Raw genomic sequence first — 288358 nt, forward strand, 5'->3', positions numbered from 1 at the left:
GAGTTAACAAATTTTGTCAATGTATATGAATATGCAAAAAATGTGGAGGAGGTTGAACTTAAATTTTTTTAATTATTTTATTGTTGTTCAATTACAGTTGTCCGTATTTTCTCCCCACCCCTCCCCCGCACCCCCTCCAAACCCACCTCCCTCCCTTGCTTCCACCTTCCCCCTTGGTTTTGTCCATGCAGTTCTTTATAGTATGAACTTAAAATGTTTTAAACGTCCTAAAAATGACCACACGGAAAGACAGTAATGATAGCCAGAAAGAAAGAAGGACAAGGAGAATTCCGGTTATACTCTACTACTTTAGTAGTTTTTTCGTTTGTTTGTTTGTTTTAAGAAACAAAGTCAACCCAGAAGAGCATTAGCAAAAAACAAAGTAATAGCATTTTTTATGGGGAAGAATATGGAGAGACCCTAAAAGGAGCTGATGATTCACCAGCCCCTAATGAAAGGAGGCCCCAGGGTTGCCTCAGGTTCTACCTGTGGTGTTCATAAGACACACCTTTAATGATAACCATGGCCGTTACACTAGTCTAAGGGCTTAACATCTACTGAGTATATAGTATGTCACACTTTAAATGAATTCTCTTATCTACATTTTAGAATTGCTCTCTAAGAAAGGTCAAATTATTGTTTTCTGTTTTCCAAATAAAAACAATTAAAGACTAAAAGGTTAAATAGATTTCCCAAGACTGCATTGCTAGTGGCAGAGCCCGGTACTAGGTTCAGCCCAACTGGTGTGAGAGCCCAGGTCCTTCAACAGGGTTCCCTTTCAAACAGCCCCAACTTCGGCTGCTCAGTTAAAAAGGACAAAATCTGGAGGAAGGGATGGTTACGCGGATCTAGCTTGGATCGGGTAGCCACCTATGAATCAACTGAGAGAAAGCACGGGGGTTACAGTGGTGGCCCTTTGTGTTCGGGGGAGTTGTGGAGAGCCAGGCACCTCTAGCATACCCGTCCCGCCTTCAGCCCTTCTCCCCAGCCCAATGCATTGCTGCCGCCCTCGGAGGACTTTGCTTTGTGTTATAGTGACAGGTTTGTGTGTCATTAACTCTGGAAAAGTGCTAGAATGCAGGGGCTTTAACCTTTCTTTTCTAGATCCCTTCTTGAGTCTACCAGGCACTGGCTTGCAGTAGACCATTAAAAGACTAGTCGTCAAATTAATAAAATGACTATGACTGACAAATGAAGGTGAAAAAGGCCACGCCCTCTCCAATCATAGACCAATCATAGACTAGAGAGCCACATTGGCAAAGGAGAAGTGAATATATGTGTGGGGCGTGGGGGTGGGAAGGGGAGTGGGGGGTGGTAAAATATGACCTATGCATCCATTTAAAAATCAGCACATGAAAATAACATTATTTTTAGCTTCAGTTTCATGATTCAGCGTTTCCAGTGTAAATAATTTATAGGAGAAGTGAGACAAACATCAAGTTTGTGGGAAATGTAAATTAATTTGAGTCTAAAATTAGAAGAACCCTTCCCATAGACAGAGGACAAGGAGACAAAAAGGGCAAAAGGAATTTAATGAACACACAGTGGAGAAACCACAGAACCACAGGACCCGGCAGGCTGATCGCCTTTTGATAAAGAGTCCAGAGCCCGGGGAAGCCAGAGGTTTGCACAGAAAGGGAAATAACACAGGGCAAGGAGACAGATATAAAAGCACATAAAATTTACAACATGTTTGTTGCGTAGACTCGACTTGAGGCAAAAGTGGAAAATAGGCACAGATTGTATTCAGGTTCCATCTTTATTTTGTGCCCATTTGGGCTTTTGGGCTCTTCCAACCTTCATTGCCCAGTAGGCTTCTGCTCCCCATTTTGCTCTGTTCTCAGTGGGAGATAAGATCAGGTATCTCTCATTTCCATGCTAATATGTGTGAGTCCGTCTCAGCGTTACCCTTTATTTAATTTTAAAGTGGAAGTTTAATTTCTGTTAAAGGAATTCCACAGCAATAGGTAGGCTGGGCAAATTCAGAAGGGTCGGGGTTCCTAACTCAGACATTACATACAGCCGACCATCCTTTGAAGAGAATCCAGTGTGGGAAGGTGGCATATTTTCTGCTAAATTCTCCTAAGCTCAAAAGAGTATAGCCTCAAAGAATATAGATATTTAGGTCCTATTTTATCACTAAATACTGTGTGATCTTGGATAGATCACTCAACCACCCTGGGTCTAATTTCTTTTTTATTTAAACCTCAGTTTCTTCCTCTATAAAATACAGTAATAAAACCACTGCTTGGGGCTATTATAAGAATTAAATATCTGTCACTGCCCTGCTCAGTGCTCAGCACTTAGTAGGTACTCATTAAACAGTAGTCACAATTTTCACACACACTGTTACTGATGTCATTGTTGTTGTTACTTTTCGTGAGTGGTCTCCAAAGTGTGATGTCTGAAACTCGCAGTGTGCATGTTATTAACAGTTAAGAAATGAGATAAAAATATATGAATATACATTAATACATTGTGCATACACATCAAACCTGAAAAATAAATTAAGCTCTGCTACTATTTAAAGTATGGATTGCCACTTGTTTTCGTATCGATCTCGGTATTGCTGGGTCTTCTAAGACAGAATGGGGTGTCAGCAGTGGGGAGGCACTGATATGGTGCCCCCCTTGTTTGCCGGCTACATACCACGGTTACTTATGAATTATGGTGTTTATCTTCAGAATCAACTCACAAACCTGTGGCTTGAGAAAATTTCTGCAAAAATACTGCGAATTGAATTTGGTATTAAAAATGCACAAGTTCAAGAAAATGGCAGCACCGGTACATCTGCAGTTCTTTATACAGGCTCCTGGTCTGCCACGTCATGGCATTAAAACAACAGCAGCTGAGAGGAAGGCAGAGGCCAAAGAAACTGTCTGTCTACTATCACAGGAAACGGACAACTACTACCATGGACAATTGCACCATTGAGTAAAACAAGTAAATTTATCTTAAAATGTGTGTTATCTTTTTAATTGTTCTACTGTTCTGACTGTACATTATGTATAAGTAAATATTCAAAAGTTAAGGGTATATTCATGAACATTTTTTTCCCGGATGCAGCATTTTTTAAAAGTGTTTGGAAAGCACTCCACCAAGTGCGCAAGTCTCTTGCATTTCTGGGATCTCTCAGTTAATGATAGGAAAAGGAAAACCATTTCAGCTGGACCCCAAAACAAAATGTTTAATAAGTGGCTATTTTATTCTAAGGTAAAAGGAAGGGAATCGATCATCTTTCCTGTTATTGTATTCAACTCAGTATTATTTACTTTTTTCCCAGTTCATTATTAAACAACCGGAACGCAGGACATTCCTTACCTCCCACTATCTTCTAGAAGTTAGGCCCTTAAGTCTAGTTCCCAAAGATGCCATGAGATCATTTAACACTCTGCCCGTGTCATGCCAGGCCGCTGAGAGGACTTCCAGAGCTCAAGGAAACTCACAGTCATGAAGCCCGAACTCACCTCCAGAAAATTAAGGAAACAGAACTAAAAAAATAAACATTATCTTCGTAAAATTTTACCAGGGCAGTAGATTGGTGGGTCCCTCAACAAAATTCTTTGTTTATTCTTAGAAACATACCTCTACTTATTTACTGATTGCTTGATGGATTGAGTGAGTGACCTACGCATCTGGAGAGGGGTCCTATTCTCACCCCTTTCAGATCTACCTCTAGAATAATTTCATTTTTTCTCTCTCTCTAAGAAATCTCACAGGCCCTGTACAAACAGTAATGTGTGTTTTGTGTCCTGCTCCCAGGCTAATGAGAATGGTAGGATTTCATAAGCATAAGATCTATTTGTATGTTTATTCTATCACTTTTCTCAGTTGAATAAAGATCTAAATTCATATAATACCCTCAACAGGCTTTTGTATTCCCTTGTTCTTTTAGCTGAGGCTTTAAAATTCACTGAAGCCAAATCTGGACTCTCGAAACCCTGAGCAGCTCTCTTTAACCGGGTCGATTTTGGAAGCAAGAATGCCCTTGTAATTCTGTCCTGCGGTCGACTGGCCCCTCTCTGTGAGCCTGGGGGTCCATCAGTAAAGTGAGATTTCATCACATGGAAATGCCCCCCTGTCTCTGAGAGAAGTCCGGAGCGACTGAACGTTTGCCTGGTGCTACAGAATCCTTGGGCGAGAGGCAGACAGGACATGCTGCGAATATCACTCGCAGTGCCAATTTCCAGATGGATCTCTGGAGCTCTGCGGAGTTCACTCCTTTTCAAAATCTGTTCTGAAAGGGCTCCCAGGGCTGGTGTGGGCTACGGGGCCCGTTTGTTTTTCCCAGTCGCCATGGAGCTGCTAGTTCCAATCACAGAGCATCAGAGCCACTGGGAAAGGAGAGAGATTGCCAGGACCCGCTGGCTGTCTTCGGAGAAGCTGAAGGGTAAGTAGCAGGAAGCAGTAAACCAAAATCACAGCTGCCAGGGAATGACCTAGACTCTGTTTTCTTGGTGTTCCTGTTTGAGATCTTCGTGGCCAAGCAAATCGGGACAAATTGGGGGTGGGGGGAGCAAAGTTTTCCCAAGGATCCAGTGAGGTGAATCTCTTCGCTCAAAAGCGAGTGAAACTCTTTTGTAAGAAGCTCGGTTCTGGCAGAAGCACAGAGATGGATCAGGGTTAGAATTCTGAATCATTTAGGCTGGGCAAGTCGCTCAGACTTGGCTAATCAGTTTCTTATCTGTAAAATGGGTGTTACAACATCTGCCTCATGGAATTGTGCAATGAGGTACACAAAATAGGAAGCCCAGGGCAGGGCATGTGGGAATCCCCAGTAAGTGAGGGCCTCTTTTGTTATTCTGACCTTTATAAATGAAAGTATTCTACATTGCAATAAAAATTCATCACAGAATCATTGAATGCTGAGTTTTAAAGTGCTCTCTATATTTTACTCTACAGTTAAGAAGACACGACCTGTTAAAAGAAAAGCTGTATGGTATTTAACAGTATTCAAATTTCCAAGCCTGGAAACTCCAGCACTATCTAATCTTAGGGGTTGCTAAGTTTTATACATCTTGCTTTGCTTGGTTAGAAATCAAATGCTTTCTTTGACAATAATCGTTTTCACAAACACACTGTATGAAAGGTGATACCTGTGCATTTTCAGGGAATCACTTGAAAAGTGTGATTTATTTAACTCCCACTGTGTTCCTAAACAGACACCGCCCCACCCTCCACTGGAGGGTCAGACTGGGATTCATGACAGAAAATCTCCTGAACAATATATCAACATTCATGAAGCTGCAGGAGAGAAAAGGCGCCACAGTCATTTAAGCCTCGGGAGTTCTGAGCCAAAACGTTTTCTGGCTCATCACGTCTCCTGGAGGAGCAGCTGGGTTCCTCGCGGTCGGAGCTTCTATTGTTGGTCGCGCTCTCCGCAGCTCACCCAGGGCTGCTATCCGCAGGTTGGACTCCCATCCTCTCTCTGGGAAACTTCGTGTCCGTGAAACTGGAAGATTATTTGTCTCCCATTTGAAGTCCCCGCGTGTCACTGAGGCATGCTGGCCCAGGGACTTAAAAGCAGATCCCTTCTTTATCATGGTTAAATGCTTGATAAGCACAGAAAGGTTTTGACATTCAAATTGGCCCATTCTGGAACCTTTTAAAGAAAATGCTCCCTCCAGTCTTTTTAATAAACAAAAAGATTCTGGATTTAATAATATGAAACAAAAATGATTCCCTTCTCCCAGACATTTTCGGCTGCCTTGTTCACTGTAGCAATCGGATGGCAGGGGCTGGGAGGGAGGGAGGGGGTGGGGTTCGACCTGTTAGATCTCCTGAAATTCAGGTCCCTCCTTTGAGACCCCTACTTCAACAGAGTAATAGGAGGGAGCTCTGGCAGGATAATTCTTGGATCTGTCTACAGTCCATACAGTATAAATGAAAAAGTTCTTCGATACAGAACACAATTTCCAGGGCCACTGGGATTCATAACTCGAAGGCAACATACCTCCTGATGGACTTTGTTCTATTAATTTCTTTGTGTCTGTCAGTCGGTCTCGCCTCTCTGTCTCCCTCCCCACCCCCAAATACACCTGAAGGTGGACAGCAGAGAACACAGACCCATAAACTGAGATGCGGTGAAGGGAATGACGATGGGGTGGCTGGTGTTGGATACCTCATTCCGATTCACTCTTTTCTCCCCCAGAGAACAGAATTCAGAAAATGTCTCATCATGTCTAGTGGTTCCTTCTTTTCTTTCATAAATTTAAGGGCCTTCTACAAGAAACCAAACACTTACTGCATTTCAATCAACTGTAAGTCTGCCTAGATCAGTGGTGAGAGAAAATGCTAATAGACTATCGCCACCCAAATGCCACATAAAAATTCCTCCCTGGAGGCACAGGGCTGTGTAACCCAGCAGAATCTCCACTTGAGTGCCAGACTTCACGTGGAAGGGGAACAAAGGTAACATTTCTAAAGCTCCGAAATGTACGGCTAGGAGACTTAAAAATAAGAGCAATAATAACAGGAATGCATACTCAGGCATTAGGTGTCCCATAACTCTGATACCGCCGCCCACATGTGCATGACGGCAGGCCGGCCTGGCTCGCTGATTCTGACTGCTGTGTTGTTTCAAGGGCCCGCTTGTTCGTTTTTCTCCCTCCGTGGTCAAATTGCTATCCTTTGCAGACCTCTCCTTGGTTTTATTTCTAGCGTTTCAATCTTCCTCGGGATGTCCAATACATAAACAGAAGAAGTGGGCGTTTGGATCAATGCAGCTTAATTATAATCCTGCTTTCCGAATTCTTGCTTATTTTCTTTTTTCACTTATTCTAACCAGATAAGACAGTTGGGCACTGACTGTTCTGTGTATATTCCAGTCCCTAATTTTTTGTTGTTGTTGTTGAGTTATAGATACATGACTTGATTGTCCATTTTAAAAGCAAAGGAGAAAGTCTTTTTGGCTGCCCTGGGAACTGCATGATTAAAACGAGCTTACAAGCATGTTTTTTTCTTTCTGCCCAGTTCCCTTGCTTTCATCGTGAAGACTACAATAAAATAAAAAACACAAATGTAAAGAATTATTGGTTTAGATGTTTTTGGTCTCTCTTTCATGCTATCTTTTGATGTTCTCCTCTAGAATGCTGATGTTGCAGCCACCACCACGGCTTGAAGCATTTCCCCCACTGCTTGTGCCATTTCAAACATTCTCTTAGTATTAACACAAATCAGAATCAGGAGGTATCTAATTGTGCTGGTTTTGATTTTGTTAATACAAAGTGAAAGATTAAAATGGAGCAGTAACAGCAAAAACATTTCTTAAAGAGGCAGCCGTGGCGCGCCAGTGAAAGGCAAAGGAGCTGAAAAACCAAAGCCTAGAAAACTTTAAAAAACAAGGACCCCACCAAAAAAAAAAAAAAAAAAAAAAAAAACGGGAAAGCACAATCATTACAGAGGTTGTTCCATAACCTCTTTATAAAAATGTTACTGTTTGACAAAAGGCAGTGCGGCGAAGGTTTTCAAAGAAATCCCAAGTGCTTCCCCCTGTGACAGTTACAAGTTCACATATTCCCCCCTGTCACTGCTGGTGGCAGTTGCTGAGTTTTGTAGTGGCCTGGGTGCTTCCCCCACACGCCTCTTCTTCCTTCTTGTTTTCTTCACCCTTTGCAAGCTCTCTGAGTCCCTGTCACCCCCAGAGCTCTGCTCCGGCTTTTCCTTCCCGCTGCATCTGCCAGTCAACAGTGCCAGGGGCCCCCTCCACCCCAAGATTCTCCAGGGAGTTGGAACCCAGTGTCCTTGAAGCGAAAGGGATCTCAAGAGTTATCCTGACCTTGCTCTTTGAAACTACCTAGCACTTCTCTTTTTGCCATGGTGATTAGTAATCCAGATCTCACTTCACGGAGTTTCAGTGGTGTGGGTATGACCAGGCAGAACTTTTCTTGTTCAGTGTCTGCCAGAATAAGTCATCAATAGAAAGTACAGCAAAATTTCCTCTCTCCCTCATAATCCTAATGTCAGATGTCAGGGACCATTATGCCACCCCCATTGTCTCTTCCTCCAAGACACCGGGGGACAGGCAGACTTGCAGATGCAGGGGGAGTCTTTGCGATGCTTGTCAAGCCCTCAATTTTACCCCCTGGCAGAAAGTGAAAAAAGGTGAATGTACCTCAGTACACCTGCATGCTTACTTTCCCAACTCCTTTGAGAAAATGTAAATGGCCCCCAAGTAAACTGAAGTCTGATTCACACCTTGACATGAAACAATCACCTACCATATTCTGCGACAAATTTTGCAAGCCCTAAATTAGAAAATGTGGTTTGACTACAAAGAATTGAGCATTTGGACTAGTTGCCATAACTAACACCTATTATACATTCAATCATAATTGTATTCACCTACCGAGCAGGGGGAGTGAGTGATGCTTTACTGAGACAGAAGGGCACCCAGGAATTGGCCAGACGAGCCAGTGGAAGAGAAGTGATGTGAGAAAAGGAACAAAAAATATGAAGACAGAAGTGCATGAGTGTGTGTCACATTTATAGGAACTACAGGACATTCAGGAGACGGAACAGAAAGCAAGAGCAGGGGACAGACTCTCAAAGGCTTTGTGACGGGCCAATGGGTGAAGAATGCCACCCACTAGAAGGCTGAGTGAAGGATTTTGAGTAGGGGAGCGAGATGTTCAGATCTGCGTCTCACAAAGATGTCCAGTAGGTGCGTGGGAGAAATGGGTTAGACGGGCAAAGCTGGAAGCAAACGCAATGGGAAGCCACTGCCAGAACCAAGGTGACAGATTATGTGTGCCCCAGCTGAGGCTATGACAGTAAGGGTGTCGAGACAGGACAGGCAGTTTGGAAAACTATTAGAACTATTAGAACTAAACTATTAGAGAGAACTGGCAGGACTTAGGGGCTAATAAAATGGGAGAGATGACAGAAGAGTCTTGGATTTTCTGGAGATATTTCAGACGTGATGGGGAAATGTTGACCCTCCCATATTAAGCTGCCTCTCCACGTGGGAACCAAATCCCTTTCTCGCTCACAGACTGAAGAACTTCACTGCACTTACACTGTCTCTTCCTCTCCTTATTCAATCGCTCTTTGCCGCATCATTCTTGTCAACGTACAAATATGCTACAATAGCTCTTGTCTTTGAAAAACGAGCCCTTTGATTCTACTTCCCTCCCCAAGCACCACTGGGCTTCTCTGCTCCCTTTTATAGCCAAATGTCTTATGTGAGTTGCCCACAATTCCCTCTCATTGGCTCACCATCCAATTTCTCTTGAACATGCTCCAGACAAGCTTCTGTCCCCAGTATTCTACTGAAACTTTCCTTGCCAAGTGTCCAGGACTAAATAACTTTGCATCTACCCCACAGCACACAGCTGGATTCAGCTTAGGCACACACTTCAGCGTAGTCTTGCTCGGGGATCTATAGCTTTTCTACCCTGGCACATGTGGCCATTGGTTAATGGCTTTCGAGGGTAGGGTGGGGAGAATTAAATTCCTAGGCATTCCTGGCTCTCTGTGTAAGAAGGCAAATATATAAAAAGTGAGGAAAAAACAAGCTTTATGAGACCATATGGAACATGATACTGTTTCTGTTTTTTTAAGAACGTGTTTATATGTGTCTGAGAAGGGTCTGGAAGGATGGCTTCCACACCGTTAAGAGGGGCTGCCTCTGAGAAGTGAGTTCAGGGTTGAACAGGTTTGCGTCACCCGCTGTCAGGGCCCTGCTCATTCACCGAGGGGATCCGAGGTCAGATTGTGCAACGCTGGAGCGGAACAGCCCTCAGGAGGCATCCAGTCCAGGAACTTGTGAAATGTGTTGGGTGGACCAGGGCTTTTACCAGAAATCTCACAAAGAGAGGGAAGGGGACTCATAAACAATTAGGTGTGAAAAGTCTAAATTTTGCCGTATTTCATGGATTCTAAGACATGCAATTTTTTTCTCATTTTCTATCTGTGAAGTTGAGATGTGTCTCGTGCAGGATGATATGTAATAATTTAATTAGCATTCTTTTCCTAATCAGTGAAATGGAAACTATCAGGGCATCTTATTGTCTATAGTGAAATGCATGGCACCTGCCTCGGGGAGATGGGGAGACGGAGGATCCACATTCGGCGCAGGACAGGCTCCAAGAAGTCCTGAAGCAGAGACCACTGCCCCGTCGGGAACGCCCACTCTGGAAGGGTTTACTAGTGAGAAGTAAACCTGACTGCGGTAAATCATCAGGATTAGGATGTTTATTTGTTACAGCACCTCGCATTATCCTCACTAACCCGGGCTCAAAAGCGGGAGGTCAAAGGCTGCATACAAAGCAAAGAGAGGGAGGATGGACACAGTAGGATCAAAACTCCCTGCTAAGAAGAAGGAAAGTGAAGCACATGGATGCTAGCCACGGGTCTAAGGCAGCCTGGCAAAGCTGGGTAGAATTCAAACATCCTCCGTCTGACTCCACTGAGCAAACTCAATTTTTGCCCAGGAAAGAAACCTTCATAGATTTGCAACCTATAAAATGCAGGGGGGGCCCACTATGCACATGACACCGTGTAGAAGTACAAGCAGGAAAAAGTCCTAGCTGCTACCTCATTTTCATGTGCACATACACACCATCTCTGCCAAGCACAGGGCTACTGCTAACTTCTGTTCCGGTGCCTGCTTCCCTCAGCCCAGGGCAGGGAACGGTGCTCATTTAATTCCCCTACTAGAAACGCCTGCTGCCCACAGGCTGGCTGTGTCCAGAGAGGAGTGCTTCAGACCTCAAGTCATTGCCAAGCCCCTTTCACTGCAAGTTACCTGCTGCATTATTGAACTCACACGAGTTTCTGCTCGGCCAGCCATGGAAAGAATGGTTTATAGGGATTAACTTTGGAGAATATAAAATTAAATATTTACAAGAAACAAGTTATTCAGCTTTGGTGGTGATATTCTTAGTAATGGAGCATTGGACTCCTGTTATAAGTAGGAAGTATCTTTTAAGACATCAGCAGCCACTTATTAACAAGGATGACAAAGCCCAAGACCATCCTGAGGCAAAACACGGGTTAGCATTTTGTTCCTTTCAGCTTCACAGTTTAGGCTCTTATAAAGGAAGTGGCTATTGCTTAAAGGGGATTTTAAATGGATAAAAAATATCTTACACCTGGTATGGACAAGATGTTATTTCTTGGAACTGTTTGCATTTGGTAGAACCCATCCAATTATTTGTAGATTTAGAACAACTCCCCAGCCAGCTCCACCCACCCACCACCCTTACGCAGACGATGAAGCTCCAGAGCAGACAAACTTGTTACACCCTCGGTCTTTGGGCACCACGCGGCACGGCACGGAGAGACAGCTCTGGGTCACACGAAGTCCAACGACCAGCCCTGTTGTTTGCCAGCTATGTGACTGTAACAAAGAACTTTGTTTTTGGTCTATGGATGACTTAAAAAAAAAAAAAACACTAATGATTCCAGCGGGGTTTATGTAGATATTGACTGTATCTTAGGCGATATGGAAAGGCAGAGGACCCAGAACAGTGAAAACAATGCTTAGAAACAAGAACGCACTTGGAGGAGTTGCCCCTCCTGAGGGCAGCGCTTCCTCTGCAGCCACAGTGCGTCAGGCAGCGTGGGGGGGCGGGGGGCAGGCACATGGCGCACCGAAACGGAATAGGGGACTCGGGAAAGGTCCATGTAAGTGCAGCCAACTAATGTTTAAGAAAGGTACAAGTTATTCCCCCCCCAAAAAATGACAGCTTTTTCAACAAATGGTGCTAGAATAATTGGCTATCCATAGTAAAAAGGATTAATCTACAAATGCAATCTAAATCTCACACCTTATACAAATGTTAAGACAGATCATAGACCTATATGTAAAATGGAAAACTATAAAACATTTAGGAAAAAAAAATGGAGAAAATCTTTGAAATCTAGGGCTAGGCAAAGCATGATCCATAAAAGGAAAAACTGATCATTTGTGCCCCCCAAATTAAAATATTTTGTTCTCAAAAAAACTGTGATGTGGATAAAAAAATGTTAGAGATTTTGGAGAAGATATCTGACTAAGACAGACATCTGACTAAATGTGGTCTAGTATGTAGAATATGTAAAAAAAAAAACCTCTTAAAAGTCAACAGTTTAAAAAATCCAACTAGAAAGAAGGCAAAAAATAAGAAAACACATTTCCCTGAAAAGATGTTCAGATGGCAAATAAGCACATGAAAAGGTATCCCGTGTCATTAGCCATTAGGGAAATGCAAATTAAAAGCACAATAAGATATTTCTCCACACTTTTAAAATACTCAAAATGAAAATAGTAATAAACACCAAATGTTGGTGAGAATGCCATGACATTGGATCACTATACATTTCTGGTGAAAATGTAAAATGGTACAATCACTTTGAGAAAGAGTATGGCAGTTTCCCTCAAAACTAAATGTGTAACTACTGTATGTCTCCATCTTGGGCATTTATCCCAGAGAAATGAAGATTTATGTCCACACAAAACCCTGGATACAAAAGTTCAGAGCAGTTTTATTCATAACAGTCCCAAACTAGAAACAGCACAAATATTGTTCAGTGGGTACTTAAACTGCACTACCTTCACAACCAGGAAATATTACTCAGCAATTCAAAGGAAGAAATTAGTAACACACACAACTTGGCCAGAGCTACAAGACATTATGCTGAATGAAAAAAGTCAACCTCAAAGGTCACGTACCGTATGATCTAATACCATGGTTGAAATCACAGTCATAGAGATGGAGAACAAGTTAGTTATTGTGAAGAGTTAGGTGCAAGGGATGGCCGTGGCTACTGTTTTGGATTTTGATTGTGGTGGTAGTTAAACCCATCTGCACATGGGACATAGTCCCAAAGAACTATACACACACACATCCCGCACACATACACAGAAGCACATGATAAAAATCTGAACAAGTTCTCAGAACTCCACCAATGTCAATTTCCTAATTTTGATACTGTATTATAGTTTGTCTTGGTGTTACCATCCGGGGGAAAAGGAATCTCTCTGGACATTGGTTGGTAACTTCCTGTGAAACAATAACTACTTCAAAATAAAAAGTGTACAAAAGTGAATTTTTATAAAGGTACAGAAGGATTAGACATAAAGCCAAAAAATTCAGTGATTCTCTGGGACGGGGTATTACTTGAGGAGGCCAAGAGTTGTCCCCCTGACAATAAAATTGGCAGATAATTCATTGGAAAAGTTATACTTTGGCTTAATTTATTTTTTCTGCTTAAGTGCCAGTCCACTGAATATATTTAGTTGCTAATATCACAATGTGAATTTGTTTATCAGGTCCTTTCTGAGAACCAATTTTAATTTCTTTCTCTCTCTTTCTCCCTCCCTCTCTCCCTCTCTCATTCCCTTTTTTGGTTTTTCAAAGGGAACAATGATAAAAATAAAGTGAAAATAACAATCAAATTTAAAACTTATTTAGTGTTTCAATATGCCAGGCATTGTCACATTATTTACATTTATTAATATATCTAATTCAATCTTCTAAATAACCATATAAGTAAGGTACAATATTAAACAACATTTTATTGATATGAAAATTAAGCCTTAGAGAGAGGTTAAATAAAACCCAGATTTCCAATGTAGACAACCAGTTAGTAGGGACCTGCTTTTTTTTTTTTAAAGATTTTATTTATTTATTTTTAGGGAGGGAAGGCAGGGGGGGAGAGAGAGAGAGAGAGAGAGAGAGAGAGAGAGAGAGAGACATCAATGTGCGGTTGCTGGGGGTTATGGCCTGCAACCCAGGCATGTACCCTGGCTGAGAATCGAACCTGGGACACTTTGGTTCCCAGCCCACGCTCAATCCACTGAGCTACGCCAGCCAGGGCTGGGACCTGCTTTTAATGACTACACTACACTTCTTAGACACAGAAAATAGAGAAATGAAAATAGCCAGTTATAGGATCTGGCCAGGTAGTTCAGTTGGTTAGAGCATCATTCCAACATGCAAAGGTGGTGGGTTCAATCCCCCATCAGGGCACATACAAGAATGAAGCAATGAATGCATAAATAAGAGGACCAACAGATCAGTTTCTCTTTCTCTTTCACTCTCTCTCTCTCTCTCAAACCAGTAAATTAAAGAAAAAAAAAATAGTCAGTTGATTCATGGCTCTCCAGGGATGGCAGGTCTCTCTCATTCCCCTTTTTTCTCTCCCTCCCCTCTCCAGATGACTTCCACAAGCCCCGCGCTTTCTCACAGCTTTCCACACTCCTTCTGGACACTCCACCACTTGGTCGAATTGAAAGATCTCTCCCTCTTTTGAGACTTCTCCAATATGTATCTTCAAACACATCTTAATCTGTTAAACAAAGACTCTCAGTGAATGACTGTTTAACCAAGTGATTAAAAGTAAGCGGATGCGCAGAAGATATTTAGTGACAAAGGTAGGCAGTTTGCTACTGTCTCTATTAATATTTATCATTCCAGCACTCACATTTCATGAAATGTATGCCTCATCTAGAAAAATCAAGGTGAGCTACATTTCATTCACTGAAACCTAAAAGAGATACCTAAACACTTTCAGGACACATCTGTTCCCTAACACTTTCCTCATTGTCAAGGTATGATAAGCAGTCTCCCAAACCTGCCCCAGAAAACAAGGGCCAGACTTACTGAAAACCAGTGTAAACAGGTGTGTCTACCATGTAATATTCTCTAATAGTTCATAGTAATAACATCTTACGTAGTTATGGAGTTTCTACATCTCTGTTTAATCCTTCTCTTCACACTAATTTATAATTCTCGGTTTCCTCATCCACTAGGAGGGGTGGGTGCTCAAGATGAGTGGCTTCCTCTTATTTTAAGGAAATATTCCCACTCACACGTCTTCCCCAGCTCTCAAATGGCACTCAGATTTTCCTGTTTAACAGGTCTGCCTCATCCTTCTCTGTAGTTTATCCTGTGTCCTGAGTCCTCCAGCTTTGGCTGTTTATCTTCCAGGCCAAATCTTTGGTGAAGTTCAAAACAAACCTGTCCCTTAAGTTCAGTCTCAGAAATGAAGAACATATGATTTGTCTCTTCCGAGCATTTAAAAACAAAACAAAAATCAGCTGCGAACCAAAGCATCGCAGGTTTGATTCCCAGTCAGGGCACATGCCTGGGTTGCTGGCCAGGTCCCCGTGGGGGCCATGTGAGAGGCAACCGCGCATTGATTCACTCTCTCTCTTTCTCCCTCCCTTCCCCTCTCTAAAAATAAATAAATAAAATCTTTAAAAACCCACTAAAATTAAAAAAAAAAATCAGGATAGCCTGATGTGGTATTAACAGCAATTTCTCACTTCAAAGAGATGAGTTGGTAGAGTTGATAAGAAGAGAATTGAAGATGAAGAGGGAGACCCCCAGCCTGGACCCCTTCTAGGATGGAGCCACCCTCTGCCACAGTGCATCATTGCTGAGCCCCAGGAGGTGCTGCGTGCCCCTGTGGGGGGTTTCCATTGAGCTAGAAATGCCAGCTGGGAGCTCCCCAGAGCACTGGGGGCCAAATTGCCAGGTGGCAGAGGGCCGCAGAGTGGAAAATTCCAGACTGAGATGGAGTGGGAGTCATAAATTATCCTCACGTTACTTGCAGGGCTCACACAGTGGGCAGGAAGCGGTGCCTGGCTGCAGGCAGCAATCGCCCTGCACCGCTCATGCCAAGGGAACAGACCCGTGTGCCATCAGCAGCAGGAGCAGCCAGGACAGAGGAGGATTCTCAAAGATCAAGTCAGAAGGAACTACGGAGGGGAGGACATTGTGTGCCCCAAGTGCCATGTTGGACATTAGCCTCCCCAGAACCAGATGCTTCTTGAACAAAGGGAGGGAGAAGAAGCAGGAAAGCAAACTGCTGAAAAGCTATTTGCCCCTGAAAGACTGGTTTAACTTAAAGTAACAGAGTGAAACCGGAAGTGACAACATTATCCCAGATTAGAATTGAAGGCTCATGAGCAAGATGTTATACTTTCACCTATTAATGCTGTAACTATAATTTTAAAGCTTTACAAACCTCTTGATGGGATTTCGGACCTCAGTAACCAGTCAGTTTATGTTTAATTGAATTATAGTTGACATACCATATTATACTAGTTTCAGGTGTACCACACAGGGATTCAATATTTTTGTATATTACAAATGGTCACCATGATGAATCTAGTTACCATCTGTTGCCATGCAAATATTTCCTATGGTATAGATTATATCTCCGTGATTTATTTATGTTATAACTGCAAGTTTTTACCTCTTAATCCCCTTCACCTATTTTGCCAATCCCTCCACCCTTTTCCCCTCTGACAACCACCAGTTTGTTTATGTATCTGAGTCATTTTTTCTTCTGTTTTGTTTTTTAGATTCCATATATAAGTGAAAGCATATGGTATTTGTCTTTTCTCTGCCTGGCATTTCACTTAGCATAATACCTTGTAGGTCCATCCACATTGTTGCAAATGGTAAGGTTTCATTCTCTGTTGTGACTGAGTAATATTGCATTGTGTATACGTATCACGTCTTCTTCATCCATTCATTTATAGACGAAAACTTAGGTTGCTTCCATATCTTGGCTATTGTAAATAATGTTGCAATGAACATAAGGGTGCATATATCTTTTCAAATTAGTGTTTTTTGTGTTCTTTGGATAAATTGCCAGTAGTGAGATTGCTGGATCATGTGGCATTTCTATTTTTAATTTTTAAAGGAATTTTCACACCATTTTCCATAGTGTACCAATTTGCAGCCCCACCAACAGTTCCCTTTTCTTCACATTCTCACCAGTGCTCACTATTTCTTGCTTTTTGGTAATAGGCATTCTGACAGGTGTGAGGTGATATCTAATTGTAGTTTTAATTTGCATTTCCCTAATTATAAGTGACACTGAATATCTTTTCATGTGCCTGTTGGCCATCTGCCTATCTTCTTTGTAAAAATGTCTTTTCAGATTCTCTGTCCATTTTTTAATTGGGTTCTTTGGTTTTCTGTTGTTGAATTCTATGAGTTCTTTATATATTTTGGATGTTAAACCCTTATTAAATGTATGATTTGTAAACATCTTCTATGCAGTATGTTTTCTGACAAAGGATAAATCTGAAAAATCACCCAAATAGTCAGAGTGAGGGACACCACATTATATAAGAGGAACACCAATACAAAAGTCAGATAACCTCTTATCAGACACAATGGAAGGCAGAGTGTAAGGGGATAGCAATGTTCAGGTGATGAATGATCAAAAAAAAATGGTTTGGTCACACAAGAATTATAAATCCAACAAAAATATCGATACCTTCTAAACTTTAGGTTGAAATAAAGGTATTTTGAGGGGGGAAAAAGCCAATATATGGTTGCTAGCATATCTGCACAATTATAATTTTTAAAAAATTCTTCATGATAAAAGAGGTAAAACCTGCTGGAAATTTATATGTAAAAGAAAATAAAAAGAATACTGTAACCTTGGCTGGTATGGCTCAGTAGACTGAGTGCTGGCCTGCACACCAAAAGATCACTGGTTCGATTCCCAGTCAGGGCACATGCCTGGGTTGTGGGCCAGGTCCACAGTAGAAGGTGCCTGAGAAGCAACCACACATTGATGTTTCTCTCCCTCTCTTTCTCCCACCCTCTCTCTCTGTCTAAAAATAAATAAATAAACTCTTTTTTTAAAGAATGCTCTAAGTGGTAAATATGTGGTTAAACAAACTATTTTTCTTTCTTTTTTCTTAAATTATTTTAATGTCAATTTATCATTTAAATTGAAAATTCAAATGTATCTGAGGGAGTATAACATTAAGAAGTGAAATAAATAAACAGTACCTCAAAGTATGGTGGGGTGTGTGAATAAAATTATATGGTTGGAAGGTTCTTACAGTTAACTGAAAAAGTAATGATACAAGGTAGATTGTGATAAGCAAAAAAAAAATGTATATTTTATTCACTAGAACACAACTAAGAAATAATAGAAAAAATATAGGTAAAATCCAATAGAAGAGATAGAATAAAATACTAAAACATCATTGGTTAATCCAAAATAAAAAGGAAAAGGAACAATGGAAAATAACCTATGTTACCAAAAATTTCAAGATGATATACAAAAATAATATCAGTATCTACGGTAAATGTATATGAGTTAATGATTCCAATAATAAGACAAATGTCACATCTGCTCAAATACACAAAGACCAATTATATGATGTTTAGAAAAGGTATACTTTAAGTATACAAACAGGTTGAAAGTAGAGGTATAAAATGGTATACTATGAAACAGTAAGCATTAAGAGCTTGTGTGACTATATTAATATCAGAAAAGTAGTTAAAGTCATAAGAGATAAAAATAGATGATTTCATAATAATACAGGGTAATTTATTAAGATACTACAATCCCAAATATGTATAAATCTGAGAGCAGAGTTTTAAAATACATGAAGCATAGGCTGACAAAACATAAGGAAAATTACAGAAATCCACAATTATAGGTGAAGATTTTAGTACTCCTTTTTCAGTGAGTATTAGAAGTAATTGTAAAAGAATAAATGTATAGAAGGTTTAAACAACTGTCAACGTAATTGATAACTAGCAGAATATAGCAAAATATACATGTATACATGGATCAGTTACCAAAGAAAAAACATAATGGGTCATAAAACAGATCTTAATAAATGTTAAAGGACTGGAATCTGATAAAGCTTGTTTTTGAACAAAAATAAAAAACAAATTAAAAATCACTACTACTAATAATAGTATATCAAGCAATTTCACAAATATCTATAATAAGCAATATACAACTAATTGGCCCATAGTTCAAAGAAGAAATGACAAGAAATTTAAAGTATCCTGAGCTAATAAAAATAAAAACCTACCAAAATCTGTGGAATTAGGCAATCTATAGGATAAAATTAAGCAACCATTCATAATACAAACTCAGCAATTAGGAACAGAAGGGAACATCCTCAATTTAGAGTATTTTTTAAACCCTAGAGTTAACATTAATATTATGTGAAATATTAAACGTGTTTCTCCTAAGGCTGTGAACAAGGCAAAGACATCTGCTTTTTGCCCTTGTATTCAACACTGTAGGAAGCCCTAATTAGCACAAATGGGCAAAAAAAGAAAAAGGTATCCAGGTTAAAAAGAGAGGAGTATTTCTTTAATTTGTGGAATATGTGATTGTTTATGTAGAAAATCCTAACGAATCAGCAGAACTAATTATAAACTTAGCAAGTTCACAGATACAAGGTCTGATTTTAATAGTTACCATATAACTACTTTAATCAAGATAGTGGCATAAGGGGAGGCAAATACATTGATGACACAGACAAATACCAATTGATGTTTGGCAAAGGCACCAAGGTAATTCAACAGAGAAAGGGTAAACTTGTCAACAAATCACGTGGTAGCTAAAAAATGAAATCTAATTTGAGATAAATGAGAAAACAAAATACAAAAACCAAAATACATAGGAAACATCTCTTTCATAGTGGAGGTAAGCAAAAAAAAAATCTTTTCAGAGAACAAAATAAGTAAAAACAACACAAAATAAGGTAAAACTATAAAATTTTTAAAATTGATCAATTTGATTTGCACTCAGGTTGGTGTTATTGTCCGAAAATAAGTAATAAGTTCTTTTTTGCAATGCTTGATTTATAGAAATTTGTATAACCGAATGTTGACTGGGAATTTTTGTATTGTCCAAGGATGGTAGTAAAATGCCATAACTTTGAAAAACAGGATCAAAATACTCCAAAGTCTGAGGTCAGAGAGCTAGTTAGGACCACTGACTTCTGAGGATACACTTTTCCTAGCCTACCCAAGTCAGTATAACACATATTGGGAGAACCGAAAAAGGGGTGAGCGTTAATGGTGACCAGGGAGAGCAGCTCCAAAGGGGTTCCTCGAAGAACAGAAGTTCCTGCAAGTTCCTCCAAGGAAGAGTGCCAGCACGCTGCTGCTCCCTGGCTGAGCAGCCCGGCTCATCCTGTGATACCCAGCATGGAGCCTGCAGAGTCAGTTCTTAGAAGAGCACTCTCAGAAATGAACAGTACAGCACATCATTTTTCTCAAAACTTCCTATATCACAATGGAAGATAGGGGGATATTTCACATGGGTCCCCTAATGTTGGCAGGCACATTTAAATATAAAAAAAGCCCTATTTAGCTCTCGTCTAAGCCTACTGGCTAGCCCCTTCCAGCTAAGGCCGAAATAACTGTAGTGCAGTTTTAGACAAACAGAGCAAATACATTGATTTCAGGGGAACTGCTTGAAAAGATACTTGAAAGGGTTGCTATGGATGCTCCAGTGATTACTGGGATGCCCAGTGTGAAGGGAAATGTTGGAAATACACCTCTGGAGCAGCTAGAGGCAGACAGCTGTGCCTCTGAGAGAGAAACTGGAAGGGACCGGATTAAGCTACACAAGAAAGCCACAACCGTAACCTACACACAGACTCTGTGTGGACCATCTCAATGTCAGAGGCCACCAGCTACAGGAAGAAAGACATTTCCCCACCATGAATATAAAGATATTCGTGGGCAGAGAGTTTTGCCATCCCTATGCCTTCTTCCTGCCACCAGTGCTGGAAAAGCTAGGGCTCCTTCTAAGAGGGGAAAGATGAGGTGTGAGACCAATGCATTCCCTCCTTTCCTTCAAGTACCCGCACTGTGGAGAGGAGAGGAACATTGAATAAAGCTCGAGATTTAGAAAAACAAAACAAAGTTTTAAAATGAAGAGAACTGAGTGTAAACTACCAAAAGAGACTGTACTAAGAACTCATTATCCAAAAGGATGCAAGAGAGAAATTAAACCATTTCATACTTGTATTCCAATGAGTAGATGCCTCAATAAACTTGCTGCACCTTCATTGTTATTTCATAATAAAATATGTAGACCTTGAAATCAAATTATAATAAACTAACTTTGATATTATTTAAATTTGGAGTTAAAAGCTGTAGGCTCAGATTCTCTTGGTATATGTTAAATGAGTCTCCTCAAACCATCAATGAGCTAGCTATGTGAATTACACAAACAGTTTTTCTGGTGAGATATTTTAACAGATGTCTTAGAATCTGGTGAGATTCTAAGAGTTAACTGAACAATGTAGAAATGGTGACCTTTATTCATGCGTATATCTCTGAAGAAAACTCTATGAAAGTAAATTTAAAAAGATATTCACTCGTGGTAACTATACTTGAGTTCTCCATAAGGAATAATTTAGTTCCAAGAAGCGTGGCTTGTTTGATCACTGTCAAAGGGAAACTTTTATTTAAACTAGAGTCAATCAAACTCATTATAAATATTGATATTGATTTTTGAGGCCACAAACCTAAATAGCAACCCTGCTACAGTTCTTGAAGAATTAAAATGTACTTTGTGTTTCAATATAAAAACTCAGTGTATATAGAACTAAAATCATAATCAAAGGGAAAACTGAAATACTTCACCTATTGTATGATAAATTTTAATTAAATTTAAATTTGTTTAAAAAGCTCTGAAATCTTAAGTGCTATGGACACACTTGAGAAAGACTGGCCAACCTTGAGAGAGAGGAGCATGTGAACTTTTCAGTGGAGAATAAAAAGTGGATGTGTCCAGGTTCATTGTCAAGTGTGTAATGACCAACAGCTATACATTAGCAGATGGGCCTGTGTGCTACATACACGGATGAAATTAGGAGGCGTAGATTCTGTCTGTGTCTATTTAGCAATAGAAATCATATTAACAATCTCTCAGGTGAACCTAATGTCAAGAGTTTACTTCTTTCATGGACAGAGACCCAAATGCAACTTCTTCTTGAGTCTCCCGTTAGTATTTGCAGAGATGGGATGACCAGTAAATTATCTCTCACGAAATTATTCTATAATTGCTCTTTCATGGCATGTGTTAACATAATTTATATCAAGGAGATACCCAAACTGAGTGAAACCTAAAATAATCAAGCCAGTCATCTGCATGGTTAGCACTGGTGTCACAGGGACAGGAACTGAAGCCTACCTGGGTGAGACACCAGAGTCCAATCTAACTCCGGAGTAAGCAACTATGTAATTATTATTTACGTTTGAAGAACGCACATCTTCATAAACGTGCTTAGGCTACAAATGGCTCCTCTCACACAGTTCCCAGTTTATTTGTCTGTCTGTCTCCCCACCACCTTTCCTATCTGTTACAATACATTAGGAGTATTCATGGCTCAGTCCAGCCTGCAACTGTGGTCTTATCCCTCTCCTGAACACATAGGGGAAAAGTGTGCATCATTGTACACTGAGCTATTGAGACAACTGGGTTTGGTCCAACTCTAAGTTTTGAAATAATAATAAGGGGAGGGAAAAAAACCATTATCTGGAGGGGCAACTTATCTGAAACTACTGTTTTCACTTGGCCTCTCAACTATAACCTTATCTTCCACATAACAAACCCCTTTTAATTCTAAATTCATACTTTCCAAGACTGTGCCTCAATAAAAAGCTTAGAATCCCATGCCCTACTAGAAAAGTATACTTATTTGGTGACTTTGGCTAGAAATTAATTTTCTCATTCTGAGATAAGGCTGTCATAGAACCAGTCTCAGAAGGAACAAGCCTAGACAGTAAGTGGCAGACCTAGGCATCTGCCACACATTCAGCTCAGCCAGGCTGATTGTGGACATCAAGGGGGTGACAGATGTCCTCTCACGAACACCCTCACATCCCAGTGAAACATGAAATCTAACATAGACCTACACACCAGCAAAGCCAGGCTAATGACCTGCATTTAGTAGTACTTCAAGCTTCAGGTGAATTCCAAGCATGATTATTACTCACATCCTTGTATAACATAATATTTGATCCTCAAATTACTGGAGGTTTTCAAAACCTTTGTTTTTGTGTGTGGGTTTATGGTTTACTTTACCAGTAACACTGTATGTTATTCCCTGTTGTACAGCTCTAAGAAAAAAGAGTATATCTTTGCTGGCTTTTTTTTTTTTAAGTTGAATTTCCAGGTTTGAAACAGAATGAAGTAAATAGTGCGGTGTTGAGTTCTAGGAATTTAACAGGTCAGTCATCAGTTATGGTATAGCAGCTGTCCAAATGTAGGAGATAAACAAGTTAATGAACAAGTAAATATAATGTGTTGCCATTTTTTTTCTTTTTTCCTTACAACCTTACTGTAACAAATAGCACACATGGCTCATTTTTAGGTACACACTACAGGGTGACATCACCCAGATGAACAGTTTTGGATTTCTGAATCACAATATTTTTAGTTGTCATATAGCCTGGAGAATAAAGACTGGATCCACTGATAAAAATCTGTAGGGACTTAGATTTCTACACAAATTTTTAATAGCCATATTGACTGAATCAGTTGCAGAACACCAATAAGCAGAAAGTTTCGTTCTTTTTAGAATTCACTAAATAGAAAAATTTGCTAAGTGATGTGGTTTCAGAACCATTGTTACTTGAGAAATAATGCGGCAAGGATTTCCAGTCAAGATGGCGGCATAGGCAGACATGGCTTGCCCCTTCCACAACCACATCAAAATGACAACTAAAACAGAGAACAACTATCACTCAGAACCATAACAAATCAAGTTGAATAGAAGTTTGACAACTATGGAATTAAAGAAACCACATCCATCCAGACTGGTAGGAGGAGAACAGACACAGAACAGGCCAGTCCCTCATCCACATGTGGTGGATAAAAATTTGGGAGGGATATCTTAGGAGTGAAAGCCTCAGGCCTACAACAGGCCCCCCAGCCCAGGGTTCCAATGCCAGGGAGACAAGTCCCCACAACTTCTGGCTACTAAATCCAATGGGGATTGAGTCAGTGGAAGAAAGAACCCACACATGGACTCACCTCCTCAGACTTACTTCCTCTGAGCACCAGTCCCAGGTAGCAGCTTGAAAGGCACCAGTGGTTTACAGGGAGAAACTGAAGTGTCTGGCATTAAGGCGAGCACAGAGGCCATTGTCCCTTTTCTAAACACTAAACCCCCAAAGAGCTGGCAGGCTGGTGCCATATCTGAGACTCCATCAACCTGGCTAACACCATTTGGCCCATCTTGCAGTCCCCAGAGACTTTGCCACACCAAACTTATGGGCCCGCCCAAACAGCTTTTCCCTGTGAATGGCTGGTCTTGGCTCCTGCTCCACAACTTCCTAAATCCTCTCAAATGAGCAACAGCTGGCCTTAGTGAGCCCCAGACCCAGCACGAGCCGCAGCTAGCCTAGATTCACAGCTTGGCTTGGGCAGGCAATCTCCAAGCCCAGAACAAGTAGCAGCCATCTCAGATTGCTTTATAGCTCAGGCTGGGTCGCCCCAGGCAAAACACAGGTGGGGGCTGACCTTAGCCTGTACTACCCAGGAAATCCTAGGGCCAGTGCACCCAGTGGACAGCTACAGACCAAACTGGAGCACCACTGTTACAGTCTACAGGGGGTTCCTCCCAATCTATCTGGGTTTGTTTTGCCCGCTGCTTGAGGAAAGATGTCTCTTAATACCAGAGATCAGTGAAAAGGAAAGGAATTTATTATTCATTTGAAATAACACAAACTAAAGTTCCCCACAAATCCTCCACACAGTCCTCCCAGGACCCTCCCCGTGGCAAAAGGGAGCACTTCCAAAGCCTCATGGTCCTGACTCTCACCCAAGCCTCATGGTCCCAACCAAGACACCAAAGCCGCATGGTCCTAAACAGACACATGGTCCCAAAAAGAGAGACGCCCAATGGCTGCTGTACCTCCATTTAAATCCCAGCGCCAATCTTCCTCTGCAGCCCCATTTCCGGCTCCTCTCACAATTGGTCACAGCTGCCAGCATTCTGGGCAGGTGTGGCCCTGTGGTGTGGAGCCAATTATCTTCAAGTTCTTCTGGACACTATTACAAATCCCTATTTGGGGCTCCCCTCTTGGCTGCACCCTAGTATACCACCACCCTGCCCCTGAACATCTGATCCTCCACAGAGGGTGGAGGTTGGTGGTCAGTGGTCACAGCCAGTCCCTGCAGCTGACTGGCCTGGGTAAATCTCTCTAATTGATCTGCCACAGTAACCAAGGCTCAACAACAAGAGGAGGGTGTACTCAGCCCACACAAAGTGTGCACCTCAAATACTTAGCTTGGGTGAAAGGGGAGGCTGTGCCAAAGGACCCTATAGGACACTTACTACACTAGGCCATACTACCAAGACACAGAGTCAAAGCAGCTCTACCTAATACATAGAAGCAAATACAGGGAGGCTGCCAAAATGAAGAGACAAAGAAACATGGCCCAAATGAAAGAACAGATCAAAACTCCAGAAAAAGAGCTAAACAAACTGGAGATAAGCAATCTATTAGATGCAAGTTCAAAACACTGGTAATAAGGACTCTCAAGAACTTAGTGAGGACCTCAACAGCATAAAAAAGATCCAGTCAGAAATGAAGCATTCACTAATTGAAATAAAGAACAACTTACAGGGAAGTCACAGTAGAGTGGATGAATCAATGATACGGAATGTAAGAAAGTAAAAAACAACCAATCAGAACAAAAAGAAGAAAAAAGTATCCAAGAAAAATGAGGATAGTGTAAGCAGCCTCTGGGACAACTTCAGGAGGTCCAACATTCACATCATAGGGGTGCTAAAAGAAGAAGAGAAAGAACAAGAAATTGGAAGTCTATTTGAAAAAATAATGAAAACAAACTTCCCTAATTTAGTGAAGGAAATAGACATGCAAGTCCAGGAAGCACAGAGAGCCCCATACAAGATAGATGCAAAGAGGCCCACTCCAAGACGCATCATAATTAAAATGCCAAAGGTTAAAGATAAAGAATCTTTTTTTAAAAATACCCTCTTTTTTAAAAGATTTTATTGATTTATTTTTAGAGAGGGAAGGGAAGGAGAGAGAGAGAGAGAGAAAAACATCAATGTGCAGTTGCTGGGGGCCATGGCCTGCAACCCAGGCATGTGCCCTAACTGGGAATTGAACCTGCAACACTTTGGTTCGCAGCCCGAACTCAAGATAAAGAGAGAATCTTAAAAGTAGCAAGAAAAAAAGAAGTTAGTTATGTAAAGGGGAGTTCCCATAAATCTGTCAGCTGACTTCTCAAAAGAAACTTCGCAGGCTAGAAGGGATTAGCAAGAAATATTCAAAGTCATAAAAAGCAAGGACCTACAGCCAAGATTGTTCTACCCAGCAAAGGTATCATTTAGAATCAAAGAGCAGATAAAGAGCTTCCCAGACAAGCAAAAAACAAAGGAGTTCATCATTGCTAAACCATTGTTATATGAAATGTTAAAGAAACTTATTTAAGAAAACAACGATCAAAATTTATACACAGTAAAATGGCAAAAAATACAATCTATCAACAATTGAATATAAAACCAAAACTAAACATATAAGAACCAAAACAAAATCATGGATACAGAGAGCTTTTTGATGGTTGCCAGAGAGGGACATGGGGGAATAGGTGAAGAGACGAGGGGATTAAGAAGTACAAATAGGTGGTTACAGGATAGCCATGGGGATGTAAAGCACAGTGTAGGAAATGGAGTAGCCAAAGAACTTCTACACAGGGCCCATGGACATGAACAGTGGTGGGGGGACTGCCTGAGGTAGTGAGGGGTGCTGGATGGAGGGGGAGGAGACAGGAAAATTAGGACAACTGTAATAGTATAATCAATAAATTACAATTTAAAAAAATAATGATCTGGCAGATTCGCACCCCTCAAAGTTCACACATTTTCTTCCAATCAGGTTTCCACAAAGATGCTGTTGCCTTTTGCTGTCCCAAACTAAGTCTAGAGGAGGAAGAGCAGGGGAAACCAAAGTCAAATCATTTATAAATGAGGCTTTAGTACACTTCCTTTGTTTTGAGAAAATTTGCTAATCCCTATCATGATGGATATTACAAAGTGACCTTGGCTTAGGGATCAGAAAGAGACAGAGTTTAAAGGATAAATCACATTCTGCAAATCATTTTTTTAATAAAAGAGAACTTCCTTCAGAAAAGCAACATTCACATATTTTTTCTTCTTGCAGGAAGATGGAAAAAGAGAATCCATTTCAACAGTATCTATTCCAACAGGGAAGGTTCCTGCACTGAGGTCTGGTTTAAAATACAAATGAAAATATTCTCAAGATACCTGGAATAAACCCATTTTATTAGGAGACCAGCATCTAAGGATGAAAACACTGATCATACTCCTGCTAACATCTTATTTTAAAATTTGTTTGAGTGTTTCCTTCCCATGGAATAGTGTGTAGTAATTAAAGCCAGCAAGTCTCTGATTAGTATGAAAATGTTACTCTGTGATTAAATTAAGAGTAATAATGCGTTGTGTGCACATAGCAGGCCAAAACTTGAAGGATCCTTAAGAGCTTGGCTGTGTGTAGGATAAGGACTTCATCATCCTGTGGACTAGGAAAGGGATGCCGAGAACAGTGGACCTTTCAAAATGGAAAGGACAGTTTGCTTACTTGGGGAATTGGCAGGTTACAAGTCACTCAGAAAAAAAAGGCAGATCAGGCAATAACAGCTATGAGTCTCAGAATCTGTCTAGAAGGAAGTTTTTCAACGCCATTCTTCAAGCATTGTATTTAATAATTAAACTAAATGCAACCAGTCACTTGCTGACCCAGGGTTCTCAGCTATTACCTTAGCCTTGCCCAGTGCCATATTATCTATTTTGGTTTGCCCTTCTGAAACCATTTAGGAGCCCAATACGCCCAGTGGTCTTAGATACCCATTGAAAGTCTGTTTAGTCTAATGGTCTGTCCTTTAGTTATGTACTGATAACCTTTAAAATTCCCACAAATCAAATATTCAATACTTAAAACAAGCCACGAGGTTAGAATGAAATTGCACTCATTTACCCCTGCGACAATTTAGTCATTTCCCCCTATCACACTTTCATAGCATCATACACCTCTCCTTTTAGCTCATTTAATAGTTATAACTTTACATGCATTTGCATAGTTCTTTCACAGCTGCAGAGCACAGTTGCATAGCACACACATATACTCACAAATGCACAGCACAGTATCTGGCGTGTTATGGGTATGCAATAATCTGTTGAATACATGAATGAATGGTTAAACAAGTATTATTTTTAGCACAGAAATCTATAAAACTGTAAGCCATAGAAAAGTTGAGGATGTTTACTTTATCGAAAATAGTAAAACATTTCATTAGCCCAGAAAATATTTGGTATCTCTGCACATCTATGAGGCTCTCATTTTTCTTTGCATTGTCCTTGACCTAAAAGTTTGCTAAGCAAATTGATTATGTCTGCAAATTTCCAGGAAATGTAAACAATATTTCAGAGAATGTTCCACTTGCTAAGGTCAAAATCTTTTCAAATTACTTGGAAGTCATCAAGTTGAACCTAAATACTATGATATTCTTTGCACTTTAATCTAATTCATAAATCTGTGGGTTATTTTCAGTTAATCCTTCCACTGAATTCTGTGGGGATTATTTGCCTGTCAAGAAGCACCTTTCCCTGAATTCAGATGGTCTTTTCCCCAGTTGGTCTGAGTTAGAGAAGTTTTAATGCATATTTACTCAGGTATGTGAAAGCTCCCAACGGAGCGGGGGAAGAAGGAATGACCGTGGTCAGCTGACATACACCGTCTGGGTCCATTGAATTCAAGTCCTGTATTTTGGGCCTCTGTGAAAGACGGCATTAAAAATTAACCTGGTCTTACAGGCACCCAATCAAGAAACTGTTCCATAGATCAGAGCTGTATTATTCAAAGTGCAATTCTTCATCTGAAAGCTTTGTCAAAATTTCTGGGTGCTACCCCAGACACTCTGACCCAGAAGCTCTGTGATAGGCTTCTATGTGCTGGAGTTTAAAAACTGCTGGGCTAGGTTACAGTTAGGGTTAGGGTTAGGGTGAGGGGTTAGAATTAAGGTCCTTACCTGAGGGATATGTACAAACAAAAAGATGAGAATATATTTTAACATACATTTAGATCAGTTTCTAGTTTCTATTTTTTGTCAACACTCTACAGTATTTTATATAGAAGTACAGTATGCAAAATAAAAATATATAAACGTTATAGGATACTAAATGTTTTTACTTATGGACTAGGCCATCAGAAAAGTTTGGAGAACCTAGATCCAGAGAATAATAAGTATCTAATCAATCTTTCTGAATAAAATCCCTGTGTGCAAAAGTACTTCCAAATGGGTCCTTTTCCCAGCAAGAGAAAACACGGGAAACAGGCCAAGAGTTCAGCATGAATGATTAGGATTTTGTAACTTCGTCTTTAAAAATAAAATTAAGACTAGTCAACAAGTACATCTTAAGCATGTTCTTCTGTGGAAGGTGCTAAGAAAGCCTGCTACTAAGGGAAGTAATTTATCAACCTAAATGAAATCCGGTGCTCGAGAACAAACAAAGAATGAGGCACTAGTGGAGGGGAAGAAACAAACAATGGGAGCAAACAAGGGTTTAGGCTCTGCCCCTAATGCGGAGGAACAATTAGTGTGAGTAGCTGCAGGGGCATTTGGAAATGTAAAGTGGGTGGAGCAAGCCTGCAAGCATCCTATTTAGCAGCATGGGATGCGGTCCCCCTAACAAAGGATCCCATTCTTTGTAACCCGGTGAAATTGACTTCAGCTGTCCCCATGCAGTTAGAGTAGGTCGATTTGAAGCCTAGGGAAAAAAAAGTCTTGAGAGCCTACAGAGTATGATCATCCCTTTGTTTTTCTTTTTCAAATTTTTTTTCGTGTCTGTCTTGTGTTGTACTCTGCCTTAGATTTAAGAAAATAAATAAATAAAAGGGGACTGTAATTGAATTAAGAACAATGAGTCCCAAACTGCACAGTTTTTCACGTGAGACCAAAGAAGATTTGGTTTTGATCTTAGAGTAACCAGATGCCTCATTTTTAACAGATTCCCCTGACTCAACACACAGACCCTCACCCAGTCTTGAAAAAAAAAAAAGTCCTGTGTAACAAAATTAAGGGGGAGGGAGTGGTATGCTTTCCCCTTTTCCTAGTGTGGGAACAGAAATACTCCCGTCTCTGGTTTAAATGTAAGTTTGCTTGCACTGATTTGTGGTGGAGAGCACTGAGAAGTAGTCAGAATGCTGAAAATGATGGTAGAAAGACTAAAATAAGTAAAATCTGCACAGGTTCAGACATCTATCTGTTTCTTTTTTATTTTGTAAAGCTGAAAAAAAAATCCTGCCAATTATTGCAATGTTGAGAAATACGCGAACGTTTTATATTAGCTGATATGACTCACTTTTTGTCAGGTTTTAAAATGGTAGTAATTACAGGGGCCTTGCCTTTATAGTGTAAGATTATTGGGTAATTATTTACTACAGAGACTTTAGTTCTTAGAAATGTTTATCTACATGCAGGATTGCAACCATTATTGTATTTTTTTGTAGGCCATTGTGCTCATATCAAGGTTTTATAATGGTAAAAAAAGAAAAAAAATCCTTCTTGAATAGCAAGATGTCCCCGACTTTAAATCGTTTATTTACCCACCTATCACTTATTAAAAATTCCAGACAATAAGTCACTCTCAAAAAGAAAATCGTTTTTTCCAACGAGCCTTCCGACCACCTTTCCTATTCTCTCTCTCTGTCAGCCAGGGCAGTCAACGAGGCCCCCGCAGCAAGAGAAGGTTTTTGTAAATTTCCAAGAATGAGAGACAAAAAAAGGACAGTGCAATGTGCCCAGAGCTCTACAGAAACAGAGGCAGACAATGCAAGATGTATTCCCGCCCTTTCTTTGCACTCGAAAACTTTTTCCAGTAAACCTTGCCCCAAGCCGGGGGCCACAGGTTCCTTCATTAGCAACTGCCACACACTTATCTTGAAGGCACAGCTGATCTCTCGAGGTTGTGCGTGGTTTCAGGGCCTCTGTTTCACGGGTGTGAAATCAGATGAAATATGTTTATGAGGTTTTGACCCAAATATTCCCTGCTAAGTTTTGCCAAGACATTATGTGCTTGGTTCTTTTTACCATATTTGCTTAAATAAATAAATTGAGGTTAAGTGCTGATGTGACTCTGAACATGCTATATTTGTACTCTGTCAAAATATCACACGTGGAACTTAGCTCTGCCTGTGTATGTGTGTGTACTATTTTCTATATATAGGTTCATTTGTTAGTGTTTTGAAATCGAGCTTATGCAACTTGAAGTGCAACAGAGTAGTTGCCATGATTCGGTGAATTTTATCTGATGCACCAAATTTCCCGACCAGGATTCACACATAAACATGAACAATACAAACTACCACCAGTGATTAAGCACCTTAAAAGAATGTTTCAATATTAAATCTCTTTGACAAAAGCTATCATTAAGATTCACAACCTCAAGATTGTTTTTATGTGACTTCTGTACAAAAGCTTCTAACAGTTGCTTTAAAAATGCCAAAGTATCTTCAACTGCGTTGCCTTCACATTGTTGGCCACTCCAGTCTATTCCATATTATCTGGCAGTTATATCTGATGGGATGTCTGTAGACTACTCTTCCAGTGGAATTATATTTTCGTAGCCTCGCGGGCATTTTTACCTGAGACTAGATAGATTTGCATAGGATGGTCAAATATTTAGTTTGCAATACCTCATGTTCATGTATTAGAGCCGAATGCTTAGAACTGCTTGAAACTCAATGTTAATTTGCCAAATCTTACAAAAACCCTTAGATCTCAAATATTATTAGTCTGCTTAAACTGGTGCCTCATTTGGGCAAGATATTTGGTATATGTCTTTAATAAACTGTGACAGACAAAATTTGCCCAAGTCAAGTATAGGCAGAAGATTTTCATTCTTAATTTGGTGACTATTAAAACACACACACACACAACAACAACAACTCTTGCTGTATAAAGAACATACAGCTGAGCAGAGACCAAATCATAGATTAACACTCTGCTCATGCAGACTGCTCTCGGCACCTAAGGGGCTTTGGGTAAACCACTTCCTCTCCTCTCTGTCTTTATACAACAGAATAATTAATTACTTGCTTACTTCCCACTTCACGTTGGGATGTATAAATCTGGCCTAATAGTGTCATGTGTTGTGAATATGAATGCAGCTGGAGATTTTAACAGGGACACAAAAATCAGCCCTTCTTTCTGTTCCGAGATCCACTTTTATCTGGTCCAGCTCCTATAGCTACACCTTGAATCTGACTTCCTCTGCGCCACTCAAGCAAATTTCAAAGATATTTTTAGATGACTAATACAGGTTCATTTTTCAAAAGACTGAAAATACGCATACAGATAAGGAACTAAGTAAATAAGTAGAACATGAACTGCATCAACAAGCAATGGAGAATTTAACATTCTTAACTGACATGTATCACTTCTGAATTTTCCTGTCATTCAACATCATTTTTAAATAGTTGCAAATGTTCCATTGTATAGATATGTCAAAGTTTATTGCACTACTCTTCTATTTTAACATTTAGGTTATTGGCACTTTTCACTATTAAAATCAACATGCAAAGAACAGCTTTATAAGATAATTGCTATGACATGTTTAATTACTAAATTAAGATACATTCAACAAAAAGGAAGTGCGTTGGCATCTTGTAATTTTTTTCGAAAAAGTTTGTACCAATTGACCATCCAATAGTGGTATCTAGAGGTGTCCATTTCCTGGCCCCCTTGACAACATTGATTAATATTTAGCATTAAAAATAATTTTTTAAAAAAATCCATTGTTGCCCTGGCTGGCGTAGCTCAGTGGATTGAGCGCGGGCTGCGAACCAAAGCATCACAGGTTCGATTCCTAGTCAGGGCACATGCCCGGGTTGCAGGCCACGACCCCCAGCAACTGCACATTGATGTTTCTCTCTCTCTGTCTTTCTCCCTCCCTCCCCTCTCTAAAAATAAATAAACAAAATCTGTAAAAAAAATCCATTGTCTCAAAACATGTCTTTCACTCACAAGAACATTATATGGGACATTTGCCGGGTTGGCCTGCTTCTGGGGACTGAGCACGAAGCTGTGGAAGCAGACATTCTCATACGCTGAGGGAGTCGGGGATGTGGGAGGTTCGGTCCCAGGCAGGGAGAGCATGTGGTCTCTGTTTGGGCCCAAAGAGGAGTCCTACATGGACTCAACATGGGAAGTTTAGTTCTCAACAGAGACTGTGGCCTCAGCACTGAAGAAAATGGCTCTGTCCCATGATTACTAACGGCATGAGAAAAACTGAGTTGTCCACAAGCCCCCATCCCTTCAAACATCAAATAATGACAATGGTAGCTAAGGGACAGGGGGCAGATGGGTTGTTAGACAGATTGCTATGTAAGCCAAATGTTTGCCACCTGCGTATCCCCCATCCTCTCTACCTTTAGGGGTCACTCTTCCCTTTACTCTTTAAACAGCAAAGCTCTCATTCCCATTCCATACACGGTAAAAAAAAAGTCCCAAGAATTTCTAGGAGATCATAGTTCTCCCTATCCTCTACTCCTTTTCAAAATTCCGGCCCATTGTCTTGCTGTCTGCAGTTTCTGTCGTGGTTCCATGCTATTTCACCCATTTATCTGTTTCAGATGACACAAAAACTAGGCGTTTACAGGAAGCTTAGCATCAAACAAGAACTAAAGCACAGCTCAATATAGGAAACAGAGCGGTGTTAATATTACCACTGACCTGAGATTTATCACTGACCTAAATATTTATCTACTAATCTGTACCATCTTTGGCTTTATCCCTGACTGAGCAGGTGACACCGAGATAGGTCTTGAGATAGCAAAGATTTGGTAAAATGGAATTTTAGTCAGAGGCGTTTTAGGTACAACAGGCCACAGCATCTCAGAAGAATCAATGACAGTAGCCGTGTTCGTAGGCCTGGGTACAGATGCGGCTGGAATATCAGGAAGGAACACACATAAAAAAAATTTTTAAAAAACCTTGGGTGCCATACACTGAAAGGTTTGGACTGAAAGGTGCTGCCACTAGAATCTAGCTAGAAGCAAGGTGACTCAAGGAAGCCATTGCAATACACCAGCAAGAAATATTCAAACCCTAAAGCAGGACTCCAACAGCGGGGATGTAGAGAACAGCTTGAGAGGTATTTGGGACGATGAATTGATGGGCTCTGATCTTGTCATAAGGAAAGACGGAGCATTATAAAAAAAGTTGTTGTTTATAATTTAGGCTCAATGCCTTCAGAAATAGCTAGCAATTTGCAAGCTCCTTGTCTGAGACAGATTTTTGCATTTAAACACATTTATTTAGAAAAGTGATCAAGAAAGTAGACTCTTCTTCCTTATATGTCTGTTGATATGTACGATGAAGTTGGAGAGAATCAAAATAATTCCTTCTGGCTTTTTTTTTTTTTTGTAGTTTGTGCCTTTTAAACTGAATCCAGATCTAACAATTTCAGGCTTATGTAAAAGGGAAAGCATAAAAGCGTTTTGCCAAAGCCACCCAAACTATACATCTTTTGGGAGATCTACCACTGAAGCAGGCAACAGAGAACAATCAGAGAGCAATGCTTTTAAGAAGATGAGAGACAAGAAGCAGATCAAACGTTCTGGGTTGAGGTTAGCGCTGTCAGCTCCTTCCAGGACTTGACTTGCGTTAGAGAGATCTGTAGTCCAGACTGGAAGGCGGAACCGGGTTCTAAATTTGGAACCCTAGCAGGAAGTTACTACAGTTCTGTGATTAATTTATGCAAAAGTGGAATCATACCGATGCATAGCATGAAATGGAAACTGAGTCCTTTTGTCGGCCTTTGGGATTTCTTTCAATAGTTCACAGGAGATCGGGCCCCATGCTCTGATGCATTTGTGGACCTAAGTCGGGCCTCACCTTTATACAGACCTTGCCCAGGAATTGCCTTTTTTTTCCTTTGTTAGCTGGTATGTGGTTTCCTGCCCTTATTTCATGTTTCCAAGGTATTGTTTCCAAATGGATGAGACACAATTTCCTGAGCCTGAAATGGGAACAAAATTGAAACTGCATTAACTAGTCCTATCGGCTCTAGGAGGGGCCTTAAACACTCACAATCCTGATCTCGGCCTTCATTGTATTAAATTAGTGTCTGTGATGAGAAACCTGAGAGCCCTGTTGCATTTTGGCTGTCCTTTGAATCCCAGTGTAAATCTATCATTGGAGCTCAAGGATTTCAGGCTTTTGATGCAGGGACAAGAACACACAAAAGCTTCTAGCAACTACTGGAAAAGTGAAACGGTGGCTCCCAGCCATGGCTCTCTGGCGTTTCTGCCCCGGTAATGTGTTCCACATTGATCCTGCAGTGCTCGTGCTCCGAGGGTGATCCGCAGTGCTGCAGAAGAGCATCCTGCTACCCAGCTCTTAGTTATGAGGGTTTTATTCCGTATGCAAGTATGCTAAGCACTAACTTCAGTATCTGTGTGTCACACAAATATCTTAAGGAGTGGTTCAGGTATTTCTCTTTTGCAAAACTTTCCCATGTTCTGTTCATTCTATGTGTTTTTCCATTTCCCATCACAGGGATATTCTTGAAACCTATTAAAAGACCTATCTGGTCTCTCAAAAAACATGCAACTAGGATTTTACTGAAAGGGAACATTATAATTAGAGTGCCGTATAAACTTGGCTAAACCACTCAATACTCTTTTGAAACAAGACAGTATTGTTGCTATAATAATATTTTTATGGCTGCCTAAATAAGGGTACGGTAGATGGGCTACATTGCACATGCTACTGCTTACCTGGTATTTGCCCAGACAACCTGAAACCCAACGACCTGTCCTGGTTTCTGAGACTCAGGGAAAAGTCTGGAATGGCAGTGGGGGGGGGGCATATTCAAACCCCCTTTCTTCTCTTTTCCTTCATTTTCTTTTCTTTTCCCATCTCTGCCAGACTCTTGAGTATTCCACTTGGGCTGGGAGACTAGATAGTTGAGATTATCACTAAAGGCACTCAAGGAATTGCTGTTTTTCTCCATCACTAATTTGGAAGGCTTTCTGCAACACCTTAGCACTGCTTCACAGATGCCAAACGCATGCACAGAACAGTTCTTATTCTGTACTTGCTCAAGAACCTTGACTCCTCAAAACCTTGAAATTGTCTCTCAACAATTCAATTTTTTTTAAAAAAAAATACAGCTACTAAGTACTAATTCTGAGCCAGACCCCATGTTAAGTAGGTGCTGAAGAGATACAATAAACAAGATATAATTTCTCATCTTGACCTCCCTCGACAAACACATACACTATTTGTAGGATGGCCTCTCAGATTTGTGGGATAAAAATGGAAGAGGGACAGGTACTCACAGCTTAACCTTCCAGCTTTGACTTCAAGGAAGAGGCAGTATTGCTCGTTCCTTAGGAAAGCAGAATTGGAAAGGCAGGAAATCCTGAACTATTGTCATGAGAAGAAGCAGAGAGTACTTTGAAGAGAAACAAATAGATCTCAGACCATGAGAGGAAAGGAGAGAGAGAAAGAGAGGGAGGGAGGGGAGAGAAAGGGAGAGGCAGGAGCAAAGGCAGAGGTGAACAGCAGTTTGGGAGACTCTGGGGACAAAGAGTACATCACCCTGATGAAGACTGATAAATAATAAGGATTTTTAAAAATCTGGTGCTTTGCATCATGCAGTATAATATAATCCTTCATCTGGAAAGCTTAAGGGGTCACAGGAAAAATTTCAATTGTCTGCAATGGTAGGATTTTATTTCCTTTGAATGCAATGCTGTGCTCATGGAGTGGCCAATTATATAGGATTTGTCCCTGATTCTGTGTTGCCTTTGAATCGTTTGCTAATTATTTTGAGTGGATCTGTTTATTTTTTCTAAGAAGATGTGAAATCACTCAATTGTTAAACTTCTTTTCTAACTCCTGACATGGTGCCAGGTACATTTTGGTTATCCATAATGCCCTCCCCACCATCCTCAATTTTTCTTCCAGTGGTTCTATCTCACACTTCCTTTGAGGATGGTTCTTTTACCCACTCAGTGTTGTCCCGGTGGGAATATAAAGGAAGATGCCTTCCCACACCACCAAGGCCAAGGCAGGCTCAAGCTGGCCTTTACGCAGGTGACTAAGTTGGCCTATAGGTGTCCCTTTTCTTAGAGTGTTGGCCAGATAAAACTTCTAAAAAGTTATTTCTCTGCTTCTTTGAGAAGCAAAATGTTTTTAAAAGCCCTTTACCAGTTTTACAAGCTAAAACTGTCTTTCTCAGGGAGAAAGAACTGTCCATTTGAAATGGAATTATCAAGGAAGCTGGCTCCCCAGCCTCTCTCTGTGGAAGAGTAAGAGACTAACTTCGCTGGGAGCCTGGATCCAAGTTGTAAAACCGCCTACTGTTATAAAGATACAAGAACATTTACTTTGGGAGGAAGCAGGTAGAGTCAATTAGTATGCATAGATGGCTCAGGATCTCCTCCTCACCCTACCCCTTAAAAACCCTACTCCCTTTGTTTCAGCACAGTTGAGTCTGAGTTCTGGCCAATCACCCCTATTGCAATAGCTTTAAATAAAGCCTCCTTAACTGTTTAATGTTGTTGGTGTCATTTCCACTGTGAGGCTGGGCTCATCAGATACATCATTTCCTTTGGGAGTTTGAATTTTGAAGAGAGTAATGCAAAGATACAAATCACGGAGAAATGAGATAACCCAATGGTAGCAACTTGAAGACACATACTTTTGGTTCTTTCTCCTTAGGTTTCTAGATTCACCCTCCTACAGTCTCCTTTTAACCATGTGAGTTGCCCCATAGCCTTTCGATAAGATTCCTCTTTCTGCCCAGAAATTGTTTAGAAACTACACTCATTGATAAAGGTGGGTTGTCCGTATTAAGCCTCATAAAACCCCTCCTAGATAATATTAAAAATGAAAAAAAATTGGGCTTCTTAGAACAGAATTCTAAATACGTATACTCTTTTCAAAAATAATCATTGAATCACAAATACAGACCACATCAGATTGCGAAGAACAAATTCATCTCAAGTGCATAGTTTTGCTTTGTTTTGCTTAATATATGCCTTCCCTCTCTCCTCCCTCCCCTCCTTTATAATGCTTTCTATGAAAGGTTAGCATCTTAGTCCATCAATGGGTTACACTGTCCCCCACCAAAAAGGTCTAACAGTAGCAGAAATATTTGAGAAAGAGGGAGAGGGAAAGGGAGAGGTTTGGCTCTAATGAATCATACATCGGTCAGTACCAATTTATTTGTATCTTTGGGGGAAGAGGATTCTGACTCAACTCTGTACTAGTCCCTAGTTTCTACAAGATCATTTCTTTCCAAATTCATCTTCATCACCTCTCATTAAGAATCTTCAGTGTCTTCCTTTTCTTTCAAAGTTTCTTGTCTGGCTTTCAAATCCTTTTATGACAGTTTCATATTCTACGTGAAACAGTTCTATGGCATTAACAGACATGGCTTCTGCTCCGTCCGCTAGCTCTCTTCCTTTCCTCCACCGGCCTTCCCCATGTACAATGTCCAGTCTCTCATCTATTATTCTTCATTTTCACTAATTGTTTCTTTTCTTTGAAAGTCTACTTCAACACCCTCGATATTGCATTGAGGTTTCCAGCAATTAGGTCATTCTTTACATATCTCTCTCTTTCCTGAACTTTAACTGCCTCCCTGGTCAGCACAATTTATTCATCAATTTTTCTCTAATTGGCATAAGTCAGGAATCCTGCCTCTTCCAGAATTCTGCCATAATGTGGTATCTACCTAGTGAACCGGTGAATAAAAAGACAGATAAGCAGCTCTCATCAAAGGTTTTTTTGGGTTATAGCTTTTTGAGATCTCCTTTGTTCTTTTCAAGTGAAGGGGGTAAAACTGATCACCTACTAGCTGAGACATGGGGCAGGGAGCTAAAAATGTTTTAATTTTTGTTTCTTTAATTGGAGTAAGAACCTTTATTCCATAGAATTTTTAGAGTTGTAAGCACACATTATGCATAGAGCATTTGACACTGTGCCTAATATATATCGAGTATTCAATATTGATCCTTGTTGCTAGTATGCCTGTTTTGTTGTTATTTGCTGATTACAATAGGTCTTAGAAACAAAACACACATATGTACATCCTAAGATAGAAAGATAATTATGCTGTGGTACTTAACCTTGCTGATTTGTAGCTTACCTGCACCTACAATTATTACATTCCAACTGATTTTCAATGAGTCTTACTAGTTTGATATCCCCCTAAATCTAAATAGCTTAATCATCTCTTTACTGAGAAAAGTGTCTACCAGAAAAGAGGGATGGGGCAGGGGGAAGATACGCCTCCTTAGAGACCTCTAGCAGGAATGCTGCTTCTAGCCACTCCACACAAACACTGGTCATGGTAACACCCAGCCTTGCTGTAGGTTAAGCCCAGGCATTCACAAATCTAGGTAGAGAAAACCAGTTTTGCAACAAATTGCCTAATATGGAATATAACTTGAACAGCCCAGCTGTTTTCTATAGTTAAAAGGAAAAGCTGCAGCTATTTTAGGGAGAATGTTCTGGGATCAGCTTTCTAAGCAACTACGAAGAGAAAATTTAAGTACCTAACATCTAAATGTCAATTAATTAATGCAGTTAATAAAACAATACAATTAATATAATCATGTATCTGATACCTAAACCAACACTTCTTCCTTCCTTCCTTTCTTCCCTCCTTCCTTCTTTCCTTTTCCTTTCTGTCTTTCCTCCTACCTACCTATCTCCATGATTTCTCCTACTGATTGTAAAAGAATATTTTTTTGTAACATGGAAATAAGACAGTTTGGTTTCCATGTACATATTTTTATTGAGCAAATAATTATTAGAAATGTTTTGGTTTCATTGGTAGGTTGACGCAGACCTTTTTAGCATTTTAAAAATAAGCCACAAGAATACAAACATATTTATCATCCTTTGGCTGATAAATAGCTCTCCACTGGGACCCAATAAATAGTCTCTAATGTTTATTTGATCAATACACAATTAAGTTGGAATCCAGAGGTCAACAAACATACAGTCAGAATGCAAGAGTGTCTCTCTTCCTCAGAACCCACTATTTAGCCTCGATGCACACACTTCCCAGCGGAAAGCAGGCACTTTGCACGTAAGCCACACACCTTGTTGGTCTGAGAAACTCTGAGCTACAGTCCCAGTTGACAAAGCACACCTGCAGTGGTTCAGCCTTTCAACACATCTCCTGACACTAAGCAGGTAGGGAAATGGGTAGGGTGGGAGGTGGACCTCTGGTCCCATGAGCATATCTCCACCTTAACAGCATGTGAATGATTTAACACAAATCTACACAGCATGTTGATGTAAATCATTTCCATCTCCCACAGCACCACTCCCAAGCCAAAAATGTGATGTTTGACTGTTTTGGACATATATTGAAGACACTGATATTTCCAAACAAAGGTTCCTGAGCCAAATGTATGAGATTGACAAAAGAGTGTTTTCATTCAAAGTCAAAGCTATTCTTTCTTTTCCCTTTTTGCCTTCTGTACATAAAGGGGATTTTATATAGAACTTTCTGCAATGTTGGAAATGTTCCACATGTGGGCTGGTCATTACAGTAGCCACTAGACATGTATGATTAACAAAAATGAGGCAAGTGAGACTGAAGATCCAAATTTTAATTCAATTACATTTAAATAGTCAGTGTTAGTGGCTCCACCTTAGATAGCATAGCTCTAGATATTTAAGAGGGCATAATAGGATAAAAATTTGATATTAGAAAACAGAAGGGCAAAAATCATTATTTTAGCTATAATTTTCAGTGCAGTTCAGAAGCCTAAGTGCTTCTTAGTTAACAAACTATTTCTCAGGCAATTGTAAATATCTTGCTCTGGTCAACTGACTATTTTTAAGTAGCCAGACATTACTATATATCACAGATTTCCAGTTTGCAAATATTGCTACCCAAAAATACATAGTTCTCACAAAAATACCCTCTTAAAGTAAAGCTAGCAAAAATCAAAATATCATGGATTTGGCTCATCTATTTCAAAATGATGGAAATAAAAATGGTTTTCGCAATTCTCAAATAACTATCAAAATAATGCACAAAGTTTCTCCTGTGTGTTCTCTTCAAAATACTACCCCCCAAAGAGCAAAAAGAAATAAAAACACTCAAGACTCCACCATCAGTGAAAACAAGGCCATTAGTAACCCTTATGCTCAGAATACAAAGATGGAAAGAGAGTATGGGTGGAAGGGAGGGGGAGGTGACAAGTGATCCAGCGTGGAGCATGTAAGCCAATCCAGTCTTCCTGCAGGGAGGGTGGAAAGAGTAAGGTGACTCTGGGCCAAAAAGAGAATTTTGTTCACTTACTCCTGAGGAATCCCAGAAAGTCTTCAGGATGAGAGACCACAGGTACCACCACTGAGGTCAGGAATGAAGGTTGAGACATTGAGAAGAAGGGGTTGTTCCCAAGCATCATGCATGAGGACACTCTGCGCACAGTTAGCGACTTCTCACTCACCTTCTGCGTCATCAGAGGGCTATGCTCCAGAGCGGTGTTCCTCAAACTGTGCTCCCCAGGCTCCCGATCGGGGAACTTGTTGGAAATGCCTGTTTTCCAGCCTCACCCCACACCTCCTGAATCAGAAGCTGGGAGGTGTGGCGCCACAAGCCTTCCAGGCAATCCTAATCCGCGCTAATGTTTGAAAGCCACTGCTCACAGGTTGTTGAACCAGAGAAGCTCTGCCTCATTAGCCCCAGCCCAACATTGTCATTTACGTTCAATATTAAAAAGCAAGGAATACAGTGAAAGTATTTCCTGAAGGACTCCAGCTCCAGGAAAAACATGTCCTTCAGACAGAAGACTGCAGGATACCCTTCTGATTAAATCCATTGCCCCAGAGAAAAATAACCAATTAAAAAGTTACAGGCTATCTATCTGCTCACCTTATAAGCCTACAGTGCTAAACAATTAGTTTTAAGTGTCCAGTTTTAGATGTGAATGGATAGTCACGGATGGTATGATATTTGAAGAAAATCTATCACAAACACCAAAATAAACAGAAAAAACAGGTACCCAAAGGATACTGATGATATAGGGACCCCCAAAATACCTTGAAGCATATATTAGTAATGACCTTCAATAGAGAAGAAAGAAAATGCTGCTCAAGGAAATAAGAAGACCATGGTATACAAAAGAAGCAATTATACTAATGCAGTGTGATTGAACCTTAAATTAACTCAGGACAATAGGACAGAAAGTGTCCAGTAGAAAATATAAATAAATATATTGAAGGATCCTGCCAGGAGATCCAATATCCAACAAATAGGAGCTCAAATAAGAGTGGAAAAGTGTGGCGGTAGAAGAGAAAAAATTGTCAAATCAATGATCTAATAAGATTTCTTGGAACTAAGGGACATAATAACCCTCTTACTGAACATGAAGCCTTCCTAAGTGAGAAAAAAGAGGCACCTCACTGTAAAGTCTTAGATTGTTAGAGTTTTTTAAAAAATCCTAAACATTCCCAGAAACAAAAACCTGGTCATTTCACAGAATAGGCAATCAGATTAACATTTGCCTCCTCAAGAGCAATATTGAAAAATAAAATAAGTATAATGGAGTAATACATAAAAACAGTCCAGATGAAATGAAGATCAATCCAGAATGCCCTGCCCAGTCAGTTCATCAAACAAGAGTATAAAAATGATCATTTCAAATACACAAATTGGTCAAAACATTTTCAGGCCATGTAAACTTTCTTGGGAAGCTATTGGAGAATGGTTTCCACTAAAATGTGGGGGTTACCCAGGAAAGGGAAGAACATAAGGTCCAGGAAACAGTCACCCCAACCCAGGAGAGCAGACAAATGAATTCCCAAGATAACATCAGAAGCGAGGCCCATGGAGTGAGCTGTACCCCGGGCACAGAGAGTGCAACCGCTTCATCCCAGGGGAAAGTTTCAAGGGCGCAAATCAAGTTTGCTCAAGGCAGACTCCTGCAGAACGGTGTCCAAGCAAGGGAACTGGCGTCCTGCAGAGTGGGACCACTGGCTGCCTGTAGTTGCTTCATCAAAATGGACTATGACCAAGTACTAGCCTAACAGATTACAGAAATGGCAGGTGACTGCTAAAAATAACTGGTCTGCCACCATCATATAACTACAACCTTTAGGCTTAGAACATCGCACCTGATTATACTAGAGAAGGGACGCCTCTCTTCATCGTGTCGTTTATGAGCGCTATAGTGGAAAGGCCAGTTCCCCTCTCCAGAACACCTAGGACATCTGGCCTAGACCCCGGTGCCCTGTCTCAGAAGGCAACGGCCAACAGGGGAGCCACGATCTGCTTCTGCTCCTCACTATGAGTTCTCTCCCAACACACACTGTCCCGGGTGTGGTATGTATTTTACCCGGTCACTCTTCAACACTGGGCCTGCAAAAATCCTTTCCAAGAAGTGCAGTAAGGAACATAAAAACTGTGAAAAACTATACCGAGAGGCATTTAACAGATCTATTGGAGTAGACAGAAAGGTTTGTCTGATGTTAAAAGAGTTTAAAAGTAAGAGAGAAGGAGCACTTATTAACTCCATTTAAATTAAAATGTGTAATCATGGTACTCTCCCTGGCTTGATATTGAGTACTATTTACAATGCATACATTGAGCACGTAGTAAAGCAAAATTTTATACAATGGGAGGATGGAATAGGTCAGAGAAGGGCGATTGATGTAAACAGGGTAAAATCTTCATGACAACAAGAGGAAAAATTATCAACGACTAAAACAGATGAATCAAGAATTGTAGTTTATACGTATATTATTTAGAAATATGGAGGTAAACATCAGGAGAAATAACTCAAAGGCTTGAAAAGCACTGAACTGAGGAATTCAGTGAGATAGGGGAAAGGAGGCAGCAAATATTGATTCGCATTAAAAGCCTTTTGACCCCATGTGACTTTTAAAAATTTTTGTATGTGATACTTCACAAAAAACAAGAACTCATAAATATAAACCATGTCCCAAGTGCAAACAGACCTGGTTCTAAGAGACAGTTGCTAAATATGTTGCCATAGAGAACTTGGAAACACTCAGATTTCATGAACATTGTAATCTGGTGTATCAGTTTTCTAAGGCTGCATAACGAACCAACCCCAAATTGTGACTTAAATCAACAACGACAAAATGGATATGTTTATTTTGCTCATGACTCGGCCCTTTGAACAGGGCTCGGTAAAATCAGCTTGTTCTTGTTCCATGACATCAGCTGGGAAGGCAGGGCTGGGGGCTGGGGGACCCACTTTCCTCACAGGCTGCATGGGCCTCAGCATAGTGTGGTGCTGTGTCCAAGAATGAGCATCCCAAGAAAGGATAGCCTAAAATAAGATTTTTTTTTCTTAATGTGTTACTCTATTTGCATAAAAACCTACATAGAAGCTAAATGTATATGTCTATTGAAATGAATTTATTGAAAAGAACAAAAGTACATGAAAGTATAGCTCAGTAAGTAGGATTGTCCTATTTAGCAAATAAAGATATAGAACACTCAGTTAAATTTGAATTTCAAATAAAACATGAATAATGTGGGGGTATAAAAATTATTGCAAGTTTTGGGACACACTTATACTAAAATTTATTCATGGTTTATCTGAAATTTAAATTCCACTGGGCACCTTACATTCTATTTAGCAACCCGACCAGTCAAGCCAGGTTGTGCTGCTGTAATAAAACAAAACTATTAACAATGCAATCTGTGAATGACAGAGAAAAAAATACCAGAGGTAGAGACTTTTGCTCACTTGGAAGTGCTATAAAACTCGCTGCATGTAAATGAGAACTAGGTTAACAGAACTGAAGGGCAGCTGTCTGAGTGAACAAAATTATTTCTAAGGCAGATTTGTCTGTAAAGCAACAAATGTACAGAAAATCAGTCTGTAGAGCTTTTTCCTAATCCGTAATCAATGATAAGTCCGAGGTTCATGAGGCAACAATTAGCATCAAATGCAACTCCAGGCATAAAGAGTATTCGCATTGTCCTCCAGTATCTCTACTTTCTCCTGTAGCCTTGGACCACTGGGATCACCAGACGCTGTTTCTCTCTATAGGAAATAAGTGATCATCATTGCCTTATTTATCTTCCTGACTCATAAAGTTGGATCAATACGCCAAGTGACAAAATTGGAAAAAAAATTGGCAGGTTAGAAATGTGACTGGATGCACTAGAAATGAAACATAGCCAGATTGTCTCTCTTGCAGTCAGAAATACTCCAGACTCAGGAAACTGTCTTATGTCCCCACATAAATTGAAGCGGTGAAAATTTTCAGCAAATAGTAATTTTCTGAATTTACTACATGACAGGAATATTAGGTGACTGGTTAAAAAACGCAAAGCCCAGAAAATTCAAGAAAATCTCTCTGCAGCCCTGCTCATCACAGAAATACCAAGGAGGGCTGCCCCATCACGGCGGCTTTAAGTCTTCTCAGCCGGGACACCAGAAAATCTTGTCCTAGCCACGGACCACCCGACAACCATGGAGATGAGGTGCGAGTCATTGCCCTACGTGGCAAAAGGAACAAAAGGAAGCAGCAGGTACTCCTTCTTTTGGAGAGATTGATGGCAGGTGTTAAGTCTTACTAGAGATGTTTTTAGTTCTCCTTGAATTAAAAGTAACATTTAATTTCTAAAACAAGCAAGTCAAGAGTATAATGGTCCTTAGAGATTGCCACTCTGGTGAGGCCTCAACAAGGAGCAAATAAATAAAAAGCAAACAGGCAAACAAACAAGTAAAGGAGTTACTATGTCCTTGTGCTGCTCAGCCTTGCAGCCCTTGCTCATACAATGCTCAACAGCAACTGTACCTCCTGCAAAGGCCAGTCTCCCCAATCGTTAGGGCCCGCCCTGCTGAAAGGGGGTCATGGGTTATAAATATTGCCATACAAACTTATTGGAAAATGCATATAGATTAAGTGAGAGGGAACGAGAGAGAGAGAGAGAGAGAGAGAGAGACAAAGGAAGAAGATGCAGACAGAAAGTTTATAAATTTTTTAGCCTCTTTGCCTTATTTCAGTAATTTTCTCCTAGGTTCTTATATAATGAATGGAGAGAGGAAGAGAAAAAGCCCAGGAAGTTTAGCTTTATTTACTTTAGAAGTGCTGGAAAGCTTCTGGCTCAGGAAAGACTGGATTCAAAAAGTTGGAAGGAAGAGGAGGAGGAAAGACAACCGGAACCACAGAGATACCGGGGGGAGTTTGGCAAAGGTGAGATCAGAAAGATGTTGGGCTATTTGGCATGAACTTTCCATGGAGACAGAAGAAGAGAATCTGTAAGATCTTTTGCTCAGTGTCCTGCAATGCATTACTCATTTGTCATGTTTCAAGAGAGCTATACACTTGTTACCAAAAGAAATAAACAGGTCCCATACAGATCTTTAGAAGAGGGCAAGGCGAAAGTAGCACAGATAATAAAGTCAAATAAGACAGTCACAATATCCAACTTGTGGGCAATCGAAGCTCCTAACAAAAATTTTTGTAAGTGTGGGAACCACTGTATTAGATCCAGTTTTTTTTAAAAAAAGGTAGAAAAAGCCATGAAGACGTAACATACATTTAAACGTGTTGATGTATCCACATCCTCTGAAGAAGCTGAGCACTTGTTCACCTTTTCTCCTTTTGGAGTAATTCTCTTAAGGCATAAGAATTATCATTCAACTTACCTGTTGAATCTCCTTCCAATACTTCCTATGTGTTCTGTTACATTGTATCTGTTGAGCTTAGCCCAATGCTAGCTGCAGGGGGCCCAGGGCGAGCAATTAGACCTCAAGTCTGCCCTAAAGAAGCTTCTAATCTAATAGATCAATTCAGCCTTTTAGATTGCCCTCTTGTAAATGTTTGGGGGGGGGGGGGGGAATGGAATCTGCTTTTTAGTTTTTAAAGAAGCGATATGATTCCAAAGTTTTGATGCATTTTACCAAGAAGCAGAGCCTGAAATGGGAACTGTGTGCCAATGTTTTTAAGTGGGAGTGCTCTCAGCAGAAACACGTAAGGAAGTGAGAAAGAGCTGGGCAGCTGGGGAATGAAACCAGGCAGAGAAGGTTATAGGAGAAGCCTAACGTAAGTCTGCTCCGGGGAGAACTCTGGAGCAAGAAATGCACCCAGATGCAAGAAAGCTTGAATACTGTAGCCTCTGCAGCCCCCTTCCATCGGGACAGAATTAATATGGCAGAGCTGGGAAAGAAGTTCTGAACCTTGGCATTTTCACACAGACACCTCTCATCAACCAAGCGCAGTCTTCCGAGGAAGGGTGCAGGGGCCAGCAAAGCAAGCCCAGAAATCATAAACAGAAGGAAGGAAAACAAGGGAAGGAATAAGGGGTTGAGGACTGGAAATTCACATTGTTGGGTTAAAGACTATTTTTATCAATGGACATTTGGAAGAAAGATTTTTTTTGTTTTATTTTCCCCCATCATCCAGTAGAGAGGGAATTGTTTCTAGGAAAAGGAAGTTGTTGAGTGTTTGGGGGCAAAAGGTAATGTATGTGCTACTGGAGGAAAGAGAAAGCTTTTGAACGTGTGCTAATTGGCTTAGATAAGGGAAGTAGTGGGCAACTTCCTATTTTAAACTGGCCCCCTCCTGCTCCCGCCCCACCACCTAGGTCCCCTGCTAACTGCGGGAAGGCAGGAGGGTTCAGGGTTTGCAAATCCGCATGCTAGTAGGAGGCCACAATTACTGAGGATTTAGGTCTTTTCTCTCCTCATCTTCTCATTTTAGTATGACTAAAGGTGAAATGCAGCTCTCACCAGCAAGAGGCTTTGGGGGATTTCTCCTGTGTTTGCTTGTTTTTATGCTTTTAATATCCATAGGGTTTTGGGTTTATTGAGTGAACTTTTATTATAATTCACTACAGCCATTCCAGATTCTCAGCACCTACAGCAGCCAAGAATCTTGTGGTTTTTTCTGTTGTCCCATCATGCACTTCTGGGTACCGACATGATAAAAGGCAAAAGAGCATGAAGGAAAATCCTTACCCGTAGTTTAAAAAAAAATTCAATTACATAAGGACAGGATGAGAAATACATGGCTTGACTGAACTTCCTAGGGAAAAATACAAGGCCTGAGGCTTTAGACCACAAGCTCAATAAAAGCCATGAGCATAAAGCTACTGTTTAAAAGGCTAATGCAAATTTAGGCTGCAATGACAGAAATACCATTTCTAAAGCAAGAGAAGTTATGGATTCAGGGTTTTCTGCCCTCCTCAGGCCACATCTGGCTTATTTTACTCTCAGGATGGGAGAGGAGGCAAGCCAGAATGGTGAGACATCTGGAAACTAAGTCAAATGACTATCAGCTGAAAGAATGAGAGATTTTTGCCTGGAGGGTAGGGACAGGGAGAGAGGGGCAGTAGAAAGAGACAGATTAGCTCTCCTCCAATAATTTGAGGAGTTGCACTGGGAGAGATCAAGGTTTGTTTTATTTTATCCAAACTAATAGAAAACATCATCCTTCAGAATAAGGAGGAACAGTGCAAGGCTATGGGGAAGAGTGACGCTCATTATCAGAAAGGACCGTATAACAATTACAAATGGCTAGTAATGGGCGGGGCCAACTCAAAGGTACTGAGTTTTCTGTTACTGGAGGTGTTCAATTAAAGGGTAAATGATGGTGTGTGACAGGGTCACAAGGTGTGCTAGAAGCTTTCTCCATTGGGCAAAAGGTTTGGCTCAGAATCTATAAGGAATCTTCCAGCAATAACTTTGCATGATTTCAACTGAGAGAAAGAGAGAGTTAAAGATTTAATAATTGTGCATGTTAAGGGTGAAGTAGAGGGAAAGATCATCTTTGATATTTTACAATTTGGATTCAGTGTACACTACTTAATAAAGAATGTCTAAGAGCAATATGGAGAAGTCATTCTTTAATCTACCAAGGATTGTTTAATATTTCTTGACTTCCTGTCCACAGATGTTTTGAAAAATTTTTTCTAAATATATTTTTATTTTCATCGACTTGTAAAGAATCTGATATTACTATAAAACTACAACTTTGGGGATTCATGTGTATGGCCCAAATTCTATTACCCAGTATAATTTTTCTGTTGGATAAATGTTTAAGTTACACCTGAAATCACAGTACGTTAAGGCCGTGGCATTGTTTGCATAAACAATTGATTTCATCACCATGGCTGGGTTGGTCAACACAGTCAAATCAACCACTTTGGGCAAACAATCTCACTGAATTTCTTAAACAATCAACTCATTGAATGTTTATCTATTGCTATGTGCAAGAAAGTTTAGGGGCACCAAGTTGCCAATGATATGCCTGGGTAAATGCTACAACATAAGAGCATGCAAAAAATAAATTCAAGCAAAAAATCAAGATTAGCAAATTCAATTATACATAAAGAAATTTCATGACCACATTCAGCGTAGAGTGATTAGACTTCTACAAGAAAATGGGGTTTGTGTTAGGCTTTCAAAAACAGATGGCATTTCACTGGGCAGAAGGAATGGTATCCCAAGGGTCAATGGTATGAGGCAAAAAAAGGACAATGCAAAAAAGGTAAGAAAATATAATGGAAAGATTCAGTTGAAGGCGACACTTTGTGGGAGGTTCTACAAAATGTTGGTTACACACATAGCTTTAGGTTAAGCCCTGGGTATAAATTCTGTCTCTATAACCATGTAACCTTGCGTCTGCTACTTAAATCTACCTCCATATGTGAAAAGCAGACAGAAGTAATACCTACCTCCGGGTTGTTGCAAGGTTTCAATTAGATTATAGAGCTAAAGCACTTAGCTCAGTACCTAGAAGACTGAAAAGACTAAAAAATATCTTTCTTGTGAGTATTTGTGCTGTGGTCTGATTATTTCTGCCCCCCACAATTCACTTGTTGAAGCCCTAACCCCCCAGGGTGATGATACTAGGCAGTGGGGGCCATTGGGAGGTGACTAGATCATGAGGGCAGAACCCTCGTGAATGGGAGTAGTGTCCTTATAAAAAAGAAACCCTAGAAAGCCTCTTGTCCCTTCTGTCATGTGAAGCCACAGCAAAAAGAGGAATGTTGAGAACACAGGCCCTTACCAGACATCAGATCTTGGACTTCCCAGCCTCCCAAACTAAGGTGTAACGTTTTCTTGTTCATGAGCCACCCAGTTGATGGTATTTTTATTGTACTGCTTGTAGCCCAAGGAGATTGAAACAATTAATGTTAACATTAATATTATTTAAAGAAGTAAACTATGAAATAAAGTCTGAAGAGGGACCTGGCCAATGGGATTTGGAGTTGAAACTATTATTAATGGGCGTTGAACCAGAGAGGAGAAACAGTGCAGTGGAAGAGGAATTAGATAGCTTTGCATTCATGTGATTGGTCGAATGGACTGGGATGGGATTAAAAATGAATTAAAGGTAGAGCAAGTAGACAGAAAGATATTGATAAGGTACTTATTTGATGTTTAAGTGCTTGACTAGCCCTGGGTATGTGGATTTCGAAAGCCAAGCAAGAACATAATCAAAAGCTATATAGGGACTATCTGGACAAGGAAAGAACCAGACTTTGAAATCAGAGTTCATTGCCTAGTTCACAGCTTGGAAACTGAGAGTGGTGACGCTGGCAGTTGAAACTGTGATGTTAGGATGAAAGCAAGACTGGGAAGAAAAATGGAGATTTCAGTTTTCTGTCTATAAATCTAGAGGCGACGTCAAAATGCACATGTAGAAATGACCTCCTGGCTGGTGTGGCTCAGAGGACTGAGTGCTGGCCTGAGAAACAAAGGGTCGCTGGTCCCAAAGGGCCACTGGCTTGATTCCCAGTCAGGGCACCTGCCTGGGTTGCGGGCCAGGTCCCCAGTAGGAGGCACATGAGAGGCAACCACACATTGATATTTCTCTCTCTCTTTCTCCCTCCCTTCCCCTCTGTTTAAAAATAAGTAAATAAGATCTTTAAAAAGAAAAACAAAAGAAGAAGAAATGACTATTAAAAACCCACAGATTTTTTTGCCCATAGGTGCCTTCGAACTCCGTGAAGCTGGAAAACCGGTTGAACACACTGACACTGACCCGTTCCTTTATACACTAATACGCTTTATTGTTCTGATCTAGATGGAACCAGTGGGCACGCTGGGGAAGAGGCGTGCTGGAGGTTACAGATGAGGTAACCTCAGTGACTGCTGCTGCTTCTTTGCACAGCGATAGACTGCAAAATATGAAGAACTACACAAGATAGCCGGCTCCAACTACCTGGTGAAAAAAGGAAAAAAAAAACCCACAAACAATTTCTGTGGGATAACTAATGCAAGTCCTATTGAAAATAGAGTCCTTTAAATTGTCTACTTTAAAGAGAAAGAGGTGACGGAAAGTTTTCTCTGTGCTGGAAGATTAAAAAAAGGAAAGAGTTTTAAAAGAAAGGCTTCAGTGTATATGCTTCTAATTACAATATTACAAACAAATGTTTTATAAATAAAAACAGAGGTTTTTGAAAATGGCCCAAACACTGAGGATGTATAGAGTGCATGGGAAATGTGGAATTTTTTTTTAAATACAGAAAAATTTAACCAGGACATTAATATCTAAGAACAAGTTATTTCATTCAAATAATTATTTTGAGAATTTACTTACAGCACAAAATAGGAAACATTCAAAGTGTTATATATGGATATTATTATACATCTATTGTTAAAGTTAAGATGTATATTCTTTCTCTGATGGATCAAAGTTTAACATCTACAAATCAAGAAAAATACATAGGAAAAATTCCTTGATTATAAGCTCATATTTTTAAATTTTAGGTTTGATTTGATGAATAACATATGAAGGAGTCACAAAAAAAGACATTTTTAAATAGCGTTTCACAGCCTCTTCTTTGAGCAAGCACATGAACTGTGAAACTTGGTTTAAAGATTTCCTTAGTGATATATTAAATTCTGTGGAAAATTCTTACCTATATAGGCAAAAATGGAAAAGTTATTGCTAATTCAATAATTATTAATTTTAATACTTGGAGTGTCATCTTTGTAGACATATGGGAAATGAAGATTGCACCTATAATAAAATGACTGGGGAGATAATAGTTTAGATTACCTGAATGGTAGGTACTACAGGATTTCAATTAGCCCACAATAGGCCTTCTTGATCATTCTTTTTCTCTTGCTCTTGCTTCTGGGGCAGTACTACTAGAAATGCAAAGTTCTGAGTCTAGTATCACCCTGAGGTTTCACCAAGTTTCAATAGATAGCAGAAAATAAAAAGAGAATTGTAAACAAGATTAGGCAAGACAATGCTTATCAAAATAAAACAATCCTTCCTTTGCTCATGTAATTTTTAGAAGAGAAGAAAAGAGATGATTTTTCAAGCACATTTTCCAGTCTGGTAATGCAGTTTGGAAGAATGTTTTTTAATTAAAACCAAAGTAAACAAATAAATTAAACTCAAAGCTATGTGTGGGTCACTAATGTTTTCAAAGTGATAAAGCACAATGTGACTTCAGCAGCTTTGAAGATGGAAACTCAGAAGCTATGGTGAGCTGGAGGAGCTATTCAAATTGGGCAAACCTGTTTTGAAATTCTCAGTGGAGTCTCAGTGTGAATTCAAGTGTGTAAATTTTCTCCTCCTCTATACACCCCTTCTTCTCCCAGCTCACTGTAGTCAACACTGAGAAATCATAGCAAAGACAAAGTTTGTTCAGGATTTTATGTATCAGAAACAAGAGCGACTTTCCTAGGAAACTGCCAATGTTCACATTCTGTAGCTCCCACACACCTGGAGAGTAGCAGGGAAGGTCGGGTGAGAAAACGGGCGGCTTTTCGTGGCACCTAACCCATTGACCAGCAGTGAACTTGGCTGGCAGAGTAGCTTAGGGTGCTGCTTCAGGAAAAGCAGAAGGTCTTGCTGGAAAGAGGAAGAAATGAAGGAGGCTAGAAAGTCCTTAAGAAGCAAAGGAAACACAGGTCTTTCTCTGGGGCAGTGAAAGTGCTCTTTGCTGCATGTCTGACAACACTGGGTAAATATACTGGTGCTTCAAGGTCCTGGTACTGGTGCTGGTGCTGGGTCAGTGCAGATTTTAAATCTGCAAATCTCATGAACAGTTTTTGTGTCACTCAGAGCCCACTGGTTCAGAAGCTTCCTCGCCACCCATGTCACCATTGGTGTGGGATGAAAGGCTCATGAAGAGATAGAACACTCTGGAAGATTACTTGCAGACCAAACGATCGGGTGGCAACATGACATATTTCAAACAAATAAGAACAGTTGTCCCATGCACAAAGGTAAGGGTATCACTAGGAAGGAAATAGGAACCTCCATTAATTCATCTGTTCTGGTGACACTCATCATATCTACCTATATTTTTGATCTCCCTAATAGGTGTATACCCTAACAGAAAGCACTCGGTAATGCATACGTATTAATATATACAATACTATACTGAACCATGTAGCACTGTACTACTATACTCACTACTATACTCACTACTAAGTCTGTTCAGTTCCCTACAATGCCCCCTCTCCCAAAAGCTGGAGTTCCCCAGACGGAGCAGATGCTGACTGGGTGGCACCACATAGTGTCACATCCAGAAGTGCTTCTCAGTCCCCCACTAAGGCAATAGGAACCCCAGGGACCTACCCCCCCAAAATGGCAGATGTTACTAATTGGTTACGATACTCTTCCCCACTGGGTCTGCAGAGAGCCTCTGACTCCTCCTGAAGACAATTCTGGGAAATAACAGCCAATGGTTTTTGATAGGTAACGTGAAATATAGGTACTTTCAGGGGCTCATTTTCTTTTTCACCCCACAATGAGTTTCTTGCCATATAAGGGTATAAACCCCAAGACTTAAGGCAGCCTTTGTTCTTGTTGTTTAAGAGCCTTGGTTCTGGAACCATCGGTCCGTCCGCCCGTGCTTCTCGCAGGGGCCCTTGAGGTTTGCATGAATGCATAGCCTTTGGCAGCCTGCTCTGGCATCGTGGCGCTCCCCACACATATTCATTAGGGCATCCTGACTAAATGAGGAGTCCTAAATATTAACGTTCCTGCCAAATATAGGTTGAAAAAGTCACTCGCTGACCCTTGGCTAATGACTAAATATTTCTTGTTGGCTCATACGAAGTGAATTTTTTTTTTCCTACAAGGATCCTGTTCCATTCACTGGCCATTTTGGAAATGAATTTCAGATGCTCCTTGTAGTTCAGAAGCAAGACCCAGAACTGGAGTTGACCTTCCCGACCACGTGATTTGAGAGTTAAATATGATCAATGAATTTCTAGGTGTACATGCTGATCTTTTACATTTTAGTCAGAGATAGTGATATCACCAAGCACACATGGCTTCCATAAACACTGCTGACTTATTGTGCTTCGCTCTTCTAAAAGGAAACAGAGAGAGAGAGAGAACGAAGCAAGAACACGAAGAGATGAAAAGATAATAATGAGATTGATGCTGCCAAATGCTTCTTTCCTTTTTCGCTATAGTGTGAAGGCTGGCTCCCCAAATTATTAGCTCACAAATTCAGTCATCCACTTTTATTGTTATTCTATCATGCTCCCTGGTTGCTTGTGAATATTGCGCAATGAGCATATTTCTGCAAGCCTCCACGGCCATGTCCTCAGGCTTCCTCCCCGGTTCCTGGAATTTACACTGCGGGACCTCAGCCCTATTTCTGTCTGTGGTTTTGATTCCAGCTCAGATTCCGACTACAGAGAAGTCCCCTCTCTTAGGCGAATACCTTTTTGCTCCTCGTGGTGATGTTTCCAGTCCAGCTAGAGGAGTCATAAAGTGCTATTAAAACAGTCATCCCTCTTCGTCTGTCCTCGGTAGTCATTACACAGTATTGCTATTGTCCAGGGGCTGGAGGCCGAGGCTGAGGCTGAATCGGAAAGTTGGTTTTAGTATCCCAGCAGGGCCAGGGAAAATAAATCCCCGAGCGAGAATATGGCTTGGAGTCAAGCAGCTGGAGAACCAGCCCGTGAACGGGGTCCAGAGGCAGATTATTTGGGTGAGTGTGCATGGCTACCAGACATCAGTTGCATTTGACTAATATGTTCTTTTCCATCCAATTGAATGGATTACCACAGTGTCAAATAAATAATGTGTTGCCACATTTGGCCCACCACGAAAAATACTGGGTATCAATAAGCAAGTGTAAGACCACATGAAAGCCTGACTGTGTTGGAGAAAAACAGGAATAAGCCCTCAGGTATCTTGAAACGCAGACATTTTTCTTGTCAAAATGTTCTAGGAGCCAACTCTGTGGGGCCCCTGCTGCTGTGACAACACTCTGGTCTCTGAAGCTCATCCAGCCCAGCCACAGACCCAATTTAAACCATAGGTATTTGTGAAGGCAGCCGCAAAGGTGGGACAATGGCACATCAGTCAATTCAGAACGTCTTTAGTCAATGCTGATTGGATGCCTGCTGGTTGCCAGGCACCGAGGTGGCATCTGGGGTGGTAGGAAGGATGGGGGGTGTTGAGAAGAAATAAAAAGTGAACAAGGCACAACCTCCCGGCTCCAATTTTAGTGGAAGACCAAACACAAACCCAGAGGACTTTTGTCTTCTGTAGCAAAGTGCCATGCTGGGGATAGGGGCAAACGGCTAAGGAAGCCCGAGGTGACAACAGGTGGGTCGTGGGAAGGCAGAGAACGTCGGGAACATCTTCATCAAGTGGTGATGCTGGGCTCTGCCTTCGTATGCTCTTGTGATGCCGTATTTTACAGAATGTATAAAATGTACATTATAATGTATTAACAAATCTCCCCAAAACCTTTCTCAGCTTTTAACACAAATTAGCATCAATGGCATACATATTATAAGAAAAATAAGACAGGCGTAATAAACATTGTCCTGAGTATTCTATACATGCTGGTTAATTGAATTCTTAATTGAATTCTCATGCTATTTCTAGGCTGTGGGTATTATTCGTACTTTGTAAAAGTAGAAATATGAAACAGAGAACGTAAATAAATTGACCAGGTTTACACAGCAAGATCAAACACTGCTGAGTGCTTTAGATGGTGTTTTCACCTTATCCTCACAACAACCTTGGCTCTGAGCTATATATAATTATTTCTGGGTGTGAGTTGAAAGGGTTAAGGCCCTGAAACTTAGAGAGATTTAGTCTCCTCTCAGGAAGGTCTCTCAGATGAAAGGCCAGTTATGACTGCTGGCCCAGTGGCCTGGGAGTATGTGGCTGGTGTTACTAAGGGAAGACAAATAGAAATATTGTGCATACCAAGGGGATTGAGATTCATTCTGTAGAAATGAAAAACGGTTCATGAGAATAACATTATTGGAGTGCTACAAATATGTCTAAATGCTCTGGTGTCACTTTGAATGGAATGGAGCAAGGAGGGTAATAGAAAAGACTGATTGAGTGATGGCCATTGATGAAGGAGGAGGAATTTCAGAGCTATTCTGAATGTAGAATCAGGAAGATCTGATGACCGATCTGGTGAGAGGAATGAAGGTCAACTCCAAGACTCCTCCCTTTGACCACTCTGCTGGAATATGTCCGTGCCACCAACCAAGAGAGCAAAAGTAGAACTGGCAGGTTTGATGGGAAAAGCAACTGGTTTGGGTGCGTCAAGTACAAGGTGGGCTCGTTAGGCAAATGAATATACATTCTAGAGTGATCCATGAACCTTACTTCTTTCTCATGTGAAAACAATACATTGCTAGCATTTGAGGGTATTCCTTGGTGGTATAATAATATCATAGCTGGGCTATGATGTCTTCACAGGGCTGATTTGATTTTTGTGTTATAACAAACTTCCAACAATTTCATAATTAGCCTTTACAACAGCCATAAAATAAGAGTACTCTGCTGTCTCCATTTCACAGATGAGGACATTGAAATGGAAGGAGGGTAAGTCATTTTTCCAAAGCAGTGCAGCCAGAGGGGTACCAGAGAGACAGTGTCTCCCCCTTAAGCAGCTTCCCCATACCCATAATTCCAGGCTCCTGTGACTGCAACTCTCTTGCTTTAAGTATTTCCACCTCTTCTGGGAACTGGGAGGAGGGGAATACGCTAAGGATGCAGGTGTAGGTGAAGGCCTGATACATCCTGTAATTCCCACCCCTCTGGCCTGTATAAACTGTGGTAATCTTGGTTTCAGTTTGAAGATTCTGCCAGACATTTAATCTCCCTGTGCCTCAGTTTCCTTCTCTACAGTATGGGATGATAACTGTACTTGCTTCCTAAGGCTGTTGAAAGGATTAAAAACGTTCATGCATCTAAAGCGCTTATTATACCTTGCTCAGCAGCATGTTCCAGAAACATGAACTAAGACGACAAGACAATGAGGATGATAGTGAAGATGACTATCTATTTATCTATTTTTACCTCAGTGGCTTAGAGAAGAAACTCCAGGTCAAGTCCTGCCCTTCTAAACCACAGTCAAAGTGAGAGTAAAATATTGCATGTTGTCAAGATTTAGAACTCAGAGGTCTCTAGCCTATGCATTTTGAGAAAGAAGGGGAGGTACTACTATGGTGGCAGAATGAGAAGCAGTAGAAAGAGACCTTTTGTTAGGGTCCAGACTGTCAGGAAAGCTCACTACCCCTCGGTCCGCTTCCAATTGCTGGAACAGAGATAAAGTGAGTGAGACCTATGAGAGGGTTAAAGGACACAGAAACTCAATGCTGAGACCATCAGGTGAGTCTGTTCAAGTATCAGTAAGAGACTGGCCTGGGTCTTTAAGAGGAGAGATTCTAGGGAATCAGCCCAAGCGCAGGGCAGCCTTTGTTTGGACTTTTAAGACCAACGAAGGGAAATACTTGAAACATAAAAGACCAACTTGGACCATCTGGTTCTGTAACAGTCCCCCATCAACACGTCCTCACTTGATGAGACCAATATAATAAATGAGGATAGATGTGTTTCGCTCCTGTCAACAGCCATACGAGAGGAAAGATAAGAGAAGCTTTTGAAATTGTAGAGATCTTTTGGCTTAGCTATTCCAGAGGCAATTAGTTCCATATGGGAAGCAAATCCATGCGGATAGATTTAACTATCAATTCTGAAGCTGCTTATCAAGAGGCAGTATATTTTGTAATGCACACAAAAAGAGCTGGATCCTGTTACTTTGCCACCTGCTTCCCCCCAGGCCGGGCAGCAATGAATTAGCCTAGGTCTCTGAGAGTCCACGTGCCAACACATTTTAGAGAAATTAGTTAACTACCCCAGGAATCAATATTAATAATGATAAAATGCTTTTTGAAAGTAAACTGAATCAGGGTGACTCTCCTTTTAAGAGACTTGAAAATGCTTAAAACCCAACAAAATGAGCCCAAGCATTTCTCCTTTTGCCATGGTACAGCGAGGCAATCTTCTAAGAAGGGCTTTCAAGCTGCTCTGTTCTCAATTGGAACTTACAGTGCGTGATTCTGAAGAAAAAGCATGATTACCAAAAACAACATACAACTTGCCCATTCACTCTCCCACAAACTTTTTCTCATAGGCATGCTGTTTCTCTTCATTCTACCGCTTAAAAAGTGTGGGGATGAAGGCAAAAGAGATAACAAAATAAGGAGGAAATGAAGGATGAAAAGAGTGAAGAGAAAGAGATGGAGAAAAAGAGGAGAAACAGAAAAGAAACACAGAGGATAAAATCCAACAACACCCTCCCCCCGCACCCCATTCCTACCATTCTCCCGAAATTGATTTCTCTAATAACTGCACACTCGTGGGCATGGGGAGCAGAAGGGACAGGAGCCATGGCTTTGACATGTAACACAACTGTCAAAGCCAAGGAACCTCAAGACCCACAGGGTTTGTGAAAATACCCACAGGACAAACCCGTGGCCTTCAGGATTTGGCCCAAAACTCAACCCATTATTCAACATTTTGTGCTAAGCAAAGTGCAGTGCGTTTTGTCAGGCAGTTCCCCCTTCATTTCCAAACCCATGTGCATTTCCAAGGGAATGCGATCCATATGTTTCTAATTCATTTACATTTAAATCATCATAATGCTGTTTTGCTGAGCTATTTGATGTCCAAGAAGCCTATGAGGCCTTTTACAAGCCCTTTAAAAGGCTTTCTGCTTTGAACCTGCAAGTCATGGTTTTCCTGTACAGAATGTGAATTAAAATAAAGAAAGGTTATAGTTTCCCTTCAAACTAAATTCCTCTGCATTTAAATGGATAATAATAATGACAACCATTAAAATAATGTGATCTCAGAGGCAACCTTACATATAAATTTAGAAAAAAAAAACCTATCAGTTGGAAAAGAAAAAAAAGTTCCAGCTTTTCCAACCCAACAGCCATGAATAGTAATGGTTGAACTCTACTCCATTTGCAGATTAAGTTTAAAATATTATTTGCTTTTTTAACCCCATGATTTTTTTAAAGCCTAACCTAGTTTTTTTTTCACGCTTTGAGTACATTCACGGATACTAATTGTGGCTGTCCTCTCACTTTTTTTAAGGAAAGTTTTGAATGCCTTTGCGCTAAAACTACGTACTTCCTCAATAATTTTATAAAGCACTAGAATATCGGCTTAATTTTTTAAAGTGACAATCACGTGTTATCTATCATGTACTTAGCACATTAATTTGGGCAGGTTACTGTACTGGAAGCTTTATAGATACTACCTAATTTAATATTTGCAACAACTCATCAAGTGTGTCATGATTGCTACCCACTTCACAGACACGAAGGCACACAATTTGGGCAAACTACTTGATGCAAGAAAATGCATTCAAACTTACACAGCCAGCCAGCAAGTGAAAGAACAGACATATAGAACCCCAAGGGGTCAAGGGGTTAACAACTATTTCTTGTGCAACTTCCAAAAGCGCCATTCTTAACATCGAGGAGTCTGTAAAACATAGAATAAACTCCTTCTGTGTGCTGAGTTCCTGCTGTCTCCCAGTCACAGGGCTAAGAACAGGGAAGAACAAAAACATGCAAAACAACAACTTTCACTTAAAGAGCCCTGAGTCGAGTGGTCTGAAGGGATGTGATTGTCAAAGCAACTCAATTGTGTCTTATAATTAGAGATTGGAGGTTGGGGGTGTGCAAAATAGGCTTGGGAAAAGGTGGTCGGGCTCATTTTGAAGAACCAAGAATATGCAGAAACCATTTGAGACTAAGCCTGTCCCACCCACATTCTGCGATTAATAGATGTTGATTCTCTACCTCTTCTAAGATGTTTAAAATTTATCTTGAAGGCAAGGACCAGGTGTTCTGTTTTCTTTGAAGACAACCTTGACAGCAGAGCAAACGACAAATTTAGAAACACAAGATGAGGAAGCCAGTTGGAAGGCTTTTTCAATAATTTAGTGATGGGTAGTAGGCAGTGGGCCGGGAGAAGAATTAATTATAGAGAACCTTGCATTTCACATTTTCTCAAACATTTTAAAACGCTGACCTTTTAAACCAAAAGAAAAGCTTATTTTGCAGTATTTGCTGAAAACTCAAATTTCTTCATTTCCCAATGTAATGTCTATGCACCCACAGACATACACGTCCGATCGTCTGTAATGAACACTAGCTTAACGATCATGTAAGCAGAAATGCTTCTTTCTGGATAACTATTTCAACATAATGATTTTACACTGGGCTTTGTCTTTCTCCACTGATACTGAGAAACTGATCTAATGTAATGGCTTTTCAAAAAATAAAAAGAGAGACAGAGAAAAGTAAGACTCCCCAAACAGAAGATGGCCAAAAGTATTTACATGAAATGAAATTACTTTTCCACGTTTTCTCAATGAACCATTATCGTCAGCAAAGACAACACTGCATATTGAGTATGCCGAGTCATCAATTTGACAATTCCCTCTAAGCATCAACCCGCACTTGCTAGTTTCCATTATCCTCAAAAGTCTTGGCTTCCTTTGTTTTTAAAAAGATATTTACGTCTCTTCTTTTATGATTTGGGGCTTGGAGTTAGAGGATAGAAGAGAAATCTTCAAAGAGTAGCCCACTAATGTCTTAATCTGTGGCAACTGAGATAACTGTATTAAGTAGATATAAACCAATACCTTAAATACGCACTTCTTTTTTCCTTCCTCTTCCCAAAGTCTGTCATTTGGAACCAGTGCATTTACTGCAGTGTTGGCATGTGATCATGTCCCACGGTTGTCCCTACCATAAATAACCCTCTCACCCGGGCCCTGCCTCCCAGCTTCCAATTTTGTCCCGCTATAATCCCTTCACCCCTGGGCAGCCAGGGCAACCATTTACAAAAATAAATGAAATGATGCCACTTGCCTATACAAAGCCTTTCAACAGCGTATCGTCGCTTCTCACTGGAGCAGAAGTGAAGCTGTGTGACCCGGCTTTCACAGAGCCCCCAACCCCACTTCCCTGACTTCTCTTCCTTTCAATAAGCTCCAGCCCCCCGACTGTCCCTCCTGCTCAGGTTCCCTCCAAGCTTAGGTGTCACCTCAGAGGTCACCTCTCACCACTCTCGATAAAGCATTGTGTATACTGACCTATGCAGGAGTAAAATCAGTGAAGGTCATAACTGGAATGTGTTGAACACACACATAGGTACACAAGCACATACATGCACAGACACACATGGGAGAAAAGTAGAGAATTTAATGACGCTTTTGCTTCAGTGACCTGTCAGTGTATAACTGGACTGGAATATAAAATGCATGTCTTATGAGTCCCAATCAAATAACTGACTAAATTACAGCCCCTTATCAGCTTGCCCATGCCGCCCATCTCATTGCCTTGCTTGTTTCGTCCATTGCCCATCTCCCATGCTGATATCTGGCTTATTTACATGTTAACTTTCTTTTTTTTGTTTGCTTTCAAAATGTGAGCACCTTAAATTAAAAGCAGGGCCTCATCTCTCATACATTTCCTTATTGCCTGCACCTACAACAGTACTTAGTGGAGATCAAGTTCAAAGACTATCTGAAAGATGCAGTGGTTAGTTTTATGTGTCTACTTGACCAGATCATGGTACCTAGATATTTGATCAAACACCAGTCTAGATGTGGCAGTGGAGGTATTTTTTAGATAACAATTAAATCAGTAGATTTTTAGTACAATTGGTACTCTCAATAACATGGGTGAGCCTCAGTCAGTTGAAGGCCTTAAGAGAAAAAGACGAAGGTCCCTCAAAATAGAAGTAATTCTGTTGTGGACTCATAACCGCAACCTTAACAGTTCCCTGAGTTTCCAGTTTGCCAGCCTGCCCTGCAGGTTTTAGACGCGCCTCTCTCTCTCTCTCTCATACACACACACACACACACACACACACACACACACACCCTCCTGGTCTGTTTCTCTGAAGAACACTGACTAATACAGATGTTCTGCGCACTCGTAGTGCTGCAAAGTTTGCTTTCATCTGTATTTACTCCTTAGCCCAGAGCTCCCAGTTAACGTAAGAGCTAAACCTAACTAACTCTCCCTTCTCCCATATCCCCAAACTGACTGCCCCATCTTCCTTCTCTGCTTGTTGTCTTCTCTTCGCCACACCTGCTGATTAGAAGCGACTTCCATCATTTTCTCTCATCATCCTCCAAGCTTTCCATGTCACTCTAAGAAGGGCCTGCAACTCTAGGATTTCTTGTTGCCTTGATACATATGATTCTCCTATTGTTTGACTGCTCTTCTTTTGCAGAACTGCTGGTGGATAAAAGGTTCCGTGATGTTTCATAAGGGAATGGAGTCGGAAGACTATAAAGATAACCACAAAATGGGTTTGTGCAATTCTATACTGTCAAATATTGTACAATGAGACTTTTAATTCAAAAGGATTTATAAAAAGTATATGATTTTTAAAAGAATTTGAGACATAAATGGAACTTAAATATAAATTCTCCACTGAAGAGTCCTTGCTTCAATGAACTAGCATGCTCACCGATACCATTTAAATTGGCACCACTTTTAATGCAACTCTGATGACGATGTGGTACTGAAATGTCACCAACTGGGCTTTAAGTCCCTTTTGAACAGGGACAGTGTCTTGCATAACAATGCACAAAGATGGCTTTGCAATCTGTCAGGCCTGGGTAGAAACATATCTGTCACTTACCGCTGTGTGTCCCAATTATGTGATTTAATCTCACTGGTTCTCAGTTGCTTAAAGTAGGACTAATGAGACATTTTGTGATGCACCTAGGGGTGCTTGATTCACAGTAGATGGTCAGTAATTGCCAGTGTCTGTCCTTAGAGTTACATTTCAAATTCCCCAGCACCTAAGCACATAATGAAATAAAATAATTATATAGGAAATGAAACTGAGTGAAATTAACCAGTGAAACAGAAGTGCAAGTGGTCCCCAAGACTGTCGCTGGCGCCTGAGGTAGGGTCATTTTATCAGTGACTGAGCCCTTAACCCTGTGTAGTTTGTGCCACAATTATATTGAAGTACGCTCACTTGGGTTAGAAATGAGCATCTCTAATTTGAGAATTAGCCCAAAGATGACAATAATACAAACCCGAACAGCCAGGCTATCTTTCCCATCAGAGGGAGAGGTCAAGATCATCCCTAGGCATATGGGAATGGCCTTGAAGGAAGGGCAACCAGGTGCTGGTTGGAGAGGACGTAGCAGGAGTACGGGGGAAACATCAGGGCTGAAGCAGCCAGAGATTTACATGTGCAATCAGATGATGTTTCAATAAAGGTGAAACAAAGGCGATGATCCTTAGTGCCATATCAGGAGATGGGGGTAGGTTATAGTCAAAACCGAGACTCCTACTTTGGGGCAGGCCATGCTGCTGTCAAGTGGTGAGCAGTTCTAGTACCAGATGAGGGGCGTTAGAAGAAGAGGCTCCAGCCTTGATGGTTCCACACAGAGGACACAGCCTTCGGGAATGGCCAGGATCTGGTATTAGATCCCCCGATCTGTCAATGGGATCAAGATCTTACAAGCACCAAGAAACCCAGATAGGAGGTGAGGAAGGGATTGGGGCAACAGATAAAGAGTACGGAGTGATACTGCTAAACTGCCACAGGCTGTTTCCCTAGGGCTTTGACTGTGGCGTCTAACCTGCCTAACATCTTCTTTGAACATAACCGTCTAGGGTAAAAGTAACATCAGCATTAATAACAGCAACGACAAGAGTAATAACACTCAACATTTACAGAGATTTCCACGTGGTGAACACTTCGCTAAGCGTTTTACATGCATTTTGTCAGTTAATTCTCACCGTGGCAGCAAGAGGTAGCTATTACGTTGTCCCCATTCTACATAGCAGAAAATCCAGGCAAGGAAACAGTGCCCAAGACTGTGAAAGGTTGGAGAAGCCAGGCACCAAGGACTGGTGAGGAGTCCTGCAGGTCATATGACGCCGCTTGTGTTCAGCTGAGAAAGATTTAGGAGCAGATGAGGGAATAGCTGTGATCACAAAGAACATTAGCAGTGGCCAATGCAGTTGCCATTTTTTTCACAATTAAAAAGAAATATATATATATACATATGGCTAATCAAATTGCCCATGGAGTCAACAGAATCCAGTTATGAATTTAAAAATGAAACATCAAGCGATTTTTCAATATGGAGGTTTTCCTTGCAAGGACACAGTCTGGATACTTTACCAAAGGGAAAAAATCAATAAAAGACCGCCTATGTCCTTGACTGTGCCATTCCAATCAAATAATAGTCTAGATTTCATGGAGACGGAGAACAACCGAGGAGGAAATTCAAGAGCGGCACGATCCCATGGAAGGGTCTTGCCCAAGTCCTGGCACTTCTCAGCCCTCCTGAAGCCCACACCTTGTGGACATATGAAAGGGCTTAGTATTTGGGAAATTTTATTACCAAATCATTAATATTTTATTTACTCAAACCAATAAGGAAGGAAGAAATGAGGGGAAATTTGGGCAGCCTTCTGGAGAAATGCTTGCCAAGGCCCCGTTTGCACTGACTTTGCACTGCACTCAAAAGCACTTTTGTTTTGTTTTAAATCTTTTATTTTGTTGGAATACAGCCATCAGGTATACAGCACAGATAAACTCATCTGCCAATATCCGGGTTTAAATCTGAAAAACAAATATGCCAATGAACTTGATTGAGATAACAGCTTTCACACTTGCAGTATTTTCTCTGCTCTTTCCAAACACACCAGAGCAACAGAACCAATATTAATGTTGTCCTTTATAAAGGTGAGTCTACTGACCCACCACCTGGGTGACTGCTTTGAGAAATCTCTCTGCAGATGAGAAAACTAGTTCTCATTCTCTCTGTTGACTAAACCCCAGTGTGTCCATGAAAAAAAAAGCTTTTCAGAAGGGGATATGTAGGCCATTTCTGCAGAACAGCAATTTAACTGGTTTATGCAGACATAGAATGCCGGACTCCGGAGCTTCAAGATGGTTCTCGCTGATGCGGCAGAACTGGTCTTCACCATCCCTATCACTGAAGTTCCTGCTGTTAGTCTCTGTTCTCTTCAGTCTGTCCTCCACACATTCTAGAGGCTTGCTTTTCTGAAATTAAAACCATCTCATTGCTCTGTTTAAAAACCTTCCATGATTTCTCATTACCTCCGACAAAGGCAGATTGTAATGTAGCCTACAGGTAATTATTACTATTGTTACTGGATTCGTTTCTAACACTAAAAAGTCAGGAGACTTTATCTCAATATATGTGAATTTCTCTTTTTGTTGTTGTTGTTAAACAGAGATGTCTGGAAACAGCGTCCCTTTCCCTCTTAGACTGGAGCAGGGAGGCCACCATCTTCCAGGGTCGGACACTGACACTGCTGTTTGCCAGAGCTGACATGGTCTCCCCACACGGGCAGGCATCAGTTGCCACTTACTGTGTGGCTTGTTTAATTTTAGAAAGTTAGAGAAATATTCCTCTGAACCTTCATCAAATGGTAAAACAGTGGTGTGCTGGTAAACAGACAAGACAAATAAACAACAACAACAAAACAGAGAAATAAGTTGATTTGCCAATTTCTGTGGTGTAAATACTTCCACCTTGCCAAATATGAAGACTCCGATCCGAATTCATTCAATTCGAGGTTGACAAGAGAGGCTACTTATCAGTTCTCATCTCAGCACATCACCTTAATATAAACTACTTTAATGAAATATTTTAATATTTTTATTAAGGGCTATAAAAATATTGAGAAAAATAAATGTGATGCAAGGATATACGTCCTAACTTGAAGAACTTACTTTAACTGCATTGTTTTCCTTCACTACAACCTTCAAATCACAGGAGCCAGCGGTTCTGTCATTTCCTCTTCTTTTTTTTATTGTTGTTCAAGTACCATTGTATCCATTTTCACCCCACCGTGTCCCCCCACCTCACCCATCCCTATCTCCCACCCTCAAACCCACCCCCTTTGGCTTTGTCCATGTGTCCTTCATACATGTTTCTTGATGGCCCCACCCCCATTACCCCCTGTTATCCCTCTCCCTCCTCCTCTCTGATCACGGTCAGATTGTTCTTTATTTCAATGTCTCTGGTTGTATTTTGCTTGCTTGTTTGTTTTGTTGATTAGGTTCCACTTATAGGTGAGATCATATGGTATTTCTCTTCCACCACGTGGCTTGTTTCACTTAGCATAACATTCTCCAGATCCATCCATGCTATTGCAAAGTGTAGGAGTTCCTTCTTTCTATCTGGTGAGTATTTCATTGTGTAAATGTACCAGAGTTTCTTGATCCTCTCATTTACTGATGGGCACTTAGGTCACTTCTACTACTTGGCTATTGTAAATTGTGCTGCTATGAACATTGGGGTGCATGGGTTCTTTTGAATTGGTGTTTCAGGATCCTTAGGGCATAATCCCCACAGTGACATTGCTGGGTCAAAAGGCAGTTCCATTTTTAGTTTTCTGAGGAAATTCCATACTGTTTTCCACAGTGGCTGTACTAGTCTGCATTCCTACTAACAGTGCACAATAGTTCCCTCCTCGTCTTTTAATACCTGCTGTGGAATTTCTGAACAGTATTCCACTATTCTCACTTATAAATCAAATTCATTTTTAATCCATTGTTTAGAGGAAGCATATTTTTTTTTTCTGTTTCACAAAGAGGACTTTTGGTTCATAGTGCAGTAGAATCAGTTTCATCCATAGTCAGCTGCTCTTAGTGTTGAAGGAGTAATCATGTTTAACATTACAAAACAGAACAAAAGGAGGAAGCTTACATTTTATTCTACTATCACTTTATTTGCCTGGTTCATGCAGACACTTGTGTGCACAACTCTTGTGAACAGTTAAAATTCAGGCTACTAAAGATGGCCTACAAACCTCCTCACAATCTGATTCCAACTTAAATTTCTACCTTATTTTCTTTCACTATTTAATAACCAAATACATACCAAGAATTTTAACACATCTGTCTTCATGCATGATATTCCTTGTACCCTAATGGGCATATTCAATACCTACCCCACATTCTCTGTGAGACTTTCTTCAGGGATGTTGAGCAGAGTTAAATATCCTCATCTCTGCTTCTACATCACTTTGCATTTGAGGTTGTAAGTTGTGAGGCAGGGATCTGAGGGATCAGATTTTGTTTATATGTGTATTCAAAATGCTTAGCATATACACTAGACCTCTGAGAAATCCTTGTTGAAAGCAAGATATAACTGAACCATTAGAAAAAATATATAAGTTCCATTTATAAATTTATTTTTAAAAAACCCCAAATGCTTGTCAATAAAAAGTATAACTCCATTGTTAGGATTTTATTTTTCTCCTTTCTTCTGAAATCGTCAGTTTTAAGTCCCACAACCATGTTATATAAATATATATTACTAGGTAGTAATATATATTATTCTTTGATTCCTTTGCTGGTTTTCTATCAGAGTGCACACTAAAGAAGTATTTACATCACGACCTCTAACTGGCCAACTGTCACCATGACCAAGCAGTACACTCTTACAAAGGCAAAAGTGGGTACTTCCTGTTCACACACCATTCCCAAGAGATACAAATATGCTTTATCCCATCACCAGACCAGCACTTGGGCTCCTACCAGCCATTATTCTAAAGCACTGAATACAAATAGAATTTAACTCTAAAACTACAGCAGTCAAATCTAAATGATGAGCAATAAACTGAGTGAATGGCTAGCAATGACAGATTTAGGAAGACTTCTTCCTGTCTCAGGTACTGTATTGAAAAAGCACCGTGAAAAAACCTAGGTAATACCTACATCTTACTCAATTTGTATTTTTTAAAATAATATGTTGCTTAGCACAGAGGTTCTCAAAGTATTTGATTTCAGACTCACTTTACACATTTTAAATTATTGAGTAACTCAAAAAAAGATTTTATGTGAGCTATATTTATTGATGTTTATTTACTGTACTCAGAATAAAAACAGAAAATTATAAACACAAGAATCCACATGCATACACAGTACTGGCATCAGAAAGATCCCATTAAATCTCATGTAGCATCTGGGAATTCCACTGTACAGTTAGAGTAGATTGAGAATAAAAACCAAACATCATTCACAGTTGCTTCCAAAGGAATAAAATACCAACGAATAAACCTAACCAAGAATGTAAAATACCTGTGCTCAGAAAATAATAAGATATTGAAGAAATAAATTGAAAAAGATACAAATAAGTGGAAGCATATACCATGTTCATGGGTAGGAAAAATTAACATCATTAAAATGTCCATATTACCCAAAGCAATCTATAGATTCAACACAATTCCTATCAAGATTCCAATGGCATATTTCACAAAACTAGAACAAATATTTCAAAAATGTATATGGAAATACAAAAGGCCTCAGTGATCCTGAGAAAGAACAACAAAAGTTGGAGGAATCACATTACCTAATATCAAACTATACTACAAGGCCATATCAAAACATCCCTGGTACTGGCACAAAAACAGACACATAGATCAATGGTACAGAATAGACAGCCCAGAAATAAACCCACAACTTTATAGTCAATGAATATTTGACAGAGGAAGAAAGCACATAGAATGGGCTAAAAATAGTCTATTCAACAAATGGTGTTGGGAAACATATATGTGCAGAAAAATGAATTAGACCACTTTCTTATACCACACACAAGAATAAATTCAAAATGGATCAAAGACTTAAATGTTAGATCAGAAACTATAAAAATCTTAGAAGAAAACATAGGCAACAAAATCTCAGACAATGCCCGTAGAAATTTTTTATTGGATATATCTCCCCAGGCAAATGAAACAAAAGAAAAAATAAGCAAATGGGACTACATCAAACTAAGAAGTTTTTGTGCAGCAAAGGAAACCATCAACAAAATAAAAAGGCAACCCACAGAATGGTAGAGCATATTTGACGATACATCTGATAAGCAGAAAATATCCAAAATTTATGAACTTACAAACTCAACACCAAAAGAACCAAACAATCAAATTTAAAAGTGGGCAAAGAACCTGAATACACACTTCTCAAAAGAAGACACATATGAAAAGATGCTCATGGCTGATGAACATATGAAAAGATGCTCAACACCATTAATCATCAGAGAAATATAAATTAAAACCACAATGAGATACCATCTCATACCTGTCAGAATGCCTATCATCGACAGATCAACAAACAATAAGTGCTGGCGAGGATGTGGAGAAAGGGGAACCCTTTTGCACTCTTGGTGGGAATGCAGACTGGCATAGTCACTATGGAAAACAGTATGGAGATACCTCAAAAAATTAAAAATGGATCTGTGTTTTTACCCAGTGATCCCACTTCTGGAAATATATCTGAAGGAACCCGAAACACTAATTTGAAGGAACATAAGCACCCCTATGTTCATTGCAGCATTATTTACAATTGCCAAGATATGGAAACAGTCCAAGTGTCCGTCCATGAGTGGATGAGTGGATAAAACAACTATGGGATATTTACACTATGGAATTCTACTTGGCTGCAAAAAAGAAGGAAATTTTACCATCAGCAACAGTATGGATGGACCTGGAGAAAATTATGCTAAGTGAAATAAGCCAGTCAGAGAAAGACAAACACCATATGATTTCACTCATATGTGGAATCTAACAAACAAAATGAACTAACAAGCAAAACATAGACAGGCTCATAGATGGAGAACAGATGACAGGTAGTAGGGAGGGAGGTTACGGGGTGGAGGGATTGAGCAAAAAGGAAAAAGGACTCATGGACATGGACAATAGTGTGGTGATTGCTGGGGGTAGGGGAGTATAAGGGGACTAACTGGTAATGGAAAAAATCTTTAAAAAGTTTAAATTTTAAAAAATGAACATCTTTAGTGTTATTATGAAGATAGTTTTCACCTCGCAGATTCTCTAAAAGAATCCTGGGGACCACACGAGGCCAATGGACCATACCATGAGTACTGCTGGCCTAGCTAACTAGGTGCTAATAAACAAGTTTGTTCAATAAATTAATTAGTAAGAATTTAATTTTATGGCCAATATTTCTACCAGTGTTACATTTACACAACTCTCTTTAGTGAACAATGATCAGAGTCTGCTTGTTTTGGCATTTTTATTGCCGTATCAATCAGCTTCAGCTACTAGCCAATAGATTATCAAATAGAAAACCCTAGTACAATAAGAAAAAATGTTATGAAAGGACAATTAATGGCCTTGTTTGAAATTGTTGTTTGCAATGATATAAAAGGAGACTACTGGAGAGTACAGGAGAGAGGGGCATGTTTGATGGATTCGTGAGGGCTGCAATTACATGTCCTAATAACCACTCAATCAATTCTATCACTTCTTTCAGATTCATATCATTATGAGATGTCATCTGTACACAAAAAAGAGCCTAAGCTGGTCTCATTATAGAATTTATGAAGTTTACAAGTGCTACGTTTGACATAGTCTTTTATAAAACCCTTTGAGGTTCACACAGAATTGCCTTTGTTTGCCTAGTTTTTTCATGGCCCAGGTCCAGTTCTCTTTCCATCTCAAGTTCATTTCAATATGATAAACGTGCAAATAAAGGCATAAGTCAATGATGGTGATGCCTTAAATTGCTAAACATTTTTCTTATATGTTATTTAATCTAAGACTCCGAATAGAGGGACATAAAATTTTCTTCAGCAAACTGTAAACTTCCTTGGAATAAGAGTTTGAATCAATGTCCTTCTCAGATAAATTAGTCATTGCTTTCTCGCTTTGGCTTTGACTGTTCTTTACAATTTCAGCCTGTTGCCCATTTTAAGTAGATTAGAGACTCAGATAAATCATTCCACTAGAGGACAATCTGAATATGAAATGCCTATTGGGGAAATAGCTTTTCCATTTATTAATATTAATTTTTAGCTTTACCATATGTTCAGTTTGTTTTCTACCTCTGAACATCGGGGCTCACGGGGTGGATGTTTTCTGAATAGTTGAAAGAAGGACGTTACCCACCCAGTGGTCAGTTTATAGCCTTCCCATGCCCAGTTCGTTATCCCGAGTATAGCTCAGTCCCAGGTATGGCCACGTTCTGGTAAATCCCTTAAGCAAGAAACACTGCAGCCAATTTAAACAAACAAAAAAAAGTGGGGAGAACACTGCTGTGAACAGCAGCTATGCCAAAGGGAAAAATGAAATCAACCATTTGCCAACGCTCTGTGGCCTGAGGGGTAACAGAGTGTTCAAATGGAACTTTTAAAACCAACCTTAAAATTGAAGCGTCCCAGAGTAGGGAAGGGAAACCACCAACCTAAGGGGATATTTGTTGTTTTTTTCTTTTTTTAATTTCAGCAATGGGCACGATTTATCAGTACATCTGATAAACACAAGATATTAAGAATATGTCTGATGCCGTTGATCTCTTATAAGAACAGATCAATATTTGGTCTGGGATTAGATATGATTTATTTACACATGGATTTATACATTTGCATTACAGGAACCCAGTAAGATCGCACTGCACATGTGTTTACATTCGCTGAGGAACATACAGTAAAGTCAGAACAAGGAAACGGTTAAATTGTCCATTAGGGAGAGGATAGCTGTCAATTAAGTTTTTATAAACAACTTTGTTATGTAATCTGTTGGTTTAGGCAAAGGAGAGACTAAAAATATTGTTAAGACAGAGATTATTCCGACATTGGCCCTTCGTCATCTCTCTCCTTCCCTCCTCCTTCCTCGGAAGGGAATTTCCATACCAGTCAGAAGTAGGAAAATAGACACTTCAAATGAAGAAAGGAAAAGACAGTACTAAAAATAGGAAAAAACCAACGTCCCTAGTAACTAGAACGACTGCTGGGGATCATAGGTTTTGTCAGGGTGACATTAAAACTGCTTGTTGGGAAGCAGATGCGTAGAAATGCTGCCACGTGACCGCAGACATTTCAAATACACTGTGTCATCCCCCTGAGTGTTTCAGGGGATGTTTTTTACTAACAAAATAATATCAGCAGTCACTTATTTCTGTCTGTACTTTATAGTATTTACTTCCGCACTACTTCTGCCAGATATATGGTTGTAATTTGAACCCAGATCTTTATCCCTCCCTTCATTCTTTCCCCTAAATTGCAATGATGTCTAAGCCACTGCCAACTGGGTGAGCTACATGTGCCTGATAGCCCCGCAGCTTTTCTGCCGGAGTTAATAAGGCTCATCGCCGGAGAAGGGGTGGGATGGAGGAGGAACCGAGGGGAGGACACTGAACTGGGGCTACTGGCGTGTGATGGATTCTGATGACCGAGTAACTTTCCACTTCTGGGGCCATAAAGCCAACACTGAACAACACACCCTGACTTTCTCTTCGCTGTAGATACCAACCCACCATCATCATTAGGGCCGTTACGTTGGGTTTTCTTGTAAGTGAACTGAGCAAAGACCAGGGTCAGATGGAGACACCGTTTCACACATGGTAGCCCTAGAAACTGTGGCTTTTACTGTTGCTGAGCAATGGCTGTAAGATGATGTTTCTCCATTGGCTGACAAAGATGGCCAAAAACAAACAAAAACAAAGAAAAACTCACCAAAACATGTGAAAAGCTGAGAGACACACCCGCATCGTATCTACAATGGGGAGAAAATCGCATCTAAAAGATCTCCTATTCTGTGCCCAGTGTAAAGCTATCATTGCTGTTTGCATTTGGCCAGTTGTCATCTGTCACTTGGTTACCAATCTGTCAACAGTGCTTAGTAGTCAAACTGACAGCCAGGTAGGACTAACTATTCTATCTTAACCCATTGAGATGTTAACAAACAAGAAGAGAGGTTCATCTGTGCTGTTATTACACTGTGTTTATTTCAGGGTGTGAAATAATTCTCATTTGGCTTCCACGGGAAGCATAAACAACCAATGTAAAGTGATCTCTGTAAAGATTTTCATTCTGGCAGTCCATGACATTTGCAACTTTTCAAAGGTGTAACAATAAAACTCATTCATTTTCAAGCATGAAACTCTGTATGATAATTAAATTCACTTGCTGAGGCCCAACAAATAACACTAAAAAAAATGGAACTTCTTTGGTGAAATCTGGTTGGGAAGGGGCTAGAGGGTCTCCCCAATACCAATCCCCCACCCTCCACCTCAGACCACTCTTGCGAATAATGCTTAATGGTTTCCTCAGGACTCTGTGGAGCTCAGTTCTCTAATATGAATAAATGATGTGATTGATTGAATTGGAAATCAACTATTATGTGCGTTGTAACTTTAGAGTGATTTACATGTTTAAAACAAGAATATTGTGATTCATACAATCCCACGAGTGCTGCCCACTTCAGGGTAGTCCAATCTGGAAACCACACACTTACTCCATTAATGATGACATTGCTCAATGTAGTTTTGGAATGTTTGTTTTAGTATTATTGTTCCTCCGTATATATTCCTCTAGATTCTATTAATATCGGCAAACTTTTGTCTTTTAAAATTGAATTTGATCTCTTAGAATAATCAAAATCATTTATAGCAAGGATTGTCAATGGCAATAGATGGTTTGTCAGAAATACATGCATGTTTATTTGTTTGTTTTAATCAACCTGATGTACAGCCATAAAACATGAAGTGTTTTTTTTGCAGGTTAAAACCCTTTTTTGAGAAGAAGAAATCTGAAGCAATTTACAAGCAATATTGTTAAGAATAGGATAGAATTTTATATAATGACTTCAGAGATGATAATTTATGTAAATGTATAAATTCTTGTTGAATAGTCTCACTCCCAAATAAGCATTTTTTCATATAAAAACAATGTACCACTACAAATCTTGACAGTTTAGTATCTCCCATACAAACTAAGGACAATTCTACCAGTTCCTTATTTATTATGAAAGGCTATGGTAAAAATTAATTGGATAGTTTCTTCATGGAACATTTATGGCCTTGAAAATTTGTTATTAGAAAATGACATTTTATTGGAAAAAAAACAATTAGAGTTATGCAGAGATGAGAAAGATTTTCAGCAAAACGACCTCCGTATTGACTTTTAAAACCTTTTTTTACTTATGTTACTTGAAATTATTATTTAATGAGGGTTATTTTAAGAAGATGATTTTAAGGGGAAATAACATGATTTCATAAAATGGTAGAATAAAGAGTAGTCAGCCCGAGTGAGTGTGACCATGTACTGGGAGGTCACTTAATGTTCAGATCCAATTCTATGCTCGAGGGTATGTCTACTGAGTTCCAACACAGGCGCAAACTCTAACTCATTTAATCCTGAAGACAGCCTTAAAATGTACATAGTATGATCTCTATACTAAAACTAAAAAATATAAAAAATTCACAAGACTCAAAGAAGTGAAATAATTTTTCTCATAGTCACATTCTGGCAAAATTTTCTCTGGCTCTAAACCCAATGGCCCTTCCCTTACACCACTTCAACTCTATGGCTAAACAGACCCACCTGCTAAGCATCAGCCATAAAGGAAAACCAGGGGACGTGAGGATTCCAGCAGGTGGTCACAGTCTTCAGCATTGCTGATGGCTGCCTGGAGCACAAGGTTATTTATGGACACCATGCAATGGTTCCCTGCCTGGCCTAGTCACGAGACAAGGAGCACTTTGCCTCCAGTGGCACGGACATGATGGTGTACAGCTACACCCTAAGTGACCCCTAGACCAGGGTCAAGAGCCAAGAGGCACACCAACTCCACCACATCAGCAGCCTGGCCTGGCTGAACGATCACCCACCGGTCACCACCTCCCACAATGCCTCTGCCAAAGAGTGAACAATCGCCCACTGAGGACCCTGCCTTTGGACAGACCGAATCAGGGACTGAACATTTGGGTAATGTTCCCACGTCCCTGCCCCGCTGGGGAGGAGCAGTAACTCCCAATGGCCTTCATCTTCCTGGTGTTCATGTCTACACATACCCTTCTGAAAGCTTTAGACAGGGACAGTTTGCACATGAAAAATAAAGTGAGGACTATAAAAAAAAGAATTCCAGGTTTGAATTCAAGATAAGGTTGGCTTCAGGATCCATTCCTTAGACAGGAAAGGCTGATGGACATGGGACTTTTTTGGTTTCCGTAAAAAGTCCAATTCGTCAGCATATACAAAAGGTAGATCCAATAATGGAGACAGGGCCCATTGTAGGTAAACAGGAGATCTGGTGGGAGAAAATAGCTGTGACCCTTATGACATAGCCCTTCATAACAATACCCTCCAAAGCCTCCAAAATTCTTTCTGTAGAAGCCTGTTCTCTCCTGGGGAGAGAGACAAAGGATGGGACCGATCACAGCTCTGTTATTACGTCCCAAGGACTCTGGCGAGTAGAGCGAAGACTTTAATCAGGGGCCACAGGTCTTCCCCAACCAGCCCTGCCCAACTGTCTTCACATCCATCTCTGCACACAACTGTATCCTTAAAATCTTGCTAAGCAGAGGCAAGGCACACCTGGTAATGATTTTGTGCAACTTGCTATTCCCAGTCTAGCTCAGTTAATGACTTGGTGAAAAAGGGTTCAGATAAATTAATGAATACTAAATTCATAATGGGTTGCTACAAAATGAATATCTTGTGGAAAAATGCCTTCTCCATTGACTTTTAAACCACTGAGATGGAGGATAAACTCAGTTTTTGTGATGTCTGTCATTTAATCATTGTAATAACCAACGATTATTGGTTACTTTTACAGACAGAGAATCAAAGGGAGATATAACCTTGTCCAGATTCACAGAGCCAGTAGCAGTCTATCAGGTTCTTATACTATTGCTCATTAGACTCTGCTTCAGACAAAAATTATATATTTATTTATATATATATATATATATACACACACACACACACACACATATATATATTTCAACATGAACCTATACTCATGCACACACACACATCAGATTTTAACATGAACCCATACTCATGCACGCACACACATCTTGGCTGCTAATATTGGGGGAGCAAACCATGGAAATACATAAACGATGGGTCTTCTACTGTGAGACAATTTTAAATCTCAGTTATACTTGTAAATCCACAGTAGTGGGTAGCGTGTATTTTGGAAGTGGTCTAAACACACATACAGTACTATCAAACCATTTCTACAACGGCATTTTCACCAAATGTGGTTGCACATTATATCGCTGTACCTCAAAACACTTCACCACACCTTAAGAATTCCACTTACATCAGAATCCAAATAAAAGTATCTCTCCAAAACAGACTACATGTATCAAGATGAGTTTCTAAGGAAAACTTAAAAATGTAATTTTCTTACAATAAATTCATCATTATAGGTTATTTCATGAACGGTTATTACATTTTTCGCAGTAATTTGCACTAACAGAAAATACTACCATAAAAGAAGAAACTCCATCATACCGTCACATTCTCTATTTGCTTTGTGTGTTTGGGAAGTCTGGTTATGAGCCAATGAGAGGAGTCCACGCTGGCATTCTCCCCAACATTTCATCTCTTTGGGCCTTCTGTTCTCTCTTTTCCTTGATATACTCCTCCCAGGTTTCACAGGATCAGGGGAAAAGTTAAGTTTATGTTTGTGGGTACATGAAACATAGAGTTTATTCTTTTTTTTTAAATCCAGTATAGTCTTTTTTAAAGATTTTATTTATTTATTTTAGAGAGATGGGGAAGGGAGATAGATAGAGAGGGAGTGAAACATCGGTGTGTGGTTGCCTCTAGCACACCCCATTCTAGGGACCTGGCCTGCAACCCCGGCATGTGCCCTGACTGGGAATCGAACCAGCAGTGCTTTGGTTCACAGGCCTGAGCTCAATCCACTGAGCTACACCAGCCAGGGAGTTTATTCTTATATTGTTACCTATTAATTATTGTATTATTTTCCATATGAACCACTGTAAGCCTACTTTTGTACCACCCTGTATGTGATTCCCTTTACAATGTGATGTACAACTTTCACAGTTTCAATCACAGTTTATAATATCATTTTTAAGTGTAATTCTTTGATTAATATCAGTCTCCCCTTCTTCACTGGAAATACCAAGAGGGTGTTAGCTTTACCCCTAGCACCTTCATGCTCCATGGCTCAATACGTAACTATTTGTTGATAAATAAATAAAATAAACCTATTCTACAAGGTTTTTGTGAGTTGGCATAAAAAAGTTGTTAATGTGAAAGTTCTTTGTAAATGGGAAAATTTATAGTTTATAAATGTAAGTTCTCCTTGATCTATTGCTCTTATCTCTTTAATCCATATTTAAATTAAGGGAAAGTGATACTACATCTACTGTCAGACTGGCATGTTCCCCAGAGCTTCTGGGTATATAGAGCTGGCAGCTGGCAAGTGCTTCATCATCTCCGTGGGGGAGAGAGAGAATGATTCACCTCTCATATTATGCCTGAGGGACAAGCAATTCACATAATTGCTCCTGTAGGAGGAAAGAGAAAGAGAAACAAATTCCAAAGATGTGAGACTGGTCATACAATATCAACCTCTTTGGGGGATTCCCGCAACTATTGCTATTTTTAAGAGTGGCGCGCATGAGCTGTAATATTCAAATTCGTGGAGAATATCATGCCATAGAGCAAAACATATGCACTTATATAACTTTTTTAAAAAATTCATGAGTAGGCTTGAGGAAAAATAACTTGATTCCATTCTTGAAGTTAATGTAACTACTGAAGTCACAAAGATTGGCAATAATCACCGTAATCATTCCGGCTAGCCATGTTAGAAAGTAGGGCACGGAGCGCTGCAAACAAATGCACGGCATTCAATCAATCAGAGCTGCGAGGACTATTGTACACCTGGGGTATGTCAGGAAACTTATTAAAAAGTGCGTGAGCAGCAAGCCATGAAGATTGTACTTCCCGGGTTCCCACCTCTGCTTAACATTGTCAACATGCCCAGGTCAGGACGCGCTGTTCATTCTGATTAGGGCTCCGACTTCCAGTCAAGCTAGGGCACAGAAGAACGTGAGAGGTCAGATAAGGGGAAGTGAATTCCTGATCTATTTGAACTGGCGCAGTGCAAGGGTCATGATTTTGGAGCCAAGTGGGAGACACCTCTGTGGTCTCCTGGGTGAGGGAAATTCCCAGAAAAGGGCAATTCTGAATACGCCTATGGGGAGGCAGCCTGGCTGATCATCACAGGGCACGTGGAAAGGGATCTAACCAGCACGAAGTGTTTATGCTGCACACAGAGGAGGTGTCCGTTTTCCCTATCCGGATGTAAATTGCTTCTGCAAAGACCTGACTTCCTTACAAAGAACTGGCACCAAATGAGTTGGAGAGGATGGTTACCAAGGGGCAGTGACCTTCCATCTGACCTGAACATCAGCTTATCTTGGCACTGAATAATTCATTGTTATCTTTGGGTTCTAATTTTAATACTGTTTAATAGCTAACTTTCTGTTGCCTGTTCACTGCATTAAAATAAGTGATTCCTAAATGGTACTGACATTATGTGTTCTGTAAATGCAGTCTTGTTGACACTTGGGGATTTTCAGGGAGAGCACATGACCCTTGGTCAGTGGAAAAGAGATGTCCTGGAATCTGAAACAAATTACTTCATCAACTCTTGATCAGCCTTAAAAGATCTTTGCAGTAGATGTTGTGGGGAGCCTGGGAGACATTTCTTTTTCTTCAAAAACTGTGTAGTGTGAAGAAATAAACTGTTTTAAGAAGGTTGTTTAAAACTTCGATCATGTTCAGGGGAGTTTTAACAACCCAATGAAGATGTTATCCTGATTTAATTGCACTGGCTATTAGTTTATTAAACACTTTATTATTTGTTCCTTTATACGCCACACACTCTTCTAAGTGACAGCAAACATCCAAATGAAGAATACATTGAAAATTCTGTTTCTAAACACCAAATGCTGGAGCAAAGGAAAGGCAAAAATTCTAGGTGATTTCATTACTCTTCCAATTTTTTTCCAAGCAGATGCTGTGCTATAATTTCAACGTAACCTTAGACACTTGTGTAGATATCTTTAATAGAGAGTGACATTTGCACTGGCTCGAAGCCCAAATATATCGGTAAGTCATTTTCTGCCCTAAGTGAGGGCATGGGTGATTCATTACCTCTGGAGGCCAGTTTACTCATCTGGAAGATGAAGGTGTTGAACTAGATGTTTGTATTGCTTCTTTTCTGCTCCATGTATTGCTTAGTTCTGAGTGTTGCCCATAGTGCTTCCGTGAGGAACCACGACCCCCCTTTCATAGCTCAAACTCTAAGGGACTAGCTCAAGGTCATATATAATCTGAGGAAGCAGCCAGGCTTTGAAGACATTATAACTGTTAATGCCTAACTCATGTTTCCTCTCCAATGAAATAGTGGCTTGAAAGAAACGTTGCATTCAGATTGATGAGAAACAGAGCATCCACATATAACTCAGTAAGACTCAAGACCCCTCGAATACTAATGTTATTATATTTAAAAATTATAAGCTAGACGTAAAGAGGGGTTTGAAATTCTATCTGGCAAGAGTGTTTCAAAGTGAACTTTTGAGAGTCTAAATCATATTTGGATGAAATTACTGACATAAGCAAATTAATAGTTCATCTGAGAGAAAAATCACACTGAAGTACTATTTAATTGCCAAAAAAGTACCATTCTTATGTTAAGAAAAACAAGCAAATAATATATCTCTTACCATTACACAGATCTTTCTATTTACAAAATTAATTAAGACAATGGGATTAAGAGGTTTCAACTGCAGGCTGCTCTACCATACTTTGATAGCACTATAACAGGAATTATATTTAGAAGCTTTTAAATTAAAATGTAAAAGCCCCGTATTAGCCTTTTTAGTTTAATTAGGTGCTAAGTACCATAGAGGAGGCTGCGGTTCATGACGCAGGCTGGCGGTCGTACATCAGTGCTCTCTAAAGGAATCACTGCAATTCTTTGAATGAGATGTCGTAAATGCCCCATCACAATGCATTTAATTTCAATTTCACACAATCCCTTCTATGTGTTAAATAGTAAGAAATAAATCCAGTGCCTTCATAGGCCTCTAAATTGTCCATTTGGTCCCAGGTCCTCCCACTGGCCTCCCCCAAAGGATAAAAAAAAAAACAAACAAACCACATCACAGGATACATAGAAGTAGTGTAATGAGCATCACCGTGATACTGGTAATCCAGCTACAAATGCCTCTTCTGAATACAGGATGATTGTTCCAGGAAGAATAAAAATATACAGTTGGTTTAATGAGTTTAAAACATGAAATAATCATTTTATTGTGAAAGTTAAAGCTAAAATAACTGATAACCAACCCTCCCAGGACTTGGTCACAGGTGTGCCTAGGGTTGCTAATGATGATACTTGTACAGCCAGTTCTGAGGACATTTTCCCCTTCCCCTATGAATTGCCCGGGGGCAGTGCGTGAGTGAAATCTCAAGTCCCAGACTGTCACTGCTGCTTCTACAACAGCTAATACAACGGATTCTATTGAGGTCTGGGTCCTTGCCTTCAAAGCAGTGTAAGGAGTTCCACTTTTAAAAATCATCATTACTAATGTGGCTGGCCCATTGCTAGGTGCTTGACATAGTCTTAGCAACCCTGAAATTTATTTATTATTATTAGTCTATTTTAAAGATGAAGACATTTAGATTCAGGCAACAATCGTGCTGCTCATAAATTTTGAAACCTGTATCTTAATACGAGTTACCTTGACTCTATCCTTTATCCTTGACTTTATCCTCTATCCTCCATATCCTTTGCACAGCCCATGCGTTATCCCAGTAAGAAATGATGTCTGTATTCCTCCTCATACTGTCATCCTGTCCCTGATGCTGAGGAGTATGACACACATGTTGACCTGATTGAGTGTTGTCTTATGCATCCATAGAGATGACACAGTCAACTGAACAAAGAACCACGTGTGTTTTCTTGCACACAGGGAAATGAAACCCTTGAAAAAGAAACCAAGCCCTATTTTGTCACTCTTCTTTTAATGTACCTGGCAGAATGTCTGCCTCACAGCGGGCCAACCTACTTCAAAGTACCATCTCTTCTCCGTGCGTCCGCTTCCTTATTTCTCAATCGCTGTGATCTGGACTCCACCTCTGCTGGGTGAAGTCATTTTCTAATTGCCAGAAGCAGCAGGTACATCTCACCTGGCCTCTATATACACCTTTGGCACTGATGACCATTCCTGCCCCATGAGACCACTGGTTTCTTCATTGCCTTCTGGTTTTCCTCCTTCCTCTCTGGCTGCCCCTTCTCAGGGTTTCCAACAAGCTCTTCTTCTGTCTGCTTCGAAAACAATCCTGACCCCTGGGTTTCAGTTCCTGGACCAAGTCTATACTCTATATGTCCAGCCTGTGATGTTGTCTAAATGCTGGTGGTTCCCACAGGGAGAACATTCTCCAGGAGTCTCTCCTATCCCTTCTGTCCCGTGAAGTAAGGCACAGACTGCTGTGTCGGAGACTGTCATTTTAAGGGAGAAGAGCCTTGGAACACAGACATAGTGTCTCTTTCTGGTTAAAAGAACATGTTCACATATAAGTTTAGAAGACACACATTCCCCTTCTGAACAAAGGCAGCCATGCTTATTGTCTGTAAGCTATAAGAGATTTGGGCTCCTTAAGCTCAGATTGTCACTCCTAGAGCTGAGTGTAGAGCTACCATCAGGGTCCCTTTGAGTGACCCTGTAGGAATCAGAGCTGTGGGAAACAGTGTAAACCATGATGTCACCCTGACTACTGTTATTGCTATGAGTACAAACTCTCCTTCATTTTGATTTAGGGGGTTTGTGTCTTTATACATTAGTATCCCTGATCCAAGAAACTGGGCAGGCTTACTTGTTCATTTGAAAGTAAGATAAAATATCAGACCCTTTACAATTCTTAATAGTTCCCTGTACCAGCTAGAACACTGTGGATTATAAATAGAAGACAGCAAAGAAATAAAGAATGAATGTGTGTGTATATATATATATATATATATATATATAAAATTTTGAGAATGAGAGAGAAAGGGAGGAAAGAAGGAAGGAAGGGAAAAGGAAGGAAGGGAGAGAGGGGAGAAGAGGAGCTGGAGATAGGGCAGTTTTTGGAGAGTGTGTTAGGTTAATTTAAGCTAATTAGGTCCCACTTCTGGAGCTTGAAGTAGTTTCAACTTCCTCCAAAAGACCTGGACTGGGTGGGGAAGCAGTAGCCACCTAAATAAAACCTGAGTATTGTCACTAAGAGAGGGAGGGGTAGTCAGTGCTAGGTAGGCAATTATCAGAAGTCTTCTGCACTCCCAAATCTGTAACCTGACTATCCTTGCATTCCAAACCCGCATTTTCAATTGCTTCCAGGACACTTCCACCTGGCTGCCCCACCTGAAACTCAGTACGCCTCTCTTTATTCTCTCTTTTCTGAGTTGTCTGTCTTGGTCCATACCACAATCAGCCAGTCGTCCACACAATCAGCCAATCCCCCAATATGAAAGTTGTCCTAATGTCTGTATGTCTACTAATCCTGTCAAATAAATGACTAACCACAACTGGTTCTCTTTGTAAGTAATTCTTTAAATTACCTTCTTTTTTCCATTCCCACCATGACTTTTTTGATGCAGGCTGTCATTGCTCCTCTCCTGAGGTACCACAATGTCACCCTACCTGGCATTTCTGCTATCCATTTTGTTTGTCTCTAGACTATTATCCACATTACTCCTAGATTTGTTTGGGAAAATAGAAGTCACAACTTCTCTGAACTGTATTTAAGATGGCGTGTCATCAGATAAAAATAGACTCCTTGATGTGGCCCTTTATGACCGAGCCCCTACTGCTTTTTCACTCCAACCATTCTCTACAAACGTTTTCCTAATATACCATTCCCACTCATGCTAATTTGGCTCAAGCTGTCCCCTCTCTATGAATTATCTTCTCCTCCCACAGAGTCTGAGCATTTCCCTCTTAGGCACACTCAAGACTGAATCCAAGCAGTGCTACATTTTCTGATTCTCACTAAGGCTGAGCTAACTGGTTTCTTTTCTGTACCTTCCCTGTCTGAGTCTATAACATCCAGCATTTGCTCCTGTTGTAGTTCTTGTACCACAATATTTTTGTAAGTGACTTTTTCTTTCTCTCTCTTCTAATAGACTGTGGGGTCCATGAGAGCACAGGTTCATCTTGAGCACCCATCATCCAGCCTGGTGGCTGACCCAGAATGGAGACTCATTGACATTGAACACTTAATGAGCAAATTATGTCTTTACAATGCAATCTGAGTTGATGTTTAGTATTGCAGCATAGCCATGCTGGCTGTCTACAATGCCTGTGTTAAACCGATTGCTAAATATTTTGAATTTCATGTCTTAGTTTGCACTGTAGGGTTGTTACATTTGACATGTAGGGTTGCTAATGCCATGTATTAACAACTAATATTAAAAGCTAGGTCTAGTGATTGATTCTTGATGGTGCCAAACACATTAGGGCTGTGGGTGTGTGATTTGAATGTGATCGGGATTGTGCTCTATTGTTCTGACAGCAAAAGTCAGCTTGTTTGCCAACTGGAATATCTAATACTTTGCTAACATGAAGAGAAGTAGTTGGTCAATCAGACCAGCAAAGGCACTCAGTGGACACAGAAACACCATGATCACTATCTACATACTGATGATTACTCATTCCTTTAAAACATAGCTCTATTAATTTTAGAATGTCTTTCTACTAATCACATTGTTGCTTACAAATCAATAACAAGAACCAGTAAGAACACTCACAATAACTACTATTCACCACACATTTACTACAAGCCAGGCACAGCACTAAACACTTTATATTCATATTAGTTTATTTAATTCTCTCAACATGACTGAGCATTCTCATCATCTGTGTTCACTAGTGTACTGGTGTTTTATTGCTGTGTAACAAAATTGCCACATACTCAGTGGCTTAAAACACCTGTTTTGCAGGTAAGAATTATGGGCAGAGTATAGGCAAATTTCTCTACTCAGTGTCTCTTCAGGCTACAATCAAGGTGTCATCGTGACCTTGGGTCCCATCTAAGGCTCAGGATCTTCTTCCAAGTTCATGTCCTTGAAATTATTGAACTCATGGAGGCTAGCAAGAGAACCCCTCTTATACCATCAATCTCTCTGATTTCTCTCTCTCTCTCTCTCCGACCTCTTTGCTCCATATTTAAAGAGTTAAAGTGATTAGGTCAAGCCAGATGCATAATTTGCCCTTTGATTAACTGAAGGCCAGCCAATCAATAACCTTAATTATATCTGTAAAATCTCCTCTGCCATGTAATGTAACATTATCATGGAAGTGGTCCTCATCCTATTCATAGGTTCTGCCCACACTCAAGAGGAAGGAATTGTAGGAAGGTAAGGGTCATTGAGGGTCATCTTACAATGTTGCCTACACAGCTAGTGAGGAACCTGCTGATTGGAGAAGTTGTTACTTGGCCAAGATCAAACATATATGAAGTACAGAGCAGAGATCAAAATTAAACCCATACTACTCAAAGCTTTTGGTACTAACCACTGTGATGTTTTTCGAACACCAGGGAGACTGGGGTTTTGCTAATCAAGTTGGAATATATAAATCTTTACCTTTTCATCCCAGTTCACATATTTTTAGAGAAGGGTTGGCTTTCTCATCTTTATCAAAAGTCTTTTAAAGACCAACATCAAATGAACTTCATTCAATGCCCAGTGGATAGAATATTTTTTTAAAAGGACAGCTCTTATCAGGCCACTGCTCGGCTCACCTTCTTGCCACACTGAACCCAGATAGTCCAGTCCTCCACCACATCTTGATCTTTGGTTTAACCTTTTCCCACCATGCATTCCACTGGCTCCTCTGGCCCAATGGGATTACAGACTGTTTCTCGGGCCTGTGATGGGTTTCATCCTTCATACCTCTTCTTAAAAACCTTGGCTCCAATGTCTTGTGAGAAATCTCTTCCCATTCTTTCTGCAGACACTGGTCCTCCCCTTCTAAGAATTCCTATTATACTTCAAGTCAGCAGCACATACATTAGCATCTGATTATCCACTAATTTTTATGGATATTTGTTCTGCTTTCCTAACTAGTTTGTGTGTTGCTTTGGGCAGGACCATGGCATTCTCCTTTGACAGCCTCCACATTTTTGAGAACAGCATATCACATTGTAGGCAGTCAGTACATATAGATGGATTGATGAAGTTTTCCTAAGTTGGATTTGTTCTTCTCAACCAAGAGATTTTGCCCGATGTTTAAAAGGCAGCTTTAGCTCATCCAAAGACGCAAACTGTTGTCATTATGCATTCAGTTTGGTTTTGGACATCAGAACGAGGAATCTGCAAGGCCACATGCCTTCCCATTCTGGAACAGGCAACTTCTACCCTGGGGCTAACGGCAGCAGCCCAAGCTTACAGAAAAGACTTTTCTGACATGCCATTTGCTTGCATGTTATTCCCACCAATTACTCTCTGAGCTTATTTTGATTAGGAATAAGGAGAAATGATATTTGAGGGTTTAGATTTAAGTTTGTATGCAAAGTTAAAAGAGAACAACTAAGTTTGTTTGCTTTCTCAACAAAAATATTAGGAAATGCAGTGGTGTAAGATGCCTAAGAGATGCAAGATGAAGCCTAAAGGAAAAACCAATGAAAACTACATGTATACAGTATTGGATTCTGAATTGAATTTAGCATCTTGGGAATGAGTTTGGCATTTACAAAGGAGTTCAAGAATGGCTATCCCCAATTTTCATTTATCATACTTTTCCAAGAATTCTATAGTCTTTTAAGCACTTTTTTAAAAGATTTTATTTATTTATTTTTAGAAAGGGAAGGGAGGGAGAAAGAGAGGGAGAGAGAGAGAAAGAGAAACATCAATGTGCGGTTGCTGGAGGCCATGGCCTGCAACCTTTGCATGTGCCCTGACTGGGAATCGAACCTGCGATGTCTGGTTCACAGCCCGCACTCAATCCACTGAGCTACGCCATCCAGGGCTAAGAATTCTATAGTTTTATTAATGTAAATTATTTGTGATAATACCAGGAAAAGGAAAAGTCTCTTACATGTCTTTGGGTAAATCACAGCATTCAGAAGTGACTGACATGAAACGGAAGACTTTTTCTGCCACACCAACCAGTGAGAGAGATAGAATTGTATTGCTGCAGCTTTCTAAACCTTTGGTAGGACCTCTCCCAGCTCTCCTACTCCAGCATGGCTACTGAGAACACCAACAGACTAAAAACAAAGAAAAGAGTTTATTATTTACCACTCTGCAAGGACTCAAAGTCACTCTGGGCAAGAACAATGAAAAGAGCTTAATATGTTACCAGTTTACTCTACAACAACAAAAGCAGGTAATGCCTATGGTTCTGGGCTTATGTTTAGCCTGAAGGGAACACCCCACCTCTCATGTCAGATCAAAACCCTTCAGTTGCATCTTCTCTGGGCATTTCTATTTATTGTTGTTGCTGGAGAGCATAGTGTGGCTCTTTTATTTCTGAGCTCTTGAGTGCTCCTCTCTCACAAGCTAACTGATTCGAGGCACCAGTTGTAATTATTTGTTTTCAGATAGATATACCAGTCTGTGTCTGTGGAAGTCAGATGGAAAGATTCATACTCTGGACTTTTTGGCATGGAAACGGGTCTTGGCCTTGGTTTTGGCCTTGGAGAGACAATGGACAGGGCAACAGCCAATGGTGATTCTGATGTCGGTCGGCCATTTATCATTCAGCATACTGAAATTAGGTTGGGTGTCTCATTCCTTCTTCTTGGGCACTCATTTCACTAAATGAAACCAAATGATTTATGAGGATGTAGACAGTGGAAAATGGAGCAAACATTTATTAAGAAGCTTCTATGCATCAGAAACTATGATTGGAGGTTTAGTTTGGTGGTTTGTCCTCCCACAAACGTTTGAGGTATGTATTAATGTGAACATTTTAGAAATGAGAAAAGTAAGCCTCGTGGCAGATTAGGAACATAGATAATAAAGGTTGGTGCTAAAATTCAGACTCTACTCTTTCTAATTCGAAAGACTCTTTTCTTTCCACATGTCACAATGCCAAATTTTAACTGGCTTACCCCTCTTTTGATGCTGAGCTGAGCTGAGATGTAAGGAGTATCCAGCAAAGCAAAAGCTACAACACTATTTTTTAGAGTTAAATAGTCTCAGCATGCTAATGAGCTCCCTTCGTCTAGTGTCAGCAAAATAACAGAAAAATTATTCACTAACTCATCTGTCTGACACAAAGTCCCTTTTTAATTTCCCCCTGACTGAGTTCTGAAAAAAAAGTGCTCAGATACAAGTGTCATTCCTACTCTTTCCAAGTTTTCATTTTATTTTTTAGCTCTTTTCTAAGTCTATTTCTATTTATTTCTATGACGCCTATCGCCATGGTGTCTAAGTATCCAGACAAACACATTGAGCTAAAACAAAACATATGAGAGAATTGAAAAGCAAAGCTTTCCAGATCTCTCTCCTCTGGAGCTAAATTTTGTTGATTTACAGATAACTGATTGAGCTGTGAAACCCTGAGGCTATGCTGGCAGTGTGAGGAACGAGCCTCGATGTCAATTTGCTAATTATTTAGCCATGGAAATAACGATTTACCTACACACCAATTTTGGAATGGAAGAGAAGACAAGGAAACCCAAGAGAACAAGACATAGAGAGTAATTAATTTTGATCTCATAAATTCTTCATCTCTGAGAATAATATTCCAACACCCGTCGTAAATACTCCAGGGTGAAAACGAGGTGCCTAGAAGCAATGTAAGAACGGAGGTTTTTCACTGCATTTTCTGTTCCATTTTGGTTTGCTTATCCAAGTCATCCCATGATACACAGCTTCAAAAATGCAGAGCCCACAAAGAGTTGTCATTACAGAAGTAAGTAGACTAGTCCAAATGATCGGGCCATATGAACGTAGCCTTCGCAACTCTGAGTCAAATGCTCACTTTTTAAAAAATGATAGAAGTAGGGAAGTAAAATAATGGTATTAGAATCTGTGATTAGGAAGAATGAACATTCTGCAGAAAAAGGGACAGTTTTATAGCTAATAGTTTACACTTTTAAAGTCTTGTCTTTTAAAAATGTGGTACCACTGCCCCTCCCAGGTGTGTATGCAAACACACACACACACACACACACACACACTCACACACATTCCTATAGCCCATTTGTTTTCTGGAGATTAAAGTCACTGTAATAATCCACTGGCTTCTTCTTTAAGACACACCTACAGTGTTCAGAGAAAAATGCTCAGCATCCTGACTAACACAAACCTGGTGTTTCTGAACCAAAGGCAAACAAATGAAATGATGACTTTTTAAAAACACAAACCTTGTGCATCTTCAATGGCTATTTTGTTTCAGACATCAGAAGGAAACTCATCCACGTGGCCTGCTAAGTCCAATGTGATCTTGCGGTGGCCCCACCGCCTCCTCGGAAGCCACTTGTCTCTAGCTGGCTTCCAGTGCAGGTCCTCGAAGAGGCCAGGAGCCCATCAGCTCAGGCCCTCCACAGAACACATCCCCTCTTTCTCGCTGCCGCTGCCATCTGAAAGTATCTGGAGTAACGTGTATTGATTCTTCTGATTGCGAATAGCAATTAGAAAATACTGAAGAGTTGAAAGAAGAAAATACAAATGCCCATCCTGTTTCCTACCCCCTCTCTCAATTTTACTAATATGACCTAGTATTTTAGACCCGAATTTTTAAAATGAATAGTGATATTATTGTTACTCTTTTAATAATCATTTTTACTTACATATGAGTTAAGTATATAAAAGTTATTCAGAAATGTATATTTTAACTAATTTAATATTCACTAGTTGCTTTATACTTCAACTTACTCTGGTTTGAATTCTATATTTTGGTTCTTTCCCCATTATCTGAACTACAATATCAAGTAACATTTTTAATTAAAGTACCTTAGTAATAAATATATTTTTAGCATTACATAGTTGAAGGAGTCTTTCTGTTTGCGTATTACATTTTGTGTTCTCAATTTTAAAACATAACTATTTTCCCTCAAATTTATATTTCATTTGCTATGTGTGTCCTGGCACTTAGTGTTACAGAGAAAATATCCAAACTAAGCCCAAATCTCTTTTATCTTATATTATTAAAGCAGTTGTCCCTCATCAAGATATTTCAAAAAAATTTTGTCTGAATGTCTCTTACTTGATGTGGTTGTTTTTCTTTGATTTCATCCAAAATAAAATGAGGTTTGTCAAAATCCGTAATTAGGAATTATTCCAGTTCCTGGAAGTTTTACTTAGTCATGACTTTTCTTATTGTTACTATTTCAATTGTTCTATTTTCTTCCTCAGGGAAACTTAATCTTTAAATGGACCCTACTTTGCCTGCCAGTCTTTGCTCTTCTAACTAGCCATTCCTAACACTTGGTTCTCTCCTCTGCTCTTCAGGAAAACTTCCCAAGTTTGCTCTCCGCATCGCTGACTCATTTTCCACAATGTCAGTTCGGCTCTTCCCTGCATCATCTAGCACGTAACTATTGTAACCGCATTTCAAGTTTTTTTGATAAACTTCCTGTATTATTATATCCCTTTCCTTCTTGGTTTAAATATCTTCATTCCCCCTTGTTTTCCACTATAAATTCCTCTGCGCTTTTTCATAGAAAGATCCTCTCTTCTTGGATCCTATTAGGAAGGTGGGATGTGTGATGGTTGAGGCCTAGCAATCATTATCTAGAGAAGTTTAGGACCTTCACTGCTGTGCTAGCTCTCGGAGCAGGTGGGATATGGACAAACTGGAACCCAGACTGGTGCCCCCTTCCCTTTTGCTGGCTCTTCCTCCTTTTTCCTAGTTTCCCATGATGCAGTTAGTCACCACCAGTGTCTGTCCACCTCACAAGAGCCCCATCCAACAGATAACAGACACATATCCACAGTTTATTCTCAGTTGTTTTCAAGCAACTAAAATCACTAACTGGCTGTAAGAAGTGGAGTTGGTACTTAAGGAGGCATTATACTAAGTGAAATAAGCCAGATACAAAAGGACAAGTTTGTATAATTTTGTGTATATAAATACATATACTCACTATAGCTTCCAGCTAGATACGTCCTGTAGGCACGTATTGCGTGCCTACAGGAGGGAGCCCACGCTGGGGTGGGAGGTGACATAATTCTCTATATCTCACTGGGCCTCACTCAAATAGGTTCATCAATTACATTTTCCAATCCATTCCACTGACCTGATATTTTCTGATAATTTTTCCAAGATGTGTTGGCAATAGATCTGCTGTCAGTCGTAAGTTTCTTTTTAGTGTTTGCCACTTTGATAAAATATGACCACTATATTGTTGAGAAATTTGGAGATGCTTCAATAGAATGCTAGCTAGATGGCATTTGAAAATCAGGAATATTTTATGAGATTTCCAAAAATAACTAGGGCCACCCTTCCCTGAGAAACTCAAGGCAAATGACCCAGTCCTTTGCAGGTGTGCATGTTTCATTTATTTTTTCTGTATGTCATCACACAGTAGTAACAATATCCTGATTGTGTTCTTTCCCACAAATGTAAAGTCCCACTTTACTTACAATCTATAATATTCTAGAGCCATTTTTAAATGTTTGCCATGTCCTTTAAAAATATGTTTTAAGTTATATTTTGGTAGCAGTTAAGATGAGTCTTTATTTCAAAGTCTTTGTACAAGCAGTCTGTATCAGACTGTCTAAAGATACTTAAGCAAAAAAAATATATACTTGTCTCTTTCTTCCATTCCTCAAAAAAACATGGGATACATGTTCAGACCATCACCAAAGACACCACCAGTCACTTGGCAGTCTCAGGCTGTCACAGCAGACTAAATACCTAAGGAGGAACAAATGTACAGGGAGGAAATGAGTGCGCCCGAGAGAGCCCGGGGGGAAGAAAGAGAAGGAGGACAGCAGAGTGGCCAGAGCCCTGGAACTGGAGTCTGCAGACTGAGCTCACGCAGTTACGCCTCCTGTGCCTGGGTAAACCAAACAAGCCATTTAATGTCTCTGACCCTCACTTTCTTACTCTCCGAAGTGGAGTTAGGGTAATATTTATCCCTAGGCGTTATCACAATAAAAATATAGCATAAAATGCTTTGGCATGAAATATTATAGAACTAATGTCAAAACAAAGTGTGAAGATGCTACAATATGAACAAACCTTGAATACATTACGTGACATGAAATAAGCCAGACAAAAAAAGGGCAAATATTGCATAATTTCACTTCTAAAATATCTGCAGCGAGTAAATTCATATAGACAAAAGGAGTTTAGAGATGACTTAGCTCTGGAGAGAGGAGAGAATATGGGGAATTATTGCTTAATAATTGAAGAGTCTCTGGGATGATAAAAAAAAGGAGAAATAATGTTGATGGTTGCATAATACTGTGAATGTAATTAATCCCACATAATGTTACACGTAAGAAATGATTAGGAATGCAAATTATATGCTATATCTATTTTAACACAATACAAAATCTAAAAAATATATCTGGCTTTATTTTGTTATTTCACATATGTGCTCTCTAAACCAATTATATTATAACTTTGTTTATTACAACTGTTAAATTTAGGCTGGCATTACAGTAATTATGTGACTATACCAACAAATGAACAAATCCATTAATTAATATAAATATCATGAACATTTATTTAGTGCTCACATACAGGGAGAGTCACCATGGCTACGAACTGACTTGAGAGATATTCAGCCAATTAAAGGCAATCCATCTATCATTTTAAAATGAGTTTTGGGGATGTGCCTTATGATTCTCTTGTGGTAAGGTGGTGCACGTAAGGATCTCTTGTATAACCAGTCCCCCAGCGAGCATCCCTCTGATAGCGATGATAAAAATGAACGCTACAATATATATTTTCACCACTCAGGAAACACGAATCGTGAAAGCATAAATCAACTCTCCTGTTTTAAAACTTATGCATGATCCCCGGAGTTGCTGCTTCCACCTGAATTCCCCATCAAGTCCGAGAGTTACCACTTCCCCCCGGTTTTATCAAAGCAGCTGGATGCGTAGAACCTGGGGAACAAGCCTCTTGACTTTCTCTCTTGGCTCTTCTCCCCCACGATCCAGCATTATCCCATTTTCACTTCAGCTCTCGTGAAGCAATCGCATTCCCCGTGGGAGCGACTGAGATCACCATCCCATTCCCCATAGTTAAACCTATCAACAGTTGCATGATTAATGCGCTCCCTGCACCAAGTACAAAACAGAGATGGCTTCAGATGAAGACCTGAAAACAAAAGAAAGTCGTGGCGAATTCCCCAAACTGTAATAATTTTCATTTGTTGAATATTTTATCGGAGATGAATCATTTTATATGGTGTAGTTACTTCCTTCCTAGCTTGATAAGTTAATTTAAACTGTATTAACCCAAATTTGAGCTAATTTACTCTTTTCTTTTTGTGGTTGTTTTCTCGGTTATAAAATGGTCCTATAAACGAAGTCTCTTACAGTGACTTCAATTCCACAAGTATTTTGGAGGGTCTTAGCACGTGGAGCAAAGGAACTCTGTGAGACGGTGTTATGACAAAGCTGAAGATAGTAATACCGATTTCTTGACACTAAAGATTTAGAATCCAGAAAGATTACTCATATACTTATATGTAAGTAAAATCTTAGGAGATTTAAGGTTTCCCTCTAATATATTTATCGTGCAGACTTCAGAAAATCTTGGAGAGAGAAGTATAATTTACGATGGGTTTTACAGCGGGGTTAGAATGTTTATTATTGCTCATTTAATCAACTAAATTTAAAGGTCCTCAAGGGGGGTGACTTTATCTTAGCTTTCCGTATTCTCTGGAAGCAATGCAAGTGTTGGGACAGGACTACAGACATATCCTGACCAGAACAAATCCTTTGAGATGGAGTTTCTTTCAGGAAAGGTGTCCCTAAGTCACAAGGATTTTTATAAACACTTATTTACCATAAGTCACATTCCTTCTACGAGATTGATTCATGGGTTAAGTGAAAACATAATCAGAGTTGAATGTGATTGGATACTTCCAAATACATCGAGTTAGAAGACGTGAGTTTGAAGCCCAGCTCTGCTTATTATCCAGGTGAACTTGAATGAGGTACGTAGTCTCTCTGAGCTTCCAAGTCATCTGCTGAAATTAGAAATAACCAAATGTGGCACACAGGGTTTGGGGATGATTTAAAGAAATACTATTAAGTCTTTCATAATTAGGCATTCAAAAATAAATATTAGGTAAACTTGGATTTCATTCAACATGATTCTCATGTTTCCAAGATGTTTTATTTATTAGTAATAATAGCTCTATGTATTGAATGTTGGTCGTGCATCAACATCAAAAATACTGCATCTGATGTTTAACCTCATTAATCTTCAAGTCAACAGCAGCTCTGAGGGACAGGGATGAAGCAACCGAGATGTAGTGGTATTTACTTGCCTAAGCTGGGAAGAGAGGCATTTGAGCCCTTACTGTTCTGACTCCAGAATGTCCGCAATTAATCAGGACACAAACGATTTCCCAGTGAAATGAACAACTGCACCTTTCTGAATCTAGTAAGAATACAAGTTTTTTTATTTGTTTTCTGTTAGGGAAGACGTTTACCTCCCCACCCCACCCTTCCCAAGGAAAGTGCTTTTCCCCTAACATAGGAACTTAGCTTTGTTTGAAGAAACTTCAGCTCTTGCTTTCACCTGTTGCACTGTCCCTTCATTGGGGAAAGAAGGATGTGCCATCTGTCCGGGGAGGCTGAGGAATTGGGAGTAAGGCAGCCCTGCCCTCTCTTGACCACCCCCTACCCAGTTTGATGGGCCTCCTCCGGGCAGCACGGGGCTGTCCTGCCGCTCTGTGACACCGCATGTAAGTCCCATTCAAAGAGAAAGGAGAGGAAACCAGGACTTAATCTTGGTGCTAAGCTACCTGTACTAATTCTAACACACTGGTCCAATCAAATTCCATGTGTATTTATCAGTGGCGCACCGTCTTGAGGAGACAGAGGTGTGACTAGCAATTAATTTCAAATTCTAACATGTGTTAAATTTGGCCAATTCTATGGATATTTTAAACTTCACTTGGAGAGTGGATCATAATGGATGGATGAATTTTTTGTAACCAAAATCTACTTTTTACTCTTTCTCAGGGAATATCTTATGAAGTGTAGACATGAAATAAATGTGGTCTGAGTATAACTAAATATTTATTAAAGAAATAAATCAAGGGGATTTGAGTTTATTACGTCTTAAATATATTAATAACTATATCAATATATTTATAACTAAATGTATTAAATATATATAAAATATAATATGTGAATGTGTTTTATTTTATATATTTGCACTTACATATAATGTGTATAAATTATATATAATATAAATTACAGAGAGAGAAAAGATTTAAGATGAGGAGTCCTTGCGACCAGTCAAATCTTGATTCTAGTATTATCAGATATCTAACCATTTAATCTGTAAGTCACTTAATACCTCTAAGCCTCAGTTCCACATCTATAAAATTAGAATAACAGTACATTGCTAGAATGAATCTAAGAATAGGATTTGTTAATGAATAAGCAATTTACCACCATGTGTAAATACAAGAACCACTCAGTGAAAGCTAGTGTTGTTATGATATTATCACTATCATCATGATTTAATAAATAAACCAATTATACTTTTTTATCAATAATGGAAAAAAAGGAAATTATTTAAAATTTGGAAGGAGAAAACCCATCAAAAAATAAGCTTTTAAGCTGTAAAATGTGTTAAGTATTTTCATAGTCAAGTTTTTGAATTGTTATTCATCAAGCTCATTTAAAATAAGATCAATAAATGTCAAGTATTTCTGACTTATTTACGTGGAGGTAGGGCTTGCCTATGATCTCTTCAGTTAGAAAAAGTCATGTTAAGACTTCACATCATGCCAACTACAGGGGAAATTTCATCCTTTTTTAAAAAAAATTTATTGATTTATTTTTAGAGAGAAGGGAAGGGAAGGAGAAAGAGAGGGAGAGAAACATCAATGAGTGGTTGCCTCTTGCATGCCCCGTGCAACCCTGGGGACCTGGCCTGCAACCCTGACTGGGAACCAAACCAGTGACTCCTTGGTTCTCAGGCCCAGGCTCAATCCACTGAGCTATAATAGCCAGGGCAAAATTTTATTCTTTCATTTCGCTTTGTCATAATTGATAAAGTGCCAGGTGTAATATCTAGAACAAAATTTATGTTATATTGATGTTCCAATGAATTTTCTTTCTTTCCTCCAGAAACATTATGATTGTGAATACAAGTTATTGTATAAACTTCCTCAACACCCAATGACCACTATTATTACTGCCCTTTCGACTGTGGCCAATTTCAGATTTAGAAGCTAAGTGACTGTCACTGCCTTGACTCCTAATTACTACAGACACTGTGCTAAAATGGAGACAGTTGCTAGGAAATACAGTTTTGAGGGAACATTTCTGGTATCTTTTATGCTTATGTTGATGCTACAGATTAATGCAAAGCATGATATATCTCCAGTTGGTGACTAAAATAAATTCCACTGCAAAATGAAAGCAATCAGAAACTATTCTTGCATTCAGATAGTATAAGGTGAACGTGTATTTCCTCTTATTCTGTGTTGTTAGTATGTGTTTGAAGCTGCATGGTGACTTGCATAATAGAGAGATGCAGAACCAGGCATTTTAAATAATAATATGTAGCTGTTCTCAAGGTAACACGGGAAGGACATTGGAGAATTGTTTTCAAGTAAAAGGAAATGGAAACATTTTCCTGTATTGTTGTTAATATCATGCTTGTGTTTTATGTTTTGCTTTGACCCTACAGAATGCAAAATACAATGCACTTCCAGTTGCTGACTACAATAAAGCCTTTTATCAGACTTCAAAGGGAGCACAGCAAAAATGTCCTAGTATCCCATAATGCTCTCTGGAGTGAGGACATTCTATTAGTACACGTTTCTGTTCAATTTCAGCTGAAAGAGAAGTGAGTCAGGTAAAAAGATATTACTAGAACTTACCATGGGGCTAAACACCTGAATAAGTGAGGCAGGAACTGAACATTAAGCATTACATAATCTGAGTTTTTATCAAAATCTTTGAACTTTGAGCAAATTTCATACTATCTGGAGAGATGACAGTGAGTACTGGTATCTATGTGGCTTTATATATTTTTAAGAAAAGTTGCATAGCGCTTTCTATGAGTCAGGCCACATTTTATCTTCTGTACCCACTTAACTCATTTGAACCTTAGAACAACCCAGTAATTATTCTCACTTTACAGATGAGCAACCTGAAGAATGGAGGGACTAAGTAGTTTATTCCTGATAGAAGATGGGAATTGCCAGAACTACAGTCGGAACCAAGCAGTGTTGCTTTCAGAGTCTGCACTCATGATTGTGCGGTTCCCCTCCTTGTGGGCAGGTGTGGAGTCCTGTATTCTGTAAGCACAGTCTAACAGAAGCAGAGATGTATCCTAGTCTCAGACACGTGCCTTTCTCTTGTGGGCAAATGTCAGAATCCATGCACTCCCACAGGGAGAGCCACGCGTATGTTGCCTGCCTTCCTAGATGCAGAGCGTGTTCCGTTTCACCTCTTGGTGCTAGAAGAGAACTGAGCTGGCCACGTATTTGGAGCCTTCGTTTGTTTCACCAGCTCTAGCAGAGCTGGCTTCTGCACCTTCAAAAGCATGCCAGACCCACGGGCAGCCTCGGCTTGAGTGTTTTCATGCACCACTGGTAACTGAGGGAAGATGTTTGCTCTCTATGTCATTTCAGAGTAAAACAAGATATTCTGGGGCCAATGACAAATGCTTTTGTATAGCATAATAATGTCATTTGGCTCATCTTATTCAAAGGGGTTTGGACAATAGAATTCACTGTACATGTCAGTGTGAAAATAAAACCATTCATAAGAACAAACAAAATAAAACAAAGGAAATGCAAATGAATTTAATTAAGACAAATGTCTTTGTTAGCCTTACTTCTTATATTCTCTTTTTTTTTCTTTAAAGGTTATATTTATTTATTTATAGAGAAACGGGTAGGGAGGGAGAAAGAGAGGGAGAGAAGTATCAATGTGCAAAATATACATTGACAGGTTGCCTCTCGCACACCCCCCACTGGGGACCTGGCCTGCAACCCAGGCATGTGCCCTGACTAGGAATCAAACCGGTGACCTTCCGGTTCACAGGCCAGCACTCAGTCCACTGAGCCACACCAGCCAGGGCTACTTCTTGTATTCTCTTAAAATAATTGCCCAAGAACCAAGTACCAAGTTTAAAACTGGTATTATAAGACTTGGTGGATAAACTTGAGCTGCTACCCAGAGGAACTGAAAACCGTAACAGAAACTATTCTAAATATGAAAAGCTTATTCACTCAGAGTACTGAGTTTAAATTAAAATATCGGTAGTGTGCTCTTGTATTTAACACTTTAATCTGTCCAGTCCAAGGTGGAAATATTTAAGCACTGGTAGAAACATTTAAACTTTTCGTGTAGGTAACAAGGTAACCTTCAATGATTTCACAAAAACACACATGTGGTAAATAATTACAAAACTTAGGTCATGAAAGTCTTCACAGGCTCTTCTAGAAACAATGCTTTAGAATTATTTCTATGAGAGTCCTCTGGGCTGGTTTAAGATCTAGTTGGGATTCCTTGAGACCCCAACTAAGGCAGGGTTTGAGTCAGAGAGCCCGAGACGCCCAAAGCTGGAGGCTTGGAAAGAAGAGCCGAGGCTGGAAGGAAGCAACTAAAAACAAAGGTGGGGTCTCTGGAGTAGGCTTGCTTGGCTTTCATCATGAGTATTAACTGAAATAGTTCACGCTTAAAAATACAGGCAGGGATTGGACTCACTTGGAGGGGATTGAGAAGCATCTCAGGATTGTGAGTGTGTGTGTGTGTGTGTGAGAGAGAGAGAGAGAGAGAGAGAAACATGAGACAGAGAACACAGAAAAAGTATTATTTTTTTCCTGAGGAATTAGCTCTTAGAGACTAGTGTTCAGGACTACATGATGACAGTTATTTGTCAGCCTTATGGTGAGCATTTCACTACATTTTCAAGTGTCACCACTTCATGTGACAAGTGTCAAGCATAGGTCAGTCAGTGATCCCGGCTTAGTCAAGAACTTGCGTATGCTCACAGGGTAAGGCCTGAGAGTTGTAATGAAGAGGAAAATCACATCCTGGTCCGAGGTGGAACTCCCCAGGCAAGGTCCGACGACCTTACTCACCGAGCCACCACCACCACGCTGAGGACACGGGCCCCAGATCGGTGGAGTGCGTGATGGCAGAAGCGTCCCTCTTACCCAGGGCTCACCGGAGTGACTGTGGGTGGGGAGTGGCTGTTGTCTTCCTAAGAAATCTCTCCAATCTGAAGTGCATTTCAGTCATTTACCAAACATGCTCCACATAAATTATTCCAAACCGTGTTTACTTTCCTGGGTCTAAAATCCTGTAGATGGACGAAGTGCACATGGCCACAGAAAAGGAAAAAATCCTATTGGAACCCAGCCCGATGAGCGCAACTTTTCCTTCCCCAAGAAGTTAAGTCCAGGTTTTAACCCTCTGGCATCAGATGTGGCCACACAACGAAATAAATTAAATTAAGAGACATTTTTTTCTTTTTTGGTCAAAGACATGTAAATAAATTATCAGGAGAGCTAATATAAAAAAGAGAGATTCATAGATGAGTTTATCAAGAACAGAAGGAGAGTTCTACAGTTGTTAAAAATTGCATCCCAAGCTCATTCTCCTACAGTGTAAATACAATGACAGGAATGAGATCAACTTTTTCTTTCAATCTGCGAGTACAATTTTAGAGATTTCCAAGGGTTTTGCTGTTGTTGTTTTTTTTGTTTTGTTTTCAAACGCTTTCTTGGGAATCGGGAATAGAAAAGCTTCTTTCTCAGGAAATAAGATGCATTTCTAGTTGATTCCTCAGCTCATTCAACCTGAGGCTTTGGGGGCTATATCACTTACTCACAGAACTATTGTGAGAATTAATTAAGCAGCGTTTGCAAAATCCTTCAAGATGTTCACATAAAAGGTGCTAGAGAGGAATAACATCTCCTAATGCACCAGAGAGGCCTCCAAAAGAGAGCTCCCTCCATAAAAGTTTTTATCTCATCAACATCTCAGCATTTGGCCAATGCAAGATACTGTCTGGAAATACTTGGACAATGGAATTCTGATGTTTGCAAGCTAATTTCTTTCTGGCTTGCTGTGGATATTGTATTCCTATTAGGCCATAATTAACACAGTACCCCAGGACTAGAGCATTTTTTACAGATTTTTTCATTGGGGGGGAATATTTTTGGTCAAAGGCAAACAAACAACCCAAGAACCCCACAGCCATCTGGTAGAGAAGAGAATATCTATCTTTCTCTTCTGTTCTTTCAGGGACACGAGCTCATTTTCAGTTTTGACTGCACTTTCTATTTTCCAGATCATCAATGATGTCCAAGACCAGTTTCTGTTGTCCTTTCTTCACTTGGAAGATGTCTGCAGCCATAACCCCTGAAATCCTTCTTGGGACCCTCCAGGATCTTTCTGGGTTCTTTACCTTTGTTGCACAATTTCCAATCATTTCGGCTTTGTGTGACCCAGCTCAGCATTATTCCTAAGGACCAGCAGTTAGCAGTCCCGAGTCATTGAAGCTCCCGTTTCCCATCACAGGAATCTGGGAATGCGAACGGCAGGAGGGATCGTGCACAGCTAAAGCCACAATCATCAGTCATTCATCAGGTTAAATATCTTAAAGCAAGGGTCAGCAACATTGCTTCCCAGACCCTACTGCGCAACGGGCTTTGGCCCCACGTGAGTGGAGGGTGGGATGGTGGAACGTGTTTATCCTACCCGCTGCTCACTGCGGAGACGGCAGGCAGGAAACTGATGCACTTGCCCAAGAAGTCACTGCCACACTGAGTTGAGTTTTCATACTCCTTTTCCCTTTGCCCTTGTCATACAGAGAAGGGAAGTGCTGCACCGGTCAACACCAGAAACATAATACGCCTTCAGTTGATGTTTGTCATGGTGAGTCATCCAGTCAGCAAATCTTGCTGAGTCCCTACTATGTGCCAGACACTTTTTTTGGAATGGAGGTACTGAAGCAAGAAAAAAAGATAAAGTGCCTGTCCACATACAACTCACAGCCTTGCAAAGGGAAGGGATGAAAAAAGGCGTCCTCAGAACTCCTTCGGGACACCTGCCCAGTTTCAGCACCTCAGGCCAAATGTGCGGCAGCATTTCAATATTAACTTTGAGCATTTCAGCCCTTGTTCCCCAGACAATAACTGTACTTGTCTTTGCCTTCAGCTGCAGCCTTGCTGTTCCAACAGAGAAGCACCCCAAACCACTTCTATTTACACCCTGTCCAGGGACCCTTTCAGATCGGAAGCTCCTACGGCCCTCAGATCTGAAGTTAACAAGAGGCATGTTAAGGCCCAGTCACGGGAGGAACGGAAAGAACCTGGAACTTCGCTCTGAGAATGACGTGGTCACTCACTGTGTCCTCCCTCAGAAGCTGAGCTTCTTGGAAATGTCTTCACTCCCCTGTCCCTGAGGCCGTTGCGCAGGTGACTTGCCTTGGCACATTCAGACTTAAGGATTACTCCAGTTCTTGTAAAACACTTCATTAAGTGTTTGGCTAAAATCAAGATTGATGGCGTTGCTCATACTGCCTTTATCTACTAATTCAATTACTCTTAAAAAAAAAAGAAAAAATATGTGTGTCTGAGATTTATTTCTAGAGGCTTCAGCAGATGGCCTAAGAGTCCCCATTTTTTCTTCCTACAACTTTGCAAGCAAAGCGCTCCTGCTGTGACACCTCATTATACGTCTCCTGGATACGCCTGCAGTTTGATAGTCCCTAGCTGACCGAGGGCTCCCCTGCAAGTCAAGGTGCTCACAGAGAACCCTCCCTTCCCAGGATCATCTTGCGTATTCACTGCATTCAACTTAAAGGGAAAACTTCTTTTTCTTTTTTAAATTTCAGGGAGCTGATGTGTTTAGCCGAGGCTGCATTTTTTTTTTTCTTTTTCTTAAGAAATAAAGATTCTCAACGCTATGGAAAGCCACACTAGCATGTTTTGGGATTAATTTCCTAGTAACAATGGATTTAATACAAAACATACTTCTATTGTAGCAAAGAAAAAAGCCACAGGGAGCAATATGCATTTTGCAGCTTCTGCCAAAAAAGGCAATGTTTGTTTATGCTTTAGAGAAAATAAATTAATGTGTTTTGTTTACATTTGCATACATCTTTCTAGAACACATGCATATACAAAACACAGTTGTTGTTGTGTTATTATTAATATTTTTGTTACGGGGTCTTTTTTTTGTCAGTCCATATGGCTTCTCTGTGTGACTTTACCTTTATACCCTAAGAATGAATCTTGTAGCCCTTTCTCACTTGCCATAACCTGTGTGGCCGAGGTAAGAACTCCTCCAGAGAGCACTGGCTTCCCCTGTGGCCTGACACTGTCATCATACTTCATGGAGATCATGGAGATATGTACATATCATCTACCACACTAAACTCTGTGACTTTGACTCCACCTTAGAGTTACTGTACGTGCAACACAGTCATTTGGTCACATGAAAATGTTTTCCCTTCACAAGCAAATAAAAGTGGGCAGGACATCACTATCCATATATTTCAATTTCTAGACAAATGTCTTTTACCGGGGAAATACATGGTAAAATGGTTGGTACCATCATGGAAATGACTTCTAATGAAAAAGGCTGGTGAATTCTTTCTGAAGTGTTACTCAGACTGAACAAGTGACTACACCCAAGGTTTGGAAATCTAAATGAACAGGTAAAATTCTCATCTCTTTAAAGGATTTGGGCTAACATATATACTTAGACTTAGGTTTTATTTGAGGACAGTTTTTTTGTATATATGAAAAAATTCTCTTTCTTATTCTTCTTTGCCTTAACATAGCCCTAATGTATGACATCCCATGTTCACTCTTATTACCTTCTTAATTTCTTTTTTTGCCGTGCAACTCTAATTTGGTCACAAGTGTGTGAACCAAATACCCTAATTGATTATTACTTATATTTTAAAGTTTTATTTTACATTTTTCTCTTTCCCCCCTTTTTTCCTGCCCTTCTTCTTCCTTTCCTATTATTTTGCTTCTCTATTTTTAATACAGGCTTCAGTGTACATATGATTCATATGGCCAGATGATCCAGTTCAACAGAAGCAGAAATGAGATGGAGTGACACTTTGTGTCCCTGATATGATGTATGAAAAGAAGACAGCATCCTTCCTCTAGTGTTTATGCCAAGACCACATGGTCTGAATTGGTTGTGAGGAAGCAACTTATGAATGTAGACATGTATTCTTTAAGAATTGGTGGAAAAACAATAGGACTGTCCCAGTTTGGAAGAGAACAAAAGCACAAGACAACTACATGCCAGGAGTCTTCCTGGATGGGATCTTGGACCAGAAAGGCTGAACTTTATTAGGACAATTGCCCAAATTTGAACTGGATCTGCTGACTGGATGGTAGTGTTATACTGGTGTTGATGATCTGACTTGGAGGTTTGTATGATGCTTATGTAAGAGAGTGTCCTTGATTTGGGGACGTACATACTGGAGTTTTAGAATTGTTAGGGCTTTGTGTTTTTAATTGGTTGCAAATGGTTTAAAATACCAATGTTAACATTAACATGTGTGTGCATGTGTTTGTGAGAGAGAGACAGCGAGAGAGAGAAAGAGAGAGAAAGGGAGGAGTGAGGAGAGAGGAAGAGAAACGGAAAGAGAAAGAGAGAGAAAGAGAGGGCAGACAGAGAGGTGGTGGAACAAATGCATTAAATAACAGTTGGAGAATCTGGGTAAAAAAGATGGAAAGATCTTTGCACTTTTCCTGTAACTCTTCTAAAATTTTGAAATTATTTCAAATACATTGTTTCTTTTCTTAGATAACTTTCCAGAGTTTTATTTACAATTTTTTTCCTGGCCTGTGGTAAACAATGGGAAGAATAGTTGAGAACTCTAGTAGATGCTCTCTCCAACCGCGTATGTGTTTGTCATCCACATGTACTGTGCCTTCACTGAGGAAGCATTTTGACCTCTTTTCTATTTCTTTAGGATTCTGCAGATTCCATCAACCTGGGAATTAGACTCTCATCGTTGAAGTTTTTCCTTGGAGGGAGGAGAAGTATATATAAATTAATAAAAAAGTGTAAATACCTCAAGGAAAATAGCATTCACAGTTTAAGCAGTGTACCAGAACTTTAACTTTAGTATTATTTTTTTAATGAATAAAATATCAAACAAAAAGGGAAAAATTATTCAGTGTGTATAGAAATTTTACGTTTCTGCTCATCGATACACCCACATCTTTTGTCGCTCTGTTCCTGCAAAGGGAACAATGGAGTCTATAATATTCTGATTTATTATATCAGCATCCACTGTATACTTACTAAATTCTTATTATGTGGTTAGTTCTATTTTTAAGCATTCTAATACATACTAAAGTGAAAATGCTTGAACTTTGAGTCAGATAGATAATATTTCAAATTCTTTTTCTTAGATGTTTGCAGCAGCTGCTTAAATTGTCTGAATCTCAACACCTTGGTAGGGTTGTTGAGAGGATTAAACACATTTCATGTACTATTTGGGCCCAGGAAAGTGACTGAACCATAATGGATTCAATGGCTAATAGCAATTCTTATTGCTTTTAAATATGTTGTTATTTCTACTCAAAGATGGTAGGCACAACGAACCAGAATGAGTTGAAAGTTGTGTAGTATAGAAACCCTGAATGCCAAGAAGTTGGATTTAAGAAAGGAAGACAAGAGAAAAACAGACATATCACTCCATTTCTTATTCCTTGGTTTTGCTATTGTCATTATCATCATCATTAACAGCCTTGTTACAACATCACTAGTATTCATGCCACAGTTATTCTATATCTGTAATGTGTCATTTAATTTTCACCACCACTGTTGGAGATGGTGCCTATCATTCTCCCTCTTTTACAGAGAGGTTAAGTCACTTATTCAAAGTTACCTGGATATCAAGTGGAAGACCTGAGATTTGAACCTAGAGCCTGACTCTAAAGTTGGCCATTCCAGTGTACTATACCCCTGAAGGGCTCCTCCTGGTGTCTTCCAAGATCCATAAAGAAAGTGGATGGTGGCATCCAAGTCTTAGATCTCGTTAATTTTCTGGCCTTAAGATTCTTGAGCACCATTGGGAAATTATTTAAACTAAGAGATCAACAGTGACCTCCCATCAAATAATAGAACTTAATGACCTGAGTGGAAGCCAGAAAGCTGCCTGGGGTATGTCAGGGATGCATTCTAAGCAGTGCGCAAAGGACCATTACATTAAGGCTTGATGGCTCTAGCCTTACTATTTGAAAGTAGATTCCAGTCTCACAAGAGCAGTTTTGTCTTCCTTGGTCATACTAAGATATCTCCATTACTAAGCATGGTGCCAGACACAAACAAAGGGGGAGCTGTATAGTTGCTGAATGTGTGCGTAAATTCTTTCTGCATCATTTAGTGACACTCAGCAAGTAACTGTGTCACTGCTGCTAGCTATTAACTTGGAACATGCTTCCCTACCTCCTGCCACAGCCTCCTTATCTGTGTAAACTAGAGATAAAAGTAGTACATACTTCATAGGATTATTTGAGGATTAAATAAAGGTACACATTAGTACTTATAGAATGGTGCCTAGCACACAGTAAATGTTGGCTATTATCACTATTATTTACTGCCAGACTCTAAAGTCCTGCCAAAGCTAATCAATACAGTCTTTGAACACGTGCCTAACTTACTTCTAGGAGTAGTTTCCAACACACCGACTCCTAAAGCATCTGCACCTATTTGAACAGGTATGTCATTGTCTCTCCATTGTGTCAAGCACTGACGTCACACCAACTGTGCAAGACCAGTGTTAATCGAGCTACATTTGCATTCCTAACTCATCTTAAAAAAGCTTCTAATCCTCTGGCATATTTCACAAGTAATTTTAAGTAGCTCCATAAGTGATACAATACCCTTTCACCCTTGGATGTATGTGGTTTCTTAACTTTCTATATTTGAAGCCTTGGCTGAGAGTTTTTTGCCAGTTACTCTTATTCTTTTCCAAAAGAATACTACTCTTATTCTAAAAGGTCTTCATTAATTTCTAATTGCAGACTTTCTTATCTTTATTTTTCTTGTTTAAATAAAGTTAGAAGTATAAATGCTCAGGAATTTTGCCCATTTTGTATTCATCATTTTGCGATGGCCTTTCTTGTTTTACTTTAAAAATGGTTTCCTCCCTCCTTAATTATACTTCATCTGATTTCACTAAAATTAACTCATTCTGTCCTTGCATCTTTTCCCCACTTGTTTTAAATATGTACCATGTTTTTAATCTACTCCCTATTGTATCGTACTCAGATAAATTTTTAAGCTGAAGATAATTTGAAATGTCTTCATCTAAGACATCTCACATTTTTCTTCATTAATTTCAAGAGGAATTACAGCTGTTTTATTTAACAAAAGTATCTCTTTCCCTCTAATGTTTAAGAGATTAACATTTTTCTTACTGTATAATTCATATTTCTCAACCTAAACTTTTCATTCTGGAAGTAAAATGTAGTGCATACCTCTTGCAACAAAGCAACTATGACAAGTGTATGTCAAGAAACTTTAAAAGACATATACAATAAAAGAGAATAACAAAACAATTATCTCTGCAAACTACTACAAAACAAAATAGCATATGCCTCATGAGGCTGTTATGAGGAATATTTTTTTCTCTTTATCTCGCTCTCTCAAATAAGTCTAGGTGTATACATATCCCCCAAATAGACTGTGCCTGATATAGTCAATCATTCAATCATTACCTACATCTTGACCTAATTTTTTTGGATTCTCCCAAGTTCCTAGGCACTGTTGAAAATATCTAAAACACTATGATCTCACACTTCCTGCACCAGTTCTCCTTAGAACTTCAATCACACTGACTCTCCATGCATTGGGTTCTACTGTCAGTTTAATTATTTCTTGTATGAATGTATTACCTTCTGAGATTGCAAACTCCCCTCTTCCAGGTACTTGAACAAGTACATAGGGTGTCAGGCATTATATGTTATATGTACAACAAACATAATGGCTCACTAGCTCTGTACTGGAAAAACTAGAATCTTAACAAATGCCCTATGCTGTCTTAATTTGAATAGAAACAACCCCCGATACACACAGTATAGAATAATAATTAATCAAACATTAAATATAGGGGATAATAAAGTTGTATAAAGTTGTTTCCATTCTTTCCACATCTACAATGTAGGTCATGCATATCATTTTACTTTTGATTTTTTTCATTATGTTCTGAGGTTTGCAATGTATCTTAATTGTCCATGGATTTGGAATCTATTTCAAAAATCCATTTTTACAAATTAATTCTGGCTCCTATTTTCTCTAAGTAGACTTTCTGGAGTCAAAGAAAAAGGAAGAAATAAGAAAGAAAAGAAGGAAGGAAAGAATCAAGAAAAGAAGAAGGAAGGTAAGGAAGGAGAGAGGAAGTAGAGGGAAGAGAAAATAATAATAAGCTACTGTTTATTAAACATGTACACATATATTATGATCCAGCAGTTTTGTTAAGTATTTTGCCTAAATACTTGAGTTTAATATTTTCTATGAACTTATAAGACCATAGCAATGATATAAATTGCTCATGTCATAGAACCATCAGGTGGAAAATCTAGAATTCAAATCCATGTCTGTTGACTTGAAAATGGATATATAATCATTTCACCTTTCAATCTTTCCTGGAAAAAGAGGCCAATTTAATCTGTCTCTTTTATTGTTATTTCCCTGTAGAAGAATGATGATAACCTCCATTGTCTATTATGGGAAGGCCTTGTGAAGGCAGAAGCAGCAGATGAACCTGGAGAGGTAGGAGGGGCCAGTTCATGGGGGAACTCTATGCCATTCTAAAGAATTTAGACTTCATCCTGAATATAATAATTTAAAAATAGAAGCAGGAGTGACATCATGAGATTAGAGCTATAGAACCATTTCTCTGGTAGAAAGCCCTAGAAGAGGTTGATTGTAATAACACAACCTGGAAACATAAACAGTGGAAAGAATCACCTGCACTATAAGTGCAGAGAATCACTACAAATGATAAGGTGTTAACATTCTCACTAAGGCTCATTCAGTGATAAGGAAGGAAGAGGGTCAAATTGCTGGCTGTATAGGAGTGAAATCAATAGAACTTAGTGATTTATTGGATTTTAAGAGTGAGAGAAAATTAGGGATCATGAATGACTTGTAGATCCCCAGCTTGGGTGTCCAGAAACAGATGAAAAGGCCAGCAGCTGAGACAGGAAAAAGGGCTAAGAAACCTTGCTAAATAAGATCGTCTTTTCTGCCCTCTCACCTTCGCTCATTCACTTCCTTTTACAATTCTGCAGACATAGCTCCTCTTCCTGAAATCCTATCAACTGCCCAAGGCCCAGTTCAAATGCCACCGTTTACAAAAGGACTTGCTTTCAATCAATGAGGAAAAAGTGACACTCCCCTTCTCTGAATTCCTAGTGAATTTATTGGCACAATTTATTTGATAAGTATCAACTTCTCCCTTTTGTGAGAGTAGTCTGTGAATCTTCTGACAGTCTACAAAATTCCTTAGGACTAAAACTACATCAATTCTTTGCAATTTTTGTATCCTCAATTGATCTATGTGATATGTAAATAAATCCACATAATTTTAAATATGAGAAACATTGTCTGGTGCTAGACATTTTTTTTCAAGAATGTAGCATCTACTACAAATTGGAAACACCTTGAAAGCTGACAGTGTATTGCATAGCTATTGTCTCAGAAGCCAATATTCAACGTAGTGCTTATCTCAATGCTAAGCACCTAGTATGGAGCCCTATTAACACGAGTCAAGGAATATGTATAAAGGACCCAAGGACAAGGACAACAGCGGGGGGGGAGGGGAGGATTGAATGTGAGGTGAGGGGTCAGCAGGGCAGGAGAGAACACTGGGGTGAAAATGGGACAACTGTAACTGAACAACAACAAAAAAACACTCTGATAGGCATAGCACCTCTTTATCTATGTTCCTTTATCCAATCCCTCTGTGGTCCTGATCTTTTAAGGATGGCATCTTAGCAATGAACGTGATCTCAGCAGATTTTGTTTACTAAAGGTAGTCCTAATCTCCTTCACTCAGATGCATGGTTCTCTTCTTGCCAACCTCCTACAGTCCTTGCATTTTTGTATAAAGACATTTCAGTACTTTCATTTTTTTCTATCATTCATCGTATGCTACAGAAAATTCTATCTTCTGCCTAATTTTTTTTGAAAAGCTGCTAGCCTGCCAGTTTTGGCAGAACAAACGAGGAAATGGAGTCTGGCAACAAAAAGGCACCAAGCAGCAGACAAAACTCAAGGTCTGCGAGGTAGTGATGCTCTTCAACCTGTTGTATATGGTGTGAAATTAGATCCTATCAATGTCACACTCACCCCCGGAGCAAATGGCCTTTTGTGACAACTACATGCTGTGCTTCAAGCCAAATGACAGGATGAAATTTCCAACAATTATGTTTTGAGAGCAGAATCTCTCCAGAAGTATCACCATGTTATTGACTGGCCTTTAGCTACTCCCAAAGCAATAAGAGGCCACCACCAGCTTAGAAATCATTCACTGGGGTAAAGGCAGACGTCTGCTGGGGGACAGAACAGCATCATGTAAAATGGAGAGGTTACTTCTGAAAGTCAGGTGTGTCCACTCGGATTATAATAGTAAGGAATGTGAGAGAGAACCTGTCTTCCTTTTTTTTCCTTCCATCTTCCCTCTTCTCTTTCTCCTTTCTTTCTCAGCCTCATTTGTTTTTTTTTTGAACACCTTTTCAATAGAAAACCTATCAATTTAATGCCAGAAACTATGTTTAAAACTGAAAATGTAGTGGTGACCAGGTCAGAAAAGAATGAAGGAGAGAGGAAAGAGATCCTTGCTGCACCACCCTCAGCCGAATCCTTCCCATTAGCAAACGGCACCTCTTTATATATGGTTCTTAGACTTACATCTCTCTGTGTACGCATAAAAGGATAATCAGAGATAGGGTAGTTCTACTGCAGGAACATCAGCAAAAAGGCCCATGGGCTATAAGAGTGCTGTTGCCTGTGGCTTTTGCCTAAAAACCATATTTGGGGTTGGGGAGGACTGGTCTTTAGAATATTTAGAAGTTGTGACTCTTGCTAAACGTTTTGATGGGGCTTGATTTATCTTACAACAAGGTCTTTTAAAAAAGATGGGTTGAACCTAGAGTGCACTTCAGCCACAGTGGTTCAGTCAAATAGGAGAAACTGGGAGGAAACTTCCCTATTCTACTTGAAAACAGGTGTGGACAGTCAGTGTGTATGTGGCGGTGTGTGTCCGTGTGTACAGATATCAACTAGAGTCTTGAACAGCGTCCTAAGATAATGTTTATTGAAAAAAACAGATCCATAATAGGCCAACAGTAACCAAAAGAAAAAAGTTTTGAAAATGTCCTTCCAGACAAAGTAAAACAAGTGGTTTTATTATAAGACTTTCTGAGTCTTTGAATGTCCATGTCATCATAAGCTTCTGATAGAAAGGTATAAAGATTTAATGTGTACCACTCTCAGCAACTCTACTTCGAAAATTAACATAGAGGATTTTTAAATCCTCTGTATTTAAAAAACTGCAGGGGAGTTAATGAGCTCATCCAAAGCCACCAGCAAAGCTGTTTATCCTGGTCTGTTCTCTTTCCACTACTCAATGGGCACCAGATTGCTGAGTGGTTCTCCAACTCTGGCGACACCACCTTGTCTTTTCATCTCTGTGCTTTAACAAAAAGAAAATCTACTGTTCTCATATTTGCCATACTTTGGGATGGCCTCAGCTATAAAAGATAAGACAAGATATCTTACTGTACATAAATCAGAAGTAAAATGATAAACTCTTGGACTTAAGTCTCAAATGCAACTTCCCCTGAAGAAAAACATTAAAATAAAATCCTGCATGTCAGACCAACTTAGAGAAAGCTTTCCAAGTCCTTGTACAGCCTTGTGGGTGTGCATGTGTGTGTGGTTTTGGCTGTTCCATTGGTTTGCCCAAGTGTCTGAGAGCATTTCCAAGAGCTATAGGTTATTTCCATTTGTTCAGTCAATCATTCATTCACCAATACATCCAACTGGCACTTGTGGATCCTTAACTCTCAATGCATAGGGTTTGATCCCAGCCCCCAGAACCACCACTTTCCTACCTTGAGTGTATGTGTCGATGTGGTGGAAACTGCATTTGAGAGATTCATTCCTTCTTAGAACTCCAGATTCTGTTCCCACCTGCACTCACTCTGAGCTAACTGTCCAGGGAACTTTGCATTAATGCTGAGATTCACTCAACATGTCACCATTTAACAAAAGAAGCCCTCTATAAAATGATCATATTGGTTCCTAGAACTAAATGAAGAGCACCCACCCCTCCTATTGGTGGAGGGAAACTTACTACTTAATGCAGAAATTAGCGAGGACAATCAGTACCTTAGTGCATGTAGCAGAGTAATAAAAACATGAAAGACAAAAAAAATCTAATATATCTATGGCTGGTAAAGACTTTGCAAACTGGCTCTTCAAACTGGTTCCCATATGAAATGTAGACTAGCAACTAGCAAACACTAGTCTATGACCGTACCACCTGAATGCGCCTGATCTTGTCTAGACTGGCAAACACGGATGAACCGAAAGAACTAGTGTGGACACTGCTTTGACCACCGCACGTCACCTGGCCGTCTTGTCTCCACCCCGTGTGGCTCTATCACATACCTGTCTCCTTTACAGGTACTTTGTATAATTTGTCACCCTATGACAAATCATCTTTTTTTCTTCCTGATTCTTTTTTTATCTGTCGGATTCTTTTTACTTGTTTCTTGTTTTATCCCCAGCATTTAGGACTTTATGGGCACCTGGTCGCTGATCAATAATACTTGTTGAATGATAAGTGAATGAATGAATGAATGAATGCATGGAGTGACTAAAGCCTCTTTTATTCTTCTACCTCATCTTAACCTCAATAGTAACCTATATTTTCTTTTACTTTCCACTGGATTTGCTGGGATATTTAGTTGAAACTAAATCATCTAAAAATTACTCTACATTCCTCTGGAACTCTGTTATAAATGCTGAGAAAAATATATTTTGTTTCAGTTAAGATTCATGAAGGTGAGGCCAAACTATTGTCCAGTTGGAAAAACTGCCACCGGCCTATTTCAGACATCCTCAAAAAAGTAATATTCTAGGTGAGAAAACACCCAAATTCCAGTATACATCCAAGAACTCTAGTTTAATTTTTTATCAGAACCCCCTCCCCAAGACCCTGGGCATGATCCTTCCAGGCCCTGGGCAAGGGCCCCATGTGACTTTGCCTAGCTGACTCCATCATCACAGAGGCAGGCTGCTGCCTAATCTTCACAAAAGATTACTATTTCTAAAATTTATTTCCGTATGCTTCCGTTGCTGTTTTATGGATAGCAATCGGCTATCTCTGAAAAGAAATCATGCATATTGCACATGTCTTTACCAGCAAGGAAGAAAGGCTTCTAGAAGCAATCCCAGCCTTCTTGAGAGTCCGGCATCCCTTCAAAAACCATCGCCAAGTGAACAGCATCGTGGACCACCGGGTACCTGTTCATTTCCTTTCTCCACAGCCTCCACCCAGCCAGCCGCAAAGCCCATTATGAATGCAGTTTTGAGTTTGTGTGGATGAAGTGGATAGTAATTAGTTCCTTTTACATTTGGTAATTTTGTTAACACAACTCAGTAGGTGTCTTGTTAATTTGTTCATTACTAGGTGGATGAAAATGTGCATCTCTTCTGTGAATACCAATTATTCCTAAATGAGGTAATTTCACCCAGACACTGAAATTTTCTCATTCTTCCCTGGTTTAAGAATATCACTTCCAAGAATGAACAGTTCCAAACAAAGAAAGCTGTGGGAGGTGTAATATGGTACTCTTATATGAAAGGGGTGGTATATCCTATTATTTTGCAATCTTAAAAGGAAGTCCATTTGCAGGGTGATTCGGAATTTAGGGGGAAGAGGCAGGACATGCTGGTGGTGGTGGCAGCATCTGCTGCCTCAGACTCAGGTGGTCCTGGATCCCCAACTGCTCTCTGCAGAAACTGAAGGGGCCCGTCACTCTGGGTGTGTGACAAGAACAAGTGGTTATCTCATCATTTCTGGTCAATATGGCCCTTCTCTAGGATTCTCACCACCAGCGAAACAAAGAAAAATCACTTTCAAAATGTGCCAAGGAGTCCTCTAATCCCACTCCTATCTCCTGCTGGAAAATATTTCTTTTCTGAATCCAAGCAGTTGCATAAATTTCAGTCTTCATTTTGGGGAGGTAGGAGGTACATGGCAATTTTCTCCGTAAGGCCAAGGAGCAGAATAAGCACCTCTTTGGGGTAAACAAAGCGGAGAAGAAAAGGATTTAAGTTCCCTAAGAATGAAGACTGTTCCTTCTTGCATGTGTATCCCTGCACGTAGCGTGCTCCTGCACACAGCGAATACATATGCAGACACCCATTCCCCCCTAAACAGGTTCCCCCCGGGGCACACACAGACTTTCTGTTGCCCAGGTCCAGAGAGCGTGATGTTTGCCCTTTAGTCAATGCAGCTGATTCACAATGAAAGTGAAGGGGCTTCTCTGTACGCCCCAGTGACTTCCGCCCTGACTGTATTTCCGACCACACAGGAGAAGCAAACCTGCCCCTGAACTTCAGAACTCGTGGGGGTGACCCGCCAGGGAAACAGGGAGACGCCACTGGCTGTGCATCTGCTCCCCTCCCGCGTCAGATGCTCCCAGACAACCTCCCCCTGCCAACTCCAGCATTTATTCCCCTGCTCCCTTCTCTTCAGGTCCATCTCTGCAATATTCCTTTGTTCTTGGGGAAGTTACGGTGGAGTTGGGAATTATCTCACTATCTCTTTCTGTCTCAGTTAGGAGTGAATATGGTCTTGTAGGGCTCTCATCTCCTTACTGTTAGAATTATCCTTTGGGCTACCTTCACCCCAATGGAAAAATAAAAGGGGGTGCAGACTAGATCTCCTGTTCACTATAGACCCCTAAGCGATTAACATAGTGCCTGGTATGCAGCAGCCATGAAATGAATACTGTTATGTATTCATAGTGGCTAGTAGTGGGTAACAATAAAAAATGAGTTAATTCTCAAGTGGTCAAGACATTGCCCTAGTTTACATATTTTAACACATTGCATCTTCAAAATAACCAGAAGAAATAGAAAAATGATTTATCACACCCATTTCGAGGATGAAGAAACTGAGGCACAGAGAAGTGGCTTATCCGAGAAGTAGCACACCGTGTAAGTGGCCGTGCAGGGAGAATTTGCTCCCTCTATTACCATTCGTTCCTGGAGAACAGAAAACCATGTCATGTTTGTCCTGGTATCTCCCACAATGTCTAGTAAAGAGTCCAGCATCCAAGCCGTGCTGTGTAGCTGTTGAGAGCTCAGGATTTTGAGGGAGAGTGTCAGCATTCAAATCCAGGCTGCATCACTTGCGGCCTGGGTGACATTACTTAACACCTCTAAGTGTTGATTCCCTCTTATTAACGTGGAGATTTGCCCCAGTACTGTCTCTCAGTGTTGTGAAGCACCGCATTGAGCACGGGGCCTGCTCTGCAACAGGCATTCAATAAATGAATGTCAGCCATCACAGCTCAGTGGCTAACCTGGTGCCCAGCGCACTAGGAGCTCAGTAACTATTTGCTGGGCGAGTGAAAGAATGGGTGAGTGAATGAGTGAGCATGGAATTGTTCCATGGCTGCATTCCATTGTTCTCCACCAGGGCCCCGAGCCACGCACACAGCTCTGCTCCCCATCTCTGGGGCTCACACAGCACGGTTGTCAGCTCATGGGTCCCGCTCGTCTGTTCACACCTTCAAAGCAGTAGAAGGAACACTGAACAGGAGGTGTCTTATTCCACAGGGCGCTGCTAAAAGCAGGACTGATAAAATCTGCACTCTTTCAGTCTCAGACCTAGGGGGAGGCTCCTTGGCTTAAACGTGGACTGGGGACACATAAGGGGAAAACAAGTCTCCAGATTGAACTCTTTACAATGTCACACAGCACAGATGTCGGAAATCTGCGGGGCCCAATGAAATGGGGACACCTGAGTTAAAGACAGGGCTCTGGGAGACATCAGCTTCGTACGTTTTCTACGCTGGGTGGGAGCCAAGTCCGTGAGAAATGCTGCTGTCATTTCCTTTCACAGCCACTGGCAAATGAGTGTGAAATCTGGTGAGCTGAAGAGACAGGCATGGTGGCAGGGATTTAACAGCAGAGTTAAGTAGATGAGACAGAAATATGCTTCAGGCCTCAAGGGACCCGGAATATGGAAAGCAGAGAGCAGAGACCCATCCACCCAGAGAATGGAGCACTTAAGAGCTGCACTTCTTTCCAGGGAGAAAAGTGAGTGAGCCACACGCAGGAGGATCCGGGGGAGATAGAAGCCATGTGGGGGGGCTGCTGGATCAATCTCTCTTGGGTCCCTTCTTACTTGAACATACTGGGAGCCTGCAGCTGGCTCTGAATATAAACACTGTTTCTTCAGAAGAGCACATGGAGAATGTAACATATTAATACTAACACATTCATTTAATTTCCATTTATTGACACATCGTTTTTCATTTTGACTTTTTTTTTTTTTATCCCCCAAAGGGCTGTTTCATCAGACACGGAAGGAGGCCATCAGCAGCCGAGGATGTCTTTATGATGCTCCCTGGCTGACGCAATAGCCCGGCAGGGACCAAGAGGAGGCTTTCGCACACATGGGCTCAGAAACAGCACGGTCCCGCCACCGGAGCCGGTTCCCATCCTGCATGGCATCTGGTCCCAGAGGGGGCCAGGGAGGTCTCTGTGGTAGGTGGGATCTCTTTTGCAAAACCACCATGCGACGCGCTCCTGAAAGGCAATCATCTGTGCTTGCCAGGATTAGAAGAAAACTTCAAGGCAACTTGGATTTCCTCACTGTGGATTTAGAGACCTCCACACAGGAAAGCGCACGCTTAGAAACGGGACTAACAAAGCCTACCAAAACTTCATGCAGGTTGCAGGCAGGTAAAACCTTCAGGGGTGCTTTCCATCAAAATGATTTGCCACGATTACGAACGTGGAACCCGTCTAGTATCCCCATCAAGACTTGGTGCGTTAACTTCCGTAGGTTTTGCAGGTGAATCAGTCGGTGCACAGAGATGAGGGAGTTTGCCGCAGGCCCTACCGTGAGTCACTGCCGACCCACGAATTACAGCTCTGAGTTCCTAACGCGCAGCTCTGAGCTCACACCTTCAGGATCAATCAATCTCCTCAGATCCACCAGACAATGGCTTCAAAAGCATTCGCAGCAATTAGAGAAGGAACAGTGTCTCCTGTTAGGACACACCTATCCCATTCTCCCTTTGGACCTTGGCACAGTTGCGGCCCATGACCGGGGAGCAGGAGACCTAATTTAGTGCTTGAAGTCTTCCATGTCCAAGCAGACTTCTTAATGGCAGAAACCACACCTTATAAGGAGAAAAGTCTGGAGATGGGAACTCTCCTGGCATAGCTTGTGAGGAGGAGAGTCCGGGTGTCGGGGAGCAAAGAACCAGGCGTCTCATTCGTTTGTTCTTGAACTTGAAACTGATATGAACTGAGTTTAACTAATATTATACCATAGCATTGTTCCCCAAGTGATGACTCACAGTTCTTGAGAGAATGTCTTTTTCTTCCTTACAAATGGATACCATGTATTATATTAAGAAGCACTTAAGGAAATAAAAAGAGCGCTCGGAGTTTTCAGCTCCAAATGATGCCCTCAGCCAGGTACGTAATGCCAACGGCATTCGCGGAGCTTTCACTGTGATCTAGACCAGCTACGTTCTACGGGGAAAGCAAGGAGGAGCACAAAAACTATTCCAAAGCTGGTACTTCTTTTCACATAGGTTAAATAAGTGAGTATGAAAACTCAGCTATTAAAAAAAAAAAAAGTGAGAGGATTACGTTCATGAGGATTCTATAAACTCTACCACATCAGTGGGAGGGAGGAGGAGGGGAGGGGCAGAAGCTGGTCCAGAAGCTTACAGGTTAGCTCTAGCAGATTAAATCACGGATGCCCCTCTTGAGGAAGAACACTTTTTACTGACCATCGCCTCTGATTCACTGTACTTTCTCTGCTGTATTTCTCAGTCAACTGGGAAAAAGTATTTGGTGAGCACCCACTCTCCTGGCAAGGACGGTGCTAAGTAAGCATGAGAGGGCAGTTTCCACGGCTCTCAGAGCAACCTTCCCCAGCTCTGTGGGAAGACCGCGTGGGGAAAGCCATTCCTAAGGGAGAGCTCCCAGAGCGGGATGGAGGTAGCTGCAATGCACGCGCCCTGCTCTTCGAAAAGGTTCTCAGCTGGTCTGCAGACCGGGCGGGCTCTTGATAGCAAGACAGATCAGCAAAGCTTGCCCTTCCCTTTGCACTCTGATCTCTGATTCTGTCCACTCCAGCACCAGCTGGGTTTCAAGGAGGGGTAGAGCCTTCATTTACACCACAAGCAGGGCTGTTTTCCTCTTCGTATAAGGAGATCTAACTCTTCTTCACACTGATGCTGCTTTGTTCTGTGACACCAAGAAAGCAACGGATCCCTGGACCCATTTTATGAAACTGCCCAAAGCCTTGCTTCTGGAATTTTTAAGTAGAACAACCAAGTTTAAAAGTTTGATTTCAAAAGGTTTTGAAAGCACTTACATAAGCAGTGATGGGGAAGTTGGATTTGATACTCCCTGGGAATAATTTGGGGGAAGAAATAGATGACTCAACTCAGCATACGCCCCAGGACCATATCACCCTTTGAGCTTGCTGCCACAGATGGCTGCCTTTCTGCTCCGAGGCCTCAGAACCATCCAGCGAGGTCTCCACAATAATAGCTGAGCAAAACTTTATCAAAGGAAGAAGCAGAAAGGCCTGACAGATGACGCTTCCAGCATTTCAGCAGCCAGGTTAGCTTTGTTCTAATGCCATTCTGTCAGGTTTAACAAGCAGATATTAAGAAAAGTTTATAGAGAATCGAGATGAAAGGGTGTCGGTGGAGATGAGAGCTGCCAGGGAACATCTCGAATCACAGCTGGGTGTACACTTTGCCGCAAGTGACTGAGAGAAGGAGGAGGTTTGATACAGGAGCAGCTGTTTCCAACCGCTGCTAGAAGCAAGGCTTAATCGTCTGCCACCCTAGCACCCTGGCACCCTGGCACCAGAGAGTCTGGAGCTCCACCTGGAGAGACACCCAGCCACGGAGAGTATGCTGGGTGTGCGCTTTTTCATTAGATGGGAAACAAATGATGTATTTGCAGAAAGTGGGTCCTTGACTGGTCCTGACCCGGGATGACATCCCACATCCACAGGGTGTTCACCTTCGAATGCAAAGGACACTGGAAGCAAGAAATAAGGACGAGGTTCCAGGAGGAGATGAGCAATTTTGGGCTTGGAGGTGAACTTGAGGAGTGGGGAGAGTGGAAAATGGCAAAGGCTGAGGGAGCCCCAGCAAAAGGGCACTTGAGAGCTAGGCGATTGTGTCCTGGCATGTACGGCATGCTGATGGAGCGTTCTTTTATCAATTTGCAGTCACACTAAATTCTTCCTGCCTCCACATTCCTTTCCACCGAGTGCTTTCTGAAATGGGAATGAGTCAAGATGCCTCAGAAGGGCTGTGTGCCGTCAATATAATGAAGGTCAAGTTTCAAGCCCCATGCGATAATGCTATCTCACTCACCCATTTGTTCCCTCTCTCTGCTAAGCCCCATTTCTGCAAATTAAAATCAATCAGAAAAACAATGATCATATTGGTTTGTTTGTTTTTTTTTTAAAAAAAGTTCCGTTTTCAAAATAATAACTCCCCTTCTAAATGTGTAGATATCACTTCTATTTCCGCCGGGCATCTTTTCCATTGAAGGCTGTTCATGCTTTCTTTTTGTAAAAACAGAATTATAAATAGCAGGCGTCCTATCCCAAATCATTTTTTTTAAAAAAGCTCTCTCACACATCTTCCAGCAGTGATGCAATAATGCTTGCATTGAGTGAGCTCCTTCCACGATGAATTACAAATGTATTTTTCTCTTATTGATGTGAAATTCACATAACATGAAATTAACCATTTTAAAGTAAACGGTTCAGTGGCATCTGGTACATTCACAATGCTGTGCAACCACCACTTCTATTTAGCTCTGCATGCTCCCTCCCCCGGCCCCTGGCATCATTGTATCATCCAACAGTGTTTGTTTCTCCATGCTTTGTTGTGGCTGAGTAAGTAAGTATTGCTTTTCCCTTTAGAAGGCTTCCCAGTCGCGTTATGTTGGGGGCTTGCTTTCTCAAGGTCTGACCACAAATTAAGATCTTCAGTCTTGAAACAAACGCTGCCCCTAATGAGGTCTCCGCCACTTCAGGAATGCTTTCCCATTGTTCTGAGCCACCACGGTGGTTCCGAGCCAAGCTTTCAGTAGTCCTTTAACACTCGGATGCTCATTTCTTTGTGCAGCTAGTGGGTTTCCCCCCCAGCCAAATGATACACCTGAAATTCATTTCATTGAGACTTCTTTAAGTTCTCCATTTAACAGGTAAAGAACACAGGTAACTCAGCTCCCCAGGGTTAAATGGTCTTTCAGCCAACAGATCTAAATCGGCCGACAGATTCAAAATCACAAACCCTGAGTTTCCAGCCCCGCCTCCCAACGCTGCTCTGGGACTTAACGCGCAAGCACCCTGACTTCCAGTGTAATCCCCCTATTTTTAGTCACGCATAACTTTTAAAGAAGTTTCTCTTTGAAAGTGTGAGGGCTTTCAGCAGTTATTTTTGTGATGCCTGAGGAGGAAGACCTGGCTTTTTCCATCTCAAAAATGCCAATTTTTTTTCTCTCTTTTTACCTCTGACTCAAATAGCTGAATTGTAGCATGCCCTAATTTATGCTTGGGCAGCTCCGCTTCATTCAAGGAGAGCAGTTTTACGAAATCCAAAAGGAAAAAAAAACCTCATTTAAAAATCATTTTCTCACATGCACGGTGGAAAGGAATTGTCTAATAAGGTTCATTTCCATTGTTACCTGAGGCCATGGGGAGCCGTGCAAAGCGCGGTGCGCATCCCCTCCAGGCTGTCGGTGGGCGGATTGTTTCCCCCATCAGCAGAGACGAGAACATTTTCAAAGAGATCGGAATGCCAAAAGGAAAAAAAAAAGTCTTATAAAAATGCTCATATGATGCCATGGAGAGTTTTTCTCTGTCCTCTGTATTTGGATTTCTATTTTTAAAATTAAGCTTGCGTTGTTTAAAAAAAATGCTGCTGCAAACATTAAGTGTAATGGGACGGACGCAACCTAACGCACACCGAACAATCCTACGTGCGTGGGTTCCGTGAAGGTGTTTGTTTCTGAGTCCTTCCTCGCTTTGTTTCGACTTAGAGGTGTCCAGTGTTCCTCGGGAAAAGACATGTCCGAGACCATCCTCTTCGGTGATAATGAGAAGACCACTGACGCTGAGGCTAATTGAGGGGGTGGTGGTGTATGTGTTCAACGGTTATTTTCAGCATTCATGCTATTCTTCTTACTTCTCAAAAACACCCTGTAGAGAAACTGAATCTAGCCTTTTCCAAACCCGAAAACACCGACCATTACTTCGGCCGTCACCAAAAGGGATTATCCCACGAGAGTGCTGATGGATTAACTCAAGGCCACACTGAGGACTCAGTAGAATTATGAAACTGGATGACTGGCGAAGTCATTTGTGCAAAGGGTGATAAACTTGTAGCCCAATGTTGCCGGTTCTGTTCCTTTGTGTACATACTGGTTTCTCAGTCCTCTTCCACATCCACAGCCCGAACCTTCTCCCTCACACCTGTGCCTCAGTGGCCACAGAGGAATGGCGAGCCGAGGAAGGAAAGCAGGCACAGATCCATCCAGCTGCCAATCCATCAGGCACTTATTAGTGGACCTGTGGTCCCTTCTTATGCCAAAGACAAAATTCCTGGTAGCATTAGAGTAACGGGGAAGAAAAGAAAAATAGAATTCAGGGAGTCCTACTTAAGTATTAAGTATTAGCTTAAATATTACCCAAAATCTCTTCACAACACACAACTCAAAAACTGCAATATCTCTATCAACTCGTATGATTCATACAAGAATTCTAGGGATGTCTTATTGACCCCAGTTTTTCTAGGGAAAGATTTGTGATATTCCCCCTGACCCTAATTCACGGAGCATGAACTTGAATCTAAATCTTCCAGGTGTCAATAGTATTTGTGTTCTTTATCTATATCCCAATCCTTCACATTTAAAATATTATGCCAAGCCACTCATTCCATTCATTCTGTAAACAGTTATGGAGCAGCTGTGACTCGTCCTGTGTGCCGGGAAACGTGATTCTGAAAAAGGCAGGTAAGGCCCGGCTCTCCACTCCAGGCTAATATGGCCAGTACCCAAAAACCCAGCAGAGAGAATTGCGATCATCACAGAAGCCCAACATGCAATGGTGGGTCAGAGAAGGGAAAGACGACAACTATTGGGAGAACTTCTTGGAGGAAATTGATCTGCTGGATCTCTCACGGACCAGTAAAGATAAGAGGAGAAAGACACCTCAAAGACACAGGGAGAGAAAAACAAAGAACAGAATCAGGGCATGGTGCTCGTCATTGGTGAAAACTTTCACAGTGTGACTGCCTTGCTCACTGCCAATGCCCAGCACCTCTTTTGGGGAGTGTCTAATTTCTCCTGAAGCAAAGCAAAGTTGTACTATCTCTAAATCGGCAATTTGAAGTCCCTGCACCCTTAAGTCACAGTGTACTTCTCACAGAATGGAGTGCTCACAGTTGGAAATTGGGTGTTTTGTGGTGTATTTTAGTGCAGTGTGTGTTTGTGTATGTGTATGCGTGTGTGTGTGTGTGTGTGTGTGTGTGTGTGTGGAGTAAGGCATCCAGAATCCTTCATGTCGTTAACTGATAGTAAACACATTCAGTGTGCCAAATACATACAGAGACTTGGCAGGGTAAAGGCAGAGGCAAGATTATGTTTTCTCCATGTGAGGCAGAGTAGGAACAATACTGCCTGTCTCTTCTCTCATCACATTTGGCAGCTGACAGACCACCTTAAAGAACTCAGATCACGGGATGAAAGGAAATGCGTAACTGAGCCACAGAGTCGTGTGATGGCTGACGGACATCAGTGCGACACACCTGCTTGAATATGCCAGGTATGGGTCCTGGGACGGCAGGGTGGGCACCTGGGAACTTTGACTCCGAGGTAAGGTTTGACTTTCAAAACCTGACAGTCAGCACGAAGTGAGAAACAGACAGACACGCATGGGACCGAGAGGACATTTCAAAGTCCCTAGTGCAGTTACGACCCATCCTGAGGAGAGGCAGGAGGCCCCTAGAAAGGCAGTTTCGAAGTTAGGTCTGCCTTTAGTGTCACTCATTCAATCATACCTCCTTTCATCTTTTCTGTACTTCCTTCCTTATTTTGTTTTTTTGGATATGCTTTTGGTTCACAAAGATAGACATGTGAGGTCACTGGACATGGAGTCTCTTTTCAAACAAGCATTCAACAAGCATATTTTTTAAGTCAAGGAATTTTCTGAAAATGTCATCTCTTTTACCTTCACCTAACAAACAAAGTTTTTGCCCAGCGTATTCTTTTCGCATGCACTTGGATAAAATTAACCTGGAAACATCTCCTTGCCATCACTGGGAGCCAAGGACACGGAACCCAGGATCATGGATGCATTTCCTCTCATGCCACGGCATAAATTCTTCAAGGTGGTCTGCCCGCTGCCAACAGGCTGGCCTTTCCATGGAAGCACTGATGTGAGAGGTGCAGAGCACAGGGTTTTTTTTTTTTCCCTCCAAGTCTCCAGTCTGTAGCCTAACCAGCCTGGCTACCGCTCTTCTGCCACACCCACTACGAAGCTGCTCTCGGAAACACACATGGGCGGAGCCCTAGGAAAATCCTAACCAGAAGAGCCAGTTAGCAAGAAGGCAGCCCTTGTCCATGACCCTCGTGGCTCACTTACCCACCTCCAGAGAGACCGTCGGGTCACCCACTGCATTCCACGTGGCGATGGGCCCCAGACGGTGTGCACGGGCACACCAAATAGTCCCTGAGCCAGCGTGAAATGCAGCCAGAAATAGACGGAGTTATTATTTTGATAAATAGTATTTTTCAATGTTAAAATAAGAAAGGAATGGGCTATATTAGGTTCTCCTTGGAGGTGAACCCCAATTATGGTCATCATGGTTAATATGATGGTAAGGGGTGGAGGGGCACCCAAATCTTTGAAAAGTTTTTTTTTAAACAGGAAACATATGATTTTCTTGAGTCATCTCTATTTTTAAACTCCCAAGTACACATTACCCATTTGCTGTAAAGATGAATCACTGCGGACATTTTGTTGTCAATGAAATTTCATTTATCTGAAGACTAGCCTTGGTTCATCAGCAGGGATGGTCACAAGGAACATAAATCTTCAAATGTGAAATGGTAAGCAAAATATGCTTGTAAAACTTAAAAGAGAGAGTTCAGGAACCTTTAGAGAAGAGAAGACAAAAAGAGAGGAAGAATGAAAGGAAATAGAAAATAATTTCCTTTTTGAGCTAAACATCAGCAAGTATATCGAGCGCCTATTAAATACTCAGCATAGCTTTGTCACCAAAGAGAACTGAGTTCACCGCTTGGCTGTTTGACCTTGAGCTAATTACTGCCTTTCACTGAGCTGAACTTTCCCCATCTGTGAAATGGAGCAATTATACTGCACACAGTCTTTACAAGGGCCATGTGGGACGGCATTAGCATAGAATCTCCATGAGAACAAGACCTCCTGCCCACTGTTGATTCCTCTGCACCAAAATCGGGCTTGATGTGTAGTAGCTGTGATAGCTGACACTCAGCAGACATTTGCATGTGCCAGATCCTGTTCTAAATGTTTTGCACGTTTCCACCCCTGTCAGCCTCATAACTCCATGCGATGAGTGATATCATTGCCCCGTGTTACAGGCAGAGAACCTTAGCCACTGAGAGATAAAGTAAATTACCCAAGATCACACTAAACCGATGAGCCAGGATTTGTATGTTGTCTCTCAAGCGTCACACAGTAAGTAGTTACTCAATAAATACTCATTGAGTTCTGCCACCTTGTTGAAGAAATATGAACGTGGAAAACTAGAGAATTCTATGGCAGTACATTTTAGACTAAATCATTTGGCAGAGGCCAGTGGTCCCTTCCAGCAGCCATTTTGCTCTCCCAGGGCATTTGGCATTGCCTGGAGACGTTTCTGATTCTTAAACTGGAGTGGGGAGGTAGGGTGGGGCAGGGCAAGGGGTGTGCTACTGGCACCTAGTGGGTAGAAGCCAGAGGTGCAGCTACACATCTTGAGAAGCACAGAACAGCCCTCTCACAACAAGGAATTACCCAACCCAGATACCTACGGTACTGAGCTTGAGAAACCTTGGCTAAAGACACCAGGACAATAGTCATTTTAGGGTGAGAGAGAGAAATGCCTGGGAGCTAGCAGAGTGACAGCAGACTTTGTTGAGGAGGTGTTTTCTTAGGACAGTATGATTTAAATAGATGTGGAGTGGCACATCGAGGCAGGAAGCAAAGCCTCCATCACTTTTCAGCTGTGCTTCTGGGCACTGGTGAAAAGCTACACATAATACATTTCCATACAGATAAAGACCAGGATCAACTGGTTAATCCTAGCATTAGTCAGAAAGGCTTGGCCTGTGTTCACACGCAGGAAAGCACTCATCAAGACCAGAAATGACTCGCACTGCAAGTAAATGGGCGACACTTCTACATACCCAATTAAGAAGATGCTTCCTTCATTCTTTTTATTCACAGGTTTGAGAAGAGGCTTAACTGGGCACATTGTAGATATACCGATACGTGTTTCTACTGATACACCCAAAGACTATAAATGGGGTAGGGCTCCAGCTGGCCCCCGAGACGAGATTGAGACATGCCACATCATGTGAAGTCAACAGACAGACCTGATCACAACACTCCTTTGTGCGGGTTCTCCTGGAAGAAGGCACGTTCTAAAGCAACCGGACCTGACCATCTTGATCTAGAAACAAAGCTTCAGTCACCAAAGGAAAATGGTTCACGTGAACGCCACAAAACCTTGCTCTCAGATCCAGGCAAACCAAACCCCATGGAATCCAATGACAATCCTAGAAAGGGGGCGTGGTGCCAGGGGACCAGGTGAGTGGATTCATGTTCCAGCTCTACCACACATCAACTATGTAACTTTTGGCAAGTTCATCTTCCTGAGCCTTCCTCTATAAAATTCAGTTAATACTGTAGAATAATACCTTGTAGATTGTCATGAGGATTCAATCAATTAATTGATATAAAGGACTAAGTTACAGTGCTTAACACATGAGAAGTATTCAGTAAAGCACAGCTAATTTTGTCGTTTAGAAAGGAGAGGATTAACATTAAATTATATGGCATACTAAAATTTTCGTAAAATGTTTCAGCTCAATCTGTACTGCTCGAGCTTGCTCCTGACAGACAGTAAGTAACACAAGAGATAGTCTATAGTGCTTGCTTATCCTACCCACCATTGGTGGCCTCTTCTGTTTGGTCCAGGAGGACTTTCAGCAGTTCCTGAGGGCTTCTTTCTGGGCACTGAAACTTCTTGATGAGGAAATGAATGCAAGAGGGCAATGCTATTAATTTGCTATTAATATGATCTCATCCTATTCCCAGATTATTCACAGGAAATTCAGATTACAAATATGATGCATAGAGCCATCCCTTGCAAAAACAAATCTGCAGATGTTCTTGCCTAAATGATTGGCCCAGAGTCACAATGAAATAAGTGATGGAACTGAGGTTCAAATCTTCCTGTGTTGACTCAGAAGATCAAATTCTGTCCACTTCCTATCTAGTCCAGCTGACCCCGGACCAGACTTTAGAAAGAGCCCAGTTTCTCTGAGGTCTGTAGTCTCTCAATCAACAGAATAAAAAATGTGTTATTTTTGCATTCCTGAGTGCTAACTGAGTAGAGACCATACCCAAAGTACTCCAATGTATTGAGTAGGACAGTTTGGTTATATATGACAGGAACTCAATTCAAATGGGCTTGAACATAACAAGAAATGTATGGGCTTGTATATGTAAAAGTCCCGAACACTGAGCCTGCTTCAATAGGCCCAGATGGATACAGGTCCTTCAATTATGCAATCAGTGCTCTGCCTCTGTCTCCATTCCTCATTGCTGTATCCTTCTATGTCAAAATGCTTTTCAGTTAACATTCACCGAATGGTTCAAAGGTGGTTACCCACACCAGGCTTCCAAACAGCCAGCTTAGCACCTCTAAAAGAAAGTATGTTCCTCACAGCAATTCCCTATAAAGTCTTGAAACTGAGTCTCATAGATTGAGTCATGCTCTCATCACTGAACGTGACTATTAATAAAATGCACTACTTACTGTACTACATAGTGTTAGTACTGTTCATTTTATTGGGGAGAGAAGTGTAAAAGCATACAGAAATGATGACAATGTACCTTTTCAATTTACCTATAAGTTTGCTTAATACCATCTGTTACTACTCTGTAGTGAATGACATACTCTGGTCAGAAAACTTCTGAAGTATGTAATTTAGGCCTCTGAGTGGAGGCATTCACAAGTTTCCCCTGCCCTTTATTATAGCCCCTGACACACAGCATCGTGACTTATTCAGATGATTTTGCTTGTCTGCTAAATAAGCGTACACTGAGTAGGGACACTCTGGGGAGTGAAAAGAACGTGAGCTTTTGAGTTATGCAAAATATAATTTGACCCCTGAAGTGTTCATATGCTAGCTTGAAAACAATTTGTCTGCTCATTCGTTTATTCATTCATTTATTCATTCATCCATTTGTCCTTTCAAGAAATGTTTAGTAAGCACCAGACATAAGGAGTGACATAATTCCTATGGGCAGGTGGGAAGAATGGAGAAATCACTTTGAAGAAGAAAAGTCTCAAGGTGAGACATAGTCAAAGGTTGTCATTTAAAGGCAGAATCAACCTTACTATGGTTTCAGATGGCAGACTGAAGAGAAGTTGCTGGAAGATGGAGAACCCATGAACCTGGACTTTTCTCATTAAATGGTGGAGAGCCTGCCTGAGAACGGGGTCAACGGAGAGGGCAACAGAGGGCAAAGAAATGAAGACAGACCTCCACCCAATGAAGCCATTGGAGCTCCTGCATCCAATCACATCAGCATCAAATTATCTCCTGAATTTTCCACTAATAAGAGATTTAAAAAAAAATTCTTTCCTTTGCATAAATCATGCCTTTGGGTTGGTTGGATGAAGTTTTGTGCTTGTAAATAAAAGAATACTGAAGAATACAGGAACCATATGGATTCCAGCTCCTAGGCCAGTCTCTGGGACACAGTAAGCACTTAATAAATATGAATAGCATGAATGATCAAATGGTTCCAACGTAGCATAAATGAATGAATGATCAAACAGTCCAAACAGAGCATGAAAATAGCATAGCATGGTCTCTGGAAGGTCCCTCCCCGCGAGAAACATTCAGCCAAATACTGGGAAGATCATGTCTCCATGCTTCGAAGGGGCCTCAAACATCAACGGGAGGTTTATAGTCAAAGAATTCTAAGGTCCCTTCCAATTCTGGTACTCTACGATTCTGTGTTTTTAGTTCTTATACAGATTCAATTTGTACAGGTTTGGAATTTCACACTTTCTAAGGCAAAATGGTGTGCTTCATTGGAAAAAATATATAATAATCAGATTTCTCTCCATTTCATCTTAATTTAAGAGAGAACTAAAAACCCTGAATTGCTATTCACTAAACATTGAGTGAGTGATGAGGAAGGGCCTGTTATTGACACTCAACAGAGAGTGTCACCCCATTATTTGCTTCTCTTTTAATACTTTTGATATATGTCATGGGTTTGTCTAAAATATTCCTGCCTGTTATTTGTGCTTTGGGGTATTTATATGCAGTAAATAGCCTTAAATATGAAAAAATAACTAGTGTGTGAACAAGAACTACTGAGACAGATGGTCCTACAGCAAACACATTTGGCCTGTTGCAACACAGAATTTCATCTTTGAGAAGCTGCTATATAACCCACAAGATGAATTCAGCTACAATACGGTCCAGATAAAGTGGAAGGAATTGGCAGTGATGGATGAAGGCATAATTGTTCAGCTATTCAACAGGACTTGTGCACCTCAAGATTTATCTTCCACTTGAGGAAGGTAATCGCAGTTTGAACACCGGTTTATCATTTGCCCTGCCCTAATTATCTCCTGTGTTCAGGTCTACTCCCTTGCTCCTAGGCATGGAAGATGTTATCATCCTATATGCAAAGTAGGTTTGACGTGTTTCATAAGCTGTACCTGAAAAAGAAAGCAAATATAGCAAGCTCTTTCCCAAAGAAAATCTTAAAGTTGGCATCATAGGTGTACAACACAATCTCCTGCTGGTGGGTTTCTTTTTTTTTTTTAACGGATTTAGATGTGACAGAAAACTTTGAGATTAATGTGAATGGATATAAGAGAGAACTTCTTTATGAGACACACAGTGATCTATGTAGTACCTGTGGATCTTGCCATTAATTACATTCAGGAAAAAAGTGAATTATTTAGTAACATTTTAATTTTTTTTTTGCCCTGCAAGCAACTTGTGTACCATCCCTTACTGTGTAGCTTCCAGCAGACAACCATGTTTTGTCATGGGAAACCGTGGCATTTAGGGTGCATAGAATTAATAAAGCTGAAGATTTGATTTCCTATATCAGTTTCGAACACACTTGAACCCATCCCATAGGAGAACATGAATTCCTTATAGGAAGCTCCTCTAGGACAAGAGTGTGGTGCTAGGTTTCTCGAAGAATACAGATCTATCAAAACAGTCAATAAATACACATCGACTCCCATCATTCTCAACAATTAAGTAACACACAGAAGGAGGTTTTCAAGAGGAAAATTCACATGGGTAAAGTTGAATAAAAAAGTCTTTATGGGTCAGAAAGAAGATGAAAAGTTAAGTAAATCTGTTTTCTATATATGGAACTACTTGTTAACAAACCCCCTTCTTAGAATACTGAGAACAGAGAGACATTTTTACATAAATCTAGAGAGAAAATCATCAGCCAAACTTTGTTCTGAGTGCTCACTATTTTCTAGGTACGGGAGACAGGGCAGTGTATAAGACATCATTGTTTCCTAAAATGAGCTCACACAGAGGGAAAGTCAAGCACACTGACACATGATAAGCTGATTTGACAATGGTAGACGCTATTATCCTCAGGGGGCACACAGGGCTCTGGGTTTTTCCATAGCAACTCAAAGAGACAAATCATGGAAATCCCCAAGGTGATGGTGAACAGCGATGTCAGGTTCGGTGGCCATATCCAATGTAGAAGACACCCAGTCTGGGCTGTCTCGGGCAGAATGCCCTTGGCTACTATTTCCTAACACTCTTCAAAGTGTGGTCCAAGGACCAACAACAGTGTCCCCCGGGAACTAGTTACCAAAGAAAATTCCCCAGCGCCCCCTCAGAACAGGAATCTTTGGGACTGGGGCCAAGAAATCCGTGTTGTTACTAATCTAAGTAATCCCGATGAATGCACAAGTTCAGGATTACTTCTCTAATTTATTCTTCAGGAAGATGAAAACATCAGTACATCTGACACATGTGAACAACTTATGGAGATAATTAGACAATGGTGAAAGAGCTTGAGGAGGAATTAGAGATAAATACAATTTGAAGGAAACTAAGAAAAAGATAAGAAAGGAAAATTTTAAACCCAGGGAAAATAAAACATTATATAACAAAGGTTAAATAACCATAGTTTATAGTATAATTTATATCTGAATCACATACAGTCATATAAATACTAAATATTGACCTATATAAAATTACTATGTAGCTAAGCTGGAAGGCAATAGAGGCGACCGAAAGGATGCTTGTGTGGTGGGAGATGGGTGGGAGGAAACTGTGGAATCTCTGTATTTTATGGTAGAAAAACTACATAGTGCTTGAAACTTAAAAATCAATTTGGATTTATATTGAGGTCTGTCTATAAAGTACCCAGCCATGTGATATGAAAAATAGACATTTACTGAAGAAGATACAAGAAACATCGTACGTAGGACAATGAGACCTCAGTCCCCTTTAAAGTAGGCATCTTGGACCTCACACAGTTCTCTGAATTGCCATCAGCTGTCCTGTTGTATTTTCCTGAGGTTTATTGATAGTTTGAAGTATCTTCCTTTTCTAAGGTCATTTTAGTTTGGGGAAAAGCCGGAGGTCTGAGGGTGACAAATCTAGACTGTAGGGGGGCTGAGTCACCTGGATGATGTGATGTTTTGCCAAAAAACTGCACGAGACCTGACACATGAGTAGGCATGTTGTCATGACGAAGCTGCAAATCATGAGCTGCCCATAGCTGCGGTCTTCTGAATCATTGGACTAGTTTCCACAGAAGAATGTTCAAGCTTAATGCAAAATCTGATGCAGATTCATTGCTCTACTCGCTCAGTCATTTTGAATGGGATGACCACACAGTACATGTGCTCACTCAGCAGCGTCCACTGCCCCCGCTGACTAGTGCAGTGAAGTCATCAGTGTTCACACATGCGCATTCCAGCCCACTCTCCTTGGCTGCCAGGTTACATCAATGTCACGCAAACTGTTCTTGTTATTATTAACAGTGGCTGGACTTTTTCTAGACAGACGTGTGTGTGTGTGTGTGTGTGTGTGTGTAGAGACTGGAGGTGAATAGGTTAATACTAGAAGAATCAGTTAAAGGAGTTACAAATGACTGCCTCTAATTCAAGGGGATGGGGAAGATGTGATTTAGTTTACAGTATATCTTGCAGGATAAGTTGAGTCTTTATATATTGCGTACATTTATCTGGGATAAAAAGTGAAATCCAAAATAAACAAACAAAACATTCCCTCTCCCCTTAGAAGATACTCTCCTCATTCTTTGATAATCATTATGTCTTTTTTTAAATATTTTATTTATTTATTTTTAGAGAGAGAAGGGAGGGAGAAAGAGAGAGAGAGAGAAACATCAATGTGCAGTTGCTGGGGGCCGTGGCCAGCAACCCAGGCATGTGCCCTGGCTGGGAATTGAACCTGCAACACTTTGGTATGCAGCCCACGCTCAATCCACTGAGCTACGCCAGCCAGGGCTGATAATCATTATGTCTTCATAATTCTTAGAGCACCTACGCTCTAGTCCAGGGATCAATAAATTATAGGCCCACCCACCTGTTCTTATACATACAATTTTACTAGAACTCAGCAGAGTCATTCATTTATATATTATCTATACATTCTTTCATGCTACAACAGCAAAGTTGGGTAGCTATGATGGAGACTGTGTAGCCCACAATGCTTAAAACATTTACTATCTGGTCCTATTATGGAAAAAGTTTGCCAAGCTCCGATCTCGTCTATCCATTTAGCATCTAAAACAATAGTTGAATTTTTGTCAGGTGTTTTGTTTTCTCTATCAGATTCTCCATTCTTATCACTAACATCCTAGTTAGGTAGTATCACAGTATCATATTACCAGTGGAACAAAGGTTCAGAAAATTTAGGAACATTGACCAAGGTTAATGACTAATAAGTAGTGGAGACAGATTTCAAGCTGAGTTCTGTCTGAAACCAAAGTTTATATTCTTTCCACTAGTGTTACAGCTGGTATCTAATAAGCTTGTCATATTGGTATAGCTTGCCTTTCTTCGATGCAAGTCCTATTTAGGGCAAGAGCCACGTCCTAGTCATCTGCATCTCCCCTGCTCCGGGAACTGAAGAAGTGCTCAGAACGAAGTTCCCGATTGATGACAATAAAGAGGAAGGCAACTGAACAACTCACAATTCTCACAGCCAATTCACATGTTGAAAGCAACTGCAGTGACACTGTGCTATTTTCTTGAGGACTAAAATATGCCCAGAGCTGATTTGAAGTTGAAACTTTCTGAAGAAATAAAGCATTGTTGTCTGGAAGAGGTCACACACGAAGTTATCAATGATGCCCATTCATCTTCTTGTGGTAAAGCTCAGGTTTCCTGTTTTGCATTTGTCTAACTCTAGACTGGAAGCTCTCGAGGCAGAGGTTTCATGTTTATGTGCCTAGGAATTCTGGGCACCTGTGTTGTTCTATGACTAATAGCTAAAAATAAATAAGTAATACTAATGCATTGTTGGTATGAGGTTTGCTTCATTCCCACAATGTATTCTGAGAACACTGATTATGAACTTTCTTTTACCAACTGAATCTTCCAAAAGCAAAAACCTGGTGAGAATTACTCAAGGGAAAATGACACTATTGTTTTGATTGGAAAGTTTCTTAGGACTGATATATAACTAGCTATGTACACTGTCAACACCAACTTAAGTAAAACCAATGCTGTTTTTCTTTAAAGTGAATAGAATTCCTGAAAAAGAAGAACTCAGGGCTTGGAAGGAGGCACAGATTACGTCTTTTTCACCATCTATCATTCATTGCATTTCCTAGCTGTTCTTCAGCTTGTACTGGAATACCTTGCAGAAACAGAACTCCCCTACCTGCTCAGGTTATCAAGTCCCACTTCGCTTCATGTATTCATTCAAACACTTCACTTCGTTTATTCATTCAGACATTTCAAGTGCCTCTCAGAATGTTCAGGCACCATTTTAGATTGTTACAAGTTATTTGCTTATGTGAGGTTGCAATCTGAATCCTTACAGCTTACATTAGTAAATCTGATTTTTATTTCTTAGAAGCTTACATGTGTAATCCATCCTCTGTAGATAGTCCTTCAAGTATTTAAAGAGAAAGTCATCTTCTTTGGTCATTCCTATCTCTGGCCTAAACATCTACAGTTCCTGAATCCACTTGCTCATGCACATAGTTTTATGTCTTCTCCTCCATTTCGGTTTGTTTCCACTCTTCACAAAATGGTATTACCAAAAGTAGTGCTCTATACGTGGTCTGACCAGTTGAAAGGAAAGTCTAGGTCCTCTTTTTCCCCTTATCTGCTGTAGTTGAAAATATAAGCTTAATGGGCATCTGTGTTTTCAGAAGAAAGATACTGATATTTGCTTCTATTGAACTAACCATTAAATCTAAGATTCTTAAATGTTATGCATGTGAACGGCTTCTGTTTTTTCCCAGTCACATTTTATTGTTTTTTGATTGTTGTTTAGGTACGGTTGTCTCCATTTTCCCCCTACTACTCTCCCCTGCCCCACCCATCTCTACCTCACCCTTCATCCTATCCCCCTGTGGCTTTGTCCATGTGTCTTTTATACATGTTCTTTGATGAGCCTTCCCTGTTTCCCCCCATTATCCCCCCTCCCCTCTGGTTACTGTCAGTTTGCTCTTTATTTCAATGTCTCTGGTTATATTTTGCTTGCTTGTTGTTTTGCAATTAAGTTCCACTTATAGGTGAGATCATATGGTATTTGTCTTTTCCCACCTGGCCTGTTTCACTTAGCAAATGCTCTCCAGCTCCATCCATGCTGTCGCAAAGGGTAGGAGCTCCTCCTTTCTTTCTGCTGCGTAGTATTCCATGTGAATGGCTTCTAAACTACATTTCTCCCATCTTGTATTTATGGGGTTGATTTTAAGGACTTAGTCTTATTATATTTATATATATTAACTTCACCTTGTTATATTAATTCCAGGTACCTGTTTAATTTTAAAAAATTAGTGAGACTCTGAGCTATTGAGATGGAAGACACTATTTTGCTCTCCAGAAACTCAGAGTCTAGTGGTGAGGATAAAATTTTAACAGAGAATGATAAATCAGAGTAAGTGCTGTAATTGGTATAAATACCAAGTATACTGACAACATACAGAAAAATGCAAATACTTTTGCTGTTACTGTGGAAATGTGTGGGGGTGGGGGAAGGTAGGACTATGAAGACTCCTGAAAGAAGGTAACATTTGATGTATGCCTTGAAGATGAGAAGTAACCAGGCTAAGACTAAAGAACATTCTAGACCATGTTCTACATATTAACCATAAGCTATATGTGACTACTGAGCACTTGAAATGCAGCCTGTCCAAACTGAAACATATGATTTAAGCATAAAATACACATCAGGTTTTGAAGATTTAGTAACAAGAGAATGTAAAAATCTCAATTATTATATTGTTTATATGTTAAAATTGTACATTTGGACATATTTAGATTAGAGAACATTATTAAAATTAATTCAATCAGTTTATTTTTTACATGTTTAACATGGCTACTAAAAATTTGAAATTACTTCTGCAGCTCACACTATATTTCTATTAGACAGTATTGTTCTCAAAAGAGAGACTGGGCAGAGAGATGGGATAAATATAAAACGATGGGAAATTTCGGAGAGGTTGGGATTTACTGATCCTAATTCTTTATTCAGACATTCACCCTACTTATCAACCCATTTCAATAAATATACATGTTATAATTTTAAACATATTTTAAAATATTTTGATACCATGAAATCATAAGGCCTGCCACTGATTACTGTCTTCAAAATGGACATCAGGGCTTTCCGTCAAGATGGCAACATAGGTAAATACGACTCACCTCCTTGAATAACCACATCAAAATTACAACTAAATTATAGAACAACCATATAAAGAACTGTCAGAAATCAAGTTGAATGGGAATCTGAAAACTATGGAATTAAAGAAACCATGTCCATCCAGACTGGTAGGAGGAACAGAGATGTGAAATGTGCTAGTCCCACACCCACATGTGAGTGTGGATAAAAATTCCAGAGGGACTTCTTGGGGGTGAGGAGTCCCAGCTTCACACCAGGTCCCTCAGCCCAGGGTTCCAATGCCAGGAAGATAAGTCCCCATAACTTCTGGCCACAAAAACCAGCAGGGATTCAGTCAGTGGGAGAAACTTCTGGAGTCCCAAGCAGTTCTTCTTAAAAAACCCACATATGAACTCACCTACTTAGACTCATTGCCTCTGAGCTCCAGCTCTGTGGTAGCAACTAGAAAGGCACCAGTGGCATATAAGGAAGAAGTGAAGGGTCTGGCATCAAGGCAGAGAGGGCTGGGGAACAGCTTTCTTCCAGACAGGAAGGCCATTGTCCCTTTTCTGAGCCCTCCCACCAGTGAGCCACAGAGCCAGCAGGCAGGTGCCATATCTGAGACTTCATCAACCTGGCTAACACTGTTTGTCCTGCCTGCCCTGGAGATCACCTGAGACTCCATCCCACCCAACTTATGGGTCCACCCAAGCTGTTAACAGAGACTTTTGTGCTTGAATGGCTGATCTTGGCCCATGCTTCACTTCTTAAATCCTCTCAAACAAGCAACAGCCGACCTCAGTGAGCTTTAAGCCCTTGTATTTCTTGCTAAGTGGCCCCAGGCTGGGTACTAGCAGCAGCCAGCCTAGATTCACAGCTTGATTTGCCTGGGAATCACCAAGCCCAGCACAAAAAGCAACCAGATTGATTTATACCCAGGCAGGGACTTTGCCCCAGGCAAAACATGTGGAGGCTGACCTTGGCTGGCACCACTGAGAAACCCTAGAGTCTATGGCCCCAATGAAGAGCTACAAACCAAATCGGAGCATCACCACCATTCACCTGTACAGCTGATCATGGATGGTGGAGGTTAGTGGTCAGTGGTTACAGTCAGCCCTTGCAGCTGACTGGCCTGGGTAAATCCCTTCCATTGACCTGCCAACAGCAATCGAGGATCAACTACAAGAGGAGTGTATACTCAGCCCACACAAAGGGTGCACCTTAAGTAACCAGCTTGGGTGATAAGGGAGGCTGTTCCACTGGACCCTACAGGACAGCTACTACATGATGCCATGCTACCAAGACAGGGAGTCACAGCAGCTCTACCTAATTAATACATAGAAAAAACACAGGGAGGCCGCCAAAATGAGGTGACAAAGAAACAAGCCCAAATGATAAAAACAGATCAAAACTTCAGAAAAAGAACCAAACAAAATGGAGATAAGCAATCTATCACATGCAGAGCTCAAAACACTGTTTATAAGGATGCTCAAGGAAATTAATGAGGACCTCAACAGCATAAAAATGACCCAGTCAGAAATGAAGGATTCGCTATTTGAAATAAAGAACAGTTTACAGGGAAACAGCAGTAGAGTGAACAAAGCCAAGAATCAAATCAATGATTTGGAACATAAGGAAGGAAAAAACAAATCAGAACAAGAAGAAGAAAATAGGATTTTTTTTTAATGAAGATAGTGTAGGCAGCCTATGGGACAACTTCAAGAGGCCAAATGTCCTCATCATATGAGTACCAGAAGGAGAAGACAAAGAGCAAGAAATTGGAAAATTGAAAAAAGTATGAAAGAAAACTTCCTTAATGTGGTGATGGAAACAGACATGCAAGTGCAGGAAGCACAGAGAGTGGCAAACAAGATGGATGCAAAGAGGCCCACCCCAAGACATCTCATAACTAAAATGTCAAAGGTCAAAGATAAAAAGATAATCTTAAAAGCAAAAAGAGAAAAGTAGTTAGTTACATACAGGGCAATTACCATAGCACTGTCAGCTGATTTCTCAAAAGAAATTTTGCAGGCTAGAAGGGACTGGCAAGAAATATTCAAAGTCATAAAAAGCAGCAACCTATAGCCAAGATTGCTCCACCCAGCAAAGATATCATTTAGAATCAAAGGGCAGATAAAGAGTCTCCCATACAAGAAAAAACTAAAGGAGTTCATCACCAAACCATTATTAAATGAAATGTTAAAGGGACTTATTTAAAAATATGAAGATCAAAACCATGAACAATAAAATGGCAAAAATTACAATCTATCAACAATTGAATCTAAAAATAAAACTAAACAAATAAGAACAGAAACCAAATCATGGATACAGAGAGCTTTTTGATGTTTGCTAGAGAGGCGCATGGGGGAATGGGTGAAGAGATGAGGGAATTAAGAAATACAAATAGTTAGAGAATGGCCATGGGGATATAAAGTAGAGTATAGGAAATGTGGTAGATAAAGAACTTATGCACATGACCCATGGAAGTGAACAGTGGTGGGGTGATTGCCTGAAGGAGTATGGCATCTTGAGTGGAGGTGGGCAAACAGGAAAGAATTGGGACACCTGTAATAGCATAATCAATAAAATATATTTTTAAAAAATTGAAATCAATCTTTCTTTCAGATTATTGCAAATTCACCCAAGTAATTTTTTATTCAATTCAAATATCTTCATATTGATCACTAAAATTTCTCCCCAAAACAGAAATAACTTCTAAAACCTATTAGTCCTTACAATATATAATGTGTCAGTGTGTTCCATCACACCTCAGAAGATCAGTTATAAGACAGAGGCCTAGCTACAGAGTGGTAATCACCTTGGTAATAGTCTTACATTGATCTTTCTTCCTTCCTCCTTCCCTTCCTTCCTTCTCCCCCTTTCCCTTCCACTCTTCCTTTCTTCCCCACATTATTCAACCCTTTTCCCTACTCCATTCCAGAAGACCACTCTCCCAGATAAACTAATTGCATTACAAACCTTTCATCAGGCACTAGTTTTTAGACAGCCTGGGCAAAAATCATTGCTCCAAGAGAGTGGCTCTGGAAAACTGGATGATCAGAATGAGATTCAGGAATTGTGTGTCAAAGGAAGAGATGGAATTTTGCTCCCTGGTCAGATTGCAATAGGGCCTCTTTGATGGTGCCCCTGGCATGCTGTGGCATCAATGCTAGAAGACATTCAGCAGCGGTAAATTTGAATAGAGGTGCAGAAGGCAAAACACTGGCTTGCATAGTAGCACTGGCACTGGAATGGAATGAGTCATAATTGATTGAACCTAAATTTATCTGCCTGGTCCTTAGCACCTGGAATAACCATCAGGGTGGTTGTCTGAACACTAGAGTAGAGCTGTTATGATATAAGAAGCCAAGAAGAAACCTATTTATCAGGTGATTCAAAAAGCTTCCAGGGCTGAGCATGGCCAAGAGCTAGAGAAGTCTGTACAGCTTGTCCATTGTGTAAGCTCTCTTGCCACTGAAGATATTTGATCCAACAAATTAATGGTATCAGAGGTACATATGGTAAATTAGGATATTTTGTGGAGTCTCTGACAAGCTTTGATGCAAGTGTCATACAGACAAGACGGGTTCTTCCACAAGGCCATGCCATCAGCAGTAGAGAATGATTTGCCATTTTAAAACTAGCCTTGGTATCTTTCTGTATGCTAGTGGATACTGAGTGCCTGGCCATTGATACTAAGTGACTGTGAAACCGGAGCTGCCATCATGTCTTGGGTATAATCAGATCTAATGAGTCTCAAGTACCGAGGGCACAGCAGCAGCCCATTGCATGATGGGATAGGATACAAGCAGTTCCAGAAAGCACAAGTTCCATAAACACATGGCCTAGACTCCTATGTCCCCTACCTATGTTGCACTGAAGCCTCTTCTTTCATTTAAACCTGTAGCCTCACAGATGATTCTAGCTACCATAGGAAAGACAAAAACTCAGGCCTGGATTATGATGTATTACTGTGGAACTAAATTGGACTGTCATTTTACTGTAATCCCTTTGGGGAGGCCCTGGAAGACAGCAATAAATGGAAATCCTCCCAATTAGCAGAGCTTCAAGCATTAGAGTCAATTGTTCTTTTTTTATATATAGAACCAAAAGTGGTTTAAATTGTACAGATACACAAAAATTTTCAGCAGTGACAAATCACCCACCTAATTTGTAAGGGCCCTATAAAGAGTATGGTTTGATCATTTGTGAGGCAAGGAAATTTTGCGAAGAAGCATGTGGATGAACCTATGTTAATGCACAAAGCTTGAGGATATTTTTGTCTTTTGCCAATGACCACTATAAAGTGTCTACTGTAGAGGAGCACCCAGTAACCATGTAGAAAGATAACTCATTCTGTAGAAGTCAGATGACCTCTCTTTGATCACGCTCAATCATGAACGTAATACCCATGGTGGCAAGAATGGAGACTATGCATGGACCCAACAGTTTGTGCCAAGGTGAATTCCAGCACTGCTTTTGACAAATGCTGAGCAGCTCAGCAGCTGCACCTTCCAAATTGGAGCAACCCTCAAGAAGACTAGGTAGCCAGTCGGTAAAAGGTTGATTGTTTCAGACCCTACTCTAGAGGGGACAGCAATTCATCCTTGCTCAAATTCACAGCTATTCTGTTTACATGTTTACCTTCCCCATAAACAATCCCTTTGGCAATACAGGCCCCTGAGGGCTCATGGAACACTTGGTTTGCCAATCCAAGACCTCTTATGACATACACATAGACCAAGGGGCCCAGGCCATGATCACAATTCAACGCAACATCCAGAAGGAAGGCAATTGAACAGAAAGACAAAGGACCTATGAAAGGGTCATCTTGGGGGCTACACAACAGGTGGGTTTGGGAAACTGTCATGTAGGATGTAGGATAGGAACCAAACCATCAGGCCACACATGGTGCTGGATTCCAGGAGTGCTAATGCATGGGCATGAGGACCAAGGAGTGGAAGCAGTATTTCTTCCTCTCGCCATCACTTCCAGAGCTCCTTTGTGGGGTTATTTCTTTATCTCTTCACAATTTTAGGTTCTATTGGATTCAAAGTCCAAGTTTTTAAGGGAAAATTCTTTAAATGAGGAACAAAGCAAGGGTTTATCCCAATGCTAGGAGTACACGCTGGTCATTTAGGGACCCTCATGTAGATAGACCAAGTGATAAATAAGGAGCTACCACATTGGCAAGGTGATTGCCCCTAGGTACCATAAGGAACTAAACTTGCTGCTATTCACTTTGGGCAGGAAGGAGTATGTTCAGAACCCAGGGAATTCAATGATTTATCCTTATTCTGGGTCATCTGTAACCCATAAATGGACAATTGCAGCAACCATAAATAAACATAAATAAATTGCTGACATGAGGAATTATTGGGCCCCCCATTAAATGCATCATTAAATTTAAGATATACGGGCGAAAAATGAGTATCATACAGGTAATAAAATCAGAGTAGCCAAGGAAAAGATATGGCTAGTTATATTAAGAAAGAGGTTGTATTTGAACAGAAAACAAAAAAATGGACAAAAGTAGTAAATTATTGGTAAAAAAGATATGATGGAGAAGAAGGAATGTCTTGAAGCTACATGTGAAACCCCAAGAACCCAATTCTTCCAATTTTTGGGTTTAGTCTTCCCTTTGACGTCCAAAAACATGACTAAAGATCCCATCACTCTCACATGGCGAGAAGGCTAGTGCAATCTCCAAAACTGCTGAGAATTCCTGAGAGGTATAAAGAGAAAGCTGGCAGCTCACCTTTCTCTAACCTCTCATCCCAAACTCACTCCCTACCTAATCAGCCACCCTTTTCTGTTTTGAGTGCATTCTTTGCCATCCTCTTTCCAGTACCACATCACACATTTTCTAGGTAAAAACTTACCTTTTATTCCTTAAAAACATTACATCATCACAACGCTAAGATTTTGTGTATAAAAACCATTACTCAAGGTTTAACAATATCCAATGGTAAGTACAGTGTGGCACAGTTGAGAAAACAACCTCTTAAAGCTCTTTGGTTACCCAACAAAAAAAACTATGGGTGACCACCATTCACTTAGGCCCCAGCTTGCTGCTATTTTGTTCAGAGCCGTTGTTCCAAATAAGATCTAATAAAAGGACATTATCCTAAGATGAGGACCAAAGTTAACAGCACTTACATAGTCTCACAAAAGTAGTTCTACTTTCCTCCTTACATGTTTGCTATTAGCATGAGAAGGACTACCCAGGACTAGAATGGACCCAGTTAAATCTAGAGCAAAAGCCACCAACCTGCAAATAAGTAGACTGGACCAGTTGATACCCAGCCAACCAACACAGCTGTGAGCTGTAATAGCAAATGCTTGATGACTTAAGCCAACAAGTTTTGGGGTAGTCTGTTATACTATAAGAGCCAACTGATAGAATTGGTAGCCTTTTCTCAATGTGAAAGCTAAGACAGAGAATTTTTATTAATTTGACCATGACAGTGTTTTATTGGCAGACTAGTAATGGTACAGGTCTTGAAGCAGAGCATGCTGAGGCATAGAGCATGGAGGCCAGAGTGAATGGAGTAGACTGAATGAGAGGGAGAGTCATAGGGATCAGATCAGAGAGGAAATGGGAGAGGTAGAGGCAGTGAGGGCCATGTAGGCCTTGTAAAGATTTTGGCTTTTACTCTGTGAGGTGGGTAGCAATTAGAAGGATTTGAGCTGAGGAAAGGCATGATCTGGATTATTTTTAGCCACATTGTTCTGATTTCTGACTTGAGAATAAGGGGGCAAGTGTAGAAGCTGGTGCAGCAGTAATGAAACTATTGCAAATGTCTAAGTAGAAGATGATGATGGCGTGAACTACAAATCCCAAGTAGTGCCCAGGCTTTTTTGGCTCAGCTGATTGGAGCATCATCCTGTAGAATGAAAGGTCACAGGTTCAATTCCCAGTCAGGGCACATATGAGAAAGCAACCAGTTGATCCCACTCTCTTTTTCTCAGTCTACCCACCCTGCTCTCTTTCTCCCTTCTTCTCTCTCTAAAAGCAATGAAAAAAAATATGTCCTCATGTGAGGATTAAAAAAAATCCCAAGTAGTAGGAAAAGTTGTGAAATACAGAAAGATTCCAGATATAATTCGACAATACAGAAGAAAGAATGTGCTAAGTGATTGAATATGGGGTGTAAGAAGAAGAGTGGAGTCCAGGATTACATCAAGATTTTTGGCAAGAACAACTAGAAGACCCCAGGTGACATATGCTGAAATGTAGAAGACCACAAGAGGAGTAAATTTGGGGATTAGTGCATCTTGCGATATTCATAACTTCTATCATAAATTGTTTTTAAAGACTTGGAATGAGTCCCAATTGGATAAGCAGCCCAATTGAGATGAATACTTGAGTAGCTCTGATTAAATGTTGCTTTTTAGTTCATCATTTTTCTCAATTTCATATGGATATTAAAACTAGTTATCATGCTCCAGTTTATAAAATTTAGCAAATATTCCTCAAAGCATTCAGGGGAATATGAGACTACATTTCTAGTGTATCATTTGTAACCTTGTCATCTTTTCTTTATGTCTCCATGATTCTATGGATGGTCTTGTGATTTCATGTTATTGGTACTAAAAAGATGAACAATTGGATCTCTACAGTGGGACTTCCATTTTTCTTCACTCAACAGACTCAATTTCCAACAGTGGCAATCAGGTTATTCCAGAAATAGAACCTATAGATTTAGAAGAAAAGACATATACATCCAGTATTGAGTATTTCAATTAGAGTTTCAAATGCTCAATTTCCAGTCACTTCCTGTTAAAACTCAATTAAAAATCTTTTCTCCTATAATAAGATTGAGGTGTGGGGCTGAGCTTTTTTACAGGAGAAGCAGAACTATCACTCCCTGCTCCCAATCTCCCCAACATCTTGATGACTGACATCTTGATGATTGCATTTTTATCATTCTATTGTTTCCACTTACAGAGTATAGTTGGTTTGTATTTCTGGTTTCATTTGATGCTTTTATTAAAAGCAAAATCAGTGTGAAACAAAGAGTCAGTAAAAAATTAATTTAATCTGAGCAGACTGAAAGGAGCTCATTTCTGACAGTTCTGAAAAGCACATTTAAAACATACCAGAATTTTTACAAAATGTATGTGTATTGTAATGAAAAAAAAGAACTGGAATCCAGGCTTTCACTTATATGTATAATCCACCTGAAAGAGGGGGGAAAATATCAAGCAATCAAATTATACATGCCACAGGTAAGATTAGAAATAAAAATCATTAGCAGAGTCTTGATAGGAAATATAGTAAAAAGTTGACTTATGTATTATGGGTACAAAAGTGAAGGGTGTTGGAAGGAAAACAAGAACACAGAAAATAAAATACCACTGACGCAGAAAAAACAACTGCACACTCACATACACAGGACAGGTAAGAGCACAAGCCGTGGAGAAAAGGGAGAATAATCTTATTGATAAGAATTCCATAAGGAACTCAAAATATACTAAATCTATAAAAAAAAGTTTTAAGTATATTTTACTGGTTATGCTATTACAGTTGTTCCTTTCTCTTCTCCATTTTATGCCCCTCTACCCTGCATCCCTCCCTCCCACCAGCCTTCCCCACCCTTTAGTTCATGTCCATAAGTTGTTTGGCTTCTCCATTTCCTATACTGTTCTTAACCTCCCCCTGTCTTTTGTACCTACTATTTATGCTTCTTATTCCCTGTGCCTTTTCCCCTAATATCCCCTTCCCCCTCCCTACTGATAACCCTCCATGTGATCTCAATTTCTGTGATTCTGTTCATGTTCTAGTTGTTTGCTTAGTTTTTGTTTTTGTTTTTTAGGTTCAGTTGTTGATAGTTGTGAGTTTATTGTCATTTTACTATTCATAGTTTTTATCTTCTTTTTCTTAGATAAGCCCCTTTAACATTTCATATAAGGGTGTGGTGATAACAAACTCCTGTAACTTGACCATATCTGGGAAGCACTTTATCTGCCCTCCCATTCTAGATGATAGCTTTGTGGGATAGAGTAATCTTGGATGTAGGGCCTTGCCTTTCGTGACTTTGAATACTTCTTTCCAGCCCCTTCTTCCCTGTAAGGTTTCTTTTGAGAAATCAGCTAATAGTCTTATGAGAACTCCTTTGTAGGTAACTGTCTCCTTTTCTCTTGTTGCTTTTAAGATTCTCTCCTTATCTTTAATATTAGGTAACTTAATTATGATGCGTCTTGGTGTGTTCCTCCTTGGGTCCAATTTCTATAGGACTTGCTGAGCATCCTAGACTTCCTGGAAGTCTATTTCATTCACCAGATTGGGGAAGTTTGCCTTCATTGTTTTTTCAAATAAGTTTTCAATTTCTTGTTCTTCCTCTTCTCTTTCTGGCACCCCTATGATTCGGATATTGGAACATTTAAAGTTGTCCCAGAAGTTCTTAAGCCTCTCCTCATTTTTTTTGAATTCTTGTTTCTTCATTCTGTCTGGTTGAATTTTTATTTCTTCCTTCTGTTCCAAATTGTTGATTTGAGTCCCAGTTTCCTTCCCTTCACTATTGGTTCCCTGTATATTTTTCTTTATTTTCACTTTGCATAGCCTTCACTTTTTCCTCTATTTTGTGACTATACTCAACTATTTCTGTGAGCATCCTGATTACCAGTGTTTGGAACTCTGCATCTGATGGGTAGGCTATCTTATTCTCATTTAGTTTTTGTTCTGAGGTTTTTGTCTGTTCTTTCATTTGGGCCATATTTCTTTGTCTGGACATACTTATTACATTGTAAGGAGCAAAGCCTTAGGTATTTGCCAGGACGGGGCAACCCACATTGCTGCATTGTGGCACTGTATGTGGGGGAGGGGCCTGAGAGGGAACAATGCTGCTTGCTCCACTCTCGACCTGCTTCAGTCACTTTCCCCGCTACCCACAAGCAAATTGGGCCCTTCTGGTGCTGATTTCTGGGTGGGTGGGTTTGCATAGATTCTAGGACCCTGTGGGTCTCTCCAACAAACTCTCCTGTGAGGCTGGGATTTCTTCCCACTGCCACAATGCCCACAGGATTTTACAGCCAGAAGTTTTGAGGCCTTATTTCCCCGTGTTGGAACCCTGGGTTGTGAGGTCTGTTTTGCTCCCCAGTTGTTCTTCCTGGTTTGTCCACACGCAAATGTGGGACCACCCAGTCCTTCCGCCACCACCTTGTGTTGCATCCTCTCTGCCCCAGCTGCCCACCTCCGCCCCTCCTACCGGTCTGGATAAATGTTTCTTCTTTAACCCCTTGGTTGTCACACTTCCATACAGTTCAATTTTCTGGAAGTTCTAGTTGTTTTTAAATTTGTTGTTGTCCTTCTTTTGATTGTGCGAGGAAGCAAAGCTTATCTACCTACGCCTCCAACTTCTAAGTTAAAATAATGTAACTAAACTTGAGTTTGAGAGTACACATTTAATTTCAGTTCACTTTTTTAATTTCTTGCTAACCAAGTCAAAGTATTTTCCTCTTTGGGAGACTACTTCAAGAAAATTAATTCCTTGTCTGAAACTGCATAAGTATGAAGATAGGATTTGATATTAAAAATAAATTAATTAAGGCAAAAATAAAAGAATCTAAAGAATAAAGCAGCTGTAGCTTAACCAAACAACTCAGCCTGTAGTCCCTGTGGTTAAGGGAAGAGTAAAAAAAAAATTCCTAAACCTTCCCTTAAGTGATCCAATTCCCTTATTTTTGACTATTAATGGTCAATGATCAAAATAGACTTTTAAATAAAAATATTCTTTTAACTTATACCTCTACTTTGTATGTCTGCTTATTGTCAAAATTTACATAAGAAAGTAAATGTCACATGCTCAGAATAGATAATTAACAGCACATTTTTTGGCAGAGTTACTCAAATGTATTTGAAACTCTTCTGAAAGGCTAAAGATCTCAGCCAACTGTAATCATATCTCTGGTTGATTTAAGGAGAGTGCATTTAAGTTTACCTCACATTATCAAAGACCAAAAAACTAAGGGCAATAAATACAGACTTTAGATTAACCAATTAAAAACAACAGAAAGAGATAAAGGAGATTTCACATGGATATATCATGTACAGTACTTCTAAGAGACCATTAAATGTTATGGCACAATTGTATATAACTAAAAGTTACACACACACACACACACACACACACATGCCAGGCAGAAAAATAAAAGAAGAACCCAAGGATAATGATAGGAAAAGGTGATGGCTGGGAAGGTTAAAACAATATTGGTGCTTAGAATTGAATAATGTAAATACTATGTAGTCCCTAAATAATTTTTGAAACTAGTATCATGTAATAAATGTGACTATGCACTCAGCATCCTTAGCAACCCCAAAGATTCAATAGCATGGCAAATATCCCCTTTTTTACAAATGAGGAAACTGAGACATAGCATGTACAATGACAGCAAAATTTGCACAGGATCAGTGATCCCTTGAAGAAGCAAACTCTGGTGACACGGAGAACCTGAACTTTGAGAATTATTCACCATCTCCTTGACAATCTGCCATTTCCTTTAGGTCTCTGAGACTGGGTCAAGTATTTCGTACCTATGAGAAGCACATGGAGGTATTCACTTCAAAATGCAGTTGTTGACATCACGACTCAACACTGACGATATTGGATGCTGATTTTTTACTTTCCTCCCCCACACTCTTTCAACCTGCCAGCTGTGGGGAGCTGCACTTTCATAAGAATATGTTTCGTGTGTATGTGGATTTTTTAAGTGCCTGGTGTTCATTTTTTAGTATGAACCTTATCTCCTATTGGTAACATTAATTCCAAATTTAAAAGCCACAAAAATGCTCTAGCAGATATTAAATTCTGCTCCTTAAGACACTCCTCATTAATTTGTTATTAATAATATTTGTTGAATGTCTTTAGTTAAATGACAAGCTAAAGCAAATAAAAATTTCTTTTCTAAAAAACTGAAACAGTTCTTCCAGGGTCATCGGGCTCCAAAGAATGAAGGAAAAAATCTTCATAGCAATTAGCTTATGGAACAAAAATAACCATCACTTTTGCTAAGTTCAGTTTTAATTTTAGGGCACACAAATGCATGGTAGAGCTATTCTTGGATTTTTTTAAAAGAAACTACAGTAGCTCTTCTAAATCCCACAGGATGTAGAGACCATCAATACTAAGAAGTATCAGATGCACCATTTCTAGCCAAAGGCCTGATGTTAATATTATTCAGTTGCCATTACAGCAAGAAATGAGTTGTCCTGTGGTACCTTCTCCACCTAAGTGATCCTGATTAACCTTAGAAATAAAGAGACAGAGGAGGGAAAGTCAAAACTCCAACTAGAGTGGCATGTACTTAATTTCCCACTAGATTTAGAGAGAGAAAGAACAGCACAGCACAGAACTAGCACACGTGCACAAACCAAAGGTTTCCTCCAGAACTTTCCTCCCACTCACTGTCCCAGACACAAAAGTTCCAGCTCTGGCCACTTCTCTCTGGAAAGCAGTGGCTGCAACATCTCTCTTTCTGTTTTTTTTCTCCCTGGTCCTGTTGATTTGCAGTTTGATAGTCATCACAACCCCAAGCTAAGCATCAACAATGTTATTCTCAGAGACCGTGTGAGGCCATGTGTGATCAAAGTGTGTGAAAAGAAACAGAGCCAAATATTCACATATGAAAAGAGCAGACATCAAAAAAAATTTTAAACTTCTACATTTCAGAGGATCATGTCTTTGGGGAATGCTTCCTAGAAGTGGCACACCTTCACACTGCACTGCGGAGAATTGGAGATTTGTGGAAGGCTGGTTGATCATCCACCTGCCATTCTCGATGGCATTCACGAACAAGGTGCCCAGGAAGAAAGCATATGTATGCAGCAGGGCTGCCGTATGAGACACTCGCATTTCACTTTCCTGCTTCAGTAGTATGAAGGATGTTATTTGTCTGGGTGATGGTTGATTTAAAGGAATGTTTTCTCCAAGGAAATCTGCTCTTGCCTATTAAATCCCAGGGATGCTTTGCATGTGAGAGCACATCTGATCAGTAAGATCCTTACCTCTCTGCTAAATGCAGCCAGAAAAAGATGCAAGAATGAAGTCATAACACAAAACATTAGTAAATCCTCACAATGCTATGCGTGTCCAAGAACAAATGGTTGGTGGATTGATTAATAGCTTGAAGTAAACAGTGGGCAGTTAATGTTGTAACAAACCACTGGGGTTTACTGCACCAATAATTCTTTGAAACTACTAAGTTTCCCAAACCTATTGCTGAAACAAACCATAATTTTTAACACCCACCAGCAGGGGTGTTTATATATATACATATATATTTCCCTTCTTAAATTGCTTGTGTGAGAGATGGATCATTTATATTTGCCCAGTCAGAAAGCACAGCCCATTTGAAGAGGTTTATCTTGGTGATGTTATCTTGCAAACTTCATGATTTTTTTCTTTAATCTTTTCATCTCTTTTTCAGGAATAAATGCCAGCAGAATTGAAATGCAAAATAGCTGAGTACAGTCCTGGAAAAGACAGTACTAATCAAAGAGCACTGACTTGAACCAGGCCTTAGAAGGAGAAAGCATTAAGGACTAACAAATTAATCTGCTAAGCTACTGTGTCAGCTGGGGGAAAAAAATACAGGGAAAGAGAAGTACTCTTTAGTGGGATATACTGAGAGCCCAACCTAGGAGGCCGCTGGGACGAAGGATCACTTCTGAATCTCTGTGCCGGTGGAAAGCTCAGGGGAACGTGATCAGAACTGCAAGGAGGCCTTACTACAGTGTGGAATCCGAGCTGTTTGCATATTCAAGGAAGAGGTATATAGTAATGCATGATTTTTACTCCATGCACTGAGAACTCTCTGTGTTTTGCACTGGAAAGTGCAAAAATAATGTCTGATTTTTAGTTATTCCTAAGGAGGAAAGCCAAGCCCCCTTTGCCTCTCAGGCTTCTGTGCCTCTACTTTCCCCGTGGCTCCAGCCACTAAGGGCCGTGTAGGCTCAGCTCCACCCTTGCTCAAAGGTAACTGCAACTCTGTGAGTTTCAACCCTGTGCCAGGCAATTTCTAGGCTCCTGTCCCTACGCTTCATTCCAGCTCTGGAAGGTAAGTATTTTCATTTCCCCCATCTCTCCACCCCGGTTTTGTTTGTTTGTTTTACAAGTTAAGTAGCTGGAGCCTATTGCACAGCTAGTAGAGTGTAGAGGTTGTCTTTAAACCTAGGTCCAACCACTATGCTCTTCCCATGATGGCTCACCAACACTGAACGCTTCCCTGAAGAAGGGTGTGTCAGTGCCCTAATCACACTGCCACGGGGCAGTAACAAGTCACCTTAGCTGCCACCTTGCCGGTGGTTGGGTACCTGTATAGAGTACCTGAATGTCTGCCTCTTTGGTATGTGATTGTTTTACTAATTTTGGAAAACTGAGCCTCTGCCTTGGTCATTGTTTCTGTAACATCCAGAGTGTCCCAGACATCTCTATACTGCAGCCTTCCATTTCTGCTCATCCAAGATCTCTAGCTATCATGAAGGAGAATCACGATTATTGTTTATTTATCCTGCACCAGGGCCTCTGCGAAGTCTTTTAAAGACGTTGTCTTGTGTACTCTCCCCCCCACCTTATAAAGGATGTACATATGTGTGTATTATGACTATTGCAGGGGGCAGAGAATAGAGGCTCCAGCAGACCGCCTAATTTGCCTAAGGCCACACAGCTGATAAAGTGGTAGCACGAGGGTATGAATTTAGATCCACCTGACTCCAAAGTCCAAGCTTCCAGCTACCAGCTACCAGCCCACATTGCCAATTTCTCATGCCTCCTCCCAGTAACTGGAAATTCTAAATTCTAACAGACTGACTAAGGCACTCTTTGCCTAACTACTTGAGTATTTCAGACTGTTGTGTTTCAGTCACCTTCTGAGATTTGGCATCACCCCCTAGTATACAGTGCCTGAGGCTGGGCCCAGAAATCTGCCTTGAAGAAGCATCTCCAGGCAACTCTGATTACAGTCAGAGGACCATACTTAGAGTCATTAGAGAAGAGTATTCTAGATCAGCGTTTCTCCAGCTTTAACATACTTAATAATTCCACAGAGTGCTTGCTAAAACACAAATTCCAGGAGAGACTGAGTCCACAGATCTGGAGATACAAAATTTGCATCTCTAACAAGATCCACAGACCACATTTTCTAGAATAGCAGTGATACAACACACTGGCTCTCAAACTTGGCTATCCATGGAATCACCTAGAAAGTTGAAAAAACACAACAAAATAAAACAAACAAAGAAGAAACTAATGCCTGGGCACCATTCTGTAGATAATCTGATTGGTCTGTAGCCTAGGCACTGGGGTTTTGAAAGATTTCCCAAGTGACTTTAATGTGAAACACGTAAATGTCTCTCTCATAGCAAGTATTTATTCAGTAATCCTGGTCAGATAAGTTAGCTGTTGTAAAAAAAAAAAAATTAGTGGCCTAACACAATAAAAGTTTACTTTTTGCTTATGCATAGTCCAAGGTGAATGTCCATGTTGAGATGGTTCTCCAGGAAGGTCTCTAAGCGGTGACTCAGATACCCAGGTATCCTCCACCTGCAGTTCAGCCATCCTGTTGTTCCCTGGTCACACTGGCCTCATCAAGCTGACACACAGGAGGAAGAAAGGACAGGAAAGCACTGCCGATTCTAAACCATCTCCGCCATCCCTGTGGCTAGTCACGTGATTGACTTCACTGCAAAGGAGTCTGAGGAAGGTAAACTAGTACATGCATGGCAGTGAGCATGAATACTTTCTGTCTGGCTGGCTGTGGATCAGACACTGCTAGAAATGGGATGAGGTTGCAAAAAAGACCATAAGCCATGGTCTGAAGTTTAGGGCTATTTTTTATAGCAGCGATCCTATTTGATCAACGTAGCAAGTACTGAAAAAATCTCACATCAGCTTTGCTTCTGGAAACGGAGAGGGTATTACTCTCACTTCCTTCCATTAGATCAAAACACTCCAATTCAAGAGTCAGTGTTGGGAAAGTCCACTTACACAGAATAGCTCAGGGCTGCAGGATACGGTGACCAACATATGACGCTTTAAATCTACTTCTCCCTGGTTCTTGCTTATAAAGGCTGATCTAGGGTCTTGATTTCCATAGCAGTAAAACAAAAATAATTATTTTTACCTGTCAGGGTTGTTTTGAGAATTAGAAGAAACACATTGTTGTGTGTTATTTAGCAGGCCCTTGACAAATGTCTACTCTTCTTACATTTCAATGTATTATATTCTTATATTATTACCGATGAGTTCTTATAACTGCTTTCCGGTTTCCTCTAATAAGACTTCAAGTCACTGAGATCATGGACCATAGCCCACAATGTTTCCATATTATTCAGTGTACCTGGCAAGTGATGGACACAGAAAAGTCCCTTGATAAGTATTTGATGAATTTAGGTTCACCAGGGGTGAGTCTGGGAGCCTGAGGCTGGGAGCCTGAGGCTGGCGGCTGTCTCAAAGTTTCCAATGAGAATGATTGTTCCTAACATTGGCACTCTACGAGGAAAAACACTATAAACATCCCCAAGAAGCTAATGTGATAAAGTGGAACGATTGCATAACAGGGGCAGTTAAATTTCATGAAAATGCCTGCCCTTAATCATTTTCACAATGGTCCAGGATCGAGACGTCCCCATTGGTTCCAATCAGTCCTTCCCTCTCAACGTTGAGCAATTACTCAACAAAAAGGAATCCCTGAACTGTAGATTCAAACACCACAACAGCCTGATTTATATACGAGGATCCATAGTCTGTGAGAGTAAGCGCCTCACCTAGGTTTAGGTGTCTAAAAGTGGCAAAATCAAGAGTCAAATCCAGTTTCCTTGCCTCAACATCTCAGACTGGGGGTGCGTTGCCCCGCCAGCAGTAAACAACTGGCACAACTGTGCCCGGGTAAGAACGGTCCACCTGCCGGATATCTCCATTAAAACAAGACGACCTTTTTCTATATGAGGAAACACAAATCTATCGTGATGTGGAATGCAAATTTTCCGCAATACTTGACTATAAAGAATTTTAAAATTTGTGGTGGGCTGCTTCAGATTATGCCACTAGACCCCTGGGGCTCCTCATGTTTGCTCCTCAGGAAACATGTAAGAAGCACTGCCCTTCTGTGTGCCATTAAAGGGCCGTTGAAATTCCAAATAGGGCCCATTATTGGGCCCATTACTGGAAATCTGTCTGCAAAACTCTGTTCAGATGCAATAATGATTTAGGCAGGTCAGACTTCCCAGAAATGAAGAAAAGTGCTGAAAATAAATAGGAGACAATAAATCTCTTAATGGTGCAAAGGGGAAAAATAAAGCAAATTATGTTTTATCTGGCAAAGATATCATGGTCATGTTTTTTTTTTAAATTCTCATTTTTCCCTTCTGTAGAAAGCAGTTAGTTCAAAATTGTAGAAAATTTAGATTACAGTTTGTAACACAGTGTCCCAGTTGAACCTAACTGAGGATCCAGAGAATTACCATTGGTAGAAATGGCGGGCCAGTGGCCACCATTTATTTGTGAATGCACAGATGTAAGCCCTGAGAGCTTCTGACGGAATAAAGACGCTTCACTAACCCTCTTTCTGTGAGAGCCCTGGAGGGAATATCCACAAAAGGAACACTAGCAAAGAGCAAGTAAGTTTAATCTGGCTCTTTTCTTTTTATCTAATTTTAAGTTTAGTCCAACATCCAGTTCAGAGTTCTAGCAAGACTGGGGTTTCATAACTAGTTTGCCCCAAGAGCCAATGAGGGTCCCTATCACTCCCAAACTCAATCAGAACTTTGCGATCTGACCACTCTTGGACTGACTCCATGATACTGGAGATGGAAGAAAAAACAAAGCACACGCTTAAAACGACCTCAGGAAAAAGAAATAAAGAACAAAGGACCTCACACAGGATGATATTTTTAATAAAGACTCTATCAACTCGTAAGGGACCCTATCCATGTCTTGAAACGGGATGAATCCAATGACCAGTTCTTCCTTCTGCACAGTGGGAGGAGTAAGCAAAAGAAGTGAGATAAAGGTATAGAAAAAAGAGCCTCACCCAGGTAGGAACTGGGGGCACAGACCTGGGTTCTAAGAAGAGATGAGGATAAGGGGCAATCTTTGTTTGGGGGTATGTGCATCCCCATTTACTTCCCCCCTCTGGTTTTGAGTTCAGAAGGAGAGAGGAGTTGGGCAGGAACTTAGCACGGTGCTCCCTGAAAAGGATGCAAGTCTCTGAGCGCATTCGGGACTGCGCTGGGGTCCCGGACCACAGTGGAATTAGGGAGAGGCAAAAGGAACATTCTTTCCCTAACTCCCACCCTCCAGCTGTCAAAGACGGTGGCTCCGCTTTGAGATATCAGGTTCTAGAGCAGTGATTTGTAGAGGGTGGCTGAGCCTGGAAGAGCAGCACATTCCTTTCCAGGGAAAACAGATGGCAAGGCCCTTTGGCAAGGAGGCAGCGATGGATAATTAATGGGCTGGTTCCTGAACGCAAATAAAAAGCCTTTGGAGATTAGGAAAAACCATTGAGGGAGCTTTAAAGAACTGGTGATAATAACAAGCATGTGTGTTTTCTTTTGTAGTTTACAAATTATTTTCACATATCTCATTTGTTTCTCACAATACCCCTCATAAGCAAGTGTGATAAGCATTGTTAGTATCATCCTTTTGTAGAGGAGAAAACTGAAACTCAGAGTTTCAGCAACCAGCCCAATGTCATTCACCTGGTAAGTATCAAAGCTAGAAACTCAAAAACAGGACTTTTGTCTCCAAACGCTGAGATTTTTCCACTGGAACATATTGCCAGTTTGGAGTTGTGACAGGTCAGTTAAACCAATTCTTACAAAAAAAAAATTTCTGCAAAATAGCATCATCAGGGAGCTAAGAAGAACTCAGCACTGTGTCTGAGGAAAAGAAGCTGTAAGATTTATGGCACCTAGCAGGACTTGAGCCCAGAGGAGGAGGAAGATGCCTTGTCAGGATTCCCAGGCACTGCTCGCCGGGGTCCCTGAGGCATTGCAAGGCCAGGTGACTGGAGGGGGATGTATGATGAGAGGCGAACCGCCCTCCAGGCAGAGCAAGAAGGAGGAGTATGTTACCCAGGCAAACAAGAAGCTCCCTAATTCAAAGTGCAGGGCATCTTTGTGCTCTTAAGTTGTTTTTTCTTCGGGTGATGAAATTCCTGGGTAGAAAGAGTGTACAGGGTGAGAGTACATTCATTCTCCTCCTGAAGGAAGGCATGAAGAAATCATTTTGGCCGAATACCTCGCCTTGACCACTGTGTCTGTAAGGTATTTGGCTTGTACTCTCATGTGCTTAAAATGAAAAAAAAAAACAAAAAACAGTGAGGGAGATTTCAAAATATAACTACACAGTTATAAAGTGAATAAGGAATGACTATGTAGAGCAGGGCATGGCAAACTTTGTCTGGAAAGGTCCAGATAATAGTATTATCAGATTAATGGGCTGTATGGTCTTCAACACACCTGTTCAAATCTGCCAGTGGTAGCTGTTAGGCAGCCATAGACAGTACGCAGACAAATGAGTGTGGCTGTGTTCCAATGAAATTTCATTTACAAAAATGGGTAGCAGGGTGGATTGAACCCACGAGCATCGGTTGCCAACTGAAGAGACGGAGAAAAATTGTTATCTACTTAAAGACACAGATATTCTCATTTCTATCTCTGAAATCAAGTTAGACCCTGAGAAGGGGTTGAATAAACCTCATTACCTATTTATTAATTTTATAACATTAAAATGTTATTCACTGCCACGATATTAGAAGTGCATTCTGTTATTTGTTAACAGTTTATTTTCTATATTCCCTATGAAATGTTCTATGTTACTTTCTGACAGTTCATTATTATAATACAATCTTTTCACAATCAGAGGAGGCAAATATTAATTACACATCCCACTTCATCCTCAGTGAAAAGGTTCTTATAAGGTTTTGTGTTTAGTCTAACGATTTTATCACTATTATGGTTGACATTCTTTCCTCCTGGTCTTACCTGGAAGCACACCCACACAATGAATTCTGTTGCATCGTGGGTTTTTTAATCTACCTCAAATTTTTGTTAAAAAGAAGCGAAGTCCCAAGAAGCACATATGTTGCCATGGAGAAGAGCTCCACACGGAACGAAGAGCTGGAGCCAACTGAAAAATGTAAAGCCGGTTCCTCACCCAACGGAGCGAACTGAACTGTGTCAGAAGGACCCAGAAGAGATGAGATTACTTTGAAAAAGGAACTAACATGAGAAGGGTTTCCCTATAAGATATCAAAATTTCCTAGGGATTTCAAATTTCAAATAATTAAAAAGTATAGTTTGGGGTTCTGGATTAGATCAAAGATTACAGAGTGGGCAGAGGAGTTTGAAATAGATGCAAAAATGAATGAAAATGTGATGTGACAGGGGTAGTGAGTGATTCCCCATGTGGAAAAAAATGTGCTTCTTACCTTATACAACATACATGATTCCAAATAAATTATACATTAAATGTAAACATTAAGTAAAGAGTTTAAGTGTATAAATACTTGAAATATCTCTATGACAGCAGGGAATGAATTCTTAGATGAAATATTATAAAAGCACAGATTACAAAGAAAATTATATTTCAAATATCTCTTTTTTTAATTTATTTTTCTTTATTTTAATCGTTGTTCAAGTACAGTTTTCTGCCCCCTACTCCCATTCCAGCCCACCCACCCAACCCTCCCCCCTTCCCCCCCATTACCTCCCACCCCTAGTTTTTGTCCATGTCTCCTCAGAATTTGTTCCTGTAAACCCTACCCATTCCCCCCTGAAATTCCCTCTTCTCTCCCCTCTGGCCACTGTCAGACTATCCCCTATTTCAGTGTCTTTGGTTATATTTTGCTAGTTTTTTTTTTTGTTTTGTTGTTTAGATTCCTGTTAAAGGTGATACCATGTGGTATTTGTCTTTCACTGCCTGGCTTGTTTCGCTTAGCATAATGCTTTCCAGCTAATATCTCTTTATCAAAAATGCCAGAAACAAAATGAAAAAAATCACGGAGTATGATAGTAAGAGATTTACAACCCATTATCAGATCAAGAATTAGTGTCCAGAATAGATAAAGAAATTCTACAAAGCAATAAAATAAGAAACAAAGAAACCAGTCAACCTAATTGGGGAAAAGAGGCAAAGGATATAGAATTCTCAGAAAACAAAAAGCAATGGACATGAAACATAATATTTTGTGTTCAATCTCACAATCAATCAGAAAAACATAAAATAAAACAGCTAGAGATATTTGAATTGACAACGTTAAAAATTTATAACATCAGTTTCTGGCAACACAGTGAGAAATAGGGATGCATGCATTGATAACAGAGATACATATTGGTGCAAACGCTCTGTATGTTTGGAAATCCCTACCAGTGTGAAAATCTCCAGTAAAATGAAAACCATGTACATATCCAATGGACAAAAATGCTACCTGTAGGTATCAACCCTGAAGCAGTGGTTCTCAGGGTCTGATCCCTTCCTTAGCAACATCATCATCTGGGGATTGGAGAGAAATTCAATTTTTGGCTGTGGACATGACCACAGAACATTTTCCCACTAAGTTTTCTTTCTGCTACATTGCTAGTATTCAGCCTAATTGAAACATTTTATTAACCCATACTTATTTTCATTGCCTAGATCATCACTGTCCAATAGAAGTATAACACAAGCTATATGTGATTTTGTAATAGCCACTGGTGATCAGTGAGATTCTAATAATAGCTGTCTTAGATTTCTGGAATCTTCCAGATGTCCTTTGTCTAGCTAATCCTTCCGGGTGGCTACTGACCAGAGAGTTTGTGATCACGTGGTCATCTCTATTCCTCTCACATAGGACCGACTATCGTGGCAACTGACTGGATTGAGAAAAAAAAGCTCATGAGTTCCTCAGACTCATGAGGAACTAGGGACTCAGAACATGTGAAACTCCTTAAATAAAAATTTACTAACTTTAAATCATTGTTCCTATATTACAGATAATAAAGAAAAGACATTTACACTTTTTATACAAAGTGAGCATATAACGTTTGGCTCAAAGTTTCTCTAATGTTTTTTTACGGGAGGAATAAAAATAAAATTTAGCAAAAGAAATTCAATTTGGAGGGGTTCCCTATAGCTCGTGAATCGAGAACTTTGGGGTAGGGACCAGAAGCCTGTGTTGTACAGGCTTCCCAGCTGATTCTAATGCCCCCTCGTGTATGAGAGCCGCTGTGCTAGAGACCCCACACACGTGCTCCTGAAGGCATGTGCAAGAGGGTCATTGTAGCACTGCATGCAATCAAAAAACGTGTCAGCTAGCCACTGGTCTTCTGGGGGAGACGGAGGCACAAACTCCGGTTTATTTTTCCCATGGAACATTTTACAGCTATTTGAATGAATGAAATAGTTCTCTCTATCAATATGAATAAAACTCAGAAACAAAATGGAATGAAAAAACATCAAGTGACAAAAGATCACATGGCGGGATGATTTTCATGTAAGTTTTTAAAACTCATCGAACGGAGGTGGTTACATTATAGAAATCCATCTAAAATTAGGTAAGGACCTCACAGGTGCCTGTTCACATCAGAATCCAGTCCGTTGTTTTTGCCCTAAGGACAATAGCGGTCAAGGCCTCACAAACTGCCATTTGGAGGACATTCCTGATGAGATGATGGCTTCCAGTGCAATAAGCTCAATTCAAAGGCTCCAAGTCAACAACCCCTTCCGCACACGGGCTTTCCCATTTTTGTTCAGAAAGCTTTTTTGATGTATCCCATATAATAAAAGTCACCAATTTTATGTGTAAAATTCAACAAGTTTTAACCAACGTATATGGTCATATCAACACCACCCCAATATAGCGAACATTTCCATCCCCCAAAAAGCTCCCTCATACCCTCTTGCAGTCAAAGTTTTCCTCCAACCCTTGGCTCTTAACAACTACTAACCTGCTTCTGACACTAGAGTTTTGCCTTTTCAAAAATCTCCCCTAAATGGAATTACATGATACGCATTTTTGTAGACCACCTCTTTCACTTAGCATAATGCTCCTGAGATGAGCTCTCATTCCATGTATCAGTAGCTTTTGCCCTCTCCTGGGGAGTATGGAGCTATACGGATAGGGCACAATTTAAAACATCTTAGTCTTAAATATGGATGAATCAGTTAACACTTAAGAAAAACCTCCCACTTAAAAAGAGGGAACATTGGGAATGAAAGTAGAGTGGGAGAAGGACATAGAGGAAGGAAATAACTCAGGGGACAAAATAAAAAAAACATCAAAAGGATTTTAATTCATAGTATCAGGCAAATAAGAAAGAGTTCAGAGTTTTTTCCTTTTTTGCACAAAAAGAGAATACTAGGACAAAGGTACAATTAGAAAGAAACAATCCCTGAAATTAAAAATATCATTAAAAAATTGAAAGGTAAGAAGTCAGATAAAATAAAAAATTTTTCCAAGAAATAAAAATACATGAAAATCTAGGGGGGGGAATGAGATTTCAAGAATCAATGAAAGAGTTCTATTATCCAGTGAATATGAATTCCAAAGGGAGAAGATGGAAGAAACAAAGAGGAGAAAATTATCACATGAAGATTATAAGAAAATATGATGGAATCGAAGGACTCGCATATCTACATAAAAAGGACCCATTTGAATATTCAGCACAATGAATGGAAAATAAAATGGCCTGTCTTCACGGTTCCGATTGTCCCTGGGTTCTGTTAACTCCATGTTCCCCTTGTCCTTTCAGCCCTAAGTGACCCACTGTTTCTATAGCCTTTGCCTCTTATACTTCCTTAACCCTAACTGCATCTCTGTCAAGGAGTCATCATTAAATTCAGGAGAATGTGAACTGAAAGCAACTACTAAAATACCAATGAGAAGGAAGGAGATATAGCTGAACCATCTGGAGTGAATTCTGTGGGCCGGCAGGACTCCAACTCATACGGCATTTATCTCACTGCCTTCTATTACGATGCCTGTCTGGTTTACCCAGGGACCATGGGTTTTCTGACCAGGGAGGCCATGCGTGGTTCCTCTTTGTGGTCTAAGTGCTCCGTAGCTAATAGAAATTCAATAAGTGATTGGAAAGTAAGTGAATCATAATATGCCCATTCAATGCAGAGATCTGGTCATGAGCAGTTCCTACATGGGAGGTGTTCACATGGACTTTCTGTTCCTGGATGTCATTCTGATTGGAATGACTGGGGGGGACAGAGTCCTGACGGCAGCGAGCAAAGGGGGGAACAGGACTCTGAGGAAGAGAGCACTTTGAACCAGAGATGTGTGAACCCAGAAGCACTTGGAGATTGGCATCATGTTCTGAACTAGTTTTCAAAGGAATCAGACTTGGCCAAACCCAAAACGAATTTTGCCAAGCACTTTTCCCCTTAATTGTTAAACCCATGTGTATTTTAAGGGAAATTCAATCCATATGTTTCTGATTCATTTACACTTAACTCATCAAAATGTTGTTTTGTAAGAGTTATTTGATGTCCCAGTCTTTTGAGCTTTGAAAAAAAAATTATTTCTCCCCTTAGAAATACAAACCTTCTTTTGGTGCCTCAAAAAAAAAATTGATCCCCAAAAGGTTCAAAGTCACTTCAAACCTCAAGGCCCACAACGTCCCAGTGGCTCCTTACTGAACCTGATATGACTTCCATCCCTGTGGGAATCTGAGGGCTTTTGTGGAAGAGACAAAGTTGGACAGGGATGGCAAAAACTGCAAGGCAAAGATAATTAAAAACTTCAAGATGAGAAAGGAAACAGGTCAAGGTTAGTGAAGAGATGACAGGAAGCTACCAATAAAACGCCAAAAACAGACAAACAAAGAGAGTAAATGGATCAATTTTCTGTGTATAGAAGTTCAAAGATGAGACAGGAAGAAAGCAGAATGTGTGCAAATATGTGTCGCAGCACACATGTATCAGAGCTTTCAGAATTCTGTTTTAGAAAACCAAATGACTCGGCCATTTGGGAAGCAATTACAAGAATGTGTTACTAATTACTTAGATGTGCTTGTTTACTTGAGCAATAATAGTTCTTGCTACGAACCCTGCCAGCTCGCCTGTCTTAACTTCTATCACCAAAGTTGGCATTACTACGGCTTATTGCAATAGGGCCTTCATTTTTTTCCCTCATATCCACCGCTGAGCTCCTTCATACGCATTCTCAAAGACACTATGCTCCCTAGTGTCAAATCAAAGTGGCTATTTATAAACGCAAGTGACCAGAAATTAGGGTAGGTCACTGGGGCTGTATATTGCTGTCTCTTAGCAATGTATGACACTGTTGCCAGTGAAATAAGGCTAAGGCAGTATGTTAGACCTCAAGTTCTTCCATTGTAGAGTGGTTTACCTCAGATGTCATAAAGATGATAAAACTCAGGAAGACAATAAAGCACCCTGCAAGGGCAAGGAGGGAGGAGTCCTTGGACTGAGTGTTTAAACGTGAATGACAATAGCGTGGGCCTTAGCTTTAAATAGAGCTGATTTTAAATTGCTAAGGGAAAACTTCAGTATAAGTTCCTGGGTTCACACTCTCAAAGGAAAGGAGGCTCAAGGGGATAAAGGAGAGACTTAAAAAAGAAAAAGTTCTAGCGCCATAAATCACTTATGTTTTCAAGTGGAAGAGGAGGTAGAGACATTTAAGAAAAAAAAAGTAACTATGTTTTTTTCTAGTTTTCCTTAGTGAGCTTAGGAAGTATTTTTAAGAAAGGATGGGAGCAATGCGAGCCGTGGGAGCAGGAAGGAGCCCATCCGCGAGCACAGGCCCTGAAGAGCGCCTTAGCTGGGGAAGAAGAAAGGGAGTCCAGAGCTTGCAAAAACATGCTTATAAAGTTATAATAGCTGTCCAGGGCGCCTGGAGAGCAAGGGGAGAGAGAACACTCCTATCTGGAAGCCAAGCAGATACTATTATCCGATGCCAGTCAGAAAACAGAATTTTTCAGTCCCGTCATCTACCCTATGAGTTTGGTTTTGCTGCTGTTGTTGTTGTTGCTGCTGTTGTTGTTGCTGCTGTTGTTGTTTTGCATTCCCCAACTACAGTATGAGTTCCTTGAGGACTAAGGGTACTCTTCATTCACACCTTTGAGTCCAGAGCAACTGGCTCAGTGCTTGGCATCTATTTCATAAGCAGTACATATTTTGGAATCAAAAGCTGAACATTTGTATGTGATGGTCCTCCATCTCTGCACCAGCCTAGCTCCCTCCAAGTACATGTCATCTTCATCTAACAACTTGAAGGCCGTTTCATTCACCTGCAAAACCAACAGGGCTGCCTCTATATTTGCCTGTTGTCATCCTGGGGGACCTCTGGCATGAACCTCATCTAGCTCCCTGAAGCTCCTTTCCTCCCAGCCCATTTCCCCGAGGTGGGTGGGCCATTATTTAGTCCTCCTACGTTTGCTTGCATCTGTGCTGTGTCACTTCTGAGCTTAGGAACTTTCCCACGATGGACAGCACACCAGTCCTGACCCGAAGCACGGTTATCCAGTGCTTCCCCACTGGGAAGTCCCTCATAGCTGTCTGCCCCTCCCTCAGGTCGCGTCTTTTCTAAGGGTGTCTCAGTTTCTGCTTTCTTGTTTATTACCAGATACCGTTGCCCCAGTTCCCCCCACATGCTGTAACCCTGCCTGCCTCCTGAGAGCCCGGGCTGGAAGGTGCCCATGAGGCAGTGCCCGACAGGGGCAGCCGTCATACAGCTGCGGTCCAAAGGACAGATGCCTCCTGACCCAGAAAAATCACACCCAGGGCCGTTAGGAAATGGAAGGGGCGATGTGCAAGAGGTCAGGCCAATTAATTTGTTGCTTTTCTAATTAGGGATGCCAGAAGGATCACATGGACATATCTTGCTTTAAGCAAGGCCTATAAAATGATCAAATGTTAGAGTCAGTAGAGACCTTAGGGAAACAATAATCAGCTTTTGGTTGGAACGAACTCCACTGAGACCCGATGGGAGACAGGAACTCTGTTTTTACAGATTCATCGTGCAGTTTCAGAGGGAGCCATGTACTACCTATTAAGAATCTTGTTTTAGCAGTAAAAGAACCTAACTGTTATCTTCTGTCAGTGACGAAAAATAAGGCGTGTTAGATGGCATCTAAATTGCATTAAAAAACAACAGAAAATCGCAAACAAATACTAACATCCTATAATTCTAATAAAACAGTAATAATAATAAATATATTTTAATGCCTGCCATTGCCAAGTTCTATCCCAAGTATTTTATCTGCATTGCTTTACTTTATTCTCACAATAACCCCATGAATTTGGCATGAGAATAATCTCCCAATAAAATAACACAGATGAAGAAACCGACACTTACAAGATTAAGTAACATGTCCAGGGTTACACAGTCTGTGACAGAGAGGAAGGTCTGTCTGTCTCTGTGTCGGGACAGGTAAGGTGGTGACTTCCCAACCCCCAGTGTTAATGATTACAGAGATGTAGTGATCCCTCCCCCCATGATACTAAAAGTGCATCACTGGTCAGCAGGGGGGATCTGCCTTCTCTTAGTCACTGAGCGTCCCCTCGACCGGAGCGAACACCATTTCCAACAGTGCCAGTCACGTTACAGAACACAAAAGGATCTCTGGGTGCCTCCTGGCATCAGTTCAAATGCCGTAGCCCAGAAGTAACAGGTGTCTCTCTGCTCACATCCCCTTGGCCAGAAGGGAACATGGGCAAGCATGCAAGGGTGCAGAAGCTGCAAATTTACCACGTACCCAGGAGGTGGAGTCCTGAACATATTTGGCAAGTATTAAAAATGTCTACTGCATGCCCAAAACCCAAGTAGTAAGAACAAATCGTATATACCGTCAACCTATGAAATAAATGTTAAGCAGAGAGGTGTATTTAGTTATGTTTTTCCATACTCATGATATAATCATAGAACAGGGAATACTGCCTGCCAAATGTCATTCCTCCCAATCTCGGTTTGCGTACCTCAAGCTTCGTATTATGACTGAATTAGAACGTTGGAAGTGTGCTACATCCCACATACATGCCCATGATCTGTCTTTAAAATGCAATATGTAAGGTTTAAATACAGAAGCAGCTTCAGAGGTGACCAAATTTGAATCCGAACTCCCTCTGATCCTTGCCTTTCTTTTCTGGAGAAAACTTTTAAACAAGAAAAACATTGCGCTGCTATCACAGCTCATTAAAAACAATGCTGCGGCCTTCCCCTTTTATTTCTAAAATCATTTCATTCTGAAGACTTAAATCAATAGAGATGACTTCTTTGGTTTTCACGTCTTCAGATGTCTTCGCACAGTGCTTTACAGTTTGTGGGACATGAGCACTTTGTACATCAGAGACCGCATCAGATCAACCTTCCCCACAGGCATTCTTTTCATTACAGTTCTCTTGAAGAAGAGCTGGAAATCCAGGATAATTTTTAAAATAATAATAATAAATAATAATAACCAGCCTCAGGCCACACAGCTGAAAAGGAGGTTGTTTGGTGGGCTAGGATTCAACCCCTCTCATCTGATCCCACAGTCCGTGTCCCTTCCTGTCATACCTCCCCAACCTTGGTGACAATTATCTTTAATAGCTGGTAAAATCGGCCATGGCTCATCCTCTCTTTTGTGCAAGAATATTTGAGACAAAGACTCCCTTATCCTAAAATGACTCTGACCTCTGAGGCTCCCCACAAAGAAGATGGGTCACAAAGCTTCAAAGAAAAAATTGCAAAATTAACATCCATGTAAACTTCCCTAATCAGCAAAGTTTGCATTAGTAGGTAATGGCCTACTAAACCCCTGGATGGGGATATTTTAGGGAGGGGGGAATTATAATTTATGGACCTACTATGAGCCTAGCACTTAATACCATTGTGTTAATAATGGCTGATGTTTTCTGAGGGCTCACTCTAAAAATGCGACGGAGCTAAGAACTTACCATGCATTGTGACATATCATCCTTGCAACAATCACATGACATAGACATGATTATTACTCCTTTTTCACACTGAGTGGTGATGGAGGCGAACTGCCAATATCCAACACTGTTGATAAGTAGCTGAACTGGAATTTGGACACTGAATGCCAAGCTAAGAACTTGCCTACTTGTGATTTAATGACCATAGTAAGCCCAGTACGTAGCAATCATTATCCTCCATGTATCCTCATTATCCCACTATCCTTTATAGCTGTGGGAACAATAGCACAGAGCAGCTAAGCAACTCTTTCAAAGCTGCACAGCCAACAAGTCGCAAAATGAAAATGAACTCAGATTTGTCGCTCATGAAAGTCCAGTCACAATAAGGGCTGGAGAAGCAAGGGTCTTTGTCTGCAGAACTCTGTCCCTTTTAACATATGGTACATCTCAGCAAATGGGAAAACCACAGAGATAACCACGAGAGGAGGCAGGACACAGCCAGAACTGCTTTCTACACTGGCTCTCAGTCTGGTTGACGCCACGCATGCCGGTAATCTTTGGGGCCCATGACGGGAGGAAGTCCTGGTGGGTCCCAGAAGCCTTTAAGCCACTTTTTGGTAGAGACCCACGTACATCATTCCACCAACAGAGGCTCCATGTCTGAAGCAGTGTTCCTTTATTAATGTTTGTCTGAAAAATGAACCCTCGGGCACTTTTCAGACACCTCCCTTCCACTCATAAAGACGGTGTGTTCCCTTTGTTTTTAGGGTGAAGTGCTCCACCTTGGAAGAAACGTTCTGCCTACAGTTGTCACTGTTTTGCCTTTTATTTCACTTTAGATAAAGTGAATAAAGATGTGAAGTCACTGCTTTGGAACATCTACCGTAATCATCTTTCTTAATAACTGATGAATTGTGGAATAGGAGCATAAGATTTTTCTGCCTTAAAAAATAATACCCACCATGTTCTAGTGCTGCTCAAATCTCCCTCTTTGAAATGAGCATAATCCGGGAGATCATGCCTTTACAATAACATGCAACAGAAGAGACACAGCAGATAAGACCAAGGTCCCCTCAGGTTGAAGTGGCAGTGCAGCCACTTCAAGTAGTGCAGCCCTACCTCGTAGCCCACAGAATTAGGCACAGAGTAGCTGTGGGGACAACTCTGCTGATTAATGTACATCTTTGAGAAGGGAAAAGAAGGAAAATAGCAGGACCAAGGATGGATTAGGAGAGAATAAAAATTCACAACCATAAAAGCTGAGATGCTACTTCCAGGATTAAAGTACTACATGTAGGTGCCCCTAATGTAAGTCATATAGTCTCCCAGGCATTGGTTAAAATGTTTTCTTAATAATTATGGCAGCTAACATTTACTTATAGCCTATTTTCTCATCACCCTCGAATTCGCCTCTTCTAAATATCACCTTTCAAAAAATAATTCTACGAACAACAGCAGCCAAAGCAGCCCCTCATGACTCCCTGCTTCTTCCTCCTGCTTCTTAAGGAGGTTCTCTCTGTCGATCTCCTCTAGACCCACAGAAGGAAGAAGTGATGTTGGTCTTCTGCCCCCTCCCCTGATCCCTGGTCCCCCTAGTGGGGATCATTCCCCCCAACTATGGATCTGTAAGTAGACGATTAGATAAATACAGCAGAGTGAGTCTTTGCCAAGGCTTCATGTTCAGGGGTATTGACAAAGGATGGCTACCTCAGTTGTAGAAATACGTAAACCTCTCCTTTAGATTGAAATATGGCCACTGCAGTTCCCATGTATCCCTATCCCTTATTCCTGCTGCTCAAACCACCCAGACCCCTGCCCCTCAGGATCCCTGGGCCTTGCCCCTATCTGGAAGCTGATTGGTCAATGCCTCCATGGAGGGCAGGGGGAGGAGGTGATGGTCCCAGGACCCATGGCAGCCTGTGCTCAGCTTCCATCACTGATATGTTTGCCCAGGCTGATTGTTTGCTGTTTCTTTTTCTCTGAACGTGATCTGAGTATCTCTAATGTCCCATGATGCATGACCAGGTGTGTTCTAAAAAAGGTTCTGAGGGATTCTGTTAAGTTGTTGAATCCTGGGGTTAACAACACCTAACAGGTTTCCTTATTATGGAACATCTTGGACTTTTGAATATTCTAATGGGTAGTGTGAATCTTCAGGAGGGATCGACAATACACAAATTACTTGAAAATAAAATCTTTTTTCCATAAACACTTAACACATTTACTATGTCGACCATCCAACAAGTACTTATTGAGTACCTACTGTATGCTCCTCAGCACTGTGGGCACAACAGCAATGAAACCTGTTAAAATCTGCATTTTTGTGTCCTTCATGGAGCTTACACTCTGGAGGAAAAGATGACAAACAATACACAGAATGTACCTGCTATGAAAAAACTAAAGTGGGGGGAGGAAGTATTTATAACCCGGCAGTAGGTTGAAACCATTCAGTTGGCGGTGAAATCATTAAAAATCCTGATTTTTAATGGACTGGTTAGAGTGGAATGAGTGGAAATGCAATCGAAGGCATTAGTGTGCATCTTCCACAGTAAACACAGATATCATTTTATGATTTTTTTTTACCATATGAGGTCATGATACAAAAATGTATCTCTTACTGAGGGTAACAGGCAAATGATTAAAACCATTGGGGTAACAGGACAAATAGTGGCAGGCAGGTCCTGTTTCAAACACAGTGGCTGGGGAAGTCTCTCTGGGGAGATGCCATGTGGGCAGAGGCCTGAGTGGATGAAAGAGCAGAACATTTCAGACTGAGCTAACAGCACACGCAAAGGCTTGTGGGAGCATGCTTGCAGGTTTGGGCAACAGCAGCCCAAGCGGCTGGAATTGAGTGAACCCATAGAAGATCAGTGGGAAGTGGATCACAGACAAAGACAGGGACCAGAGCATAAAAGTGTGTGAAGATACGGGAACAGCTTTAGCCTCAAATCTGGCCAGTGACACGATATGATCAGAAATATGAGACAAAGCACCCAGGTCCACCGGAGGAGTGGCCATAGACAGACAAGAGTACAAGCTACAAGACCGGAGTGCTAGAGGTGTTGGTGGCCACACCTCACACACCACGATTTGGGAATCTGCCAAGTTCAAATCCCTTAGCACTTGGATATCTGCCACGGGCAGGGGTGACTGAATGGCAAGCGGGGCTGGGGGACGAGGTGGAGAACACAGAGTGGCCGCACCGCAGTGAACAGGAGCATCCCTACCAGACAGTAGCTCAGCGGAACCTGTGCTGGAAAGACCCTAAGGCTCCCAACCACACAGGGAACTCATGAGTCCCCCAGCCTGCCTTTCGCCATCAACATGAAGGGAGAATTGTCCATGCGCCCATCTTCCAAGCATCTCTTGATTCTACCACACCTGTTTGGGGTGTTCTTCTTAACCTTATTTTAACCAGGTAAAAACGTTAGAGGAAGTGGGAGCATATGAAATTACCTAGTTAATGGAAAGGAGGAATGACAGATAACCTGAGACTACCAAGGCACTCGCCTCGGTCCCCAGGCAGGAACTGCCCACCCAGAACTGGGCAGGGGAACATTCAGACAACCCATTAGAATCTCTCTGGGCAATGTGGCAATAGCAGACATTATTGATTGGACCTGATGCCCAGGGCTTAAAGGGGATAGTGCTTACTCCCCAGGTGACTTTCAGAGACTTCTGTCCTACCTCATATATGCAACACTACAGTTTCTGACCTTGCTGAGTATGAAAACCTGAATTTAAAATCATTCAAATTTGCTTTTTATAGCAGGAAGAATGCCAGAGACAATAAGGAATGAAAAGGGCTAATTTATTGAAGAATAAGACGTTAGAGAGACAGAGAATTGGAGGGAGGGGCCCTTTGGGGAGGGAAGGGAAAGGAAAGGAAAAATAAAAGAAGAGAAGAGAGGAGAGGAGAAGAGAAGAAAAGAAAGGAAGAGAAAGAAAGAAAAGAGAACTTGAACTTGAGAAATGTATCAGCCGATTTCCATTTGTTTTTCTACAAGTGAAGTGCACAGCACACTCAATGAGGCATTTGAATCTGCAAAAGGGAAGTGAATATTCATGAAGTTTCTTTTTCCAAAAGGTCTGTGTTTTAAATGTACAGTGCAAGCAGTCAAACGGAATAATTTAAAAATCGGGTTTCAAAATCTGGGTTCCTTTCCAAGGGTTCAGTCTAGCGGGAATGTGCACTTCTGAAACGTGGGGGAAGCCCTGGCAAAGGGAGGCTGCTGGGCAAGCAAAGATAGTTATCTGCTGTCTTGAACAAGGTGGTTCCTGTGTGGCGGGTAACTGAGCCACGGGTTGCAGGCGAGCCTTGCATGCCGTGTGCTACCCCGTGTTAGGCACCAACTAAAATGTTCCATGCCTGAACGTCGCTACCAGCTAAAGTGCCCACCAGAATGGCGGGGGGGGGGGGGGGGGCTCCATTTCATGATAGAGAACATGTTCCAAAAAGTAGCTTGTGTCAATCTTGCATGTAAGTAAAAAGAGGGAGGAGAAAAATGTCTAGAGAGAAGAGGAAACCTTTTTTTAACCTTAGAGACAAAACTAAGCTTAAAAAAAAAAAAAAGCTTTAAAAGGGCAGGGATGGTCACAGAAGAGAAGGGAGCAAAAGCAGAGAGCACTTCTAGACCTAGACAGAAATCACAGTCACCCCATCTGGTATACACCGCGTTCTAGAGTTCTATAAACAACGCAGAGGGGCATTAAAGGCGCACGTCTCTACCCTCGGCGGCGCTGTGCAGAGCGGCCTGCAGGAAGCCGCGGAGCAAAGATCCTGCAGCAGAAGCGGGGGGGGGGGGGGGGGGGGGGGGGGCAAAGCACTGAAGGACGGAAGCTGCAGGGTGGGGCTTCCAAAGATAGGACAGGAAAGTGCCAGGCCAGGAGGAGTGTTTATTTCTAGCAATACCTCGCCTCAAGAGGACAGGATAGGGTGGGGGAAAGTTTGGTAGTGGCCTCAACAAAATGGTGGAGATTAACATCTTTGGAACTTTTTAAATCTTCTTATCGGCATCCTAGGTTTTCGCTTCCATCCTGTAACCTGCCAGTACTTCTTTGGAAGGACATGTGGAGTCTGTCGACCCAGGGCTTGCAACTGCTCAGTGGAGTAACCTTGAACATGGTATTCTTCCAGTCTTCACTTTCTCTTCGGAATAATGGGGGTTATAATTGTGCTTTATGCTTCCAAGAGTTAATGAGGATTAAGAAAATGTTGTCCCTGAGGAACTTAGCACAGCAGTGGCACACACTAAGTACTCGATGAAAACGTATTTGCTGCCCTCAAGACAATTCTTGACTGAGAACAGAAGTGTAGACAGACAGAGATCTGAGGAATTATCTCCATCCCAGAGTTGATAGAACATACTGTTTGGTAAGGTGTTTAGATGCAAGAAATGCCCTTGTGCCTTCCCAAAGCTGAACTAGTAGGTGGGTGTTCATAAAGCACAAGCATTTACCGTGTCTCTGGTTGGGCCCAGACACTGTGCTGGACGTCAGAAAAAATAAAAAATAAAATAAAATCTGATCCCTTCTCTTTAAAAAGTCTTTAAAGGAAAAGACAAATCAGTGGGAGTGTAAACTACGTAGCAAATTTCTATGTGGAGAAGAACAAAAAAATGTGTTTGAAATTGAAGCCTTCAAGTTTAATATAGCAGGCCACGTTGGCCTATTTTTGTATTTTTGAAGTAATTTTTTTAAACAAGAAAATTCCATTTTCTCATTCCTGGTTTTAAATTATATAGAAAAAAAATTAAGTCTTTTTAAATGTCTGGTACACAATGATATTTCCTTTCTTTAAAGATAAGTCATAATGTTTTGGATACACATTACACGAACTCGGAAGGCAAGCATGGATTCCCCACAGAGGCTCCTCTTGGTTCTTCTGAAATAAGGACAGGAGACTGGAAGACTGGGAAAATAAATGCCAGTGAGTGAGACCCTTTGTAGCCAAGCCTGAAAAACTGATTTAATAAATAATTAATCTTCAGAAGGTGAGCGGCTGTGAGCATCTGAAGTGTGCCGTTATCTGTGTATTATCCTCACCTGTGACTTGGTTCTCTTTCCCCACTCTATCTCTGGTTTTTTGTCATTACCTTAATCAAGGGTATAGGCCCTGCTGCCTCAGTACCATAAGATCTTTTTGAAACAGCCCTCATTGAGGGAGGTTAAGAGATTAACCATGGCACTTAACCTCTCACCCAAAGTTTGGACCTAACCAGACTAACGACAAGATGAAAAAGCGAAGAATTAAGGGAATGCAGTAAGGTTTTTAGAATTATATTTAACACTGTCAAAATCATTTGAATATCATGAAGAGGCTGCCAAAATTATTTAAGGCTAAGCCTTTCCCTTGGGGAAGAAGCAAACCTCCCTTTTGGACTGCTTCTTCTTCGTCCCTGGACTTGAAAGCTTCAGTGTGATGCAGAAAGAAGCAGGGAGGGGAGATCCCTATCAAATCAATCATTTCTGCTTTGTACCACTTATTTTTAAAAAGTGTATGGGGGAAGAACATTGTTTGAAATGTTTTAAAGATTTTCCATGGCTTACGATAACTAAATGTCACTTTTTCACATGGAAGGCATTTTTCAAAAACAAATGATGACAGAAGTTAAGGTCATTAAAACTTTTGTTCTTATTTTTGAAATTTAGAATGGAGTGATAAATATGGCCATATTTCCATCAAAAATAATCATACTTCTCACTTAAATAACTTATCAGTTCTTGTAAAGTTCAGCGCCTTAAAGTCTTGAGTAGGGAAATAGCAATGATTCCAATTTACTTGTATTAAAAATGTGGAAGAGTAAGGATTCTGTATTTTAAAATATAACTTCATTATTTTTCAATGTCTTCTAAAAGAGACCAATGTCCTGACAGATGAAAGTTTTTGGAAATCTGCTTCGAAGAGTATTTGTTTAAATAAACATAATTCTTAATAAGTAGCTAAATAGCGACCACCAAAATATGAACCTTTAAAAAAACTGAACTTGTTCATCCAAATGGAATTGCTCTTCAAAACAGTTCAGAAGTAGATATGCTCATTAATAACAACATATTCTATAAATCACTTTCCCACATATTATCTCATTTAACTCTTACTGTAAGCCTGTGTGGCTAGTTTTAGCCTCCAATTTAAAGATGAAGAAAAGGAAACCTCTAGCAAACACGATGTTGAAGGTTTCACAGGCAATAGTTTCAGAGCTATGACTGAACACAAGTTCTTACGCTCCAAGACCAGGATTATTTTACCTATATCACAGCAAATTGCTTATCGATTATAGTCACTCTGCTCATGCTCAAAATATTAGTAGTTTTGCATTTGGAAATGTCTTTGGAGCCTATTTGTGAATCATCTAAGAAAAATCAATTTGATTATTGCAACTTAATTTTGATTAACTAGAATAAATGCCCAAGTGAAGGACTGAGTCATCAGGTTATTTCCTAATATCAAAGCTGCTCTTGAATTTAAAAGACTTGCCACCCCAGAGAATGTTCAAGAGAATGTAACTTGGTCTTAGCAAAAATATTCAAAACTTGAAGTTCCAGACTGTTTTAATCAATGGTAGAGTGGTTGCAATGAATATATAGCCTCTTATAATTAGTACATCTGAATTGCTTGGAAGCTTTTTTTGTCTCTTCAATGAGAATAAATAACCCCTGTAATTTTGCCTGCATTCTTTGTATTTTTGCGTAATGTATGACACACTCAGGCAGGAATAGATCTTGTTCAGGCAGATTCTGCAGAAGAATCACTTTTTTTTCCCCCCTGACAACTCTAGGAATTAGAACTTTGAAAAAAAAATTCACTTAGGGGCAACTGATTGAGGTATCTCTTCTTAACAATACTTGAAACTTTTTTCAACCAGAGAGCCTAAGCAAGAGACACTGAACACAAATAATACAACAGGATCGCTAGCCTCAGCATAAGTATATACACATAATAAACTACAAGTACTAAGCAACTCTTCCAGCAATGTCCCTCTGATCTCAGTTCCACTCCATTTTCCCATCAGGGAATTGATTGTATCCAGATTACTTCCCTTTGATTCTTGCTCTTTTTTCATTGTCTGGGATCTACGCTAGTTCAAGAACTAAAATATTAAAGGAAAGAATCTAGGGTCTTTCTGTGTGCAATTATTTAAAGCTGAGTTGTTAGCTTAGAAGGATTCATTGCCTGATTTTCTGTAGTTCTAGCTTACATTTTCTGTTTCAATTTATATTTAGTAAAGCAAAATGGGAAGAGCATAGTGTGTGCTATATGTACCTCCCGACCCATCCATTCTATAGTCTGCAAATAGACCTGATTCCAGTGTACAGAAAAGTCAGCTAGAGATTATGACAAAAATGCATTTTTTGGCCCCACCCTCAGAGACAGTGAGGCCTACAGATTTCCATTTCAGTAGGAACTCCCTAGCCCATGCAGGTAGGCCCTGGGCCACTCGTTACCAGACACTGAATATAAACTTCTACTTACAATGGGTTAGCAATAAAGTTTAACGAACTCTCCTTGCTTTTATCCGGAAGATGACATCCTACCTAAATGCAATCCAAAAGCTCGCACCCAATAATTCTTGACTTTCGGTATCACAGCTAACTACCTTATCCCAATTGCTAAAACCTGAGATTTTACTGTGCTTCATTCACTATTTTTGAACACAAATATTTTAAATCATCAGCAAATTTTATATTAGTTAAACAACATTCCTGATCATTAGCGAATTTTATATTACTTAAAGGCCTCTGACTGAGAGGTTACTATGATGTTTCCCTTTGCAAGCATCTTTGAAAAGTCTGTCATTGTCTACACTTTACCATGAATTCTAAATATATATGTATATATACATTCTAATATCCTTTGTGGTATGATAAAAGCATGCAGATACATACCTGACAGACTGGTGAAAACATTAGGAAAACTAAATTTTAGCCGAAGTAAAGTACTGACTATGAAGGTTTTTTGGTGTGGGGGGGGGGGTGCTGTTGGTTTTTTTTTAAGATTTTATTTATTTATTTTTAGAGAGGGAAGGGAGGGAGAAAGAGAGAAACATCAATGTGCGGTTGCTGGGGGTTATGGCCTGCAACCCAGGCATGTACCCTGACTTGGAATCGAACCTGCAACACTTTGGTTCGCAGCCCACGCTCAATCCACTGAGCTACGCCAGCCAGGGCTTGAAGGCTTTAATAAAGATGTCAGTCTCACATACTGTATTATTCCCCTTTTCTAAAATAAAGGTAATTGGTCATTTGATTACTTGGAGACTTAACCTCTAAAAATCACTTATCTAGTCAGCTGAGTGAGACTCTCTTTGGCCTCGCTTCTCTCTTTTCTGTTCATTATTGGAGTTAATCAAAACCTGGACCTTCCTCCGACCTCAAGCATCTGACTATAACTGGCTGAGGAAAGTGATAAGTAAACTGCTTTCTTTGATTTTTCAGGCTGTCGGTGTTTGGTAAAAGCAGGATGCAGAAGACAGGGAAATTAGCACTACCTGCAGGCCTTTTGATCTCGTGCAAGCCCCAAGTAAAGAATTTCTAGCGCTCAAGACAAGAATGTGTAGTTACTGAAGGTCAGTGGCTTGTTCCAACAAGCGGCCCCTTTGGTGATACTCCTTCTGCTTCACATTCTGGAGACTTGTTTTTCAGCATCATCACTGTCACTAAAAAGAAGGCCTCTTGGGATGAGGAAGCTGGTTTGTCATGGTCTTGCTGTAGGTGCTGCATTTTGGCTGTCTGCCTTTTGATCGCACTAAAAGTAAAAATATTTGAACGTCGTGTAAAGAAGAATAAACTCCCAACCATGCCAGATAAATCCCATTCTTTGTATCAATGCAGTTTCACATTCTTGTCACCTACTTTAATAATGCTGTATGTCACGTTCACTGTTTAAAGCATTAGCCAAAGATCCAAAAGACAGTTCCCTGCTTGAGCTTCAATCTCAGATAAAACACACAGGCAAACAAAAATCTATGGGAATTCTCTGAACTTCCTGTTCAAATTTTTTAACTTAAAACTGCTCTAAAACATATGAAGTCTATTAAATTTTTAAAAATCAACTAAATGGATGTAGTGTTTATGAATATGCTAAACTGCATCTTGAAATTTTACCTAATATGAAGTATTTAATTTCATCTGAATAGACATGATGCTCTTGAATCAAATTTTGCCAGGAAAAATCATTGCAAAGCTGTAGCCATTAAGGTAAAGCATGTCTTCATTGGGTTGACAAGGGCAGGAGAAATGCATAAATGGGAAGAAGAAAGAAGGGAATTTCTCATTCACTGCATTCCCAGGCACACGGAAGGATGTGAAATGAGATACTTAAACATGAGAGTGCTATTAATCTGAGAAGGCTGTCAAAAAAACAGAGAAATCAGACACATGATATATATAGTAATTTCTCTAAGGCTTATAGAAATTCTGACCAAAAAAATTATTCAACAAGTGGTGACCTGGAAAAGCTTGGAGTATCAATACAAAGCACAGGTAAATAATAGTAGCAGGAAACTGGGAGATAATTGCCACTGGAGATACTTGGAAATATTAGTTGAGGAAAAGATAAATGTAACAAATATAACATTCACATTTTCATTCACTTGCCAAGTGTTTACTAAGCTTTTATAGTTGAAGGCAGTGGTTCTCCAATGTTGCTACACATATGAGTCACCTGGGGAGTTTTAAACATTCTGCTGGCCCACTCACACCTTATCCCAAGGCACTCAGAATGCCTAACGATGGGAGGCAGGCATCAGTATATTTTAAAGACCACAGGGTGATCCCAATGTGCAACCAAGATTAAACATACTCATCCATTAACAAATAAAAAGTAAATTATGCATGCATTTTTTTTTCTCTAGGAACTTGGAATCTAGGTAAGGAGATTAGACGTGTCCACAAACAAATATAAAGGAGAACGCAACACATGCTTTGTTGCACCATCTCATTTTGCGGCTGGCTTGGTAGAGTATCATTTCTCCAACCAAGCAGTTCTGTGCATAATATATTTGTAGTGACACAGTCCTTTCTGGGGACCCCATTTCCCAAAAGAGGCAGACAAACCAGAAAGGGTTTAGAGAAGAGCAACAAAATGATCACAGGCCTCGGGGAGTGAACTTATGGGGACAGATGAAAAGAACTAAATATGTAAAACCTAACTAAGTGATGATTAAAGGGGGGTCATGATAACAACCCACTAATACCTGAAGGGTGCAAACATCAAGGAAAGAAGTGAGTTGCTTTGGATAATGCAACAAGAGTCATAGCATCATGCTTTGAAAAAGAAAGGGAGGCACACTGTCAGGTAATCCTTGCTGGCTGAGCAAGCTCCCTGGCCATGGAGCTGGCTTTCACAGAAAGGGTGGCAGCCACATCATAAGTTCCCATAAAACAAGTTTGGACAAAGATGAAGGAAATGGATTATTAAGAGAAATTTTGTATGACAGTGGAAGAGGGTAGGGGCAATTGAAGGGAAGAAAGAGAATAATTCAAAGCTTTTACAACTCTGATATCAGAATGATACTATAAAAAGTTCAGGGGGAAAACAAATTGAAAAGAATCTTCCTCTTTAAATGTAATTGCAAATGAGGTTGATAGTTATTAGCTTTCATTATTAATGTACTCATTGCATACTCAGAAATTACATCCTGAGCCATATTTTGTTTGTGTTTTAAGTGGTATTTTATCAGCTTTTTCACTGATTTATTTTAATACAAATATAGTCATTACATGCATGACAAGCTTCTTCAAAGGCATTCGGCTATAGAAATTTCTACAGTAGTTTTATAACATTCTGAACCTGGGACATCTTGTGCCCTTAAGTCACAGACCACTTGCTTCCTTTTTAAGCTGTGCTCCTAAATGCTGCAAAATTGAGGATGATGATAATAGCTAATATCTTCAGTGCATTTTCTATGTGCCAGACACGGTGTTACAATAATTTCCACCCATTATCCAATCTCATTTAATGATCACGACAACTCTGTGAGTAGGCACTAATGTTGTTCCCATTATTTATAAAAAGAAAACAATCTTTAAGGAGGTTTGGTACTATATTCAAGATCATGCAGCTAGTAATCATGTCGTGAAAAATAAAAACCCAGTCTTCCATTGGCTCCAGAGCCTGCACGCTCTCTAGCCTACTTTTATGGAATGGTATTAAATAACACTAAACTGGAAACCAAATAAACATTGTCACCTTACAATCGACCTCATAAATCTCGTCTGCAAATAATACCTACTTTATAGAAGTATTGTGATGAGTGAATAAGATAGTTTTTAAAAATAGTTAGCCCAGCCTGGCACTTAATAAATTCTTGAGAAATGAGAGCTTAAAAAATAAACCAAATTGAAACTTAAACGTCACAAATCATTCATCTTGACACCGATTTCTCCTCGTACTTTTATATAAATCTACCTCTCATCCTTTTCTCTTTCTTCTATTCCTGAGGTTTATATTGCTCTCACACACCCAGGAGGAAAACAAACCAATAAATGAATTTTCACTAGGCTTTTATGCCTTAAAAGTTATGCCTTGAAGTTTAAAAGCAGACTCATAAACTCATGGACACGGAGTAGAAGGAGTTGGCCAGGAGCTGAAGGGTAGAGGAGATGGGGAGACATTAGTCAAAGGATAGAAACTTCCAGTCATACACAGAATGACCTCTACAGATACAGTGTTCGCATGGTGACTGCAGTTAACAATACTGGATTGTATACTTGAAAGTTGCTAAGGGAGTAAATCTCAAATGATCTCACAACAGACAAAAAAACAACAGTAACTATGCAAGGTGATGGTTGTGTTAACTAACTTTACGTGGCAATTATTTCGCAACATATACCTCTATCGAATCATCATGTGGTATGCCTTAAACTTACACAATGTTACATGCCAATTATGTCTCAGTAAACCTGAAAAAAAAAACCATGAGAAATCAAGACATTGCCTGTCGAAATGATTCATTCATCTAAGAAATATTTAGCAAGTACCTATTATATGCAAGGGGCTATAGCAGTGAAAACACAGGTGAAAGCTGGCTCTCCTCGAGCTTACATGCATGCATTTTAGCCATCATACACAATGAAGCAACAAGGAACAGATAACCCAACATCAATGTAAATGTTATAAAATAAAGAATTTGTGCTACACGTGGTGTGGAGCTGGGAGGGGAGGCTGTGGTTGGAGAGGGTACTAAGGGAAGCCCTCTTTCAAGAGATGATTGTTAAGCAGGAACCTAAAGGACAAGAAGACACAGAGGTTGCTGGCAACTGCCAAGTTCCTGAGGCAGAAAAGAGTTTAGTATGTTCTAGAAACTGAGAAAAGGCTGTGAAGCATAGTGAAGGAGGGTGAAGATGGCACAAAATAAAGTTTGAGAGCTAGAATGCCATTGTGTCAAGCAGGAATTCTAGCCCATGGTTGCGGGTGGGCTTGATTTTGAGCATATCTCAAATCTTATAACTAGAAACTTTTAAGTAAAGGAGTGATATGCTCTGTTTAATATTTTTAAAAGTTTACTCTAGGATGCGACTGGGCAACAGATTGTGTCCTGTGTTGCAGAATAGTATGGCGAGGAACTGAGAAGAATGGGCCAGTAGAAGAGTATTTGTGATTTTATAGCATTTGTATTGATGTGTTGACTTGGGGGGAATTGTTGAACACACGGTTTGCTGTCTACTGTGTCTTCTCCACACTGAGAAGACAGGAAGCCCTAAGATCTGATAGGAGCCACTGACAGGGACCGGCAAGGGAGCGGCAGACGTAAGGAGCAGTATGTAAATGCCAGCTACTCGCTGGAGGTGGAGCTGAAAGGAGTGGCAGATGTACTGAACATGGAAAGCCAGGAAAGGAAAGGCGCTGTCCAGGTTTCCAGCTTTATTTTTGGAGGCAGTGTTTACTGAGATGGTGAGGACTGGGAGGGCCAGGTTTGGAGGCAGATTGGTACTTCATTTTAGGCAGGTTGATTCTGAGATGCCCTAAGGCATAGAAGTGGTGGTGCCAAGTAGCAGCGGGATGGATGCGTGTGCATGGAAGGGAGGGCTCAGGAGCAGATACCAAGGTGGGGGGTTGCGTATTAACTCTATTTCCTGATTTTCTGTATTCCCGGTGCTCTGCCCTCTGAAACCTCACCCAAGAAAGACTGCCCTTCCCAGGGCTAGGCAACCCCTGCAGACAGCACACCTCCTCCTCTGTCAGCATGGCTTTCATATGCGCAGCAAGCTATCCAGGAGTCCATGCCCCCAACCACCTCCCTTCTCAGCTCTCACGCATCAAATCAATAACCCCATGCAGCTGGGTACCAGACAGCTAGGGGCCACACCTATAGCCCAGAGCCCATCTAAATAATTCAAACTATCCAACCCAAACCTGCTTAACTGGCTTATCCTACCTCCCCATTCATGCCTGTGAACATCACAGTAAAAGCCCCTGTCCATGCTTTCCCCTGCTCGCTTCTTCCTCCTGCCTGGCCCTGGTGCTTCCTCATGTGGCCCAGCATAAGGTAACGTGTCCTTCCCTTGGGCACCGTGAGTAACACGCTGCCTTTCAATCGCAGTTGTTCCTGATTTGCTGACCTCGCCCTACAAACAAACAAACAAAAAAAAACTTCCTGGGTACATTTTAAAACATTTATCAGCATAATGACGGTATTTAAAGCCTTTAGAATGACGGAAATGACTTCAAGGCAGAAGAGAGGAAACAAGAGATACCCCTTATGGAACCCGAAGAAATAAATATTTCTGTTTGGGATTTCAGACTGTAGGACCACTGAGTGGGAAAATTATTTCCAAGCTTTCTTAGGACCTCACATCCAAGTCATGCCACAGAAGCCACTGCTCACTCCATATATGTATAAGGCTGGTCCTCTTTCAAAATAACTTATCTTCACTAAGACCACAGCACAGTTGAGTTACCTCCCCAGAGAAACAACATGAAGTTAAAGCCATCCACAGGGTGGCTTTTATCCCATTAGACAAAACTCATGGGATATAAAGCAACCATCCTAACACGTCAAAAAAGCATATGTAAAACTCCGATACTGATGCACATCTGTGGGCTGCATTGTTGAACATTAGGGATCTAAACCGTCACCAAGCTATGTCCCCAGAAAGCAGGTCCCAGACATCTTAAGCTCGAACAGAGTTCTCACAGATCTGGCGTGAAATGAGAAAAGCAGGCAACGCATTTTCACAAAAGTGGAATGGACTTATAGAATTAAAAGGAGTCTTTTTAAATCTGAGACTAGACCTTTCCTTTGGTGGTACTTACATGTCCTTCCATTCATGAAATGGCCTGCAAAAAAGTAAGTAGAGTTTTGGGGTTTTGTTTTTGTTTTTTTAACTGACAAAAGGAAAGGTAGGCAGCTCTATGGAGGTCCCTTCCATTTTTTTACTCCTTTATTTCTATTAGGATCATGAATTTGAGAATTCAGGGACGTATAACCTGTAAGATGTAAATATGCAGGTATTTGAAAAAAATCCCATCATTTATAACCATCCAGGTTTCCAGTTTCTGTTTTCATCTTGACTCAAGTCACATACAGGTAGCTTGAGTGAGATTTCCCAACCCCGCCTGTGATACGAAGTTTCCATCCTGACAGGTTGGCCACGAGCGAGGAAGCTGTTATCGCAGTGACGGAGAGAATGAGTAGACATCCTGAGCTAAAGTGTATGTTTTCTCAGATACTGACAAGTAAAGACAAAGGCTCAACAGTGACTAATGAATAAAATGTTAAGGTGGAGACAGGATTTACTTGATTAAAAGCAGTCACTAGAGGCATGTAGCTGCATTCACTTTGAAACCAAATCAGGCTACTGATGATGTGGCAATGAAATATTTATTATTTGTTTGTTTAAACAAAAAAAGCTTAGCGCTTATTCAAAGGCCACTCACTGCTCTACTTTGAACAGCTACTACAAGGGGGTATAGAATGAACAAGTTTGCTAATTCTGGGAGTAATTACAGCGTCCAATTTCTGGGCATGTTTTTCAGTAAGTAGGTCAGACTCACAATGTTTGGATAGTGCTTGAAGTTTAGGAGAAGGAGCTGGTCCTGAGGAGGTTGCTAAGAGAAGAAGGAGGGAGACAGAGCCAACAGTATAATAAATGGTGAATTATGCAACAATCAGTCCATTCCTTCCTCTTTCTGTTGGGGTTGAGAGATTAAGATGTTACCCTAGAATTATCCATTTTCTCAGATGAAAAGCAGGAAGAAAGAACATTTTTGCTGTGTTCTGTAGAGAAAGTGATGCAAAGTTTGAGAAGGTGGCCCCAGGATTCCCGGCTGTCGCTTCCACATTCAACATGAGCCAAGACAACCACAGTGAAAGGGAAGACATTTGTCATTGGGAATCTAGATCCCTGAATTCCTAATGTCTTCACAGACCAGAATGGAGACTACAATGGACAGAACTACAGGGAAAGGAAAGTGGCATCACTTTCTGTATAAAAGAAAAAAAGAAAGTGATATCACTTCCTTACCTGGTCTGAGCTTTCATTTAGTCATAGCTACAAAGTACTTCACATCAAAGATTTTTTTTTAAAGTCATATATTTTGTTTATGTAAATATAAGCAGATTTATAAGGACATACATGAATGATGCTTACATATACATGAGTGTATGTGTGTGTTATTGTGTACAGAGGGGCATGACAAGAAGAAAAATCATCTCATTAGAAATTTGAGGTAGAAATTCTCTTTTTTCACTTACAAGAAATAAAAGGCTCACACAAAAATCGGCTCATAAATTCCGCGGCCCCTCAGTCTAAGGACAGCAGTTTACTATTTAATTCCCAAGATAACTTATTTACCTACCATAAAATTTGGATGAGAAATATTTAACCTCTAATGCTATAAAAAATCATGCTACTTGATTTCTTCACATTTTAAACAAAATTATACTGGGAGGGGAAGCTCAATAAGTGAAGTTTTGTCCAAAAAAACCCTCCATTCTGACTGAATCCTTTTAAAATTCTGAATCATCTCTATTTTCTTTAGGTCTTCCTCTCTCTTTCCATGACCAACCTCTGACATAATTCCTAGTGCCACACTGGAGAGATCCAGAAAGAAAGAGTCACAGTTGGTCTGCAGTACTTCCCAGGGTGACCTGAAGCTCTGGGAGCGTGCATGGCGTAGGGATCCGCTAGAGAAAATTAAAAAGTTGTTCCAGCCCATGTGTGATAGGGACACAGTTATTAAGGACAAAGTGGAGAAGGAATACTTAGAGTACAGAATTCAAATTAAAACTGAAATCTCCAGTAGTCACAACCCCAATTTAGAAGTCCCACAAGCAGAATACCAGCAAATGCAAGAACGAATAAGAGTAACTGCTATCTTTTTTGGCAGACTGTTGGGAACTCACAAGATTTATTACAACCAGTTCAGGTTATGACCAAGAAGGGCGTGGTAGCCTGGGAGAACAGAAGCCGTAGTCTTTGCTGTGTGCAGATGGATCAGAACATTACAAAAACACTCCATTTTTTAGAGCTTCTGTTTTCCCCCAGCAAAAACAACTTGTGCATGCATTTAAGCATGTGCCTATACATAGGAAAGCCTTAACTTCTCTCAAGCTCAGAATTAAAACTAAAAATAAAAAAAGAGAGAGCTAGGAATTTGTTGGATAATAAAGTTGGAAATAGTTATGATAACACATAAAAAATAAAAAGATTAGTAAAATTTTGGTTCCCAGAGAGAGAAATGGTACTATTCCCAGTTAACAATTGACAAAATAAGTTTTACAGAAGTAATTGACAGGTCCAAAGAGAACTTAAAGGCATTGTCAGATATTGAAACAAGTTTCTATAACAAATCACACGGAGAATGTTCCTGCTGGGTAGAATCTTTAAAAACTAGACTCATCCCATCGCATTCCTTACTTTAAATCTGCTTAAAATAATCTAAGCTAGCTAAATCAGATGACTTTAGAATCATTCTCTGGAGTCCTAAAGGTTTACCCTGTGCTTACAATATGAGGAAATATGTGACTTTTTCTCCCACTTCTTAAAACCTTCAAGGTACCATCACCTCACCTACTGAAACATGTATATTGGGTTGGCCAAAAAGTCTGCATGTTTTTTTCCATTATATAAAAGACACATTTTTCATTTTTAATTATAACTTTATTGATTTGGATATTTTGATTATGTCAGCTATCTCCTGTGTGGTAGAACATTGGTTGTTCTCAATTAATGTCTCAATTTAGTCACTATCAGCTTCAACTGGTCTACCCAACTGTGGAGCACTGTCCAGCAAGACATCTCCAGCATAAAGCTTATCAAACCACTTTTGACACATTCAATCAGTCACAGCACCTTCTCTCCCTACACTACACAAATCTTTTTTTTTGCATTTCAGTTGCATTTTTACTTTTCTTAAAATAATAAAGCATAATATGCCAAAAATGTTGCATATTTTCTTCCATCTTCAACATTAAAATGGCTACACAAAAATTCAGCAATTTTTATTTTTTAATGCACTCTAATATGACAGTTGTCACAATACAATCTAACAGAATTGTTGCGAACAAAGTTAAAGACAACCGTGAGCTACCAGAGCCATCTCATGGAAAAAGCCAAACGAACTTTTTGGCCAGCCCAATAGCTCTGTCCCACATCCAGTTTTCTTCAAGTGGTTCTGCTACTGACGTCCACAGGCCGGTCAGCCAAAGGGCTCTGCTGTTTTTGAGCAGCCACTCCTAGCACTGGGTGCTGGCCGGACGACAAGTGAGAAGTAGGAAGCAATAAAGAAAAATTTTTTTTTAAAAATCTACAGCAAAGTGGACTGACTCTTGCAAAGAGACTGGCAAGTGGACAGAGAAAATTAAATGCCTCCCAATTTAAAAACCCATGCACATCTAAAAAATAAACCTCTTGTCATCTTAATAAAATGATAGAAACACATATAAAAACATTCAACAATGTGCCACATGAAACATTCTGTCAACATCTAATTGAATCCTTAATACCATCCTAAGGAAACCGAAGCTTTGAAGACGACAATGATTAGAGGCATTTGAGCGGAACTCATCTAGCTTCACCTCCTAGTTAGCCAGTTCCGAGTTGTGTAACTTCAGAGGAGTTGCTTTATTTCTCAGTTTTAACTCATTCACCTCACAGAAATGGGCTCTAGCCCTTCCATAAGACAATCATATCAGAATTTATTCCACCTCTTAAATCCATCTTAAAGATGTCCACTTTTCTCTGTCTGCACAGCCACAATAGAATTTGAAAGGGCAGATAAAAATGTTGTGGGACCTGAGGCTCATCCAAATTAGGAGGACAATGTAAGGTGAAGGTGGACAAAGCTATAAATACAAAATTAGATGCATTTTTTAAATGAATATGTATTCAGATTGAGAAAAGAAATCACACACACAAAAAATATTTGAATCTAAAAAATACTATAGAACTTATAAAATCCCCCCAAAAGGGCATACTATTTTTTATTAATATGTTCACACACCGCTATAATTTTTCCTCCATTATTTTGGCTGCATACTTTTTAATCATTTCTTCATACAGTAAGAATTTTGTAAAATAGCATTTGGTAAAGACAAGGAATTCAATATTTCCTCCAGCAAATTGAGGATAGTTACTGATAGCGTAAAATGTTTATTTCAACATCACCACATGTTACTACAGTACTATGTAAATGAAGTGTTGGGTTCTTTTGTCAGATTTGGAAAGACCATTTTCTAGTTTCTTTTGTAAATGAGCTGGATTTCAGAGCATTTCAAGTTTTCTATGTAGTGACTCATCTTAAATATTCCTTGAATCATCAAAACTTATTAAACAGTTGTTGATGTTCCTATTAAGATGTCATATGAGTTTTACATTATCTTCATCTTATCACAACAGCAAGAACTTTAAATATTTTCCCCAGTATGATTCACTCTTCTTCATTAACTGGGTTATCACATAACCAATTATCAATTACTTCTACTCAAAATTTGTCTATTCTTAATAAATTAATGAAATTTGAAAATTTGGGGGTCACACACTTTGCTTCTGGATACCAGAATAATTTCTCATGATTTTAGTGTAATCTTTAGTACTTTTGTTTCATATCTTCATTTTTGATCTGTGTTTCTTTCATTCTTCAGTAAATGTAAACATTATCAGAGAAGTATGCTTTGTGTATTTAATGGAAGGACTCCGAACACCTTTCCAAATTTTAGTTAAGAAAACATATGACCGACTCAATTGCCCCTTGACAGGATCCTAAAAATGCCCACAGTCTCTCCAATATCACCCCGCCCAAGCAGAAATATGGTGAGCAGAAGGTCAGAGTAGAAGAAAACAGCTGTTTTAACAGTTAACAGTTAAAATATCTTATTTTTACAAATATAATGAAAACACATGAATACATTGCCCAGGCTCTGCCCAGACTAAGGAGGGAGTTATGCAAGCAAGGGGCCCTGGAGCTTAAGCTTCATCAGCTTCAAGGTGCGTCTGCCCCAGGCCACTGCCACCTCTCAGCTGGGCGACCCAAGTAACTTCCCGGCTGATCTCCGCACTTACATCCTCACTTCTTGCAATCCCTTTCCGTGGACAGCATGGGAGACTTTCAAAATGTAAATTAATTGGTGCCACTCTCTTGCTTAAAACCTCTCTACAACTTTCCATTGCATATATAATAAAGGCCAAATTCTTATCACCAAGATACTGCCTGGGTCACAGAATCAACCCACAGCCACCCACCCCCACACCATCACGGCCATGCTGTTGATACACCGACCTTGTTCCCACAATTAAGTGCCCCATGATCTCAGTGAAAATTATGCAAGTGCCTCATAAACTGCAAAGTACTATATCCATGTTAACTCCTACTGTTATCAGTCAGGAGCAGGATGTGTGGCCTTAGAATGGTTGAGGAGGGAAGTTGGTAGATTTTGATTCTTGCTAAGGTTATTCCTGCTCTTTTTGCTTACTCCTATAAACACTGTTCTGAACCTCCATGAACAGAACTCCTGCAGACACAGGTCCAGGACTTACAGCCTTACAGCAAGTCACCATATGTGTGCACATGATACACATGTGTACATACAATATGTATAAGCAAATGGCAAGGGTATTTAGCTATAGGAGCTTGCCTACATTGCCGATATTTTATCAAATTACAGTTTACACTTAGAAACCCAGCTAGTAATTAAAATACAACGTATGGCACAGTGTTGCTTGAACCAAAATAGCAATGTAAAGTTTTAAAATCTGAGTCGATGACTTCTAACAGGCCTCCTTTATCAGAATGAGTCAGTGTTTTTCAACATCATGTAGCAGCAATGTGGCTGCTCTCTCAGGTCAGAGATGAAAAGATGGGAGAATAAAGGGCTGATCCGGGTCATGTGTAATCAATCCAGCAGCCAAAAAGCTCTCGTTAGTCCGGATCTTGAGAGTATTTGTTCCCTCACCACGCTGGATTTATTTCCTGGATCCAGCTAGATCAAGCATTTTTGAGCAACATAAAACATCTCAGATACACATGAAAATTTGGTGTCCAGATGAATATAAAGAGAACTGATAAAAAGAAGAGAAACATTGCCGCAAACCACCCAGGTGGGAGGTTGTTGTAACTGTCCCGTGGCCAGCCTAAAGACAAAGTCCATGGCTTCACAGCACAATCGACCTGAGGTTTGAAGACATCTGTAACAATTCTCATACCGTATATTATACAGGACAGGATTATTGTCTTTGAAATGTGGCCTCTCCAACATTAAACCACTTGCATTGTCCGATGATGATTCCTTGAAGTGATTCACCATGTTCAGAGCGCCAGGTTTGCGCAACTTCTGGTTTCTCTTTCTTAATCTCGAGGTTCATCTCATCTTTATATTCAACGCCCTTGATAGTCTAGTCCAAATTTAGGTGCTGCCTGACTCAACCTTCCCCTAAATAACATTTTATTTATAGATCCAATAAGTTTATTATGGTCCCCTTTCTGGCCACAATTCTTCAGTCTTTTTCCTAATGTGAAAATGTCCACTGAAATACACTCTACGACCTCTCTGTCAATTCAAAATCTATGCAGCTTCCAAAACGACCTCAAATCCTGTCCTTCCACGGTCTGTCCCCAAACTGCTCCACAATGTCACTGCCTAGAAATGCCTACAGCTCTGAAAGCATGATTTTGCACTGTAATGTATACACTTCTCATGGGCTTGCTTAAGCTTACTTTATTCCCAGAAGATTGTAAACCCCCTAAGAGGGGAGACTTTAAAACTTCTCCATAGTATCTCTTCTCCAACTAAGCATACACTAAGCACTCAGCATGGAATGGAGACACAACAGATTGGACGGCAGGAGAGAACTGTGCTACGTGAAACAAGCCACAGAGAGGAAGACAAATCCTTGCACGTGGAATCTAACGAACAAAACAAACAAACCAATGAACTAACAAACCAGAAAAAGAACCCCAACAAACAAAATAGAGATCAACTCATAGGGACAGAGAACAGCCTGGCAGCTGTCAGAGGGGAGGGGAGTTTGGAAGCTGGGTGAAAAAGGTAAATAGATTAAACAGAGAAAAAAAAAAATCCTCATGGAAATAGAAAACAACATGGTGATTACCGGAGAAAAAAGGGGTGGGGGTGAGTAGGGGAAGATTGAAGGGCATAAAGGGGGGGATCCATGGTGATGGAAGGAGACTTGACTTGGGGTGGCGAACACACAATACAGTGTACAGATGATGTGTTATAGAATTGTACACCCGAAACCTATATAATTGTATTAACTAATGCCATGCCAATAAGTTCAATAAAAAATAAAAATAAATAAAAGTTTCTTAAAAAGTGGTTTTGGTGGCTTTTGGCAGTACTTTTGGTAGTAAGTAATTAAACCCACACAACTATCTTAGTACCAAGTGTTGTTATTTTATTATTAATACATTTACAGCTAAGGAAATGGACACTGGTTAAATAACTTACCGGAAGTCACGCAGATAGTAAATGATGGAGCTAGGTGCTAAATACGGAAAGCCCAGTTTGAAGGCTGCCTACATAAGCATGAACAATAATGCCCTATAAATCAGAGCAAATAAAGTGAAAGGGACAAAACGACCTTTCTCCTTCCTGTTCCTACAGTGGTGCGCAGCTAGCGCTTTTAAATGCGTTATGTTTAGATAGAAAGAGAAATGAATTCAAGTGTTTGTCACACTATCTGGTGCTGTCTACTACTCTAATACCTAGATCAGAAAGAAAAGGCTCTTCGGATGACATGGATGCCATTTAGGACAAGAAGTTCCCCACGACATGCTGGCATCACCTGGCTTAACACTTGCAGAATTCTCACACTCAGCCAAGAACTGTGTGGATCTCAGCAATTCCTACTGGGTGTTTCTTCTTGGGCAAATGCTTCAAGTAGACCCTTTATCTACAATTGCAGGTTCAAATGGCACCAGATCTGCAAACAAAACACTTCTTAGGATACTTCTTTGTGACTTTTGGTTTACAATTATGCCTACCCCATCACACTCTGAAGCTCCCAAGACTGAGTCTAGAACACATTCTTTTCTGTTCTGACAGCCTGGCAATATGCCTGACAAGTAGTTGGCTCTCAATTGTTTTGCATGGAGTGAATAAATGGGTGGATGGATCACAGCTAGCCTAAAACCAGATAGTCTGTATAAAGGCAGAATGACGACTACCTTGGGTTCTTAAGTAAGAAAGGGCAAGGTAAGATTACACACACATACAGTTTGATGTTTGATTTGGTTCAACAAAGTAAAATACAGGCTGAAAGACAGGGGACACTGCGGCAGGGACAAAATGACCCCCTCAATAAAATTTTCTCCATTTCATAAGTATTTGCATTTTCAATTTATATTTACTTTGACAAATTTAAAACAAGCATAATTTTTGTTTAAATATTTATAAATAGTTAGAGAGACATATTCATCATGTTTCAATTTTTTAAAGCTTGGTTTATTAAGGCACACACACAAACACACAAAAATTATAAAGTGGAGAAATACACACACATCTCTAGATTCCCAAGACAATAACAGGCGACCACGTGTTTCTCTGATGTTTCACATTATGTCCCCGGGGCCCTATGTGATGTGCTCCCCACACTTACAGCACCTCTACTTAGTTATTTATAAGGTGTTTCTCTATCTGTAGGATATATATTTACATCTCCTCACACCCATTTATTCATTTATTCATAAGTGCTTTGGATAACAGATTGGCAAGCATTTTGTTTTCCTCATTCATATCATGTGTGCATTGTGGTGTGTTCCCCTTCGGAAGGAGTTTTACAATGACAGGTCCTCAAAGGTATAAGCATAAGCATTTACATGTAGATAGATAGTGTATTCCATCTTTATTTCACTTGAAGACGTACAATAAGATTCAGTTATCTAGTCACAAGAAAATTAGTGACCTGGATAAAAATTGTCTGGACAGCTAATAATTTTTCTTCATGAAGACATCCCTAAAAGTACAGTGTTACTTCCTACCTTCTAAAACAGATTACAATGAACATAATTAAATCTTTTGTTGGTAACTTCAGGGTGAAGATTGCTTGTTCTCCGATTTTATAGGACACCTTTGAACAAATTTACTCTTTCGGCAAATGTCTATTGATTGGCCATTATGTTCAGTGGACAGAGTTAGATTCTGTGCTATAAACATATAAAGAAAAAAATACCTGCTCCCAACAGCTCACAATTGAGCAAGTAATAGAGTTGTAGCTCTCTGGTTATTTGTAATATAAGTGCAACAGGTCATACATTAAAGAAAAAAATTTGAAGGAGGTGATATCTTAGCACTTCACTTGGTCCTCAAAGTGTGTGTGTGTGTGTGTGTGTGTGTGTAAAACCCCACTGGGTAGAAAAGAGGGTTAAGCTATTCCAGGGAGGAAAATCTGAAGGTGTGACAAGAGGCAGAGAGAGCAAGGGGAAGGACAGTAAAGAGCAACATGAATGAATAATGCTTAACATCATGACTTTCAAATAAGACCAACCTTATTTTGAGTCTCAATTCCCCTCACTTAAAAGCCTCAGACTTAAGTAGGTTTTACCTTTTCTGAGCCCATACATTCATCTATAGTTGTTGTGAGCATTCAATGAGATAATGAATATGAAATATACAGCAAAGGTCCCAAACCATAATCAAGACTATTGGAAGTTATCTGGAAGCTATTATTATTGATTTATTATTCATGTTGTTATTATGAAGAATGGCCATATTCGAATTCCAAGGACAGGTCTCCAAAGGCAGCGTCCCAAGGGCTTGCTTCTCCATGCAGTACTCTTGCCCCACTTGAGAACTCTTTTCCACCCTTGTCCGCCATCTGCCATTACAATGGGTCCCACTCTCAGTACCCATTACCCTGAACACTGCTGATTGTTTTTACCTTGATCAAACATCCTCCTAACTCCCATTTTGTCTGAGCTCTACTTTCTAAAATATAAGGTAAAATGAGAAAAAAATCCTATGTTAAATTAAAAATTAATTTTTAATTTTCCTTTTTCCCTTTTGCTTAATTTTTCCACCCCCTAACAGCCCCCTTAGCTGTCATCCTGCTCTCCATCTATGAGTCTGTCTCAATTTTGCCTGTTAGTTCAGTTTGTTCATTAGATTTCACATATGAGTGAAATCATATGATGCTTGTCTTTCTCTGACTGGCTTATTTCACTTAGCATAATGCTCTCCAGGTCCATCCATGCTGTTGCAAAAAGTAAAATTTTCTTCTTTTTTATGGCAAAGTACTATTCCATTGTGTAAAAGTCCCATAGTTGTCTTAGCCACTTGTCTACTGATGGACACTTGAGCTGCTTCAATACCTTGGTCATTGTAAATAATGCTGCAATGAACATAGGGGCACTTATGTTCTTTTGAATTAATGTTTTGGGTTTCTTCAGATATATTCCCAGAAGTGGGATTGCTGAGTCCAAAGGCAAATCCATTTTTAATTTTTTTACGTATCTCCATATTGCTTTCCACAGTGGCTGCACCAGTCTGCATTCCCACCAACAGTGCAAAAGGGTTCCCCTTTCTCCACGTCCTCACAGGCACTTTTTTGTTGGTTTTTGATGATAGCCATTCTGACAGGTGTGAGATGATATCTCATTGTGGTTTTAATTTGCATTTCTCTGATGGCTAGTGATGTTGAGCATCTTTTCATATTTCTATTGGCCACCTGTATGTCCTCTTTGGAGAAGTATCTATTCAGGTGCTTTGCCCAGTTTTTAAATTGGGTTGTTTGGTTTTTTGGTGTTGGGTTTTGTAAGTTCTTTATAAATTTTGGATATTTTCTGCTTATCAGATATATCAGTGAATTTGTTCTCCCATTCTGTGGGTTGTCTTTTTATTTGGTTGATGTTTTCTTTGCTGTGCAAAACAGTGTGGTGATGGCGGGGCATAGTGAAGATAAAGGGACTAAATGGTAATGGAAAAAATACCCCCCCAAAAGAGCCTCCATTGAACTAGTATTCCCACCCTTGCAGAATATTTCCATGCATTTTAAAGGTTCTCTTACTAAAATGATGTCTTAGACAATGAATTCACTGAAATGGTTAGAATTTCAGATACAATGGCAGGCCTGAGGGAGAAATTTCCACAGACATTTCCAGACCCCTCGAATGAATCGCAAGTAGGTGGCATCTTCGACAGCATGAAGAGCCACCTCTGCAGACAGCATTAGACTGGGATCCAGGTTTGCATTCCACACATTTCCAGTTCCGTCGGTGGAAGATCTCACGGCAGAATCCAGTTTATTCTTAGCGTGTGTGGGTCATGAGTTATTCAGCATGAAGAGACATCTATTTGAATAATAAGGTTAAGGTAATTTTTATGGCCAAGGCTACCAAAACTGTAAATCTTATTTGAAAGAGAGAGCAGATGAAGCAGATGAAGCCATGAATACTTACAAGACACCGGCAATAGATTCAAGAAATTTTTGTAACAGAGCTGGGGGCGGCGGGGGGGGGGGGGGGGACTGAACTTGTTCCTCCAATCTGGGAAACTCCAAATCTCCTTGCACCTCAAGGCCTTGGAAGGCCCATGTGTTGCCAACTCATCTTTTGTAAATCAGTGGGTGTCCTACCTGCCAACATTTTCAAACAGCCTACATGTTTTCTGGGATCAGATAAATGAAGTTACAAGTATCCATAAATAAGAGCTCCCTAATATGATTATGGGTCTTGTTTTAGATGGAGGAAGGGATGCAGTGGAATGATCCCCAGGCTGGATAATTAAAATAATTCAGCTGCGTGTTGCTTAACTTCGGGAGCCCCTAGCCCCACAACTTCTCCAAAATAAGAGTGGGCAGCCAGAAACTGTGGCTGATTAATACCATGTAGGGTGTGGCTGGCTGGCTGTAGGTGCTTTGATAAAAAATATGTTTGCGCTAAAGACGCTATTCATTATAAGCAACATAAGGGTGTGGTGTTTCGATGTTTCCATGTTTAGCAATTATAAGCTGAAACTATTAAGTGCTTTGAAAGCAAGCCAGGAAGCAGACAAACCAAAAAGAAGGCTAGGCTACACCTCTCTGTGTGGACATCCTTTTCTCTGATCTTGAGTGATAGCAAAAATATTTTCAATCCCTCTTACCACTGACGCATTATTGTGTTAACATGGGAATCCCAAGTAAAACTATATGCTAACTCTGATGACCTCTGCTTCAGATAGAAAGGAGTAGAAGTGAGGTAAAAAGAAGCAAACTGTTAACACGAGTAAAATTAAATCTGTCCACAAACCTTTATTTTAGAAAGGTTGGTATTCAAAGTTTGGTTCCTCACGTTGAAACAGATGGGTTTAGCAGAAATAATTCTTGCTGTGTATCACTTGAAAATTCACTATTTATTTGAAGGATTTATGTGCCTGGAGTAGCAGTAAAATGCCTTTGCTCTTCTTTTCCCACGTGCCTTTGAACAGTTCAAACACTTTTGTGGTCTCCACTATCACCCCAAGGTGAATTACTTCTGTAGCCACATTTCCTCTCCCACTCGCTTCACTTTAACAATATTTCTGCCTACTGGTTCTGCCAGCTGTGTCTCTCCCATTAACCTCAAACTCAAGCTGGTTGAAATGATTCATCTCCTTATCCAATAATTCAGCAAAACTTCTGGGCTTCTAATTGCTCTCAAGGAAATCACCATTTCTGTAGTCACAGAGATTCAGAATTGCAAAGTCACCTTTTCTCTCCCTCCCTTTCCCTTCTCTTTTCTCTCCAGCAGGGTTTTTTGTTTGTTTGTTTGTTTGTTTACCACTTTGCACTGTTGACATTTTGGGCTTGAAAGTTCTTTGTCCTAAGGAGGACAGGTTAGAGTCACCCTGTGCATTTTACAGTGTTTGGCAGGATCCTTGACCTCTCCCTACTAGTTGCCCACTCCCCTGTTGTAACAACTAAACAGATCTCCAGGTGTTTTCAGATATTCCTGGGGGGGGGGGGGGGGAGAATTTCTCCCTTTCCCCAGACAATTAGTTGCCCTACAGCCAACTCATGCTATCTCTTTTCTTTTAGGTTCCTCCCATCAGTCCTGTCTATCTCCTTCCTGTGTCAGGCCCTCAAGGGGATAATCAGAGTATATGTGTCTTTTTAGAGAACTTTTTAAAGATGGACAGTGAACCAAGACCTGTGGAACGCAACAACCAACAACCAATATGGGGGAAAGAACACTTCAAAAAAGAAATCTAAGAATGGGAAGGACTGGAAAAGAAGCCATCACTTAATTATTCAGACAATCTTGAAATGCAGTGTTCTGAACAAGGATATCAGGTTGCAGTGAAGAATGTAAGTGCGATATGTACAGTGGAGGGAACATGGTTCCGGACAGACCGGGTAGGCTGGGGTGTGAATCCCGTCCTTGGTAAGGTAATGTCAGGAGATAAGAATATCTGACTCTGCGAACTTGATCTAAAGACTAGAGTAATTAATTTTTATTATTTCTATACTAAACCTTTCACCAGAATGGAGTTCTGATCATCATAAATGTGAAATCCTGAGCCTATAGCAGGTGCTCAACAGATATAAGTTAATAATAACATGAATACTTCATATCGGTGCTGTTACAATGTGGATGCTCTTACAACAGCTTTAAGATCAAACTAGGGGTGATACTATGAAGGATCCATGATGAATCCAAATAAAACAAAAGCAATAGCACTAAGGAAGTATTCAACATTTCCTGGGGAAAATGAGGGACAAGAGTAGACTTGCAGACAATGATAGACTCTCCTAAATTCATACACCACGTTCAACTAATGGTCATAATAAAATAACTTCAAAATGGATCAAAAGTTTACTAGTGTCCCATAGAGATGAACTGATACTATGTTAACCTTCTATTTTTAAAAGCAAGAATAAAATGATTACACTAGATCTTTGAGAATCGGCCTGAATTACCTTTCTAAATGCAACAAAGACCAACTTCCTGAGAGAGGCACAAACCCCAAGGGGTGTGTGGTATCACAGAAACCAAGAAGAAATGCTTCAAGTGGGAAATAGTCAAAGGGTCACAGGGTGCTGAATAATTAAAAAAGTGAAGAACTAAAATTGCCACTGGACTGAGAGTTGGGGAAGTCAGTAGTCAGAGCAAATGCCATTGTGGGTTTACGAGTGCAATTTCAGTTGGAGGGAAATGGTGGGCCCCAGGCTTCAGGGTGCTAGATGAATGGAAAGTGAAGTGGAGATGACAAGTATACGGGACACGCAAGTGAATTTGGCAGTGACAGATAAAAGAGAGTGGACAGATAGTAAGGAATTGAGGGAGGATTTCCCTAAACCTTGAGAAACACTTGGCCCTATTTAAATGCTAAAGGGAAGACGCTTGTTGAAGTTACAAGAAGAGGAGACATGCCATCGAATGCCGTTCCTGACAAAGGAAAGGGATACGTGCGTGATCTACAGAAAGGTGGAGAGATTAGCTTAGAGGACAGAATTAAGAAGGCAGATCCATCTTTCACAGTAGCAAGTGGGAAGGAGGAAAGGGTGGGACCCTGCCCGCTGAGTCAGCCTCGGGAACCTGAAAGAGTTCCCATCTGATGACTTCCACTTCATTTATGAAGGAGGTGCGATCTCACGCATTCTTCTGATTCCCTTGTAAACTAGGTAGCAATTTTTTTCCTCTATACATTTTTCATTTGGAAGTAGAGAGTGAACCCACCCATGACATACACATACACACAGACACAAGGAAGATATGCACACAAAACAATTTCTAACCTGTGCTCTGACTCACCAGTGTTCTCTCCAAATGATAACATACATATTACAAATCAGGTCAGGATCCTCTCAAATACCGTGGTTTTAGAGTTGAAGGGTTGAAGTGAGTCTCTCATGCAAATATTTAGAGCTTTTTTATCATAATACACAGTGGACTGGAAAACCAACCGCTAAGAACTTGGCCATTGCTGTACGTTTTGAGGGCAAAACAAAAGTCGTCGATACTGTATCTTGGCGAAGCTGCTTTACCTGCCTTTGTGGCTGCCCAGGTGTTTCCCATGCCTGTGGCAGACTCAGGAAGCAGAAGAGCCTGCCAGACCTGTTGCAAAGTGCAGAACATGCCTCAGGGCCTCCATTCACAAGCCAATTTGCCTTTGGTGACGGTGCCCAGTCTTAGCACCGCAAGGCTGACCTTTCGACACAGGTAAGTTCAGCAACAATCACTTGGCCGCAGCCACCAACTCTGCCTTGTGCCAGAAATTCTGCAGTCTCCTGGGCGGCGGCCACTTGGCAGCAGTCTTCAGGAGCTCTGTCTTGGCACAGAAAAAGGCTCTGTGTGTGCTTGTGTGTGTGTGTGTGTCTTCTCTATAGTTAAAGCCTGGGGTGCATGCCGAAAGGAGAAAAGAGAAGGTTAAAACAGGGAAAGCACCTCTCTTCTCTCTTTCCGGCCATTGCCACCATACTCTAGCTATGCCCTGACTTCAAGTTTCTAATGACAGAGGAAAAGGAGGAGGGGAGAAAGAAAAGGAAGAAAGGAGAGAAAAAATGCAAAACCTGAGAGGGAAGAAAAGTCAGAAGCTGAGTGAAAATATCGTCCTGGAGTGTGCCTTTGGGTGGCATGTCATTTCGTCTCTCCTGCCTCTACACCCTTCCTTTTCAAACCTTGGGCTCACTAAAGTGGATGCAAAGAAACCTCTTTGTGTTAAAACTTTCAAACCTTCCATATTTATATTTGTATTTCCACAATAAATTTCCCTGTATCAATGGAAGGGCAAGGCACTTGTTACAGTATTTTTTTACTCAGGTCAACACAGCACGAAGATAACTCCTTGGTTAATATTTACAGTGAGACAGACAACTGGAGAACTCGGGCTAAAAATATTCCTTGGACAGGTGATCAAAATTTCACTTTACACTGAGCTGGTAAAGAAAGAGGCAAATGCAGCAGTCAAAAGCATCTCTTTTATAAAGATGCTCCTCTCAATAATTTCCAAGTGTGGTTCTATAAATAATATATCCACTCTACTAAATTGAGATGATTTTCTTTGTGAAAGCAAGCTGTTCTTTTTTTTTTTTCATTGTGCAACTATGTCTAGAATTGATTTCAAAAGGGATGCAAAGTAGCATCCCTGCCCCAGCCCAGCATTGGAGGGCCCCTTGTCCAGCCCAGCATTGGAGGGAAGAAAACTAGAGGTAACATCTAACGATGCTGTTAGTGGAATATCTGGCACAGAGCAAATGGCCATTAACTGCTCACTATTTTCATCCAATTGGGAGAACATTCAACTAGTACCAAACAAAACCAAAGGCTTGTGTATGTATATGGGGGGGCGGGGGGGCGGATAGAGGGACAAAGGAAAAGCCAATGGCTATTGATAAGTAATGAATGATTTTTTAAAGACATTAATGCAGTGGTGAAAACAGAATCCAAATTCCAAGGCAGTAATGAGCAGTAAACAGTAACCTGAGCTTTAATGGAGGCAAGTGCAGATTTGCAGAACAAAGACAAAAAAAGTGGTGCATTACAGTAAACGATTCCTATCAGGGTACAGAGTCTATCAGGCGACCAAGTGATTGCCCATCAGAATACAGCACATATTCTTCAATCAACTCACCTCTTTACTTCAATAAGCACCTGCCTCTATATGCATACGTAAGTACATGTGTATTATTTATTTATTATATGTAGACACACTTGGTAGATAAATGAAAGCTTGAACCTCCAGACCAAGTAAACCATTATATAAAGTCTCAAAAAGCATCTGTTTTTATTGTAATCATTTGTTTTCTTTACTCTGCCAAGGTCAACTCAAAGATAGATTGCTATTTTGGGGATACCACTCCCCTTTCAAAGTCATAGCGGTGGAAGATGAATGTTCTATTCCCAAGTGGCCATCACTTCAGCTCAATATTTTACAACTTGTTAAAGAGCCTTCTATGTTCAATTATTTGAATGGGCTGCCACTGAGCCAGGGCTCTGTGGGACAACTGCTGGCCGGAACCCAAGTCCTTAGAGTTGACGACCTGTCTTGCTACTCAGCACTCACCGAAATGCACAGATGATGCTCTGAGAATCATCCAAGAAGCTGTGTGTAATTCAGGCAATGTGTCCCTCGTCCCTCCATTGGCCTTGTTGATTTTTTCCACGTCAGTCTTCCACCTCATATTATAGCTGCCTTTTTCTTTTTAAAATTTCCCCGCTTAAGTGGTCACCAGATTTCAATGATCTACAGTGAATTTCCAGGCCATCCTGGTATCTGTTCATGTTGGCCTGGCATCCCGCAAGAATACTCTTCTCAGGCTCATGTACTTCCTCATCTACAGTTGTGTTGTTAACCTTCAACTTGACTTTCTTTATTTTCTTCTTTTCATAATGATAATGTCATCTATCTACATTTCTCTCTATGGGCTGGGGAGTGAAGTTATTGTATGCATATGATTTATTTTTTAATTAGAGTTTTTATTATGAAAATAATTAAAACATTACAAGAGATGAAAAATAGAACAATCGCTCTCAAACACACAGTGATGTGTTTCCTTCAGGGTTGTTTTCTTGTGCAAATTTTTTTACTTAGTTAAACTCTGCTTCAAATCTTTTTTAAACATACACATACATCATAAACATATAATTATAATCATATACATAGTTTTCTATAATTTTTTCACTTAACATTATGACATAAGCATTTTTTCATGCTGATAGACACCAGAAGTATGACTTTAATAACTATGTAATATGTTATAATAGAAACTACTTTATTGCTGAACATTTAAATATTTCTAATTATTTACTAATATAAATAATGTTTCTATGCATATATTAGTAGATACAACTTTTCTTCCTACATTCTGGAATATTTTCTTAAGATAACAACCCAGCAATAGAGTAAGTTGATAGGGAACATGTATTTCCAAACTTCCCTCCAAAAGTTGTACCATTTTGCTACCATTAGCTGAAGATATTAGTTTTGTTATATCCTCATGAGCACACAACACATTTATTTCTAATGCGAGTTTAATATAGTAATATTATACTCCAAATTTTTGGAGCTGAATTTATCAATAAAATGTAATGACAAACTTGTTCCCTCTTAATTTCTTCACTTTACAAATTCATGTTCAGAATGTTTACCTTAACTGAATAAAGTAATAACAGCAAAGAAAAGGTATAGGGCCAAATAAAGTGTTGCTACTTTATTAAAATTTAAAATGTTTTAAAGATACAGGCTTGTTTCTCATTTATCTATAGAGTAGAGATCTTGTTATTCCTAAGTTCTCTTCTATCTGACTATTTATTATCAGGTGTAAAGCTCCATTAGGTCACCGTTTCACATTTAAATAACCTAGCTAATTAAAGCTTTATCAGTTAGAGATGATTGATGTGGTATGTTTAGTATACAGACACTATAAAATCCAATACTCCTAAGTCTGTCATACTGTTTTAATACATGAAGCGCCTCAAGAAACCGACCTGATCTTTTCACTGTTCTCCAGAAACTTAAAGGTGATTAAATCCCATATATGTGATCTTTTAAATTGTGGCTCTGTATTAAATGGCTCCAGTGGTCACTCACACGCTATCCACACGGCCAGTACTCGGAGTAACCAACCCTCAGTGGCCTTCATGCTGCATTTATAATTTCACAGCAGTGTCTGAATCAATATACACAAACCCGCTTCCTGTAACCCCTGTGTGTCTTCCCACTCTGACAATAAGGGAAATGTGGCTTGGTGATTTAATAAAAGTACGTTGGGGGTTACCTTACAAGTGACTGAAATACTACGTAAATTTATAACACACGCTAACAGATTTGTTGAATTTTCTTGCATTGTGTCGCATGTTTCAGGAAAGAAGTCAAAGTCCTGTTTTGCTTGTAGTGTTGACACATTTTTAAGCACATGGCGATGATGTTTACTGGCTCAGCAAAGAGTCAAGGTTTGTCTGAATTATGAAAGGTCCAAGTAATTGACAAAGTTATGCTTATAGGTCAAAGGCTGTCTCAGCACGAAAAATAAAAGACCCAAAGAATGTATGAGCCCTGTTTTGTGCGCAAGAGAATATAAGAAAGCATTTCTTATCAGCTTTTCATAGATGTTTTTCTTTTTGTGGCTAACATTAAACTTCTTACTACTACTTAACGACCAATAAACTTTGTATGTATTTTTACCAATTGATCTATTGCAATCAAATGGAGAGCTTGGCAAAATAGCATCTGTGAATGATAAACAAGGATAGACTTCTAAGTGATCATTAGCTCCAGGCAGCTATGAAATCTTAATGTGAAATGAGTGCATCTAGACCTGATGGGCCCCTGTCCAATGAGATGCAAGACGCCATACTTTGTAACCAGGGATTCGGCTGCATTCTTTGTGTGGCTATTTCTCCAGAGGACATTTTTAACTGTGTTTATTTTCTGGCCAGATTCCTAAGTATAGTGATGGAGTTTCTCCAAAGAGTGTGGAGACAAAGACAAGACTGTCACAAAACCAGAATGCCCTGTGTCCACTCATCACAAGTGGTGTTTTCCTCTGGGTTTCATAGAATGCAAAGGTTCTAAGAAGCTTAAAAACCTATTAATTTCCTTGCTTTCTAGACATGGTCCTACTTAAACCATTCTAGAAAGATTTATCTTATTCTCCAGGGCAGTGAATTTTGCACTGTATTTAGAAAAATACGACCCTCATATAAGTAACAACATGGATTCACAAGGATGCTTTGGGGTTATGAAATCCGGGACATTTCTCATAGTTGGCTCATTCTAAGAAAACAATTTGAATTAATTCATGGACATTACCAGTTTGAAGCACCAACACAATTTCAGTATTTGAATGAAGGCTACAATCCCCTAAGATTCCTGAAGTTTCTAGAAAGAAATTAAGATTTTGGAACTCGTTAATCTCTTGATGTGTTTCAAGTCTTCAATGTAGCCACTACATTAGCAGTAATTGCAATCTCCGCCAAGCATTGCTCCAGTTTTTACGACAGACTGACACCATTTTCTTTTCAGTCCTCGGGAAGGATACAATTTCTTGAAAACATATAATACTTACTCAATAGTTTGCTTGGTCGCCTAGTTTGATATCAGAGGTTTTTCCAGGCCCTTATCTCTTGCACTGGCCTCTGTGTTATGCAGAGAACATCTATCTATCTCTTCCCTGGTGTTCTGTTCTCAAGGGAAAAAGCTGCCACAGAAAGGCATAAATAAAATTCTTATTCCCAACTCAGCTGATACCTCCATTCTGACCCTGTCTTAGAGGTGTGATTTGTTCTCCAGTGAGTGGATTGGTCCAAGACAAGCTCAGCAGGAGGGCCAAATACAGAGAACAATGCCACTGGCTTTTGTTGGCCAGTTAGTTCTGCAGCGAAGCCATTTTCCAAGGCTTTAAAGCACTCAGTGCATTTTCCCAAATGGACTAGCATATGAAGTGAGAAGGTGTGAAATCACTAACTTTGTGGAGTGTTGGGTCAGTTGATAACATTCCTTGGTGGTCAGGGAAGGGGAATACTCCAAAAGAGCTCCTTCTCCTGGAAAAAGGACTTTGTTATCATTCACACATTTATTATATTCTCAAATCTTAGCAATGGAGCCACGGATATCCCCAATTAAAGAGGTGTAAACTGAAACTCAAAGAGATAGTACCTCATTATCCCAAAGAAAGCCATCCAAAGGAACACATGGATCACGGTTTTTTATTTTGCAACTCACTACATTATTTTCCTTCCCATATGGCTGACTTGGTTGCTGTCCAAATGAAGCAGGATCCTTTACCTAAAAAACAGCATTTTTCAATTAGCCAAATACATAAGAGAGAAGAGATTCTTTTGAGAAGCCAAGGACTGATCTCTCCTGGAGGCAAGCTACCGGGTTTGATGGACCAGAGGCCAAGTGGGTAATGACAAATTCCAGGTTTTTATGCTTTGGTTCCTTGAGTGCCTGAAATCATGTGGAATGAGATTCCTTTCTGAGACACTGCAGTGATGACAGAGAGAGCAGAAGCGTTCAAACTCGCATGATTTTAAGGAATGAAATGTATAGGGAGCTTTGGGGAGGACAATAGTAAGAGAAAAAAATAAAAGGAATGCAAGATCTGTCAGAAAAATTCCTCAACGTCTCCCGTAAAATTTGCCTCCTAAGAAAAATAGTCTTAGGCTGGAAAAGAGTAACTGGCATGTAGCAACAATAAAGGAAAACTATAAATAAAATAAACTAAAATGAAGGGGAATTTTTAGAGAAATAAAGAAAACAAGGTTTGAAGAAAGTTTAGGAGTTTCTAAGTAGACCAACCCTGGTGGGCACTAGCTCTCTCAGCTTTCTGTTTGTGGATTTTGGACAAATCTCTTAGTTTTCATTAGTCTCCTTTTGCCCAGTGTGAAAATCAGGTTATTTGAGGATACAAAGTGAGTTAAATTTTGATAATTGTTTAGCACAGTGCTTATACTGTAGCTAACAAATGTTCACTTCTCTGATATGAATCTAATCTATAATCTCATTTAATAAAACATAATTTTTGCTATACACATTTCCATTGAAGCATGTAGCAAGCAACTTAACAATGCGCAAAGAAAGATAACAGTATTAAAATAATTTGAAGATTCACTACATTAATTCCAGTTTCTAGTTCTTGCTCTACATGCCTTGAAACATAGGAAATGTGTTTATTTTAAATGAGTAAACATCTTTGGATACAATTCTGGATATCTCACTCACACAATATATTCTTTTCTTATAGTACTGTAGCTACACGAATGTACCTACCTCAAAGGGATTCTGTTAAAAGTACTTAAGTTGTTCGTTTATGAACTCACAGGTAACATAAATGAGACCAGTTGGAATTAACCAGACCTTAGTTCAAAAACATTTGGCCAGGGGACTTTAAGTCAATTATTACTAGATTACTCAATATTTTTTCAGAATAACACACACAAAAACCTTATTATTATGTAAAATCTGCTGAGCTAAATGTTTGCTCAAAAAATTTTAACATTTTGTGACGTGAAATACCCATATTAATGCACCAAACACAGTTAGTGGGTCCCTCTTTTACAACCTATCGTGTGACATCTTCAAAGAAGAATGAGCTGTCTGGAGTTGCAGTGAAAATCTAAGATTTTGAATCATTTCTATACGCAGGATTTGAAGTAGCAGCAGTGCTTGAAAATGGAAGGTCAACGCCACAAAGAGTTTGGTTACTCTTGAAAGGAAATCTCAGTACTTCAGTCTGCTTAGTAACTCAGCAGTAGTTAGTTGCGGGAACCCTTCTTGTCCCCAAGGATCCATCTAGGAACCGAGGGTTTGTCTGAATTACCCTTAAAACTGTTAAAGTAATAAACTGTACTTACTGTTCACAAAGAGATGCCTGGTATATTAACATGAATCATTTACCCATATCAGATATTTAAGACAGTATTTTGTAACAGGACATTTTTATAAAAACATTAAGTAGTCTTACTATTCATTCATAGTCTTCTATGACCATTCAAGAAGACTTGCCCAAATGACATCAGAGTGCAGTCCCATCTGCTGACAAACCTGCCCCCACAGCTCCCCCAGCAGTTGCTCCTGTCTACTGATTCCACAGTTCCGGGGCAACTCCCCAGACCTCAACTGGCCAAAAGTTTACCCATCAAAATCAATGGGCTGAATGAACAATTTGCTACAGTTCTATGTCTTTATAGCAATTATTAACATCTGATGGAGCAAGACTTCTGCTCCCAAACAGAGAGAGGAGGCCTAATTTCCGATCCTCCCGCTGACACAGGCGATAACCATACAACACTAGAAGTAACGATGACATAAGAAAACAGTGAAAACTAGATAAAGGCGAAGTGTTGAAGGGCTGTGGAATGATACAGTGGTGAGCTTCCTAGACTTCCTTTCCCCTCACACATTCCATATTTGGAACTGAAGAAGCTCACATCTCAGAAATGCCAACAAGTGCAAAAATAAATAAATAAATAAATAAAAGCCTACTCTTCCCAACCAAAGAACCGGAAAGGGGCAGCCTAGAAGAACACAAAAATGTTAAACAATGATTTCTCTACTTTTGCCAAACACCACGGGGGGGAAAAAACAAAACAAAAAAAAACAAAAAAACTGGCCACATCCTTCCCCAAGTCAGTAAAGGCCTAGCAGAAAGTCTAGGCTCCCACCCCACCTGAGAGCAAAACCAAACACTGCCCCTTTTCTACTGGGCTGGTGTCAGAAAAAGATTAGTGAAATCAAGGCCTTCAAAACCACTGGTATTGAAAGTGAGGCCATTGTTTCCCCCCAGTGGTGTCCATGGAAACCATGAAGTGAGCAAATGAAGGATTCTCACCTCTCCCTGCTAGGGAGTTATCACAGAGGTCTAGTTAGAGCTGGAACTCCCAATCCCTTTCAATAGCATCCGGGATACATTCCCTCCCTGCTCAAGGCCTACGGCGAACCTGGACTTCTATCTTCACACAGCAGGAAAGAGGTTGTGTTTCCTCCCCCTTCCCCTGCTGGAGCAGTATCAAAATGAGCTAGTTAAAACAGAAGACATAAGTAACATTGACAGGTCTTATAACATAATGCCCAAAATGTCTAGGTTTCAACCAAATATCACACATCATATCTATAACCAGAAGACCTCAAATGGAATGAAAATAGACAATCAATAGATGCCAACACTGAGATGATGGGAATGTTAGAATTAGCTGAAAAAAAATATTTTTAAAGAAGCCATCACGAACACAGTTCAATGCACAATTATGAATACATTTGAAACAAATAGGAAATAGAAAATCCCAGCAAAGAAATAGCTAATACAAATTAAGACCAAATGGAAGCTTAAAAACTGAAAAATATAAGAACCAGAATCACAAACTGAATAGATGAACTCAGGATCACAATGAAAGAGGTGCAGGAAATGATCATTTAATTGGAAGATAGAACATCAGAAATGACCCCACCTGAAAAACAGAGACAAATAGACTAAAAAAATTAACAGAGTTTCAAGGAACTGTAGAACAAAAATTTAACATTCATGTCATCAGAGTTTCCAAGGAAAAGAAAAAAGAGGGTGGGGTTTAAAAAGTACTCAAAGAAATAGTGGCTAAAAGCTCCCCAAATTTTGCAAAAGACGTAAATCCATAGATTGAAGAAGTTAAGTGAATCTTAAGAAGGGCAAATCCAAATAAATCCACATCAAGATGGTATATCAGAGTCAAGGTTATGACAACTAAAAACAAAGAATAAATCTTAAAAGTGATGAGAAATACCTTACCAATAATGGGGTTGGGGGTTCTAATAACAACAAATTTCACATTAGAAACCATGGAGACCAAAAGGAAGTCACCAGAAGTTTTGCAACTGCTGAATTAAAAGAACTGCCATCCCAGAATTCTATACCCAGTGAAATATCTACTTTTGATAATAGTTTTTAAAAAAAAATAAAACATGTAACTTTATTAAAACCTAGCAATTATACTTCCTAGGACTTACCTCAAAGAAATGAAAATGCTCATAACAACCTATACACAAATTTCACAGCAGCTTTATGTGTAACAGCCAACAAATAGAAACATCCCAGATATGCCTCAACTGGGGAACAACTGAACAAACGCAGCACATCCATATCATGCAGCACGACGCAGCAACAGGAAGGAACAGACTATTGGTGCACGCAACAACCTGGTTCTATCTTCTGCACCGCATGCTGAATCCAAAAGACCGATCTCAAAAGGTTATGAATCCTATGATTCCATTTATGTCATTTATGGTATAAAAAAATTACACATATGGACAAGAAATTACTGGTTGCTAGGAGTTGAGAAGGTGGTGGGGGCTGGAGGGAGTAGATGTGGTTATGAAAGGGCAGCATGAAAGATCTCCATGGTGATAGATATGTTCAGTATCATCACTATGTCCACATCGGCATCTTGATTGTGATCATGTCCTATGGTTTTGCAAGATGTTACCACTGGGGAAAACAACATAAAGGATACACAGTACCACTGAATTATTTCCTATAACTAGATGTGAAACACCTTAAATTTAAAAAAAAATAAATCTGATGGGACAAAGCTCTTTCATTCTTCCTCAAATGACTTTTCTTGGCTTTTTCTTCTACATGTCACAGTCAGCAGCTCTGTGACAGTGCACCCAGGGGCTTGGCAGACAGCAGCTGTGGCTGAGTGCAAGTCAGAGCAGGAGGAAAAAAAAGGCAGGAGCCAAGTGATAACTGCAGCTGACAGACTGGTTTACGGGACACAGGAGCCAACCTTTTGGGACTCCTTGGGACTCCCCAGAATAACTGGGAAACACTCTGACCGTGGACTCTTTGTACTAGTAAGGGCTCACTTGTTCATTAAAAGCAATTGTGACTTGACTTTAAAAGCATGGGCCAGTAAGAATGAAAACATCGACGTTCTAATTATTCCTGTGACTTTGGCTGACAGATTCATTTAGTGCTATTCCACTAAAATTCTTCAAATGGACCATTTCCTAGAACAGGGCAATATTATAATTTCTCCATTGGGAAGACGAACAATTATTATCCTTACAAGCATTCACCAGTTTTCTAGGTGTAGCAGAAAGCCAGGTACTGTACAAAAGAAGTCAAGAAAGGGAGTTGCTGCCTCTGAGAATTTACAGCCCAACCAGAAAACATGCACATGAAGCGATGCAGGAAAGAAACAGTTAATGCCGAAACGCTGAACTGTGTCCTTACGTGCACAAGTCACTGCCACCACCACCGATGACCCATGAAACTATACTCTTCACCTCTCCATGTCAATCTCAGGCTGAGTTCCTTCCATTCCTGCATGCGCCACCTGGGCCTCACACCCACCTGGACTGCATACCTGAAGCGGTGGTGAGGAGGAGTCGCTTGTCCACCTGATGATGATTTACTAAGGGCTTACTGTGTCATATTCCACGGTAATTATTGGGGTCATAAAAAGGAATGAAACAGGGCCTTGCTTCTCAAGGCTTGTTGGGGAGCCTACATGTCAACAAGTACCACACATCACAGTGATTAGTGCGACTGCACATGTCTGGGCAGGGTTGAGCAGAGGCATAGGAAAGAGGGAGCGAGGAGCACCCCATTTATGGACATTACCGTCTGTATTTATGCCATTCTCTTTCCTTGACGTAATGAGGCCAATTGGAGCTGTCACTGGTGTGACATCAGGGTACCCGCCTGTTTCCCAGGAAGTTATGAGGTCCAAATGTACAAACTGTAAGGGGCTGATACATGCCTCATTGCCACAAATTCAGCTGCAATGTTATATGAGCCCAATGGCTTTTGTGAACCTCACTTCCCTCATATGCAAAATGAGAGAGTGGATTGGCTCTAAAACAGCAGTCCCTGACTTTGGCACCACAGACTGGTTTCGTGGAAGGTGGGGGGCAGGTGAGTTTCACTCACCCCATTGTGGATTGGGGTTGAGGGAGGGGAGCGGAGACAGGAGGCGGAGCTCAGGAGAGCTTTGCTTGCAGCCTGGTTGCTAACAGGCTACAACCGATGACTGGTACTGATCCACAGCCCAAGGGCTGGGAACCCCTGCTCTCAGAGACCATCCCAGCTCAAAATTATTGCTTAATTACTATCTAGTATTTCTATAAGACACTTAAGGCAATCTCAGCTCTTCCACTTTTTAGGGAGGTGAACTTAAGCAAGTCACTATCTCTCCATGCCTCAGTTTCCTCATCTGTAAAGTGGGCAGATAATATAACATCTCGTAGAATTGTCAAGAAGATTCAATGAGTCTATGTCTGTAAAGTGCTTAGAAGAGTACCTAGCACATACAAAGTGCTGTATAAATAGTGCCTATACTATTATTGTTTTTATTATTTTAGATTTCCAATGATATTTAAGCATTTCATTTAAAGCATTGAGAAACTTGATTGTCAATATACAGACTATTTCCATATGCTTCCCAAGAGTCACTGAGTCACCATTAGGAACTCATGAACTAATAAATGAAGGAGTCACATTCTGCTAAAAGCATACTGCTGAAAAATCATGCAGGTTCTTTGGGCAATGCTATAACTTAGAGTATGTTGCTATAATACCTAATATTAATATATAAAATAATTCCCTCCTGACTATAATGAAAATAAATAAATACATACTCCAAAAGCTGCCGAACACTCAAAATGACCTGAACACCTAATTTAGGGTCCACTGGATCCTCTCTGGTCCAATGAGGGCGGCGTTCCAGTAGCACGGGCACTTGATCGAGTCAGTCTCATGTGGGGCCCACGATCCCACATTTATACAAGATTCAGGTGCCGCCACTGCTGCTGGTCTGCGAGCAATACCTTGAGTAGCAAGACACTAAGCTGAGACAATCAGAAACAGACCGCACAATAACTCCAATGATTGAATTAGTTGTGCCAAAGTTCTGTTAATTGACCAAATCTGGAAAATGTCTTACTTACCACGTTGTTCAATCACAATCAGGTCTATAAAGTATTTCAGAACTTAGATGGAACTCTGACATAAGTACATATATAAACATAAGAGGTTCCACATTGGCAAACATGCCGCTTATGATTTAATTTACATAATAAAAATTTCACAGTTAGAGCTGAGCTGACATCGTCTTCATAAGTGGGTGCGCGTGATGGGGGAGACATCCCCTGACTTTAATTTGGACAACCGTGGGAAGGCCTTTATTTAGAGACATACTACAATCTTTGTGAAAATGGTATTTCAACATAAGCACAGTATTAAAAAGTGATCGTGGAATAGTCTCTGCTTTTTAAACTTTTAGTAGGGCTTGTGTTTTCCTACAAAAGAGTCTTACTAGTTCCTTGGACACTGTCTTAAGATTTAAGGTTAAAATTATATGTATCTGGTCAAAAAAAAAAAAGTGGCCTAATTCCCAGCAGCCAGAACATACAGGGTCCAGCAGCAGTAATGCCTGCATCAGCTTAGTTGGTAGGGTAATAATGTGGGCATAATAATTTATAGTTTCAATTTGAACATTTCACCTAAAATGTCATATGGTGTGCTTGAGTGTGATTTTGTTATGTTACAGAATTACATGCTTATGATTTTGTAATAAAAGAGTTTATAGTAAAACAGGGGCATTGTTTGTGCTGGACCCCGTAGTATGGTGAGGCCTACTTTCTGGGTGGACTTGAAATTAGAATGAAAGCCTTTTCTAAAAGGAAATTAAAATAGAATTTTGTTGAAGGGAAGGCACGCTGTACTGATACAAAGGAGGGCTGAGGAGGACGTGAACGGCAAACTGTCTCGACAACCAGCTAGCAGAAAAAGACCAAATAGTCCATCGCTTGCTTGCTGCGCCAGATGCAGCAAAGTCACTGCTCTTGGAGCTGCTGAGTACTTGCCATGCTTGAATAAACCCCCCTCCAACCCTTGGAAGATGTATGATTTGGGGATTTCAGAGCTTTCCAAAAATACACGAAACGCAGAAACACTTCCCTCCTTTGCCAAAACACGTCGGCCCTCTGTTTACATTACATTTTCCCTCTCTATATGTTGGACATAATAAGACCCCTCACAGCATTGATAAGATGGAACATAGGGTAAGGCAAGTGGGAGGCAGCTCAGTCAGTTCTGTCTTGAAATCTTCTTTCACACCTCGCTCTGAAATGTAAATATGGACCAGGGCCAGCTTTCCCAGCCCAATGACTTTGGCTGAGGGCGGTTGGTATGGAAGTCATTTCCCTTCTAGGTGCAGTAGCTGCTTTCCACAGACTCAACAAAGACACGAAATATCATTAACATCTGATTCTGAAAAGGTTGACAACCACTTCTTTGTTTTACCCAGCAGTCTGGGGAGAGCTGCTGCATATTACTCTATCATGAGCGAAATTATACCTATTAGGCTCTGATATGAGTATTGGAATATTTCTCCCGTTTGTGCACAGCACTGGAGCTTGAATATGCCTATTGTTTTCACAGGATCCATTACATATTTTAAATGGCATGGAATGATCATATATGTAAACATTACTTCAGCTGAGGCTGAGTGATGCTTGGCAAAGCAAGAGAGGCTGTCTGACCTCCTCGGGCCTTGGTTGCAAGGAAAGAGGTGCCAAAGGACTTTGGGGGGGATGGCTGATCGGTACAGAAAGGAGCAGAGATGGATTGACCAATGGGTGCGGCTGCATTTAACAAGTCCGGATCCCTGCCTTTGACACAGACAAAAAGCTGCAGGCCTCCAACTAGCTTCTCTATTTTGTGGCATCCAGCAAGAGGATGAAAGGCTTGCCTAAGGGTCTGAAACAGCAAGAGGGAAAAGTCTGCAAGAAAGGGGAGAAGGCTTACTGGTTACAGCTTCAAGATTCATGAATAAGAAAGGCAGGGGGAAAATGCCTCCAAATTTAAAAGCACTTCTAAAATAGCCATTAATAATCACATTCTCTAAGATAAAAGCAAGAATCCTAAGCTGGTTTTTTTTTAAAGCACTGATGTTTTTCTTTCAGTCTTCAGAATAGGAAATGGAATTAGCCTAAAAACATGAAATCAACTGATTAAGAACTCTCCAAACTTCCCAGGCTCCTGAGGCGCTCTGGAGGGCTGTGCTCTTCTCTCTCTGTGTAGCAAAAACCTCCTGAGCAGAAACATTTCTGCCCACAGGATGTCGATGCTTGGAGCAACCTGTGATCTTTCTCGTGTGCACAGCTGAGTGTGAGCCTTCCCCTAACATCGAAGTCCTTAAATCCTGGACTTACGTTGGAAGGCTCATTGATATTTTTCTAAGACACACCCTCAAAATCATCTTTGCATTTTACTCACCATTAGTCTATATTTAGAGTGCATTTTCTGCCTTTTTAGATGAGACTTGGATTTCCCTGCCTGCCAGGGACATAAACACAGGGGAAAAGGAATAAGTTGTTATTTGAGGACTTTGGATCAGGCTGATGGACAAAAAAATTTCCTCTAGGCCAAATACACCCCAAAATGTTTATTGTGCTAAATAATTCTGTTTCCTTGATAGATGGCTCACACTCACTTTTAGCCTGAAAACCTGGCCTTAGGCAACCTTACAATAACAAACTAATGGCTGTTTACTGCTTCGAAAAGAAGGAAAATTGCTTCTTTAACTCTTCTTAAGTTATGCTGCAGCAAATCAAGTGAGCAGACAGGTTTTTTAGCACCTACCCTATAGAAGTCAGTGTGCTGATAAAAAATGAATGTCTTATCCCCCACTAGATTTTGAGCTTCTTGCCAGCAAAACAAAGTCAAAGTGCAACAAAAGATTTAACGGAGGAGCAAAAATCAGATCAAAACAAGGTGAGACTCATTGGCAAGTGAGTGATAACAGACAATAGATGCCCCTGGATATCAAGGCAGAAGTGATCCCCTCCAGGGCTCGTGGGGGGGTTTATCAGGAATGTGAGATTTGCCCTCCCATGAACTCATCACTACTTCTCAGAATTAAAAGATTAGCAAAAGGTGGTAATGTTTTCCAGAACAATATTTTAAGTAGCTTTCTTTTCCCGTCTGCCTGGCTTTTTCCCCAGCGAAGATTTTTATTTAAATACCCACTTTGCTTGTCAGTAGGCTGTCTCTTTTTAAAAACATGAGACATCTTAACAATCGATCAATCCAGTGACGCTGAAAAAGATAAACTACAGCGCTAGCCATTTGGGGAGACTCGGCTGCGCTTCTCCCGCCTATTACGTTGACATGAGATGGAGACAAGCTGTCCTCACTGCAACCGAATACACTCCCCATGCACACCCCATCGGCACCACCACGCTCCAGGCTCCAGATGCTCCAATGGTTTATTCTCTATGGAACTGCTTGCTCACTTACCCGCATTCGTGTGTACCCACATGCACACTGCACAATCTTGCTCAAGAAATATTGTAGCTATAGCCATAAGTATAAATAGGTTAAGTTTTCTTTTTGAGCAATGGCAGAGAGTTTCTGTTTCTCTTCTTTGTTAATGCAAACATTATTGAGCATATGCGCGAGTCCAATGTGTAAGCACCATACTTTCCAATGAGGTATGATTTTATTAGTCCCAAAGAAAGGGTTACTGCGCAGTAACTCTACAATTAGCTCACACCACCCAAAGGACAATGGTGGCAGTGTTTCCCAAGAACTGATGAGGATTCCAGGTGTTTTGAACTTGGGTGATTATTCTCACAACTCAGGCAACTAGTCAAGTAGCTGTTTTGAGTCCCAAGTGTAAAGGACTCGTTTGTAATGTCCAAGGCAGGGCAATATCTAGATTATTTGGAAAAAGTTCTGCAGAGAGAAGGGCTGCAATTTATTAACTCTTAACAGGTGTGACACAGAACCATTTAAAATCGCCGATTTGTTATTCGACCCGACATGCCTTCCACTGAAAAGACTGTATAAAAATCTACTGCCATTCAGAGGAAATAACCCAAGGAGTTTGTAAATCTTCACTAGTTCTTAAGCAATCTAGTCACATTTAGTAGTTCATAATGCTGACTGATCCCTTTTCCATGAAATGAAATCCGAGCTAAATTCCATTAACACCTCTTCCCTAAGTTGACATTTCTCCTGCCCCCGGGCTCGCCCCTCCTCGGGAGCTCTTTCTCTAACCTCAGGTGGGAGGAGCACAACCTCAGGGCAAAGATGCTACAAGATTCAACTTGGAGCAGGCTTCTCGCCCAACTTTGCCCCTGATAACTAAGGTGCTTTCAAGAGTCCAGTTAATTGATTTCCTTGTCACTCTGGATTAAAGTGTCACTTAGACCCCTTGCTATGCTAACACAGACAAGTCTTCTTTCTCCTCTCAGCAACATTTCCCCTGTTCGTCTTGGCATCTCCACACGTCAGAATGGAGCTATCTTAGATATCATCTCTTGCGCTTGGAAAACCAAACCGGACTTTCCTCAACCTCCGTCACCAGCCTGAGCCTCAAATAGAGCGCACAGATTCACAAGGTCAAACAGTACCCAAAGTGTAAACTCAACCCAGCACTGGCCTATGCAATTAGTATAAGAAAAGAGCAATAATTAAAGATAAAGAGAGCTCGTAATGTTCTAAACTGACTAAAGAGGGAAAGCATGTGAACTTTTGAAAACAAGTTGTAACAAAGGCTGGATGTACTACATTAGAATCAAGTAGAGTCTCATGTATTTAGCAGCCAGCGTGTAGTTATACACCAGAAAGGATGTTAGAATCTAAAATCCTATATAATACAGGGGGGAGGTACATACTCAGTTTATTTTCTCAGATTAAATACCCAGCCCTAAGTGATACAATCATAACTGACATTTTAATAACAATCCAGACAGAGTACCTTCTGCATGTTGGATAATATACAGCTATTTGATACCATGGTTAATAAAATTGTATTTTAAATACCGGAGATTCCAATGAAAAAGAAAGCTTTCACTTAAAACTAAACCTCTACTGAGAAAATTAAAAAAAGAAAGAAAAACACTAATTTCTAAGTTTTCCCCAAGAAGTTCTCATGTTTTAAACCCAGTGAGGGGAGGATAAGACACTTTTTATCTATTTACAATGCAATACTCTATTTGCCTTATCTTGATTTAGGTACAAACTTTCTAGAATAGTCTATACATACACAAGGAAGGCACATACACTTGTAAAAAGCCATCATTACTCATCCCACAGGCTTTGAAAAGGAAGAGAAAGTGATATCTCATATAGAAAGAGAAGGGGAGAAAAATTAGGGTCAATACTTTTTACTTCAAACACCTAATAACTATTAAGCATCTTTATTGAAAGCTTGCAGAATTCAGGTTCAAATGCAATGGTAATAGTGGTAATAATTGACACCTGCAAGACTGTCACAGTTCAGGAAATAGTTTTCTTCACCTGATTATCAAAACACTGCAGGGCAGGCAGGTCTTCTCCCCCGTGTAAAGATGAGTCAAGGGCTCCAGTCCCCTAGCAGTTTCTCAGACCTCCATGACCAGTCTATGACATGGCTAAGACCGTTACCCTGACCTTTGCACTCCTGGTCTACCTCTTTCCACCCCACCTCGCTGTAACCACTCTTTAAATGTGAAAAATGCACTCCCAGATTCCCAGTTTCTGCCACTACAGTGGCACAAAATAAGCTTTTAAAGGACTGGGCAATTCCCAATGTGTACCATTTTACTTCTCACATGCCCAGAGCATACCAAGGATCTGCTTGGTAGGAGTAAGAGCTGAAGGTGCTACAGCAACTTGGAAGATGGGAGGTATGTGAGGGGCTCTGCTCCAGGCAAGTTCAAGTCCTTTTACCAAAGTAAGAGTTGAGTCACACAGAGCTTTTAGTTCTCCCTGTCTACTAGGCTGTCGCAGCCATCCTCCAAAAATAGCCTGAGTCCGCATGAGAAGGGGAACTTTGGTTCCCTTTGTCCACTATTTGTATTTTCCTTTCTTATTATTTATGCAATTGCAGGTGATACAATAAAAAAGTCACTTCTCAAAGAACCCCCCAGTATTTTCAGACATAGTCGAGGTATACAAACCAACCACTAGACATTTAACTTGTGCCCGCATCTGCATTCCCACTCCGCCACAACCACCACTACCAACAAACAAACAAGAACAACCCCCCTTTCCTCGCTGTGCACCCACCGCCAGATCATCTACCAAACCAGAAACCTCAGCCACACCTGAGGCCTCCGCCAGCCTCTCACCCCAACTTCTGCCCCATCTTATCAGCTTCTTTTTTGACAATGCTCCTTCACAAATTTCATTTTTTATCCCTTCCTTGCCATCTCCATGCTGGGAAACAATCTTCCATAGATTTCTCGTGTTAGTGCACAGTGGGCCTTCTGAGCAAAGGACACGTTTAAGTAGCAGACGACCTAGGGAGCTAGAGACAGTATATCTATCCTCCTGCAGAGATGGAGAGATGCACCTGTCCGCAGACAGTTACTCACCTCCCAGGGGAATAAACCTAGAGATGCCTTCCCTCTCTTGGGGAAGAGACTGGCTTACATTGCAGGTAATGACTAATCTCTCTCCCTCTCTTTCTCTCTCTCTCCCTCTCTCTCAGAGATGGGAAGATGTACCAACAACCCTGTAAAAGATCAGCCTACTAAAATTTGAGGACCTCTTTTGTGGCATCCCCCGTTACATACATAGATTACAACCAACCTTCCTTGAGTCACCCTATGGGGACTGGGGACTGAGAGCCTGACACAGGCCTCTGCTCTGGCTGCTGTTTTTGCTGTCATAAAGCATCTGTCTCTAACCTCGGGACTTCTGCCCTCTATCAGCATTTGCATGTAAAGTTATGGCAGACTCATTTGTTAGTTCGGAAGTAGGATTACAAACTAGATGGCGGGGGGGGGGGGGGGGGGGGGCGGGGGGGGGGAGCGGTTAAGAATAGTATAAGAAATGGAGAAGCCAAAGAACTTATATGCATGAACTATGGACATGAACTAAGGGGTGGGGGTGGGGGTTGCTGGAGAGAAAGTGGGTACCGGGAGGAGGGACGCAAGGAGGAAAACATTGAGACAAGTGTAATAGCATAATTAATAAAATACACTTTTAAAAAGAAGTAAGATAAAATTCAGACACTTCACAGCGTTTGACTTAACAACATCCACTGCCAATGCCCTAGCTTACGTCTCTTTCCCTTCTCAGTGATTACCTGCCTTCATCCCCTCTGCACTATTCAATATGTCCTCCTTTCAGCCGTCAGAGCAATCTTCTAAAACTCAACTCCAATGCTTACCTTTCCCTGCTTAAAGCCTTCTGGAGAACACTCACTTTGAAGAAAAAAAAAATCAAATGTCTCAGCACAGCCTTTCACAATCCGAGCCCATCTTGACATGACCTCTAAACCTGAGTGCCCTCTGACACTGTCACTAGTGCTATCCCAAATGCCCTCACTCCTCTCTGCCTGGAACCCATCTACCCCAGGTTCCCCCAAACCCACCACTATTCCCACACGACAAATGCCTGCTGATTATTTCAATACCCAGCTCAAATACTACCTCCTTTGGGAAGCCTTCCTGAACTCCCCAAAGAGTTAGCCGCTGTCTTTTAAGGTTCATCTGGAACACTGCAGATATGGTTTATATGACACACTGATTCATATTCTTTGTTCACAAGTTTCGTCTGATGTACCAGATTGTGAGCCATCTTATTTAAACACGTATTGTCCCCTGTAATGCAGAGTATACAATCAGTGAACATTTGTTGAGTAAATGAATGAGAAAAAGAAAAAAACACTGAAATGTTTTCAAGGGCCTTAGTTCTCACCCTTTCCTCATTTGCATGAGTCCCTCCACCGCCAAATCTTCTGATAATTTCCAATGAAGACACAGGTTATCTTCCCAGGCCCCACAGACACGAGGGAAAGAACGACAAGCAAGGCTATTTATCATGACTTCACTATGAAGCACTTTTCACGTTATACTTTTGCTACTGCTTCGGCCACAGGGATCCTTCTATCACCAAAATGAAAGTGATCTCAAAGACTTGGGAAAAAAACTAACTGAATAACAGTCAACTTAGCTGAGTCATGCTTGAAACGTTTAAGGCTTTTGTTTATTAAAATTGTATTTACAAAGACTTAATGAATCCCTATTCTACTCAGCCAAGGAAATGAAGTTATTTCATCCAGAAATTCAGTCGGTTCTTCTAGCCTTCAAATCTAAAGTGCCAGTGAGTTTGATGAATCCCATTCTTCACTTTAGAAGATCAGCCTTTTTGGCGTTGTTGCTGGATGCCAAAGGAAGAATAATTTCACTGGGAAAAAAAAAACACCACCATGAAGCGGAGCCACCAATCATAAAGATAAAAACACAGGAAAAGCGGAAAAACTGAAAATAGGAGGAGGATATCAGGTAACATTTTCTTTGGGACTGAAGTTTTAATTGGGAGGATAAGTGTTCATTACAGACTTTGTCCCTGGAATACTTGGGCTTGGAGATTTCAATGAGTGTTAAAATCATTACCAAATGGCCCCAATCTAAACAAACACCCACCTTTTCCATTTCACACTGAGATGAAATTACTTTGCTGTGTACAACTGAAAAAAAAAACCCTGGGGTTGTCAGTTTCTCCGTTCCCAGAGGGGTTTTGAGAGCTTTTTTTCTCTTTCTCCTTCTCCCTCTGCTTTTCAAATTTAGATGTTAGTCTTCTGAATAAGTTTCTATCAGGCACTTCGACTAGGGCCTGACTTTCGGGACACCAGCATTTCTGCCCAGTGCAAAGCTGATTTTCCCTCTGAGCACACACAGGGCGGCACCATCTGAGCAGAGGAAGCTCTGACAAGCATCTTGCTGGGGGAAACACAAGCCCGGGGCTGTTTATGACAAGTCGCCATGGAGCAGAAGCCAGTCTGGCCGGAGGGAACAAAGCAGCGTGAATTGACAAAGAAGATGATACCAAAATGCAAGAAAGAAGGGGTTTCATTAGGAGAAATGTCTTTCCAATATTTTTAATTACTCTGGATATCTGTGGCTCATTCTTAATTGACAGATTAAGAAATGCAAAGGCTTTATCCAGTCAGCCAGGATCATTAGCATGCAGGAACCTGAGGCTTTGCGCCTAGAGCAACTTTTTATTATAAGGAAGATAAAAAATGATGTATAGTATATTGTATTTCATCATCAGAGATCAGGAAGATCATAATACATGAAATACAGCTTTGCCTCGCCTCTCCTATCAATAGATAGATGGTGAGGTTCAGTTTGAAGGCCTGGCTTGCCTTCCTTTCGATTTTTTTTTTTCAAGAAATGCACATAATGAAACCTGTAAAGCAAATCGCTCCAAGGGGTGATTGGAAACAAATTAAAATGAGCAGTGTTTAAATAATTAACACCTGCCAAATGAGGAAGAAGGGCCTTATTGCTAATATTAAATCACATCCTTTAATGTCTGAAACAGATGACAGTAAGTAATTCCAAACAGTCAAGACAGGAAGCTAATTTTTGGTTCTTGGAAAGTTGAATGAGCTTCAATAAAGTTGACCAAAAAAAAAAAAAAGCTTCATTTTGACTTAGTTAATTCTGCAGAAAGCTGGGCTTGCATTAAACCTTTTCTTTGGTTTAATACACTATAAATGAACAACTTTAAGTCATGGTTTAAAATATATCCATTATTCAGTAAGCTAATGATGTATGTTCCACCTGGTTGCCGTGGAGTCTTGTAAGTAAAAATTAAGAGCAGCGTCTTGTTACCAAGAAAAAATATTAGCCTTGCCAAGTTTCCAGTCAATAAATATAACTCACAATAGTGCTGCCAGATAGGCAAATAAGGATGCCCTCTGCCTGCCCACCCACCAGCAGGAGAAAATCAAAAGGAGAGTATTATCCCAGCCTGGATGAAAACTGAAAGTTTTACAAGCACTGAGTAAATAATCCTTAACTCTACTAATGCATAAAGAAAAAAAAAGAGACACAGTTTGGTTGGGTTAAAGAGAACTAATGAAAACTCCAGCAGCTCTGCATTCCTGTCTCACCTGGGGTTTTATATCCAGTCATTGAACTAGACTTGAGTGACACCGAACCAGGTCCACAGCCAACGGCTCCCTTCCAACTCGGCCCCTTGGGCTGCAAGAGTTGGGAACTGCCATGAGGTCTTCAGCTCCGAATTCTAGCACCTTGCCTAACCCTGCCTCCACCAGGTAACAGTCAGACCTTCTGTGGTCATGTTTCATTTTTTAAAATTTTTTGTTATTTTTATTGAATTTTTGGGTGACATTAGTTAATAAAATTATATAGGTTTCAGGTGTACGATTCTATAACACATCATCTGTATATTGTACTGTGTGTTCAACCCCACCCAAGTCAAGTCCCCTTCCATCACCATTTATCCCCCCTCCCACCTCCTCCCAACCTCCTTCCCGCTGGTAATCACCACACTGTTGTCTGTGTCCATGAGTTTTGTTTTTACTTTCTTTTTTTTTTTTTTTTTGCTTAATCCCTTCATCTTTTTCACCCAGCCCCGCAACCTCTGCCCCTCTGACAGCTGTCAGCCTGTTCTCTGTATATATGAGTTAGTCTCTATTTTGTTAGTTACTTTTGTTCATCGGATTCCACATATAAGTGAAATCATAAGGTATTTGTCTTTCTCTGAGTGGCTTATTTCACTTAGCATAATACTCCCCAGGTCCATCCAGGTTGTCACAAAAGGTAAGATTTCCTTCTTTTTTTCTTTTTTTTTACAGCCAAGTAGTATTCCATTATGTAAATATATCATAGCCTTTTTATCCACTCATCTACTGATGGCACTTGGACTGCTTCCAAATCTTGGCTACTGTAAATAATACTGCAATAAGCACAAAGGTGCATATGTTCTTTCAAATCAGTGTTTTGGGTTTCTTTGGATATATTCCCAGCAGTAGAATTGCTGGGTCATGAGGCAGTTCTGTTTTTTAATTTTTTGAGGTATCTCCATACTGCTCTTCACAGTGGCTGCACCAGTCTGCAGTCCCACCAACAGTGCCCGAGGGTTCCCTTTTCTCCACAACCTCTCCAGCACTTGTTGTTTGTTGATTGATGATGGCCATTCTGACAGGTGTGAGATGGTATCTCGTTGTGGTTTTAATTTGCATTTCTCTAGGGATCAGTGATGTGGAGCATCTTTTTATGTCTATTGGCCATCTGAATGTCCTCTTTGTGAAGTGTCTATTCAGGTCCTTTGCCCATTTTTAAACTGGATAGTTTGGGGGGTTTTCTTGGTGTTCAGTTGTATAAGTGCTTCATGAAATTTGGATATTAACTCCTTGTCAGATGTATCATTGGTCAGTATGTTTTTCCATTCTGTGAGTTGTTTTGTCATTTTGTTAATGGGCTTCCTTTGCTGTGCAAATTTTTTTTTTACTTTGATGTAGTCCCATTTGTTTATTTTGTTTCTTTGTTTGTTTCCCTTGCCTAAGGAGATACATCAGAAATAAATATTACTATGAGAAATGTCCGAGATTTTACCGCCTATGTTTTCTTCTAGGGTTCTTGTGGTTTCGAGTCTAATACTTAGGTCTTTAATCAATTTTGAGTTTATTCTTGTGTGTAGTGTTAAGAAAGTGGCCTAGTTTCATTTTTTTGCACATATCTGTCCAATTTTCTCAGCACCATTTATTGAATAGACTTTCTTTACCACATTGTACACTCTTGCCTCCTTTGTCAAATATTAATTGACCACAAAGGTGTAGGTTTCTCTCTGGACTTTCTATTCTATTCCATTTATGTATATGCCTGTTTTTATGCCAGTACCACGCTGTTTTCATTACTATGGCCTTGTACTATTGTTTGATGTCAGGTAGGTAACTCCTCCAACTTTATTCTTCTTTCTTAAAATTGATGTTCCTATTCAGGGTCTTTTGTGGTTCCATATACATTTTTGGAATATTTGTCCTAGTTCTATGAAATATACCATTGGTATCTTGATAGGAATTGCATTGAATCTATAGATTGCTTCAGGTAGAATGAACATTTTAATAACATTAATTCTTCCTATATATGGACATGGTATATACTTTCACTTATTTGTATCTTCTTCAATTTCTTTCTTCCATGTCTTATAATTTTCTGGGTACAAGTTTTTACATCTCACGTTAAATTCATCCCTAGGTATCTTATTTTTGTTGATGCAATTGTAAACGGGTTGTTTTCTTAGTTTCCCTTTCTGAAAGTTCATTAGTGGCGTACATAAATTCAGCTGATTCCTGGATATTTATCCTGGTATATTACTGAATTCATTTATCAGTTTTAGTAGTTTTTTGGTGGACTTTTTAGGTACTATATATAGAACCATGTCATCTGCAAATAATGACAATTTTATTTCTTCCTTTCCAATTTGAATGTCTTTTATTTCTTTTTCTTGTCTGATTGGTGTGGTTAGGACTTCCAGTACTATGCTGGATAAAAGTGGTGAAAGTGGACATCCTTATTTTATTCCTGGTTTTAATGGAAATGCTTTTAGCTTTTGCCCATTAAGTATAACATTGACTGTGGATTTGTCATATGTGGCCTTTATTATATTGAGATATGTTCCTTCTATTCCTACTTTGCTGAGAGTTTTTATCATAAATAGGTGCTGGATTTTATTAAATGCTTTTTCTGCATCTATTGATATGATCATATGGTTTTTGTTAATTTTTTATGTGGTGTCTCATGTTTATTGATTTGCAAATATTGTACCAGCCTTGCATTCTGAAATAAGTCCCACTTGATCATGGTATATGATCTTTTTAATGTATTATTGGATCCAGTTTGCTAATATTTTGTTGAGGATTTTAGCATTTATGTTTGTCAGCGGATACTGGCCTAATTATAGGCCTAATTCTTTCTTTGTAGTGTCCTTACCTGGTTTTAAAATTAGGATAATTTTCATTTTAATTTTACCTAGCCTCATGAAATGAGCTGGGTTTTGTTCCAATAAATCTTACCACTACACCTTATCTTCCTATGCTTTCTTCATGACTTTGTGAAAGAACATTATTTCCACCAGCAACATTTGGATAAATACTGTGCAAATTGTTAGTATGACCTATGGGCAAAAAACAAAAACCAACAGAGCCACCGTAACACTTACTCAAGAGTAGGCAGGAAATGCTACCTAAAGGTAGACATCCCTGATACTTGGTGGGACCCAAGACCATCTAATCTCACAAAAATATATTGTTACTATAATCCTATCTTTGTAAAAGGCTTCTAAGACCCTATTAAGTTCCATTATTATTCCCATAATATAGAAAAGTACAGGGAACTACCTAAGTTAAAATAGTAAGTCAATAAGGACTTTCAAGCTACCCTTCATTTTCTTCCACCTTTACTTTAATTAATACATAATTATTCATTATACTCCATAAATCAGAACCCATGGTTTAACCTGAGATTTTGCTTGGGACCCGTGGACATATCAAAAAACACAAGGTACTTGAAGGTATGAAATGTACGTTTGTTTCCATCTTCCCCCCAAAATTCACAAATTATATAATGTTTTCTCATGTGTAAAGTCAGTACAATTACATCTACAAAATAACAGTGTGTAGGTTATAAACATAAGGTTACAAACACAAAGTTGGAAATAGAAAAGTAAACTTCAAAAGTAAGAGAGGAAGAAGGATGAGGAAGAGGGAGAGAGAAAGAAAAAGACAGGAAGGAAAGGGGAGGGGAGGGGAGGGGAGGGGAGGGGAGGGGAGGTAGGGAAGACCTCTTCACATATTCAACACATTGCATTGCCTTTGAGTAGCATGCCTCAGCAAATTAGAAATGTTGGCAATTTGGATTAACTGAAACCAATTAAAACTAGCATGAGGGTCATTCTTATATCAGTATATTTTCAGTTTCTAACATAATGCTGTAATTTGCAAGTTTCATGTTTGTGATTCCAAAGATGGCAAGCCCTAGAGTAGTCAGTACAAAATGAGATGCCATCCCACATGATTTATTATATTGCTGACTAATTATTCCATGAAAGTCAGTCTTGCCAGTCTGCCCTATCATAGACCTGAGAACCGACATTGTGGAAGTCTCCTGCTTAGCCCCAAGAAGGCCTAAAACAAGCTCACCCATGGAGAGGACACCCACAACTGTTGCTGTATTAATAGCTTCAGATGAGTTGCTTCTTCCATGTTGCCTTTTTACGTTCAGTCTTCACATAAGCCTTTCCACCTTTTCCCCCTCATTCCATTCCAAGTTAATTCACAGTGAAGCACAGTAGTAAGAGCTTTGGAATTATATACGTGGGATTAAAATCCCAGTTTTATCTCTTGCCAGTTATATGACTTGTAGAAATTCCTTCTTTCATTCCTTCCTTGGACAAACATTTGTTGTGTACCTACTGTGGGAAAGCATTGCTCCGGGAAAGTTCAAGAATGAAAAGAGAGATAAAATTGCTGCTCTTGTGGAGCTCACAGGCTAGTGTGCTTTAAATCACTACCAAAAACAAAAATGAGTTTTAAAAGAACGAAGCCTGGGTAATTCACATAGCTCGGTGCTTGGAACATAGCAAGTGCTCAATCAATGTCAATTTAAAAATCATGTCACTAAGGATGACAGCTGAAATAAGGAAGCTCTGTCTCTTTCCTCTTCCCTCTCTGAAAAGTGTCAATAGCATCAAGAGTTATAAGACCATGGCTTTCATGTGAAGTGATTGACCCAGTCCTATGTCCAAAAGAACAAACACAGCTGGTCCAAGTCCCAGCCTGGGGTATTATATAGTAGCTTTGCCATCATGTATAAGCCACAAGTCTTGCCATCAAGCATGTACAGACATAGGTCTCTTCAGGTACTATCCTCTGGAGAGAAATAGTAAGGAAGGATATAGCACAGAGAAAATAACCAAGAACATTTAGGCTTCACTATTAGCCAAATTTCTTACTTTTCCTTGAAACTCAATTATAGACATTCCAATTGCATGCCGTCTTCTGTTTACTCTGTTTGAAATGTTCTTCCCCCAGATAGTTGCTTTTCTGCTTGTCTTAGAGAACTTCCCTGGTCAAGTATATAAAACAGTAGCCTCTCACATTCCAGACAGCCACCATGCCCATAACGCCTTTCATGTATCTTCACAGCATATAATCCCACATGGCATTACGGTCTGGTTTGTTTGTTTGTTGCTAGCCTCTCCACTAGAGAATGTTATCAAATACTTTGCCTTCCTAGTCACTACTGAAACTCTAGCACCTAGAACAGGTCTTGACCCAAAGTACTGTTCTGTAAACATTTACTCCAAAAGTGAATAAATATAAGTACATTGAAATTGCCTACAATTTCACTGGGATCACAGACCTATTGAAATCCAGTTATCAGATGTTCTCATAACAACCTTTATTAATAACATCTGATAATAACATTTGTTATCAGAGGGTTAAAGGTGTCCCTTGACCCCAAGTTACAAATATCCACCTGGATTCTAGCTTATTTATTGAACATTCTAAATAATAGATGATTAACTCTGGTATATCAAATATAGCTCTCAGGTTTTTTAGGTGAAGTCCTTCAAAATATGGAAAGACCTATAGCCCACCATACCTTAAATAAGGAGCACTACAAGTCTATTTAGTTTGATGTAATCCCATTTGTTAATTTTTGCTTTTGTTGACTTTGCCTGGGGAGACAGAGCCAAAAAAAAAATATTTCTAAGACCAATGTCAAAGAGTTTACTGTCTACATTTTCCTCTAGGAGTTTTCAGATTTCTGGTATTACATGTAAATCTTTAATTCATTTTAAGTTTAATTTTGTATGTGATATAAGAAAGTGGTACAGTTTCTTTCTTTCTTTCTTTTTTTTTTGCATGTAACTGCTTAGTATTCACAAACCATTTATAGAAGGCTGTCTTTTCCCCATTGTATATATTTTACCTCCTTTACCATACATTAATTGGCCATACAAGACTGGGTATATTTCTGGGCTTTATGTTCTGTTCCACTGATCTGAATATTTGTTTTTGCACCAGTACCATGCTGTTTTGATTATTATAGATTTGTGGTATAGCTAGAAATCAGGGACTGTGATACTTTCAACATTTTCTACTTTCTCAAGATTGCTTTGGCTATTCTTTGTGGTTCTATATAAATTTTAGGATTATCTGTTCTAGTTCTGTGAAAATGTCACTGGCATTTTAATAGGGATTACGCTGAATTTGTATATTGCTTTGGGTAATATGGAATTTTTAATGATATGAATTCTTTCAAACTAAAACTAAAAAGGTTTTGCATAGCAAAGGAAACTATCAACAAAATGAAAAGGCAATCCACTGAATGAAACAAAATATCTGCAACTCATATATCTGATAAGGGGTTAATATCCAAAATATACAAAGAACTGATAAACTTAAAAAAAATACCAATCTGACTAAAAAGTGGGCAGAGGACCTGAATAAACATTTCTCCAAAGAAGACATACAAATGGCCAACAGACACATGAAAACATGCTCAATGTCACTAATCATCAGGGAAATGCAAATTAAAACCACAACAAGGTATCACTGTGAAACTGTGAGAGGGACTATTAACAAAAAGACAATAAATGAGAAGTGTTGTTGAGGATGTGGACGAAAGGGAGCTCTCACGCACTATTGGTGAGACTGCAAATTGGTACAGCCACTATGGAAAACTGTACAGAGGTTCCTCAAAAAATAAAACACAGAATTACTATATGACCAAGGAATTCCAGTTCTAGCTATCATTCAAGGAAAATTTAAACAGTAATTTGGAAGTACGTATGTACCCTTATGTTTATTGCAGCATTGCAATGTTACCTATTTTTAATAATACTAAAAAAGAAAGCCTGTTTTGCCGCTCTCCCTTGTTCTCTAAACCAGGAGTTCTCAAACTTTAGCCAGCATCAGCACCATCTGGAAGGCCTAGGAAAAACGCAGGTGGTTGGGCTCCATTCTCAGAGCTCTGGGGTCTATGGTGAGGCCCTAGAATTTGCATTTCTAACACATTCCCAAGTGATGCTGATGTTGCTAGTCAGACATTTCTTTTTAAGAATCTTAGCTGGTGCCACACTTCAAAAAGCAAAACCAAAAAAAAAATCTGCCACAGCCTTTTACACTCTCACCCTAACTTTGCTTCAATTGACTCTATAAAAACAGTAATGATCACATTTACTCCCTGATTTAGCAAACTTGAAAGTTATGTTCTAAGGAGTGTGGGCAAATTTTGTGTTTTAGTTCCATAATGAAATCTAGGCTTCAGCATCATTAAGCAATCTGTTTCATAATGAAAATTAATTATCATGGTCATTAGATTAAATGGCTTCTGTCATCTGCAAAGAAATAATTGGTACAGAAAATTGTTTCACAAGTAAGAAATAATCAATCAGCAAAGGCTGCCGTACCCATGATTTTTTTTCTCCACTAGTTTCCATTGGACCTACCCAGATGTCACATAAGAACGGGAAGGAGGTGGGGGAATGCGTGGGTTACTCTAACAAGAAGTGGAAGATGCACGACCTATGCATTCTAAACTTAACAATGTCATCTTTAAAGCATATTTTTCTGTGTAAATATTTTTATCATTGCCTAGATTGTTATTTTTACATGTAGAAAATAAATATAAAAATAATTTTAAAATTAGATATCATAATTTTTTTAAAAAATAACCAATGGCTAATTAAATTTAACTACTTAAAAAATTAAAAATAATTTTCTGTGTCTACTGTATTCTTATATACTATGCATTCCCTTTGGATTAAGTTTTCATGTTCTTTTTCTCAGGGTCTGGGTGATGACTTCCTTTTTATACTTGAAAATACATTTATTTTGCCCTCTTCATTGACAGTTTAGGTGGATATAAACTTCTAAGATGACAATTGTTTTCCCACTGCTTTCTAAAGGTATTACTTAATTGTCTTCTAAGATACATTTTTGCTGAGGTGGAAAAATATTTTTTCTAGATATTCTGTCTTTTCTTTTTGGCAGCTTTTATGACTTATTTTTAATGCTTAGTGTCCTATAGCTCTTCACACTTATCTTGTTGGATGTAATTTCTTTATCTGATTGATACTTGTAATGCCTCTTAAGTTCATGGCAGTGAGGAATAAAATTTAAGATGAAGCTGGAGTCAGAAATAAGGTAAACTCTCAGGAGAGACAAAAAGGAGAACAAAAGAAAATCTCCTATTCAAACCAAAATTTTATAGTGAACAAGGAAATCCAAAATTAAGAGAGACATTCAACTATTGGAATCAATTATTGGAAGATTGATTTTGTTCATATGAAATAAATAAATTATTAAACAAAAACAGGCAGAAACAGGTATTATTTTAAAAACTAGCTTGAAGTCTTGGCAATAAACAGTAATTGAAATAATTATTGAAATAATATCAACAATAACAATGAATCATACTCCAGGTTGTAAACATGGTTTGAGAGTAATAATGGTTTAGAAAATAACACTAAGGAATTCACCCACAGACATCAGAAGGACAAATAAAAACATGAGAGAGAAGGTAAGCAAAATGGAGGTTAGATTATATAAGGCCTATCTGGAAAAAGTCCAGCCATTGTTAATATAATGAGAATGGTTTGCACAACATCAGTGTAACCTGGCAGCCAAGGAGAGGAACTGGAATGTGTAAACAATGATGACTTCACTGTACTAGTCAGTGGGGGCGGTAGACACCACTGAGTAAGCATGTGTACTGTGTGGTCATCACATTCAAAATGACTTAGTGAGTACAGCAATGAATCTACATCAAATTTTGCATTAAGCCTGAACATTCCTCCATGGAAAATATTCAGATGATTCAGAAGGCCCCAGCTATGGGTAACTGGTGATTGGCAGCTTCATCATGACAACGTGCCTACTAATGCATCATGTCTTGTGCAGAGTTTTTTGGTGAAACATCAAATCACCCAGATGACTCAGCCCTACCACAGCCCAGATTTGACACCCTGTAACTCCTGGCTTTTCCCAAAACTAAAATCACCTTTGAAAGGGAAGAGATTTCAGACCATAGATGAGATTCAGGAAAATACAATGGGGCAGCTGATGGTGACTGGGAGAGCTATGTGAGGTCCCAAGATGCCTACTTTGAAGAGAACTGAGGCCTCATTGTCCTACATACAATGTTCCTTGTATTTTATATCTTCTTCAGTAAATGTCTTTATTTTTCAAATTATATGGCTGGATACCTTCTGGACAGACCTCATATATCTAACATATCATTAAACGTGAGTTCCAGAAGAAGAGAAAAGAGAAAATAGTTAGAAGCAACATTTGAAAAGATAACAGATGAGAAATTTCCAGAATTAAAGAATTCTCCCATTTTAAGTGTACTTTTCTTAATTCCAGAGGAAAGGCACAACATTAGTGAGATATCCAAGATGGCACTGAAGAAAAGCACTTTCTCCCCAAGGCACACTCAACAAAAATGGCAGCCTTGCAGCAGATTGAAAGTAATATGATAACATGACTGTGGCAGGATGGTAATGAGAAGTCAGAGAAGGGAGTGATGGGAAATATGCATAACTAACAATATCAGCAGTGAAACCATGAGATGCTTGGAGGGCAGCGTCACGGGATAATCCCTATTCTGTGGACTCACAGATGGAGGTCCCACCTCTTCCACCCACACAGCTAAACTGGCTTCTTCTGAGACGGTGTCAGTCAATATTCTTCAAAGATTCAAAACTGCTTTTTCATTTGTACTGGCTTCTAAAACTCAGCCTACTTGGAACTAGGCTGTCCCTAAGGCTATTTCCCTATTTGACTAAATACACAAGTCTACAAAATCACCTAACAAATATTTATTTCACACCTACTTCTGCAGGGTGTCAAACCTAAAACGTATTTATGGGTGATTGGGGTAGTGAAAAGAAATGAGGTTATAAAAGAAATGCAAAACTTTTTCTCTACCCTTAAGACTTTAAAATCTGCTTTGAGAGACAAAAAGAAACAAAAGTAATTACATCAGAACAATACAAATTAACATATCTCCCAGTAAGAATATAAAAGCAATTTAATTAGAAAGGAAATTTTTCCTTATGGACTAGCATGAAGCAATATCAGATGCAGACTCGGATGCATCTGTGGGTATAGATAAATATTCCTATGAATGAGAGGCTGATTTTGACCCCAATATACTCACTAAACAAATGGATGTTGACATATGCAAAGACGACTGGGATCATTTCCACTGATAAATAAATTACTATATTAAGCAGCCTCAATCAAGCCTTATTTGTAGGGGTACCACGCTACCGAAGTTTATCGTATTTGCTTTGGAGAAAAGTTCTTCATGCAGAAATGTGGCTAATTGTGCATTGTTCTAAATAATATCAGATGTAGAAGGTAGCAATTTAGAGAAGATTGCTCCTAGGATGACAATATTGAACAAACATATAATAATAATGGCCTGACAGGAATCCCAAAATAGGGTCAGCTATTGTATGTAAGCCTCCCTCTTTCCCAGGATGGACCAACAGGGGCCGTGCATTTAACCCCAGGCAAACTGAGCCACGTGCTTTCCATTTTGAGCAAACTTCTCGCCCTGACTGCAGTGAAAGCATTTGACTTTTTTATGAGTTGCTTCACTAGTACCAACCAGAAAAGGGCTTGGATACGGAGAGCCCTGTGACCATGCAAAGTCTAATAGTCTTGATTAAAATGAAGAAACCGGTACATCCATCAGTCTCAGTGAGAGGTAGTTGCTCACATATATCCGAGGGAGTTGGCTGAGCACAACTTTTTTTTTCCCCCTCCAATCTTCTCTGTTTATAACAAGTCTTTTATCATCTTGAAGTCTGAATTAACATTTCTGTCTCTACCAGTTTAGTCATCTTTCCATTTGGCAAACTCGAGCTTTTTCCTGTTGTCTTCTTTTTGGGGCATGACTTAGCACAGTTGTGCAATGTTTATTGTTTGTTATGTTTTTATTTTTTGATGTCATCTTTAAAGATGTCAGATCTTCTTCCCTGAGTTGTACTGGAAAAGCCAAAGATTTCCATGCAGGGGGAGTTTGGGAAGGTGCAACAGTTGATGGAAACCTGGCCTTTTGTTTGTAAAGCTGTCTTGTTTCAAGCATGTTCAGCAGGCTGCTCTCCTACGTCTGTTTCAGTAGATTCCCCCCACCAATCCCTGCCCCATGATGCACACACACACATACACACACACACACACACACTCCATTGTTTTAACTGTAAAGTCAGTAGAACAGCTTCATATAAGGAAGTTTTACATAAGGGAGACAATAAGCAATGTGGTTAGAAGGTCCATCTCTACGGTAAAGTATCTCCTAGGTTCAAATCCACGCACTGCCCCTTATCAGCCGTGTAACCTTAGACATCTTACTCAATCCCTCAGAGTCTAAGTTTCGACGCTATGAAATAAGGGGGAAAATATCACGCAGGAATACTGGGAGAACGAATAAAATAGCATACATAAAATGTTTAGCAGTATACCTTCTAAGCACATGGCTAAGATACACAAATGTCAGTAATGATAGCTTTTTAATGATTATGATAAAAGCTTAGGAATCGGTATCCATTTTGGCCATCAAGGGGTAGGTTATCCTGTCTGCAGATTGCTCAGTAGCCAGATTCCTTAGTCCCACAACCCCTCACTGCCCTACTTATACAAACCACCTTATTTCTTATTCTGACAACCTCCCCTCGACTGTCAAAGGGACCGGAAGTAAAATCATTTTTAGTACTTTTTGTAGTTTTAAAACAGGTGCATTGGGGAAAGCAGTCGAATCAAAAAATGGAACATTAGCTATTAAAGATTCAATTATCTCTATTCTTCCTTCCCCCACTTGAGGAAAGTCAGCAGTAAGGTGGGGGGGGGGGGGTGGAGACATGCATTAAAGCGCTTTAGGAATGTCTTGGGGAAAATAAATGTGCAATCTAAATGCAAGGTGTCATTATATTATTATCACACTGCATTCATTTAATAAGAGATGAAAGTGTTCCGGTTCACAGCAACTAAACTTGCTTCAAACTTTCCCACGGGTTCTTTGATATTCTTTATTTGAAAGAAGCTCCCGTTTAGGACAATTGCTGCAATATACTGGTTTTAAACTAAGGCCTTCTTGGAGATTATAAGTACCTTTAATCCAATCATAAAATTAACTGCTCACTTGTTTTCCCAGAGTCATTTCTTCCCAAACTGAGGCAGCCTCACCTCATTCTAACAGGCCAGTAACAATCAGGACATACTGCAGCCCCTTACTGCACTGTATTCTAGGGTACATGCCCTCACCCCTGCTTTCTAGAAGTCCAAGGGAGATCTCAGGGATGTTGAGAGATCTGAAAAATCTCCACAGCACTGCATGTGTGTGTGACAAGATGGCATTTCCAAAAGCAGATACCAAAGAATTTTGGGGTGCAAAAATTTTTATTAGAGATCATACATGGGGAGGGAAAGAGAGAAAACAGGATGGAGTGGAGGAGGAAATCAAATTTCAAAGATTCCAAAAGTCCTCAGTCAGAGAGCTCTAGAATGAGTATTATCTGTCAGAGTTATCTCCCATGATGCAGAAATTCCTCGATTTTTATCACCCCACCTTGCTCAGGAATTCCACAGACCGAGCATTGGGGCACCAAGTCCTTCCTTAAAGGAAATCTGGGCACCCCATCTCCATGTTTCTCCTCTCAGCCCTGCCCTCCTTCTCCCAAGGTACAAGCTGCAAGAGGAGAGAAACGTATGAATGGGCGGCCACATATTTTCATCAGGGTCTAAGGCCATGTCCCTTCCAGTTAAATACTCTCTGCCCACAGGAAGAAGACTGATTACAAAAGAGTGTAGACAAAGGTGCAATGGTCATTCCTGGTGGCATCATCATTATCCCTCTGCCTTCTAAACATTTTCCATTTCTATTAATCTTTACATTGCTGAACTGGTACCACCGTCTACCCAGTAGTCCAAGGTGGACATTTAGGAGGCATCCTTGACCCTCTACTTCCTTCTCCATCACCCATGTTCAGTGACTCATAAGTCTCACAAAGGTGCTGTTCCTAATATTTCTTCTCTCCTCATCCCCTCACCTCTTCACCCACTACCTAAGATCAGCTCTTAAGTCATAAGTGATAAGAACATGCTTCAGTTTGGAAAACACATAAAAAGTGTTATATAAAATGTAGCAAAAACCTACTCATAGTTCAATTTAATATTTTATGAGACAAGATCAGAAGGCATAATATAAGATTCCACTGGATAGATGCAACAAAAGAAGAAGGGTCCAGCCCTGCAAGAGCTCACAGTCTTATTATTAACAAAAGGAACATCATTCAACTCATTAAGAAGAAAATGGAATAGGCTCTGAATCCTTGCTGATATTGGACACATATGAAATGGACAAGGAAATGATGTATCATATTTTATACCAGATTGTGACATTCTTGATCTTGTTCATCCACATCAGGGATGTCAAACTCATTTTCACCAAGGGCCACATCAACCTTGTGGTTGCCTTCAAAGGGCCAAACGTAATTTTAGAATTTTAGAACTGTGTAAATGTAACTACTCCTTTACAGTTAAGCAAGAGCTTGGCACTGCCACTGGGTAGAAACAAGGTACCAGGCCAGATAAAACAAGGTGGAGGGCCAGATTCAGCCTGAGGACTTCATGTTTGCCACCTGTGATCTACATAATGCTACATCGATTCAGAGACAAGCATATAGTAGTGAAATCAAGTGATAAAAGCCTCTTAGGGAAGACAGACCCAGAAGGGAAGCAAATCTGTTGCATTTCTAGAAGATGAGTGAGATATGAGGTATCATATCAATAGCATTAAAGATGTAAGGGATTTAAGAGTATCTTGAAATGTTTAAACAAAAAAAAAGTCACATCTAGTGGTATCTTTACGAAAGTCACATCTAGTGGTATCTTTAAGCCCCTTTCTCCCTTATTGTTTCCACAAGCGTGATCTAACCCAAACTGACATCTTTCCTATGGATTATTACAATAGTTACCCAAATCTACATCATCGCAAACCCTGCTGCTAAATCACTATTCTTGAAAAAATGTAGTAGGTTACCCCTACTCAGGTTATTCTTCATCCTACTCTACAAACTTAGACTTTAAACTTGGACTCTAAACTTGAGCCCCAGACTCCAAAATCCCCACACACACTCAAGATCTTCCATTATCTAACTCCACCTACTAACTTCATGCTGTTAGTTGCTTGTGAAATAAAACCTTCATCCCAGTCAGCTCACCAAATCTCTACCCAGCCAGTGGCTAACACTGTGAACAGTGTTATAAAAGCTTAAAGATGTTAGGTACCCTAATCAAGGGCAAGCTGTTAAAAAAATAGGGTTCAAATTCAAGTCTTTCTCTCCCCAAAGTTGCTTCCTTACCACTGCTACTCAAGTCTTTTTCACCTAAAAGCTGGTACTCTTAATCATTCTCTCCTGTTTCTCTTAATAATCAAAGCAAGTATAAGTTACAAAAAACAAAAGTTTAGCTCTGGCTAACAACCATATTGACCAAGACTTAAACATATGCAATTTTCAAGAGAAGCATATATTTAAAGATCGATGCCTTACTTGAATATAGATGCTAACATAGGCGAAAGTGTATTTGACTGGTCCTAGTTCCTTGATATAAAACTAAAAATGTATGCATCAAAGATCTCTATGAACTCATGAAACATTTCCATGAGCTAATGAAGGCTTTTTTGAAAGGAACTTCTGAAAGAAAACACTGACCAGGTACATAATTCTGCCTTCCCCCCCTTACCAAGACAGTAAGCTAGAGTTTGATCTCTCTTTCATGCAAATACATATGCTTATGAGTTTATGTCCCCTTCATTCTCTCCTTATACTAAAACCAAAGCATAGGAACAGGAATGTTTCCTCGTTTAGTAGCACAGAAGGCCCCCGAGCAGGCATCCATCCAAAGCCTGTAACACTGTGTTTGTCAGAAGTTGCAAAGCAGTGGCCCAGAGACTCAATCTGGCCTGCATGTGTGTGTCAGTGGCCCACACAAGGCTTTTCCTTTAATTGAATAAGTCTCCACCATTCCAAATTCAAAAAAAAAATCACATAAAAGTCCAGATTTTCTTGGAAAATATAGAAATCTGGGAACACTGGGCACACATTCCTCCCAAGTCAGTGGCCGCTTCCTCTAGACGGGAGTTGGCTCTGCCACTCACAGCAGTCCCACTCACAGCTCCTGCCTTGTCTCCAGGGCATTTCACGCCACAGCCTCAGGTTTTCAAGGCCATCAAAGTCGTGAGAGGTGAGAGCACGGTGGAGAATGTAGGATGAAGAGAAATAGGAAATCAGAACATTATATCTGTTTTTTTGCTTTGTGTGGGTATTTGAAATTATTCATTGAAATCCTTTCCTATGAAAGTGAGGAGTTCACCACAATTCCTTCCACACTTTTGCTCGCTTTTCCATCTATCTATCACCCTTAAAAAATTTTATATATATAATATATATGGCACTGGCTAGGTACTCAGTTGATTGAAGGATAATCCCTTACACCAAATGGCTGTGGGATCTGTCCCCAGTCAGAGGCAGCTGAGAGCCCATCAATGGCTGATTGATGTTTCTCTCTCTCTCTCCTTCTCCCTCTCTCTCTCTCACATCAATAAACATACCAATGAGTGAGGATTAAAAATATATATGTGTATACATAGTTAGAAAGAAGACAAAGAGAAAAATTATTTAAATTCCTTCTTCCCACACCTCCCACCTCTGATGCCTGCCCCCCAGTGCTCAATTGGGGAGGCAATTATATTTATAATGGAGTCACATGGAGAAAAGTTTGATATTTTAAAAGTAACTTGCAGAACAAATGAGAAGAAAACGACACTACAGTTTAAGGGAAAATCAGGTTATAGGCATTGAAAGTAAAGAACAACAACAAAGGGAACCAGGCAGAGCCCTGGGGATTGAGGCAAGGGTTATATAAATGAAGCAACAAAGTCAATAAGACCTTTGGTTTTAAAGATGTCCTTAGAAAAGCATTTTAAATGTATATCTTAAATTAAGCAGTCTCAGCAATTTCCAAGGGTTATTATGTCATTCCTTTCTCTGCGGCGGAACAAAAGTGACCTGTGATTAAGTGGCAATCCATGATTTAAGGAACAGATAGAATTCATTGGACATTTTATAAAAGCATTTCTAGTGGCTTCTCACCTCTGAGGAGCTAGCTTTGATTTATACTCTATACTTAATCAGTTAGACAGAGCCAGAGAGAATTCATCAAAGAAAATGGAAACTTATTTTGGGGTAATTAGCTACTCTGGTTATTGATCAGTTAGTTACTTCTTGATTTTTTCTGCTCACTGCCAATTCCGTTGATATGTTTTATCTTATTATCTAAGAATCTCCAAATGGGAAATGCCTAATAATTTCTCAAGCTCAGCTTAAATGCCAATGAAGAGGGTAATAGGAGAAAAGCAGTTTGAGAAACTGGTTTTCCAAACTTCATAAGAGAATTCCTTTTGAAACATTGAAATTCTATTGTGAAGTCCAATGGAAATGTCTCTGAGAAAATATAAGGACAAAACAGTGGAACAAGTAATGAAGCAAGAACCTATTAATAATCAGGATACTGAAGAGCAAAGCAGACTTTCTGGCTTGAGGTTAGAACAATCTGTTCAAAATCATTTGGAGAAGAACAAAGAGAAAAATTAGTAATTTGAAAATTATTAGATTATTGCCTTTCCTTTTTTTCCCAGATGTATTACCAATTCATTAACGCCCTTTTTGAAATCTCTAGAAATTTTTCATTTGGCGAGCAGATTTTCTTCTTTGCTTCATACTGATGGTGGGTAAACAGGATTAATGTCTATTTATACATAAAGTAAACCATAAGAATGTGGAAATTTAGACAAACGGGACAATAAATGGATGGTTGTTATACTAGAGGCAAAAACCAAATGGACATGTAGAACTTTTTAGACCTCAGCGGCACCTTCTCAGGGAAATGTTCTCTTTGCTTTGGCCTTTGAGCCCCGCTGCATTTAAGAGCCAAAATCACCTCAACAGATCTAGTCTAGCGTCTGGCCTTTAGCTTTTATTTACTTCCTTTTCTTCACTGTCTAAAAGAGTGGTCCTGAACCTTTTTGTAACCAAGGACCAGTTGGGAGGAAGACAATTTTTCCAGGAACTGGGGGTAGGGAGGATGGTTTCCGGATGATTCAGGCTCATCACACTGAAACTCGCCTCCTGCTGTGTGGTCCAGTTTCTAACAACCCTGAACCAACATCAGCCCCCCCGCCTGGAGGTTGGGGACCCGTGTTCTAAAGTATACTGGACAGTCCTACTATCTACAGGCATCTCTAGGGAAGATAAAAGAATAAAGAAATAAGCTTTTGCTATAAAATGAAAAAATTAAAAATAACCAAGTTTGAGTAGATCTTTCCTCAAGTCTACCAAACCAATGGGAAGCCAACAGTAGAAAAGTACCTTCAACCTTTTGATGACATTTATCCTCAGGTCCTTCTAACATGAAAAGTACCGTATTTTGCCATGTATAATGTGCTCCCATGTATAATGTGCACCCATATCTTTTGTGCATGTGATACACAGGCTTATACCCACAGTATGTAATCATTACACCCATGTATAATGTGCATCCTTATTTTTCCCTCAAAAACATTGGGCAAAAAAGTGCACATTAGACATGGCAAAACACGGTAGTTTTCAGCTATGAAATCATTTTCTCTGAAAATGAGGAGATCTTAAAATGTAAGTTGGAGTACTACCTTCCAAAGGACATGTTTTGTAAGGATTAGATTTTTCAGGGATGGTAACTGCTAAGTTCAAATTCTACAAATGCAAAGGGATCTTAAACTTCCACTGCCCTTTTTTTAAGTTGGAAGCTAAGCTGCTTTCTCCTTTCCCGGCCACTTTTCAGACAGGAGTTGCTTAAGCTGTTGGGGCCTGTGTTCCCATGAAAGCTCTTCCCAGCCTGTGAGCCCGGGAGCCTGCATGTCCTCCCCTTTCTCTTTAGATCATGTAAATGGGGCTTCTTTCCTTTGCGTCCATTGGAATTGAACTACGGATGGCCGCTACTGACTTTTTTGTTGAATTATTGGGGTGACATCAATGTACACCTAGATATGACTATGCCAATATTGACCTTTAATAATCAATACCAGAAGGCCTTTTTTGGTCATCATGATCCTGTAGAAGGCGTTTCTGCTCCACGTCACTGGTCTTCCCTACCTTCCAGTCCCTCTGATAATACCTAAAGCTTCACTGCATTAATGTATATTATAGAATATATTTATATGTGACATTTTATTTCTTGACCATTAGATTAACCTTTTCCAATCTCAACTAACATAAACAAGAAATGATTTATTCTTTTAACCAATGGGTACTTATTACAACCTTCTACACCTACGATGAAGGTGAGTTATAACTGAAGCTCAGGAGATGCCATTTTTCTCTCTCTTCTCTTCCCTCTGCCCAAGATACAGATTTGCTCTCTCTTCCCCCAAGTCTCTCAATAGAAGAGAAATCAGAGACCAAAGCCTACTGTTGACATTTGGATCCATGGTCCCTGACCCTAACCATTCAACCAACTTCTTGTGTGGTCAATTTTATGGATTTTGTGGAACTAAAACACACCCCAAATGGCCCTAAATCCTCCTGTGTTCATCAGAACATGAGAAATAAAGGTACCTCTAAAAGCCTGGCAGCCAGTGGAGAAGGTTGCAATGTCAATTCCTGTCTGCGGTTACTGGTTGGAGCCACAGGCACTAACAACAGGGAGCTAGAATATAAAGTACCATCCACAGAACAGGGGGACCCAAAGTTCCTAAAAATGGCTGCACCTCTACTCATCAAGGTGTCTTTTGTTTGCCTCTTCAGGTTTACTCTCCAGCTTTCTCCAGCCTGCCCTATGCCAGGAGGCTGACCGGCCTAGAGCACATCAATGGGGCTCCAGTGTGCCCTGTTTTCCGGCTGTGTTTGATCAATAAAGCCATTGCCGGGAGACTAAAGAAGGGAAAAAGGTAAAGTCGGTGTATTATACCCTCGGCTCCTTCCCTACAAATTTGCTTTGAATAGATGGTTCAGTCAACACCACGGAAGTCTAGGCAAAAGGGTTCCAGTGCCCCTTCCTTCCCTTTTAGGCCTAATGGTGACAGATCTGCTGCTGCTGACCCTGGGTTCCTGCATCACCCCTTAGGGCTCACCTACACCCCAGCTGTGTCATTCCACTTAAATAAATAAACAAACAAACGACTAAAACTCGGCGTGTTGTCCTAATCACAGTGTGCCTCCTGCTTCTCCCTGGAAGCCCATGTGACTTGCCAAAAAATCACCTAGAAAGTTTTAAAAAAATGCACACTCTAGACCTCATCCCAGACCAACCAAATCAGAACCTTTAGAGGCAAAGCCTGAGGAAGCATTTTCAACAAGCTTTTTAGATGGTTTTTAAGGTGTTTGCGGACCACTGGTCTAACTCCAGGGTTGGAAACAAGGTCCACAGGCCAGATCCCACCTGCCCTCCATTCTGGTCTAGCCCGTGAGCTAATCATGGTTTTTGTACTTTCACATGGTTAAAAAAAAAAAGTCATCTAATGACTCCACTGACCACATGAAAATTATTCCAAAATTATATGAAATTCTGACCATAAATAAAGTTTTACGGGAACCCAGCCATGAAGCCTGAAATACTTAACGATCTGGACCTTTATAGAAAATCTTTGCTGATTCCTGGTCTTTTTTGTTTTTTCCTTTAAATTTATTTTTAATTATAGTTGACACACAATATTAGTTTCATGTGTGTACAACATAGTGGTTCAACTTTTACATACCTATCACCACATAAGTCTAGTAACCATCTGTCACTGTATAAAGTTATTATGATATTATTCTGTACATTGTACATTACATTCCCATGACTTATAACTGGAAGTTTGTACTTCTTAATGCCTTTCCACTTGATTCCTGGTCTGCAGGGAAGGATATATCCTCATTAATCTCTTGAGTTCTTGCTGAGACAAATCCTTATTATCTATTTGGATGGGAGACCAAGATTATTTCCCAAATTATATAAGCTACTCGCTATGCCAACTAATGTTGTCCTATTCATTCGGAATGACAATTCCAACTCTTATGTGGTTGTGGACATATTACTCATGTGCATATTTTACATGAGTACATATTATATGTTTTAAGTATTTGAACCAGAGCTAATGACCAATACAATTTGATGGATTTAAGCATCCATACTAAGAATCCCTGTTCTACTACTTATTTGCACTGTGACTTTGGGAAGTTACTGCTTTCACATTTATGTCATTTAATACCTGTTCCCTACATAGTCATGAAAGAAATAAAAAAGAAAATTTGATGAGTATGGCATGAGACACTTATTAAGAGTCTACAGCTATTATTCCTTTCCTCTAGCCCCATCTCATTTCACTACCATCTTTTCTCCTTCACACAGTAAAACGTCAAGGGTCAAAGACATAACTTTCAGTGGGGATTCCCTCCAGTGAACTGAAAGTTTCCAGGTTATTTGAGAAGGCAAAACAAGCCTTAGAAATGCAGTATTGAGACAATAAGCACCACAGAGGTTTTTTATCTTGTTTAATACAACAGCCCACGCCCTGTGGCATTCCATAAACACTAACTGAATTGGATTTTATTATGCTGTTAGACCACATCCAATTCCTTTGCTGCCTCCATCATCAGAAAAGCTGGCTTAAAGCATATGGAAATAAACAGTTTACCCATTGGTCCCAGCTTTGAAAGGCAAACTTGCATGTGGCAATTGAGACATTATGCTTTGATAGATTCTACCCTTGCGGTGTGTTTTAGAAGTGTAGCTTTGGTTTCTCTTTTATCAGCATACAAAGGTTTTCCAAGCAACATGAAGACATTAAAGGCTTGCCACACAGTATACATCATGCTGTAGCATCACCACAGTCCGACCAATTGAAACTGGCTGGAAGACAAATGAGGCTTGTAGCAACCTAAGAATAGAAGATTGAAAACAAGAAGTCAGTCTATCAGTGAATTCTACTCTTCTACATATACTAAAAAATGTAAGAAACTATATGTATAGTTCCAGATACAGCTGTAAAATACTTTAGAGATGATTTCTTCAAAGGGCTTTCACACTGGAGCCAGGGCAGGGGCCTGGGGAGGGGGGAGGGGGACACGGGGGGAGGCAGTGGTCTTTGGGAATAACTTCGGAGACAGAGGGAGACAAATTAGATAGTTCCCTTCAATCCTAACCATTTCTTCAGCCACAGAAACTTTGTGTTCATCTGGTTTGTATATTGGAGTTCTCCACAGGATTTAGTTTGAAAAATGTGTCTCACAAAACTTTTTTAGAAAGGTTGAAAGCTGGTGACCCATCTCTCTTTCACTGTGGATCATGATCAGCACAGGTTTTCTGTAAAAAGCCAAATTGTAAATATTTTAAGCTTTGCCTGTGATATGGTGTCTGTCACGACTATTCAACTGGACCGTGGTGGGTGAAAGCAGCCAAGTAAGTGACTGACTACAGCTGTGTTCCAATAAAACTTTATTCACAAAAACATGTGGCAGGCTGGATCTGGCTGGCCACAGTGTGTTGACTCTTGTTGTAGATAACAATAAGTTTTCAATAAATTAGAATGACAAATTGCCAGGTAGTTAGTGACAGCTATAAGACAAGATTCTTTCTGCTACTTGGCTAATAGATCAAGAAAAACAAAAATGTACAAAATACCTTTTGAGAAGTGGTGAATAATATCAGGAAAGATTTTATTCAATGAGTATTTTGTGGCTGCCTGTCCTAATACTGCATCCTGACATAAACCAAATCAGTAGTTATATTAAAATTATGTGTCTATTTACCATACCTAGAAAGCAATGCTTCAAAGTGAAAAAGAAAATTTGAAATGTTCATGTCTAATCTGGCTCACGTGGTTGTGCCAATGTTGTTCAGTAAAAGAACATATTACTTAAAGAACTATTGATTTGATCAGTCTACCTATTACAAAATGGCATCTAATGTGTTGTAAGTAAAAATGTACTTGATCTCTGCAACCCAGTGGTTATATCATGAAAGGGCCGTTAAGCCTTAAGCACTCCCTAAGTGGTAATGAATTGCTCTGTCTCCCCTTTCATCTTGGTACACCTCTGGCTGTGAGGTCAACATAACAGACCCTGATTCTCAGCAGTCAGGTGCTTTTCTTGATAAAAGGAAGGCTCCCTACCTGATTATCATAGTCCCATTTGTGAAGGCACAATGCAGGAGATTTAGCCTCTGCTCTAGGGATCCTGCCCCCATACTCTTGTCCTTGCAGCTTTAATGTAAACGTAGTGGAAGAGGAGGCTCACAGAGCAATACAAGTCATGCAACTTTGTCATCAAGGTCTTCTGACACTCCTTACGTATCCCTATATTCAGGACTATTTTGACCTTTCCCACATCGTGATTTTTCAGTTTCTTTTTATACCCTCCTGCTTCACAGGTTAGTAAAAACCCAACTGAAAGGAGCAATAAATCAAATCAGAGCATATTGGAAATACCACATACCCCTGTAATTCACAGAACGTATGAGACAATGAGTAACAGGAGAAACTGGAACTGCTATTGTGTACATCTATTCCTATGACAGTTGTAATGAAAATGGAAAATACTTGTAGCACAGCACTCCGGTTAAGTCTCAAGATAGTTGTGTTGTGGGGTTTTTTGGCTGATTTTGCCCACAGACAACAATAGAGACCTAAAATTTCTTTAGGAAATAATTACAAAGACTCCCCACTCCGAATATTCATGAAATAGGCATCAGAATTTTAAAACAAATTAAGGGACAGACCTTATGAGTGGATTCCTATCAATGTGAGCCATGGAAACTAGGACTGCCTCCTACTTCACTGGCCAAAAAACAAAGAAAAATGTTTCCAAAAGTAAACTGATCATTTACATTCTGTTTGCTCTTTAGAATAACGGGTTCTAAAGCTAGAAGGGGTCTTTAAAGGCATCCACTCAAATATCTTGATTTTATTCTTAGGGAAACTGAGATGCAGGAAGATTAATGAGCGCTTCCCAAAATCACAGTGTTAGTTGGCAGCACACGCAGGTCTGGTACCCAGGTTCTCTGATCCCCACCCGGAAGTTCTGTCTGTTACACCATTTGACCTCCTCCTTCCTGTAACCAGAAAAGACACCCGCGTTCGGGCTGCTGTCACTACCGAATCCAATAAGCAATGACAGCGATTGAATCTTTTATGGGCACTTTATTCAGATGGCCGGCGATCAGAGAAGATGGTGGGTTCACACCCTAACAAACCATCTTTCCTTCTCTTTCCTGGCCAAATCTTTTATAAGGGAGTGGGGGAGGACAAACAAGGTGCGGTGAGGGCTTTGAGATTCAGGGAGGACTAGGTGAGCGAAGCTGCAGCCTTGCAGTTCTCGGCAGTTAGCTGTTCCCAAGGGGGCAGGTGGTCACACAAAAGGCCAGGATGCCTCCAACTTGTCCCCAGACGGTAATCTCTAGCCAGTGCCCTGGGGTGTCGGCTGCTTTTCCCAGGAGCCAGGATGGGCCTTATCTGTAGTTTCTGAAACAAAAGCTTTAACATACACATTACTTGCTAGACTTACAACTTTTTGCCTTAAGCTAAAATTTCCCAAATCTTGAGTCCCCTATCATTTCCAGTCACGTTTACCATAATTACAGTATTAAACAAAAATTTTTTAAAGCACCTTTTGCTTTTACAATAAAGCAATCAGTAAATACTCCTGTCTTTTTGTGACTGAAACATTGGCAGTGAATTTAGTAAAAATTAAGATTACTCAAGAAGTTTACAGCAAAGACAGAAAAGGTAGGTTTTGTTTCTGTTTTGTGTTTCACTTTCTGTCTGCATCTTGATCCAAGCTACCGACAATTCTAAATAAAGTGGTTGCTGGTCTCCATGAATTTGTTCGTGTTTGGGTCACAACGATGAAGACAGGTAACTCACGGGAGTGCTGCCTCACTAGCCTTTCCAGCCCACTCCAGCGTCAACGCCCCCATCCACGTACCTCTGCTAATGCTAATGTTCTTCTCAGCACAGGGCATCTTCAGCATTTGGTTTCCCATGAAACCTAATTAGAAGTTCTTCATTATCACATTTCCACCTTCTCTCCTCTTAGCTGTCGCCCTTTGTTAGCACCTAGTTAGTGCCTCATTACTATCGCTGCCACCCTCCCCCTCACTGCAGTTAGTTGGCTTCTGAAAGAACCAGCCCACAGAAAACACGGAATATTTCCGGCAGGCAACCAGAGAAACGTATAGTAGGGGGAGAGCAAGCAAAACCAGGGTCCCCTTTCAATTCAACTAATATAGATTCCTTTACTGTCTAGAAAGTGAAGATACTAAATTATTAATCCCCATTCCCCTGCCTATTGTATTTGGGTTTTGAGTTTTGTTTTAATGAAGCATAAAACCTATATGGCCTCTTCAACTGCCAAACCCAATATTTTGCTTCTAATGAGAAGGTGCGCTGGCTCGCAGAGTGAAATTGAGTCATATCCAGAAGTCACTTAACTCAGTAAGAGACGTTGTTGAGATGGTAGTCATAGCAAGAGCAGTGGAATTGACAGGAGCAACATAGATTAAAATTACTTTTAAAACATTCAGGGCTTATTAGTGTGCAAAGGACTTTCTTCACAATAGGTACTGGCAAGGACATGGAGTAATTAACTCTCATATCCTGCTGGTGGGAGGGAAAAAAATGGTAAAGCCACACAAATGTTTATAGCATTTTTATTTGTAATTTCCAAAATCTAGAAACAACCTAAATGCTCTTCAACTGGTAAATGGATCAACAAATTTTGCTACATCCATACAACGGAATACCATCCACCGATCAAAAGAAACAAATGAGGGACACTTGCAAAACCATAGGTGAACCTCAAGTGCATTATGCCAAGTGAAAGAAGCCAGACTCAAAGGCTATATGCTTATGATTCTGTTTATATGATATTCAGGAAAAGGCAAAAAATATGAACAAAGAACAGATCAGGGGCTGCCAGGGGCCAGGAGTTGTATATAGGGGGACGGATTGACTAGATAGGACCGAAGAGGAATTTTGGGAAAGGGAGGTGATAGAAAGACTCTATTTTTTTGATACTGTGGCTGGAAAGGGGGTTCTGGGTAAAGTCACCTCACAGACTGATCAAGGTCATGGTTGGTAGTCAGGTCCCAAGCATATAAACTTGTTTAGTAAAAGGTTTATCTCTGCCTTAAGCAAGCTCTGCCCATTGTTTTCTGTATCTAGGTTAACTCCCCTTTGAAATAAGTGTAACCACCCCCAAGAGAGCACATAATCTTGTTAACTGTCCAGTAATCCAATCCCCACCTTCCTGTAGCCTTCCTTCTGTTCCCTCCTTAATTTCAAATGCCAAAAAGAAATTGCAAAATTGTCAGTCCCAAAGGAGATTTGAGACCTTGTTTTCCAGCAACTGTCGCAAAGAAACTTAGAAAAATTCTCTACAGGTTTGGACATTCTTACATCGACATAACTATGCCTTAAAAAACAAAAAAGTTCTGTCTTTGACACTAACAAAAAAACACTATCTCGTTCCTCAAATATTGAAACATTTACTTGGAGAGACTGGGAAATTTTCTTAAAAATTGATCATTGCAAGTTATACTAATTCCCAAGTAGATAGCAGACCTAATTTTAACATCAGGTTCTAGGCTCAGAAGTTGTACTTTCAGTACAAAAATAGAGAAAATATATATGTCCATAATGGGTGGCCCACCAGCGTTTGGTTTGAGGCCAAGGGTGTATGGATAGTAAGTGCAGAGGTCAGAAACAAACCACACAAAATAGCAGTGATTTATACTTAGTAAGCCCCTGTTATTTGCCAGGAACTTCTCTAAATATCTCATTTAATCCTCTCTGCAATGCTGTGATGTGCTATTCACCATCATTTTGCAGGTAAGAACACAAGGACCCGGACTGGTAAGGTAAGTCCCCTGGATCATAAGCCGAACAATGAAACTGGGATCGCTATGTGTTGTGGGTTGGGCTGTTTGGAGAAAAGGGAACTTTAGCTTTTCAAAGGCACCTTCAAAGGTGTGAGCAAGGTTTAGGAGGCGTGTCCACTGTGGCATAAAAAGGAAAATGACTAAAACCAGCTCAACTGGAGCAAAGGGTTTCTTTAAGAAAATACTAGAGGACAACGTTAGCGAGTTATGAAAAAAGCAGCTTTCAGAGGACACTAAGTGGCAGACAAATGAACTAGAACAATTTGTCCTGTGGTTCCTTGATCTCACACCTTTGGAGATGTTGAAAAAAAAAAAGGGCAGCCAGTCTGGGCAGATTCGACTTGAAGATGCCACTTAAATAATCCTTTGTAAGGGTTAACCAGAGGCTTGTGTCAGGGACGCTCCCTGGGCTTCCTGGCTGCAGGGAGAAACCGTCAGGAGGCAGTGCTGTAGCGGCTGCTTCCAAGTATCCCTGCACTTCAAGTGCCCTTCCACTCCCTCCGACGGGCATGGTGACCCCCACTGTACGGATGAGACGTCCGAAGTTGGAAGCGGGTAAGTGATCTGTGTTAAAATCGACTGCTGGGTAGAGACGGGTCTGAGACAGAAGCCCCAATGCACACAGCATTCTTCCATACACCAGACTAAAAACTCTCAGAGGTGAGGGAACCCACTCAGGGTATTCACAGGAGTGAGGGCACCTCATATTGCCTAAAACAAAAGGAAAGATCTTCACGGATTATAAACAAAAGTACTGGCAGTACTTCTTGACTAGTTGAAGAGGAGGGAAGGAAGAATGAAAGGGGTCTGAAGGGCGTGGGGCATTAGGGGTCCTGCTGACGAAAGTATGCCCCGAAATGCCACACAAATTCACCTTAACACTACTTGAAACTCACAAACCAATTATTTAAGTGCTGAATTGCTATAGATTTTACAAATGTAGGGTGGCCTCCCCGATATATCCAGGGTTTCCATCTCCTTCTCTTTGCCATTCTGAGTACCTCTTTGCTTGATCAAAAATGCTAGGAAAAAGCAAGCCATTTGAGACAAATACACCTGCCCATTGGCAGAGTAGTGTGCAGAAAAAGTGACTGTGCAAGGCTCAGCCACCCACCCAAGTCCTCACAGCCACGGCCATTAGGCCAGAGAAGGTTGCTTTTTAAGGATTCTTTCAAAAGTCTCACGTGTCCCTTCCTCCTCTACCTCAACTCCACGAACTTAGAGTCCATTGCTAATAAGCTTAATAAAAAACCATCCTAGGAAGTTATTCAAATGCTTGAGGAATGAAAACATTCAGGAATGACAACTTGCCCCCTTCTTTGTCAGTTACCTTCAATCACCCATGTGCTCAACAGTAATTTCTGAGCACTTATTATGGGCCAGGCACCATATTTGTGTTAGGGATACAAAAATAACTTACCGTTCTTGCACCCATAGGGCACACAGTGTGCTCATCAAAAAAAAATTACAAATAAAACCTTTGCAAAACTGAAATCTAAGTCTTCTAGAATTCCAGCACTTCCCTTATATTAGAGCCCCACTTGTCAACGGTGATAAATGAGCACCTAATTTTATCTGTAGTGTGTCTGCACTTTGCTAAGAATATTTGCTGTTGTTTTTGTTCACTCCTTGCTCTTCAAGAGATGGAAGATGAATGCCGGACCATGATACATGTGTGGTGGCCGTAAGCACCACTCGGACCTGCTGCTGTGGGGAGTATAATTGACTGAGTGGTGCCAGCTACTGTGCTCTGAATACACCACGGTGTCTATGCCGAGGCCATGCTTCCCACAGGCCACTCCCGGCCAGTGCCTGAGCCCTGTGGGTTTACCACCAAAGACCCCATCCTGTGACAGAGAGGACTCCTCTATGGCCTGAGGGCTCCCCACAAGCCTGACTACAGACTTTCTCATACCTGGGCTGCAGTCTGAGGCTCTCCTTCCCTCCCATCTACCTGCCTTCCCTCTCTCCTGCATCTGCATCATGCTCCGGTGGTTCTCCCCACACACTCCAGCTCCCTGCTGGCCCCCTTTCCCTCACAGGCATCCCCCTGGTCAACCTCTCACATAGCTGCTTCTCAGAAGACGCAAATGCAACATGCACAAGCAATAATTTTCAAACGCGCCTTCTAGAGTAACCTCTCCCCCTTTAAATCTGCCTTAAAACTTGCAGTACCCTATACATAGCAACTTGTTGTTTATTATTTTATATGTATTTCTGAGATAGTTTTAAGAGTATGTACTTTGTCTTTGGCATGATGCAAAAAGAGCCTTTTTTGTAGTTCACCGAGAGAAAAGCACCATATTCTGTGAGCTCCGGTGAGCACAGCGTTTACGGCACTGCAGGGAGTAGGCAGCTCTGTAGGGGACCTCATACTGTCTCATCCTGGATCTTCCTCTGCCTGCTCAGGTCACCTCAGCCAAGCCAGTTAACCCCTTTGAACCTGCTGCCTCTCTAATAGGGAGATAATAATATCCTCCTTGCTGACTTCAAAGCACTGTTGTAAGAATAAAATGATTTAATTATGTGAAAGTGCCTTGCAAACTAATACACTGCACAGAAGATATAATAATTATTGTCTTCTGAATAACAGATGTGATTGACCAACTTTATTCATATTTCCAGAGGAACAAGCCCTGGATATGAGATGTACACAACTCAATAACAAGGGCGGGGGGCAGTGGGGGGCAGGGACGCGAGTTGGAAAACTGTGGAAGAATTGCACATTGAGTTGAGTAAACCCGTCTCATAACGCTGAAGCAAGTTACAAAATTGTAAACCAAAATCTCCACTGAAATTACCTTAACTCCTACAGATGAGAGTAAAAAGAAGGTGCTCGCTTAAGTAGGGAAAAAAAAAGGAAAAAAAAATGAGTTTAGCGTGATTTTCCAAACCACTGTGATTTGGATGAAACTTGGATCCAAATATAATCTTTCCAACCTCCTTGACTTTGGGCAGTAATAATAAACCTCACCACACTAGTAACTTGAGATTTTCCTTGGTTTGGTTATAAATCACTTTTCATAGGAATAAATGAAGAAAAATATTCTCAAGGGTCTGTGGGCATATGTGAATATATGTCTGTTTTCACCCCCAATATTGTGGTTGAATTCAGGTGTTTCTGTGTGATGATAAAGTTAGCAGGAAAAAAAGAAAGCAGCACAAACCTGCAGGGGTACAGGTTAATCTCTGAGGTAAGCAGAAGCCATTACCAGCTACATGGAACTAAAACCTATGAGGCATCTCTTTGTAATGCTCTTAATCCTGAAAGCCATAGTTTCCATTTAAATGACAAACCTTCCATCAAAAAACTTCCCCAAAGTCCCTTCTTCCTGGTTAATTGCAAAATAAACAGACACACTGAAGGAGGAGGAGGCTTCCTACTTCTTTGATGGGTGGGGCAGGGACTGAGCTAAACCAACCATTTCCTTCCCTCCGTGTTTGTTTTGGGTTTCCCATTATATTACCCAGGTTAAGTCTGTCTCAGGAAGAAGCCTTTGAGGTGTGCTCTCATCCGTAAAACAGAGACACCATACAACCCGGTCGGGTCTGAGACACAGAAATTGACTCCCTGTTGTCTTTTCTGTTTTAGCTCTTCTGCCAACAAAGGGAATACTTGTTACACAACCAACTAAGAGTGGGCTGCCTCACTCTCTGGACCAAGGCAACTTTTCATTAAAGTAAAACTGAACCTCATACTCCGCCCACCACATTTATGATGTTTTTGAGACAGCAAAAAAAAAAAAAAAAAATCAGCTCAACCCCTTGAGACAGCATAAAATTACCTTGATGGGTTAAGAATAGTTAAAGTTCACCTGAAGGAGTGTGATGTTTATTCTTCAGCTGTTAGTAATCTGGACATGTCAGCCCTTGCAAACTCCCCTCAAATATACCCTACCGATCACCAGCAAACTTCCTTCAAACGTGCTGTCCCCAAACACCAGAAAACTCCCCTCTAACACCAAAGGTAAACGTAACCAGTCTAGAAAATCAAGACAAAAGAACTGAACTGGGAGTTTATACTCATAGAATGTTCTGGAACAAGAACAAAAAGAGGTCTGAGGGTGATTAAAGGTCATATTTTTTTCATCCAAAATGCATTCTCCAAGGGGGAACCAGCTTTCATCAGTTTTTCCAGGCTTCCCTGTCCCAGATCACCCCCCTCAAGCCCCCACCACGTGCCCATCCAATCAAAGTTTCTAAATAAATCTAAATAAATACAAACAAATGCATTCTTAGCGGGGTTGTACTTTCAGATGAAACGCTGTGAACTTGCTTATGGGCATGCAAATAAAATGCCACGCTCATCAGGGGAGCATACTTTGGCATCAAGCAGTGTATGGTGAAGGGCACATAATCTGATTGAGGGAAAACATCCCTTTGCCTGAGGACAGTCAGACTGGCTGGATCTGTTTGTGATGGAACTGGCGTGTCACAGTCACCACAAGCAGAGACAACCTTACCATTTCACATGCAATGACACGTAGACGCTTCTCTGCTACCAAACGCAGTCCAGCCTGTTATTTTTCTTTGGTTTCATTCATCCATCCAGCAAATATAGTCTGAGCACCTACTATGTCCCAGGCACCAGACTAGGTACAACATGTAGATGAAACACCATGACTGTCCTCTGAGGCAGCACTTTTCAATCTTTTTCATCTCGTGGTACATATAAACCAACTACTAAAATTCTGTGGTACTCCAAAAAACATCCTATATATTTTTCTCATTGGACCAAAAAATAAGTGTAATTTTTTGATTCATTTACACCAGATAGCTATTGTTATATTGGCTGTTGTCATTTTTTTATTTGACAATCGAAGGGAAAAGAGGTCAGTGCCCCTGACTAGTCAAGTATTGCATATTCTAAAAATTCTTATGGCACACCAGTTGAAAATCACTATTCTTCAGGCTAAAAGTCTGGTCAGACTTTTAGACTGTCCAAACTTCACAATTTATACAAAGAAGCAAATAAAAGCAAAAGTGCCTACAGGGCACAAAAATACACATAGCACAAAGCCTTCCAAACAGTAGGTGCTCAATAGATGCTAAGTGAATAAGGTGAATAACAGAGTGCTAGAATGTACAGAGCTCAGAATCATTCCTAGCACGTAATAGGCACACAGTAAATATTTGTTGGTTGAATAAAGGAAATAATAAATACTAGGCACACACAGGAGAAAATGACCTAATGCGGGCAACGACTTCCCCATGAAGGTGACATTTAAGCTAGATGAAGAAGGTGTGGAGAAAATTCTAGGCAGGAAGAATAATAGTAATTGGCCAGTTAGGCAATATAACAGCTCACATGAGCTGAAGTATTAACTTCAGAATGCAGCTGCACTGACTCCATGCTGCTGATTGTGACGACTGCCCGACGGTCTGACTCGCGCCATGTTTCACTCAAGTCAAGAACAGGATCCAAGACTGCACCTTCAGGTATGGTAGTCATCAGTAACAGTGACACCATCCCACAGAGGAGGCCCACTTGTTGATGGCGAAATGCAGGGTTCATCAAAAGGGACAGGATTATGGATTTTCTAGAAAAAAGGCTAACTCACCAGTGAAGAAGAAAGCAGAGGCCACGGACAATGAAAGGCAAGAAAGAACTGGAGGAAGATGTTTGCCTTGAGTGGTTCTATGAACATTATAGAAAACCAGAAGGAACGGACACACCAACATTGAACCAAATTATTCAACAGCATAAAACCATTTTACAGAACTTGAAATATTTCAGTTCAAGGATATGTTTCCTTCAAGAAACACTACAGGAAGAAAATCAATTTCATGAAAATTAATGCTTAGATTTTCAAAGAGAATATGTATAGCTGGGAATAGAAGCAAGGCTGTAGAACCAGATGCTCCCCTGGTTTCCGCTGCACGAGTGTTACGAGACAGAGATGTGCCAATGTATGGGCAGCGAAGGCTTCCCTGCAAGCAGAGTGTTAGACTCTGGTGTGACACTGTATTGGCTGAGGACGTGTCCCTGAGCATTTATAGTATATGTGGATGTATAATGAAACCATGTGGAAAAATGCAACTCCACAAAATTTGTTTTAAAGGCAACCATTCAGGTAAGTGTGAATTACTCCACGAAGTTCATCTTGCTCTGTTTCTTTTCTCAAAGGTGTAGTAATTCTCTCTGGCTGGCTCGGCCATGGGCCATACTGACATGTTAAAGCATTTTCTAGGTTACCAACTGTCCAACCCTCAGTAACATCCCTTCTTCACAGTAAGCCAGTCTCTGACAGATCCACTGATGAAATGCAGAGTGCATCTATATTAATACAAAAACAATAAACCTTTGCTTTAACTCCAAAGGCTCAGTGCTCACTTAGGCACATTTTCCCCTGAACTTCCTGTTTACCAGGCAATTTGAACGGGATATTGGTCTTTTTGGCATTAGCTCATCTATGTTAACGGAATGTGTTCCTTCTATGCTGCCCCATCATGACTATGCCATTTGCTAGAGTTAATGCCAACAAAATCAAATGAGGACACATAGCAAAACAATCTCAAAACCCACAATCATTAGTGACCAGTAGAAGTTTTCCTAGTTTCTATAATACAAAAAAAAATAAAATGATGAAAAAATAATGATCTGTCACATTTAGTTTCTGTTTTACAGTTTAAAAAAAGACATTTCTCCAGTATTGTCTCTTGCAATCTTTATTAAATACTTCCCGTAGGTGCTGGTGGTTAAAAATAATAATAATAATTACTACTTAACTTTTGTTCCTAGGAAGATGGAGCTGATATCTTTTCTCTGTTCCTCCCACTAAGTAGAGTTAAAAGCCCTGGACATTATACAAAAAAAAAATATAGAAGACTCTGAAAGGCAGAAAGAATAAAGCTAGGAGACCTCGGGAGACAAGGAAGTATACAAGGGTCAGCTCCTTCGGTTTTCATTTTCCCTCCCATATCTCAGGCTTCCGGATGAAGATGTTGTCAATCTAGAAATACTAACAGATTCAGAAAAAAAAAATAAAAACATTAAAATCCTCCTTCCTCTAGTCAAGGGGTGTTCTAGCAAGACAGAAGAAAAATTTTAGACAATAACCATTTGACAGCAGCCAGTGTCCTCCCTTCCACCATTAAAAAAAAATAAAACAAAAACAAAAGCTGGTCTCACACCCATGCATGGCAACAAATGTCAAGCAGAAAACCTAGACTTCTGCCCTCACCTGGCTGTAACAAGGCCCCCTACCCTTTACAAACCACCCCCTCACCAGAGTCAATGAAAAAGGGCAGAACAGGGACCAGGAATGTTATCCTCATCAGATCTCTGCCTAAGTGTCAGTGGAATCCAAGTGAGAAGTTTGGACTTCCAACTACCCCAGGGAGTAATGACAAAGAAAGAAAAAAATTTAGCAATCCCAGGAATGAAAAAAGGGTCCTAACTGACGAATCTGCAGACATCATAAAGATAACACAGGAATACTATAAACTCTATACACATAAGTTTGGCAATTTTGATTAAATGAACCAATTCCTTGAAAAATACAAACTACCATGACTCACTCATATAAAATAATTTGAATAGCTCCTTAAGTATTAAGGAAATTAAATTCAGGATATATATTTTTCATTCATAATTTAAAGGTTCCCAAAAAGAAACCCCCTGGCCCAGAAGTTTTCACTGGAAAATGCTCCAAAAATTCAAAGAGAATTAACGAAATTAAACTAAATTTCTTCCAAAAATTAGAAGAGAACACTTCCCAATTCATTTTATAAAGCTATTACTGTATTATCCTGGTATCAAAACTAATCAAAGGTAGTAAAAATAATGCTAATGACTATAGAGGCAAAAATTCTTAACAAAATACCAGCAAATAGAACTTGGCATTAGATAAAAATAATTATCCATCATGACCAAGTCAAGTTTACTCCAAGATACAAGACTAATTCAAATCAATCAATGACTTCCTCCATAGTAACTAAAAAGGAAAAATTACATGATCATATCAAGTGATGCAGAAAAAGCATTTCATAAAATTCAACATTGGATCATGACAAAAACTCTAATAAAAAAGAGGAATAGTGGGGAAAATTGTTCAACTTGATGAAGAGCATCTGAGTGTTTCCCCCTAAAATAAAATATTCTGAACATTTTCCCCTAAAATAAAGAACCAGGCAAGGATACCTAGTCTCACTGCTTTTGTTCAGTCTACTGGGATAAATTCTAACCAATAGCATAAGACAAGAAACAGAAATAAAATGCACAGAAATAGGATGGAAAGAGAATAACCTGACCATATTTACATGTCATGATTGTCTACATAGAAAACCCCAAGAAAGCTACCAAAAACCCTCATGTAAACTGAGTAATTTCAGCAAGATAGCAAGATATAAGATAAACATAAAAACATTATTTTTTTCTACATACACTAGTACATTGACATGGAAACTGAAAATAAAAATATAGTAATACTATAGTCACTCAAAAAAGGAAATTCCTAGGTGTAAATCAAACAAAACATATGCAAAACTTGCGTGCAGAAAAACTCTAAAATGCTAGTGAAATAAACCAAGGAAGAGCTAATCAAATGGAGAGACAACTATATTCATGTATTAGAAGACTCAACCTAGTAGGGAGATGCAATTCTCTCTAAATGATATACAACTTTACATAATTCCTATCAATATCTTGGCAAGATATTTTGTAGATAGGTACAAAGTTATCCCAAACTTTATAAGGAAAGGAGAGGAATTAAAAATGCTAAAAATTTTTGAAAAATAAAAAGAAACTGTCCATCCAATATCAAGACCTATTATGTAGACACAATATAATAAAAAAGACTGTGATATTGTCAGAGGAATAGACACATAGATCAATGGAACAGAACAGAGAACCCAGAAATAGACCCACTGAATATGCTCGAGTGATTTTTGACAAATATGCAAAAGCAGTTCAATGAGGGAAAGTCTTTCCAGCAAATGGTGTTGGAGCAATAAAAAAAAAGAAAAGAAAAAACCCTCAAAATAAGTCTCACACTTTATAAATTAATTCAGAATGGATAAAATGTAAAACCATAAACCTCTGGAAAATCTTCAGGATCTAAGGCTAGAGTAAATGTTTTGAAACTTGACAACAAAGGTACAGATTATAAAAGGAAAAATTGAAAATTAGGCTTCATCAAAATCTAAAACTTTGGCTCTTTGAAAGACCCTGTGAAGAAGATGAAAGAACAAGCTACAGGCTCAGAAACAACTGGAATCTAGGCTATGTACAGAACTATCAAAACTCTATAGTAAATAAACAATCTAGTTAGAAAATGAGCAAAAGACATGGAAAGACATTTTGCTAAAGAAAATACACAGATGATAAATAGCACATGAAATAATGTTCAACATCATGATACATTAGGGAAATGAAAATTAAAACAACAATGAAATATCACTATGCACTTATCAGAATGATTGAAATAAAAAAAATAGTGTGAACACCAAATGCTGGCAAGGATGGGGAAAAACTGGATCATTTACACATTGCTGGCAAAAACGTAAAATGATACACCCACTTTGGAAAATAATTTGACAGTTTCTTAAAATTCTGAACATGCAACTACCATATGACTCAGCAATAACACTCTTGATCATTTATCCCAGAGGAAATGAAGACTTAATGTTCACTCAGAATCCTGAAAATGAGTGTTTATAATAATTCTGTTCACATTAGCCCCAAACTGGAAACAACCCAGATGCCTTTTAATAGATGAACAGTTAAACTCCAGTATATTCATATTGTGAAATAACACTCAGCAATAAAAAACAAAAAACAAATAATAAAGTATTTACACACACAGAAAACTGGGTGAATCTCTAGAGAATTATTAACTAAGTGAAACAAAGCCAGTGCCAAAAGCTTATATACTCCATGATTTCACTTACATATTATTCACGAAATGACAGCATTGCAGAAATGGAGGACAGATTCCTGGTCACCAGGAAGGAAGGACGAATGTGGGTGTGGTTGTAAGAGGTCATCGCGAGGCATCCTTGTATGGTGGCCACGTTCTGTGCCTCAGCTGTTGATGGCAACATGCTGGTTGCCATTCTGTGCTCTCACTTTGTAAACTATTACCTTTGAAAGACACTGGGCAAAAGACACATTGGATCCTCTGTGTTATTTCTTACAGTATTTGAATTTATAATGATCTCTAAATGTAAAACTTTGATTAGAAAATGGCCCACATATCTCTCAAGTGGAGCTAAGAGAAGTACAAACAAAGAAATGTGCTCCAAATATGTGCAGTCATTGACAGGGAGATGAAATTCCTTTAGCAGAGCTGTATGGTTGCCATGGGTGTGGCCTCCCAAAGTTGCTGAGATTTCAGCTGAATCTTGAAAGAGAGCAATTAACAGCTTTCCTTTAATCCTCGCAATCTATGATACAGATGTTCTATCTCCTTTAGAGATGGTTCAGAAATATTAAATCAATGACTCAATGTAACACAGTTTCCAATGGCAATTTTTTTCTCTTTCCCTTTTTTACCATAAGGTTTTAATTTTCTAAATACAACATAAAAGAGGCAAAATGCTAAAGAAGTGATATAAGTTACAAAAGATTATTTTTTAAGAGTACATTCAGACATTTAGTAAGCATCGATAATATTCCTGATACAGGTTAGACACTCAGGTATGTGTTAAAGATGAGAAAAAAAATCATTGTCCTCAGAAAGTGAAAAGGCAATCATTCAATATCAACTATGTTTTAGCACCAGCAATTCCCAGTGACCTGGCTGCATGCTACTTCTGGCACAAGAGACTCATTTGTAACATCTCCTAATGTGGGCAGTGATTTTGAGGGAGTGAGAAAGAGGCAAAAGGAAACTTCAGGATCCTATAGGGAGAGAGGAAGGATATTTGCAGTTTATGAAAATACTCCCAATAATTTAGAGTCCTCTCAAAAGGGAATTATAACCTCTCCCACAGAAGATGAAGCACTGTGCAAACCATTTTACTTTCTTCATAGTAATTTAATTAGTCTGGGAAAGGGTTTATCAACCTCAGCCTTATTAATACTTTGGGCCAGATAACTCTTTCTAATGGGATGGGGGGTGCTGTATTGTGCATTATATTCAGCAGCATCCTGGCCTCTACCTAGCAGATGCCAGAAGGATCCTCCACCCAAAGTTGAGACAGTCAAAAACGTTTCCAGGCATTACCAAATCCTCCCAGGGGTTTACAAAACTAATCCCCTTTTAGAACTACTGATCTAGTAAGGTTCTGCCATTTTGTTAATGAGAACTGATGTTTGGACAGGTTCAACAGGCTGCCAAAATTATACAATGATTAATTGCTAGAGCCAGCAATATAACAGATCACCTGATTCCAAATGAATCAAAGTTTTATTCACTATACCTAGGTTCTATAAGGAGTTCCCATCCTTATGAAGAGTTCACAGAAAGACAGAGCCTTAACGCAACATTACAATTAAGGTGATAAAGTGAGGGGGGCTCAAGGAGTGACCAGAAGGGTCTAGGATGGAAGCCAGAGGACAAAATGAGTAGTTCTTCCTGGAGCAGACAAGGAAGAGTAAGTGTATGGATAATCTATTGCTGTAGGACAAACAACACAAGCTTTTTTTTTTTAACAAATTCCTTGGGTCAGGAGTCTGGGCACAGGTTAGCCAGGTCCCGAGGGTCTCAAGAGGCTGAAATCCAGGTGTTCTCAAGGGCTGCACTGCTTCTGGTACTCAAGATCCTCTTCCAAGCTCACCAGCTGTTGGCATAATTCATTTCCTTGTGGTTGTGTAACCAAGGTCCCCATTTTCTTCCTGGCTGTCCGCCAGGGACCACTCTTAGTGGCTAGGGGCTGCCCGCAGGTCCTTGGCATGTGGCCCCCTCCTCACAAAAGGTGGTGGCCTACATCTTTAAGGCCACCGAGAGAGATTCTACTGCTGTTTTTGTCTCTTTTAAGATACATGTAGTTAGATCAGACCAGTCCAGGATATTATCCTTTTGGATCAACACAAAGTCAATTGGTTAGCTGACCTTAATTAGATCTGCAAAAAACCTTTTATTCTATAGCAGAACATAACTATGCGGGGGTGGGGGGGGTGGGTTCCATCATATTTGCAAGTCATACCCACACTCAAGAGCAGGGGATTACATAAGGGCCTGGGTCACTTGGGAGTTTTCTTAGAATTCTACCGACAATAAATAATACATGCAGCTGTTTTCTCCCTGGACAGCCCAGGTAGTGCCTGACTCGGCATCTGCCCTGGTCATCATATGCCTGATTGCCCCTACAAATGCCTCCCAGTCTCCTTATGTGATAGCTCCTTCCTGCTTAGCTTATTTGCATATAATGTTACCTCCCACATCCTGGTCTTGAATCTTCCATATTTGGTTCTTCTTTTAATGCTTCATTTTTCTCTAAGCGTTCCATCTTTCTACCCCTTAGGCATGTAAAAATTTCTATGTACTGTAAACCCTGACATTTAACAAATAGTCATAATGTTAGATCATTTTACTTGAAACATGTTAACTCACATGTGATCTTTCTTATACAATGATAACTTAATAAAACCATTTTATCCCCACCTTTTTTAATGAGAAAATTTAGGATCAGAATGATCAAGATTTCCCACTGTCCTACAGCTTTGTTCAAGGAAATGAGAGTCGCAAATTCACGTGGCTCCAAGTTCACACTCCTTTTAGTGCCCGAATTGCTTTAAACTTACGGAGGGCAGGAGAGGAAGAGTGACTGCAAAATTTACCATTCCTCCGCCTTGTACCAAGTAGCATCACCTCTATTCAGTACCTCCCACCTCAGTTCTCAGAATCATCTAAATAAATACTACTTTCATTTTTTTTCTAAGCAACACTTTTATTAAAATCATTTCAACTTTCCAAAATCTTTTAGGGCAGGAACCATGATTATTTGAGGTCCCATTGGTGCTCACTCGGCCTTACATAAATGAGAGCACTTGAAAATTACTGGTATGCACAACATATGAATTCCGTTACCACCCGAGTAAATACCACAACTGAGAAAAGATCTGCAAACTGGGAAGGGGGACGGGATGTGTACATAAAACATCCTTTCCACTGTGACTGCTTTCCCAGCCGTTCTTCCACTTGCTTATTCTCTGCAAGAAGCCAGGCATCGGTTCTGCTCCACTTCCACTACCAGCAGACTGGAGATGAAACTTCATGCTCCAATATCTCTTAATAATATTTCAGTAAATCAAAATAACCTAGTTTTCCAGTGGCACTTCTATAAAGAGCTTTTCCTATGCCCAACGCAGACTTGGATATATGGATAAACCCCTATGATGGTCTGGTGTTTAGTTGTAGGGAGAAGGAGCAGATTTAAAAATTACATATTGATTTAACACTTATTTTTTTGGAACCCTGGATGTGTGCCATTCTGCCATATACTGGAATTACTCCCAGCTCTGAGGAATTCACAGTTCACAGGCAGTGCGGACAGTGAAACAGAAATTGGCATACACACGAGAAGTCCTGTGCAGAAATGGGTGCAGGGGGCAGGGAAGCACCTTCTAGCTCAGTCCTGACTTGGAGTTCAGGGTGCCAGCCGGGCAGGCTTTCCAGAGGGAATCAACCTCAGCCAACCCCACAGAGAGGAATGGGATTTAGCCAAGACAAAGAGCTCATGATTGCGTTCCATCCAAAAGGAACACCAAAGACCTGGAATGCACGGTGGAGAGAGAAGAAATAGGAGACTCTCTGTGATCTGGGAAGAGTCTTAAAGGCCATAGAAAAGATTTGGGACCTTTTTTATCCAGGGGGCAGCAGGAAACTATTAAAAACGCTCCAAGAAGGGAAGTAGCTTAGAGATTTCCTCATGGCTACAGAACGGAGGATTGGCATTAGGTAAACCTGTAAGCCAGGAAGGAAATCAGGAGACTGCACTGATTACCCAAGCAAGAAATGAGGACAGAGCTGTACTGGACAGATGTGAGCAACTTGAGGATTAGCCAGTCTTGGTTGTCACTTGGATGTGGAGAGGAAGATGAAGGAAGGAGAGGAATTAAGAGCGACACGAAGGCTCTGGCACCGTCCCCTGAGTAGACATGAACTCAGCTGGGGGAACCAAGAGGTCAGGCAGATTGAGAAGCTCTGAAATTCCGTGTTGGGCAAGTTGAGTGTCAGGAGCTGATTCGGAGTCACTGCCGGCAAGTAACCTGGGACGATGGCCGTAACAACAGCTCATCTTTCCTTTCCGTTGTCAGGTGTCCCGGGACAGACTTTGTAACCAGGGTGCCATCTCCCTCACTGCCAAGGCCCATTTGCCTAATCGTTTAATGTGGCTTAGCATTAAATGTACTTGGGTTAGACCTTACCTCTCAACCAAAATGTGAATTCAAAGCACTGCTTGAGTTAAGTGTGTCTGTCTGCACAGATGTTGTACCCACCACATCAAAGGTGTTTTGCACTTGCCATAGGGGATGGCTTTATGACCTTGAAAATAAATTTGAAATGTATGGCTTCCTGAAACCACACAGTTGAATGAATATGACTCGAATTATGCTAATGCATACTACTCACTGTGGGAGAAAACCAGTGTAAATTGTTGAATTTGAGGGTTTTTCACCAAAGAAATAAGAGACCCAAACCCAAATTATTAGATCACCGTTTATAAGTCTTCACATAGCAAACCATATATATATATATATATATATACACATATAGGTCTACAAAAATGACCACTCAGACCACACCAGTTTTTATTCATTTTCCTCACATTTACAAATACCAACCCAACTTCTTTTCACATCCAGACTTTCCTACCAGAATAACAGTTGGGAACGATCCTTAGAACACTATCCTACACTGTATCAAACTAAGTTTACCTATAATATTAATGCAACACCACACCAATCTGTTGATAGCTAAAATAGTAAGTTAAAAAAAAAAACTCAACAAGCTAGTCTCATTTCTTCTAAATATTATATTAAGTTAACCTTGTAAAATGTTCAGTTTTGCTTTTCTTTGTGCTTTGGTTTTGAAGAGCTAAGAAATATTTTGAAACACCAAGTGAATAATCCCATTTAGTCATACAAATGACCAAAAAGATCCCATCATCTCCATAGAGATTAGATCCACTTTTCTGACCATCTCCTAAGAGCTGTTTGGATAGTGACAGGATTTTCAGGTATGGAATAACCTTGTAAATAGTTCTTCCTTCTGAGCAAATTAGAGTTGCAAGCCGCATATGACATTTCATAACATTTATTTATGTAAGCTGAACCAAGCGACAGGCATCATACCAAGCATGTATATGCATTATTGTGTTTAATACATACAATTCTGTAGTAGCTATTACTTTCATTTTCGAGGTAAGAAAACTGAAGCACACCGAGGCTTAGTCTGAGGTCACAGAGCCTTAGACAAGAAGAAAAGCCAAGAATCAAGTCCAAGTTTGCCTAACTCCAAAGCCTTACTCTTAAGTGCATTATTGCCCACCTTGATTTGTTGCTTTGTGAGACAGAGGCACAATTCTCAAAATAAATAAATTTATCTATTTTGTGTGTGTGTATGTGTGACTAACTAAAGCTAACTTGGGTATAAAACTTTAATAAATGATTGTGTTTTCCTGTATTTTATATGTTTATATCTGATGTCTAATAAATGATATTTTAATAAAGATGAAATATACCTGTATTTTCCGTAAGATTCGGAGAATTTTACAGTTCAGTTTGTTAAAAATTTTCAAAAGCTCTACCTTCAGAAGGGTGAGTTAATTCTCTGTACACACAAATAATCCACTATCAGAATCAATTCAAACATGCACAAAACCTCAATATGGAAACAAAATACTAAGCCCACTATATTGGTTTTCACCTCTGAGTCAGCCCGAAAACTGTGAATTTTAAAATACACTGATCAAACATGAGATTAAATAACAATAAATCAGCTGTCTTCTGTCTTCTGTCGAGTGTCTAACAACATGAAGGGAGCTGTGATGTACACTTCACCCAATTATCACTTCTCATCTCTGGGAAGCCCTGTAAGGAAGGTATCATTATCTTCACTCTACACATGAGAAAAGTTAGACTCCATACAGTTAGGTTGGTTTCATACCAGCATTCAGCCAATAAGAAAAGGCCTTCAGACTTAAAGTTAGAGATTTCTCATTCCATAGGCTTGTGTTCGTGAAACTCAATGCCATAGTATGCCCCCTGCAAAAAAAAATACTTTTTATAAAGCTCAGAGACTTCCCTGAGATATTGTTGAAAACCCTATGTAGCTGAAAGTCCATTTTATATCTTCCATGTGTTAGCAGCTCTACAAAAGTTAAATTCATCGGCATCTGTAATATAAGAACTAATGGAATCAGTATTCTTTGAAAATTATGCTTTCTTCCAAATGTCACCTTATGTTCCACACACATTTTCAAAAATAAATGTTCAGGTTTTAAAGAGGGACTAACCGAAATTGACAATGTAATTTTATCCAGGTACCAAAAAAAAAACAAAACCCCAAACCCACACATACAGTTACCTTATGGGTTACCCTACCAGTCAGGTCGTGATAATAATTTACTATTCTAGAGTATACTTATTTTTCCAATTTTGACATAACTGCCACGTTATTTCACTCGCATATTCCTCTGTCTATCCCAGTAGCCAGGGGCTATTTTTCATGCTGTTCATTTGCATCAGAAATTACAGGTTTTGATACCATTGCCACAGCTGGTGCTTTAACTTTGAAATATATTGTAGCTAGACCACTAATGTGGCGAATCTAGTTCATGATTCCGTAGGACTGCAGTTATGGTTCCCTGAAAGGGCTGCCACTGACAAAAATTCTGCCCTGCGCTTATGCCGAAACCTCCCTGGGCTCAGCTCCCAAGGCTTAGGTTGAAAGAACTCCCTGAGTAAATAGGCTCTGTCTGAGGCTCTTCCTATCCCAGTCGCCAATTTATTCTATGACCTTGGCGTTGAAAGCCTCTTCTCCATGTCTTCTTCTTCTTTCCTTTTTTCCTTCTTTCCTTCTTCTTTCCTTCTTTTCTTCTTTCTTCTCTCCTTCTTCCTTCTCTCCTTCTTCCTTCTTCCTTCTCCTTCTTCTTCTTTTTTACTAACCATTGGTTAGAAAGACACAGGCATGGTTTTCTTAATTTCATTCTCTGTTCTGCTATTCAGACTCCGGAAGATGTGAAGAGCTCTTTCCCTAGGTTTGGAAAAGGACAGGCAATGACAGCCATCTCACCATCAGCTCCAGCTCAGGGGCTGGGTTTCCCCCTGATGCTCCAGGAGCACATCTTTGTCATCCAAGAGAACAAGTATGGAAGCCAAAACTGCGTGAGATAGGCTGGAAATCTGGTAGGAGCTTGAAGATGATCAGTCCCCTGCTCATTTTTCAGAGCCACCAGAAGTTCATGTGGTTTACTCAAATTCCCTAATATGTCCCCAACTAGTGAATTCATGAGTTCCTTTACTCACCAAGTTTCTAGTGAGCACCCACTGTACCCTAGACCCTGTGCAGGGGATTGGGCATCTGGAGATCAGTAAGGCTTGGTCCTGCCCCAGGGAGAGCACCATCTCGTGGAGAAGTTAGACAAGTGAACAAGGAAGTACAAATAAAGTATTAGAGGACCCATGGTCACACATCCTGGTTGGTCCAGGAAAATCCCAGATTGCACCTGCTGATCCAACTCAGTTGTCAGTAGCACCCCACTTTACTCTCAAAAGTGTATTCTTTGGGATAATTGGATGATTTGGATGATGAGTTAAACAAGCACTTCAGTTACAGGTGACAAGAGTGAAGAATGTGAGGGGAGAAGATGTGGCTTAGGTTCATTCTGTAATAAACCTCGAATAACTTGTTCCGCAGAAGGAAAGAATTTAGTCATTTGCAATGAGGCTTTTCTGCTGTTTTGCAGAACCAAGGAGGAAAGCATCTTTAAGCAGATTTCAGAGGAAAGAGGTTCCTGCACTGTCTGAGCCCAATCTGATACTTGGAGTTGGCTGTTGTTGTTCACAGTCACACAGCTGGTTTGCAGCAGAGCCAGGCAGTGACTCTAGCTGTCTTGACTCCCTGTCCAATGCTCTTGTTATTACCCGCCATCCAACGGACTGTCCAGGATGGGTTCTTGTACCTGAGTGGACCTCACCTGGTAGGACTCCCTGCAGCTTCTACCTGATGCTTCTCATACACCAGCTTTGCCATGTGCCCACATGGCAACCAACACTCCTCCCAGCCATGACATAGGACACAAGTGTATAAACATCATTCACTCCAGTACAAAGTATCCTGACCTCATCCTTACAAAACTTATATTATAAAAAGTTCCAATGGCCACCAACTTTGATACATATCAATGATAATAATTACAAAAGACTGGTATATATGAAATTATTTCCTAAGGGCAAATTTCATGTCCTGGGCTAGATATTTTATTCTGCAGGATAAGGACTATTATTCCACAAGATAACACTATTTTCATGATTATTTTGCAAGGTAATAATACAATTATGCTGCTTTAAATCCATGACCTGTCCATGGCCATGTAGATGATAAACGTCAGAGCCAAAACTAAAGTCCAAGTCTCCCTTGTCCCAAAATCTCACCTTATCCACTGCAGTTCACTGCTCACCTTGTTTCATCCCACTTCTCGGGAAAAAAAAAATTGTTAAAAACTCCTAAAAATCAATGAATTACCAGCATTTATTGAGCCCTATCATGATTAAGGCATCTGTGGCAACACACAGAATCATTAGACACGGACTGTCCATTAAGAGTTATAAGCTCCTGCCCTGACCTGTGCAGCTCAGTTGGTTGGACATCACCCTGCAAAGCAAAATGTTAGTTGTTTGATCAGAGCACATGCCTAGGTTGTGAGTTCAGTCCCCAGTCGGGGCACGGTCAAGAGACTGCCAATAAATGTTCCTCTCCACCTCTTTCTCCCTCCCTTCCCCTCTCTCTAAAAATTAATAAATAAAATCTATAAAAGAAGAGTTGTAGGCTCCTTGGGAAAATAAAACACACACACAGAGATATACCACATACATACACATACACACATATGGAACAGAAAGTGAGCACCACAGAGCAGATTATAAATGCAAAGGAGATTGACGTGATGACCAGGGAAGTTCACAAAGAGACAGGGTTTGTATCACAAGGAGGAGAGTCCAGGTAGCTAAAATCTGGGGTAGGATATTCCTTATGGGGCCTGCCAACCACAAATCCAGGAAGCGGTGACTTATGGAGGTGGCAAGTGGTAATAGAATAGAATAGAATAGAATAGAATAGAATAGAGATGATGAAGTACCTTGAGGAGGCACAGATTGATGTTTAGGTGTATAAGTGCAACAAACCACTTATCTCTTGGATCTCACGTTTCTCATCTGGAAAATGGGAAATGGAAACAAATGTGCCTGCCTTAACAGTAGCTTGAAGAACAGAAGGAGCTGAAGAATCAGAATCTTTGCATAGCAGACACACATAGCCTTATGTTGACAAACTGTAGCTCTATGACAGTCGCCGCCATCTTGCTGGCTTTCAGTGTTTCCTTAGTGCTGTAGGTAAAATGGTGATTGTCGTGTGTGATACACTCTAGTCAAGAAATAGCTAGCAACTCTTGCAAACTCTCCAATTTTGGGGGAAACAAAAACATACATTTGTTTTCCACCAGGTATTAACTCCTCAGATGTCATGGCAATTGGGCTGCAGACTCGGTTGCTCACTCCAGTCTGTAGGTCAGACATTATTTTCTCAGTGCGCCACGCTGTGAAAGTGGTCAGGAGGGAGTGCATGAAGGACCAAGCCAAGGGGGCAAAGTTGTATGTAAGGCTGGCATGGCTTATTGGCACATGCTAGGTCCCTATTAGTTATCTGCATTTTTCAAAGTAGAGCCCACTACCCTCCCTTTACACTTTGTTTTCTTCCTCTTCCTGTTCTGTAAAGCAGAGGTTATTAACCTTGGCTGTTTCTAAAACCTGTAGTGTCTGGGTGTCATTCCAAAATCTGAATTGTAATGGATTGGGGTACGGTGTAGGCCTCGGGGCTTTCCAAAAGTCTGCCCCACCTCTCAGGTGGCTCCAAGGCACAGCCAGGGTTGGAAACTCCGCAGAAGAACCTGGTAGAGTATGCACAACAATTCCTCTAATTTAAAACCACATTCAGAGGTGGATTATTTGAGACTGATCAGTACCTGTTTGAAATCTAGAGGAGCACTTGACCAGAGAGGCTACTTTGGAATATAAGAAGACAATAGCCACCACTGATTCTCCTGAAAATTTTTGAGTACTCAAACGGAGATGGAAAAATCTATAGCTCTTCCTCTCCCAACCCCCAACACACACACCATTACCAAGTGCAGGAGTGTGCAGTATCACCACGGCTTATGTGCCTCTGAGTAAAAATGTATTGATTTATAGTTTGCACAAATCGCAACAAATGGCATTTTCTGTTATGTGGAGGGTAATAGATTGTTCTGGAGTGAATATAAGTCCATAATTCATTCGAGGGCTATGCTGGTGCTATAAACTAAAATTCACAACTTCAGAAGTTAATCCTTGGTGGTTTTGTTGTTTTGTTTTGGGGTTGGTTTTTTTTTGTATTTTTCCATTACCATTTATCCCCTTTATTCCCTCCACTGCACTCACCACACTGGTGTCCATGTCCATGTGTCCTTTTCCTTTTTTTGCTCAATCCCTCCACCCCCTAGCCCTACCCCCTTAGCTGTCATCCTGCTATCTGTGAGTCTGTCTCTATTTTGCTTGTTAGTTTGGCTTATTCATTGGATTCCCCATGTGAGTGAAGTCATATGGTGGTTGTCTTTCTGTGACTATTTCATTTAGCATAATGTTCTCCAGGTCCACCCATGCTGTCACAAAGAGTAAAACCTTCTTTTTATGGCCAAGTTGTATTCCATCATGTAAATGTCCCATAGTTGTTTTATCCATCCACCTATGGATGGAAAAGTGGACTGCTTTCATATCTTGGCTGCTGTAAATAATGCTGCAATGAACATAGGGGTGCTTATGTTCTTTTGAATTAGTGTCTTGGGTTTCGTGGGATATATTCCCAGAAGTGTCAAAATGCAGATCCATTTTTAATTTTTTGAAGTATCTCCATGCTGCTTTCCACAGTAGCTGCACCAGGCTGCATTCCCACCAACAGTGCAGATGGGTTCCCCTTTCTCCACATCCTCACCAACACTTGTTGTTGGTTGATTTGTTGATGATAGCCATTCTGACAGGTGGGAGGTGATATCGCATTGTGGTTTTAATTTTCATTTCTCTGATGATTAGTGATATTAAGCATCTTTTCATATGTCTATTAACCACCTGAATATCATCTTTGGAGAAGTATCTATTCAGGTCCTTTGCCCATGTTTTAATTGGATTTTTTTTGGTGTCAAATTTGATAAGTTCTTTATAAATTTTGGATACTAACCCCTTATCAGATGTATCAGCAAATACGTTCTAACCCATGCTAGTTTAATGCTGAGAACGGGTTTCAAGATGGTATTCAATTTGGTGACCATTTATTATTTTAGTTAAGGTATAATTAACTTGACAAATATAAGAAGTGAGAGAAATGCTTTCAGGGACTTTGGTCCTTTCTTTACCTTCCTAAACTCTTGCTGCATCTCCATGTTGCTGTCCAGGTTGATCCCTTGCTGCTCCAGAGGGAGACTGGGAACAGGAAAGATTCTTTCAGAGACAACTGGTATGTGTCATGTCCATTGCTGAGCCATGCGTTTAGGAGACCAGGCTGGAGACTGTTGTATCTGCCACACAACATCAGATCATTAGACCATCTGAGGTGAAGTGGAAGTGAGTAACCAAACCTTAAACCTGCTGGCGAAAGACAAACATCTTTCTTAGGGTTTGATTTCCCCCACTTTTCCAAGTCTCTCTTTGCCTCTGCTCTTCTGTTTTGACATTCTATGTCACTGGTAGATATTCTCCCTTCCAGAAACTGTGCCTTTTTCCTCAGGGGTGGAAATGAAGGGAAACCAAAGCAGAGAAAACCCTTAGACAAGGATCCTGGAAGCAGTCTTCATCTACTCAGGATCCATAAACTGAAACTAAGCTTTTCATAAAAAGACAATTCCTATCATACAGCTTTAGAGAAAAAGCTGCAACTGTTTGCTCTAGCAAATGCCTGTGACTTCACTGGACTAGAAGATTCTCAGTGACAAATCCATCTGTCTTTTCCATTTAAGATTTAGCCAAGCAGGTGATATTGCTTCAACTAACATTAAGAGTCAAGATAATGACAAATTAGCTTTATAGAAAGAATATAATGTAATCAGGACTAATTCTACCTTCATGAATCCATGATGCCTTAGACTTATTTTTCAGGGATTCCATTCACAGACACAAAAATTAAGTTAACCATGCACATAAAGAGACATTACAAAGTGACAAAAGTGTTAATTCACCAAGACATAATTCTAAATATACAGGTGTCTAACAACAGAACTTCAGAATACATAAAGCACAAAGTGGCAGAATTTAGACAAATTGTCATTATACCTGAGACTTTAACACTCTTCTCTCTGTACTTAACAGAGCTAGTAGGCAGGAAATCAAGGATAGAGAACTGAACTACACCTTCAAGTTGTATGTAAAACTACACCCAACATCAGCAGATAATCTATCCAAAAATGTCTTCAACAATAGACTTTTTTTTTCAAGTTCATATGGAACACTCACCAAGACAGAAAATACCTTGGGTCAGAAACAAACCTTAACAAACTTAAATGAGTTGCATCCACACAAAGTAGGTCCATAGATTATAAGTGAATTAAAATAAAAATTAATTATAGAAGTATAACAAGAAAGTCTCTATACACTTGGAAATTAAATTTGTAAATAATCCAGAGTCGAAAGGGAGTCTAAAGGAAAATTAGAAAATATTCTGAACTGAATAAAAATTAAAATATTTTAAAATCTGTGTGATGTACCTAAAGTAGTGCTTAGAGAGAAACGGTATTCTGTTTGAAAGGAATGAAAGTCACAAATAATCTAAGCTAATACCTTAAAACAATAAAAAGCAAAGATGAGTGAGAAAATTAATAAAAACAATAACATATCAATGGAACTGAAAACAGAAAATCAATACCAAGAGCAGATCATTTGAAATGCTTAATAAGATTAATAACCCTCTACTAAGGCTGATTAAGAAAAAGAGAGAGAAGTCACACATTACCAATATCAGGAGTAAAAGAAGAGGTATCAATATACAATCCCCAGCCATTAAAAATAAAAGGAGGATATATTATAGACAATTCTATGTAAATAAATTTGTCAACTTATATAAAAGGGATCAAATAATCAAAACTCATATTACATCAAAGCACATCCAAGATGAAATAAATATAAATATTCCTAAAACTATAAATAAAGTTAAATGTGTATAGGCCTACCTGGTTTCCCTGATAAAAATCTACCAAACTTCAACGCTACACAAGCTGTTTCAGAAAACAGAGGAAATGCTACTGAATGCATTATATGAGGTCATCATTATTCTAATATGAAAACCAAATAAAAACAGTACAAAAGAAGACTATAGACCAATATTCCTTGTGGACAAAAATGCCAAAGTCCTCAACAAAGTGTTGACAAATTCAATCCAGTGAGATATGTATAAAACACACACACACACACACACACACGACCAATGTAGTTTATCCTAGCAATATAAGGCTGGCTCAATATTTGAGAATCAATGCAATCTACAACATTGTTAATGTTGCTCCCCTGTCTTAGTAGAAAAGAGTGAGAAAAATCACATAAGTTGATGCAGAAAAATTATTTGCCAAGTTAACAACCATTAATAAAATCTCTCAACAAACTAGAGAAGGAGAAGACAGGGAAGCTTTCTCAACTTGATAGCAAGATCTATAAGTCACTGACCGCTGGCATCATTCTTAAAAGGGAAAGACTTAATGCTTTTCTACTTAGACCAGAAACAAAACAAGGATATTCACTCATTGCTCTTATTCAATGCTGTCTTAGAAGTCCCAAACAGTCGATAATGCAAAAAAAGGTAATAAAAGGCACACCAATTGGAAAGTAAGGAATAAAACTGTTGCTAGTCACAGATGAAATACATAAACTCTAAATAGAAAATCTGAAGGAACCTACAAACCCCCTGAAACTAACAGTGCATTTATAAAGATCAAAGCCTGCAAGATCAACACTCAACAACTCATTCTTTTTCTGTATTTTAGCAATGTAAAATTGGAAAATATTTTTTAAAGATTTTATTTATAATAACTCCAAGAAAGTAAAATACTTCAGAATAAATCTAATGAAACACACACAGGATTATTGTACCAGCAACTACAAAGTACAGATGAAATAATTGTCAGAGATCAAAACAAAGAGAGAGAGAGACAGACCATGATCATGGACTGGAACACTCAACATAGTGAAGATGTCAATTCTCCCCAGATTAAGTTATAGATTTCATTCAATTCTCATCAAAATCCTCAGGAAATGATTTTTGCACATGTTAACAAGTTGACTCTAAAATTTCTATGAAGAGGTCGAGGAATTTGAATAGCTCAAACAATTTTGAAAAAAGAATAGAGAGTAATATGTTATAAATTTTAAGATTTACTATAAAGCCACAATAATTCAAAGAGTATGGTACTGGTGAAAGAATAAGTGCCTATATTGATGGAAAGAAATGGAGAGTCCAGAAATAGGCTCACAGAAATATGGCCTATTGTAACAAAGGCACAAAAACAATTCCATGGGAATAAAAAGTCTTTTCAACAAATAATCTTGAAACAATTGGACATCTATAAATGTTATAGATGAATTTCACAACATAATGTTGAGTGAAAGCAACCCGAAAGATAGTTTGATTCTATGGGTATAAAATACTGGGAAAAGCAAAAATAATCAACAGTAGAAGCCCAGAGTGTGGCTACTCTGGGTGTGGGGGTCGTGGCCAGGCAGGAACCAGAGGGGACTTTGGGGGACATTGATGATCCTTTGTGTGTCGTCCTGGGAGCTGATTCAGAAATGTGTTCAGTCTGTGGAAAATCTATCAAACCATACCCTGGAGGTGCATGTGCATGTTACTTTATTTACTTTAATGAAAAGTACAACATTCTTACTGACAAAAGGGAAGATCCGGGTCCTGTGTGCTCAGGAGCCCAGAAGTGCTACAACTCAGTGTAGTGAGAAACGCTGACGCTTTAGAATCAGATAAGCAAGACCTGGAATCACAGTTCTTTTGCTAATTCTGTGCTTTCGTACCGATTATTTTATCTTTCTTGTCCTTGGTTTCCGTCCCTGGGAAAGGGGGCTAGCAGCAGTCCCCGCCTCACTGGACATGCTGCATAGGTGAGGCAGCGTGTGTGAGAACAAACGGAACCCAGCAGGGGCCGAGTCAAGACTGCTGCAGCTCTCGGTGCTGGCCTTCTGTCTAGCTTGCAACAGTGAAAACACACAACAGAAAGAAAAAAAGTCTCAGAAGCTGGTTTTTGTTTTTTATTTTTTTTTGCATGTTCAGTGCCATGTTTAAAAATACTTGCCAAGAATTGTATGAGAAGTTGCACCACACCCTGTAAAATTGGTAAAGAAATAGTTCTTTGTTTCTTTATAAATCCTGCCTGCTTCTTTAAAACTTTTCCTATGAAACTGCCATTTTGAATGTGAAAACTCACTTACAAAGGTGAGCACCTGATAGATCAGGTATTACTTCTACTAGCTGTAACAGTTGCAAGAAAAATTCAAGAGGTAGAGAGGACGGATAGTCACTCGAGACTTCTCCCTACAGAGCAAACACCACCTCGAACATTATGCATCTACCCTTGTTACTAGAAGGAGTATCTAGACACCAAACCAAACTCACACTTCAGGAGGCACTTCTAGTTTTCATTGCCATTGCCCTGCCATAGGGCAGAAGAAACAAAGAGGAAAATAAACATCAGGAGAAAGGAGGTTTCCCTTGAAATATGGGAACGTGGCAGATTGGAGATCAGGACTGAGATCTGGAGCCTTAGAGCCCAAGAGTTTTGGGCTTTGGGAATCACTGCCCTTGGTCAAGGTCACTCAGACCTACGCACAGTCTGGTTTATAATCTTCTTCCCAGGGTTTTTAACTGATGGTTTACATTTCCCATTCCCAGCCAGAACCTTTTATTTGCAACACTTACATCTTTATTTGTGCTTTCTCACCCCCATTTTTATTGCCACGGGTATTATTTCAACATCATTTAATTTTGATCCAGACTTGACCTACTTTTCTAGTCCTTTCTTGCACTCTCCCCTCTCGGACTCTTTGTTCCCCCAATTTTTCCATTCCATCTCTCCCCAAACGCCTCTCCACCCCCGACTCCTCCACCAGGGAGCTCACCCTGCTCTCCGAGTCTGGATCCTTTCATCGCACCTTCCAAGAAACCTGCGTCACTGCTTTATCCCACTGTCTGTGCGTCTGTCTGTCTGATGCCCTGGGCTGTCACTTCTTCGGAGGAAGAGCTGTTATTCACTCCCGCCTTACCAGTGTTTAGTTAAAATGTGCTCCTCAAATGTTTGTTGAGTGAATAATGTTTATCTGCTGGCCACTAGCTGGAGGCATCAACTGAAGCCCTCTTGGCTTTTTCATGTTTTATATTTTGGTGGGCTTTTTTTTTTTTGTATTTTTAGGTTGATAGTTTCTTGTTACAAGTGTCATCAAATTTCATATTTTCAACATAATGGCGCTTTAGTTGTCACCCAAAGAACTACTACCAACAACTTCCATTGGCCCTCTGCTCTTTCTCCTCTCTCCCCTCAATCAGAACACCCCCCTGATTCTATAACTCCATGATATATTTAGACCCCTCTCATCTAAAACATCGGTGATTTTAAAACAGCATAAGAAAGAAATGCTTGTAAGGCCTTCAGGTAACCAGTGAAATAATGTTGCCTTATTGTCACCTTAACGTTTAACAGAAATTGCTTCTTCACAGACCAAAGTAATCATCCCATTCTGTGCGTACAGAGATTTTTACTAGAAGAGGCTGCACAGCTGTGAATGGTAGCCAGCCATTGTTCATAGACACATTTTTCACTTCGTAGTGGTGGTTGTCATTCTTCTTTTCCTCATTTCCCATTAGAATAAAAACCTAAATTTCAAAACCCTAAGTCATTCTCCTTAACAATATGTAAGTTCAGCTGACTTCCCTAGGAAAGACAGACAAGTCTTTATTTCAGACACAAGCTCGAATGTGAAAACAAAAGCAAACGAGACATCTCCCCCAAGTAGAGCCGGTGTGAACTGCAGAACGGTGGAAGTCGGAGCTGGACAAGGCAACAACACAAAGGCAGCGATCATTTTTTCCAGTGCACAGCAGAGTGGCGATAAGGCCAGGCTTTCTCTCCTTGGGCTGAACCCAAGCGGTCTGGTTCCAACGCTCCTGCTGCCTCTCAGGAAAACAAGGGCAGTCCAGATGATCTTTGCAAAGAGTCTGGCAGAACGGAACACAGGCTGCCTTTTCCGAAATTAGGCAATTACAGGAAGGGAGCGAGATAGGGAGGTCTCAAGAAAGAAAAGCTGGGCCAAGAAAAAGTATTTTTAGGGAATGAGCGTTTGAGCCTGATTTTAACTTGACAGGAAAGAGCTCGAGGAGGGGGAGCGATTAAAGACACGAAGGTGGGAGGCGGCAGGTGGCAGAAAGACCCCTGCTCGCCACCAGAAAGTCTGTAAGGCGTGACATCCGGAAGACGGATAGATGGACCTGACTTTTCAAGGCCATCAGACTCTGAAACAAGGAAGAGGAATGAGCAGAAAATGGGCAAAGATAAAAATAAATCTTGAGTCAGCAAGAAGGGAGGTTGAGAGTTCACCGTATACGGCTTCAAGGATCTCTGTGAAATAGAAGGTAATTTCATCTGCGGAGGGGGAGGAAAGTAGAGGGACGGGTTTTCCACAGTGTGAAAAGGGCTCAGAACACCCGATCTGAGAAACAAGGTGTGAAGGTAAGAGAGATGAGTATGAGGCTCGCTGAAATGCACCCCGGTCTGCAATTGAGGAGCAATTTTACTTCTGCTTTGGTGAGCAAGGCCTGACACTTTATTCTTTCGCATAATTACTGCTTGATAAAAGGGAGTTGATTGAAGCTTTCTTGCTTCATTTCCCCTATAAAACGCGTTAATAATCCTTGCCCCTTTCCTACCCCATAGGACTTTAGCAAGCATTAATTAGTATCTTCAGTGTCCCAAGTGCCTTGGGAAAGCACTGTTTAAGGACTTTTTACATCACATTTATTATTCTTGCAATTGCATGAACCTACCTTCTGTTTAGAATGAGTTGAAATACAATCTTAACTTCCTTCACTTGATTCCAAAATTTGCTTGCTAAGCCTGCCCGAAATCAGCCATTGAGGCATCAGAGGCAAAAAGAACAAAAATCTAGAAAGAATGTTGTCCAGGTGCTATGAAACCAAAAAGGAGAATTATTCAAAGTTCAACCACAAACAGAATTCATGGTCTTTTTAGAACTCAATCATCCATCTAATAAAATGAACTCAAAGATTTCAAACTGACCCGTCCCTCAAAACGGCAATGACTTGGTAGAAAAATTTTGGCTCCTAGTGAAACATACAATGCAGTAATAATGGATAGCTTAATGCTCAATGTAGCAATGTCCCAATGGTAAGGAATCCATTATTCCACACAATGTTCTCTAGCTTCATCCTTTTAAGCATTAAAGCCAACTCCTCCCTTCCTTCGTTGTGTTACTCAGTGCATACACATTGATCTTCTGTAGGAGCAGGCACTAAGTTCAGCCACACATACACCTTTCCCCTTGGGACACCAGATCTTACGTTACTGAAGACACTATAGTACCTTTATTTTCATTCCTATTTCATTGGAGCATAAGTCTACACTATCTCCACATCCCCACATTGGCTGGGTTCATGTTATTTATCGGTATTAAGATGTCAAGATTATTGAGAATTATCTCTGGTGGCAAGAATTTGCTGACTTTTCTCCAAATGACTGTTCTCAAGTGTCAGTTAGCCCCTGGGCACCAAAAGCTGTGAAATCACTTGTAGGAAACCACCAGAGCCCCATTTAGGGGTAAAAGTTTACTTTTGCAAATTCACTTCTGATATCAACAGCTACTTGTTAGAGATATGGTTGCTATGGTGAGGTAGGAGGCATGAAAATTCTTTACATAAACTTCCATCAAAGTTTGCTCCTTTGAACTTAACTTGAGACACTACATGGTCCAGCTGATTCCCGTGACACAGGGTTTTTCTGAAGTCAATAGGGTTTCTTCAGATTCTGTAGGACGGACTTATCTTGCATTCTTCTGCATTATCTGAGGTCGTCAGTGAGGCTATAGTTGGTAGAGATTGGAGTGGAAGCGGGGAGAAAAGGAGACTCCTGGTGCAAAGAACAAAAGAAATTTCTCAAAGCTAGAGTCATACAACTGTCAACACAGTATTTCTAGTCCATGGATTTAACACGGCGATAAATTAGGTTCTGTGGGGTACATGAACCTCCCAAACTCTGTGGACAGGGCTCAAGGTTCTTGGGGCCACTCCACAGCGAGAATATCTAGAAGGCTGCACGCATGGCTATGAGCACACTCCCAATCCTTTGACTATTTCTCCATCTTATAGCATATAAAACTATCAAGGGCCCAGTACTCTTAGTGTCTTACATTTGAGTCTGTGTTGTTATGTTGGGGACTAATTCTACAATTACTCCATCCCTGACAGAAATCCAAGTTCATTTTTTCCCCAAAGACCTCACAAAATAAAATTATCACCAGGGCCAGGAATTTTGCCCCAAGATAATCACAGGGACATAGAGATGAGGGCAGAGTGAGAGTTCAAAGAGGCACAAATGTGAGAACCCATCCAAGAAACCGGGGAGCAAAACCAATTACAGCTAATACAGTTTATGTACAGGGAGGGTGAGGATTTCCCAAGTCCCAAACTGTGGCAGACCACTTTCCAGTGACATTAGCAACATCTCTCACTGCACATGTTTTCCTGGAACGTTGCCATTCTCCCACCAAGAGGTGAAGTCTGTGTTCTAACCCCTGGAACCTAGGCAGGTCTTTGTGACCACCCTGACCAACAGCGGACATGAGAAATGACACCGTGTGGCTCCTGAGGCTGTCAGGCAAGTGTCACACACCCGGTTCTGCTCTCTCAGGATGCTCGCTCTTGGAACCCAGACACCACGTCCTGAGGAAGCCTAAGCAGGTCCTTGCATTTTCCTGGAGATGATCCAAGTTGCTTGCCCACATCCTCCATTAATTTTATATATTAAATTTCCCATTCTGTCCTAATGAGCTATTGGTCTTTTAGCTTTAATCATCTCTGCTTTATAAAAATGTTTTAAAACCTGTTAAGGCAAGGTGCCACGGAAGCGTCTTCATCAAATTATATTAAGTAGCTTTAATACTAATATCCAAAGCAACCATTAAAAATAATTTATATATACATAGATACATATATGTATGTGTGTACATACACACGTGCACACACACATATAGTTAGTTTCCTAAGACCACTGTTAACAAAGTTTTATCTTTTTGGAGAGTCAATCCATATATATGTACACACACACACACACACATATATTCTTTCTAGGAACTTTGTTACATGATACCGTAAGTGCTGAGAATCTCAACTTACTCTTTTTCAAGTGGCAAAGCAATTCTCCCTAAATAATATATTCATTAAATTATCCATCACCCTATCATTAGGCTTATCTCTTTTGACCACATATTGTTTTCTTGTATTCTATAGTTCAGATCTGAATCTTCCATTATAATCTATTTTTCTGTCGACCTTTCCAAATTGCTTTATTTATTAAAGTCTCATAATGTTCTATTAACTTTCAGAATAAATATGCCTCATATTCTTATTTTTCAACATCGCCTAGTTACTCTTACCTGTTTATTGTTCCAGGAAATTCCAGACATTTTTCTGAAGTTCCACCTTAAGAAAGATTATATTTCAATTGCATTAAAGTAATAATCTAAGGAAGGTACAAATCCTCATTTAATCTGAAAACACGACCCAGGCAGGTAGGGCTGGGGAGATGGGCCTGAGCTTTTCCCTTTAGACTCCGGAAACCCCAACTCCTGTTCCGGGCTCCAGACCCTTGTTGGATTATCAGGTGGCCCTCACGGCTCCTTGGGCAGGTCACCCAGGCTCTGGGGAGCCCAGAGGTGCATCCTTCATCCTTGGCCTTTGCGGAAGGGTTCCCACCAACAGTGTAGCAAGTTCTCTTTCTTCACAACCTTTTGCTATTTTTTAAATAATGGCCATCCTAGTAGGCCTGAGGCGATAGCTCATTGTGAGTTTTGATTTACATTTCCCTGCCAACTAGTGATATTGAGCACATTTTCTTATACCTGTTAACCAACCATTCGTATGTTTTCTTTGGAAAAATGTTTATTCAGGTCCTTTGCTCATTTTTTATTTGTTTTTTTGTTTGTTTGTTTGTTTTTGCTATTCAGTGGTAGCAGTTCCTTATATAAAAGGTGGGGAAAAAGTAGGTTTACAGTTGTGAGCATGTGAAACACAGAATTTATTCTTATATTATCATTTATTAATTATGATATTATTTTCTATACGAGCAACCATAAACCTACTTTTGCCCCACCCTGTATTTTAGATATTAACTCCTTATCTGATATATGGTTTGTAAATATTTCCTTTCATTCCAAAGGTTGCCTTCTTATTTTGTTGGTTGTTTCCTTTGCTTCAAAGAACTTTTTAGCTAATGTAATCCTACTTGCTAATTTTTGCTTTTGTTACCTATGTTAGTGTCATATCTGAAAATTTACTGCCAAGACCAATGTCAAGGAGCTTTTTTCCCCAGAGTTTTACAGTTTCAGGCCTTACGTTCAAGTCTCCAATCCATGTTCAGTTGATTCTGGTTTATGGTGTGTGGTAAAGATCTAATTTTATTTTTTTGCATGTGGATATTCAGTTTTTTCAACATCATTTTTTGAAGAGACTATCTTTCCCTCATTCTTCCAACTTGTGTTGAAGATTAGTTGATAGTCTATGGGTGGGCTTATTTCTGGGCTTGCTGTTTTGTTCCATTGGTCTATATGTTTGTTTTTATGCTGGTACCATTCTGTGTTGAATACTATAGCTTTATAATATAGTTTAAAATCATGAAGTGTGATGTCTTCAGCTTTGTTCTTGCTAAAAATTATTTTGCCTGTTCAAGGTCTTCTGTGGTTCTACATGAGTTCTAGAACTGTTTTTTGTATTTCTGTAAAATATCCATGAAATTATTTATCAGCTTGATGACACAGGATTACTGGGTGTGACTATAAAGTGTGTGTGGCTTCTTCCTTCCTGCCACTGCTGAAGAAAGAGGAGGAGGAGGGAAGAAGAGGGAGAAAAAAAGGAGGGAGGAAGGGAGGAAGGAAACAATGATGGAAGGAAGGAAGGAGGGAAGGAAGGAAGGAATAGATAGAGGGTGGGAAGGAGGAATGGGAGGAACCGAGTGGCCAACAGCCTGCAGAACAACATGCCCAAGTGTTGCTGTGACTGCTGTGATACACACCTCACTCATGCCTCTCCATCAGTGACAAAGACACAGTGCAGTGGTAGGAAACACAAAGAGAATGTGAAAGACTGCTATCAGAAATGCATGGGAAAGCAGGTTCAGAGCCTGATTGACAGAACAACCACAGCACTTCAGCAAGGAAAGATACCTCCTGCTTCATTCTCTCCTCCTTCTCCTGCAGGGGCAATGATTCTGCCTCCCCCCATCTTCTGGGTCCTTTTCACCCTAGTATGATGCCAGCACCCCATATGGGGGGTCCTCCTCCTCTTAGGATGATGCCAGCGGGATCTGCTCCTGGAATGAGGCCACCTATGGGAGGCCACGTGCCTGCCAATGATGCCTGGGCCTCCACTGTTGAGACCTTCTGCCTGTCCCATGATGGTGTCCACTTGGCCAACTTGACCAGACAGATAAGGAGAGAGGGGAGCCTCTTTCTATCAGTTTTATGTCACTTGTTCTACCAGGAGATCATGGTGCTGTGACTCTGGGTGTTTTCTTCCAGCACAGCAAGGAAGACCCTCTCCCTCTTCCTGTCAAAAAGAATAGTTTTGGAGGGGAGTAGTGGGACAAAAAAAAAATTCATTTGTATTGTGAAATGTGAAAATAAAATTGTAAATCTGTTAGCTGGAAGGAAGGAAGGAAGGGAGGAAGAGAGGAAGGGAGGAAGGAAGGGAAATTGGTAACTTACCAGCCCTCAAGCCATTTTTCCTTTCAGAGTTAGTTTCCTTATCCCCAAAAAATGCTGCCTGGACCTAGTGAGATGTTTATTTGCTTTTCAGGCTTTGCAGCAACCTGACTGCTTTGTTACGAAGAGACCAAGACCACCGACTCTCCTGCCTATAGACTAAGCTGAACAACTGATTTTTCTTTTCAGCTCTTTCTTCTGCCCTCTCCCCTTCCTTCTTCTTTGTTCTTTTGATTTAGATTTCTGTGGTACTTAATGAACAATACCCTCCCAGCAGCCATAAAGCAAGAAAAATTTGGTTAGGATTATAATCACAATTTCAATTATTTACAAGTTAGAAAATACTGCCATTGGGTTCTCCGAGTTATTTACTCTGGCGTTTTCTTCTGTTTCCAAGTGCTCAAATATGAGCTCTATTCATTACAAACTGATTGTTGTTAACAGGATTTTCCCCCCCTCCCCTCACACTGTCTAAAATTCAATTCACAGCCTGCTAAAGGCTTCATATGTTTCTTATGGATTATTTCCTGAGGTCACATTAATCTGGCTCCTTGTTACTTTACACTAATTTCACTTTGCCACAGTAAAATAACGAGATTCGATCTCTTGGGAATTAATCCATAGAGACCTCTTAATGGGGTGAAGACAGAGTGGATTGCATCTACTGTTGTTAAGCCTCCCAAACACAGTGAAGAAGAAGGACAAGGTCATCCTGCCCTTCCGTGCAGTGTAACCTGGGAGGGACCCGGGTCTAGGGAGAGAGCAGGGTACAGGGGGTGGAGGGGAAAAGGTAAGCAAAGCAGAGAAGATGGATAGTGAGAACAGTGGAGCCGGGTATGGTGCCAGGTTCACTGCTTCTTCTTGCCTTCATTGCACCAAAACAAACCATCGCCCATGCACTTTCAATGGAGAAGGGGGAAAGGGCAAAAGAAACAGCAAAGAAGGCAGATCAGAGAAGAAGGGTTTCTTTGCTTTTACTGAGCATACGTGGGCACCTGGGATGTAACTTTTCTCCTTCAGCCTGCTCACTCCCTGAGCCCACGTCTTCGACCCTTTCCTGCCGCTTTTGTTTTGCGTGGAAGCCTTAGTGATGACATAAAGTAAGACTCTGTTCGCCTTTTGTTTTGTGTGGCACAGCTAGGGTTATTATATTTCCTTTTCTAAAACGCAAAACCAACAATGTCTTGCAAAGTCTTGTGAAGAGTTAAAGTGGAAACATTTATGTAAGAGGAAAATAAGCTGTTCTGTCATGTTGTGAATAGGATAAGGATAACTTTCTTTTATAATTCTTATGGAGAATTGGTACAGAAAATAGGAAAAGTCATTACGGAGAATATTTATTAACAGGATATGGCAAGAATCCACATAAAGCCACTAGTACAATGGTCTAATATATAAACGCATATATAAAGGGCAGCTGTTATTATTTACATTATTATTATATTCTCCAAGCAGACTGTTGTCATTTAGCAATAATTGGCTGCTGGGAACACATTTAATAATAACATATTTTCATAAAGCACTTTCATCTGTATTATCTTACTGAACTTTTATATTAATCGGATAAGATGAGCAGGTAGTTTTGCAGATAAGGAAACAGAGGCTATGGAGGTGAAGTAACTGATGGTCATTAGTAGCCCTTGGTCTAGAACTACCACACCTGTCAGTTCTCTTCTGTCTTCTCTCTTTGTAATTTCCTTCCTGACCAAATGTAAGGGCCTCCCACCTGGGGAAGGGCTTGCATTTTTCCTGCTATGTCAGAGGCTGATGGGGCAGTGGAGTATATCAGGAACAGTGGATTACTTTGCAGTCCATCTATTCAGGGCTGAAGTGTGAGCAAATTCCCTCAGCCAGCGCATGAATGTCACATGCTCCAGTTTCCTTTATCAGTGATAGAGCTAACACAATCTATTAATCTCCATCTATCTTACTCCTGGACCCAACTCTCCAACTGGAAGAGCAAGATAGGTGTATTACATATTGACACCTTGCTCTCCCCATTCCTATCTGCCCCCCCCCCCCCAACAAAACACCAATAGTTAAAATATCAATGAAAGTAAGGCTTCACCAAGGAATTCTACTCATTTATGTAGATGAAGAAAACAGTAAGCTATCCAATCTTGACATTAATGTGGAGCCAACATACAAGCTGGGAAGCTTGCATTACTCCAATTATTATCTCAGAAGGTCGTTTCATTTTGTAGAGACACTAAAAAGGAGAAACAGGATTTCTGGATCTACAGAAGAGACTGTTAAATTGTGTGTTATAGAGATGATCAAAATCTATCAGGAGTTCAAATCATTGCATAAGAAAAAAAGCAGTGACTGATGCTAACGTAATTGTAAATTTAAAACAGTTGTAATGATGATAATGTTCATAAATAGTGTAGTCAAGTGCCACTTGGAGCAATCCTAATCCAATAACTTATTCTATATCAATCAACCCACTAACATCCCTCAGAGAAGATCCAGGCCAGTGCTTGAATTATGAAACCACAGTTAGTGAGGTTCCCAGTTGTTCCCAGTTCATCCATTAGTTCTTCCCCAAAGACTTCAATAACAGACCCTTCATTAATTGCTTTTTAATATGTTGAATACATTGCATAATATATTTTCATCTCCCCTTTATTTAGACAGAGTTGCCAATATACTCTCAAAATCAAAATTGATGAAAAGAAATTGAGTTCAGTGATTAGGCATTTTTCCTGGCATTTGCTCCTGAGTGGTAAGATCTGGGAAGAAAAAAATCAATAATTGATGTATTTGTTTTCTAGCGCTGAGTATTTCAAACTGAAACAAAAACCTAAGTGGTCTTCAAGGCAGAAAAGTCCTTCATCAGAATAAAGATCCCCGTTTGCTAGACAGAGAGAGGGTATTAGGTTTTTGGCATGACTAATTGTCCCATAAATCTATTCAAACTACTGTAGGAACTAAAGGTTTCAATGTGGACACAGCAAAAGCAATACAAAAACTAAAAATAGATGGAGACTCCTCATGAAAGAAGAAATATAAACAATATTCCTGGGAGAAAAAAAAATCAGCCTCACTAGTTTTCAAAGAAAAAGAATCAAAATAAATTTTTATTTTCACATATCCAATTATTACAAATTTTTAAATGTATCATTCCTAATTCCACCCACAGCACAGGATCCAGAACATGACAAAGAAGTCAGAGGAAAGACTCAGCATGCAGGACAGGCGAGAGATGCTCTCAGATCGCCTGATCAGAGGCAAAGTGTCAGAAAGGCGAACTAAGTTACAATCTAGAGCCTGGGATTGAGGCAAGATGGCGGGGTCATGGTGAGCAGTTGCCAAGGGATAAAAATAGGTGGAGCCTTATATGGTGTTTGTCATAAGTCCACGTATTCCTCTCTTCCAGATGACTATAATTGCAGAGTCAAGCTTGCTTTGACATCTGATGGCAGGACAATAGTTTGTCACCATCCTTTGGTAGACATTCCATATGAACACAGAACCTAGCTAGCCCTTGGCCAGATCCTCGGCATAATTATGAAGAAACACTGGATCATGTAATGAAAACCAGATTAGAAGAAAAAGATGAACACTTTGAGCAAGCACCTATGATAGAACAACTTAGCAAAATAGTCTTTACTACTAAGCACCATTGGTATCCTCATGGACAGTATCACAGGCGTTGTAAGACACTGAATCCTCCAAAAGACAGATGATATTGAGGTTTACAGTAATCAAATAAAAATGTTTTCCTGTGTCTCTTTGGCCATTTGAGAAAATGCAATCAAGTATATTCACTACTATGCTATTTAGTAAGATAATAATAAAATGTCTTTTCATCTGAAAAAAAAAAAAAAACAGTTATAATCTAAGTAAAAACTCCAAATTCTGATACCCAGGGAGAGACAGGGAGAAGTGGCGGATCCCAGCAGGGCCAGAGGTGGGCCTCAGAAGCAAAGTACAGCCTGAGTTTGTGAAAAAGCAGTTCTAGTAAAAATAGGCCTCAAAAGTCAGTGAACAAAATTCTGCTTTCAGGTAAAAAGGACTAAAAAGAACTAGACTTACCCTCTCCCTCAAACAATTTTAAAAATGGATAAAATATATGAAACAACAGTTCAGAAACTGGAAAACTGTCACTGTAGAAGAGCAATGCTTGAGACAGGGAAACAAACCAGATGAGCCCTACAAGGGACCCCAGTTAACACCTGGGGAACATTTCCAACACAGGAAAGTGTTGGGAAGTAGAGACCCAAACAAAGCTTAGCAGACTCTATGAGTTGAGAAGATAGACTTCTGGATTCAGAGAACCCAGGGTGGATATAATTCTGGGGCCAGAGTATGGGAAAGGAGAGAACTTCACTAAAAAATCTCTGGAAATCAGCAGAGTCTTTTGCTAACTATTGATTAGCAAACACATGTGAGAAAACTACAAAGAAAGGCCAAAAAAAGAACCATTAGAAAGAAGCAGGCAGCCTTGGTTGGTGTAGCTCAGTGGAGTGAGTGCCAGACTGCAAACCAACGGGTCCCTGGTTCAATTCCCACTCAGGGCACATGCCTGGGTTGCAGGCCAGGTCCCCAGTAGGGGCACATGAGAGGCAACCACACACTGGTGTTTCTTTTCCTCTCTTTCTCCCTCCCTTTCCCTCTCTCTAAAAATAAATAATTTTTAAAAATAAATTTGTTATAAAAAAAAGAAAGCAGGCAAAATAAATCTTCAGAAAAGTATATGGCGAATTGTTTTCACCCTCACCAGTAAGAATGGAAAGAACTCATAACACAGAGATCATTGAATAGATTCTTCAGAAGAACATGGCTTCAGGAGTAGAACCAAATTAAACCTAGACTAAAAGCTGCTCTAGATTTCTCTTAAGAAAACTGTCAACAAATAACTGTGTCTTTTAAAAATAAAAGTCCAAAATTATGTAATAAAATACAAAGTTCAGCAACTAACCAATGCAGCAACCAATAAAATTCATCGTATCTGCATTGAATCAAAAATTACCATGCATGCAAAGAAACAGAAAAATATAACCCACCTAAGAAGAAATGTCGATCAATAGAAATAAACACAGAATGACACAAATGGTAGAATTAGTAAACAAGGGTGCTAACCAGCTCTCATAAATATACTTCATATGTTTAAGGAAAGTAGAGGGCCCTGGCCAGGTGGTTCAGTTGGTTGGAGTGTTGTCCTATGTACCAAAAGGTTGTGGTTTGAATCTCTGTCAGGGCACATACCTAGGCTATGGGTTTGATCCCTGGTCAGAGCATGTATGAGAGACAACCAGTTGGTCTTTCTTTCTTTTTCTTTTTCTTTCTCCTTTTTTCTTTCTCCTTTTTTCTTTCTCCTTTTTTCTTTCTCCTTTTTTCTTTCTCCTTTTTTCTTTCTCCTTTTTTCTTTCTCCTTTTTTCTTTCTCCTTTTTTCTTTCTCCTTTTTTCTTTCTCCTTTTTCTTTCTCCTTCTTCCTTTCTTCCTTCCTTTCTTCCTTCCTTTCTTCCTTCCTTTCTTCCTTCCTTTCTTCCTTCCCTTCCTTCCTTCCTTCCTTCCTTCCTTCCTTCCTTCCTTCCTTCTTCTTCCTTCCTTCCTTCCTTCCTTCCTTCCTTCCTTCCTTTCTTTCTTTCTTTCTTTCTTCTTCTTTCTTTCTTTCTTCCTACCTATCTTCCCCTTCCTCTCTCTCTAAAATCAATTTAAAATATAACCTTGGGTGAGAATTTTTAAGAAATTTTTTAAAAGAAAGTAGGTAAAAGTCCAAGCATGATCAGGATGATGTGGAAAGTATGAAAAGATACAGATCAAACTTATAGAATTGAAAACACAGTATCTGAGATGAAAAATACCCTTGCATAGGAATGACAGCAGATTAGTCACAGCAGAAGTAGTGAAAAGGAGGAGACTGAGCATGGAACGACACAGCATGAAACATAGGGAGAAAAGACATGGTGGGGGGGGGTGGAAATAAGTGGAGAATTGGTGAATTGTGGGACAATATCAAGTGAACTAACATATGTATAAGTGGAATCTCTGAAGTAGGAGAAGACAATAAAAATATTTGAAAAAATAATGTCTGGATTTGATTTTTTAAAACAGTTATAAACACATAGATCAAAAAAGCTGAATGACCTTCAAACAAAAGAAACAGAAAGAAAACCACATCAAAACAAATGATAATTACATTTCTGAAAAAAATCAAAGAGAAAATCATAAAAGAACAAAATTACATAAACAGGAAGCAAACTAAGAATAACGAAAGACCTCATCAGAAACAATGCAATCCAGAAGACAGTGTAGTTATATCTTTAAAATATTGGTCCATGGTGGGGACTGTCAACCTAGAATTTTATAATCAGTGAAACTATCCTTTAAAATGAAAGCAAAATAAAGACTTGAGGAAAAAACAATAGAATAAATACAGGGTCTGGCAGAAGTAACACCTGCTTGAGTGTGAATGATAGGATAATAATATGGATGTAGTAATTTAGAGTTTTAACTTGAGCATTTCACCTATGTCACTATGGTGTGCTTGAGTGTGATATTGTTATGTTACAGAACAACATGCTCATGATTTTGTAATAAAAAGAGGTGTTATTTGTGCTAGACCCTGTATCCTCTGTCATGAATCAATAGGTAAGAACATAAGACAAAAGGAATAGATTGATGAAAATGAGAAAAAAGAATGATCACATATGTAAAGCATTCAGAAAAAGCCCTCCTCTGAAGAGATAACATTTAGACAAAGTCCTGAGACAGGAAGTCATGAAGATATTTAGGTAAAAAAGAAACCCAGGCAAAAAAGACAGAAAGGACCAGGACCCTGGGGTATAAATGTGCTTCATGTGTTCAGTGAACAGCAAGGAGGCAATGTGGTTCCATCAGAGTGAATGATGGGAGAAATCACAGAAGACGAAGGTGGCAGGACAGGGGTGAACAAAGAGAAACCACTTAGGGAGTGGTTACAGTTGTCCAAGAGAGAGAGGACGGGCTTGGAGCACACTGGCAGGTGTGGCAGGTAGAATAATTGTCCCTCAAAGTTATCACGTTCTAATCCTGGGAAACTGGGAACATGTCATCTTCCGTGGCATCAGTAACTCTGCAGATATGATTCAGTTAAAGATCTTGAGGTGGTAAGGTGGTCCTGGATGATCTGCGTGGGGCTGATGCAATCACAGGGGCCCTTAAAAACAGAGAGCCTGTCCCAGCTGTTGTCAGAAGGAGATGGGGCCATGGAAACACGGTCAGAAAAATACAACATGGCCGGCTTTGAAGTGGAACAAGGGGTGACGAGCCAAAGAATGAGCAGCGCCTCCAGCAGCTAGAGAGGGCAAGGGAAGGGTTCCCCCCAAAACTTTTCAGAAACAAATGAAGCCCTGCCAACACACAGTTCGATGTCAGCCTGAAACTCCTATCAGAGTTCCGGCCTACAGAACTGTGAAAGAGCATTTTTGCGTTGGTTTAAGCCGCAGAGCTAGGTAACTGCTTACGGTAGCAATAGAAAATGAAACAGCAGGGGTGCAGGTAGCAATGCCACTCCGGCTGCCGTGGAGAGAAGTGGCCGTGGAAGGAAACAGGTGCAACTGAAGGCAGGGGAGCAGCAACACCCAGTTTTGGGTTTGGGGACCAGGGTTCAGGGCTTGCACGTAGCCCTTCTTGAAAAGGAGTTATACAAACGTCCCTCTACTTACGCTCATCATAGAAAGAGAAATTTTCACCATCCTTACACATTCAGAAGAATGACACATGCTTTGTTAAAATGTGGACTGGGAGGCTGAGCGTTGTGGTGCAATTCCAGCTAGAAAAAACAGGCCATGTAGGCTGATGGAAAGAAAGCAATTGTAGAAATAGTTGCTATCGTTAGGATCACATCAAAATCGACCTTAATAACACCAAACAAATAACATTAGAGATGATTTCCACCTGGGCTGAAATCTCAAATCACTCCCCACAGAAGGGTCTTCTGTGTGTTTTGCTGAGCGCTCTTCTGGGGAGGGCATGGGCAAGGCATGTGGAGTAGGCATCCATCACTCCAGAGAGGCTGTCATCTACAGAAACGCTTTTGCTCAACTGGGAGGATTGTCAAGACCACCCCTTGAGCCCCAGCCCCCTACACCCATGTTTCCAGAGCCCCGAAGTCACTCTTAATAATCTCAGTGAGATCAGTCGCTGTTCTTCATGTCCACATGGATGAAAGTCAAGGCATCACAGTCATGGAGCCTAACGTGTCTCTACAGATTTTCAGCATCTGGCCTACATCTGGGCCCCCTCAGGAGGGTGTTGCTGATTATCAGAATTCTTTTCTTCTTCTTGGAGCAGCCTTCTCTAGCCCATAAATTTCCAATGTCTCCAGTCTGTACTCCTCTTTTGGGAAAACAGATTTCTTCTTCTGTGGAAGCAAGATATTGGGGACATTCAGAAAAAAAAAGTATCTCCTCATTTTCATAAAGGATGCATAGGATGCAGCCAGTGCAGTGGAAGACATGGGCTTATGCTGCAAAAAAAAAAAAAATCCATCAGCACCTCTTCTTAGAGAAAGCAGGGTCACAGCAAGCACTAACTGTTGCCCCTTTCTGAGCTCTTACTGTGTGCCAAGCACTGTGAGATACCCTCTCCTTGTGGTATAGTATTTAACACTAACAACACCACTTAGAAGGAGGTATTATTGTCTCCACTTTAAAGATGAAGGAATAAAGACTTGAAGAGCTTAGATAATTTGCCAAAGTTCTTACAGCTCATATATAGCAAAGTCATGATTCAACCCCAGGTCTGTCTGACTCCACTAGGCCAAAATAGATATGGTAGAGAACTCCTGGATCTTTTGCAATCTCTCCTCTATTCAAACACTTAAATGTGAGGTTGAACCGTGTGCATACAGACAAATGTAACTCAGATGTCCTGGACAACAACTGCAGCCTCCAACGGTCTCATCCAGAGAAGTATTCAGGGTGCATTTGCTACTTGGAGCTATAGGTTCCAAGGGCAAAGTTATCTGGAAATGAAGAAGGACCCAGGTTTGGTTGCAGAGGTTCATTTTTAACAGCACATTTGTATTTCTACCAGCCTGGTAGTTCCTTCTCATTTGTTCATACCGGCTGCGAGCCCAGCTTTCAGGTCTCTGCAGCTGGTGATTCCCCACATTTAAGTGACTTCTTCTGGTGGTGGAAATCCACCCAGATCACTATCGGTAACCTAAGCACTCATCTTACCGGCAGTATGGATAGCGCAGCAGCAAAGAATGAGTGATTTGGTGGAGAATAGACTTGGAGTCAAATGCCAGCTGTGTCACTCCTTAGCCACACACCCGTGGGTAAGCCCCAGCTTTCCACACCTTAGTTTCCCTACTTTCGAGGAGAGGATGGCACAACTTCACAGGGCTGTAATACGGACAATGAGGTAATGTACGTAAATCTCTTAGCACAGTGGCACATAGTAAACAGTCAACAAATGTGAGCTATTAGTGCTATTACCACATTGCTCAGGACATGAGTGGCAATTAAAACCAAGGACAAAAGATACAGACCAAAGCAATGAGCCCTTCACTAGGAACCTCCAGAGAGAACTTAGCAAGGTCTGTACCTTGGAATGGAGCAGAAGCCGAGCAACACAGAGAGGAAGCCCATTGTCAGCACATCTACAATGTTTCCGTACATTCCACAGGTGTCACACTGCAATCAGCCATGGCCTGTCACACGAGGCTCCTCTCCTGCCCCTGTTTCTCTGATGCATTTCAGTGTCCTCCCACCCCCAGTGGGACTGTACAGAGGTGACCCATGAAGGTGACACAGGGGGGGTGAGAAAAAAATTATTAGGACCTCTATTTACATCTTTATGATCTTACATTATTTACTTATCCCACCTTTAAAGTTATATTTGATATCTTTAAAAATATAATGTTGCCTTGGCTGGTGTGGCTCAGTGGATTGAGTGCCAGCCTACAAACCAAAGGGTTGCCAGTTCTATTCCCAGTCAAGGCACATGTCTGGGTTGTGGGCCAGGTCCCCATAGGGAGCGCATGAAAGGCAACCACACATTGATGCTTCTCTCACTCTCTTTCTCCCTCCCTTCCCCTCTCTCTAAAAATAAATAAGTAAAATCTTTTAAAAAATAAAAATATAGTCTATGTTAATATTTGTATTGATTCTAAAAATACACATAGGTGACACACTCAAATTTTTTAGCTAATGGAAAATGAAATCTGAAAAAAGAATTTCAGATTCAAGTTCTATCCAGTTCTTAAAGGGATAAGAATTTGCAAGCACAAGTGCCTTACAGGGCTGCACAGGCAGATTCATGCGGGGCTGACGGGAGGGGCAGAAAAGTGGAGAACTAGAGAGTTCATGTCCAGAGTCCATGTATTCAAAGTCAAAAGTAATTCAAACACCTGTAACTTTTTATAACATTTTCTGGGCCAGTCAAGGGGGCAGGCATCATCTGGCCCGGAAGGACCAGGTGGGTAAGCTCCACGTCAGCGCTATCAGCTCACGGCTCACACGCTACTTTTAGAAGTCAGCACAGAACCCTCACCCAGTTAATGGAGGCAGCTTGGGTAGGACCTGGGACCGAGAGCCACAATACCCGGGTTTGAGTTCTGGCTCCGCTCTTTACTCTCGTGATGTCATGGGTAAGTCTTTTAACTCTGAGATTCCCTTTCCTCATCTCCTTAGGAATAATAATACATACTTCAAGGGGTTGTTGGGAACTCTAATCGAGATGAGGTATGGCCAAGGGCTTTCATGACTTCAGCGATGGTTGAATCTACATTATTCCTCCCTGTGGCAGCTCAGCTGAGGACAGTGGTGAGTGACGAGTGAACACTCATTGATTGTCTGCTGTGTAGAAAGGGAAGGAGGACTGCTGTGTGTCATCCTAGATGGAAACCCCAGTGTAAGGAAGAATTTTTGGAACAGAATTAAACATCTCCACTGCTTTGTCAAACATTGGATTCCCGGTCACGGGCATGTTCAAGCTGAGCCTGTATGTCTGGAGATTTTGTAAAGCAGACTCACTCCGAGTGAGAAGTTTGGAGCAGGCTTTTACATTACCTTCAAATGCTAACATGTGCTCATTCTAAGCCAAATAAAATAAGAATCCGTTAAAGAGTAACACGATGGTCAACAATTTTAGGCCCTCTGGAAGGTCAAGGGGAAGAAGACAGCTATTTTTTGATACCCTTCAAATCATACAGCTCCCTAATTCATCCACACTAGATCTGTACCCGCCTCCCTCCTGGAAGCCCCCCAAATCTCTGCCATCTAGAATAACTTGTTCAACAATTCACTCAGCCTAGTGTCCAAGACCACTTATTCCCTACTTACAAAGATGTAGTTCTAGAAAGACGATGAAGAGGAATAAGTCACATCAGTATTAAATCTATAAGCAATTCATTCACAGATATGTTATCTCCAGCCCAGAGCTCACCTTGGAGGGTCCGACCCATACAGTCAACCTAGAACTTACCATCTTTGCATTCTAAGCACTTGTTGAATATATGTACTCTGTTCCCTCTCTTCCCCCACTCATCACTTAAGACCACGCTTTCTTACCTGTTGCCTGGACTACTGCAGTAGCCCCAATGGTCGTCCTTCCTCATCCACTCTTGCCCTCCCTCCGTGGTGTACTACAGGGACTTCCCATTGCCTCTAGAACAAAACTTCAAAGGAGTAACAAGGAGCTTCTCCTACACTCATGTCCATTCATCACAGGTTCTTCTCCCATGCTGTTCCCGCTGCCAGGAAGACCAACCCTCACTAGGTTTTACTCATCTCTCGGATCATTGCTAAAGCATTGTTTTGTGAAGGAAACCTCCTGTTACCTCTCTGACCAGGTCAAATTTGCCTGTTTTAGACTCTTCAGGCAATATGTAACACTTGTCACAGATGAAATTGTATTTGCCTATGGTTAATTTCATTACTGTATATTCCCCCCATTAAACTATAAAATTCCCAAGGGCAGAAAGAAGGGCACTTTTGCTTACCACTAGGTCCTAGAATTTGCACAGTGCCTAGAACATAGCAGGGCCTCAATAAGTACCTGGTTAATAATAATGAATGAAACGAACAATGAATGTTATACAGTCTTGTACAATGACTTCATCTCTCCATTCTGATTTTAACTCTGTGAAATCCGGAGGCAGGCGGAGCAAAGAAGGCATGAACAAGAGAAGGAATGGCATGTCCTCTAGAATCACCAATGACTCCAATTCTTTGATTCCAGAATGCAAAAGTTTTTTTTAAAAATACAATCAAGATAAAAGATCCAAACAGAAAGCTGTTCTCATGCTGAGCTCAACTACACGCTTCCCCCCTCTCATAAATAGAACGAACAGATGCTATCTACAAGGCCCACAGCACATCTGCACGGATAAAGCAGCAACACACCAAGTGTCCTGGGAAGGAAGTGATTTGCATGTTCGCTCTCTGGCACGCACGTTTTCACACATTCTTTCCAGATAGCACTGAAACGGTCATGTACAGAGAAATAGGACTGTGGTTTTTGGATGAATTCTTCAAGTTCACCTTCAGTCCCTGGGCTTGGGAAATATTCACGTTCAAGTTTTTTTTTTTTTAAAGGAAGCATTGCTGGCTGGAGGGCTTCTTCGCTCCCTGCCACCCTCCCTTGCTCAAGCGTTCACATTTGGATGTTGTCAAGCCATTGTGCAGTCACTAATCAAAACAAAGGGAACATGAGAAATGGCTAGAAGTCTTGTGCCAAGCACGAAAAACGCCTGAAGGAGCTGGTGGCACCAGCCACTCAAAAGACTCAACTTTCCAAAAAGATAAGACATTGATGTGTCTACAGCCTTTTCTACTAAGGATCTCAAAATCTGGTTTTTAAAAAATATTTAAAAGGTTACCTGGAAAGGAGTTTTCTGAAGTAAGGTGGACAAACTGATGTACTTCTTAAAATAAGACAGTAGCTGAAATACATTGAAAATTGTTATTTTTTTTATGCCCACAAGAGACAATGCAAGAAAAGAGGTGGGAATGGGAATATTTGCTCTGGGAGCCTCCGCCACAGAGCACTCTAATCTAATTTGCATATGAGACTGGGAGTTCCTGGAATTGAATTCCCCTGTGGTCCCTCCACTCCCACCGCTATTTCCACTACTGACTGCCTGCTGCTTTTTATGGCAACTGGACTTTAAGCTTAGGAAATGCCTCAAAGTGCAGCCGATCACTGAAACAACAGGACAAGTATACTAGTCTAAAATGGTGACATCTTCACGAACCTTTGGTCGTTCCTGAAACAAACAAAGGAATACTGTATCTACTGACAGTTAAGCCAGAAAAGGAAAAAAGTTAATGTTCCCTACTGAATATATTTTCTTCTTTCAAACTTCAGACAACTTGACCCTACCACACCCAGCTACTTGTCACTGGTTCCAAAGAGTGACACCAGCTGATGAAAGATGACATTCTTGCAACCTTTTCCCTCCAAAGACTCATGGGGAGATGGCCCTTCTCCAGGAGACTATGCACTTCATCATCCGTATCCATCTTCCTGTCCCCGGAGAGACGAGTTTCAAGGGGAAATGATCTGTCTGAGCCAGCTCCAGATCAAACCTTGGGAACTGAAACCAGGGATGTGCAGATCAGCTCATACTGCTGGCTACCCCTCCGAGGCTGAGTCACTGACCTGGCCGGTTTATTGAATCGCTTGGAAAGTGGTTAGACTGAACAGGACATGTAGTGATTAGTAATTCAGACTGGTCTCAGAGCTTCGTGTTTTTCACTGGTGGACGCCAACAGCAGCCTTTCTCTCGGAGTCAACAGGAAGTGAGAATGGCAAGCCAAATTTGACACCACTTGACGTAACCAGCAGTGGACGTTAGCCCTGACTTCTCCACCCAGTAATACAGAGACTTTGACAGGGAGTCCATCTAGTTAAACGTATCAACTACCCCTGGACGAATACAAACAATGAAGAACTGAAGAAAACTAGTTTTGATAACTCAGATGTAACCTCTTCTTCTTACCTGGCTCTTATTTAATTAAAAAAGTAAACAAAAAATAATTTTACAGCCTCAGATATAGATCCGAAGATAAAAAAAAATTGCAGCCTCAGATATAGATCTGAAGGTAAAAATAATTAGAAGAAATAATATTTATTAAGTCAACTACCCCTCAAACCAATCAGAAAAAGATTATGATCGAGGCAAACATGAAATCTACTGATTATTTTTTCATTTCATCGAGCTACATTTGTGCAATAGCCTAAACTCAGCACCATAAGATACAGCCGTGTAATTAAATGTGAGACAAATAGACTTTGATG

The 288358-nt window shown here is 40.2% G+C and overlaps 1 pseudogene; it reads left to right on the top strand.

Annotated features, from left to right (window-relative positions):
• The first annotated feature begins 273370 nt into the window (after positions 1 to 273370).
• Positions 273371 to 273836, top strand: LOC114514423 (annotated as a pseudogene).
• The last annotated feature ends 14522 nt before the right edge of the window (positions 273837 to 288358 follow it).

The sequence above is a fragment of the Phyllostomus discolor genome, chromosome 7 (assembly GCF_004126475.2).
Source record: "Phyllostomus discolor isolate MPI-MPIP mPhyDis1 chromosome 7, mPhyDis1.pri.v3, whole genome shotgun sequence".
In the NCBI taxonomy this organism is placed as follows: Eukaryota; Metazoa; Chordata; class Mammalia; order Chiroptera; family Phyllostomidae; genus Phyllostomus; species Phyllostomus discolor.